The following is a 288358-nucleotide window of genomic DNA, read 5'->3' on the forward strand; positions in this document are numbered from 1 at the left end:
TTTTGAATGATGAAATTGATTAGAAAAATGAGTTTCAATTATTGAGAAAAAATCTAATGTTTCTTATGAGAGAGTTTTTTTTGTTTGTTTGTTTGAGAGGCAGTCTCATTCTTTCTCCCAGGCTGGAGTGCAGTGGTGAAATCTCAGGTCACTGCAACCTCCACCTTCTGGATTTAAGCGGTTCTCCTACCTCAGCCTCCCCAATAGCTGGAATTACAGGCACACGCCATCACACCCTGCTAATTTTTGTATTTTTAATAGAGATGTAGAGACACGGTTTCACCATGTTGGCCAGGCTGGTCTCAAACTCCCGACCTCAGGCTATCCACCCACCTTGGCCTCCCAAAGTGCTGGGATTATAGGCATGAGCCACCACACCCAGCCAAGAGTTTTTTTTAAAAGTAAAAATTGACAGTCACTTTGTGGTAATTGAATTATGGCCCAATCTCTAAGGAAATGTATGAATCTAGTAGGTAATCAAGAGTTTGTGGTTTTGCTGTAGCATTTTTATCAGAGACAAAAATTCTGTGTTTTGTAAACACAAAAAGGCAAATATTGTTGGGATAAAAAGACTTCCTGAAAGTTGACTTCCATGGAATAGACATAATTTTCTGCCTTGTTTGCTCATGCTTAGGGAACATAAATCATGAGTAATTCAACTTGTGATATTCTTTTTCATTTATTTATTTTTTGAGATGGAATCTCACTCTGTCACCCAGGTTGCAGTGCAATAGTGGCATCTTGGCTCACTGCAATCTCTGCCTCCCGCATTCAAGCAATTTTCCTGCCTCAGCCACCTGAGTAGCTGGGACTAGAAGCATGTGCCACCACACCTGGCTAATTTTTGTATTTTTAGTAGAGACAGCGTTTCACCCTGTTGTCCATACTGGTCTTGAACTCCTGACCTCAAGTGATCCATCCACCTTGACCCCTCAAAGTGCTGGGACTACAGGCATGAGCCACTGTGCCTGGCCTTAGTTGTGATATTCTTTAATTGTATTCCTCAAGCCTTATTCACTTGAAATTTCTTTTCCACATCAAAAACTAATGTTCAATTCCACATGACACACAAAACCAGAAATGCGATACTATAAGCGAAAAAGATAAATCTCAAGTCAATAAGATGTGCCCTCATTTTGTGGCTATTTTTAAATGTTTTAATTCTATCAGTTTTCTTAATCAGATAACATCTACCAATACATGCACCCTATTCCCATGTTTTAATTTCAGAGAAAATTTTAGACTAATCTGTATAATGAATGATTGTCTTAGTGTAATGTCAGAAATGTCTCTGCTTTAAAATACAGTCTCAAATGGTTAAATAGTTTTATTAGTATAACCACATGAGGAAAATGCTAAATAGCAAGGATTTAAGAACAATTTTTGAAATATGCTGGGAAAAAAATCAAGTTTATGTCTCTTGTGTTATGTCTATTTTTGTTGATAATTCATTATGTTTAATAAGACAAAGGCTTATAAGGTAAAACCTACCGAATGTTTGTATTCTGCTTTTATTTATGATGCTATTATGGGTTGAATTGTATTCCTCCAAAAATCTCTGTGTTGAAGTCATAAACACCAGTACCTTAGAAAGTGACCAGACTTGGAGATAGAGTCTTTTCAGAGGTTATGAAGTTATAATAAGGTCATTAGTGTGGGCCCTAATCTAATATGCGTAGTTTCTTATAAGAAGAGGATACGTGGATGCACACATGTACAGAGCAACAACTATGTGAAGCCACAGAGAGAAGATGACCATCAACAAGCCGAAGAGAGAAGCCTGAAACAGATCTTTTCCTCACAGCTCTCAGAAAGAACCACCCCTGCTGACACATTGATCTCAGATGTGTAGCCCTCAGAATTGTGAGAAAATAAATTTTTGTTGTACTCAGAAGGTCCTGACAATATGTGCCCAAGGTGGTTGAGGTACAGCTTGCTTTTATACCTTTTAGAAGACATATCTTTCAATATGTCATTTGAAACCTGTAAGATGTACATTGGTTTGATCTGGAAAGGTAAGACAACTAAAAATGGGGGCTTCCAGGTTAGAGGTAGATTTAAAATTTTTCTGATTGGCAATTAGTTGAAAGTTAAGTTATTATGGAAAGATCTGGAATCAATAGAAAGAAAGGTCTGGGCTGTGATGACAAGGTGTTGTGAAGACCAATGTTTTATTGTGCAGATATTCTTCCTGGCAGCAGGCTTCTGAAAGAATAGATTGTAAATGTTGTTTTTGTTTTTATCAGACTTAAGATCTGTGTTGATGTTAATGCTGGTCAGCTTTTCCTGAATTCCAAAAGGGAGGAGGGTTTAATGAGGTATGCCCGACCACCCTTCCCATCACAGCCTAAACTGCTTTTCCAGGTAATTTTGGAATGCCCTTAGCTGAAAGGAGGCTTCCATTCAGATGGTTGGGGGCCTCAGAATTTTATGTTTGGTTTACATAGCCAAAAATACTCCATGAGCTTGTCAAGAATTGTGAGAGGGCTAGGATTTTACTCTACTTGTGTGCTAACAAGTTAGACTATTACTGTTTCTCAGCTGTTAGCAGAAGACATGAGATTCCTGGTCAGAGACTCATGGCAACAGCAGGTTATATGCATGGATATCCTATTTTCCCTGAATCCCACAGGGCCAATTTAACTAGTCCATGACAAATGCCTGTGTATGAAGGGATTGTGTTACAGAACAAGAACCCTCACAGCTTAGAAGAGTCATCCTTAATATGCTAAGTAAAAAGAAGCCTGCTTTTTGTCTGAAAGGAGATATTACTTCATTATCTCTCAGGTGTGCTCTCTGCAAATATAATCCTGAGGAGTGGGTCCAGATAAAGAGTGATCAAGATCTGGTATTCTTGGTATACTCAGCAAGATCGCAGAGAGATATTGAGAGCCAGCTATGGCTTGCCTTTCCCAACAAAGCGATTATCTGCAGGGCACAATGCTAGAGGCCCCAGTAGTGGAGACTAACAAGCCAAAACGCTTTCTTAAGGATAATGGAGAGCTAGGAAAATGGTTTTAGAGTGAGAAGTGTTGGGATGAAATTTGTTTTTTAGAAAAATTTACCTTGGTTACTGTTTGGGGAACAGATTTAATCAGAGCTAAGCTGAAGCCTGTTAGGTACAATTAAAGTAGAGCCGGAAAAATTTTGGTGGCCAGGAAGTTAGAGTCAATAGATCTTTAGGATTTACAGAATTGAAGGAAGAAATACACAGTTCTACAATAATAATTGAAGACTTCAATACTTGACTTTCAATAAGGAACAGAACATCTAACCCAAAGATCTACAAGGGCATAGAGGGCTTGAACAACACTATAAACTAACTAGACCTAACAGACATACACAAAACCCTCCAACCAACAATAGAAAAATATACATTCTTCTTGAGTGCACGTGAAATATTCTCTAGGATAAATTGTGTGTTAGGCCACAAAGCAAGTATCAGTGAATTATAAAATTGAGATTATACAAAGCATCTTGTCCACCTGTAATAGACTGAAGCCAGAAGTCAATACCAGTGAAAACTGGAAAATTCACAAATATGTGGAAATTAAGCAGCACATTCTTATATAACCAATGGGTCAAAAAAAGAAATCACGGAAGAAATTAGATGTTTAGAGACTAATGAAAATGAAAACCAAACCAGTATACCAAAACTTAAAGGATGCATCAAAGGCAGAGTTCAGAGGGGAATTTGTAGTTGTAAATGACAACATTAAAAAGATAGATCTCAAATCAGTAGCATAACTTTATGTCTTGAGGAAATGGGGGGAGAGGAGCAAATTAAACTCAAAAGTAAGATAAAGAAGAAAAAAATAAAGCTTAGATGGCAGATAAATAAAATAGGAAATACAAAAACAATAAAGTTAATTAAACCAAAAGTTTGTTCTTTGAAATAATCGGCAAAATTAACAAAATTTGGCTAGACTAATAAAGAACAAAAGAGAAAAGATGCAAATGATTAAAGCCATAACACAACAATGAAGAGAATGAATCAAAGCTTAGTGCTACAGAAAATCTTCAAATCACAAAGATAGACAAAAAGAGAAGAAGAAAAGCAAAGACTCTACAAAACAACCAGGAAACAAATAACAAAATGGCAGTAATAAGGCTTTACTTACAGAGAATAACCTTAAGTGTAAATTGATTAAATTCTCCAACCAAAAGAGGTAGAATGGCTTAGTGAATTAAAAAAATACAATCCAACTATATGCTTCCTACAACAAGCCCAGTTTAGGTTTAAGGACAAACATAGCCTGACAGTAAAAGGATAGAAGAAGATATTCCATGCAATAACCAAAAGAGAGCAGGGGTGGCTGCAACTTACATCTGAATAAATAGACTTCTAGTCAAAAACTGTCACAAGAGACAAAAAAAGGTCATATTTAATGATAAAGGAATCAATTCATCAAAAAGAGGTAGCAATTATAAATATATATGAATGTAACATCAGAGCACCTAAATACATAAAGCAAATATTAATGGGCAGGAAGAAAGAAATACATAGCAATACAATAATAGTAGACCATTTTCATACCTCTTTTTCAGCCATGAATAGATCAACTATACAGAAAACTAATAGTTGGACTTGAAACTGGACTTGAACGGCACTTTAGACCATATGACATGACCCTGACAGACTTATACAGAACAGATGGAATATTCTTCAGGAGAAACTGTATGTTAGGCCACAAAACAAGTCTTAACAAATTTAAAAAACTAAATCGTATCAAAGATTGTTTCAGACCACATGGTATGAAACTAGGAATCAATAACAGAAAGAATCTTGAAAAATTCACACATATATGGAAATTAAACAACATGCTCCTAAGCAATCAATGAGTAAAAGGAGAAATTCAAAGGGAAATTGTAAATATCTTGAGACAAATGACAATGGAAATGCAACATACCAAAACCTATAGGATACAGCAACAGCAGTTTTGAGAAGAAAGTGTATAGCAATAAATACCTACATAAAAAAGGTGAAAATAACCCTAATAAAAAGGCTAATACTATGCTTCAAGGAACTAGAAAAAGAATAACAAACTAAGCTCAAAGTTAGCAGAAGGAAGGAAATAATAAAGATCAGAATAGAAATAAATTAAATGGAGAACAGAAAAACCACAGAAAAAAATTGGTAAAACTGAGTTGGTTTTTTAAAAACAATAAACAAAATTTTAAAATGCTTACTAGTCTAGCTAGCAAAAAAAAAAAAAAAAAAAAAAGAGAGAGAGAGAGAGAGAAAATACTCAAATAAAATAAAAAATGATACTGAAGATATTACACAGATGCCTCAAAAAGTAAAAGAATCACATGGGACTCTTATGAACAATTATATGTCAAACAAATTGGATGACTTAAAAGAGATGGATTAAATCCTAGAAAAGTAAAGCTTACCACAGTTAAATCAGAAAGAAATAGAAAGCTTGAACAGAATAATAACAAAGAGATTGAAGACGTAATCAAAACCCTCCCCAAAATTAAGAGTCTAAGACCAGATGCCTTCGCAGCTGAATTCTACCAAACATTCAAAGAGGAAATAATACCAATACTTCTTAAACTCTTCCAAAAAATAGGGCTACAGGAAATACTTCCAAACATATTTTATGAGGCAAGCATCAGCTTGATACCTAAGCCAGACAAAGGCATCACAAGAAAAGAAAACTACAGGGTAATTTCTCTGATAAGCATTAATGCAAAAAATTACCAATTAAATATTATCAAACCATATTCAACAACACACCAAAAAGACGATACATCATGATCAAGTGAGATTTATTTCTACATACAACACTGATTTAACACATGCAAATCAATTAATATATTACATTAACAGAACGAAATATTAAAAACCATCTGATCCTCTGAATTGATGAAGAAAAAGCATTTAACAGAGTCTGACATCCTTTGTTGATAAAAACTCCCAACAGCTTAGGTTTAGAAGGAAAGTTTATTACACATAATAATGATTTTCTTATGCAAACTCCACAGCTAGCATCATAATTAACAAAGAAAAACTGAAAGCTTTTCCACTAAGATCCAGGGCAAGGCAAGGATGTCAACTCTCCACTTCGAGTCAGAATAGTACTAGAGGTTAGCAAGAGCAATCAAACACACACAAAAGCAATAAAAGGGAATTCAATCAGAAAAATAAATAAATAAAAAGTATCTCTGTTTTGCAGATTGTATAATCCTATATGTAGAAAATCCCAAAGATTCCACAGCAGGGGAAAAAACTGTAAGAACTAATAAGTGAATTCAGTAAAGCTGCAGGATACAAAATCAGCATGAAAAAAGCAGTAGTGTTTTAATACATAAAATAATAATAACATAGCTGAAAGAAAAATCAAGAAAACAGTCCCATTTACAGTAGTATCAAAAGAAAATAAAGCACTTAGAAATTTAACCAAGGAGGAGAAAGATCTAGATACTGAAGACTGTAAAACACTGATGAAAGAAGTTGAAGAAGAATAAATACAAAGATATCCCATGCCCATGAATTACAATAATGAACATTTTTAAATTGTCCATCTACCCAAAGCAATATACAGATGTAGTACAATCCCTATCAAAATCTTAATAGCATTTGTCCCAGAAATTTTTTGTTAAGTTCTAAAATTTCTATGAAACTATAAAGGATCCTGGATAATGAAAACAATTCTGACAAAGAAATAGTTGAAGGTATCACACTTTGTGATTTTAAATTATATTTCAAAGCTATAATAATCAAACCCATACCATACTGGAATAGAAACAGGTCATAGACCAGAGAAACAGAATAGTGTGCACAGAAATTAATCCAAACATGTATGGTCAATTAATTTTTGGCAAAGACACCAAGGGGACACAATGGAGAAAGGATAGTCTCTCTAATAAATGGGGCTAGGAAAACTGAATTTCAATATATAAAAGAATGAAATTGGACCTTTATCTTACAACACACACAAAAAGCAACTCAAAATGGATAAAACACCTAATTGTAAGACCTGAAACTATAAAACTCCCAGAAGACACTATAGGGGAAAAGCACCTAGACATTAGCTTTGACAATGATTTTTTTTTCCAATTACACTAAAAGCTCAAGCTACAAATGTAAAAATAAGTAAACAGAACTACATCTTTTCTGCAAAGCAAAGGAAATTATCAACAAAATGAAATAGCAGTCTATGAATTAGGAAAAAAATATTTGTAAACCATATAGCTGTTAAGGGGTTATCATCCAAAATTTATAAGAACTCCTACAATTCAATAGCAGAAAAAAAAATAACCCAATAAAAAAATGAATGAAAGCCTGGGCAAGGTGGCTCACGCCTGTAATCCCAGCTCTTTGGGAGGCAGAGGCAGGATCACAAGACAAGGAGTTCAAGACTAGCCTGGCCAGCATGGTGAAAACCCGTCTCTACTAAAGACACAAAAAAATTAGCTGGGCATGGTGGCAAGCACCTATAATCCCAGCTAGTTAGGAGGCTTGGAGGCTGAGGCAGAAGAATTGCTTGAACCAGGGAGGTGGAAGTTGCAGTGAGTCGAGATCGCTCCATTGCACTCTAGCCTGGGTGGCAAGACAAGACTCCATCTCAGAGAGAAAAAAAAAAAAAATGAATGAAAGACTCAAATAGACATTTTGTCAAAGAAGTTGTAAAAAATGACCAACAAGTCTATAAAAAGGTGTTCAACATTGTTAATCATCAGGAAATGTGAGTCAAAATCACAATGAGATATGACCTCACACCCATTATGAAGACTATTATGTAAAAGTGAAAAGAACAAATGTTGGCAAGTATGTAAAAAAAAAAGAGAACCTTTGCATACTGCTGGTGGAAATGTAGGTTGGAGCAACCAGTATAAAAAACAATATGAAAATCTCCAAAGAAATTAAAAATAGAACTACCATATGACCCAGGAACCCCCCTTCTGGCATATATCCAAAGGAAATAAAATCACCATCTCATAAAGGTGTGTGCACACCCATGTTTACTGCAGCATTACCCATAATAGCCAAGATATGGAAACAACCTGCATGTCTGTAGAGAGACGAATAGTTAAGAAACTGTGGTATAATATACCTACAGATAATGACATATTATTTTGTCTTAAAAAAAAGGGGGGGAGATCCTGCCATTTGTCACAACATGCACAAAACTCAAAATTTGTGCTAAGCAAAATAAGCCAGACACACACAAAAAATACATAATCTCATTTATATGTGGAATTTTTTTTTTTAAGTCAAATATACAAAGACAGGGAATAAAACACTGGTTATCAGGGGTGGGACTGGGGAGGTAGAGAGGAAATGGGGAGATGTAGGTCAGAGATCGAATGAACATGAAGATTACAGGTGATAAAATTGTACTGTATTTGCGATTCCTGCTAAATGAGTAGATTTTAGCTGCTCTTGTCACAAAAACAAAATGTAACTATGTGAGATGATGAATATGTTAATCTGCTTTATAGTGATCATTTTACCTATATATATCCCATAATATATTTATATCTTACATATAAATGATTAAATTTATTTTCTTAAAAGTGGTCAATGGGCAATTTTTGTTATACATGTATTTTTAATCCAAAAAATATAGAATGTAATATATCAAATACCATTGAATCATACACTTTAAATTGGTAGATTGTGTGAATGTAAATTCTATCTCAATAAAGTTGTTTTAAAAAAGAAATTTAGGACAGTGGTCTTCAACCCCCAGGCCACAGATGGGTACTAATCTATGGCCTGTTGGAAACTGGGCCATACGGCAGAGGGTGAGCGGTGGGCGAGCAAGCATGACCACCTGAGCTCCACCTCCTGTGGAGCAGCGGAAGCATTAGGTTCTCATAGAGTGTGAACTCTGTTGTGAACTGTGTATGTGAGGGATCTAGGTTGCATATTCCTGATGAGAATCTAATTTCTGATGATTTGACATAAAACAGTTTCATCCTGAAACCATCCCCCAAAACCCCTGCCCGTGGAAAAATTGTCTTCCACAAAACCAGTCCCCAGTGCCGGAAAAGACTGGGGACAGCTGGTTTAGGAAACAGAGTTAGAAGGAGATTGTAATTGACTATATGTGAAGGGTGTAGTGAACATTTGTCAGTTTATGGCTACTCAGCAGCTCAAACTCTTCCTATTTTGGGTTGTAGAGCCTGTCTCCAATCAGAGAAGTTGAAAATTTTCTATTAATTTTCCCAGTCTCTTGGTAGCCAGAGTCCTGGCATATGACCCAGGTCCTGCCAATTCGAAATACTTAACGTCTCCTTAGCTCCCCCCTTCAACTCTTAATCAGAAAATGGTGATGTGAAGAAATGCAGATCATGCAGGCTCTTTCCCTGTGGGGGCAGTGCCTGTGAAGGTGGCTGTGTCCTGTCTGCAGGAACTTTCTTTTCTGGTTAGCAGCACTGGAGGAGTCTGCCATGCAGATGCAGTTTCTCTGTCCTACAGTAGAGACAGCAGTGCCTGCAGGAGACAATTTCTGCAGTTTGATTTGGGAAATAGCTTCTGGCTTTTTTTTTTTTTTTTTTTTTTTTTGAGACGGAGTTTCGCTCTTGTTACCCAGGCTGGAGTGCAATGGCGAGATCTCGGCTCACCGCAACCTCCACCTCCTGGGTTCAGGCAATTCTCCTGCCTCAGCCTCCTGAGTAACTGGGATTATAGGCACACGCCACCATGCCCAGCTAATTTTTTGTATTTTTGGTAGAGACGGGGTTTCACCATGTTGACCAGAATGGTCTTGATCTCTTGACCTCGTGATCCACCCACCTCGGTGAAATGTTAATTAGATTAACCTGTAGGCACGTGGAATAAAGTGTTCACTGAAGCTTTACAAGGGACCCTGGTTGACCACTGTCACAGAATAGAATGGTAGTCATGAAGACTTTCTGGCAAAGTCATAGTCCTCACCTCACCAAGGCAGACATTGTTTCCTATACTCCTCGGTTTCCAGATGCAGGCAGATGTCTCTAAAACTGATCCAGTGCCCAACAGAGCCATCATCCAGCCCGTAGAGGCAGATGGACTTGGTTGGGCTTCTTGGGGACCATGGTGAATTGGCACTCAAGTTCCATTCCAACCTCTCTCTTGCAACTGGTATTCTGGATGCAAATTAAGATAAAATTTGATGGTGAAAGAGGGGTGAGAAACACTTTCTCTTGAGTTAGCAATTGCTGCAGGCTGTCAAGGTCATAGAGATGTTGGAGTTTTCTGCACCAGCAGCTCCAGGGGCCGGATGATTGTATCATTGCATAAGTTAGTTGTGTCAAGAGTTTTTATTCCAATTCTCACAACACTGGGTTCTGATCATTTAGAGGACTGAATATCCAAGGAGGGTGATGCTTCGACTACTTGACATAGCAATACTTGCTATGCCTAGTGGGGGCAGTGGAGAGAGAGACAAAGAGAAAACACACAATTCAATTATTAGGTATGTTGGGGGAATGCAAGAGAAAACAAGGGAAAGGACGGGGTGCCCAGAATCACTGATAGCTCATATGGATACGACTATTTTGCCTAAGGGCAGCTTTGCCTGGTCCTCAGGCATGTTCATGCCAACCTCCACATTCCCTAGGAAACCCTTTAGAGAAGCGTTTGGCAAACTACAAGCCTATGTGCCAAATCTAGCCTGCCACCTATTCTTAATTTTGTTTTTTAATTTCAATAGCTTTAAGGGTACAATTGATTCTTGGTTAAATGGATGAATTGTATAGTGATGAAGTCCAGGTGCACTTGATTTTTTTCGAAAATTATTCAGATCCTTTTACTATTTTTCTATTGAATGTTGATTTCTTGTAAATTTATATAAGCTCTTAACATATTAAGAATGTTAAACCTTTTTCTAGAATAAAAGTATGAAATATTTTTTCAAATTTTTTGTCTTTTAACTTTGTTTAAGCTGTCTTTTATTAAACAAAAGCTGCTTGCCTTTTACTTAATTAAATATATTTATCTTTTCTTTTGTAACTTCTGGGTTTCACGTAGACTTGTTCTCCCATATTTTGGTTTTGTACTTTTACGTGTAATTTAACACTTAATTCTTTAATGGTATGGGAATATTTTTATGCTTGGAATGAGATGAAGGGCTAGCCAATGATTCCAACATGATGTATTTTCCCACAGTTAGTAGACACTTAGCATCGATTTTATTCTACTCCCATGTAATCTGGCATCTACTTGGGAAGACTTGAAAGCTGAAGAAATGTGTTTCAGACTTTGTGAAGCTGAGGTTCTGGAAGCAAATTATGTTCTGTCGTTTAGATGCACTCATGAGAGCCTTTTTGTCCATACTGGTCTCGAACTCCTGGTCTCTAGTGATCCTCATGCCTCAGCTTCTGAAAGTGCTGGGATTACAGGCATGAGCTACTGTGTCTGGCCTGAGAGTCAACTTTTTAAGTTTCTCAAAATATCTATTAGAATTTTGATTAAGAGGGATTATACTTATTGGTTAATTTGGGGATAATCATCATTTTAAAAATATTCTTAATCAGAAATGTGTTCAATTTCTTTACTTATATGGCTTCTTTTAGTCATTATTCAATGTTTAATAATTTTTTAAATGTAGACTAACTTGTATCTTTTTGTTAGATATAGTATGAATTATTTGATAGTTTTTCTTATTGTGAATAAGACACTTTTCCCAAGTATATTTCAAATATATCTAAATAGAATATTTTCAACTAAAATAGTAAGAGCTATCATTTATTAAACACTGCCTAGGCACCAGATATATTATTTATGTTATGCTTCACATGTTATTTGGTCACAAATGAAAATATGTAGTTCAAAATATTCATCTAACAATGATTTAAGCAAATCAAGGTTTGTGTTTCTCACGTCTAAGAAGCCCAGAAGTAGGTAAACAGGTGCTGACATTGACGTTTCCCTCATGGTCAAATGGGTGCTATAGTTCCAGCATCATGGCCATTTTTAAGGCAGGAGAAAAGGAAAATAGGGGCACCTGCAACTTCTTATTACACCCCTTTGGCCAGAATGGTGTCAGTTAGCCACCACTGCCATCAAGGAGGTCTCAAAGTATTTGATACTTGCAAATCCCGAAGTAAATAAAGGCTGGATGAATAAGCTTGTTAGTAGTAGATCTCGTGTGACTCTAAGTGCAGCAATGTTCATTCATAATATCCTCACCATAACCTTCAGAGGGCAGCATGACTGCAATCCCAAGTGTGCACAGGAGGAAACTGAAACACAGCGAGTCTCAGCAATTTGCCGATAGTCACAGCAACAAGTGTAGAATACGTACTTTTAGCCATTCTATTACAAATGATTTCCATATGCAGGAAAACTCTTGTTTTTAAATATTAACATCTTGTCCAGCTACATTACTGAATTCTTCTATTATTTTCAGAGGCTTTAGTTTTCCTGCATATTTTAAGTAAATGAGCATATGGAATTATATCTTGCTTGTAATGTTGATAATTCTTTTTTTTCCTGTCTCATTGCAATGACTAAGACCTTCAAAATGATGTCAAGTAATAATAAATTTCCCATTTATTTTCTATTTAAATAGGAAGGCCTTTATTGTTTCACCATTAAATGATTAAATTTACGCTGAAAAAGAATGCTTTTCAGATATTCAGTAGAAAAGATAAATATTTTTCAGTAACAAGGAAGTTTTCTTTGCTAGTCTGCAATTCAAAATGTTTCCCTCTTATCACATCAAAATAGCTATACTTCTGACTACTCTCCAGCTACTTTAACAATATACAGCATACTCCAAAGAGAGTGCTAGAAAGACCTCCCTAAGACCTTCTTACACTAATGCTTTACAAATCAACCTCCCACTTCTTTTCAGCTCTGCCTTTGCACAGCAGAATTAATATCTGGCAAGAAACTAAACAACTTCACTGGAATATATAGTATTATGTGTCAGGAACAGTTTCATAATACTGCAAAACAGTATTATGATCAACAATTTTTCTCTGCAAGACTAACAGTTATCTTTTCTCTGCTACTTTTAGTGAGAGATATGTTATCAGGAAATCTATTTTTGGGAATATTGCTGCATTTTGAACCTTTGACAGGTTCTGAAAAAAATTGGCTGGGCCCAAGTTTCCCAGAACCTGGAGCCCGAATCAAACATCCTATGCTAAGCCTGTCTTGGAAGGTACAATTCTAGAACTGCAAAAGTAAGGGGGAAAGAAGGGGAGACAGAGGCATAGGGGAAGTACTTTTACAAGGGCAAGGTGTACTACCAGGCTGACTACAGTGTCCCAAGACAGCACAGACTGTGGCTGGGATATGGGGCACCATGCCACCAAACGTTGCAGGGAGGAGGCATTTATCTACTGGTTCCATCCCATCTCCTGTCACTCATGGCTCAGAACTCACCTGACAGTGTGTCAACTTTCCTACACCTTGGGGCTGTAGTCCCTGGGAAAGACAGGTCCCTGGCTCTCTGTGCTTGTATGAGTTCCTAAGTGATGAGAGGTGCCCATCTGTAAGCTCTGTCTGTCTTACTTGGTGCAGCAAGAAAGCCGTGGGAACCCAAGAGGACCCAAATTAGCTGCTGGTGGTAGAAGAGGCAAGGGTGCCCAAAACAAAGCCTCTCCAGTAACAAGAAGAGGCAGCTTGGGACAGGTGAGGCAAAGGGGATCCAGGAAGGAGATGTACTAGGACTTGTAGAGAGGTCATTTTTACAAAGGAAAGTGGTTATTTACTTATGCATTAGGGGAAAAGTCTGTGTAGTCCGGGTCATTGAACAGCTCGGGTTCCTGCACTGGGAACCATCCCAGACAGGCAGGAGCAGGAGCAGGAGAAAAAGGAACCCCTGAGTAGCATAGCCCAAGTACAGACACTCCCTGGAGGCCAAAGTCATGTCGGCTTCCACTGTGGTTAAGCTGTTCAAGTCCATTTCCACTCCCTTCTCCAGCTGGCTTCCTCTCACGGGATGAAGACACGCCCTTTGTAATGGCACAGGAGACCATGTGCCAGGGCATCCCTGAGCTCAGGCTCTGTTTCTTCTTCTACACAATTCCCCTTTCCATGGAATGGTAGAAGGATGTAATATCTTAATATGTGTGATGCCCCCACGACAGTGTGTGGATGCTGTCGTGTTTGAGCAGTATTTGTTATTAGTCTTACTGTGTAGAAGAACCGAAGCATATATACAGCATAGTAAAGTACATTGTGCTGTTTCTCAGATAAGGAAACTGAGGCATCAAGGTTTCACGTGACTTACCCACAACACCCAGCTCCAGGCTTTGTAGCATTTCCCCACATTAATTCTTAATGTGTGGCATTTGGGGGAAAAAGTGTTTAAAACAATGTGTCCTTTTTGTAGAATGTGCTTTCTGGAGCCAGCTGTACTCCTGCCTGCCTGAAAAACCTGTGTGTTGGTTTCGCTACTCCAGGTCCCCTAGGCCTGGGCCTGATCTACATTTCCACACTGCTCTCCCATGTCAACTTTGCAAACCCTGGGTTTCCATCAAGCTCCTTGTCAGGACTTGTCACTCCCCAAGGTTTCCTCCATCACCAACCACCTGGTTTTGCTAGGCAAGTCTTTTTACATGGTACTCTCTTGAAGTGTGACTCCTGCCTGTAGAGTACCCACGCATCTTTAAAAACTGTGGTCATCAGCCCAGCACTTGGAAAGCTGAGGTGTTAGGATAACTTGAGGCCAGGAGTTTGAGACTAGACTGGGCAACATAGCGAGACCCTGTCTCTAAAAATGTTTTTTTAATTAGCCCAGTGTATTGGCATGCACCTGTAGTCCTAGCTGCTTGGGAGGCTGAGGCAGGAGGATTGCTTGAGCTCAGGAGTTCAAGGCTGCAGTGAGTTATGATCACACCACTGCACTCCAGTTTGGGCAACAGAGCAAGACCCTGTCCCCCCATTTTTTTTTAAATAAAAAATAAAAACTTAGATCAAATTCTACCTCTTTCGGGAAGTGTCTCTGCCTCTGCTTCAATGGAATGTGGGTCTCCTCTCCTTCAAGCTCTGGTACCTGGTCTGGTCTTTCCAGTGACAGTTCCCATACTGTGACAGTATTTGAGTTATGCTTTTAACCCACCATCCCCATCTTCCCATTAACCTCTAAAAGCCTGGCTAGTTTCTGGCCCCTCCTAAGTAGTCAGTAAATGTGTATTAAGTGAGGGAGTGAGTGAATGAGTGAAAGAGTGCCGAGTCTAGAGCAGGCATGGGAAATCACTCAACTGTTCAAGGAATGCCTGGCACCCAGCAGGTACTCCACAAATGGAAGAACAATGAATTCCAATCCCCTTCCACCTCTGTTATTTCTTGTAAATGTATGTGCTCACTTGTTCAATTGAATTGAATAGGATACTGGCAGCATAACAAGATTTATTATGTATATGCAATTAATGTGGACACACACACACAAGTATTTGGTTGATACAATTTTTCTGACATATGTTGATTCTTTTATTAGGTTAATAATAATAATAGCTAATTCTTGCTAATATATCAGGCACTTTCCTAATTAGTTAATAGATACTAATTTTATGCTCAGAACAAGTTGAGATTGATACTATAACTACAAATCATTGTCAAAAGGGGAAAGTGAGGCACACAGCAGATGAGGGAAGTAACTTGCCTATACCCACGGTGTTCCTCAGTGTTAGTGCTAGGATGCAGACACAGGCCTCTGGATCTGGGTCTTCAGCACTGGGCTCTACTACCTGCAATTCCTGGTGACTGCCCAAGAACTGGCTCTTTTATCATTCTGCCAGTAAGTGGACTCACAAAATCGTCCACAGTTGTGCATGCATTGCCTGAGAGCAGCATCACACAGCAGCAGCTGAACACACAGTGGCAGCTGAATGTTGAGCACTTCTGAAAGTTTCTCAGAAGACCAGAAATGTGGTCAAGCACCCAATTTCCGGACTTCTTAAGTGCATTTACCAAACTGATACCATTCACTTTAATCTCTTGCTGAAATAAACCACACCTCCAGAAGACAACTTTTGCCTCTTAAGTGACAAAAGTTGGTGGGCAACTCAACAATGTTTTCTCCTGTCCATGTTACAATTAGGCAAAGGGAAGGTTATGAATGAGCCAGCGCTTACCATAGCTGCTTTGCTGCAAATGCTACATTTGTAGATTTCCTTTCCTGCAATATATGCTGGTGGCATGTTAGTCAACCCATGTTAGTGAGAGAAAGAACACGGCCGAGCATCTGGTTGGCTCCCTCGGGTTTCACATGAAGGAATGGACATTCACAGAGGTGAAATAATTCTCTTTGTGAGTGTGGGGTGCAGGATGCACTAGAATCCCAGCTTCTGAGCTGCAGCTGTGTAGCTCTTTCCAGTAAACTATCCTGTGCATGACTTCACAGAAATGTTTAGATAAGCTTTACTTCGTTGATTTGAACTGGATTGCAATGTGGACCTGTCATGTCTTATTCCTCGTGAAATGATTTTTGTTAGAACACATTTCACAATTTTCTATTTCATACACTCATAGCCCTGCTAGCTGTGTCCCAGTTGCTGGCTGAGAGCTGCCACAACACTTGCTCCATTGCCAAGATTTTGCAATGAACACGATTAGCTGCTCCCACAGTCTTGACCATTTTTAGTGTATTCTCCTGCTTCCTACCCACCTTTTTTTTGTTAATGTCCCTTATTTTGGCACCCTTACTCACATATACCATTTAATCTGAATGAATAAAAATGCTTACTGAAATGTGTGCCATCTGTGGTGGCTGAATTTAAAGACATGTTTCAGTTTTTGTAATAGTGTACTTGCAACATTTTCTCTTCTTTGCAAAATCACCTCTTTCTGGTCTTTTCTTGGGTCTTTTGGAAATGCTTTGAAATGTATTCAGACCATCAGCTGCTTTTGTCTGGGGAAATCATGTTATTGGTGTAGAGATCTAATTTCTTTCTTAGCTTGCACAAGAGCTGTTTAATAGGAAACATTTTGGCTTCCCATACTTTAAAGCCATAGCTTCTACAGGGAATGTTATTTGACCATCTTCTATTGCCCAATTTCCCACAAAAGCTAGTTTTTGAAAAAGAAGGCCAAGCATGTTAATGGAACTCCTGCTAATGGAGCCACGTGGCAAAGCTGGGGGACTGAAAGGCAGAGGCTGAAAGCGAGTGTGGAAATCTTAAGAACTGAAATGACTCGGTTGTGGCTGGGATAGGTGGGTGGCAAGAGCAAAGAGAAAAAGTGGACATTTGGTGGAATAAAGGAATCTCAGGGAGTAATGAGGATCTGAATGACTGTAGAAGGCCAAAGAAAAAAATTAAAAATGAATAGAGTAAATCAAGATAAAGAAATACAAAAAAGAAAAAAGGATAAAGGTCAAGAAAGGTATAAAAATTACAAGAAAAGGCAAAACGGAAGGGGAAGACAGAAGTTAAAGCATAGAAATGGCAAGAAGAGCAGAAATAAAAGGTCATGAGTGAAGGAAAGAAATATCATTCCAGGAAGTTTCTGCCTCAACAGTCAATAACAGTACGTCAAAGCCAAAATCCCAGCCTAAAGCACACAGTGATGGGCGTGGGGAGGAGAACCTCACCACCGCTGCCATGCTAGCTCACATCTTAAAACCTCGACCTGAAAACAAGACAGGCCTGGTGCTGTGATTCATGCCTGTAATTCCAGCACAAGGAATTGCTTGCGCCCTGGAGTTTGAGACCAGCCTGGGCAACACAGAGACTCCGACTCTTAAAAAAAAAATTAAAATATTAGCCAGGCATGGTGGTGTGTACCTGTAGTCCCAGTTACTTGGGAGGCTGAGGTTGGAGGGTTGCTTGAGCCCAGAGGGTTGAGGCTGCAGTGAGCTGTGATATGCCACTGCACTACAATGTGGGCAACAGAGCAAGACCCTGTCTCAAAAAAGTAAAAACAAAAAACAAAAAACAAAAAACTATAAGCTATGGATTCCTAGAAAATGAACTTCTGTTCCTGAAGTTTAATTAAAAGACACAAGATGGTCCATAAACATACTATAGTGGAAAGAAAATGATCCCAGCACACAGGGGCCGTGATGCAGGCTGCCGGCCACCAGACCAGACAGGAGGTCACCAAAGGGCTTTTAGTTAATGAAATTTTTCTACAAAGAAATCCAGAAGCCTAATGCACACATTGGAGACGCCCAATATGATTGCCAGGTAGGCAGCCTGCCTTTAAGCCGCTGAGTCCCCCCACCCCATTCCACCTCCTGTTCCCGGGATATTTTTGTAGAACTCCTCTGTGAGAGGACTCAGACTGGGTAGGTAAGTCCTGCAGCCTTTTATTTTTTATTTCTTTGAGACGGAGTCTCACTCCGTCACCCAGGCTGGAGTGCAATGGTGCGATCACGGCTCACTGCAACCTCTGCCTCCCAGGTTCAAGTGATTATCTTGCCTCAGCCTCCTGAGTAGCTGGGACTACAGGCGTGTGCCACCGCGCCCAGCTAATTTCTGTATTTTTAGTAGAGACAGGGTTTCAACATCTCGGCCAGGCTGGTCTTGAATTCCTGACCTCATGATCCACCTACCTCAGCCTCCCAAAGTGCTGGGATTACAGGCGTGAGCCACCGCGCCCGGCCTTAGTCTTTTATTTTTTAATGAATTGCTTGCCTAAACTGAAAATCAGGATATTTTACAAAAAAGAAAAAAAATGTCAACTTCCTTTTAAATAACTGGAGCTGTGGGCTCCTGGAAACAGCAACTGATGAGAGCTGAAAAACAGTCTTCTTCAATAAGTCACTTTTTTTTTGCCACAGTCCACAAGTGGCTAACGTCCTGAATTCTCATTATCTATCTGACTTTACAGCTACTCCTGCCCAGTGAGGTCCACTGGAAAATCCCTGGGACATATATGGCCTCTTAGGGATGTTCCAGCTCAAAACATTCTGCAGCTGTAGAAAATTATTACTATATTAAATTGTTACTAAACTACAAATTGCTAGTAAATTCCCATTTCAGTAAGGAGAAGTCACTGTTTCAGTCATTCTGTTCTCAAGCTGTAGCTCTTATATTTGCTTAGGCAGAAACCATGTTGGCAGTGTAATAAAATGAATAAGAATGTGGCTGACTGTCTTCTGCTTGTAGTTCTCATCCCTGTCCCAGCCACCTCCTCCCTTGCCCCTGCCCTCAATCCACCCCCAGCACTGAGTGGTTGCTGAAAGCAAGAACCCCTTCCTCCTCCTCCTGAGAACCTCACAGCCCAGCTTCACAATCAGGCACATGCGGATGTTTTCCTAGAGGCCTCCATACCCTGGTTCATTTGTTTCAGATATCTTAGGTTTTATGCTCCATTTACTCGGGTTAATCTGCAAATACCTACTCTGCGAATGCTCTAGTACATAATATTAGACACATCATCACTTGGGCCCTGGGGACGGATCCTTTATCCTATTGTTTAGTGGTTTCCTAATCACCAGGAGGAGCTAAAGAGTTGTTTTCTAAGCTGGTATCTCAGATACCTTTTACACTTCCTCTGATATTCAAGTTAGGTGGTAACAATGAATGGTGCACAAATGTAATGCATACACAATCTAAATGCTCCAAGTAACTACAGGAGCATCAGATTTCAAAATTCAGCATAAAAAATAAGTTTCCAGGTTCAGAGAATTCCTCTACCATCACTGTCTGGGGTGGCTCCAGGCACGTTCTTTACCTATCTCGAAGGTGGAGTTGTTGTTAAAGAAAGACATTTACGGCCGGGCGCGGTGGCTCAAGCCTGTAATCCCAGCACTTCGGGAGGTCGAGGCGGGTGGATCACGAGGTCAAGAGATCAAGACCATTCTGGTCAACATGGTGAAACCTCGTCTCTACTAAAAATACAAAAAATTAGCTGGGCATGGTGGCGCGTGCCTGTAATCCCAGCTACTCAGGAGGCTGAGGCAGGAGAATTGCCTGAACCCAGGAGGCGGAGTTTGGGGTGAGCCGAGATGGCGCCATTGCACTCCAGCCTGGGTAACAAGAGCAAAACTCCGCCTCAAAAAAAAAAAAAAAAAAAAAAGAAAGACATTTACTAACCATTCTACAACAGCTTTGAAATTCCATGAAATTATTCAAAATGCAGAACAAGGTGAGAACACGTGGAGAGGGTAGATTATGCAGGGCAGCTCTGGATTTCTAGACACTAGCTACATTTCTGACCCTGAAAAGGCAACCGATTTATGGATATGATTTTCGTTTCATCTAAGGGAGGTTTTCAAAGCTATAAATAGGCATTGTGAACTTTTGGCAAAAAAGGAAAGTATCAGTAAATCTGAGAAAAGTGGCCAGGCGCAGTGGCATGCACCTGTAATCCTACTACCAGGGAGGCTGTGGCAGAATGAACCTTTGAGCCCAGGAGTTCCAAGCCAGTCTGGACAACATAGTAAGACCCTCACCTTAAATATTATATATGTATTTGAAAAGTGGAAATTATAAACTAAAATCAGGATTTGTTCTCTTGAAAGTAGTCAAGTTTGGAAGAGGTGTAGTCGGGAGGATGTGATTCTTGCATTCCTCAGCCAGGCAAGGTGGTGTCGGGGAACACGATAAGCCAATATTGTCTGTCTGAGTTTTCGCAGCCTTGTCAGTAGAGATGTACTACCAGATAAGTTACGAACAAGAGTGAGTTCAAAACCACAGCATTGCCCTGGGAGGCTTTCCAAAAACCCAACTGATAGGTAATAAATATTTTAAAAATATGACTCGGGTGCTTATATTAACTGTGTGAGAATCGGAAAGGTAGAAGAGACAAGCTTAGGGAGTAGATCTGCTGCTCATGGTGGACACTAGGGATGGTACCTGGGCGTTCACTCTGCTCTTCTCTTTACTTTGGTGTTTGATTTTTTAAAAAGAAAGGGAGAAAAAGAAGTGGAGAGTCGTGGAGGCACTCGTCCCAGCCCCCAAGTAGTTCAAGCGGCGCAGGAGGGAGGTGGCTGGAGGAGGTCCTGCCCACCTGCCACACTCCGTATTTGGGCAAGCCTGTGAGTCACTGTCGGGAACAGGGCTCCCTTCGCCAAGGCCAGCACTACCCCACCATCCATTTATCGACGCAGGCAGTGTGCTGCGTGCCTCGACGGTCTAGCCCAGTGCTAGACTTAAGAAGTCGCAGCTAGGTGCTCTTTTTCCCATTTTTTTTTTTTTTTTACATCTCTTCAGTAGCCCGGGAATTTTTGGAAGAGAAGACGACCGCATCCAGTTAGAGGCCGAAATTACACTAAACATCTATTAGCTCAAGATCACAAGAAGAGATCCCGCGCGGTCATCTCAAGCCCCAGCACCCAACGCCAGTGGGCGTCCCAGCCCGGCGCACCGAAGCGCCGACCTTCACATCCTCCCAGGAACGCCGCACCCGCGTGGTGGGGGAGGGGGGGTGGGGGGGGGCAGATGGACCTCGACTAGCCTCGTTTTTCAGGCCTGTTACGCAACAACTTTGCAGCCGTCATCTTCGCCCTAATTGTGCAGGGGGCGGTGTTTGCGCGTGGAGCTTTTCCTCCCGGCTCCGGGCCGTCGCGGCTCTCAAGAGAGGTGCCGGGGCACTTTAATCGCTGCCTCCGCTGCGCAGCCCTGCGCAGCTGCCTCGACGGGCCAACCCATTCCCCGCCGCAGCGCGCCCCGAGCGTTGGCAGCTTGCCAGCCGCCACCCCCCGCCTTCCCTCCTGCCCATCACAAGGCAGAGGGCTCCTCTCGGGAGTGTGCGGGGAAGGGGAGGCCGAGGTCTCCGCCACGCCCGGGTAGCCGCAGCCCGCGGTGCTCGGTCGGCAACAGGTAACCGGGCCGGCCGTGGCTCTCGGGAAGACAAAAAGCGTCTCTGCGAGCGAGTGCGGGTCGCGGGGTGCGCAGAGCCACCGCGGCGACTCTGAAGGATGAAGGAAGCTAAGAGCGGACGGGGCGGGGAGGCTGTGGGCTCCGGTGCTCCTCTGCAGCCTCGCTTCGGTCGTGCGGGCCACGCGGGCCATTGCGCAATCGTCGTTACGCGGGGCATGGGGCGCCGGCCTTCGCGGGCGCTCGGACAGTGGTGGCCGCCACCGGGAAGGAACGCGAGCTGGTAGTGGCGCCGCCGCGGTGGGGAGCGGAGGGCGGGGACGCAGGGGCGGGGCCGCGGAAAGCCCGCCCCGGCCCGCCCCTGCCGCCGTGGCCATTGGCGGCGGTCCGGGGGCGGGTGCCGGCTCGGCGATTGGGGCCGCGGCCGCCAGTCACGCGGGGCGGGCGGGCGGCGACGTAGCGCGGCGCTCGGAACTGACCTACTAACACACATCTCTCGGCGCGGCCACGGCGCCCGCGGACCAGGCGCGCCCGCCAGCCTCCCGCGCCGCGCCCTCGCCGCCGCCCGCCTCCCGCCGCGGCCTCGGAGGCCCGGCCCGGCCCGAGCCCCGAGCGCCGCCGGCCCGGCTCCCGGCCGTCCCTTTCTTTCTCCTCGCCGGCCCGAGAGCAGGAACACGGTAAGCGCTCCGCCCACCGCCGGCCGGGGGCCCGGCGACCGCTCCCCGGGCGCGCTGCGGGCGGGCGGGTGGGCGCCGGGTGCTGGCCGCGCTGTGTGCCGTGTCGGGCTGTACGCTGCGCTAGCCAGCGGCGGGGAGTGCGCGCGGGGCATTCATTACATAAACTTTTGCTGCCCTGTCAGGATGGGACTCGCCACCTTAAGGTGGCTGCTTTGATTGCAGCGCCCTCGCGCCGGCACGTAGTCCTGGCTGCTGTTGCATAATGTCTCCTGATTTCAGGAAAATTGATGTTTTGGTGGAGAAGAGCGCCAGGAAGGCTAAGCCCTCCCCGAGCGGGAAGATGCTCTTTCCTCTCTAGTGTCTTTCCTTTCTCCTTCCTTCTCTGGGGCCGGCGGCATAGAGGCGGGGAGAGGAGTGGGTTGAGGAATGGGGAATAGTCTTGATTTGCTTGGTGAGGAAAAGGGTTGGTAGCGTGAACGGTGACGGCATTCGGAGAATGCCTGCGCGGCGTTTGTTTGTGTCAGGGGCTGTGTCTGCACAGACGTTTTCCACCCTGTTTGTCGTCAGCTTGTTTTACAAGCCCTCGGGAAGGTTGTGGGATTTGTCCTTTCATACATTGCATAATCTGCCCACGGTGAAATGTTGGCAAGGATTGCGGGCTGATGTGGGAATATGCTCGTATGTGTGGAATGATTTGATAATTGAGGCGCAGCGTTATTAGATCGTTATTTACGTCTGTATTACGTCCCAAATAAACGGGTTTCAAACGATACTACAAAACCTAAAAGCAAGAATTCCTCGGGTTGAATTCTGATCTTGGGTACTACTGGGGTTCGCCCTTTCAGTGTTCTCAGCTGTTATTTTTAAATCTAGGACGAACCATTGTGACGTTTACCTCCCCACCTTCCTAATTTTAATGCATTCCATTCGATCAGCCCCTTTTCTCACCTTATTGTCATCGCTTTTTCAAACACGACAAGACAGATCACATAATAGTTTCCTGGAAATGTTGCATTATGTAACTGCTGAATTTGCTGGCAGTGAGCATAGAGAGAGGGAGCTAATTACGTGATTTTATAATCTTGCTACAAAGAAAGTAGGACAGTCTCAGCCTTTAAGAATGTCACTATAACAGTTTTTTTTTTCCTTAAGGATATTTTGAACAGAAAAGTAGACAACCGGGTAAGCATGGAGTTTGCTCATGCTGCCGAATGTGTGTCTTTTGCCCTAAATGAAACGCGCGTTCTTCTAAATTTAGCCCTATCACATTTTAACAATTGTGGCCTCGCAGTGCTATTTCTGGTGTTTTCTCTAGGGCTGTGTGCAAATACAAGTTCAAGGCCATTTGCTGTAGTTTTAACTCCACGCCTTCGGAGACCTTTGATAAGATTGTATTTTTAGGAAGGCATTTCGCAGCGCCCGGTGATTTGCTGGATGCTGGCTCCCATTTATGTTTTTAAAGGACACTTTAGGAAACTGCCGTTCTCTGAGAACAGCAGGGAATGGCCAAGTGTCATCTTCTGTTCTTGGCTTTTGTAAATAACAACAGTAAATGAGGTCAGAAGTATTTATTTACCCTCAGAACAGATATGACCTATGGGAAACAGATATAGGTTAGTAGATTGTGTTTCTGTCTGGATACCCTAGTTTTACTCATGTGAAGATGTATGAATATGTAATTTGCCCAAATATTAAATTTCTTCCTGGACTGTTACATAGTGATGTGTGAATATAGGTAATTAATGTATGTATATGAACAGATTTCCCCCCCTAACGAAACATTTAAATTAAGTGCAGGGTTTTTTTGGGGGTGGGGGGTGGGTGGACATCTCTGGGACAGAGTATCTTACTCCAAATAATTGCAGTCGCTTTGTAAGTAGCTAGTTGCTCTAGGTCCCCAGCTTCGGACCCCGACCTACTTTGCAAGCTCGGGTGGGAGTCCCGGGCCTGTAGGGACCGCGTGGCGCCACCTTTCGATCGCGACCTTCCAGTGGCGCGTCCGTGCGGCCCCCAGTGCGCCGCTCCCTCCTGCGGACCGGTGGGGTCTGCGGGAAGCCAGGGCTGGGGGCGGGTCTGGTAGTGGCGGGCAGGAACCTCGGGTCGGGACCGAGAAGCGCCTCCAGGCGGTAGTTGGACTGGGGCTGCTCGGTGGCCTGCGCTCCTCCTCCCTGCCCCCTCCCCACATTCCTTTGTTCTGGCGCAGGGGGTCCTCCCGGCGCCGAGGCCCCGCTGCGCCGCCCACCCGGAGGGAGGAGGGTCTCTGAGAGGCGCCGCGTGGGGGCGCGGCCCGTGGAGCCCGGGCGCTAGGGACCGGCCGGGGCCGGCGTGCGGGTGCACTCTGGGTTCGCCCGGGCCGCGGGAGCCGGGGAGTCAGGGAGCCGGGGATCCCGGCACTCGCACGGAGAGGAAAGGGGCAGCCCGGGCGACCCGGAGCGCCTGTGTCTCGGCGGCCCTCTCTCATATGGGGCAAATCTAGGGGCCTTGACTCCGCGCCTGTTTTGCGGTGAGGTTCTGAAACCTGCAGACACCTTTGTTCCAGGAGTCTTCATTGTATTTTTGAGCCAAGCGTGTCTCCGTTATGGAAGTGAAAAAGACCTTAAGGAAACCTCCAAAGGTCCACCGACCACAAAAATTGGTGGAGGGGGCGCTCCAGTATTGATAGTGATTAAAAGGAAGGCCTCAGCTTGACTTTGGCCAGTTGAGCCGATGTTTTTTTTACCTTTAATTTATGTGGTCAAAGGCTAAAGTAGAGAGAACACTGATCTCCAGAGTTCAAAATAAAATCAAAACGCCCAAATAGACGCTGCTGTCCTAATGTAAAACTACAGTCGTTCATCCTGGCATAAAGACTTTCAAGATTGTACACATGCAGTAATTCACAGTGAATTCATGGAGACATCACAGATGTTTTCCTGAAGCATGTCAACGCAATCTGCTCTTTGTTGAAAACTGACCAAAAACTTGGCTTCTATGGGATCATATCCTACACCTTATCCCTAATCAGTTTCCCTAGTTATAGGCTTTCAGTAGTTAGAGAATAGGCTTTGGTGAGGTACAGATCCTAAGAGCGCAGGCCCTAGGCTCACAAGAGCCCTGGGTCCCAGGCCCCAGCTTATTTTCCTCCACTGTCCTGATTTCTGTCACTCTCCAGGGTAAACTGAGGGAATAAAACCTGTTGAACTAGTTGGTTGTAAGGAGTTCAATAAATGTTTCCTGTGTAATGGACCAGGAACCAGAATCTTTATGTGTGTGTGTCAGTATTTACCTTCATTTTTCTCTGTGTAAATCTCTGCAGTAAAAGTAAGGATTAATGTTGCAATTAAGTCCATATCTTTCTTGAGATACTTTCTTTGTTCTAATAATTTTTTTTTTCTGAAAACTTTGCCATTGTGTTCAATGTTGATTTCAGTTTGAGGGGAATTCCTGACAGGATTGCAGAAACTCAAACTTCCCAAATCATTGGGTTAATGTTTTGGGGAGCTGTTTGAAGGAATAGAAAGATGACTCGATTATAGTAGCAGGAATGAAGTGAGAAGTGCCAAATATTAATAGTTCAGCCTTTTCCAATTCCCTTACACATTCTGTGACTAATCTTCTGTAGCCTAGATGATTTCTGTGTCTAAAACTTTGTGGTCTGAGATCAGCAGTAGACGGTGAGACCCCACAGATCAACTGTCTTGTAGGGGGTGTATGTAGCCTGAAAATTAAGGCCAGTCCTGTGAAACTGTTGATATTTGACCCTTTCGACTAACAGAAGAAAATTTCATTTGGCACTTGCAACATAGATCAGTGCTTCAGTAAGAGTCATGAGCAGCCTGGAACCGATAGGCATCGTGGCCTTTTGATACTGATCTTTCTTCAGAAAAGAGATTAACAGTTAGTATTTACTAAACACTTACTCTGCTTGTGCCAGGCACAGTGTTGAGGGCCTCTGTTATCACCCACGTTTCATAGATGAGGAAGTGGAAACTCGGAGAACTGAATTAGCAAGCCAGGTCGCAGAGCCTGAAAACTAGATGGGGAAATTTGCACCTCAACAAAGTTGAAACAATTTCCTTTTCTGTGTTAAAGGCTTATCTTTGTGCAGTGCAGTTATAACATCACTGTGATGCAATAGCCTGAAAATGAAGGCCCTTTGTGAGAGGCCTTTTGGGCGTTGAGCAATGTGCCTGACTCACCAGCTGAGTGGATTTTTCTAGTTGACCTTGCCTTGGTCATTAAAGTGAATTTTGAGATGTAAATGCGATTGCAGCATGGAATGGAAAAGGTGCAGTCATGTTGCCTAGGTTTTATTTTTACCCAAGTTAAGCTCATATACTTCATGATTTCCATTGTAATCCAGATGGCATTGATGCTGTTAAAGTTGTTTATTTTTAATTTGTATTGAGGAATGAGAGCACACTTGGGATTCAATTCAAAATATAACAGAAACAATGTAATTGAAATTTCCTTTAATATTCATTTCTTGTTTTTGTAAGGTATGCCTGTATTTCACAGGGTTTAACACATTGTTTGATATCCTGTTATTTTTCTAAATTATATTTGAGTTGATTTCTATCCAGGTTGGACTTGTATGAGAATGTCGAAAGACAGTTGACCTTTGAGCACAGACATTACATAAGAATTTTTCAGTTTCAAAATGAATTTTTATACTATCACCCCCAGTTATCTTTCACATTTCTTTGCAAGTAACTTTACTGTAGTTAAAAAACAAAACAAAACCAAACGAACAAACAAAAAATGCCCAAAACAGTTTCTCGTGTGGCTTTAATAAAAGAGCATAAGCTTGTTTTTATGATAAGAGAGTTTTCTGGAGATTTACTAGATGCCATTTGTTATTAATCTGTGCTTTGAGGGCTCAGTTTCATAGGAATCAGAATAATGTTTATAAGCCTTTTAATTATCAGAACATGATGTCTTTTATTAATTAGCTTTTTAGGGGTCTTATACTATAATTAACTGGCCTTCAGATAAACACTAAAAATAAACATTTTAAAGTCCACTGTATCCATAAAGTATAAAATGACATTTATAATCATCCACTGATTGAAAAGTGGAAGAAGAAATTAAAAAGCCAAGTGAGGCAAGTTGGGATGATTCTACATTATCATTAGAAACTTTCAAGAACTTTCTCGATCTGACTACCCCCCGCCCACCATTTTTGCCATCATTACACCATGTTGCATGTGTTACTTACCCACCGGAGAATTTCCTACAACTGGGTTACTTTCTGATTGTTAGTGTCCTTTGAAGATTTCAGAGGAGTGCTATACTGATCAATTACCTTTTCAGAAGTTTCGAGACTATTAACGGTCCCCATTTTTTAAGTTTCTATAGATTTTTAAAAAATTATTACTGTTCTATTTTTCTCCCACATTACTCTCCATCTTTAGTGAGAGCTGTTCTTATTTCTCAAGCCATGCAGTTAATCATTTGATCATGCTAGTGTGTATGTGCTTACTCTGTGCAGGCTTCAGAATAATTTAATTGTGTATTAGGTTACCAACACTGACCACCTCTTGAAGAATGTTGTTATACTATTTCATATTTCAATTACTTAAATTACATCAGTGATGTAATAAAAGGCAATGCTGTCATCATATTTATTAAATTTAAATTTAATTTTCAACTAGTCCTTTGTTGAACTTGAAATATTTTCATTTATCATAAACTAGATCAGGCTTTGACACATTTATTTACAGAGGCACCCAAATAGAAAAAGTAGGTCAATTTGTTGCTATGACAGAGTAGATCCTGGCAGTGTGCGAGTGTGTGTGTGTGTGTGTGTGTGTGTGTGTTTTGCCTGTCTTGATCAAGTATACATTTCTAACTTTGGGGTAAGCTGCTGCTTGGGGACAGAGTGGCCCTTAGAGAGGTTTAACATAGTTTTCTAAATTTAAAACTACTTTTCTTTTTCATCGGGATTAGAAAATTCTCTTGCAACTTCAGTGTTTTCTGACTTTTTTCATTCCCCATGTCCGCTGGGTTGTACACGTGTAGTGAATTATTTTCATATTTCATCTCTGCTTTTTAAATACGAGATTGTTTCTGATTCATAAAAAGAAGTAAAGCATTTCATTGACACAGACACTGTGAATTTTACCCACAGGAAAACAATGTAGGGTTAACATGTTGCTAGTATTAATAGTTTAAAAGTATAAAGAGATGTGAATTGATTAATTGATTTTGTTTTTTCATAAAAACGAAATTTGTCTCAAAAATAAGCAACTGCTGTCTTACTGGAGAGATGGCTTACAGTTTAACGAAACTTAGGTATCTTAAAGGTCATTTTTTTTCCCTTTACTGTTATGTGTATTATACAACAGACAGAAAACAATAGATTCAGAGAGTAGAGGGAAAATAAGATAATTCCATCATGTTTCCAAATCATTCGGCATATCAAATAGTATTTCATCTTCTATTGACGGAATTTTAAAATCAAAATATATATAGCAATTTGCAATAAAACTTACCCTTTAGAGAGAATTAATAACAAAATGTTCTCAGATGATTTTAATGTTTAAACTCTTAGTAAGATTTTAGATGATTCAAACAAAACATGTTTATTCTCTTTTGTAGTTTGAATTCTTAAACATTATTTCTGTGAGAGATCAGGTAGGGACCAGGGACGATAATAAGGGTCTATCAATAAACATAAGTAATGAGATAACTCCTCAAGGATAAATTTGGTCTAGAATTATTGTTATGAGGTTAGATTCTTTTATATAATTTTCTAAACCAAATCTTGTTCTTAATTACAAATAATATTTAGGTCATCTGACTTAAAATCTTGGCATATGAAAAAGAATTCTTACTTATAGAAATAGTTTGATGAACTATAAAAAAGCATTAATTAGTGATGGCACCTTCAGAGTGTGTACAGAAAAGTATGTCAACTGGTATGTAATAATACCTGCTCTTAAATTTCTCTTTTTTATTTGTGTTTTCAAGGAGAGTCATATCATCTAATGTGTGTAATGAAGTTAATCATGCTGAATACACTGACATCATAGAATTGGCATGTAGTGTCAATTATTCACCAAAAAAGAAACTTAAGCAATGACGAATATACCACAACATTAGATGTTGATTTAAAATGATGATGCATAGATAAAGTAATTGTTAAATTAATCATAAGGGAAAATACTGAGGCTTGAAATAAATTTGTTAGGTTACCATAAATCCTGAGGCTTTTTGAAGGCATGGTAAACTACCTTTGCATTTGCTTTAAGTTTATTGTTGAGGGGCATAAGGAGAACCCAGAGCCCATCTGTGCCCAACTGCCGTGTGGTCTTGAGAAGGTAAGCCTGTCTTCTAGCTGATTAAGCTGAAAAATGAGAGAGTCAGAGAGACACTGCCCCGCCCCCACCCTCCATGCCTCATGTTGAAAACAGACTACACTCTTGGTTTTGTTAAAAAAAAAAGAGAGAAATCATAGGTGACAGTGTCCACAGCTATCATATTTCTTGTTCTCTATTTAACATAATTAGAATCGCCAGGAGATTAAAATTTTAGCAGAGATATGAAAGTTAATAAAATGTTATCTCAATTCATAAATAGTGCCAGGATCTGAAACAACTCTAGGGAGGATGGAGAAAAGTTGTAGATAGTATCTTTGCTGGCTTAAAGAAGTTAAGACCACATCTAAAAGAAGTTAAGATAGCATAGTGCCTTAGTGCACCCAAAGTAACTTAGTAATGGGTGTGTATTACTCAGAAATGAAAGTGACACAGAAGAGAACTGTATGTAAATGAGACTGCATTGCACAGATGCAGAACAACCTGGGAAAGTGTAGGAGAGAGTAAAGGAACTGGGCTGGAATGTGAGCTCTGCCATTTAACCAGCTGTGTGACACTGGGCAAGTCACTTGACTTCTCTGAATCTTAGTTTTCTCAACTGAAAGTGAATGAAAGGAGGTCAGGCTCCCAGGGCCCGTTTTGTGGTAAGTGTCTAATAAATGGCACCTATTATGATTGTTTTTGTTATTATCTCCATGACGAGAATAAAGCCTGCACCCCAGGCCCCTATCTGTGCAGCTCTACACTCACACCTGGTTCCCCTCTGCTCACCTGTTTGTCTCCCACCCACAACTGTGGGTGTCGGGAGCTTGGTTTTTTCCTCCCTGTTTATGCATCCCAGTCTCCCCTTGTGTCCGGTACACAGTAGGTGCTCCATATGTGTTGAATAAATCAATTAATGAATAAGAGAAACCCTCTGTTAATAAGTAAAATATCTTTTTTAGAATTCACATGACAACATTAAAAAGAAAGCATCAAAAAAGTTTTCTGATTACAAAACTGTCTTATATAAGGTATATGGGTGACTGTCATTCAAATGCTGAGCACCTAATATCTTCAGGTTTTTGCTAGAAGACTCAAAGTATATTTTAATTTCCGTCCTGAAGTAATCACAGTGTAGTTGAGCACAAAAGACAAACATGTGGAAAGACACACATTGTGCCTCTCTCTATTATCCCACAATGCTGATAAACTCTTCCGTACTGCAAGATTATTTGATACATGATATTACAGAAAATATCCTAAGGTAGTGTGGTGATTTGCCACTGAGTTGTAGAGATCATGAATGCAATACATACAGATGAGAGAAAAATAATGACACATCATGAAATTCAAATAGGAAGATGATTAAAAACAAATGAAGTAGCTGGGTGCAGTGGCTCACGCCTGTAATCCCAGCACTTTGGGAGGCTGAGGCAGCTGGATTTTGAGGTCAGGTGTTCGAGACCAGCCTGGCCAAAATAGTGAAACCCTGTCTCTACTAAAAATATAAAAAATTAGCAGAGCAGGGTGGCGAGCACCTGTAATTCCAGCTACTCGGGAGGCTAAGGCTGGAGAATCGCTTGAACCTGGGAGGTGGAGGCTGCAGTGAGCTGAGATCGTGCTACTGCACTCCAGCCTGGACAGCAGAGCAAGACTCTGTATCCAAAAAAAAAATAGTATTGCTTTACTAAATGATAAAGATTCCTTCTCTGCAACATCACTGCTGACTGTGACATACTCCTTGCCTTCATTTCCCATTAAAGTTCCATTATCAAAAAACAAACAGAAACTTGGTATTAATAATCACAAATTTCTCTGAGTTACAACTAGCTGTTCCATTTACTGTGTTGGCTCAGTTTAATGGGCAAAAACATGGCATGAAATGTTATTCTTTATGATCCTGAAATTATTACATCATTCCTTTCATTCCTTCTGGAAAAGACAAAAGAAGCTGGCAGGCTTTTCCAATTGATAAAAGTAAACTTCATGTTATTAGTCGTGATGAAACTAGGCATAAGAAAGAGATAGTGACATCATGTAAGAACACTACATCTTTTTAATATGGTAGGATAAAGTGCCACTGTGTGCAGATCATGCTGACGGAAACATTGTCGTACCATGTCTACTTTTTGAAAAGTATTACCAGCTGGAACATTAGGCAGAGAATCGGTGTCTAGAAACAGTAAGATTCAGAAGCCCCCATGCAACAATTGCTATCCGAACATAACATGGATTTTATTATCTCCAGTCAAGGCAACTGTCAGGCCAAATTTGTACTGTGTTTCATCACTGGGGAGAAAACTAATGGATGATTCTATTTTTGAGTTGTTATATTTTGCTTGAAACTAATTAATATAACTGAAAGAACCTTTTTCTGTATCTATATTCTCTTGGTTTAAAATAATTTTGTTTCAAGACTGCACTGTACTTTTAAAAATCCCTTTGAATAATAACTTTTTTAGTCCAAAATTACTACATAACTGAAATCTGAAATCCATTTTGACAGAATTTTCAAGATCACAAAAAGTATTTTGGAGACTTCAGTCTTGAATGTTTGATAGAACAATTCAAAGGAATCAGAAAAAGGAATTTCTAATCTCTTAAGCTCAGATGCTTGTAAAGAGATGGCTTGATGGAGAAGATCCCTTTGATTTAGATGCAGTGAGTCACCTGGTAGGATTTGCTGGGATATAAGCCCCCCAGGCAGTCATGGGTGTTGATGGGCAGGTTTATGTTCACATTAAGGTGCAGATTAAAACCAATAGCTCTATTGTTAGTGGGCTTTTACTTTAGTTTTTGTAGAAGAAATTTGTCTCCATTTATGTTTTATTCCATAGAGGAGTGCAGAACTTTTTGTACTGAAGCTAAAGTTTACCTGGTAAACTCCCTTTTAAGAGGTGAGCATATTTGCTTGGCAGTGATATAAATATTAGGTAACATCATTTAGAAGTACCATGGTATGCATGTACTGTTTAGAAACCTACCAACCAGAGGCTATCTGTCATTTCCTTCCTGTAATTGCCCACACCCAACTATTTCTCCATTTCTCCTCATTAAATACAGCCTTCCTCTATTTCTCCCTGGGCAGAGGTTATTTTATTTTATTTTTTCCTCACTTTTCTGGACCACATATTCTCTTACTGATAGGTCTCCTTAGGGATTTGCCCTTTACAGCTTTATAGTTTAGGTATTTGGGAACTTATTTCCTTTTTGAGAATGCTAACTTGTTGAAAGAAAGAACTGTGACTGTGCTTCATCTGTGCTTGCATGCCCTCAATGCTTAGCATATTTCCTTGTATATAATTTTTAATAAACATTTATCCAATGAATGACTGTTTTTTTTTTTTAATTCATGTATTGCAGATAACCAGAGAGACCCAACTTCATTCAGTAAGGAACCTGACGGATTTATCCCAGGCAATAGAACAAAAGGAAGAATATTGATGGATTTTAAACCACAGTTTTTAAACAGCTTGAGCATACGGGGAAATTAATTTGTTCTCCCACACACATATATAGGGTAAGGTTGTTTCTGATGCAGCTGAGGAAAATGCAGACCATCAAAAAGGAGCAGGCATCTCTTGATGCCAGTAGCAATGTGGACAAGATGATGGTCCTTAACTCTGCTTTAACGGAAGTGTCTGAAGACTCCACAACAGGTGAGGAGCTGCTTCTCAGTGAAGGAAGTGTGGGGAAAAACAAATCTTCTGCGTGTCGGAGGAAACGGGAATTCATTCCCGATGAAAAGAAAGATGCTATGTATTGGGAAAAAAGGCGGAAAAATAATGAAGCTGCCAAAAGATCTCGTGAGAAGCGTCGACTGAATGACCTGGTTTTAGAGAACAAACTAATTGCACTGGGAGAAGAAAATGCCACTTTAAAAGCTGAGCTGCTTTCACTAAAATTAAAGTTTGGTTTAATTAGCTCCACAGCATATGCTCAAGAGATTCAGAAACTCAGTAATTCTACAGCTGTGTACTTTCAAGACTACCAGACTTCCAAATCCAGTGTGAGCTCATTTGTGGATGAGCACGAACCCTCGATGGTGACGAGTAGTTGTATTTCTGTCATTAAACACTCTCCTCAAAGCTCGCTGTCCGATGTTTCAGAAGTATCCTCGGTAGAACACACGCAGGAGAACTCTGTGCAGGGAAGCTGCAGAAGTCCTGAAAACAAGTTCCAGATTATCAAGCAAGAGCCGATTGAATTAGAGAGCTACACGAGAGAGCCAAGAGATGACCGAGGCTCTTATACAGCGTCCATCTATCAAAACTATATGGGGAATTCTTTTTCTGGGTATTCACACTCTCCCCCACTACTGCAAGTCAACCGATCCTCCAGCAACTCCCCAAGAACATCGGAAACCGACGATGGCGTGGTTGGAAAGTCATCTGATGGAGAAGATGAGCAACAGGTGCCTAAGGGCCCCATCCATTCTCCAGTTGAACTTAAGCACGTGCATACAACAGTGGTTAAAGTTCCAGAAGTGAATTCCTCTGCCTTGCCACACAAGCTCCGGATCAAAGCCAAAGCCATGCAGATCAAAGTAGAAGCCTTTGATAATGAATTTGAGACCACGCAAAAACTTTCCTCACCTATTGACATGACATCTAAAAGACATTTCGAACTCGAAAAGCATAGTGCCCCAAGTATGGTACATTCTTCTCTTACTCCTTTCTCAGTGCAAGTGACTAACATTCAAGATTGGTCTCTCAAATCGGAGCACTGGCATCAAAAAGAACTGAGTGGCAAAACTCAGAATAGTTTCAAAACTGGAGTTGTTGAAATGAAAGACAGTGGCTACAAAGTTTCTGACCCAGAGAATTTGTATTTGAAGCATGGGATAGCAAACTTATCTGCAGAGGTTGTCTCACTTAAGAGACTTATAGCCACACAACCAATCTCTGCTTCAGACTCTGGGTAAATTACTACTGAGTAAGAGCTGGGCATTTAGAAAGATGTCATTTGCAAAAGAGCAGTCCGTTTTGTATTATGCTGAATTTTCACTGGACCTGTGATGTCATTTCACTGTGATGTGCACATGTTGTCTGTTTGATGTCTTTTTGTGCACAGATTATGATGAAATTAGATTGTGTTATCACTCTGCCTGTGTATAGTCAAATAGTCCATGCAAAGGCTGTATATATTGAACATTATTTTTGTTGTTCTATTACAAAGTGTGTAAGTTACCAGTTTCAATAAAGGATTGGTGACAAACACAGAACTCCTGCTCCACTGTATTTGATTTGATGGAAAAGAAAAATCAATTTAAGTCACAAAAATAAATATTAAGATATTTCATATGGGGGAGTTTTCTCCCCTGAATAAGAGAAAATTGAAATGCTAAGTTCAGCAAATAATTTGTTTTACCAGGCTATCAGTTGGAAAACCTTTTTTTTTTTTTTTTTTTTTTTTTTTGAGACGGAGTCTTGCTCTGTTGCCAGGCTGGAGTGCAGTGGCATGGTCTTGGCTCACTGCAACCTCCGCCTTCTGAGGTCAAGTGATTCTCCTGCCTCAGCCTCCCAAGTAGCTGGGATTACAGGCACGTGCCACCATGCCTGGCTAATTTTTTGTAGTTTTAGTAGAGATGGGGTTTCACCATATTAGCCAGGGTGGTCTTGATCTTCTGACCTCTTGATCCACCCGCCTCAGCCTCCCAAAGTGCTAGGATTACAGGCATGAGCCACTGCACCCGGCCTAGAAAACCTTCCAAAGAGAAAGAAAAAAAATAATAACAGTAAATTTTCTTGCATCTGAAACTAATTCACTAAATTATATTATATATTTTTCTTTAAGATTATCTCTATAATTTTCTTAAGTAGAAAAATCCAAGCTGTTTGATAACAGCCTCTCTTTTGTTGTCTACCCTTTAAGTATGACACATGGATATGGAGAGTTGAATCACTGACACATTTTATTAGAGTCTGTTTTAAAAAAGCAGATGAAGACCAAGGATGAGGCATTTTTATGTTATTATAAGTCTTAACAGTTCTAGAGTATAACAATCTAGGAAACTAAGCTAAACACTATTTTCATTTAGTTTCTAAATTTCAAAGAACACATCACTTACCACATGCCAACATATATAGTCTGAGTTTATATAATGACATCTTAAAAGATTTATTTTAATGATGAATATAAAGAATGGCTCTAGGCCGGGCCTGCTGCCTTATACCTATAATCCCAGCACTTTTGGAGTGTGGGCTGAGGTGGGCAGATCACTGAGGTCAGGAGTTTATGACTAGCCTGACCAACATGGTGAAACCCCATCTCTACTAAAAGTACAATAATTACCCAGGGGTGGTGGTGCAGGCCTGTAATTCCAGCTACTCAGGAGGCTGAGGCAGGAGAATCACTTGAACCCAGGAGGCGGAGGTTGCAATGAGCCAAGATGTTGCCACTGGACTCCAGCCTGGGTGACAGAGCAAGACTCTTGTCTCAAAAAAAAAAAAAAAAAAAAATGGCTCTAGGTCTTCAGATATTAGCTTAAAAATTATAACATCCAAAAATTTTTTCTAAGTTAATTGAGGATAAGACCGTTATTGGGTATTTGTCCAAGACCCTCAGTTGCCTTATAGAAGTAAGAGCGGTCAAATGCGGACCAGGTGCTTCCATTGCAATGCGTGACTGGCATCTGCCTCTGTTTCTGGGATGAGGTTGGGTTGCGGGATAGTTGGGGTTGGTACGTGGTCTAGGCATTAGGCACAGATTTCTCCAGAGGTAACTGCTCACCAAAGCCCTCTCCAGAATCATCTCTTTCCACACTGACCTCTTTTCTATTCTAGAAGTGGGTAAAAGACTTGAGCAGTCCTGGAACAAGTGCAGAGTGACAGTGACTCAGCCCTCACTTCCCACCAGCCTCTCATGTTGGCAGGGAGGCAAAATACAAGCAGGAAGAGCCCAAGGGTAGCATCCCATTTTAGGAGTCTGCAGTCTTTGTGACTGTCCTCTTTGAGTACAAGCCTGATTTTTGATATGCTAAATTTCCTGCACTTTCATATTTTTAAAAAGCGTGGTGCTTTGTATTAAAGGCACTGCCAGTAACACACACATACCCAGGCCATTGGCTTTGTCCTTTTTGCCACAGGGATCGCTTTCCTCTCTGAAGTCTCCTGGCTCTTAGAGAAATACGCTGCCTGCGGGCGCGGTGGCATGTGCCTGTAGTCCCAGCTACTCAGGAGACTGAGGTGGGAGGATTGCTTGAGCCCAGGAGTTCTGGGCTGTAGTGTGCTATGTGGATTGGGTGTCCACGCTAAGTTCAGCATCAATATGGTAGACCTCCAGGGAGTGGGGGACCACCAGGTTACCTACAGAGGGGTGAACCAGCCCAGGTCAGAAACGGAGCAGGTCAAAATTCCCGTGCTGATCAGTAGTGGGATCACACCTGTGAATAGCCACTGCACTGCAGCCTGGGCCTGGGCAACATAGCGAGACCTAGTCTCTTAAAAAAATAATAATAATAATAATAATAATGCTGCCTGGCTCCACTTTTGGCCCTCTCTCCAGTATTTTACTAGTGGCTGCGTGAGGCCCCAAAGGCAGACTCTTCTCATTTGTGGCAGTTATAAAGCAGGGAAGGAGAGCTACAATATCAGATGGGAGTCAGGGGCCAAAAGCCTTTGATGGCCTAGATGGGTGGGATGAATCTAACAACACAAAATATAATAGAGATACAATGTAAAGCCAAGTTCCTACCTTAAAAATAAAAAGCAACTATCCAAATTCACAATTGGGAGAAAAATAATAAAATAACTACATTAAAAAATGAGTTTTAGTTCCTTCAAGCCTACTAAGAGTCAACAATCAGTGGAATGTTGGGTTGTGTCAATGCAAATAGCATTCCAAGCACGGGTGACTGTCCTCCATACCAGGGGTGCATGCTTCATAAGAGGAGCAACATCAGACTTCCAGAGGAGATGGGAGACTTTGTAGCCATTAACTAAGATAACATACTAAGAGAACTACTGGTAAGTTGTCCAGAAAGGGATGAACTCTGAGCTACTAAAAGGGAGAATAAGTAGGTAGATAGTAGCAAGAAAGGTAAACCTCAAATTTTTTTTAGAAAGAACTTTGATCTCAGAGCAGTGCAGAAGCAAAAGCACCTTCCCCAGTGATCTCTGAATATTAGCACTCACAGGGTATCTGACACTCCGACATCACCATTTGAGCTCTTTTCCTTTGTCTTCTTTTGCCTTTTCATTTCAAGGATCTAAGTTATCATTGGGATCCTGTTTAAAATGTGACTCCTGGCCAGGTGTGGTGGCTCATGCCTATAATCCCAGCACTTTGAGAGGTCTCAGCCGGGAGAATTGCTTGAGTCCAGGAGTTTGAGCCAAGACTGGGCAACGTAGTGAGACCACCACCTCTACCCTCACGCCCACAATCCCCCAGAAATGGGTATGGTGGCACATGCCTGTAGTCCTAACTCTGCAGGAGGCTGAGGAGGGAGGATCACTCAAGCCCAAGAGTTCGAGGCTGTAGTGAGCTGCAGTGGTGCCACTGCACCCCAGACTGGGCAACGGAGCAAGACCTTATCTAAAAAAAAAATAAGTAACTCCTTAGGAATAAAAGGAATATCATAAACAAGCAATTTCAACCCCCCTAGAGACCAAAAAAATGTAAAGTAAAATTACACTGTGACACTTTGGTTTCTTGATGTCAACTGAACAAGCACTACCACCTCTCCTTCCCACTCACAGAGCCCCCAAGAATGAGAGAAAATGTATTTAAAGCCAAATAAATGTATAACTATATTAAGAAATAAGAAACACAGGCCTCAGAACTCCAGAAGGTTTAAGAATGCCCAGCAAGGTGGCTATCAGGCAGACCTAGATAGAGGAAGCTGCAGCCAGGCAGAACCAAGAAAACTCCCACAGGGTTCCACCCCAGTGACTGGACAGGAGAGGCATGTAGGGAACCTGAGTGATCCTCAGGGGCATTGGTTGGGCCAGGACACAGCAGCCACAGCCGCCAGCCAGGCCAATTGCAGTGGGGAGCAGCACAGGGCAGAGTTGGGCTGTGCCCCAGTAACCCACAGATCCCCTGTGCAGTGCACGCATGCACCCCACAGGAAGCCTGCATAGCCATCATGTGTCCATTGTTTGGGCTTTTTTTGGTTTCCATTTTTTTATTGTTGTGCCCATTTTTATGAATGCTGAGACTCTGAAAGGTTGACTTGTCAAAACTCCCCCAGCTAGCTAGCAAAAGCAGCGGTCAGGTCAGGCACTTTGGTCTTCCCCTCATTTGATATACCCGGGAAATGAGAGTAGGGCGTCTCTCCAACCTGCATGAGGAAAGAAAGGAGTCCAAGCGAGTGTCCAAAGTTGCTTTCCTCTGTCAATCAGTAAAACTGCTTTCTAAGCATCTACTTGTACAGATATACAATAGCTGTGTAATAACTTAATTCTTCTTTATCCTCAACCAGCAAACATTCTGAAATAAAAACAGCCCTCATCAGTGTAGGTCTTCCATTTCTCGTGGATATGCACATGTGTTTCCTCTCCTGAAGTCTAATTCCTAACAAATGGGCACCTTTTAACACACCACCATTGTTAATTAAAACCTTAAATCATGTTACATGTTTTAAAAAAAACTAGAAGCCATTAAGCTCATTTGTGAAAACTAGAAATTATTTCTCAGAAATGAGAATCATTGGCAGCACTCATCTGGTTTTTGTTGTTTTGTGTTCTGTGAGGCTGAGATAGGGAGGTGTTGTAGTATTAATTACTGCTGGGATGTCTTGTGCTGGACCACCAGCTACTTGCACCAGAAAAATTTAAACCAGGAAAACTTGTGGCCAGGTGCGGTGGCTCATGCCTATAACCTCAACACTTTGGGAGGATGAGGCAGGCAGATTACCTGAGGTCAGGGGTTCAAGACCAGCCTGGCCAACATGGTGAAACCCTGTCTCTACTAAAAATACAAAAATTAGTCAAGCGTGGTGGCGGACACCTGTATTCCCAGCTACTCAGGAGATTGAGACAGGAGATTCGCTTGAACCCGGGAGGCAGAGGTTGCAATGAGCCGAGATCACGCCACTGTGCTCCTGCCTGGGCAATAAGAGTGAGACTCTGTCTCAAAAGAAAAGAAAAGAAAAACTTGCCGAGGATGTGAAATTGTGGCATATTCAAAATACCAGTAAGGATATAGAAGAGAACATGCAGAATTATGAAGCATAATCTTCTCAGAAAAAATGTACACAAGGATATCTTCTGGAAGGTAATACAGAATACACCTGGTTTAAAGAGTTGGCCAGGTATGGTGGCTCATGCCTATAATCCCAGAACTTTCAGAGGCCAAGGCGGGAGGATCATGAGGTCAGGAGTTGAAGACCAGCCTGGCCAACATGGTGAAATCACATCTCTACTAGAAATACAAAAATTAGCTGGACATGGTGGGGCATGCCTGTAATCCTAGCTTCTTGAAAGGCTGAGGCAGAATTGCTTGAAACCGGGAGGTGGAGGTTGTAATAAGCCCAGATCATGCCACTGAACTCCAGCTTGAGCAACAGAGCAAGACTCCATCTCCAGGGTAAAAAAAAGTTTGGCAGTAATTCCCAGAGGTGGCTTATTCTGATTCTAGTGGACATAAGGAAAAAGTTAATTTAAGAACTAGTGAAAATAAGACCTGGGGTAATATTGCAGAGCACCAGAGAACAGATGACGCTAAGTGATGAATACGCACTACTTAAGAAAGTTGGGAGAGAGAAACTGTCACTGCTAAGTCATGCTGGAGACTGGCAAAGAACGGTTACTGTTTGCTGCGTATTGATAAGGCTACAGACAGGCAAATAGAAGTACTTGTGTAGAGCCTTCTAAAGTAAACTGTTTAGGCTGAGTAGCCTGGACAGGTATGAAGGCTATTTTTTATACCTCACTTTTGTTAATCTGATCCGCTTCAGAAGGAAAAGGTTACTTTGGGGAAAACACCTATTAAAGTTCAAGGTTCTGGAGGTCGAGAATATGGCACTTTTGAAAGAGCACATGGAAGAAATCACGGTAGGAAAGGAGGGAGGAAAAGGAAGTTGTTCAAGAATAACACAGCAATCTAACAAAAGAGAGATGAAGAGCAGGGAGGAACCTCAAAATTAATAACCCCTGAAGTAAACATGTTTCAGTAAAACAGGGTTAAAAAAAGAAAGTTGTTCTAACAGCTATGTCAGATTTCTAGTGAGAGAGGGAACTTTTGAGAAAAGAACTTCGATACACTACTGGGGTCCCAGCAAAAATGCTAAAAACGGCGATGCTCATAATTGCCTGGCACAAACATAGGTGAGTTGCTTTGTAGAGAAAGTGAGTCAGATGATGGTGGTGATCTGTGCTTTTACAGGGCAGTGGGGAGGGTTACTTTTGAAAGGAAGAGGATGAAGGAGAAAAGAGAAGGGAGGGGACCCTGCATGGCTAAGAGCCAGTGCAGACTCCCTGTGGGTGGGCAGCCACACCAGAGAGCCACCATCTGATTTGAAGTCGTTTCCATTGCTGAATGGAAACAGGCCAAGATAGTTCCTCTTTAGATTTTCAGTGAGTCCTGCTAGACTGAGAAATGCTTTTTGCAAGTGAGTTTTTGTTTGCTGGACTTTGTAGCTGAGTGAGCATTCTGCAGAGCAGCTTATCTGAAAGCAAGAGCCCAAGGCCATGGCTGTGAAGGCTGATCCAAGGACCCTGCAGAATCTGGAAGGAGACTTGGACTTTGACGACCCATGCAACTAAGACTTGCAGATCATCTTATCCAGATCTCAAGGGTTAGGGAGCACCTCTACCTGCTAATTTTCAGTGACTATGAATCGCCTAATGGACACCCAGTTCTGTGCAACGTGCTGTAGAGGAAGCATAACAAAAAGAGACAGATCTCCTTTTGAAGAGTTTTCAATCTACTTGCAAAGGAAGGACCAAAATGCTAAAAGTAGTAAGAGCCAATAGAGTACACTATCAAGAGGCCGAATACGTAGAAAGAACTATGTCTACCAAAGAAACTGAGCAAACAGAACTGGGCAGAAACTAAAGGACATTTGGGCAATTAAAGCACCTAGATTACTCTGGTGTCGTAGTCACACCTCTAATCCCAGCACTCGGGGAGGCTGAGACAGGAGGATTGCTTGAGCTCAGGAGTGCGAGACCAGCCCGGGCAACATGGGGAAACCCTATCTCTACAAAAAATTTAAAAATTAACCAAGTGTGGTGGTGCATACCTATTGTCCCAGCTGCTCAAGAGGCTGAAATAGGACAGTCACTTGAGCCCAGGAGGGCAAGGCTGCAGTGAGCCTTGATTGCACCACTGCACTCCACCCTGGGCAACAGACACTGTCTCAGCAAAAAAAAAAAAAAAAAAAAAGACAAAAAGAGAAAACAAGAAAAGAAAACCTGGATGAGAGGGAAAATTTAGAACTTGGATGAGCAGGGAAGAAGTGCTGGGCATGACTACTACTGTTGGGGGCAGGGGGCAGTAAGGTGATGAAGTACTCTACATCATTGCAGAAGGGAATTTATTCGGAGGATTAGTAACAGAATTCAAAAATAAACATAGAACCAGTTGCCAAAGGACCTTGAATTCCAGGCTTAAGAAAATGCTCTTGATTCACTTAGGAATGACTGGAGGGAACGTAACCTTGTAACTGCTGCTGAAAGGCTTAGCAGGGGCATCAGCTCAAGGTGAATCCAGGTGGGAGAATCAGGAGAACAGGTGAGCAGGGGTCAAGAAAACGATTCAGAGAAGCCAAAGGGCTCTGCCTTCCCTGGGTACATTAGCATGTCCTGAACACTCCAACAACAGTGACGCCCTAGCTCAGCCAGGGTCACTGAAGACAGTGGGCTGTAATGAATCTAGTCTTCATTTTCTGTAAAGTATGATAAGTATCATGATGTTATTTTTCGCTTCTTCAATTTGTAGTTGTTTTTGTATTGTAAACCCTGAGTGGCACCTAATATCATGCTAACGTCAGTTCAGAACAAAATTGGGGTAATTGCTGAGATAATCCAAGGGAAAGTTTCCTGAATTTTTTGAGATTGTAAATGAGTGTGTTTCTAGAAATATCAAGATAATTGTCTGTATTTTTCACTTTCCTTGCTGCGAACATGAAAATTGGGCTTAAGCTTGCAAAACACATTTAAAAACTCCTTTTCTCCAGGTAGAAAGAAGCATCTTAGCACCTCCTTAGAGTCATGCAATAAGGCAGAAATGAGGGAAGTGTCATTCTTCCCATTCATTGAATTTGAGAGTAAATTAACCTCAGGCCAGAAAGTTCTATGATAGAGCAAAGTGTACTATAGGCTGAGCACGGTGGCTCACACCTGTAATTCTAGCACTTTGGGAGACCAAGGCAGGCGGATCACCTGAAATCAGGAGTTCAAAACCAGCCTGGCCAGCATGGTGAAACCCTGTCTCTACTAAAAATACAAAGAATACAGGTGTGGTGGTGCACATCTGTAGTCCCAGCTACTTGAAAGGCTGAGGCAAGAGATCACTTGAACCCTGCAGGCACAGAAATTGCAGTGAGCTGAGATTGCACCATTGCCCTCCAGCCCAGGCCACAGAGCAAGACCCTGTCTCAAAGAGAAAGAAAAATATGGTGTAATAACTGGTGAAAGCACCAGGGTGTGACAGCTCACACCTGTAACCCCAGCACTTTGAAAGGACAAGGCAGAAGGATCATTTGAGGCAAGAGTTTGGGACCGGTCTGGGCAACACAGCAAAACCCTGTCTCTATAAAAAACGTTTTAAAATTAGCTGAGCATGGTGGTGGGCATCTGCAATCCCAGCTACTTGTGAGGCTGAGGTGGAAAGATTGCTTGAGCCCAGGAATTTGAGGCTGCAGTGAGCTATGATAACTCTATTGCACTCCACCCTGGGTGATGGCAAGACCTTGTCTCTTTAAGAAAAAAAAAAAAATTCAAACTTCCTTTTTCCTCTCTGTGCTTCATATTGGGTAATAAATAAATAACTGGGGAAAGCAATAAAAAATGGCTAAGCAGAGGAAAATACAAGTGATGGCTAGAGCCTGCTACTTTTGTTTGTCCCTGCCTAACGTTTTTGCCAAGTTCTCTTACACCTCAGTACTATGAATAGCGTACCAAAAATTAAACGGTGCCTTAAACGTGCAGTAACACATATTTATGATGAAAGCATAATAGAGCATGAACAACAGGTCATTTCTGAGTATGCCTTTCATGTACTTTAAGCATACATAGTCACAGTGAGTGCTAAGTCAAGAGTCCTGGTGGCATTTCCTTTGCCCCTTCTTCCCACAATTGTGATTGAAGAACTAGGTGACCAGGGTGCAAGTGAGAGCAGGTTTGGAAGCTGCTTCAGTGGAATATTTTGGCTTTGCAGAGGGGAGTTGTTTCCCTGGGGTCATGGCTGGCACAGCTGGACTCCATGAACGTGAACTCCGAGGAAGTGCGGTCTTCTGGGCTTCTGCACGATGTCACTACCATTCACTGAACTTTGAGAGCTCTTCTTGTGTCCAAGGAATAGCCTTTCACAGAGCTTGGCAGGGAAATTTAAGTCACCTGGCCATGTGCACAGAGTGTGTAAATGGGGAACAAGGAGGTGACTTTGAGAGCCACACTCCTAATCGCTATGCGACACTGCCTTAGGTCTGAGCTGGTAGCATTTTTAAAGGCAAAAATCATGGAGGAGAGGGTGGGGAGTTCAATAACTATATGATCCCCTCAGTTTAGGCTGCAAGAGCCTAAACTAGTCTATGGGCTACACTACCACAGTCCCCACTGCCGGTGAGCCGTGCATGATCTACCATGCTGTGCCCACTGCTACAGGCCAACCACTTCCCCAAAGCTCACATGGAGACACGTTGTCCACCTTCTTTATTGAGGGGACAGCATCTCACTCTGTCACCCAGGCTGGAGTGCAGTGGCACGATCATGGCTCACTGCAGCCTTGACCTTGACCTTGATAATTGGGAGCATGGCTCAAGCAATCATCCCACCTCAGCCTTCCAAGTAGCTGGGATTACAGGTTCGTGCCAGCATTTTTTTTAAGTTTTAAATTTAAACTTTAAAAATTTTACATTTAAAGTTCACACCACCATAACTTTTAAATTTTTCTGTAGAGACTTGATATCATGATGTTGCTCCGGCTGGTCTAGAACTCCTGGGCTCAAGCAGTTCTCCCACCATGGCCTTCCAAAATGCTGGGATTATAGGCATGAGCTGCTGTGTCTGGCCACATCACTCAGCATCTAAAAACCTCAGGAGACCTTCTTGGTTACAAATAACAAAGCCTAAACACCCTTGTCTGAAATGTAAGGCCCTCAGCATTTGGCTGATCCCATACTAACCTCTCCCGGCATACCCCCCATCCTCTGTGAATTCCAGACTGTGGGTTGCAGCTGCACTGGCTTGTGCCATTAGTGCCAGGGACGCCAGCCAGTGTTTCGGATGCAGGAACAGATGACACGGCAGTGCCGTCGAGGTAGCAAGTCCAGCTGTGGTTTTAAGAAACACACATTCTGACATGTTTCCGTTCATAATGTAAAATGCATCTCTCATGATAGGTCTCTGCTGAAGCAAAGTCTTGAAAGCCTCAATTTCATACCACTAATGTGAACTGTTCTCCCCGGAGCCCAGGAAGCCCACAAAGAGGCTTTACCGGCCTCCGGGAGGTAAAAGAAGGGGACATGAAAGCCTAGGTCTCAGGGCCGGGTTCTCCTCTCATTAGTGCTCTTCTTTTTCCTGTGTGTGTGCGTGCGTGCGTGCGTGTGTGTGTGTGTTTAGGATTGGGCTTCTGCCTGGTAAAAGGGTTCTGCTCTTCCCTATTCTGCTACAACATTCTTCATCACCCATATCCTGGGTGCTCTTCTGCTTCCAAGTATACAGTACAAGCCTGCCCTGGCATCCATCATACAGCTCTTGTCCTGTAGCATTATTCAAAATAAATTCTGATACAAGAAAATTAGGACTACATTTTTTTAGGTAGACAGTCCTAGCTATTAAAAAAAAGAAAGAAAGCTTATCCCACAGTCCTAGCTATTAAAAAAAGAAAGTGAAAGAAAGAAAGGAAAAAAGTACATCTATCTACTTTCCTACCTATCTATCCATTATCTATCATCTGTCTATTATCCATCCATTCACTCATCCATCTAGCTGTTATCTATTTACCTATCTACCCATACATATATCATCTATCTATCTATCTATCTTTTTATCCATCCATCCATCTATCTGATGAGAGATAGATGGTACTAAAGTCAGTTAAAACATTAAACATTAGTGGCTCATGCCTGTAACCCTAAGCACTTTGGGAGGCCAAGGTGGCCAGATCACTTGAGGCCAGGAGTTTGGATCAGCCTGACCAACATGATGAAACCCAGCATCTAATAAAAATAAAAAAATTAGCTGGGTGTGGTGGCACACACATGTAATCCCAGCTACTCAGGCGGCTGAAGCATGAGAATTGCTTGTACTCAGGAGGCAGAGGTTGCATTGAGCCACTGTACTGCAGCCTGGGTGACAGAGCGAGACTATGTCTCAGAAACAGGAATAAATAAAATAAATATTGTTAAAGCTTAATGTATCTTATTTTCAGACAAATAAATATGAAAAAAGAATTCCAGTATTCCCCATGCGTCATAGAGGATAATTCTGTAAACATCCTGGGCATCAACCTGGACCTCAGTAAAGACCACTGCTTTGTATCGGGGGGATTGGAGGTAGAGGAATGGCGGCTCTTCATATATTTCATCAGCTAATTGGGTTTTTACAGAAAAAAAAAAAAAGCAAGGCACATTTTGGCATCTCAGTTCAAAGCTCTTAGATGTTTCCAAATGTTAAAAATATACACAATCTCTATTTCTTCTTCTCCCTGTATCTTCTCACCAGCTTGGATTTTAATAGTTAAGATAGCCTGATGGATAGTCTCTAGTTCTGAACTATTTTTGGCATCTACACTATATCTTGAAATGGAGGTTACGTTTGTCTTATCAAATGCCTAAGACTTGTTTATTACCTGAAAGTGAGCAATGACCTGCTTTATTGTCCTTCCAGTGGTCAGGAAAGGCTTCCACCACTGAGCAGGTTCATGAGGCAGTGGGAAACTACTTAGAGTTTGGCTTTAAACCCACCAGGAATTGTGTTGATCCAAGGTACCAAATAGCTCCTTATAGAATATAAGGCTAAAGAATATAAGTTCCCCCTTTAAAAGCTGTAAATTCTTTCAAGGCTAGCTTTCAAATAGGCTTTGAGGGAAAGCAATCGCCTAGTACATTCTTTGTGAGAAACACCTCTGGATTAAACTTCTGAGGTATTCCAACTGGTCTCTGATCTTTGAACTTCTTTATAATTACAGCTGACCCCAAAGTCATTCTATTTTGCAGTTTTCTACCAGCAGCCTTCACAATATTTGTAAGATATTAAATCTGCTATTGCTTACTATGCCTTAGGCCTCTGATGTGATAAAAGTATTAATTATTTTAGGCAGTACATTTTTAAACTTCTTATCCTTTTTTATGAATGTTCACTACTGAATTCTTATTAAGCCATTAAGGTAAGTATGGCAATTTATTATTACATATTTTTTTCTGTAAAATGAGAACAGCTTGTCTGGATTTGCTTCTATAATGGTAACAGAAGCTTCAAGAACAGCTGCTTTGGTGTTAACTTCTAATAGGCCTTGCATGGAGCAATCTGTTCTCCATGTATGGGACTCAGTCATTACTCACGTCCCTGAGAAAAGATGGCACCAAGTCAACTACTGCTGGTTTTATTTATATTATTTTTAAGTCATTTTAGTTTTTGCTGTAGATACTCTGTAATTGAAACGTACTTACTTATAAGAATTCTACTAAAATTCCATTTCTATACTAGAACTAAAGTATTAAATTAGCAGGAGACATACATAGGACATTCAAAGAATGCATATTTTGTGCGTCTTTGAGGTATTCTTGCCATTTGGGGAATTCCTGAAATGAGTCATAACCCACAGGATACGTATCTGCAGAACTTTTGCTGTCATTTACAACCAATTTTACACGTTTGTCTGGTTTAACTTCTTAAAATACAAATGTGATCAAACCAGTCTTCTGATTTCTTACTTTATAGACTAAGCTTTGCTATTCAAAGTGTGGTCCAGGCTCCAGCAGTGAGAATCTGACATGGAATCTTCTAGAAATGCAAAATATCAGGCCCCTGTCAGAATGAGAATCTGCATTCTAACAAAATCCCCAGGTGATACACATCCATACTCATTAAAGTTTAAGAAGCAAGATCTATAGGAATGGCCCCCCAAAAAGTCGGTCTTGGTGAAATTAGTGAAAAATGAAGAACACAGTGAGTTTGTCATAAAGCTAAAGGTATCTAACTTTTTTAGTAGACAAGTATGAAATTTCCCCCACCCCCCACTGCCATTCTCCAATCTGCTCTCCATCCACAGCATCCTTGTTCCCACCTTGCACAACTCTGGGCCTTTACACATGAAGGTTCTTTTGTTGGGAATCCCCATCTCTGTCTGACAAACTTCTTTGAATTCTTCAAGACCCACTCGGTTTCTACCACTTCTATAAAGACATTCTCAGTGGTATCCCTACAATGCCATACTCATGCTGTGATCATAGTGTTTTTCACATTATATAAAATATTGTTCATGTGTCTGTCAACACATCTAGGTCATGTGCTCCTCAAAAGCGGAGGCTGTGTTCTCTACGTCATTGTCTCAACTCCTGAGAGAGATACAAACTAGTTGCTCAATATGTTTGCTGAATGAATGTGACCTATGTGGAAATAAGCAGCAGCAGAGATAGTTATTGTGAAACACTCTGTTTGATAGGTGGAACATGGTACACGGAAAGGCTGTTGGTTTAGGAGACTGCTTGCTAGAAGACTTTGGTCAAGTCATTTAATCCTTCTGTGCCTCTGTTTCCTCATTTGTAAAATGAGAATGCCTGATTTCCCTCAAAGCACTGGATTATTCTGAGGGTAAAATGCTAGGAATTATGAAAGAATCTTTAAAAGTTAAAAACAGAAACATCAAACAAAAGGTTGAACATCAATATGAGGCAGTAATCTTGTTTTTAATGTACCATTAGAATGAAGACACACTATATATGAGTATTTGTGGCTCTTTTGGTTTTCTAGGACTGCTGTAACCAAGTCCCATGGGCTGGGGGCTTCAACAACAACAATCTATTTTCTTATAGTTCTGGAGGTTAGAAGTTCAAGATAGGGTGTTGGCAGGACTGGTTCCTTCTGAAGCCTGCCTCCTTGGCTTGCAGAAAAATGATGTCTTCTCCCTGCATCTTCATGCAGTCTTCTGTGTGGGGCTGTGTCCTCTAACTCTCTCTTTTTATAAAGACACCTGTCAGATTGGATTAGGGCCCACCCTACTGACCTCATTTTAACTTAATTACCTCTTTAAACACCCTGTCTCCAAATATAGTCACATTCTGAAGTATCAGGTGTTAGGATTTCAACTTACAAATTTTGAGGAAGACAATTCACCTCTTAATAGTGACTTATTTAACTTTGCACAGTAAGTATTTGTGGTGTTTTAGTGAAGCTAAGGTACCTCCTACCTAGTCTATCCATTCCTCAAATGCAGCTGGTTGTTAGGGTTCCCAGCTTTTTTCCAACAGCAGGCCGTTCAGAAGTGCAAAACACCGGTCAGCTAACAATGGTGCACCAAGGCGGTTCAGACTTGGTTAGTGGGATTTCATTGGAACATGACTCAAGTGGAGAAGGAGGTTTTTACAATATTTTTAACATTATAAAAACATAAAAGAAACGTAGTATAGATGTATAGAAAGAAAAATTTTAAAGGTCCCCTTCCCCAATCTGATCCCCACAAGATGACCAATGTTAAGCGGTTTAGCATGTATTTTTCCATATTAAAAATGCTTATATATGCAAACCTACACAAAAGCATATGCACATATGGAGTCTCCATATGGAGGCATTTTCACACCCATTTTACTTTTGTCAGTAACCCATCATACTATCTCAGTTTCATGATGTAATTGCAGTGGAATTACATTTAACAGCTCAAAATTACATATAATCAACACATTTCAGTGGGGGTGGAGGAGACGAGCTCTGTGCCTCTCACTTGCTGGTGAGTCCTAGTGCTCTACCACCTCCTCACGCAGACTTAGTCAGTTGGCCACCATGATGGTTAATTTTAGGTGTCTACTTAACTGGACTTAAAGGACACCCAGATGCTGGTCAGGCATTATTTCCAGGTGTATTTGTAAGAATGTTTCTGGAAAAGATTACCATTTGAATTGGTTAGACTGAGTAAAGAAGATAGCTCTTCCCAATGTGAATGGGCATCATCCAATTTGTTAAGGGCCCACACAGAACGAAAGAGTAGAGGAAGGCCAAATTCGATCTTTTCCATCTGAGCTAAGACATCCATCTTCTCCTGGTCTCAGGCATTTGCACTCTGGGTTCTCTGGCATTTGGACTCTGAGACTGACACCATCATTTCACTGGTCCAGATTCTCAGGACTTCAGACTCAAACTGAATTACATCACTGGCTTTCCCAAGTCTCCAGCTTGCAGACAGTAAATTGTGGGACTCCTTGGGCCTTCATAATTATATGAAACAATTCCTATGATAAATCAATTCCTGTGTGTGTGTGTGTGTGTGTGTGTGTGTGTGTGTGTGTAACTGTATGTAACTCCACAGTGAACTCTTAACTCACAAGAGTCAACCTCAACCTCTGAGATGCTGTCCTCTGTTTTATAGCTTTATGCTGATTTTGTTTTTTTAAGATGGAGCCTTGCTCTGTCACCCAGACTGGAGTACAGTGGCACAATCTTGGCTCACTGCAACCTCTGCCTCCTGAGTTTGAGTGATTCTCCTGCCTCAGCCTCCTGAGTAGCTGGGATTATAGGCACCTACCACTATACCCAGCTACTTTTTGAATTTTTGTTGTTGTTGTTGAGATGGAGTTTCGCTCTTGTTACCCAGGCTGGAGTGCAATGGCATAATCTCGGCTCACCGCAACCTCCGCCTCCCGGGTTCAGGCAATTCTCCTGCCTCAGCCTCCTGAGTAGCTGGGATTACAGGCACGCGCCACCATGCCCAGCTAATTTTTTTGTATTTTTAGTAGAGACGCGGTTTCACCATGTTGACCAGGATGGTCTTGATCTCTTGACCTCGTGATCCACCCACCTCAGCCTCCCAAAGTGCTGGGATTATAGGCGTGAGCCACTGCACCCAGCTAATTTTTGTATTTTTAGTAGAGACGGGGCTTCACCATGTTGGCCAGGCTGGTCTTAAACTCCTGACTTCAGGTGATCCACCCGCCTTGGCCTCCCAAATTGCCGTGATTAGAGGTGTGAGTGTACTGACTTCTTCAATTACTTTAAGCACAAGTCTATCATGTTTAAGAAGCTAAATTTACTTACTGCTATGCTTAATTTAAATATTGTTTTTCTGGCTTTAATAATTTCTTGTCTTTAGAAAATTATCACATATGTTCATATTCCGACGTGATTAAATGCTTGCAACTATTTTATTCTGTTTCCTTTTCCTAATCTTTAAAGGCACTATGCCTTGTGGCTTAGCCCCTTTCCTCTCCATCTCCCTCTGGGGAAGCATGCATTCTCTGCTCCTCTGTGCCTCGAGTCTTAGGACACCAGCCACCCGCAAAGATGAGGAAGCAAAAGGTTACATCAGCGACAGCAATTGTCCAGTTCTATCAGTGACTGAGCACGTAGATCTTACTCTAGAACCTGGTATTGGCAGGCTCATTTGGCCTACAGATGGAAAGCCACTTTTGCTAATAGCCATGTTAGCAATAAAAGTAATTAATAGAAGAGAACCTGAGATAACACAGAAATGAATGTTGGCTTTGCCTTCCTCTCTAGTCCCGTTTGCTCAACAGGTTGGGGTAATAGAGTATAAAATGCATAGCATCATGTGCATGTTTTGGTGGTGTTTGTTAATATTCGATCCTGACATGGGAGGAAAGAAAACAAATAGAAAGGAGGAAACTTAAGATAGAAGTATAGATGAGTAGTTAGTAAGTATGTAGCTTGGAAGGCTTCCACAAAATCCCCAAGATACGTTAGATAAAGAAAAGCAAGCAAAGTGTGAGAGAATGTACTGAGAGATAACCAACATAGATGACTCTAAATATACAAGAAGCGTTTGAGGCACCACATATTCATGAGGTTTTAATTCAATCACCCATCAGTGACACCTTTTCTGGCCCTACCTGTTATCTAAGAAAAGCAAATAAAACCCTTAGCTGCTCAACAGGCTGATTGACAGGCTGATTGACAAGCTGTTAAGGGGCCAGCCATCCTTGCCTCCTTGGTGCCAGGCACCTCCTCTGATTGGGCACCCTTGCTCAAGCCTCAACGCTAGTCCTTATAACATCATCTACAGGGACAGCTGATGAGGCAGAGACACATGACAGATACACCACGTGAACACTGTCGTGTACCAGGATTCAGAGAGCACGACCCTTCATCCTGCTCACACCCTACCCTAAGTCTGCTAGCAAACCCTATTTCTTTTTCCTTGCGTCTCTGTGTGTGTGTTTTAATTGACCTAATACATTAACTGCCTGAAAGAGTTTAACTTGTCCAGTGGGACTTTCTGTTCTGTGACCTCAGGAACCACTTGCCTGGTAATGTCAAGTTGGTGATGAGTATGGGATGAGTCCCAACTAAATTAACAGGAAAACGAGGTCACACTGTGAAAAGACTCTCTGAAATTAAAGCCATACTTAAGAGGAAACCTCCAGCCTAGGAAGACTATGAAAAACTGACTCATGGTCTAGTGGAGAAAAGGCATTAAACAAGAATTTAGGAAATAAATTCCAGGTTAAAACTCAATGCAGCCCTAACCAAATCCATAGGAGTGAAAACAAGAAGCAAAAACCTAGAGCACAAGGAGATGGCTTCGGTGTTAGTGGGAGCTTTGATAACATGCGTAGGTAGAAGTTACGGCAGAAGTCAGACTAAAGTAGCAACTGCCCACCTCTGGGAGCAGACCCTGGGAGTCTTTGACAGCACCCCCACCTCTGCTTGGAGGATACAGAGAGGGTCACTACAATCAACCACTAGAGTGATCGTATGCTTCCAAACCAGGAAGTACTGCTTGTGGTCCTGTTGCTCAAATCAAAGAAATGGGGGCTTATACCTGGTCAGACTTAAGACAAATGATAGGAAAATTTAATAAAATCTCAAGAAACATAATGTATTAGCAGACTGGACTAAAACATTTCTGGGCTGTGCGTGGTGGTCACACTTGTAATCCCAGCACTTTGGGAGCCCAAGGTGAAAGAGTCACTTGAAGCCAGGAATTTGAGACCAGCCTGGACAACAAAGCACATCTCTACAAAAAAATAAAAAATAAAGATGAAATAACCAGCATAGTGGCATGTAGCTATGGTCCCAGTTACAGGTAAGCTAAGGTGGGAGAATCACTTAAGTTTGAGGTTACAGTGTACTATAATCGCACCACTGCACCACTCTAACCTGAGTGACAGAATGCGAGCCTTACAAAAAACAACAACAACAACAACAACAAAAAACCCAGGTGCCGCGGCTCACACCTGTAATCTCAGCACTTTGGGAGGCTGAGGTGGGCAGATCACTTGAGACCCAGAGTTTGAGACCAGCCTGGCCAACATGGCGAAAACCTGTTTCTACTAAAAACACATGGTGGTGCACATCTGGTGCTGAGGCATGAGAGTTGCTTGAACTGGGGAGGTGGAGGTTGCAGTGAGCCAAGATTGCACCACTGTACTCCAGCCTGAGTGATGACAGAGTGAGACTCTGTTTCAAAAATAAATAAATAAAAACAAATGATAGAAGAATTTAACTGAATCTCAAGAAACACAGTGAATTAGCAGAATGGCTTAAAAACATTCTGGGCCAGGCATGATGGTCACACTTATAATCCTAGCACTTTGGGAGGCCAAGGTGGAAGAGTCACTTGAACCGAGGAGTTTGAAACCAGCCCAATCAACAAAGTACATCTCTACAAAAATATTAATAAAAAATAAAATAACCCAGTGTGGTGGCATGAACCTGTGGGTCCCAGTTACTTGGTAGGCTAAGGTAACAGGATCGCTTGAGAAGTTCAAGGTTACAGTGTGCTATGATCCCATGACTACACTCTAGCCTGGGTGACAGAGTGGTATCATTACTCCAAAGAAAAATTCTGCTCAGAACCACTATCATTATAGTTTATCTTTGTCTTTTCAAGAATGTCTTATAAATGGAATAACATGGCATTTAACATTTTGAGTCAGGCTTCTTTCACTTAGCACAGTACCTTTGAGATGATCCAAGATGTTGTGTATATCAATAGTTGGCTCCTTTTTATTGCAGAGTAGAATACCATGGTATAGCTAGACCACCATCTCTTAGCCATTCACTCTTTAAAAGACATTTGGGTTGTTTACAATTTGGGGCTTGTGCAAGGTTTTGTGTGAAAAGAACTTTTCAGGCTGGGTGCCGTGGCTCACACCTGTAATCCCAGCACTTTCGGAGTCCGAGGCGGGTGAATCATTTGAGGTCAGGAGTTCGAGACCAGCCTGACAAACATGGAGAAACCCTGTCTCTACTAAAAATACAAAAGTAGCTGGGCGTGGTGGTACGTGCCTGTAATTTCAGCTACTTGGGAGGCTGAGGCAGGAGAATCGCTTGAACCCAGGAGGCGGAGGTTGTGGCGAGTCAAGATTGCACCACTGCACTCCAGTCTGGGCAACAAGAGCTAAACTCCATTAAAAAAAAAAGTTTTCATTTATCTAGGGTCAAAACCCAGGGGTGTGGTTTCTGGGTCATATGCAAGTGTGTGTTTAACTCTGAGAAACTGTTAAACCCTTTTCCAAGTGATTGCACCGTTTTTCATTCCCAGGGGTCAAGCCTGGCTAGGCTGTTTGTCTGCAACTCAGCCAAAGGTGGGAAAATGTATCAAGCTGGCTGAATTGCAAGCTATTCAGACATAATAGGTGACATATTTTACACTGATTCCTGAACAATACCAAGTGGTGTACCTAGTTGGTCTGCAGCACATTGACAGACTACAAACTGGGAAGTTGATGGCTAGATTTTGATGGCAAAATCTAGCAAAAAAAACCATAGACATACAAAAGAGAGCGAGAGAAAGAAAAGGCCAGGTGTTCTTCATGCCTGTAGTCTCAGCTACTAAGTAGGCTGAAGTGAGAGGTCGTTGGAGTCCAGGCATTCAAGGCTGCAGTGTGCTGTGATTATGCCTGTGAACGGTACTGCATTCCAGCCTGGGCAACATAGCAAGACCCTGTCTCTAAAAATTGTTTAAAGATTAAAAAAAAAAAGAAACCCAACCAATAAAACAAACACACAGCAAAAAACATTGCCACATAGCCCAACCATCACCTTCAAAAAAAATCTGAAACCATGTAACAGGAGGCAGTGGACTAAGTAACTCAGAAAATATATACAAGACTAGTATACAAGAAGCAGTGAAAAAAACATAAATTAGGCATAGTAAGAGATTAAAACAATAATAATAAAAATATAATAGAACAATTTTAAGAGTATACTGAAATAAAAGTTATGTGTATGTGGTCTCTGTCTCAAAACATCTTGCTGTACTGTACTCACCTGTTTTTGGAAGGTGGTTTACCGTGGGTAACTGAAACCATGTAAAGTGAAATCCTGAATAAGGTAGACAATTGTACACGAATCAAACAAAAACAAAACTTGGCAAGTGATGCTGTTGCAAATAAATAAATAAATAAATAAATAAAACAAAACAAAAACCGGCCGGGCACGGTGGCTCAAACCTGTAATCCCAGCACTTTGGGAGGCCGAGGCGGGTGGATCACGAGGTCAAGAGATCGAGACCATCCTGGTCAACATGGTGAAACACTGTCTCTGCTAAAAATCCAAAAAATTAGCTGGGCATGGTGGCGCATGCCTGTAATCCAAGCTACTCAGGAGGCTGAGGCAGGAAAATTGCCTGAACTGCAGTGAGCTGAGATCACGCCATTGCACTTCAGCCTGGGTAACAAGAGTGAAACTCCATCTCAAAAAAAAAAAAAAAACAAAAACCCCAGCAAAACTCCCCATAAATTATCCCATAGAAAATAGTAAATTGTGTTTCTGAAGACTCAGGACACTCAGGAACAAATTCTCTGATAACAAGAATTGAACAAAAGCACATTCCTTTAAACAACGAGGCTGTTTTAACAGCTCTCCAAAAATGTGATCCATGCCATGCTGATGAAGTCAGCCTTTCATCTGTCAACGGAGAGATTGACTTATCGGAGGAGATAAACTGAGTCGAAGATGGCAGTTGGGTTACGGGAAGGTATTAGCCAGACCCCTGCCATGGAGCAGAGAAATACTGTCTCGCCACGTGGGATACAAACTCGGCATTGGCATTTGCTGTTTGGGCAGATCTGCAATTCCTGGCCACTACTGCAGTGTCCCACCGTCACTCCAAAAATGACACCTGCTCACAAGCAGAAAATGACCAGCATGCTTCACAACTCAGTCGGTCCAGGTAGGGGCACAGGTACCCTGTGCCCTGTAAAGTAGGGCTGTTAACTCCCCTTGAACTCTGAGTTGAGAATTAGATGAAGTTCCTCTTACTAATTTGACCTGTGGAACCTTAAGAAGCACCAATTTAAAATAGGCCAGAGGGCAAAGACAAAAAGCAAGAACAAAATTGGGGTGGGTGACAAAATAAACTTGTAATGTTTTAAGGGTGATAGTCTTTCTATAAAGTCCTTGACTCATGGAAGTGGCCAACAGAGTCCATAACATGATTAAATAGCTAGATAACCAGATAAACCAAAACGCCAAAAAAAAAAAAAAATCAAAACCGTTAGTACTATTAAGTACAATTTAAATAAACTGTAACATTTGGTTGGTAAATGCAGAGGTTTACAAACTATATGGAGAACATCAGGGGTGGAAGAGGTCAGTGGCTCATACCTGTAATCCCAACACTTTGGGAGGCAAAGGTAGGAGGATTGCTTAAGGCCTGGAGTTTCAGACCAGTCTGGGCAACATAGAGAGAACCCGTGTCTAAAAGAAAAAAAAAAAAGGAATAAACTAGCTGGGCATGGTGGTGCATGCTTGTAGTTCCAGATATTCAGGAGACTGAAGTTGGAGGATGACTGGAGACCAGGAGTTTGAGGCTGCAGTGAGTCGTGATTGCTCACTCCAGCCCGGGTGACAGTGAGACCCCAACTCTTAAAAGAGAAAACAACCTCAAGGCTTATATTTTTACTTAACATGAATACTTGAACACAGTATATTAGTACACTCAGTATAATCAAAACACAGTATATTCAAAAACATCTATTTGTGTTTTCTCTTACCTCATTATTTTATACTTTCTAGATTTCCTCTCTTGAGATCATGGGTCAGATAAATTATCACTCTTCACACAAAATATGTAGTCACAAAAATATGAATATATATATTTAAGTAAATTAAATAGCAACTGCTGTTTTATCAAAAGATTCATTGCTGTAAACCTGAAATAACAGTACAAAACAATTTAATTCTACTATCTGCATGTGATTTTTTTTTTTTTTTTTTTTTTTTGAGAGACAAGGTCTCACTGTGTTGCCCAGGCTGGTCTTGAACTTCTGAGCTCAAGGGATCCGTCTACCTAGACCTTCCAAAATGCTGAGATTACAGGCATCAGGCATGAGCCATTATGCCCAGACCTGCATGTGATTTTTTTTTTTTTTTTGAGATGGAGTCTGGCTGGAGTGCAGTAGTGTGATTTTGGCTCACTGCAAACTTAAATCGCCTTCAGGGTTTAAGCGATTCTCCTACCTCAGCCCCCCGAGTAGCTGGGATTAGAAATATGTGCCACTACACTCAGCTAATTTTTGTATTTTTAGTAGAAGGAGAGTTTTTGCCATGTTGGCCAGGCTGGTCTCAAACTCCTGACCTCAGGTGATCTGCCCGCCTCAACCTCCCAAAGTGCTGAGATTACAGGCAGGAGCCGCTATGCCCAGCCCTGCATGTGATTTTTAAATATCATCCCCTTGACTTTTAAAATCAACAATGATTATACCACACTTTAAATATAATTTTTGAGATCTGTAATTGTCTTCAAGACCTATGACTAATATTCAATTAAGGTAATAAGTCACCTGAAATTTTTGGTGACTAAAAGGCATAAATACTGAAGTGATAGACCACTCTATAATAACATATTTGTTCTTTGCAAAGCTCAAATTAAGATGATAAATTTATATGAGGTATATTGCTTTAGATAATATAATGATATTTAATTTACCAACATTTATTTTTAAAAGCTGGACTTAAAACTTTAACTACATATGTATACTTAATCAAAATGCATATAAAAGTATATTAAAGGTGTTAAATGAAAAAAGCTTATGACTAATGAAGACAGAGAGTGAATAGTTCAGATAAATATTATTTTGACCCTTGAATATACAATCTGCTCTTTAAAAAAGAGAAAACAATTTTGTTCTCTGTCTTGAAAACAGAACCCCACTGTTAACTCTTCTCACAAGAGTCAACCTCTGAGAGGTCATTCTCTACTTTGTAGCTTTGCCCTGATTTCTTGAGTCATTTTAAATAAGTCATTTTTAAAAAGTCAAAGTTAGGTTCTAGTATGCCTAATTTAAATATTATTTTTCTGGCTTTAGTAATTTCTTGTTTTCAGAAAATTGTCCCATGTTTATATCCTGATGTGATTAAATGTTTGGCAGTTCTTTTTTTCTGTTTCTTTTCCCCAGTCTAGGTACACAAGTTACAACAAACCTGGCAAAAAAAAAAAAAAGAAATTAATTATGTAGTGATAAAATGTAACTGATATAAATTTCAATAATCATTTGCATGTTAGGCTGGATAGAACATACTTAGGTTATGTATAATGATTGAGGCGAAGCTGTCAACAAATTAGTTTACTCCTAGATCCAAAACTCCTTGTAATTTAGTACAACTCTAATATATGAACAAAATCAAAGATTCTGGACATTTGTCAATAACTTCCTTGATCATAGTTCCTTCTCTTTGTATGATCATTGGCTAAATATCCAAATAGGGGATTCTACTCTCCTCTATTCCGATTAAATAATATTGACTAATCAGAGCTATTCAATCTTGTCTCCTGCAGGTGGTTTTATAAACTATAAGTCAGAAATTGAGTTTTCTAGAAGTGCCTCCTCCCCAAAAAGCCCTGATAAAAGATGGTTCCAGATAGAAACAGACTCTTCCCAAAATATAAAATTATATTAATAAAGAAATTTTTCTGTCTAGAGAGCGATGACCCCATTGGAGTTGACTGCTCAGCCGACGTTCATCAGTGTATTTGACTTTTGAGGTTATGCCAACTGGATTTCCATGTACCAAAAAATTGAAATGAGATTACTATGTCACACCACATGCAGAAATAATTCCTGATAGATTAAGAACATAAACGTGAAAAATAAAATATTATCTTAGAAGAAATAGGAAAATATGATTTAACACTCTCAAATAGAAAAATATATAGAAAAGGCACATCTAGTAAGAAACAACTGGTAAACCTGGTATCATTAATGTAAAACCCCCATTCAACCAGTGACAACAGAAATAAAATGAAAATAGAGTTCAAAGAGTGAGAAAAGATACTCAAATGCACATAAGAGGATATAAAGAATATATTAAAAACATCTGCAAACCAATGAAAACAGGATATACCACTCAGAAAAAAAAACCTAAATAATATGCGTAAAGAATGTACAGGAGAAGAAATAAAAATATTGCATAATCATGTGTAAAACCACTCAGTGTCCCTAGTAATCCAAGAAATGCAAATTTAAACCACAAAGATCAACCATTTCATAGCCATCAGGTAGGAAAAATACTTTGTTGTCATTATCTTTGGAGAAATAGAAAGTCTTTTGCATTGATCATGGAAGTATAAACTTTATGCAACTACTTTAGTGGATAATTTCTCAATATTTTATGAAGCTACGGCTATGCATATCTTTTGACCAGCTTCATGATTTGGCCAATATTTGTAACTTTTTGGCAGGTGTGTATAAGAAGACAGGTAACAGAATGTTCACTGCAGTATCGCCTACAATAATGAAAAAATTTGAAAACAGTGTGAATGCCATCAACAGAGAATAAAATAATGATGTATTCCTTTAATTGAATACAAATAATCGAAAGAGTGAACCAGAGCTGCATGTATCATAAAAGATACATTGCAAAATCAAACTGTGTTTAAAAGCACACACACTGAGTTCAAAAAGAGTTAACAGTGTAAAAACTTGCAAGAAACTAAACATGATATTTCAAAAAGTGATCATCTCTGGGAAAGAAGAGGCAGCAAGAGGATTTCAGAAATAGCTTTATTTTTTTTTAAGATGGGGTTTCACCATGATGGCCAGGCTGGTTTTGAACTCCTGACCTCAGGTGATTCACCCACCTCAGCCTCCCAAAGGGCTAGGATTACAGGTGTCAACCACCACACCTGGCCAGAAATAGCTTTAATGTTTCCATCCTATCTAATACCCTTAAATAATTTGAACTAAGGCAAAATATTAGACTTTTTGTTATTCTGTATGTGATTTTCCATATGTTTGAAGTATTTCCTCACAAAAATGTAATAAAGAATTTTAGTTGTCTCAATAACTTCAGTTGGTTGCTATAATTTAACAAATGAAATCTGGGATAGTTCCTCAGGCTTTGTCTTTTGTGGCATCTAAGAATGTTAGAATATACATATGTATGAGAATGCTCTTCATTTGGGGTTCATCTAATGCCTCTCACGAGTAGAGTCAAGTCACTCGGATACTGTGCAGATTATGGGTCTTTCTCAAGATTCACATCTAGTGGTAAGTGATGTCACTCATTGGTGATGCTAATTTTGATCATCTAGTCATGCTAGTGTCCAGCTTCTCCATTGTACAGTATTTTCTCTCTTATATTACGATAAGCAATCTGTGGGAAAAGACTAGGATTATTTCCTCGTCATAATGTCTCACCAACTTGGTTTATCCTTCATTGCTGTTTCTTGATGGAATCAGTACTTATTTAGGATGTTATAAGATGAATTTCCAACTCCAGCATTTCCTCCATGTTTACCACTTGGCACTTGGCATTCTACTGTAAGCAAATGCTTTCCCACTGCAATCAACCATCCATCCACTCATCCATCCATCCATATCTGTCTATCTATTGTCATTAATCTTCAGTATGGACTCATTCCCCCCCTTTTTTCTTAATGGTTTATAATTTATTACCATCCTTAGTTATTTTGGTGTTCAAATTATCTCGGATTTGGCCACTAGCATCCCCTTAAAGCCTGCTCATGCAACATGCGCCCATTATTTTTTGTAGCCCTTCCCTCTTTCTTGCATAATAGCATATTCCAGAGAATAAAATAATGATGTATTATTTTATAATAATGATGTATTCCTTGTTTTATGAATATTATAATCACACTGAAATCCCTTTCAGTGTGAGATTTCAGTGTGATTATGATATTCATATGAAATACAGGTAGTTTAGGTTTACTTTCAGTTTTAGGGTTTTTTTCTTCTTTCCCATTCTCATAAGTTACTAATTTTTTTAAAGATATAGAACATTAACATGCTTCTAAAAATCAAAATGATATCAAAAGGAATAGTGTCATTATCTTCTGTATCCCTTTTATCCTGACATCCCTCACTTATAGGTGACCACTCCCAGGGTTTTTTTGACTTATCCTTCTTGCATATTTTCTTTGTTTTTGTAAACTTAAGCAGATATGTGTATGTCTTCTTTCTTCCTCTTCTTTCTTTCTTTCTTTCTTTCTTTCTTTCTTTCTTTCTTTTTCTTTCTTTCTTTCTTTCTTTCTCCTTCCTTCCTTCCTTCCTTCCTTCCTTCCTTCCTTCCTTCCTTCCTTCCTTCCTTTCTTTCTTTCTTTCTTTCTTTCTTTCTTTCTTTCTTTCTTTCTTTTCTTTTCTTTCTTTTAGAAATAGGGTTTCTTCATGTTGATCAGGCTGGTCTCAAACTCCCAGCCTCAGGTGATCCGCCCGTCTCAGCCTCCCAAAGTGTTAGGATTACAGGCATGAGTCACCATGCCCGGCCTCTTCCTCTTCTTTCTTACATAAAAAGTCGCATACCATATATGCCCATGTTGATCCAACACGGTGGCTCATGCCTGTAATCCCAGCACTTTGGGAAGCCAAGGTGGGCAGATCACTTGAGGTTAGGAGTTTGACCAGCCTGGCCAACATGATGAAAACTCATCTCTACTAAAAATACAAAAAATTAGATGGGCGTGGTGGCACATGCCTGTAATCCTACTTACTCAGAAGACTGAAGCAGGAGAATCACTTGAACCCAGGGGCGGGTGGGGGTAGGAAGAGGAGGTTGCCATGAGCCAAGATTGTGCGCCACTGCACTCTAGCCTGGGTGGCCAAGCAAGACTCGGTCTACCCCCCACAAAATATATATATATATACATATGTGTATATATATATATACATATATGTTTACTTTGCTTTTTTTCACTTAATTATATATCTTGGAAATAATTGAATCTGTTCAGAGCAATATTGTTTACTCATTTTACAATTGCACAGCGCTCTTCTGAGCATAGAGTTCTTGAATATTATGACAAGACCTGATGAGTTAAGAACGGAGAGAGGAGAAAGGCAGGAGGCAGGTTTTCTAAAGATATATAGAGAGAGCCTACTTCATTTACTTTAAAATGTCACCCTGGGCTCTGGGAGTGTGCCAACACCATAGTCAAAATACCAGGACTGGGTTGGAAGCCTGCATTTCATAGCTTCTGTCTTGATTCCATTTAAATCTCCTTTTGAGAGACAAGAGAGGAAGCAAGAGAAAAATATACATCTATCTGCTATCACCCTCTTCTTCTTTTTACTGTAGTCAGGATTTCCAAATGGGAATAGGACTCGAAACTTGACTACACCATACATTTGTGCTTGGCCCAGCCATAACATACTTTGCAAAACTAAAAATATAAATTAAATGATGCGAAGAAAGGCTCAATTTCTCAGCCATATGTGTTCCTATAAAACATAATAGATTATTATCTATAAGAACTGCTACACTATAGAATTTTAAAAATTATAATCTACATTGTTGTTTTTTTGTATAAGAACTCATAATGTGACCAGTTGGATTAAATTTTGAAAAGGAATCTCACATGTTCCCAGATAAATCATACTCAATTATTTTTGTTGTAGTCTTGCTCCCCTGGGCAGTAGGGAGGAGAACTTCATAAACAGAGTTGCTCCATAATATCTAAATAATACATAATCAATGCACTACTGTCTCCTCTCATTTTCTGTATTTCCTCAGTGGTATCTACTATGAAATGGGCTGGCCTCTTATCAACTCCAGGAAATGAGCCTGATAGTGATTTAAGAGAAACATCTGGTTCCTTTTATTAAGTGTGCAGACAGAAATCAAGATAAAATGTTATCATTGGAATGCTGCTTGTGTTTCATTATCCTGGCTACTGATAATAAATGAAGTTCCAGAGTGCTGTTCTTGCTCAATAATTCAGAGAAAATGACCCAAAATAGCAGTTTTATGCATTTCTTGGCCAAAAGAGCCCTAGTTGTTGGAAACAGCTTCTCAGGGAACCTTTCTTCCTGTTTGCTGAGACACTAATACCTTGGGTGCTTGGAGCTGCAGCAACTATTGGATTAGTCATTTCTGCCCTTCAAGGGACCTTAAGTATGCTGCACAAATATCATCAATTTCTGTGGGCACCATAACATGAAAATGACCAGCAGTATTGTTCATAAGACAAAAGTCACTTATTGTCTATACGCATTGATGGGCAAAAAGCATTTTCCAGCTGTAAAATTTAAAAAAATCTTTTAAGTACTTCAAAAAGAGAATATAGCTTAGAAGAATCCAAGTTAGTAACAATTACTTTTAAATCCTTATATGTACTGTACATAAAATAATATATAAAGCCTGAAGAATCTGCCTCTCCTAACAACATTTTAACACAATGTGTATTAGTCTGTTTTCACACCACTGATAAAGACATACCTGAAACTGGGCAATTTACAAAAGAAAGAGATTTATTGGACTTACAGTTCCACATGGCTGGGGAGGCCTCACAATCATGGCAGAAGGTGAAAGGCAAGGAGAAGCAAGTCACATCTTATGTGGATGGCAGCAGGCAAAGAGAGAGCTTGTGCAGGGAAACTCTCATTTTTAAAAACCATCAGATCTCGTGAGACTAATTCACTATCACAAGAACAGCACAGGAAAGACTTGATCCCATGATTTAATTACCTCCCATTGGGTCCCTCCCATGACACATGGGAATTGTTGGAGTTACAATTCACGAAGAGATTTGGGAGGGGACACAGCCAAACCACATCACAATGGTTCTCAGCCTTGGCTGTACATTAGAATCATCTGGGGAGCTTTTAAAAATCTCAGTGTATAGTTGGGTAAAGTGGCTTATGCCTGTAATCCTAGCACTTTGGGAGGCCACGGTGGGAAATTTACCTGAGGCCCAGAGTTTAAAACTAACCTGGACAACATAGTGAGACCCCATCTCCATAAAATTAAAAGAAACATTAACTGGCATGGTGGTGTGTGCCTATATATCAGGGCAGGAGGATCACTTGAGTCCAGAAGTCTGAGGCTGTGGTGAGCTATGATCCTACCACCAGCCAGAGTGACAGAGAAAAACCCAATCTCTAAGAAAAATCAAACAAACAAACAAAAACCCAAAAAAACCCACTAATATCCACACTGCAGCCTACACCAATTCACTCAATCCCTGAGGGTGGTATCGGCAATTGTAAGAGTCTGGCCCTCCTAGGAGATCCCAGTGTATACCCAAGAGTGGCCACTCTAAAAACAGAAATTTTATTTTGTCACTTCTTCATTCCCTATTTTGTGAGAGCCTTTAGAAACACGCCACATAGCACCAAGGCAACCAATACCTACCTGGGCTCTACCCCAGTGAGCATGAGGTCATTATTCAGCTGTACAGATTTTTGTTTTCCTAAAAGGAGATTTAGAGGACTGTTTTAACTAAGTGCTGTCATTTGACTCACGAAACCCATTGAAGAATGACATGTTTAAGAAAAATACAACTAAAGAAATGACGTTTTAACTAATCTACCGGAATTGGTACAACAGTAACAGATTAATAACACTCGCTCTACAATTCTAATTTAAAAGCCAAATTCTAAGTCTTTAAAATTAAGTTGTAATTTTTGGAGGGTTTGGTCCTAGTTCTGACTGACCTCATGGAAAACCACAGATCTTCATTTTATTTTAATAGAATGAACAAATGCAGTGTTTTACATGGACACAAAGAAGGGAACAGCAGGCACTGGGACCTGTTGAGGGTGAAGAGAGAGGATAGGAAAACTCCCTCTTAGTACTATGCTTATTACCTGGATGATGAAATAATCTGGGCCAGGCACGGTGCCTCACGCCTGTATCCCAGCACTTTGGGAGGCTGAGGCGGGCAGATCACTTGAGGTCAGGAGTTCGAAAGCAGCCTGGCCAACATGGTGAAACTCCATCTCTACTACTACTACTACTAATAATAATAAAATTAGCCAGGCATGGTGACAGGTACCCGTAATTCCAGCTACACAGGAGGCTGAGGCAGAAGAATCACTTGAACCTGGGAGGAGGCACTGCACTCCAGCCTGGGCAACAGAGCAAGATTCCGTCTTAAAAAAATAAATTAATAATAATAATCTGTACAGCAAACTCACGTGACATGCAATTGACCTGTGTAACAAACCTGCCCATGTACGTCTGAACCTACAACAAACATTTAAAAAAATGCAGTGTTTTACAGCATCTAATTTGTGCCAGGCATTTTGGTAGACTCTGGGGGCGCAATGACATGTAAGATGCACAAAGCCACTGTTCTCGTGGTTCTGATCACTTAGCAGTAATGAGATGTGAATTCTGAGAACACACATAAAAGCCACAGACATTCTTCAACATAATTGAGAAATCCATCCTGGCCTACAGACTTGAAAAAGAAGAGCACTTAGCCCCAGATGTTACAACTTAACAGGTGGCTCTAGATTATACTTTCCCTTATAGTAGATCACATATGTACTTCCCAGAAACTGACATCATTGATAAATAATTATAAAAAGCAACAAGTATTTTTCCAAGTAAGATTCAAATTATACCAAATGCCCCCACTTAGGCATAATTTTCTCTACTAGTAGCACCTCAGTGATGTGCCTGTTAAAAATACATGCTCTTTTATATTTAATAGGAAATGAAGTCAGCTTTGTCTTTAGGGCTAAATATGCCTTTTGGCTCTAAAGGCCAGCATATTCCTGGGCATTCACTGGGTTACAACAGATTAACGGTGACTGAGTTGAAATAAGTCACAAGGATTTCTGAGCTGTCCCCCCCCTCCCTAGGGATCTATACCCCAAAACACTTAATACTTGAAGGGAACGCCTCTATTGTTTCAAAAAATAATTTGTTTGACAGGTTTGATCTTCTTAGATTTTTCTCCCGTTTTCTCTTCCGTTTCTCTTTCAAAGTGGTTATTACTTCAAGCAAAATTTTGACAATCTCCCTTTTCCCTTGAACTGCAACTGTATACTACCTTTTTCTTAGAAAAATAAAAGTCAGGGCCAGGTGCAGTGGCTCACATCTGTAATCCCAGCACTTTGGAGGCCGAGGTGGGCAAATCACCTGAAGTTCAGGAGTTTAAGACTAGCCTGGCCAACGTGGTGAAACCCCGTCTCTACTAAAAATACAAAAAATTAGCTGGGTGTTGTGGCGGGCGCCTGTAATTCTAGCTATTCAGGAGGCTGAGGCAGGAGAACTGCTTGAACTAGGGAGGCAGAGGCTGCAGTGAGCCGAGATCGTGCCATTGCACCCCAGCCTGGACAACAAGAGTGAAAATCCATCTCAAAAAAAAAAAAAAAAGAAGAAGAAAAAAAAGAAAAGAAAAGAAAAAGGCTGCCACATGGTAGGTCCTCTGCATATCAACCTCCTGGATGGTAGTCACTCAGGAAGGTGGCACAGGAGAAATGTACAAGCACAGGATGCCCACACTGCTGCTTCCACATCTCCCAAGCCCCAGCTTCATTTAACTAGGTTTTCTAATTTGGAGGTAGATAATTATCAAGTGACTTCATATAAGATGACACACATGGAGAGTTTCTACTGGATATCTACAGTAATGTTGCTGATAAAATAAGGCCTGACTCATTTCCTGAATTATTTATAAATTCAGTTGCTGAAAATAAACACAGCATCACAGGCAATACACTGCTCTTGATCTGGTGATTTGACAAAGAAATTTTCATGAATTGCTGAGGTTGGAAAGAAACACATCGTTCTGGCTTTCTTGGCCCTAATTCAAAATGTGAATATTCACATGTTAACGCTACAGGTTGGCAAATTTTAAATAATTAAAGATTTGAAAATATTTTGTAGTTTTTATGAAAGAGACTTATCTTGAGAATGAACATTCTATAATGCTTCTTGGCCTTTTGGTTAAGACCAGGTGAAAATGCTACACAAATACATGTTTCTGGACTTTCATTAAATCTCTGAGCCAATTTTTAAAAATCACATCTTCCATCAGTGAAAACATTTTTAGGTACATAATTCCTATATATACACATACATACATATATGTAGATATACACACATGTATATGTATGAATGTATATAAACACACACAAATAAAAATTATAGGGAGAAGTAAAAATACAAGCAGAAGTCCTAGCATTTTTTTTTAATCCCAGTGTATATTGTCTTGGAATCACTAATCATGCCAAAGTTATTGTATCTTAAAGGTAATAATAATAACTGACATTTACTGAATACATATAATATGCTGTACTATACTAAGTACTTTACATATATTATCTCATTAAACCCTCAAATGAATTGCTATGGTCTGAATGTTTATGTGCCCCCAAAATTCCTGTGTTGAAATCTAATCACTAACGTGGTAGTTTTGGGTATGGGGCCTTTAAAGGTCAGGAAAGTAAAGCCCTTATGAATTGGGATTTAGTGCCCTTATAAAAGAGATTCCAGGCTGGAGGCAGTGGCTCACGCCTGTAATCCTGACACTTCGGAAGGCCAAAGCAGGAGGATTACTTGAGCTCAGGAGTTCAAGTCCAGCCTGGACAATATGGTGAAACCCCATCTTTACCAAAATACAAAAATTAGCTGGGTGTGATGGCACACACCTGTAGTCCCAGCTCCTCGGGAGGCTTAGGCAGGAGAATTGCTTGAGCTTAGGAAGTTGAGGCTGCAGTGAGCCCAGATCCTGCCACTACACTCCAGCCTGGGCAACAGAGAGAGACCCTGTCTCAAAAAACAACAAAAAAGAAAATCATAACGGAGACCCCAGAGAGATGCCCTGCCCTTCTACCACATGAGGACACAGCTAGGAGGAGCCAGGTATGAATCCAGTGTGGGCCCTCAACAGGCAACGAATCTGCTGGCACCTAGATCTTGCACTTGCCAGTCTCTGGAACATTGAAAAATAAATTTCTGTTGTTTATAAGCCACCAGTCTATGGCATTTTGTTAGAACAGCCTGAATAGAAAAAGACACAACTGGGCAAAGCAAATAATACTATTTCCCCCATTTTATAAATGAAAGTTGCTCAAGGACACACTACTAACAAATAGTTTCACTGAGGCTGACATGTACATGGTTTGAATCCAGAGGTCATGCTTATAATCACCATTCTGCCAAAGTGATCTTAGTTTCTGCAACATATTTTTAACTTCGCTTCCTTTACGTTTGCAAAATTATCAGATAATAAATGAATGTGGTTGAAAAGATCCAAATAGTTAAAAAAAAAAAGTACAAAAGGAACAGGAAAAGTCTCCTTTTCCTTCTAATGGAATTTTTTAAGTAATTTGACAAAAGATCCTAGATAATGTGATGTCAAACATGGGAAGCATTTTTTTTTCTCAGAAGTACAGCTAAATTGTATTTGCCTCATGTTTGGAGTTCTGTTTCTGGTAATGACAGAGTGTCTCATATCAGACCAAACCTCCTGCAGATGACAATTATGACCTCTGGGCAAAATATAAAAAACAACTATCTGAAGGCACTGGAGAGAAAAGAAGAGCAGGAAGACACTGGTTTAAGTTATGAAGATAATCTGGCTTCACATTGTTAGAATGATAGGAATATTGTAATATATTGTAATAACCTTTACTGATAATTATAAATATTCTTTAACATTACACTAAATTTGACAACTGGTGATTTTTTTTTTTTTTTGAGACGGAGTTTCACTCTTTTTGCCCAGGCTGGAGTGCAATGGAGCATTCTCGGCTCACCGCAACCTCTGCCTCCTGGGTTCAAGTGATTCTCCTGTCTCAGCCTCCTAAGTAGCTGGGATTACAGGCATGTGCCACTACATCCGGCTAATTTTTTGTATTTTTAGTAGAGACTGGGGCTAGTTGCAGGGTGTAATCTGAAACTTTATCGTAGTCTGCTATATTTCATATATTATTCTATTAAAATTTATTGTTTTATAATGTACTTTAAATGAATATTTATGTATGCTTTCCCATTTATTCTTTATAATCCTAAAAGGTGAGCTCTTCATATTCCTACATTACAGATTAATGTTTTAAAGTTTATGCAGTAAGGCATACTGATCCTTTCCTTAAAAAACATATATTCTCATGAGGACACAAGGTAAAAATACAAAATATATGTATCAGCTATGACTTTGCTACTATAAACCTTTATTCAGCTTGATCTTTTTAATAACAGACTTGTATTCAAATACTAAAAGCATATGAAAATAACAAGAACAAATGTGATTCAAGAACATTTTCTATCCAGGAGCAGTGGCTCAGTCCTGTAATCTCAGCACTTTGGGAGGCTGAGGTGGGCAGATCACTTGAGATCAGGAGTTCAAGACCAGCCTGGCCAATATGGTAAAACCCCATCTCTACTAAATATACAAAAATTAGCCGGGTGTGGTGGCATGCGCCTGTGATCCCACCTCCTCTGGAGTCTGAGGCAGAAGAATTGCTTGAACCTGGGAGGCAAAGGTTGCAGTGAGCCAAGATTTCACCACTGTACTCTAGCCTATGCAATAGCATGAGATTCTGTCTCCAAATAAAGCACATTTTCTGAGAGTAGGAGAGTTAGTTTCTTTTTTTGGAGACAGGGTCTCCCCCATCATCCTGGCTGGAGTTCACTGGCCTGATTACAGCTCAGAGTAGCCTGGACCTTTCTGGCTCAAGTGAGCCTCCTGAGTAACTGAGACCACAGCTGCATACCACCACGCCTGGCTAACTTTTTCTTTTCTTTTTTTTGAGAGATGAGGTCTCATTATGTTGCCTAGGCTGGTCTCGTACTCCTGAGCTCAGGAGATCTACTGGCCTCAGCCTCCCAAAGTGCTGGGATTACAGGTGTGCCACCATGCCTGACCTAGGACAGTTAGTTTCTAACATACTATAGACCTGGCCTTTGCAAACCTTGATGGCTAGTCCCCCAAATGCCCAAGTGATTTTTCTCTTTGCAATACAAATGGAAAACTACTTGAAGAAACAATTACGACCCTGATAGAGCGATACAAAAAGAGCAATACTGCAAAATCTTGAGAAGTAGAATATATTTTGCTGCTTTTTTTTTTTTGTAAATTAATTTCTGGATAGGCACGAATCAGAGACAAACCAACTGCACTGTCATCTGTTGCTTTTTTCTGAAGCTGCTAAAAGCATGAATGATCAGTAGATTAGCTAATGCCTATTCTTTGAGCAAAAGGAAGCATTATTCTATCAGTGCCTCGACTGTCAGTGCCTTGTTTCTAACTATGACAAAGACTTTAATGAGAATAACTGGATGTCCTGGAGAAAAAAGAAAACACGAATAGGGAGGCAGGAAGTTATGACAAAATACCTTGCATGAATTTGCATAAGGTTCTACAGCTTACTAGCTATGTGACCTTTGGCAAATTGCCTTCCTTCACAGGGTGAGACAGAGTGCTTGTAGGCATAAGAGGAGATGTGGGCTGCTGACACTATTATCATCCAGGGAGGCTTCCACAGATTTGGGTAGGCTCAGGGATATAGAGGTAGGTTCACAGGACTGGCTATGGGAAACTGAGGAAGAAGAGTTCCTTTGTTACAGATTGAGCTGTGCCCCTCCAAGTCATATGTGCAAGCTATAACCCCCACTGTGAGTGTATTTGGATAGAGGGCCTTAAAGAGGTAATTAAGTTAATTGAGATCATAAGGGTGGAGCCCTGATCCAACAGGAAAGGTGTCCTTTATTTAAAATTGAAATTTAAAATTTAGATTCAGGGGGTACCTGTGCAGGTTTGTTACAAGGTTATATTGCATGATGTTGAGGTTTTGGCTTCTATTGATCCATCACCCTGATAGTGAACATGGTACTTCCAACAGGAGGTTTTTCAGCCCTTGCCCACCTCCCTTCATCCCTCCTTTCGGAGTCCCCAGTGTCTATTGTTTCCATCTTTATGTTCCTGTGTACCCAAGATTTAGCTCTCACTTGTAAGTGACAGCATGTGGTATTCAGTTTTCTGTTTCTGTGTTAGTTTGCTTAGAATAATGGCCTCCAGCTGCATCCATGATGCTGCAAAAGACATGATTTCATTCTATTTTATGGCTGCATAGTATCCCATGGTGATATGTGTCACATTTTTCTATCCTGAATAGTGTTGTGACAAGCATATGAGTGCATTTTTGGTAGAAGTATTTATTTTCCTTTGGGTATATACCCAGTAATGAGATTACTGGGTCGAATGGTAGTACTATTTTTAGTTCTTTAAGAAATCTCCAAACTGCTTTCCACCATGGTTGAACTAATTTACGTTTTCACCAGCAGTGTATAAACATTCCCTTTTCTCTGCATCCCTGCCAACATCTGTTCTTTTTTGACTTTTTAATAATAGCCGTTCTGACTGGTGTGAGATGGTATCTCGATGTGCAGGGGTTCCTAGCTCTCGGGCCACAGACAGGTACTGCTCCGCAGCCTGTTAAGAACTGGGCCATACAACAGGAGGTGAGAGGTGGCCAGGGAGCACTACCATCCAAGCCCCGCCTCCTGTCAGATCAGCGGTGGCGTTAGATTCTCAGAGAAGCCAAACTCTATTGTGAACTGTGCATGCAAGGGATTTCTGTTGAGTGTTCTTTATGTATGAAACTCTAATGCCCAATGCTGATCCAAAAAAGGTCAGGGACTCCTATCACTGTGGTTTTGATTTGCATTTCTTTGATAATTAGCAAGATTGAGTATTTTTTATATGTTGGCTGACTGTATGTCTTCTTTTGATAAGTGTCTGTTCATGTCCTTTGCCCATTTTTTATTTTTTTGAGACAGGATCTCACTCTCAGCCATGCTGGAGGGCAGTGGCATGATCTCAGCTCACTGGAGCCTCTGCCTCCCAAGCTCAAACAATCCTCCTACTTCAGCCTTCCTACCTTAGTAAATGAGACTACAGGTGGGTGTCACCATTCCTGGATAATTTTTATATTTTTGGTAGAGATGGAGTTTTGCCATGTTGTCCAGGCTGGTCTCCAACTCCTGAGCTCAAGTGATCCACCTGCCTCAGCCTCCCAAAGTACTGGAATTATAAGCATGAGCCACCACACCTGGCAGCTCTGCCCGATTTTTAATGGGGTTATTTGTTTTATTCTTGTTGATTTGCTTAAGGTCTTTATAGAGTCTAGATATTAGGGTTTGCTGGATGCATAGTTTGTAAATATTTCTTCTGTTCAGTAGGGTGTCTGTATACTCTGTTAAAGGAGTCTTTTGCTGTGCAGAAGCTCTGTAATTTAATTAGGACCCACTTACCAATTTTTGCTTTTGTTGCAATTGCTTTGAAGGACTAAGCCGTAAATTCTTTGTGTAGACGGATGTTCAGGAGAGTATTTCCTAGGTTTTCTTCTCAGATTGTTATAGTTTGAGGTCTTACATTTAAGTCTTTATTTCATCATGAGTTAATTCCCTTGTACATGGTGACAGATAGGGATGCATGTCATTTTTCTGCATGTGGTTAGTCAGTTTCCCTAGCACCATTTACTGAAAAAGAAGTTGGAAAGATGGTCCTATAAGGAGAAGACACACCAGGGATGTGCTCACACAGAGAAAAGGCCATGTAAGGACACAGGAAGAAGATGCCATCTGCAACCCAGAGAGAGGCCTCAGAAGGAACCAGCCCTGCTGACACCTTGTTCTCAAAACTCAGAGCTTCCAGAGCTTTAAGGAAATAAAAGTCTATTGTTTAAATTGCACAGTGTGTGATATTTGTTATGACAGCCTGAGCTAACACTCTGTCTTCAGTGCCCTCAACTCCGTAGAGGATGGTTGATTTAGAAGAGAGAATAGAATTCTCACCCACTAGACAAGCGCTTAAGTGACAAGGCACAATGAACCCAAAGACCATAAACTTGAGGGGGCTAAGACCATAGACATCTAGTTATACCCTGATAGAGCAGGTATTCTTTTTACCTATTTGGAGGGATAAGAGAGAGATACCACCTATCTTAGAACTAAAAGGGTTAAAAGCAATAGGATAGGCCTCCTGATCTTGGAATTTTATGGATAATTTCTATCCCAGACCTGCTGAAAGCAGATGAGAATATTGTATTACATTATTGCAATAGTATATCACTGATTAATATCTGTCCTTACTACTTTAACTACTGTTGGCTTTGTTTATCTTTGACACCTTCCTCGGGTAGGGCAGAGTATCTACATGAATTATTGGAAATTCTTCTGCTTGGGAGATTGGTCTTTTCTTTCTCATTTAATTATTCAGTCATTTATTCATATCAGTATGGATTCATGGATATTTATGCTTTTGGATATCATGCTGTGCTATTTTATTTATTTTATTGTTCATCTTGTTTCAGCTGTAGCCACTGGGAACTCTCTCAGTTGGTTCCTGCATCTCTTTGACATATGCTCATCATTTTGGGGTTATTTTGAACACTTTCTTATTTTCTGGCACCACAACATCCTTCAGGCTCATCTTGTATACTTCCTGCCCCAGTCCTAGAATCTCCCATTTCTCCAGGGATCAATGGAGAATTCTCTTTTTTTGGAGGATGGTATTAGAAACCAAGATCTGAAACTAGGTGTGCTCATTGCTTCTGGTGTGTTATTGCTTCTAGTTTAACTTAGCTGACAGAGCAAGGAGATCTGTGTATACTCATGTGTGTATATATACTTATCTGTAGATGTCTCTATGTGTATCCATCTATATCTATATTAAGCTAAACATGAATTCATACTGATGTTTCCAGTGCTAACCCCTCCTTATCACACAGATCATCCTGGCCTCCTTCTCTTGCTTGTTTTCTCCTATACCAACAGGGAGAAACTGGCTTCTACCATCTACCATCCACTTACTTAATTGTTCACTGATATCTTTTAAAAATGCTAAATATTTGTTTCAGTTACTAGCATGGGTCTCTTTGATGTTCTAATTGTCCTAGGCTTGGCCAGTAGAATCCCTTCCAAGCTGTGGCCTTTCACATCTCTGTCAATTGTGGAGCACTTCAGTGTTTTTTGGCACAAGGAGATACTCTGATCTCACCTAGTGTTTTTCTCTGTCTCAGACACTGAATCAATCACCTCTTCAAGGATCCCAAATTCCATCTCCCAACTTTTGCAGCAGCTTTATTGAAGTATAATTCACATGCCAAGCAATCCCCTCACTTAACATGTACAACTAAATGGTTTTTAGTATATTTTCAGAGTTTGTGCAACTACCATGCAATCGACTTAGGACATCCTTATCATCCCCCAAAGAGTCTATGAACCTTTTAGATATCATCCCCTAGACTCCCCATCCCTCTCATCCTGAGACAATTAAGGTTTGTATTTTCAGGGCATGGTACGTGTTTGCATATTTGCATGTATGCATGTATACATAATCAGCAACTATGAAATTGTCAGGGGAAGAAGCACTATCTGGGAAATCATGACCATGCAGGATCCAATGCAGAGTGTAAAGTTTCCAAATGAAATGATAACAGAAGAGCTTGATAAAACTCCCTACTGCTAAGGGTCAGAGTAGTGGCGGGGAAGATGAAGCCCTTACAAACAATTAGGAAAAGCAAACAAAAGTCGTGATTAAGAACTCAGGTTTTTGGAGTAGAGTCCCAGCTTTCTAACTTATTAGCTATGTAACTTCCAGTAATTTACGTCTCTCTTTACTTGTCTGTATGATGCCTACTCTACTCCAGAGGTGATGGAGCTCACAGGCACATGGTTGACACCTAAAATGAGACCTACAATAACCTTGGTGGGCATGGATTGCAGTGTCTGGTCAAGGGGTCTCTCTGCAGGGCAGAGCGAGAGAAGGTGTCTTCAAACATACCTTTTCTCTGGGACTAGTGTCCTTGGGTGAAGCTTATTTGATCCCTTCAAGGCTCTAGAAATTGGATTTTATGGATTTGACATCTAATACCTCCTTTTGGAGATAAGATAGGTGGGAAAAGACCTTCTGGAGTGAAAGGCCACCATGGGGGCTTATGATATTGTGATACACTAAGAAAGAGATATTTGGTCTTTGTCTTAGTCCATTTTACATTGCAATAAAAGGATACCTGAGGCTGGATAGTTGCTAAAGAAAAGAGGGTTGAATACCCCAGCTTTTCCACTCTTTCACTCTTGCCATTTCTTTATTTTATTTAAGAAATTTTTTTAGTGGTAGAGTCTCACTATGTTGGCCAGATTGGCCTTGAACTCCTGGACTCAAGCAATCCTCCTGCTTCAACCTCCCAGTGCACACCACCACATCTGGCTATACGCTTCCCATTTCAAAAAACAAGCCCTACCCGCCTTTTCCTAACTGACACTCATTATTCCTGTTTCATACTTGGCAAACTTTCATTGAAAAGTAGAAAGGAACCAGACAGTATGACATTTTATTGAGTGCCTTAACACTTATTGAAAGGCTGTGCTAACTAGTAATTAAGAATATGGGCTTTGGCTGGGCCCAGTGGCTCACACATATAATCCAGCACTTTAGGAGGCTGAGGCAGAAGGTCAGCCTGAGCCCAAGATAAAACCAGCCTGGGCAACATAGTGAGACCCTGTTTCTAGCAAAAAAAAATTAAAATTAAAATTAAAAGATTAAGAAAAAAAGAAAAAGAACATGGGCTTTGGAGTGAGATGTATCAGGATCTGAATTCCAGCTCTATGGATTCCCAGATGCAGGCTTTGGTAAATAACTAAATCTCAGTTTCCTCATCTATAAAATGGGGATAGTAATACCAGCTTGAAGGTTTTCTGAACATTAAATAAGATATCTTAAAGAGACTAAGAAGGAAGTTGGTAAATGGTAGCTAATATTTCTACTCTGTTCTTTTTCTTTCCTGGTGCCAAGTGTTTTATATACTTATCAGCCCAATAAGTGGGCATAATTATTCTTATTTTATAGGTGAAGGAATTGAAAGTAAAAAATTTGGCTGGGTGTAGGGACTCATGCCTGTAATCCCAGCACTTTGGGAGGCTGAGGCAGGTGGATCACCTGAGGTCAGGAGTTTGAGACAAGCCTGGCCAACATGGCAAAACCTCATTTCTACACACACACACACACACACACACACACACACACACACACACAAATTAGCTGGGCATGGTGGCATGTGCCCATAGTCCCAGCTACTCAGGAGGCTGAGGCAGGAAAATCACTTGAACCCAGAAGGTGAGATCATGCCACTGCCCTCCAGCCTGGGTGACAGACTCCATCTGAAAAAAAAAAAAAGAGAATTCATGAGGTGAAGTAGATATTATATTAGCTATACTGTAGATAAAGAAGTGAAAGCATGAAGTATTTAAATAACTCATGTCTCAAAGTGAAGCAATTATGGAGCAGAGATCCAAAGCCATGTCTATTTGATTTGGAATTTGTTAACTTCCTGATATTTAGCAATTTGCTATTAGTTGTCATTCCTGACAGGTTGTGATAGTGATGGCAATGTTTATTAGTTACATTAATTTTTAAGAATCAACTTTGGTCACAGACCTGAGATATCTTCATGACTATTGTAAGGATGAGAGTCCCAAATGTTAGGGATGGGGATAGTCCTCTTTGTTGCATTTTTTCCATCAGGCTCTATGCGCTTAGAAACAATGGGTGGTCCTTTGTTTTCTTCTATAACCCAAACAATCTATGATTATCTTTCTGCAGTTGTCCTAGTCAATTAGTATTATCTGAAGTTATGTTATTTTAAATAGCACTGTTAGGAGCTCTGTATAACAGTGTTTTTTTACTGCTTTCTTTAAATTTTCAATCTATTGATGAACCAACATAAAGATATCAAAACAGAGACAAATACTAGTGAACAGTAATTATACAGTTGCAATAATTGCAATGGTTGAGCTATAAATACAATTCTGAGTTTCCTAGTGTTACAGGGCCTTTGGGGTGTTGACTTTCTGGCCAGAAACCTCTGTGTCCAGTGATGCCTTTGCCAGAGTTCTTGTCCTTCATCAAGGAAGAATGAGGTATGCAGACAAGTGGAGGGCGAACAAGACGAAGAGGAGCGTTACTGACTATTAAGAGCTCAGAGACCTGCAGTGGGTAGCTCCTCTCTGTAGGCAGGTCATCCTGACATCTTCCCAGCTCCTAGGAGAGAGGAGGCCCTAGAGTGGATCACTACTCTCTGCAGCTGGCAGTTCTGACATCTCTGCAAGTCTCTGAAGCTCTCAGCAGAGAGGGTAGCTCCTCTTTGCAGCTGGTCATCCCATCATCTGCTTGACTCTGGCTGAGCTGGGGATTTTATGGGCCTCAGAGGGGAGCAAGTGCCTGCCTCTGATTGGTCCATGGCAGTCATGGGTGGCCGTGGATGGGATTGGAAAAGGCACCATAAGTTCCCACTCTGGTTCATGAGGCTGGCAGCCCAACCCCTAGTCTTCAGGCTTTCCTTTGATCCACCCTCTTCAGCCCAGGAATCTGGCTCCCACTGCCATTCATGGCACCCAGGTTCAGCCTCAACTTTGCTCCAAGAATGGAGCAGGTGCCAACAGCAGGGAGAAGCCAGGCAGCAGGAGCAGGCACATCTGAGCCTGTTGGGGCATGCAGGGCCTTCCTGGGAAGCAAGAGTGCAGGGATGCCTGGGTCTGCAGCCGTGGTTTCGGTGGCTGCAGCTGCTCCCAGGATGGCAGGTCTCCTATTCCTAGCCCCGCAAGAGCACAGAGAGGCTCAGATCTGTAGCCACAATGTGGGCAGGGCTCCTGCCTACTCTGTGGAGCAGGAGGCCCAGGTCTGTAGCTATGCTGCAGAAGCACCTGGGAAACTCCCACCCTAACTTGGAAGGGGTGGGTCTGCCACTTGTCCCTGGCTCCCGCCAAAGGGTGCAGCCGTGGCCATGCCTCCTTGCTGCAGCAGCCGGCCGTCTAGAGCAGCCACTGCCATCACTAGTGTAGTGAATTCTCATCAATTTTATTTTGTTTTGGCATCCATTTCGAATATGTTTAACTTTCTCACATGAGAAGCAGGGCAATCACCTTTGACACAGTTTCCAGTTCTCTGCTTCCTCCCAGTTCTTCAATGTGATCCATCCAGGTAGCTGCCTAATGCAACTGCCTCCTGGTGACCATCTTTCTATGGGAGAGGTAAATGCAGCCTGCTTGACTCACCTGTTGACCTCCATAATCCACACAGACTGTGTAGGTAGCCTCCAGTGACTACCTCACAGTGACAGGGTGACTCCATGGAACTTGTGCCTGCTTGCTCTAAACCCACTAATTAGAACTCCCATGCAAAACTGCTTGGGTAACATGCTGGACCCCAATAGAGGCTTTAGCTCCACAGGTATCACCTTCTTTGCTCCCTTTCCACTGGCTGGCTCTTGCCAGAGAGGGTGCAGCCCTGGCCATGCCTCCCTGCTGTAGTGGCAGGCTGTCTGGAGCAGCACCTCCAGATTTAGCCTCCCTCTGAAGACAAGACCAAATTAGAAAGAAACCAAAACAAAAAAAATCACAACACCCAGCAGTCAGTGAACATCATCATCAGAAAAGAGGAAAGATACAAAGGAAGCAGGGTTTTTCCTTGTTGTAAACTTCAAGAAAAATTCCCTTCATGGAACTTTACTAAAGATGGACTAAAAAGTGGGCTGCCCATGGTGGCTCATGCCTCTAATCCCAGCATTTTGGGAGGCCGAGGTGGGTGGATCACTTGATGTGAGGCATTCAAGACCAGCCTGGCCAACATAGTGACAACCGTCTCTACTGAAAATAAAAAAAAATTAGCCAGGCGTGGTGGCATGTGCCTGTGGTCCCAGCTACTCAGGTGGCTGAGGTGGGAGGATCATTCGAGTGTGAGATGCCGAGGGTGCAGTGAAATGAGATCACACAACTGCACTCCAGCCTGGGCAACAGAGCCAGAACCTGTCTCAAAAAAAAAAAAAAAAAGAAAATGATGCCTTCAACATCATTCTACAGCAGATGCAGTAATGGAATTCAGTCTATGTTTTCTTTCTACTTTGGGTAAAAGCTGAGGACATAATGAAGGATGTTTTGCTTAGGACTAAAAAATTACAAGAAATTTGTATGGCAGGCACTAAGCATATGCTCATAGCAGCACACCTTTCAAACAGTATCCTTGAATACAAGCTTTCCTGTTAGAGATCTGATAAAAGCTAGGTAGCAAAAATTCTGCTACGATGTGTTTTGATGAGTACCTACACACTAAATTGACATTCTGAGTTGCTGGAAGAGCTACATACTCTAAATCCTATCTCAGACTACGGCTTGTTTGAACCCTTGTAGGGCTCCTTCCATCCCGGAGGAGCCATCCGGTACACCTACCCATATGAGTGGGCTGGAGAACTCCTTTCCTTGTTTGCTGTTCTCATCCCCTTCCTGAACGTCACGTAGTAAACATCACTTATGCTTATCAGGCACGCTTAACCAGCAACATGAGATACATGAGTATCGTAGTGTCCCACGATGGGCTGCCACACTTTCAGCCAACTTGAGGAGACAAAACATTGTTCATTTTTGCATCTTTCTTAACACAGGACCGCAGCATGGTCCAGGGAGTACAGAGAGACAATTCCCTCCGGGTAGTTCTTATAGAAAAGCCTTCCCTGAACTATTCTAAAGCCTTGGAAAACTTTCTTTTCTTCTGTATTGGACAAACCATCAAACATCGCGGCGGAGAATAGGGAAAGGCCTCGGGTTCCGGGGCCGGGGCGGGGCGGTGAGGGACGGGCACACGCTCCAGAGGGCGGGGCCAGGCTGGAGTCAGGCTGCGGGGCCGGACCGCAGCTGCGGGTCGGGGCGCCGTGCGCGTGCGCGTGCGCGTGCGCGCGGCAGGTCGGCGCCGGGCGGGGGCGGAGCGACAGTCGCAGGCCCACGCCGTAAACAGACAACATGGCGGCCGCGGTGGCGATGGCACCTGGGACATTGGGATCCCTTCATGCTGGCGGCGTCCGCCTAGTAGCTGCTTGCAATGCGTGGCTCTGCCAGGGGTTGAGGCTTCCCGGCTCGTTGGCAGGCCGGCGGGTGGGCCCGGCGATCTGGGCCCAGAGCTGGGTGCCTGTGGCCGGGGGTCCCGCACCAAGAAGGGGCTACAGCTCTGAGGTGAAGACGGAGGACGAACTACGGGTGCGGCACCTGGAGGACGAGAACCGAGGTGAGGTGCGAGCGCGGGGCAGGCGCGGTCACCCATAGGACGGGCAAAAGGTGCAGCGTCTGCCCGCAGGACGTGGGGTCGAGGTTTGGCAGGCGCGCCGAGCCTGGGTCCCTCCCCTTCCTTACCTCTCCACTCACCCCAGCGTGGGCCGTTTCCTTGAGAACCTTCTTCTTGCTTTTGATACCTAAACGTGTATCCCGGAGCAGCTTAACTGTAAAGTGACCTCATTCCTCGCGGCAAACAAAAGTGCAGCTTACGCCCTCCGCTCCAGACAAGCCAAGGTCAATACATATCCTGGGTATTTAATCCTTGTTACCAGGCTTTATTCTTGCTGTGTAATGGCTTTCTGTAAACTCAGCTGTTAGTGGTGGAGTTGTAAACGCTGCAGTGAAACTGCGTTTTATTACGAAGAATTTTAAATTTGAAGCTGCTCAGCTGGAACAGTTTTTCGTCTTGTTCATTTTATCTTAGAAAGTTAGTCTTGAGGGACTATTCCACTTCATTTAAACAATTTTGAGCACTTTAGTATTTTGCTCCGCTCTGAACAAGAATGTGGTTGGTATTGATCTTGCCGGTGAGCTACCTACTATGGGAGAAGACATCATTGGTAGCAGTACAATACAGAGGATGCAAGGCTTTGAAGGAGGTTGTCTTTCCTAGGGAATACTGTTAAAGCTCAGTTCCTTTCACTGGTAGTGAAGGGAAAAGCTAAAAGGGTCGTGAAGGGTGGAACAGCAGTTTACCCGGGTTAAGCCAGAGGACCAGTCTTAATTTTGACATGCTTTTGTTGAGCACCTATAATCTGTTAAGCAGAAATGAAAAGCGAGTAAGCCATGACTGCTGTTAGTATAGTGAAGCAAATCCTGGTTGTTGGTAGGCTGTGTGAACTTGAAGGCATGGTAAGAGGAAAGGGCTGTAATATCTGCAGGGTTTCGTCATATGAAAGGGTGGTCCAAGGCATTCTTTAATAGGCAGGGGATTTTGCCATTTGCGAGGGTTCTTGGGCAGACTTCTCTTAACTATCTCACATGTAAAACAGGAAAAATAATACCAACCTTATAGGTTTGCTGTGAAGACGAGATGAGATTGTTAATATAAATTGCCACTATCTAGCCTGTAGCAGATGCTCGGTAGTGTGGTGAATTACTTTACTCCTTACTTGTTTATTATTCCAGACAGAGACAAGAACATGGTCAAAGCATGGAGATGTGAACATGTATGGTGTATTTGGGAAGTAACATAATGCAAGTGTGGCAGTAGTGTGGCATGATAAACAGAATAGTAAGAAATTCAGCTGGAAGCGTAGACTGGCACTGGAGTGATTAGAGCCTGAATGCCACCATCTTTTGGGTAAGCTTAGTCATGATGGGACTTCACTTCCATTAAGTGTACCAACAATATGTTAGATATAAAGGGATTGCAAGTACAGCTACTAATATGCACCATATTCTGTTTTTCTTTTTCTTTTTTTTTGGTCTATAACTTGAAGGAAATTGAAAATACATTTATGCAAAATGTCTGGCAAGATGTTGAGTTATGATCTGAATGTACCAAAAGAGAGAATATCATATAATAAAAGGCAGTAAATGAAATGTTTTTTGGATGTCAAGGTTTCTTTTTTTTCTTTAGCCTTCATTTCCTGATAAGATAGAACATCATGATTTTTTTTTTTTTTGAGACGGAGTTTCGCTCTTGCTACCCAGGCTGGAGTGCAATGGCGCGATCTCGGCTCACCGCAACCTCTGCCTCCTGGGTTCAGGCAATTCTCCTGCCTCAGCCTCCTGAGTAGCTGGGATTACAGACACACGCCACGGTGCCCAGCTAATTTTTTTGTATTTTTAGTAGAGACAGGGTTTCACCATGTTGACCAGGATGGTCTCGATCTCTTGACCTCGTGATCCACCCGCCTCTGCCTCCCAAAGCATGATTTCTTAAAGTTGACCCCACCTCTTTTGAGGATTGGCAAGAATGAAGACTCAGGCTTGGCTAACATTGCTTATGTTTTGCTTTGCTTTACTGTTGAACCAGCAATAAGCAATGCAAAGAAAACCATGAGACCCAACAGGTGAAGGAGTTTCCTGGATGCCTTTGTTTCTCTTAGAGGTTGGTCAAAATTTGGTGCTCTCAGCAGCCCCTTTGGAATATGATTGATAACTCTCCTAGTCATAGAAGCCCCAAACAGCACGCAGTACTTTAGGTGGGATGGGGTTCCATATTTGTAATTTGTAATCTGTTATCTGAGCTCCATATTTGTAATTTGTTGTGGGAGACATGGCTCTATAACCAAATTTTCTTTCTTTCTTTCTTTCTTTTTTTTTTTTTTTGAGACGGAGTCTTGCTGTTTCACCCAGGCTGGAGTGAAGTGAAGTGAAGTGCTGCGATGTGGGCTCACTGCAACCTCTGTCCCCACCCCCGCCCGTTGCCTGCAGGGCTTTCTTAATTGTCGGGCATCTCATAGTCCATCTCCTTGCTGCTGGACCTAAGCTCTGCCTTTTTCTGTTCTTTTCTTTTTGTAGGCTTTTGCACACTTTCTGAAATGACTCTTCCCCTTCCCCTGTCAACCTTTCTGCAATTTGGCATAATTATGACCCATTTCAAAGATCATCTTTTTGAACCGTGTCAGAACAACTTCTGGCAGAAACAGAGCAAACAAGCCATTGCATAGTGCAGATTGTCCTTGATACCTGCTCCTTCCTCCTTTTTCACATCTAGATTGTCATCAGGTCTTCTTGTGTTTGAAATCTTTCCATGTGTGTCTTTACTGACAGCATCCTTGTCCAAACTTGTCAAGTGAACTGTTGCAGAGGTAGCAGGTCTTTCTGCATCTACTATCTTTTCTTATTTAAGAAGTTGATTCCTTTTGTATGTTTTTTTTTTAATGTTTAAAACATGTTTTTATATATTTTATAGTATGTAAATTATATCAATAAATACATGTATATTGATGTGTATGTATTTTTAAATATTTAAAATTAAGATTTAATCTCATCTGTATTGAGATGTAAATCATATATCGTAAAATTCAAAATGTAGAGTTGTTTTTAGTATATTCACAATTATGCTTTGTCAACTCAAGCCAATTTTAGAACATTTATCAGATCAAAAATAAACCCTGTAGTCTTTAGCAGTTACTCTCTACTTCCCCGCTTATCCCTCCAGCCTTAAGAAACCCACATTTATCTACTTTTTGTCTCAATAGATTTGTCTATTCCAGGCATTTATATAAAAGAATAGTATAATAAGTGGTGTTTTTGTGCCTTCCTTCACATAACGTTGTATTTTCAAGGCTCATCCTTGTTGTAGCTTGTACCAGTATTTCTTTCTTTTTAATGGCCAAGTAATAGGTATGGATATATTACATTTTGTTAGTCTATTCATTACTGATATACATTTGGATTATTTCCATTTTTTGGATGATATGAACCATGCTTCGGATTATTTCCAAGAAACTGTTGCCTAACCCAAGTTTACAAAGATTTACACTTAGGTTTTCTTCTATGAGTTTTATGGTTTTTGCTGTTAACGTTCATTTGTGACGATGATCCAATTTTGAGTTAATTTTTATATATGGTGGGTAGTAAGAGGTCTAACTTCATTCTTTTACTTGTGGATATCTAGTTGTCCAGGCACCATTTTTGGGAAAGACGAGTCTTTCACTACTGAGTTGTCTTGGTACCCTTGTTGAAAATTAATTGACCATAAATGTAAGGGATTACTTCTGGATATTCAAGTCTATTTCATTGATCTGTGTATCTATCCTTATGCTAGTACCAAACTGATTTCTGTAGCTTTGTAGTAAAATTTGAAATTGGATAGCATGAGTTCTCCAACCTTGTTCTTTTAAAGGAGTGTTGGCTATTACGGGACTCTTGGATTACCATGTGAATTTTAGGATCTGCTTGTGAATTTCTGCCAGAAAAAACCACTTTGGGATTTTGATAGGGATCACATTGAATAGGTAGATTAATATAGGGAGTATTGCCATCTTATCAGTGTTAGGTCTTCCAATCTATGATCATGAAGTTTTTTTTCATTCAACAGTGTTCTGTAGTTTTCAGTGTACAGTGTACAGGTTTTACACTGCTTTAGTTAAATTTATCCCAAAATATTTTATTCTTACTGAGTTATAAATACAATTTCTCTTAATTTCATTTTCAGATTTCTCATTGTATAGAAATTACAAAATAAACTGATTTCTGTATGTTGGCTTGTGTCATACAACTTTGCTGAACTTGTTAATTTGTCCCTAATAGTATTTTTAGTGAATTTCTTAATATTTTCTATGTACAAGACTGTGTCCCTTGCAAATAAATAATTCTGTATTCAGTTGGCTCTACTGTTCAGTTAGATCTAGTTGATTGATGGTGGTGTTCAATTCAACTATACTCCTACTGATTTTCTGTCTGTTGGATCTGTCACTTTCTGATAGAAGTATGTTAAAATATGCAGCTATAATAGGTTTGTCTGTTTGTCCTTGTAGTACTATCAGTTTTTACCTCACATAGTTTGATGTTCTATTGTTTGGTGCATACATATTTAGGATTATTATGTCTTACTGGAGAAATGACCCCCTTTTTATCATGTAATGCTCTTTTTTATTTTAATGGCTTTTGGGGTACAAGTGGCTTTTGGTTACAAGTGGATGAATTGTATAGTGGTCAAGCCTAAGATTTTAGTATACCTGTCACTGGAGTAGTGTACATTGTACCCAGTATGTAGTTTTGTATCCCTCAACCTTCTTGTGCTACCCCTTTATGAGTCTCCAGTGTCTGTTACACCACTGTTTTGCCTTTGTGTACCCACAGCTAGCTTAGCTTTCACTTCTTTTGTTTTGAGATGGAGTCTTGCTCAGTAGCCTATGCTTGGGTGCACTAGTATGATCTTGGCTCACTGCAATCTCTGCCCCCCAGGTTTAAGTGATTCTCCTGCTTCAGCCTCCCAAGTAGCTGGGATTACAGTAGCCAGTACGCCCGGCTAATATTTGTATTTTCAGTAGAGACGGGGTTTCACCATGTTAGGCTGGTCTCAAACTCCTGATCTTAGGTGATCTGCTCACCTTGGCCTCCCAAAGTGCTGGGATTATAGGCGTGAGCCACCACAGCCATCCTTGGCTCCCACTTCTAATTGAGAACTTACAGTGTTTGGTTTTCCATTCCTGGATTACTTCATTTAGAGTAATGGTCTCTAGCTCCATTGAGACCTTGAGTGGTGTCATTGAGAACTTTAGTTAACTTTAGTCAATTAGCTCAACTGTAGTTCAGAAAACAGGTGAAACCAGCTGGGCGTGGGAGCACCTGCCTGTAGTCCCAGCTAATCAGCAGGCTGAGACCGGAGGATTGCTTGAGTCCAGGACTTTGATGCTGCAGTGAGCTATGATGGAGCCACTGCACTCTAGCCTTGGTGATACTTGGTGATACCCTGTCTCTTCAAAAAAAAAAAAAAAGAAATGTGTATGAACCTGTTTTATGTAGAACAGCACCAATAGAACATATAATCCAGTTATGTAAAATAGCAACGACAAGCCAAATGGTAATATACAACTCTATTAATGTATGTAAATATGTTAAACATTTTCTGGAAGGTTACATGTAACTGTGATACCTGTGGCTTCCTCTGGGGAAGGGAATGAGTTGGGTCTAGGGAAGAAGGACTTTCACTTTGGGTGTATTTTTTCAATTTTGTATAAGCAAAATGTATTCCTTTTTTTAAGTCTCAGCAAAGTTGTTACATTCATCTTTCAGTTGTGTGAGCCTTATAGTGCAGGGTTAATGCTGTAATGTGACCTTATTACAGACTCACTGTATATTTTTGTATGTTTTGTGAGAAGTTAGGGAAAGTTTAAAACAGAAACTTAAGGTTGGCATGTAAATGCCTACGTTTTTCTGAGTTTGATAAACTTGTCTAGGTTATGTGAGGAGGATGCATGATAATTGAATTCTTGAGAAGTGATTGAATTGTGAATTAAAGTGAGACAATTATAAAACAAAAATTTTAGACTCTCCTGAATAAAGCTAAGGTTTTATTTCATTTTGGAGTACCAGAAGGCTACGGATATATTTGATGGTACCGTTGTTACATACTAGATGGTTTATTCCAGATTGCAGAGCTAATTTCTAGCTTTTTGAAGTAGAAGTACTCAAAACATTAAGTCTCAGATATGGGACCAAAACTGCTGAAATTAACTGTGATAGAACCATTCTGATGGCATTTTACACTTCAGCAGTGTAATGCTGTCAGCAGTATCATATCTAGCAGAAATTATGGTAAAACTTTAGTACTTATTGCATGAGAAGTGTTCATCCTAGAAAGGAGGATGATTGGGTGCTCATGTTCATTTGATTCTAATACAGTCCCATGGAGTGTGGAACTATTAGTATCTTAATAGAGTAAGAAACTGAGGATCAGAAAGGTTAAGTAACTTGCTGAATAACTAGTAAATGGCAAACTGGGATTTTATCCCCAGCAGCCACACCTTAGAGCCTTCATTCTTAGTCCTTGTAGGTGATATCAACTTGGATGTCTGAAAGGCATTTCAGATTTGCTTTAATTCAAAACAGAACTCATGAGCTTTATTCCCTTCCACCCTCACCTTGGTATTTTTTATGATTTTGTCTCATTAAATGTCATCTTGTTTCATCCAATTGCTGAAGCCAGAAACGAGGTAAATAATCCTTAACACTTTCTTCCAGTTAAATCAGTCCTCAGTCTAGGTATCATTAACTCATTTAAAATTTTGAATAGTTCTTGAGTCCTTTCACTTTCCTTTATTTCTACCGCTGCCAATCTCAGCCAAACCTGTTATCTGTTGATTGGACTCGAATTGTGTCTTGAAACTCCCACCCGTATCTCCTTCTGGTATGATCTCCAAGTATAGAATCTGTTTCTTCCCAGTTTTATATGTGCGTGTGTGTATGTTTATACCTGTGTAAACTCCTTCAATGGTTACTCCTTGTTCTTAGGATAAAGACCAGACTTTTTAGCAGGTCTGTAAGGATATTTCTGGCCAGTATGTGCTGACCTGTCTACTTCATTGGTAACGCTCTTCTCCCCCCTGGTAGGTGATAGGACGTTCAGTTGGGACCATGACTAGTTTATGCTCTTCCTGTGTTTCCTCTGCCTGGCAGTCAGCGCCTCTCCTTCACTCTCCCTTTAACTCTTACTCATCCTCCCACCCTCCACAGAATGGGTCAGCTTTCCCTGACCATCTCCTTTTGCCCTAGACCATTGTTAGTTTGGGTTTCAAGTTACTATAGCACCACTTACAGCTTGTAAAGCATTTTGAATTGATTAGTAATGATTTTTATGATTTTTAATGTTTGTATTTCCCTCCCGGACTCTGGTTCCTTGGCTGCTGATCACCATAGTACTACTCAGTATGTTTGAATGAATGGACACATGTAGTCTTAGCTGCTTGATTTTATTCCTGAGGAAACCGAAGACTGAACAGTATAACACAGTTTTATTCAAGTATAGAGTTAGATTGACACTTAATAGCTGAAGTAAGTTACTTCACCTCTCCAAGTCTCCATTTCTTTATCTGTTAACTAAGGATAAAAATAGTGCCAACCTCTTGGGTTGGCGTGGGGATTATTTAAGTTAATTCACTTAAAGCACCGAGGGTAGTACCTGAGGCCTACTGGTGGTAGCTGTTGTCAGTAGTATTGGGATCTACCCAAGGTTATTCCCAAGGTTTAATGCAGAGCTTGTCAGATACCAGTCCTTTATGCTTTTCTCTGTACTGAGAGCATTTGGAATTCTTGCAAACTTATTCTTTTGTGAGCAGAAGTTCATCTTTATACTTAAAAAAATGGGTCTGCACAGTTTCTTGCACAGCGAAGGCATGTTATATTTCGTTGTCTTCAGTTTAACTCTGTTGCAAATAAGAACCATACCCACCTCTGGCTCAGTGGAAGGTATTTCTGATACACAGTGAAAATTTGTTTATTCCAGGAACAAGAAAGTTAGTAGAGGTTGTATAGAACTCTGCATATCAAGTTAAGGTCTTTGAAGTTAGCTATTTTGAAATAAATAATGAAAGGATTTTAAGTAAGGGGTGAATCTTTGCATAGTATTGTTTTTTAGAAAATTGGTAACTGAAAGGAATGGGAGGCTGGGTTTAGATGATGGTCTTTGATTGAAAATGGTGCAGTTAGGAGAGATAGCTGAAGTTGTGGGACACATAATGAACTTTGTTTTTTATAGATTGAGTTGGAAGTACTTCTTGGACATCTAAATGGAAGTACCCTCAGGTTAAGTGTATCAGATAGAAATCAGGAGAGAAGCCTAGGATAGAATTACTGAAAACTATGTAGTATGACCAAAAAAAAAAAAAATTGAGATTTTTTTTTTTTTGGAGTTGGAGTTTCGTTCTTGTTGCCCAGGCTGGAGTGCAGTGGTGTGACCTAGGCTCACTGCAACCTCTGCCTCCCAGGTTCAAGTGATTCTCCTGCCTCAGCCTCCTAAGTAGCTGGGATTACAGGCATGTACCACCATGCTCAGCTAATTTTGTATTTTTAGGAGAGATGGGGGTTTCTCCATGTTGGTCTCGAACTCCCAATCTCAGGTGATCTACCCACCTCGGCCTCTCAAAGTGCTGGGATTACAGGCATGAGCTACTGCGCCTGACCTAAAAAATTGAGATATTCACAACTGGCATCCTAGCAGAAAGCAGATGATGTAATACCTGCATGTGACAAAGTTTATTAGCTGTTACTTCTGTATCTGCTTGAAGATGATAAAACCGCATTTTAAATAGTATCCTTTAACTTAAAATTTTCATTAATAAATGTGGTCTTCCCTCTAGTTTGAGTTAGTGATGTAAAATTTACCAAGACATTGCAAATTACTTTGGTGCTTAAGAAGAGATAAATTGAAGGGAACATGATGTCATGAATTTCTTTGATTTGTTAGGTTTGAAGTTAGCTAGATGTGATGTAGAGTCTGTGTTCTTTAAATGCCTCACTCACTCAAATGCTTGTTCTTTTTTTCTCCTTTAGGAATTGTGGTGCTTGGAATAAACAGAGCTTATGGCAAAAATTCACTCAGTAAAAATCTTATAAAAATGGTGAGTGTAAAGATTAAACTGTTTACTTCTAATATTAAGATACCTTATTGTCATCAATATAAAAACATTTTTTTGTCTCTTTTTCCTCTATGCTTCCTCTTTCTGTTTAGCTATCAAAAGCTGTGGATGCTTTGAAATCTGATAAGAAAGTACGGACCATAATAATCAGGAGTGAAGTCCCAGGGATATTCTGTGCTGGTATGTAAACATGTTGTATTATAAAATTAAACTCTTGTCTGATTTTTCCTCAGTAATAGTTTGTTTTCCATTAGAATGTTCTGTGGTTTGAACGCTGTTACTCCTCTGTCTGTGTTTTACTGATTTACAAGAAAAAAGCATGCTTAGTCTGTCAGCATGTTTAGTCTGACATGAAAGAAGCTTTAAAAGCAACATGTAGATTGTTTCAGAAGTTGGCAAAAAATCTTTGAGCCATTAAAATACTTGTTTGTAGTACGTGAAGTACAATATTTGTTGTGTCTTAATTATGGCCAATATTCTTTAGTTTCATTCATTTTCTTTGAGATAGAGTGTTGTTCTGTTGCCCAGGCTGGAGTGCAGTGTCATGATTTCAGCTCACTACAGCCTCTGCCTTCTGGGTTCAGGCAGTTATCCTGCCTCAGCCTCCTGAGTAGTTGGGATTAGATGTGCCTGCCACCTTGACCTGCTAATTTTTTGTATTTTGAATAGAGACAGGATTTCACCATGTTGGCCAGGCTGGTCTGGAACTCCTGATCTCAAGTGATCCACCATCCTTGGCCTCCCAAAATGCTGGGATTACAGGGATGAGCCACTGAGCCTGGCTCCTCGTTTTATTCTTAAGGGTTCTCAGTTTTTTTAAGCTTCAATCTCTGTGGCTTCTGCCTTAAAATATTGCAGAGTAGTGTGATATTTAGAAATATGCAATATAAATAATTTGGCTCTTGATAAGGTTTTATTGCCTTCTTAATACATTTCTTAAAATTCTTAAAATGCAGGCTATCTAATAGAATAGTTTTAACTCCAGTTGAGTAATCAAAGAGTGTAGATTTATTATCCTCACTGCCAGGGTTATGATGTGCAGCGTAGATTTCCATTTTTACATTTGTCAAATGCCAGTAATACTGTCTGCTTAGTAGGAGTGCTTATAAGCATTTTACATATATTTTGAGTTCTTTTTTTTAAAAAAAAACAATATGTAAGACTTATACCAAGATAATTAGGATTCTTATGTCTAGTTTTAGGGACCACATAAATGTGATCTGGAGATAAAGGAGTCTAACACTGTGACTAATGGTTGAGAAGTTCTCTAGAGGCCATTCATTGACTTATTGGGAAGATGTAGAGTAGCTTTAAGGTTTTTAAAGAAGGCCCAATTATATGAATCTTTGAGGAGTGATAATGTTGTGAAGACAGATTAACATTTTAAAAATAAATGTTAGTGGTCATCCTGGCATTGTTTTTCTCTTGGCAGTAGGTTTTCTAATTATCACACTATAGTTACTGGTGGAATTCTTTTTATTTTACCTATTCTTTTGGAGCTCATTTGTTTAGGATTTCTGCATTAGGAATATGCTTTGAAAAAGGCTTTAATGCTTTGGCACAGTTTGTGGCTGTCTGTTACAGATTGCCTTTTTGAGGACATGCAAAATGTCCTCAAGTAATATACCACATGCTATTTATCAGAATAACATGTTAGCCTTGAGTACTTTTTTTTTTGAGATGGAATTTCGCTCTTGTTGTCCAGGCTGGAGTGCAGTGGAGCTATTTTTAACTGTATTTTGTCAACAGAAATCAGTGTTTTAATTATAGAAAAATTGGGGCATGGCATCTCTTTTAGTAATTCAGTATATATGATGGAACTATTATTTCAGATTTCTCTGAAAGGTTTTTCTTTCTTTTTTTTTTTGAGGTGGAGTTTCACTCTTGTTGCCCAGGATGAAGTGCAATGCTGTGATTTTGGCTCACTGCAACCTCCGCCTCCCAGGTTCAAGTGATTCTCCTGCCTCAGCCTGCTGAGTAACTGGGATTATGGGCTCATGCCACCACGACAGGCTAATTTTTTGTATTTTAATAGAGATGGGGTTTCACCATGTTGGCCAGCCTGGTCTTGAACTCCAGACCTCAGGTGATCCACCCACTTTGGCCTCCCAAAGTGCTGGGATTATGGGCATGAGCCACTGCACCCAGCCCCTTTCTTACATGTAGTTACATTTTTAGGCTGACCAGTAGGTCTGGCTTTTAATATGTACATATGAAATAAAATTCTAGGCAAATAAAATCTCTCTACATTGTTTTAAGAATATTTAAACTTAAAGCCTATTTTAGTATAAACATCTTAATCAGGCCACATTTATCAGTTATTATTGAAGAATGCAGTCTTTCACATAATTAACACTTTAAATTGTATTCCAAAGTAGTAATATTAAAAGAAACATTAAAAACACAGTGTACCATTTATTGATTATTATTTTAGCCCCTTCTTCATCCCTTCAAAGTCATCATTTTCCCTTTTCTTACTCTGCCCCCACAAAGGTTTCTCTGTATATATTAATACCTATATCCCAGTGATACATTGTTCATAGGCTTAGCAAATGGTCTTGCCTCAGATTTCTTGAGCACAGGAACATCTCTAATACTTTGAGAATTATCTTTTACATTCTCAGAACACAGCACACAATAGGGACTCAGCATATATTTGCTGGAATTAATCAGCCTTTAAACTGTGCTTTAATTCACTGATTTTTTTTTTCAGGAATGGTTGGGATATAATAAGCAGCTTCTCTGAATTGTCTCATACCACTCTCCTGTTTACTGATAGTAAGTTGGACAAGATCTTTTTTTCTAAAATGCTAGCAAAACAGATAAACATTATTAAAGAGATTCCTAAGGCCACACGTGGTGGCTCACGCCTGTAATCCTAGAACTTTGGGAGGCCAAGGCAGGCGGATAACCCAAGGTCAGGAGTTCGAGACCAGTCTGGCCAACATGGTGAAACCTTGTCTCTACTAAAAATACAAAAAATTAGCCTGCGTGGTGGTGGGTTCCTGTAATCCCCGCTGTCTGCGAGGCTGAGGTAGCAGAATTGCTTGAACCAAGAAGGCGAGGTTGCAGTGAGCTGAGATCATGCCACTGCACTCCAGCCTAGGTGACTGAGTGAAAATCCATATCAGAAAAAAAAGAAAAAAATTAGCAGGGCATGCCTGTAATCCCAGCTTCCTGAATCACAAGAATTACTTGAGCCCAGGTGGCGGAGCTTGTAGTGAGCCGAGATCATGCCACAGCACTCCAGCCTGGTTGACAGAGCCAGATCCTGTCAAAAAAAAAAGAAAAGAGATGCCTACATTGCCTTGCAGGTGATTTCTGACTTCTCATTTAAATCTACCTATTATTTAGGATTGTTAAGTACTTACATTTTAAGTTTTTTAATCAAATTTTAGTTTTAAAAAATAGGATGGTAGGTCAAAATGTGTGAAAATGAAAAAAACAAAGAGAACTCTCTCTAACCCTACTTCCTGTACTTTATTTATCCCCTAATAAAAATAACAACTATTATGTTTATCCATCTAGTATTTTATTATATATATGTACACATTCACACATACACACAAATAGAGTCATGTGCTGCATAACAACATTTTGGTTAACAGTGGCCTACGTTATACAATGCTGGTCCTATGAGATTATTTGTTTTATATTTTTGTGATGGAGTCTCACTCTCACCCAGGCAGGTGTGTGATGATGTCATCTTGTCTCACTGTAACCTCTGCCTCCAGGATTCAAATGATTCTCATGCCTTGGCCTCCTAAGTAGCTGGGATATAGGTGTGTATCACCATGCCTGGCTAAATTTTGTAATTTTAGTGGAGTTGAGTTTTACCATGTTGCCTAGGCTGTCTTGAATTCCTGGCCTCAGGTGACCCCCCTGCCTCAGCCTCCCAAAGTGCTGGGATTACAGGCGTGAGCCATTTTGCTTGACCTCATAAAATTATAATACTGTATTTTTACTGTACCTTTTCTGTTTAGGAACATATAAATACTTAGCATGTGTTACAGTTACCTACAACATTCAGTACAGTCACATGCTGTACAGGTTTGTAACCTAAGAGCAGTAGGTTATACCACATGTCGTGTTTATGTAGGGGATGGTTTCAGGATGAAACTGTTTCACCTCAGATCATCAGGCATTAGTTAGATTCTCATAAGGGGAGTACAGCCTAGATCCCTTGCATGCATAGTTCACAGTAGGCTTTGTGCTCCTATGAGAATCTGGTGGGGCCACTGATCTGACAGGAGGCGGAGCTCAGGCAGTAATGCTCCCTTGCCTGCACTCACCTCCTGCTGTGCTGCCTGGTTGCTAACAGGCCACAGACCAGTACTGTTCCTCAACTCGGGGATTCGGGACCCCTGGCCTGTACCATCTAGGTTTGTGTAAGTACACTCTATGATATTTATGCAAGGATGAAATATCCTAAGGACTCATTTCTTAGAATGTATTCTTTAAGTGACGCATTATTATATACAGATGCACTCGTTAGAATGTTAAGTAGATATTTTAAAGTGATACATATAAAGACATATACATATGATACATATAAAGTGACATACATAAAGAGTGGAAAATACCTGTTATAAGCCTAGAGAGAGTGGTATATAAAATGTTATGGCCATTATTACTATAGCTGTGTAAACTGTGTCTACCAATAAGATTACAGCTATAGTTCCAGCACTTTGGGAGACTGAGGCAGGCAGTCAGCTTGAGCCTAGGAGTTCAGTACTAGCCTGGGCAACATGACAAAACCCTGTCTTAGGCAGGCATGGTGGCACGTGCCTGTATTCCTAGCTACTCAGGGGGCTTAGGTGGAACAATCGCTTGAGCTTGCAGGATCAAGGCTGCAAGCCATGATTATGGCACTGCACTTTAGCCTGGGTGACGGAGTGAGACCCAGTTTCTTTCTTTTTTTTTTTTTTAAGCTTTGCTCTCACAACTGCATGTGCTGTGTTCCCACTAAACTCTGGGAAATCCCTGATAAGCATGTAAGAACAAGCTTATTTTCTGGTCACTAAGGCAGAAGATGCAACTCAGATGCCTGCATAGGTCAGGCAGGTAACTATGTAGGTGAAGTGGGCAGGGGCACTGGTATTTGAATAGGTAAGAATATTCTCCCCTCTCCTCCCTCACCCACACACACATACACATTCTCTCATTTCTGAAAACATACAACCATATTTGTCTTTCTTGTTTTTCCACTTTTAAGAAAGATTCAGTACAGATATACTTTTCTCTACCCTGAGGGAAAAAAACAGGTGCAAGCATATTGAAAAATGGTATTTGATGTGAGGAATTGATACAGAGTCGATGTGTTCTCTCTCTTTTTTTTAATGTCCTAATGTTATCACACAATTTTCATAACTGCTGTTTTAAATATTGCCAGAATGTGTGTATGTGGTGACATAAAGTTCTAAGGGAACAGTTAAACAAGAATGTCCAGAGGAGGAAGAGAGCAGTACAAACTGTCAAAACAAGGATGTAAAAAACAAAAAGGATGCCCGTGGAACCTCTGGACTTGTGCAATGACAGAAAAGGCCACTACGCTGATACATTGTGCCAATGGCACTGAGCTGGGAGGTGGCAGTTAGGAATCTTGTGCCTCATAGTGTCTGGGGACTAAAAATAGCTCTGTAAGGTGACAACATGTGGCAGAGACTTGGGGGAGGAGAACAGGGCTTTGTGTTGTGCTGTGCTGTAGTATACTGCATTAGAGCTGCAGTGAGAAGGCCTGCATCCCAATCCAGCTTTATTAGCTGTGTGACCTTGGATAGTTCACTTCTTTTTTTGAAAGGAAAGAAGGAAAGAAAGAAAAAAAGGAGTGAAGGGGGAAGAAAGAGGAAGAAAAAGAGGGAGAGAGAACGGGAATATTGCTTTATTCTAAAAATGGGTATTAGTAATGGCTGATCAATATTTTGTGTATTTAAAGTGGAGAATGTATATTTTGTGTATTTAAAATGGAGAGCTCTATAAATATTTATTAAGTTTACTTGTTCTGGATCTGAGTTCAAGTCCTGGTTGTCCTCATCAATTTTCTGTCTTGTTGAGTCTAAATCTCTTTATGGATCTTATGTATCTGGGTGTTAGGATCATTAGCTCTTATTGTTGCATTGATCCTTTTACCACTATATCTTTGCTTTGAAATCTATTTTATCAGATGCGAGAATTGCAACTCCTGCTTTTTATTTATTTATTTTTGCTCTCCATTTGGTTGGTAAGTCTTTCTCCATCCCTTTGAGTCTTTGTGTGTCTTTGGATGTGAAATGGGTTTGGATGCAGCATACTGTTAGGTTTTGGCTGTGTCTTTTGATTGGGGGATTTAGTCGACTTAAATTTAGAGTTACTGCCATTTGATGTTAACTGGCTATTTTATCCATTCGTTGTTATGAATTCTTCTTTATGTTGATGCTCTTTACTTTTTGGTGTATTTTTAGATGGGCTAATACTGCTTGTTCCTTTCCATATATAATGCTTCTTTCAGAAGCTCTTGCAAAGCATGCCTGGTGGTAATAAAATCTCTGAGTACTTGCTTGTTCATAAAAGATTTTATTTTTCCTTCAGTTGTGAAGCTTAGTTTGGCAGGATATGAAATTCTGGGCTGAAAGTTCTGTTCTTTGAGGTTGTTGAATATTGGCCCCCACTCTCTTCTGGCTTGTAGGGTTTCTGCTGAGAGATCTGCTGTAAGTCTAATAGGCTTCCCTTTGTGAGTAACCTGACCTTTCTCTCTGGCTGCCCTTAGTATTTTCTCCTTCATTTCAACCCTGGTGAATCTGATGATTATGTGCCTTGGGGTTGCTCTTCTTGCGGAATATCTTTGTGGTGTTCTCTGTATTACCAGGGGTTGAATATTGTCCTGCTTTGCTATATTGGGAAAGTTTTCCTGAATAATATCCTGAAGAATATTTTCCAGCTTGGATTCATTCTCTCTGTCACATTCAGGTACACCTATCAAATGTAAATTAGGTCTTTTCACATAGTCCAATATTTCTTGGAGACTTTGCTCATCTCTTTTTATTCTTTTTTCTCTATTCTTGTCTTCTCATTTTATTTCATTAAGTTGGTCTTCGACCTCTGATGTCCTTTCTTCTGCTTGATCAATTTGGCTATTCAAACTTGTGCATATTTCGTTAAGTTCTCGTGTTGTGTTTTTCAACTCCATTAGTTCATTTATATTCCTCTCTATATTGTCTATTCTTGTTAGCATTTTGTCAAACCTTTTTTCAGAGTTCTTAGTTTCTTTACATTGGGTTAGAACAAGTTCTTTTAACTCCCAGAAGTTTCTTATAACCTTCTGCAGCCTACTTCTGTCAATGGAACACAGTCCTTCTCCATCAGGGCTTGTTCTGTTGCTGATGAGGAACTGTAATCCCCTGTAGAGGCAGAGGGGTTCTGATTTTGGGTATTCTCAACCTTTTTAGGCTGGTTTCTTCCCTTTGTTATAAATTTATCCATCTGTTGTCGTCTTTACAATTCCTGCCTTTCTAATTAGGTTTCTGAGTGAACATCCAGTTTTTTGATTCCCAGCACTGGAATCCGAGCAACCCACTGCGCCAGCCAAAGCAGCAGTGTTAAGACTGACGGTGCTCTTCTGCCTGGGATTCTCCGGTCTGGCTTCCTTCTTGAGTCCGTAATAAGCGGCTCTGCCTTCCCGGAGCTCCAAACGTTGGTCAGGGGGGAACCAGTCCCGTTTACTCTGCACGAAGAGCTGCCACGCCGAGGCGCCGGCAAAACTGCTGCGCCGGCCACGAGCGTTGCGCTGGCGACCCATGGGGCTCCTCCACTGGGAATCTTCTGGTCCTTGAGCAACGAAAATTCGTCTGAAAGTGTGGCATCCTCTCGTTCTCTGCGCTTTCACTGGAAGCTACAATCCCGAGCTGTTAACAATCAGCCATCTTGGATCTTCAAAAATAAAAAGAAGAGACCCAGTTTCAAAAAAAAAAATCATATTAAGGATGATATTTTTTTCTGTCTTCAAACTTTCTGAAATAATACTTTCATTATATTAGTAGATTATATCAAGCAAATATATACAAAGTAAATAATTTTGAAAAAGTACAAAGTATATTAGTATATTTTTCTTTTTTTTGGAAACTAAATTTGGGATATTAATTGAGTTTCCTGGATTGTTATAACTTTTTTTTTTTGAGGTGGGGTCTTGTTCTGTCACCCAGGTTGGAATGCAGTGGTGTGATATTGGCTTACTACAACCTCTGCCTTTCAGGTTCAAGTAATTCTCCTGCCTCAGCCTCCTGAGTAGCTGGGATTACAGGTGCCTGCCACAGTGTCCCGCTAATTTTTGTATTTTGAGTAGAGACGGGGTTGGCCAGACTGGTCTCTAGCTCCTGACCTCAAGTGATCCACCTACCTCAGCCTCCCAAAGTGCTGGGATTATAGGCGTGAGTCACTGTGCCTGGCCTGTTAAAACATTTGAGAAGAAAAATTTTACACTAAAAGAGTTCCTATAGAATAATTCAGACCATTTAATTTTACAGAATCCCTGTGAAGTGAAAGACCTGGTTAAAGGTGGTGGCTTAGCTGAAATTGCTTCTCTTGACAATTACAACAGAGTTTTCTCTTGGACTGCGGTTCCTAATCTAGAATCTAGAAGGCATATGAAGTCTCCTTTTAAAGTTCCTAAAATTTTATACACTTAGACATTTTAGTGGCCCTACATTAAGAAGATATGTAATGTCAAAATGTCATGGTTACAGTAATATATTAAAATGGATGTTTCTGTTAATTAAACACAGTAATATCTAAATACAGACAAAAATATGTCATAGTTGTCACAGCTACAGACAGTGTTTCCCATACATAATGTGTTTTCACATAGTATGCCATACTCTAAAAATTTTAATACATTGCCGACCGTGAAATTCTGAAAAAGTCTTTCTGGTTGGCCTGCTGCACTGGATGTAAATGTGTGATCATATTCATACCCTTCAGGTTGGGAATCACTGTTGTGTATTCTTTCTTGTAGATTAGAACACCACTTCTGGGTTCATGGCTTGCCTGTACTTCTCTTAGAATACTAAGAAATATAATTTTGATAGTTAAAGCTTCTTGTGAAGCATTGGCTTACGTGGATTATATGAGATTGGCCTGAATGTGTGCTGCCTCCTTACATATTCTAGAAACGATTTAATCATTTTTAGTTTATCCTCTCTCTCTCCCTCTTTCTCTCCCTCTTCTCTCTCTCTCTGTGTATTTGTCTGTCTGTCTCTCACGTACACACACACACATGCCAAAATAACTCTATTTCAAAATATTTATGTAGTCAAAATTTTAATATTTGCGAATCACGTAATTATGAAAAAGTCTTTCTGGTTGGGCTGCTGCATTGGATGTAGATGTGAGATCACAGTCATCTGTTTATTTTTGTTCTTTTATATTCTAATTCAAAGTAACAAAGTGTACATGCATTGTTTTTACCAAAACATTTGTGAAATGAAATTTTGTGAGAAGTTACTGAGACTGAGGATTTTTTCTTTTGAAATTCGTAAAATATATGATAAACAAATTCTTGGTAATTGATTGCTATATGTGGAACCCTAAATTGAGTGTTTCACTAAATTACACCAGTGTGGGTTTTATAAAAAAGGTAGTTTTGCTTCTGCTTTTGAATTCTAGTAAATTATGTTATGACTAAAAACTGACTTCTCACTAAAATTGTCAACATGCATTATTGAATGTAGTGTGTATTGTTCATACAGGTACAAGTGTCATGGTCTAGATAGATGTGTAGGCATCTTGGACTATGGGGTAACCTGGCCATTGTTGTTTCAGAATCTTAGATTGTCATATTTACGTATTTAAAGATTAGTCCTTCAGAGAGTTTGATAAGTAATGTGAAGGGACAAATACCACCAGTGTGTAGTAGTTTAACAAATGTATACTAGTTTAGCTATGTAGGGTTTTGTTCTTTGTTGTTGTCATATATAGTTTGTTGGAATAAAAAATGTTTTATTGAGGTATGAATTACTTAGAATACAGTTTACCAATTTTAAACGTATAATTGATGAGTTTTGACAGATGTTTAAACTATGATCAGAATCATGATACAGATGTTCATTACCTAAAAAGTTATTTAAAAAGTTTCTTGTGTCCATTTGTAGTCAAGCCCCTTCCCTCTCCTTGACCTCTTAAAGTACTGATCTCCTTGCTATTCCTAGTTTAGCATGTTCTGTAATTTTTAAAATAGACTGATACATGGGTAGTTTGTTGTGTCTGACCTCTTTCGTTTAATATAATGGTTTGAGGTTCACCCATGTTCATGTTTCAGTAGTTTTATTTTATTGCTGTGTATTTTATTTTATTTCTGAGAACACTATTTTATTGTATGACTATGCCACAGTTTGCTTATCTATTCATTAGGTGATGGTCATTTGGGTTTTTTCATCGTTTGGCTTTTATGCATACTGCTTCTATGACCATTTACACACAGCTTTTTGGCAATGTATAATTTTATTTCTGTCTGGTAAAGAGTCAGAAGTAGAATTACTGGGTTTTATTCTAACTGTGTGTTTAATTTTGTAACAAACTGCCAACGGTTTTCTGTATCATTTTGCATTCCCACTAGCAATATATGAGTTTCAGGTGTTCTACATCCTCACCAACACTTGATAATACAAGGTTTAAATTTTAGGCATCCTAATGATACAAAGTCATATTTCATTGTGGTTTTAGGTTATATTTCATATGTGTTACCTGTATATCCTTTTTGGTGACTCGTTTATTTAAATTTTTTCCCAGTGTTTTTATTAGAGTTGTAAGAGTTTTTTTTTTTTAATATTCTTAATACAATACAATAAATATAACAGATAAAATATGCTTTTATTGGTTACATTTGGTAAGTTTTTTCCAAGAAATGGCCTGCCTTTTTTCTGCTTTATAATGTGTTTTGAAGAACAACAGGTTTTTTTTAATAGAAAGACTGATTTATTTTTTTCCTTTTATGGTTTGTACCTTTTTGTGAATTTTAGAAATTTTACCCCAAAATCACAAAGATTTTCTCCTGTTTTCTAGGACTTTTGTAGTTTTTATATCTTACATTTAGGACTATGAAGCATTCTGAGTTAATTTTTATATATGTTGTGAAAGAGAATAAAAAATGTATCTGGTCTTTGCCCTTGTTCTTGGTGCAGAAGAACAAGGGAGTCCCTTTTAAAACCCTGGGAGTTTCCTGAGTGGTGCAAGTGCTTTTTATTGGTAATGAGATGACCTAAGGGAGGGGATCCTAGATAGCTTCAGGATGGGGGGCGGCTTGTCATAAAAATGAACCAAAAAACCAACCGTGGGTTAGAGAGTTAGGACTTTCAGTACCCTCTCCCCCCAGAGGGGAGAGGGGCCAGAGACTGAGCTCATTTACCAATGGCCAGTGATTTAATCATTCATGCCTCCCTATGGAGGTAATGAAACCTCTATAAACACCCTTAAACAGTGGGGTTCAGAGCCAGGCATAGTGGCTCATGCCTGTAATTCTGTCACTGGGAGGCTGAGGCAGTTGGGTGGCTTGAGTTTGAGACCAGTCTGGGCAACATGGCAAAATCCCATGTCTACAAAAAATACTCTAGCTGGGTGTGGGTGGTGCATTCCTGTAGTCCCAGCTGCTTGAGGGTACTGAGGTGCGAGGATCACTTGAGCCTGGGATATTGAGGCTGCATTGAGCTGTAATTGCACCACTGCACTCCAGCGTGGGTGACAAAATGAAACCCTGTCTCAAAAAAACTAAAACAACAACAACGAAAATGGGGTTCAGGGAGCTTCTAGGTTGGTGAACACACTGATTTTTCTAGGAAGTCGACACTCCTAGAGAGGGCATGGAAGCTCTGTACTCCCTCTCCCCGTACTTTACCCTGTGCATCTCTTCCATTGGTCTGTTCCTGAGTTGTATACTTTATAGTAAAGCAGCAAATAGTTTTCTTTTCTATGAGTCATTCTAGTGAATTAAATAACCTGAGTTTAGGGGAACCCCCAAATCTGTAGCTGGTTGGTTCAGAAGTATGGGTTGCCCCAGGACTTGTGAGTTGCATCTGAAGTGAGGGCAGTCTTGTAGGACTCCTTAACTTGTGGGATGCCACTAATTTTGGGTGGTGTCAGAATTTAACTGAATTGTTGGATACCCACTTGGTGTTGGAGAATTGGTGTGGAAACTCTCACACATTTGTGTCAGTGGTGTTAGAAAAAAAGACTTCATCATTGGTGTCAGGAATGGGATTTGCTAGAGCATCCCACAGAACTCAGGAAAGTGCTTTATTTACTATTACCAGTTTATTATAAAATATAAAACTGAGGAACAGCCAAGTGGAAGAGGTACTTAGAGCAAAGTTAGGGTGGAGAGTTGCAGAGCTTCCATACAGTCTCCAGGTGTGCTACTCCCCCAGCTCTCTGTGTTCACTAACCTCGGAGCTCCCTAAGCCCTGTTTCAGGAATTTTTATGGAGGCCTCATTACATAGATAATGATTGATTACATCTTGAGCCATTACTGATTGAACTCAATCTCCAGCTCCTCTCACTCCCCCAGAATGTGAGTGGGGTGCTGAAAGTTCTAACCTTCTAATTGTGGCTTGATATTTCTGGTGACCGGCCACCATCCTGAAGCTATCTAGGGGCCTTCTAAGAGTCACCTCATTAGCATAAACTCAGGTTTGGTTGAGAAGGGCATGTTATGAATAACAAAAGACACTATCACTCAGGAAATTCTGAGGGTTTTAGGAGCTTTGCTCCAGGAACCTGGAATAAAGACCAAGTGTTTTTTATTATACAGAAGTTTTTTTTTTAATTTTTGTTTTGTTGCATTATCAACCCTCCCATATCGTATGTCAAAAAGACCAGCTTTTCCCCCATTAAATTATTTTGGGACCTGTCTAAAATATCAGTTGACAGTATATATGTAAGTTATGTCTGGGTTCTCTGCTGCTACATTAATCTCTGTCTCTGTCTCTCTATCTATGTTTATATATATTGTGTCAGTTACCATGTTCAGGTTTTAGACATTTTTGGTTAAATTTATAAGTTTTTCTTGTTATATTAAGTGGCATTTTTTCTTAATTTTACTCCCAATTTTTCATTGCTAGCACATTGCTAGTATATACAATCGATTTTTGTATATTGTCTTTGTATCCTGCAACCTTGTTAAATTCACTTTTTAGTCCTAGGACTCTTTTTTTGTAGATACCTTGGAGTTTTCTACAAAGGTAGTCATTTGTGAATAAAGATAATTTTACTTCTTCCTTTCGTGTGTTTGCCTTTTACTTTTTTATTGTATCCATTACAGTTTTCATTATAATGTTAATTAAAAGAAATGAGAGTGTTCGCCTTTGCTTTTTCTCAGCCTTATGGGGAAGGCATCCAATCTTTTAATATTAAGTATAATGTTAACTGTAGTTTTTTTCACAGATGTAGTTTATTAGGGTGAAAAGTTTCTTTTTCTTTATCTCTTTCTGTTTCTACTTTTTCTCTCTCTTCTTTTTTCTCTTTTTTTCTTTCGTCTTGTCTCGTCTTGTTCTTGTCTTGCCTTTGCCTTGTCCTGTGTTGTCTTTGTCTTGTCTTGTGTTGTCCTATGTTGTCTCTGTCTTGGCCTGTGTTGCCTGTCTTGTCCTGTGTTGTCTTTGTCTTTGTCTTGTGTTGTCCTTGTCTTTATCTTGTCTTTGTGTTGTCGTGACCTGTCCTGTCTTTGTCTTTGTCTTGTGTTGTCCTTGTCCTGTCTTGTGTTGTCTTTGTCTTGTCCTGTCTTGTGTTGTCTCATCTTTGTCTTGTCTTGTCCTGTGTTGTCCTTGTCTCATCCTGTCCTGTGTTGTCTTTGTCTTGTGTTGTCTTGACCTGTGTTGTCCTATGTTGTCTCTGTCTTGTCTTTGTGTTGTCCTGTGTTGTCTTTGTCGTCTTGTCTTTGTGTTGTCTTGTCCTGGCCTGTGTTGTCTCGTCTTTGTCTTGTCTTGTTCTGTATTGTCTTTGTCATCTTGTCTTTGCCCTGGCCTGTGTTGTCTTTGTCCTGGCCTGTGTTGTCTCGTCTTTTTCTTGTCTTGTTCTGTGATGTCTTTGTCGTCTTGTCTTTGTGTTGTCCTATCTTGTCTTGTCTTTGTCTATGATAGCTAATTATTTATTTATTTATTTATTTATTTTGAGACAGAGGCCTGCCCTGTCAATCTGGCAGAAGTGCAGTGGCATGATCTCGGGTCATTGCAACCTCCACCTTCTGGTCCTGGGTTCAAGTGATTCTCCTGCCTCAGCCTCCCCAGTAGCTGGGACTACAGGCATAAGCTGCCATGCCTGGCTAGGTTTTGTATTTTTAATAGAGATAGGGTTTCACCACATTGGCCAGGCTGGTCTTGAACTCCTGGCCTCAAGGCCACCTGTCTTGGCCTCTCAAAGTGTTGGGATTACAGGTGTGAGCCACTGTGCTCAGCCAATATCTGATTACTTATTTTTGATATTGATAAGTTGTGTCTTTTTTCTTAAATGCTAGCAAAACATTAGTCACTTTTGTTCATCTTTTCAAAGAAACATCTTTTTGGTTTTTTTTTTTCTTTCTGTTTTATTGATTTCTTCATTATTTTCTCCTTTCTATTTGCCTTGTGTTTAATTTACTCTTTTTTTCTAGCTTCCTAAGGTGGAAGTTTAGATAATTGATTTGAGGCCCTTCTTATAGTTGGGAGGTTAGGAGCGATGACACCTCCACCCACACTCATGCCCCCACTCCTCACAGTTGAAAATCCTCCTATAACTTGACTCCTCAAAAACTTAACTACTAATAGTCTACTGTTGACTGGAGGCCTCACTGGTTACATAAAGGGTTGAATAACCCACAGTTTTAATGTTATATACAGTATATGCTATATTCTTACAGTAAAGTAAGCTAGAGAAAAGAAAATGTTACTAAGAAAATCATAAGGAAGAGAAAATATATTTACTATTCATTAAGTGGAAGTGGATCATCACACAGGTTATTCTTGTCATCTTCATGTTGAGTAGGCTAAGGAGAAAGAGGAGGGGTGTCTTCCTGTCCCGAAGGGGTGGGAGGAGGTGGAAGAAAATCTGTGCAGTTTAAAACCTATGTTGTTCAAAGGTCAACTGCACTTAAATGTTAATGTTTTCATTTGAGGACGTCAGAGATGCCATTAAAAATGACTCAGAGTACTCATGCCCTTTCTGTATAAGTAATGATTGAATGGCTGTTGCTAATTCATTTCTGACTCTAATTCCAGTTTTTAAGAAGCCTACCTGTATGATATTTTAGGCTCTGTAGAGATTTTCTTTTTAAGGAATAGAAAATGTATATTAGTAATAACCTGCTGACTCATCTCCTGCTTCCATTCTTGTACTTTCCCCACGCAACAGCCCAGGTGATCTTAAGAAAATTAATGGATCACATCACTCTGCTGTTTCAGACACTCCTCATAAAGTGTGAGAGAGGGAGAAATGGCCTCCAAAGCTGTCCACATTTTAATACTAGAACCTTACATGGAAACAGGAACTTTGCAGATGTGAGGAAGGTGAAGATCTTAGGATGGGGAGATTTTCCTGATCCGGCGGGCCCAATATAAAGACAAGAGTTCATACAAGAGGGAGGCAGGAGGAATCTGAGAAGGAGAAATGACAACAGGAAGCAGAAGTTGGAGAGATACAAAGAATGGGCTGTGAGCCAAGGAATGTGGGCAGCCCCTAGAAACTGGAAAAGGCAATGGCACTCATCTTCCCTAGTGCCTCTAGAAGGAATGCAGCCTTGCCAACCCATTTTAGACTTCTGATCTAGAATTGTCAGGTAATCCCTCTAAGCTTGTAGTTATTTGTCCAGCAGCACCAGGAAACTGATACCAAGTGTATCAGGTCTTGCCTACTCTGGCCACGTTGCCCTCTCCCACCCATCCCCCACTGTCCCTTCTTACTCTCTCTGCTTGACAAAGCTCATTCTTCTCTCCAACTCATTGTACTCAGTGTCCTCTTTGTGTTCAGAAAGGCCTCTGCTCTAATGGCATCTTAGATAGCTGTTCCCTCATAACTAAGTCAAAGCAGGTCTCCCTACTTCCCCAGTCCCCATCACATTTTTCCATTTTAGCTTCATCTCTGAACTTCTCAGTTCCTGATTTTATTTTTTGCTTATTGATTATCAGTCAGCTCTCCCACAGATAAGCTCCTTTCCGTGGCATTGGGGCAGAGGCCTACTGCCAGAACAGTGCCTGGCCCATAGAAGATGCTTAGCAAATAGTTTATGGGATGACTGTGAACGATTTTGGTTGTTGAGGAAGTAATATTGGCAAAATGTCATGGTTAAATAAAACAAGCTTTGATACAGAGTATGTGTAGGTGGCTTGTGTGGTTGAGACGAGTGATTTATTCTTGAGATATTGTCAATCTTATAAATAGAAGGTTGTATTTAGGGACCGGTAAATTTGACCAGTGAAGATTAAAACGTTAGCTTTATGACTTATCGTAAAACCTATTTCGAAGATACGGCTTTGATGTGTTCCCAAGTGGACTTCAAGTTCTCTGTTCCACCTGCTACAAGGGATGTCTAGAAGGAGCAGAGCTGCCTCTGTTGGGGTGAGAAGAGAATGGTCCCCCCTGGAGGGTGGGCAGCTGGTCAGAGAGCCTAGGCTGTTCTTGCTCAGTCCCCCTTCTCCAAGGGTGCCCAGTTAAGTGGTGAGGTGGGCATTGTGGTCAGTGGGTGTCTGCAAGGGACCTTTCTACAAGAGACCCCTCTTACATGAGGCCAGGGGAGTACAAAGTTCCTTTAGAACTTTGGTTAGCTTAGGTAGAGCTCCAGCTGTTAGAAAGGGAGACTTGAAAAAATATTTTAAAAATTAGATTTTTGTCAGTCTGCTTCTGGAAATTGTTACTCAGTAGTAGTTTGCCTTCTCAGGGCTGTCTCTGGAAACTGGCATTAGTCTAGACTGAGGTTAGTCAACTTTGTGTATAAAAGGCCAGATATTTTAGACTTTGTGTACCTCTTAACAATTTTTGTCACATATTCTTTGTTTTATTTTTACAACCCTTAGAAGAGATATGAAAGCCGGGTGCAGACTGGCCTGCAGGCTGTTTTTTGCTGTCTCCTCATTCAGACTCCATTTTTTTGTTTGTTCCAGCTGGAAGAGCTGAGCTCAGTTACCCTGGGCTTTGCCTAGGAAAAAGCTGGAGAGGCCTGGCCATGGAGGCTGTTTTTCTTGACATAAAAGTAAAAATGCTCGTTTTTCTTGTGTTCTTGTTGAGTGATCTGAAAACAGTTGTACAACTCAGTTTGAGAAGTATTTTGGTCAATGATAGTGTCATTTGGGTGAATGCTAGATTTGAAGGCCAGTACCGATTAGGATGATCTTGAGGTTTATGGTTCTTGAAAACTCCCTGAGTTGAAGTTTCATTTGAATAATGTAGGGCTTTTTGGATAAAATAAGGTTGAAAGAGATGGAGGTAGTCAATATTTTTACATTCTCTAAAGGAAAAGGTAGCATGATTAATAAATACCAGTATTATTTACTCATTAAATTTTATAATAATGGATATTCATTATTTTTTCGTGACTATAAACATTTGGTGATTTTTTTTTCTCTTGAATTATGTTAAACATCTGTCAATTGGTTTTGTTTTTGACAGATAGGACACATGCCTATTAGATGTCTTTCTTATTCAGCATGGTTTTGCTGCAGATGGTAGTTACTGTCCTGGAGGATCAGTCCACAGGTTCTCTCTATTCCTGCTGGTCATAGCTTGAATGTCTTTCAGCTCAGTGTAATCCCCAGGATTTGTTCATCTCTTAGCCCCCTGATTGTTTTTCTTTCTCTGGTCATTTCTTATGAATCGGCAGTTTACTGTTCAGTATAAGCATAAGGGAACCCTAGTGCAGATTATTGGAGCTCTTTCTCTGAGAGGCGCCCTCTCTTTCCATTTATTTGCCCTGCAAGTTCCAGCCACCTCAGCCTCCCTGCACTCTGATCTCAAATCAGCAAGACCACAGTGCTTTTTTGGGGTACCCCAGCCTTGTACTAGTCTGTCAAGTGTCTTCAGGAAGAAAACAGAGACAGTCACAGGATCTCAGATGGTAGTCTTTTACTATCTGTCGACCAGTATCTGAAAGAGGCATTTCATATATTTTGAGGGAGGAGATCCAGTACCAGTTACTCCATTGCAGCCACAGGTACAAGTCTCCAGTTCCCATTGGGGGGAATGGTATTGAAGAACCAAGATCTGGGTACAATATGGGTGTCTTTGCTTCCCAAGACAGACCTAGGAAATAAGTAGATAAATTATATTACACATTCACACACACATTTTTGCAATTTCTATACTTACATGTTGAAAACCATGAGTTCATATTGTTACCTCTATTTCTGGTTTATCACCACAGGGTTCATTTTTATCTTCTTCCTTTCCGTATTTGCATTACCTGCAGTATATTAACTCATTTGCTCAATCCTGTGATAAGTGGTTTCAGAATTGCTGATCCATACCACTATGATAAACATACGTTTTATCCCGAGCTTATTACCTATTGACAGTACAGTCCCCAAGTTACAATGGTTTGACTTAGTGATTTTTCAATTTGTGATGGTGCAAAAGTGATACACATTCAGTAGAAATTGTAACCCCATTTTAAGTTGAGGAGCGTCTGTAAAATGCATTTTCCAGTTGTGATATTTTCAACTTCCCATGAGTTTATTGGGTTGTAACCCCATTGGAAGTCCAGGAGTATCTGTACTTTATATCTTTGGACTGAGGTATGTAATACTGTGATATACAATTCTAAACATATTGTGTGAAGAGTTACTTAGGTTAATTCACTTTTATTGTGGTTGTGTTTTGTTCATTAGAAGTAAAGTTAGGTTTCCTCCTATTTTATTTTGGGCATGTAAAATATTAATATGGTTTCAGAAGTCTTAACTATACAAAGAGGTATAACTAGAAGTGTCAGTATCCACTTCCTCCCTCTCATCTCTTCTCCAGTTTCTGCCCTTGAGGGTGTGAGTCTCATTAGTTTCTAGATTATCCTTCATATTTCTTTCTGTAAAATTAAGGATATACTTGTTTGTTAACTTATTTCCATTCTTTCTTAAACTAGTAGCATTCTATATATATTATTGCACTTTATTTTTTGCAGTTAACAATACCTTCTAGATATCAGTCTCTGTTAGTTCATAGAAATGTAGTGATGGCTGGAAGTGTATGAGGGATCACTGAGACTTTTTCAAGATGGAGGTTTTACTATAGATTGCAAGATGGAGGTGTTACTTGTTACTATAGTTTGCATGCTGATGAAACTAATCTGATTCTGTTGAAGAGGGGGAGTGTCATCACATTTCAGAAAGAAGCCTTGAAGTAGGCCTTCAAGAGGGCCTGAGATGCTGGACAGAAATGGAGGGTTTTGGTTTTGGTTGGTGAAAGGATACTTCACTTTGAGGAAAGTATCTGATTTATTAGAGCCTTGAATTCTGATAGAAATCCTGTGGCAGAATAGTCCATTTTATCAAGTGGGCAGGTAAAATTTTACTGGGTGAGTTTCCAGGATAGAAACTTTTTATTTAATTGGAGTAAAAGGTGGCTGCAGATTCCGGATGAGTAGTTAAGTAAAAGTGCTTACAAGCTGGTAATCTTATTGAGGATCTGGTGCTCTAGAAGCTGTGACAGTCCTTGTGTTATACCAAGAAGGTCATGCTCCTGAATCTCACTTGATCCTCTCCAAACCTTACCTAGAAATTTTCTGTAATAATTAGCACTAACTCTGTATCTCCATCAATCAGTTCCTTCCCTTGAGAACAGATATGGACTGAAGCAGAACCAATTTGTAATTATTTCTAATATATCATCTAGTAGATAATGAGCTCTCAGCTGCATCTAACAAATAATTTTCACAGGTTGACTTAAGCTACAAGCCTGTTAGGATTGCCTGAATCCAGTGGTTTTGAATTTTTCTGAAATTCATATAGTTTTTCTGCCAGCTTTATGTATGGGTTGGTAGCCTAAAATTTCATTTCTGGGCCCCACATCCATGCATGACCCTGTTGAAAGAAAGAGAATACTTGCTGCAATCCAAGCTGGAGCCCTTCAATTGACCTTGATTTGATTGCTGAGAGGAATGGAATATGCTGGTTAGCTCAAGCTAACCAGGGTCCACTCCTGGATATGGGCGTATATTCATCATCTTCTAAAGTATGTGGACTGTGGGGAGTTGGGAGGACAGACATCAGAACAAAAATAAGACTGCCATCAGGAAATGGGAGGAGGAGGGAAGTTGAAGAGGACGTTACGGTAGATGGTTAGTATTCATATGTCTTAAGCATCTCTCCTGTTCACTCTCTTCATCAGGGCTCAACTATAAAGAAAACACATGAATTTTATCCATCAATTCATTTATTTAATATTTTTTAGAGGGAACCTGCCATGTGTCAGGTACTGTTCTATGATCTGAGGATATAGCAGTAAATAAGAGAGAAATAATCTCTGCTGTGTGGAGCCTCCGTAGACAGTGGGGAGGGACCATCCCATTTTGCCAGGAAGATGTGCAGTATATTGTTGAATCTCATGTGATGTTTATTTGTGAACATTTACTTGATATAGCTCGTAAATGAAGTGTTGAAGGCTCTTGTGCATACAAAGGTTGTAAGAAGGAAATAGATGGCCTAGAAATGAAAACCAGTCATTGGCTTGATCATTCGAGTGATGTTTATAAATCTAAAAATGAAAGTATATCGCAATTAGGGAGCAGAGAATATGGCTGTCCTCTTTTCAACAAAATTAAGAGCCATCGGTATTTTCAAAAACATTGCATTTCTCCAATGCAAGTGCAAGAAGAATCAGAAGTAATGATGATCTGCTAGAGATGTATTTGAAACCTAGGTTCAGGTTTTATAAACCTATGCCATCCAGGTTCTTTTTTTTTTTGGAGACCAAGTCTTGCTCTGTCATCCAGGCTGGAGTACAGTGGTTCAGTCATGGCTAACCTCTGCATCTGGGTTCAAGCGATTCTTGCGCCTCAGCCTCCCAAGTACCTAGGATTACAGATGTGCACCACCACACCCAACTTGTTTTTGCATTTTTAGTAGAAACAGGGTTTTGCCTTGTTAGCCAAACTGGTCTCCAACTCATGACCAGAAGCAATCCACCCGCCTTGGCCTCCCAAAGTGCTGGGATTACAGGTGTCTGCCACCGTGCCTGGCCAATCCGGGTTCATTTCTGTCTGTTGATTAACAATTTCATTTAAATGATATAGCCCTTTTCAGGTGTGTTTGTGTGTGTATGTGAGTATTTATTTGTATATTTATACATATATATGTGTTTATAGGTGTATGTGTGAATATACACATACCTGCATATACCAGGAAAATTTAAAGTAGCAATATGGATTTGTTATGTTTAAATCTTTATTAAAATTTTATTTTTCTTTAAATTGTTTGTAAATTGACCTAAATATGAAATAAAGATCTAAGTAATCCATTGGCCCAGCTGATAGAGTGTTGGTTACTTTTCCTGTTCTACTGAGGGTTAATGTAATATACCTGTGTGGATCATCATCCACAGTGGTTGATGACTAGACATTTGTTTCAAGCATACATGGACTATTTATGAAAATTAGCCATCTGCTAGGCCATAAAACCTCCACAGATTTCAGAGGACTGCTGTCATCAGAGCACATTCTGTCACCACAGGCAGTTAAGTTAAAAGTCATTTACAAAAAAGATAATTAGAAAAAGTCCCCTACATTGGGAAATTTAAGATAACTTCTGAATAACTTACAGCTCAACAAATGAATCTTAATGGAAATTAGAAAGCATTCAGAACTAAATGCTAACAAAAAATACTTTTAAAAATTTCATAATATAGCTAAGGTTGAACCTCAGGAAAGAAAAAAGACTGAAAATGAACAAACTAAGCATGTACCTTAAGTGACAAAAATAACTACAGAATAACCCAAATAGGGTAGAAGAAAGGAGGTGCAGTGAGCTTAAACTAATGACATGGAAAACACATTAAGTAGTAAAGATAATAAAGCCCAGAGCTGGTTCTTTGAAAAGCCAAATAGTCAGACTTTTGGCAAGATTAATCACGGGTGAGGGAACAAATACAGAATACTCAGATTGGAAAAGGGAACCATGGATATAAATTCCACAGAGATTAAGCTGGTAAGATAATATTAAGAACGACTTTGTGCAATAAAGTCAAAATTTTAGGTGGAATAGACAAACTACTAGAAAATAAAAATGAACTAAAACTGACTTAAGAAATAGAAAACTTTAGTAATACCAGAGCAATATGGAGATTGAAGCAGCAGTTAAAGATCTTTCCACACAGAAAGCCCCTAGCCACAATGACTTCTGAAGAATGTTATAACTAAGCATTCATGCAACAGATAATTCCGATCTTTTTATATACTCTTTGAGAAAATAGAAAAAGAGAGTCTTTTCCAGCTCATTTTATGAAGCTAGGGTACCCCTGATACATCCACCAGCAGGAATGGAAAACAGACTAGTTTTCCTAGTCCTAGATGGAGATATTTCAGGAGCCAGGAGAATCCCCACTTTATCCAGGGCTGCTTGCAGATTAAGATGTGGATTTAGCCACATGGAAATTATTGGTTATCCTGACCTGATTATTTGGCTTTATTGGAAAGAATAAAAGCCTGTTTGGAATGGGATCAAGAGACCAGCGTGCTCGAATCAGCAGCACATGTACAAAAACTGGAATGATTGAAATTATGACTTTAATCACTGCATAATAACATCCCACAATTTTGTGAAGCATTTCATCTTTTACTACTGAGAAAAATGTAGCTCAGAATTACCATTTCTAATTCACTGGATTGTCAGAGTTTAATAAGTGTATTAGGGTTCTCCAGAGAAATAGTATCAATAGAATATAAAAGATTTATTGTGAGGAATTGGCTCACAGGATTATGGAGCTGAGTTGTCCCACAGTCTGCATCTGCAAGCTGTAGTCCCAAGAAGGTTGGTGGTGTAATTCAGTCTGAGTCCAAAGGCCTGAGATTCAAGGGAGCCAATGATGTAAATCTAGTCCAAAGGCAGGAGAAGATGAGATGAGATGTCCCAACTCTAGCAGTGAGGTGGAATATAGAGGCCAGTTCCCATTTCCTTCACCTTTTGTTCTATTCAGGCCCTCGGGGGATTGGATGATGGCTATACACATTGGGAGGGCTGCTGGTTTCCAGTTCATGAATTCAAAATACTAGTCATCCAGAAGTACCATCACAGACACACCAAGAAACTGTATTTTATCTGAGTACCCCGTGGCCCAATCAAATAGACACATAAAGTGAGTCATCACAGCAAATATGACAATGCCATGTACTGGAGACAGTGTGTAGATGTAGAGCCACTTTGCATTCCATATGACCTGGCAACCGACTTCTGATGAATGCAGCTTAACAACCGAGTTTCCCTGGCTGGGGCCAGGATGTTTCTAGGCCTTCAGGAGGTGCACAGATGGGTTTAAAGGATCTGTCTAATACATAACTTACATGTGTCCCCTGTCGTAAAACTCTTCAGGCTGAACTGGAGGTTCCAGTTCTCTTTCTCTGTCAGAGTTGCCTCTTCTGCTACAGAAAGTCATTCCTGATCTTTGCTCTGTTGCTCCAGGGATGGGAAAAAAGCCTATGAATTGCCAAAAAAGAGGCCTTTAAGATACTAATGTTGAGAATTTCACCTGGGATTCTTATTCTGGTGGTTTCTGGTTCTTTGCTTTCAGCATAGTTTGAAGACAGTTTACTAGAGTTGTTGGGGAATTGTTGGATGTTTCTTGATTGGGATGTGATTTTTTCACCAGAGTGCTAAAAGAATGACATTGCTGTAGTAAACATCTTCCTTGTGAAAAGGTTTTTTCAGTGTGAGTAATATTGATGGTAAATCCTGCCTCACTCTAGTAGTAAATAATTTTCACTCATGGATATATGAAATAATGAGAGGAGGGAAATAGTCCTCTCTATTTGATTGTGATATGTTTCTAATAAAAGTTTATATTTGGTATTTAATAGTTATCAGATTTGAAATATATTTTTGCTTTTGTCAGTTCTGTGCTAATAATACTTGCAATGAAAATTCAATCCAGAAGAAAACTTTTGAACTTGTTACTTTATAGTATAGGAAATAGAATAAAAGTAATTTAGTTTACATACATATTTTGTTGCAAAGAATTGTAACAGAATGACCAGTAAAATATGTTAAAGCACAAATACCTTTATATCAGGAAAAAAATTGAAGGAAAATGGAGCAAAAATACCAGTTCATGAAGAAAGGAGATGGTGTCATATTTTTTTATATTGAGAAATAAAAATGAAATCCTAAGCCAACTGACCTGGACAACTGTAACCACCTTTTGGCCAAGGAAAATCTGAGGTCTCAGCCATGACATGATGGGATCTCCTCATTCTTTGAACATCTTTTGTAATACCACCTCCTTGGATAACTGCCATTAGGCTTTCTTTCCTAAGGGTTAAACAAACCAGCCTTTTGGAAGGACTTGTTCCACTGCTGGTATCAACCAATTACCTGGTGCTGCCTCCTCCTTTCGTAGTTTTAACTGCTCACCAGCATGCCTTCCTGAGAAGAGAGCAAGGACCGCAGAGTGTTTCTGGGAAGTCTGAAGGATGCACAGTGAGGGTTTTTGTGTCCTCTGCTTCATCTTTGACATCAGAGGGCTAAAAACTTTGCCCTCAGGCCATGCTCATTTTTGTACATGTGACCCATGAAAGGGCATGAAGCTCAATTGTGCATGTGCATTTCTCTTTTTATAATATTCATGTTTTTTATTCAGCCACCTCACTTAGCATAAATTCCCATTCCCTTTGCCTTTCCCTTGAAGTGTTTGTTTCTGGCTTCTGGCCAGAGGCTGTGCTCCCCAGCCTGTCAGTATGGCAACCCTACAAGCTGCAACCTTTTATGAGAAATAAATCCCTCATTTCAAAATTTTTGAACTTCCTCATTCTTCAGTTTACAATTTTTAAGGATGGGTTTGTTTGTATGTTTTATTCATTTACTTATTTATTTTTTGAGACAGTCTTGCTCTGTTGCCCAGGCTGGAGTGCAGTGGTGTGATTTCGGCTCACTGCAACCTCTACCTCTTGGATTCAAGTGATTCTCTTGCCTGAGCCTCTCAAGTAGCTGAAATGACAGGTGCCCACCACCACTCCTGGCTAATTTTTATGTTTCAGTAGAGATGGGGTTTTGCCATTTTGGCCAGGCTGCTCTTGAACTCCTGACCTCAAGTGATTCAACTGCCTCAGCCTCCAAAAGTGCGAGGATTACAGGTGTGAGCCACTGTGCCTGGCGTGTTTCTGTTTTAAATGTGGATAATTTTAAGAACTAAACCACTGATAATGTAGATTCCACTGAATTCATTGAAAATGACATATTTGTTTAAAAATGTCAGTGTTCACAGTGCACTGAAATCTTTGAAACTACTTAAACTTATGATGAAAAATTTTAAATGTCAGCATAAAAATGTTCAAAGGAGTACATACTTTCAAAATTCTTTTAGCAATAATAGGAATGAAAAGGTTGAAGATCAGTGGCTTAAAGCATTAGATTTCAAGTGGGAGTTTAACACTCACTGTGAAGCGTTTTGGAATTTTAGGGACATTTTTGGCTGTTGAGAAGCTTTATTGACATATGGTTCCTTTATTGACATAAGGAAGCTACATATCATGTAGTGCATAGCAGAGAATAGTGTGTTTTCCTATAACTTCTCTAAAGTTCACTGGAGTAGTCTGAAAATATAAGTATTGAAAATTAATACATATTAATCCTTAAGAATATTTAAAAGAAGGAATTTATGAAAACAAATGTGAAATTTTAGTAGAGGACCATTATAATGGGTGATATTTAAAATATGTTTTCTCAAAATTGTTAAATAATCTATCAGTTCCATGTATTGTCTACTCAGTGTATTATACATTTCCAACTATATGTTTAGATGAAAAGTTTGCAATAGATAATGTAAAAGCAATAAAGTTATTGCAAATATGTAACAGAGGAGCTATGAAATTCATTTAAAATGACTGAGAACCAGGTATTAAATTATTAGGAACATTTGAAATACAAGGAACATATGAAATCTTACTGAATCTTCTTACATCTTTTTACAATAATCTCTCCTCAGATCAACTTCATTGGCTACGATACTGCCATTCACAAAGCTTATTATACATTATCAAATAGACTAGTATTTGTGACATTATTGAATATTGTTACATAGTAATCACCTTTAATACCTCTCTGTACTATCTTCACCTTTTTCTTCAAAACATGTATTCCCTTCTAAGTAAATTACTTATTTGTTATGTTTATTTTTTCCTCTTTTTGTGTCGCTTGCTTGGAGACAGTATAGGAGGAGAGCATGGGAGGGCAGGTCTTTTGAAAAGTTTGGCATAAAAAGGAAGAAAAAATTGGTAGCTGAAGGGGTAGGGCATATGTAATCAGGAAATTTAAAACTGAAGTTTTTAATTGAAGTATTTTTAATTTTACTTTTTAATTGAAGTATAATGTGTACATACAGAAAATCGCACATATCAAAAGCATATAATTCTGTAAGTTTCTACAAAACAAAGTCAACTGTGCATCCACCACGTAAATTAAATGAACATTCACAGCACACAGCAGTCATCCCACATGTCCCTTCCTTATCATTACCCATCTCCCAAAACACATTGACATTTATCACCAAATACTAATATTGCCTATTTTCAAACTTCATGTAATTGGAATTATGCAGACTGACCTCTTCCACTGAATATATTTGTAGGATTCAGTCTGTACCATTCATCTAGGAATAGTGCCATCTTATTCCTTGTAGAAATATTTCATAATTTGTCTGTTCTACTGTTTGCTGATTGTTTCAGGTGCTCCCAGGTTTTAGCTGTTACTAATAGTGCTGCTCTAACTATGCTTGTACATGTTTTTTAGTAAACATATCATACATTTTTGTTGAGTGTATATATATTGAGTGGAATTGCTTTCCAAAATGATTGTACTAGTTTTACTCCCAGCAGTCTTAAGTCAGAGTTCTCATTGCTTTACACCTTCACCAATACTTTATACAGTATCTTGACTGTTGTTGGGACTTTGCATTTTCATCTTATTAATTTCCAGAAAAATTGGAATTTTTATTGGAATAACAATATTAATTTGGAGAGAAGTTACATCTTTTAATATGGACTATGCTAACTGATGAACATAATGTGTTCTTCTTTTATTTGGGGCTTCCTTATTTTAGTAAAATTTTCAGTTTTGTCAATGTCTCATGTGCCTCTTATTAGATTTATTCTTTCACTTCTTGATTTTTGGATGTTTTGTGATATCTTTTTGAAATTTCACATTCAAGTTTCTTTTGCTAGTATATAGAAGTACAGTTGATTTTTGTATATTGAGCTTATATCCAGCAACTTTACTAAATTTAATTCTTTTCTTTTTTTTTTTTTTTTTTTTTTTGAGACAGAGTTTTGCTCTTGTTACCCAGGCTGGAGTGCAGTGGCGTGATCTCGGCTCACCTCAACCTCCACCTCCTGGGTTCAGGCAATTCTCCTGCCTCAGCCTCCTGAGTAGCTGGGATTACAGGCACGCGCCACCATATCCAGCTAATTTTTTGTATTTTTAGTAGAGACGGGGTTTCACCATGTTGACCAGGATGGTTTCGATCTCTTGACCTCGTGATCCACCCGCCTCGGCCTTCCAAAGTGCTGGGATTACAGGCTTGAGCCACCGTGCTCTTCAGGCTATTCTTCAAATACAGTTAAGTCATCTGCTAATAATGACAGTTTTATTATTATACCTTTCAATCCTTATGTTTTAAATTGGTCATATCACACTCACTAGTACATCTATTACAGTGTTTAAAAGTGTTAGGGAACACCCTTGTCTCTTTCTTGGTCCCTGGGAGGAAGCTTTTAGTAATTGACCATTGTGTTAGCTATAGGTACTTTACAATTGCTTTTTATTATAAAAATCAGCTTTTCTTCCTAGTTTGCTAAGATAGTTTAATCAAGAATTAGTGTTGATTTTTATTACAGGAAAAGCACAAGTGATAAAAGAAAAATTTGATAATTTTGATGAATTCTAATCAAAATTAAAATTTGTGCTTCAAAAATCACCAAGAAAGTGAAAGGCAAGTCCCATAAATGAAGAAAATATTTGTAAATCTTATATTTTAGAATGGGCTCATATCTAAGCTATAACTCTTAGGACTCAGTAAGGAGAAAACAAATTACATAGTTTAAAAAAATGAGCAAGACTTGAACGAACATTTCACTAGAGCAGCTGTTTCAATGACCAATAAGGACATGAAAAGTGTTTAATCTCATTAGTATTAGGAACATGCAAATTAAAATCCTTGTAGATACCACTTCATTCTCACTAGAATAGGCACCATAAAAAAGACAGACAATTGTTCATGACTAGGAAGACAGAAACCCTCATACATTGCTGGTAGGGATGTGAAATGGTGCAGCCAACCTAGGAAAACAGCTTGGCAGGATTTTTTTTTTCTTTTCTCCAAGTTAAATGAAAATGTACTATATGACCTAGCAATTCTACTTCTTTGTGTTTATCCAAGACAAATGAAAACATCTGTCCACACAAAAACTTTGAAGTGAATGTCCTATTAGCTAGCATTAGTCATAGTAGCCCAAAAGTTGGAATGATATGAATATCTGTCATCTGATGAAGGGATAAGCAAAACATTTGTATGTTCATGCACTGGAGGACTTACTGCTTATAACATGCATGAACCTGAAAACCATGCCATATGAAAGAAAACAGAACAGACCACATAGGGTATGAACTTATTTATAGGAAATGTCCAGAAAAGCCCAAGTTTTAGGGACATAGATTAGTGGTTACATGGTGCTGGGGTGGGAACAGGGAGCGACTTCATATGGGCATGAGAGATTTTTTTGTGATAATGGAAGTGTTCCAAAATTGGATTGAGGTGATGATTGTACAACTCTATAAATTTAGTAAAAATCATTGAATTCTATACTTAAAGTGACGGAACTCTATTTTATGTAAATTCTTCCTCAGTGAAGATGTTAAGGAATGGATATTGAATTTTATCAAATTCTTTTTCTGCAACTAATGAAAATGTGTATGATTTCACCTTTATTTCATTAATTTGGTGAGTCCCTTTAGTGGGCTCTCTTGTTTGTAGTTCCTTCTTCTCCAGGATCTTGGCTTCAAAGTTCTGGCTGAGCCAGTAATCTGCCAGTATTTGTCTCCCCAGTTCCAGGAGATTACAGAGATTTCTGAGCTGCTGCTTCCTGCTATGGTGCTTATATTCTCTTTCCCCAACCAGTTTATAACTCAGTGTATGTCCTGGGGGGAAAGCAGAGGCTTACCATAGTTTCCCTTCTCTGGCTTTCCAGCCTTTTACATTCTGGCTGCCTTAGTTGCTCAAGCAGCTGTCTTACATATTTTCTCCAGTGTTTCATGGAAGAATTGGTCTGATGATAACCTGTTCCATTATAGCTAATAGTGGAAGTCTATGTGAGTGCTTTTTTTTAAGATGTCAGTATTACATTATTGCTGTATGCGGATGGCAACAAATCTCTAAGGAGGGGTAATATTGGTGCCAGCCAAGGAGAGAGTTTAAGTGCTGGAGTGAGTGATGTCCCCAAGGAGATTAGAAGGGGTTGAATCTGGTGCACAAGGGGATGGATTGGCCTCCCTCATGATGTTACAGGATTCCTTTGGTGCCACTTTGCCAGCCAGAAATCTCTGCTGCCGCTGCCACCTCTCTGTCTAGGCCTCACTCGGGTTTCCCACCCACTTGGCCTGGCAGGTTGTGCTTGGCTTACGCCCACTGGAGTCCTGTACCTGCTCCGACTCCACGCTCAGCTTGAGACTGAACTGGGCATGCCACAAATGGCTTCTGTGTTGGGTGCTGGTGTCTAGATAAGGAGAATGTGGTGTCGCCCAAACACTCAGAGATGTCAGCAGTCATGGAGTCCCAAGGGGTGTTACAACTCTTGCTCGGGGAGTCCCGAGGTCTGGGCCCCCAGAAATGTGGCAGCTCTTTACTTCCATAGTTCAGTGAATGGGAATGTGTTACAGCTCTCTTTCTCCTGTAGTTTGGCTAGGAGGAGCATGGTACAGCTCTTTTATTCTCGTTGCCCGCAGCTCAGCGAGCCGGCCAGTGGTGTGTCACAGCCCTTTCATTCCTGTCACCCACAGCTCCACGAGTTCCAGATTCTTGTCCCGTGACCAATAGGAATGAGGTGTGTGGACACCAGAGAGTAAGGGAGAGAAAACTTTTATTGAGTGACAGAAAGAAAGCTCTCAGCTGTGATAGGGGACCTAAAGTGGGTAATTGCCTGTGAGGCTGTCTGGGATTTTTATGGGTTAGAATGGGGGGGGTGTGTGCTGATTGGTCCCTGGGTGGGCCTGGAAAAAGCAGTGTTTGATTGGTTAAAAGGCATCATCCTGAAGGAACCAATCAAGAGAGTGAGGGTAATATGGGGATAGAAGTTCTCTCTGCTTGTGGACTCTCTACAACTAGCGGCTCAGTTTTTAGGCTTTAAACTATCTTAGGCTTGAAGGTTGAGTTTCACTGGGAACCCATCCCTTTCTGCCTAGGAATTTGTCTGTCTCCTGTCACTGTCAATGAGTTAGTCCATTCATAGTAACAGGAGTCAGGGCAGAATGTATGCGTTTAAGTCCTGGGTGGATAGCTTTGGTGGTAGGTAGAAGTAGAATTTCTTTTCTGGCTTTTGGTAGGATTGATAGGAGGTTTTGAGATTTGTCGAGAGAGAAGTTGTGAAGTGGTTGAACTCAGGAAATACAGTAGGATTGCTGGGCAGCAGAATGGCTCACTTGAGATGAGTGGTCATAAATGTAAAAGATTTAAATTTAAGAAGTAATGGAACTGAGAAATAGGACCTTAAAGAAGAGTTTGACACCAAGTTAAAACATTTACTTGTTTTGGGTTTTGCCAGCATTTTTCTTTGTTACATTTCTTCATGGAAAATTTAACTGTGAAGACACATAACAGGCATCCCAGAACACTTAAAGACTCACATGTTTAGCACCCACCACCCAACCTGAGCAATAGAGTGCTACAAACAAAACTGAAGTCCTCTGTGTACTCATTGCCAGTCCCACCCCAGCCCCCATAACCACCAACTGAATTTATAATTTCTGTGTGCTTTATGTCCCTGAACAGCATTATTGTTTTAAACATTTATGTTCATTATCCTGTGTATCTTTTTGTAATTACGCTTTTTCACTAATATTCATTAGATTTATCTGTATTTACTGTAATTCTTTCATATTCATGCTACCCAGGTAACATTCTGTTTATACTTATGTCCTTGTTTTGTTAATTCTCCACATATCCTGTGGATGGATATTTAGGTAATATCCATTTTTTTTGCTAGTCTTTATATGCTCCCTTGAATGTAGTTATATGTATTTTCTTGTGTATGTGAGAGACTTTCTAGGATATACATATCTAAGACCTGATGGATGCTAGGATATGTGCTTTGTCAACTCTGGTTCTCACTCCCTGTGAAAGTGTGTGACATCAGAATGCCCCTGCCCCAGCCCTTACTTAGGATACTATATATCATCATGATTGATTTATAATAGACTAATGGGGTAAATAGCTAAGTGTATGCCTTCTATGCTGGAATTTTACTTTGTTGTTTGTTTGTTTAATTGGGGACCCATCTTATCTTTGATCTCAGAGTTAATGATCCCTTAAGGAATTCCATGTACTTATTTTTCTCTGTTCCAAAGTTACGATTCTGTGGTAGTCATAATTATGAAATTGTCAGTTTGTTAGTACTTTAAATCTACACTTCTCCCATGTGGTTGACAGTCCCCAAGGCAGGCATCCATGAAGTCAAAGGGACTGACCGAAATGTGATCTGCCCTTTTTGCTGGGTTGGCATTAGTGCTAATCACTGCAGAAACAGTGGTAGATAAACTGACAGAGCTTTGCAAGAAGCAAGGTTGTATCACCAATTTGTTGTTATTTATGTTAACATTAATGGGTTCATTTGTATTTTTAATTGAATAAACATTGAAATAATTTCTTAGTTTTGTTTTCTAATAGAGTAACTATAGATCAGTAGATGCCAACCATAGTGTCTTCCTTGAAGAGCGTGAAGGGGTCTGAGACCAGAAAGCTGGAGAAGCACTGCTTTAAGCCCATGGTAGACATGTGAATAGACAAATACTTTATTCTTGCTGATATGGCCATTGGGAAGGAAAACAAGTAATGTCATTCTATTAAAAGATGAATTAGGTTGATCTTGAAGTTATATATTAATCTTAAGTAAATTTTCAATTATTTGCCTTAACATTTTGTTTACAACTAGATTATATTTGTAAATAAAATATTTTGCAGGTGCTGACCTTAAGGAAAGAGCCAAAATGAGTTCCAGTGAAGTTGGTCCTTTTGTCTCCAAAATAAGAGCAGTGATTAATGATATTGGTAAGCACTATTAAATTCTTCTTTCAGCATGCTGAAGGTGATCTTAAAAGTCAGGTTTAAAAAGTTGCACATTATATATATATATATCTATGTAAGTGTTGGTTAAATATTTATATAATTATCTAATCATTACCTATAGCTGTTCATTTTTAAATGGCACTTATATTTAATTTCAAAAGTTATGTAAAATATTTAATAATTACAAATGTCTTTTATGTATGATAGCATATGAAGGTATTTATTAAACAATATTTTGGCATAAGCCTTTGACTTACAGTATCTATGTTTCTTAACTATATGTGCAAACAGGTTAGGGATTCCTTTGTTTTATATGTGTATAGGACCATACTTTTTTAGAATTACAGTAACCATTATTTTATTTTTATTTTTAATTTACTGCTGAATATTAATCCAGTCTTACCCCAATTTTTAGGTTATTTCTTCATTATTGAGCATTTAGTTTTTTTCCCCTGTTTATGTTATTTATAATAAGGTAGTGAATACCTTTTTTTTTTTGAGACGGAGTTTCGCTGTTGTTACTCAGGCTGGAGTGCAATGGCCGATCTCGGCTCACTGCAACCTCCGCCTCCTGGGTTCAAGCAATTCTCCTGCCTCAGCCTCCCGAGTAGCTGGGACCACAGGCGTGCACCACCATGCCCAGCTAATTTTTGTATTTTTAGTAGAGACGGGGTTTCACCTTGTTGACCAGGATGTTCTTGATCTCTTGACCTCGTGATCCACCCGCCTCGGCCTCCCAAAGTGCTGGGATTATAGGCGTGAGCCACCGCACCCGGCCAGTAGTGAATATGTACAAAGGTAGTGAATCCCTTTGTACATAAGCGTAGATTCCTGAACAGGGAATCACTGTTCCAGTTATCATTTGTTCATTTTATATTTTAATATTAATAAGTTCTACAAAATTACATTTCAAAAAAAGATAATTTATGTTCCTATCAGTTAAAGACAGTATCTGTTTCCTCATGTTCCTGCCAGCATTTAATGTTGCTATTTCTGATTTTTTTCCAGAGACAGGGTCTCACTTTATCACCCAGGCTGGAATGCAGTGGCATGATAATAGCTCACTGTAGCCTCCAACTCCTGGGCTCAAGAGATCCTCCTGCCTCAGCCTCCTAAGTAGTTAGGACTACAGGTGTTCACCACCAGGCCTGGCTGATTTTTAATTTTCTTGTAGAGATGGGGGGGGGGTCTCACCATGTTGCCCTGGCTGATCTTGAACTCCCGCCTCAAGCGATCCTCCTATCTTCCCACAGTGCTGGGATTACATGTGTGAGCCACGTTGTTCAGCATTTTCTTCATTTGTAAATTGCCTTTTCACATCCTTCAACCTCCTTTTACGGAATTATTTAATACTTGTTTATTTAAAAGACATTTTTATATTCTTTGTTTTAAATGTTGCAGACACTCTTCTAATGTGCTTAATTTGATTCCAGTATCTTTAAATTTAAAACTTTTAATATTTCGATGATGCTAGATTCTCTTTATTATTCTTTTTTCTTGAAGGTTCTTTCTGTTGAGTCTCACATATCAGTTTTTCTAAATGAATTTAGAATTATGTTTTAAGGCAAAGGGGAAAAAATGTCTAAATATGTCTAAATTGCAGTTTGATTGGAATTTTATTGATTTTTTAATACAGTTTTGACATTTTTATGATAGTAAATCTAACCATTGTGTGCTTGGCTTTTATTTTTGAGGGTCATTCTTTTTTTAATGTCTTGCAAGGAAATTTTGTACTTCTCTGCACATTGGTCTTGGTCTTATATCTTTTTTCTCCCCTGAAATATATTCTTAGCTATTTATAGCATTTATTCCTTTGAATGAGACCTTCTCCTTGTTTCTGTTGCAGTGTTGTTATTATAGTCTGTAAGAAAGTTATTAACTTTTTTTTTGAGGAGTCTTAGTCTTTCGCCAGGCTGCAGTGCAGTGGCGTGATCTTGGCTCACTGCAGCCTCTGTGTCCTGGGTTCAAGCGATTCTCCTGCCTCAGCCTCCTGAGTAGCTAGGACTACAGGTGCATACCACCATACCCAGCTAAGTTTTGTATTTTTATTAGAGATGGGACTTCACCATGTTAGCCAGAATGGTCTTGATTTCTTGGTCTCATGATCTGCCTGCCTCAGCCTTCCAAAGTGCTGGGATTACAGGCGTGAGCCACTGTGCCTGGCCAAAAGTTATTAACTTTCATGTGCTTATTTCGTATCTTGTCAGCTTTATAATTATTTGTGGTAATTATTGTTAATTTTCTTGTGCTTTCAGTTGAAAAGTATAATATCTATAGATAATTACCTATGACTAATGTAATTTTTATCTCCCATGCAACATTTTAACCTTACATATTCATATTTTTTCATATTGGCTCAGGCCCTCATAGAATATTCATTTGTTAAGGTGAGCATGATCATCCTTATCTTTCTTTGACTTTGGTAGGTACCTTTAATATTTTGCTAGTAATTATGATTTCTCTTTTATTTCAATGTGTTAGGAGATTGCTTTTGTTTTTTTAATCAAGAATAAGTGTTAAAGTTTGTCAAATCCTTTTAAAATATGTGTCAGGATTATAACTGATGTATGTTAGTGTTTGCCTTATTTAGCCTTTATTATACTGAGTTGTATTAATAGGTTTACTGATGTTGCACTGGCCATACATTACTGGAGTAAGCCCAACCTGGTCATTGTGGTTAGGGGTGGTATCATAAAGGAGATTGAGCTCTTAATTTTGTTTTGTGTGTGTGGGTCTTTTTTTTTTTTTTTTTGGTTTGGTGTCAAGGTTATTTGACTTCACAGAATGAGATGAAAAGCTTTCCATGTTTTTCTATGCTGTATACGAAACAAATCATGTTACTTGAAAGAACTGTAGAATTTGACCATTTAACACCTTTTTGCATCTTGTGTGGTTTTGTCATTGTTCTCTCACTTTCTTAGAATTAAAATTTTAAATATATGTATTTTGATTTCTATACTGGCTTTGGGCTTACCTACGTATTCTGCCTCTTCTCGTTCTGTGCTGGTATAGTCTTAGGCCCTGTTTTTCTCCCTAGCTTCAGCCTCATGTTTAGGTACCTTTTGACACAGAGCATATGAACATTGTTTAGAAGTTGGTCAGAGATCTTGATCTTAGAAGTATAAGTTGATGCTGCCTGTAAGTTTATATATATGGAACAGGGTGACTAAGATTGGTTTCATTATTAAAGTTATCTTGTTATTTGTTCCAGAGTGTCTTTCTGTTTAATGGATTTTGAAATTGGGAATTTTGTGGAACTCTTTCTGTCTTTGCAGTAGCAATTTCTTTTATCGTAGCTGTAGCTTTTCTTTTCTGGGCTAGTTGTTATCTCCATTTTTTCTTGTGAGCTCCCTTGATATTTATTAATGATACCTTTAATTATAACATTACAGTACACTTAAAATTTTCTTTTTTTTAATTGCATTTTAGGTTTTGAGGTACATGTGAAGAACATGCAAGATTGTTGCATAGGTACACACGTGGCAGTGTGATTTGCTGCCTTCCTCCCCTTCACCTATATCTGGAATTTCTTCCCATACTATCTCTCCCCAACTCCTCACCTCCGCTGTCTCTCCCCTATTCCCCTCAACAGACCCCAGTGTGTAGTGCTCCCCTCCCTGTGTCCATGTGTTCTCATTGTTCGACACCCACTTATGAGTGAGAACATGCAATATTTCATTTTCTGTTCTTGTATCAGTTTGCTGAGAATGATGGTCTCCAGGTTCATCCATGTTCCTACAAAGGACATGAACTCATCATTTTTGATGGCTGCATAATATTCCATGGTGTATACGTGCCACATTTTCCCAATCCATTCTATCATCAATGGGCATTTGGGTTGGTTCCAGGTCTTTGCTATTGTAAACAGTGCTGCAATGAACATTCGTGTGTACATGTCCTTATAGTAAAATGATTTATAATCCTTTGGATATATACCCAGTAATAGGATTGCTGGGTCAAATAGAATTTCTATTTCCAGGTTCTTGAGGAATCACCACACTGTCTTCCACAATGGTTGAACTAATTTACACTCCCACCAACAGAGTAAAAGTGTTCCTATTTCTCCACATCCTCTCCAGCATCTGTTGTCTCCAGATTTTTTAATGATTGCCATTATAACTGGTGTGAGATGGTATCTCAATGTAGTTTTGATTTGCATTTCTCTAATGACCAGTGATGATGAGCATTTTTTCATATGTTTGTTGGCCTCGTGTATGTCTTGTTTTGTAAAGTGTCTGTTCATATCCTTTGTCCACTTTTGAATGGGCTTGTTTGTTTTGTTGTTGTAAATCTGTTTGAGTTCTTTGTAAATTCTGGATATCAGCCCTTTGTCAGATGGGTAAACTGCAAAAATTTTTTTCCCATTCTGTTGGTTGCCAATTCACTCTAATGACTGTTTCTTTTGCCGTGCAGAAGCTGTGGAGTTTGATTAGGTCCCATTTGTCTACTTTGGCTTTTGTTGCCAATGCTTTTGGTGTTTTGTTCATGAAGTCCTTGCCTACTCCTATGTCCTGAATGGTTTTGCCTAGATTTTCTTCTAGGGTTTTTATGATGTTAGGTCTTATGTTTAAGTCTTTAATCCACCTGGAGTTAATTTTAGTGTAAGATGTTAGGAAGGGGTCCAGTTTCTGCTTTCTGCACATGGCTAGCCAGTTTTCCCAACACCATTTATTAAACAGGAAATCCTTTCCCCATTGCTTGTTTTTGTCAGGTTTGTCAAAGATCGGATGGTTGTAGATATGTTGTGTTGCCTCGAGGCCTCTGTTCTGTTCCATTGGTCTAGATCTCTGTTTTGGTACCAGTAGCATGCTGTTTTGATTACTGTAGCCTTGTAGTATAGTTTGAAGTCTGGTAGTGTGATGCCTCCTGCTGTGTTCTTTTTGCTTAGAATTGACTTGGCTATGCGGGCTCTCTTTTGGTTCCATATGAAGTTTAAGGTGGTTTTTTCCAGTTCTGTGAAGCAGGTCATTGGTAGCTTGATGGGGATAGTGTTGAATCTATAAATTACTTTGGGCAGTATGGCCATTTTCATGATATTGATTTTTCCAAACCATGAACATGGAATGTCTCTACATTTGTTTGTGTCCTCTCTTATTTCGTTGAGCAGTGGTTTGTAGTTCTCCTTGAAGAGGTCCTTTACATTTCTTGTTAGTTGTGTTCCTAGGTATTTTATTCTCTTTGTAGCAATTGTGAATGGCAGTTCATTCTTGATTTGGCTTTCTTTAAGTCTGTTATTGGTGTATAGGAATGCTTGTGATTTTTGCACATTGATTTTGTATCCTGAGACTTTGCTGAAATTGCTTATCAGTTTCAGGAGATTTTGGGCTGAGATGATGGAGTCTTCTAGATATACAATCATGTCGTCTGCAAATAGAGACAATTTGGCTTCTTCCTTTCCTATTTGAATACCCGTTATTTCTTTTTCTTGCCTGATTGCTCTGGCTAGAACTTCCAGTACTATATTGAATAAGAGTGGTGAGAGAGGGCATCCTTGTCTGGTGCCGGATTTCAAAGGGAATGCTTTCAGTTTTTGCCCATTCAGTATGATATTGGCTGCTGGTTTCTCATAAATAGCTTTCATTATTTTGAGATATGTTCTGTCAATACCTAGTTTATTGAGGGTTTTTAGCATAAAGGGCTGTTGAATTTTGTCAAAGGCCTTCTCTGCATCAATTGAGATAATCATGTGGTTTTTGTTTTTGGTTCTGTTTATGTGCTGAATTACGTTTATAGACTTGTGTATGTTGAACCAGCCTTGTATCCCCAGGATGAATTCTAGTTGATTGCTGTGGATAAGCTTTTTGATGTACTGTTGCAATCGGCTTGCCAGTATTTTATTGAAGATTTTTGCATCTATGTTTATCATGGATATTGGCTTGAAGTTTTCTTTTCTTTTTGAGGCTCTGCCGGGTTTTGGTATCAGGATGATGTTGGTCTCATAAAATGATTTGGGAAGGATTCCCTCTTTTTGGATTATTTGGAATAGTTTCAGAAGGAATGGTACCAGCTCCTCTGTGTGTGTCTGGTAGAATTCGGCTGTGAACCCATCTGGACCTGGGCTTTTTTTGTGTGGTAGGCTCTTAATTGCTGCCTCAACTTCAGATCTTGTTATTGGTCTATTTTGACTTCTTCCTGGTTTAGGCTTGGGAGGAGGCAAGTGTCCAGGAATTTATCCATTTCTTCCAGGTTTACTAGTTTATGTGCATAGAGTTGTTTGTGATAATCTCTGATGATGGTTTGAATTTCTGTGGAATCTGTGGTGATATCCCCTTTATCGTTTTTTATTGCATCTATTTGGTTATTCTCTTTTTTCTTTTTTATTCACCTGGCTAGTGGTCTGTCTATTTTGTTGATCTTTTCAAAACACCAGCTACTGGATTTATTGATTTTTGAAGGGTTTTTTGTGTCTCTGTCTCCTTCAGTTCTGCTCTGATCTTAGTTATTTCTTGTCTTCTTTTAGGTTTTGAGTTTTTTTTGGATCTTGCTCCTCTAGCTCTTTCAATTTTGACGATAGGGTGTCAATTTTGGATCTCTCCTTGCTTCACATGTGGGCACTTATTGCTATATATTTTCCTCTAGAGACTGCTTTAAATGTGTCCCAGAGATTCTGGTATGTTTTGTCTTCATTCTCGTTGGTTTCGAAGAACATCTTAATTTCTGCCTTCATTTCATTGTTTATTAAGTCAACATTCAAGAGCAAGTTGTTCAGTTTCCATGAAGCTGTGTGGTTCTGAGTTAATTTCTAAATTCTGAGTTCTAACTTGATTGCACTATGGTCTGAGAGACTGTTTGTTATGATTTCCGTTCTTTTGCATTTGCTGATGAGTGATTTACTTCCAATTATGTGGTCACTTTTAGAGTAGGTGTGATGTGGTGCTGAGAAGAATGTATATTCTGTGGATTTGGGGTGGAGAGTTCTGTAAATGTCTATCAGGTTTGCTTGTTCCAGGTCTGAGTTCAAGTCCTAGATATCCTTGTTAATTTTCTGTCTGGTTGATCTATCTAATATTGACAATGGGATGTTAAAGTCTCCCACTATTATTGTGTGGGAGTCTAAGTCTCTTTGTAAGTCATTAAGAACTTGCCTTATGTGTCTGGGTGCTCCTGTACTGGGTGCGTATATATTTAGGATCGTTAGCTCTTCTTGTTGTATCGATCCTTTTACCATTATGTAATGTCCTTCTTTGTCTCTTTTGACTTTTGTTGCTTTAAAGTCTATTGTATCAGAGACGAGAATTGCAGCTCCTGCTTTTTTTTCCTTTCCATTTTCCTGGTAAGTCTTCCTCCATCCCTTTATTTTGAGCCTTTGTGTATCCTTGCATGTGAGATGAGTTTCCTGGATACAGCACACTGATGGGTTTTGGCTTTTTATCCAATTTGCCAGTCTGTGTCTTTTGATTGGAGCATTTAGTCCATTTACATTTAGGGCTAATATTGTTATGTTTGAATTGATACTGCCATTTTGATGCTAGCTGGCTGTTTTGCCTGTTAGTTGATACAGATTCTTCATTTTGTTGATGCTCTTTACCCTTTGCTATGTTTTTGGAATGGCTGGTACTGGTTGTTCCTTTCTATGTGTAGTGCCTCTTTCAGGAGCTCTTGTAAAGCAGGCCTGGTGGTGACAAAATCTCTGAGTACTTGCTTGTTCATAAAGGATTTTATTTTTCCTTCACTTATGAAGCTTAGTTTGGGTGGGTATGAAATTCTGGGTTGAACGTTCTTTTTTTTAAGGATGTTGAATATTGGCCCCACTCTCTTCTGGCTTGTAGGGTTTCTGATGAGAGATCTGCTGTGAATCTGATGGGCTTCCCTTTGTGGGTGACCCGACCTTTCTCTCTGGCTGCCCTTAGCATTTTCTACTGCATTTCAACCCTGGTGAATCTGATGATTATGTGCCTTGGGGTTGCTCTTCTTGAGGAATATCTTTGTGGTGGTCTCTGTATTTCCTGGACTTGAATATTGGCCTGCCTTGCTAGGTTGGGGAAGTTTTCCTGGATAATATCCTGAAGAGTATTTTCCAGGTTGGATTCATTCTCTTCATCACATTCAGGTACACTTATCAAACGTAGATTAGGTCTTTCACATAGTCCCATATTTCTTGGAGACTTTGTTCATTCCTTTTTACGCTTTTTTCTCTAATCTTGCCTTCTTGTTTTATTTCATTGAATTGATCCTCGAACTCTGATATCCTTTCTTCTGCTTGGTCAATTCAGCTGTTGAAACTTGTGCATGCTTCGCAAAGTTCTCATGTTGTGTTTTTCAGCTCCATCAATTCACTTACATTCCTCTCTAAGTTGTCCATTTTTGTTATCACTTCGTCAAGTCTCTTTTCAAGGTTCTTAGTTTCTTTGCATTGGGTTAGAACATGTTCTTTTAACTCACAGAAGTTTCTCATTACCCACCTTCTGAAGTCTGATTTCGTCATTTCATCACACTCATTCTCCATCCAGCCTTGTTCCCTTGCTGGTGAAAAGTTGTGATCCCTTGTAGGAGGAGAGGTGTTCTGGTTTTGGGTGTTTTCCTCCTTTTTGCACTGGTTTCTTCCCATCTTTGTGGATTTATCCACCTGTTGTCTTTTTAGTTGCTGATTTTCAGATTGGGTGTCTGAGTGGACGTCCAGTTCATGATGAAGTTATTTCTGTTTCTTATTTTTCCTTCTAACAGTCTGGCCCCTCTGCTGTAGGACTGCTGAGGTCCCCTGCAGGCTCTTCTTGCCTGGGGGTCACCTGCAGCAGCTGCAGAACAGTAAGGGTTGCCACCAGTTTCTTCTGCTATCCTTGTCCCAGAATGATGCCTGCCAAATGTCAGTCTGATCAGTCCTTTGTGAGGTGACTCTTTGGATATACGGGGGTCAGGGAGCTGCTTAAGGAGACAGTCTGTCCTTTATAGGAGCTCAAGTGCTGAGCTCTGAGCCCTGTTGTTCAGAGCTGCTGGGCAGGTATGTTTAAGTCTGCTGCAGCAGAATTCATAAACCCCCTTTTTTCCCCAGGTGTTCTGTCCTGGGGAGTTAGGGCTTTATTTATGAATTTCTGTTGTGCTGCTGCCTTTTTTTCAGGGCTGCCCTGCCCAGCAAGGAGGCAGCCTAGTCACTGTCTGCCTGCAAAGGCTTTGCTGAGCTGCTGTGGGGTCCATCCTGGGGCCGTGTGAACTTCCCTGCAGTTCTGTTTATGTGGGTGTGGTTAGAACTGCCTCGGCAATGGTAGCCCACCTTCGTAATGGCGGACTCTCTCTGTAGTGGCGGGTTGCCTCGGCAATGGTGGGCTGCCTGAGCAATGGAGACTACCTCCATAGGGGTGGAGTGCCTTGATAATGGCGGATGCCCCTCCACCACAGAGCTGGACCATCCTGGGTTCAGCTGTGCTTGCCGTGAAACTCTCAACCCAGGGCGTTTTCAGTTGCTGTTTTTGTTGTTGTTGTTTGAGGGTTGGATCCGCTGAGCCTGATCACCTGGCTTCCTGCCTCAGAGCCTTTTTTTTTTTTAAGTTGAACGGTTGACTCTCTCCCAGGTGTTCCAGTCGCCTGCTGAAAAGGTGCCGGGATCTGTGTGATTTCCCATGTGGCGACCCACTGTGCTGGCTGAAACAATGGCGCTGCCTGGGAATCTCCTGGCCTGGCTCCCTGTTTCTGTTCCCTGTTTAATCAGATGAATGGGCGACTCTGCCTTCCTGGAGCTCCAATGGCCAGCTTAAAAGGGCAACCAGACCAGTGTATTTTGTATGGAGAACCACTGCGCCGGGGTGCTGGCAATATAGCCACACCAGCCAAAATAGCCGCACTGGCGACCTATGGGGCTCCTCCACCTGGGAATCTCCTGGTCTGTGGGCAATAAAGATCTGTCTGGAAATGCAGCATCCACTCACCCTCTGGGCTTTCACTGGGAGCTGCAGTCCTGAGCTGCTCATAAACTGCCATCTTGGATCTTCCCCAAAAGTTTCAAACTATTTTTTGTGATGATTCCTTGAGATTTTGAAGGACGTAGAAACTAAGTATCTTAATAGAATACATTCATTTAATATGTTAAAAATCACAGACAGGCAGACTTTATCTTGAAGGCCATATAGTAAATATTGTAGGTTTTGTGGGGCCATGTGGTCTCTGTTGCAGCTATACAGTTCTGACTTTTAGTATGTATGAAAGCAACCATAGATGATGTATCAGCAAATGTGTGTGGCTCTTTTTCATTACTGCTTTATTTATGCATACCAAAATTTGAATTTCATCTGATTTTTATGCATTACGAAACAATATTTTTATTTTGATTTTTTTTTTCCTCCAGCCATTTAAAAATGTGAAAACCATTCTTAGCTCACAGGTTGTACTAAAACAGGCAGTGGGCCTGATTTTTCTTTGAATCTCATGTGTCTTCTATCTTCATTTTTCCTGTTGTTTGGAATTAATTCTTCTCTTCTTTTTATTTGTTTAAGAAATTTCAATTCAGTTGTAACTTGAATAACTTGATACATGCTTGGCTCATGCCTTTTTCATTGGGTTTTGCTGCTTGGAGACATAATGGTTTTAATTTTAGGGTCTTTGCTTTGATAGGGAGTTTAAAATATTGTATCTTGGGGTTTTGTATTCTTGGTAAAATTTGGGGGATAAGAATGGAACATAAAATTTGCAAATGAATAGGGAGGCAGTGGAAGGAGTAGTAAGAAAAAACTAAACAAAAATGAAAGATAAGTTCATCCAATCTTAAAAAAGTGTAAAGAGAAAAAATAGCATAAACTTAGAACATATTAAATAGCAAGATGTTGAAATAAGTCCAGTAGTCACTATTAATGTCAGTTGATTAAACTTGCTATTTAAAGGCAGATATTCAGATTTGAATAAATAATTGACATCAGCTGAATATTGTTAATTATAGCCACATCTGGTATACCTCTTTTTGTACCAGAAGATTACTAGCCAAAAGAAAGATGCATCAGTATTGATATTGGTCAAAGTACATTTCCAGATAAAATGCGTTACTAGAGAGAGTTGCTGCATGTGATAAAATGTTTAATTTTTCAAGAAACATACCCCTGAACTTGTAGGCACCTAAAACAAAGTCTCAAGATATACAAATAAAATGATACAGATAAACTGGTAATTTATCATCATTGACAAAATAACCCATCTCCCTCAGTTTACCATGAGGTCAAAAAGACAAAAAAGGTGATAAAAGTTGTTCAATGATATGAACACTATAATTATCAAGTTTGGTTTAATAGACTCTTAACCGCAACTTATGTATTCTCATGCACACAAGAGATGTTTAAAAATATGATTCATGTGCAGGACCCTAAAGTATCTGTTAAATTTCAGAAAATTGATGTGTATATTTTCTATCCACAGGGGAGTTATGTTAAAAGAAAAGCTTCAACCAAATTAAATTTAGAGTTTAATAGAGCAATGAACGATTTGTGAATCTGGCAGCCCTGAGAATCACAGCACATTCAGAGAGTCTAGGGATGCCTTGTGGTCAGAACAAATTTACAGATGAAAAAAAGGAATGTGATATGCAGAAATTAGAAGTGAGGTACAGAAGCAGCTGGACTGGTTATAGCTCAGCATTTGCCTTATTTGAATGCAGTTTGAACACTGGGCAGTGTATGAGTGGTTGAAGTATGACTGCTGGTATTGGCCAAGACTCAGCTACTGTTACAAGGGCAAACTCCTAAGTTAGGTTTTCTGTCTTGTCTACAAGTTAGGTTGCAGTTCATACACAGGGACTCAACTATGGAAGTACAGAGTCCTTCCCAGGCCCTATTTGTTTTCTTTAGAAAAGACAGATACTCAGATTTGAATAAATAATTTAGTTTCCTTAGAAAACTGAATCTGGTTGGAAACAAGATACTTATACATACAGATTTTAAAACCTTTTATTAAACTTAAAAATAATACTGAAGAGCTCATGGGTCAAAGAAGAAACTATAATGGAAAAGAATACTAAAACTGAATGTTTGTAAAATTGCCATCTGTCCAAATATATGAGATTTGATTAAAGTGGTACTTAGCTGTGACGTATCCGTGTTGTGCAGCACCAAAGTATGTTTGCATCACTCAGTCTGTACAGGTCTGTAGCAACCTCAGTTCTTGCTTCCTCAGAAGAAAGAATTCTACTAAGGGGCTTAAGGCAAGAGGAGAGACCGAGGCACGTTTTAGAGCAGGAGTGAAAGTTGATTAAAGAGCTTTAGAGCAGGAACGAGAGGAACTTGCACAAGGGTCAAGTAGGCAACTTGAGAGATCAAGCATGCCATTTGACCTTTTGACTTGGGATTTTATATGTTGGCATTCTTCTGGGGTCTTCTGTTACTCCTCCTGTGATTCCTCCCTTGGGGTGGGCTGTCTGCCTGCGCAGTGGTCTGCCAGCCCTTGGTAGGGGCTGCATGTGCAGTGTGTTTACTAAAGTTGTTTGCTTGCCTACTTGAGATGCTTTCCTGCTTTGCAGTCCAGTGTTCCTAGAGGGAGGTCTTCTGCCATTTTGCCTCTCGATGCGTGTGCTCAAGTGCACTTGCCCAGTTCCTGAGACCCTATTGGGAAGCTGCTGATCACCAGTTTCAGATATTTCTATCTGCTAGGAGACTGCCTTTCTCTGGCACTGACTGTGACCAATTATTATTTTAGAGAGACAGTTAACCACTTGACCATCATATGGTCACCTGACATTCCTGGTGTGTGTGTGTGTGTGTGTGTGTGTGTGTGTGTGTGGTGTGTTTGTGTGTTTTGCGGGGAGCCCTCTCCAGCTCTTCTTGTGTCTGACTAGCTATCTGCTGTAACAGTACTTGAGGGGAATTTACAACATTAAATCCATAAGTTAGCAAGGAGATGTCACTGACGGTAAATAGCTAAGCATTACCTTGAAAAGATGTTTAGAAGTTTTAAGTTCAAAGCATGTTGAACTAAAGCAACAATACAAGGATCAGAAATGAGTAAAATGGGAGACAGAGCTGCAGTACCTAGGGGTCACACAAGGCCATGCCCTTTACAATGGAGCAAAAAGTGTTTAACAGTATATATTACAAATGAAAAAAAGGTGTGATTATAGATACGGGAGAGATTATAAAGATAAGAAAATACTGGGAAAAAACTTTATGCCAATAAATATGAAATTTCTGTCTCAAGAAGAAATCATGAGTTGGAATAGTCATGTAGCCAAAAGAGGGTCCAGCTTCTTGCTACTTATATAAAAAAGCCAAAATAAAAAGAGTGAGGTCTGATTAAAAAAAAAATGTTAATTTTATTAGTCGTTGCTAGCAAGGAGGGAAAGTGGCCAGAATCGTTTTCAAAAACTGCCATTTTCCAGTTTCTGGAGAGAGTGCAGGGGTTTAAGGAGAAGAACTTGGAATGCAGGAGTGGCAAGGGGATTGGGAGGTGCCCAATGGCATGACTTGCTCCTGTGGCTTATCTTGAATTATTGTTCCATCTGGTAAAGTGGCCAGCACCATCTTGGCCCCAACCAGGTTACAAATCAGTCGCAGTCAATCTTGCTGTTAGTCTTTAGCTGGGAGTAACTCTGGCCTTAAAGTCATCTCCTGCTGGGGAGAGAACTCTGGAGGTGCCTGGTTTGTATCAGGGTTTGGCCCCTGAAGCTTCCAAGGAAACATATGACCAGATAAATGAGCATGGTGTGAGCTTAACAAGCATCCAGGTAAGTAAATACGTGTGCCTCAGGCATGAAAGTATAAGGTGGGAAAGGGAGGGGAGTGGAGTTTTAAAGTACATTCCGAGACTGTACTTAAAAACCGAAGAAAACACATCTGTAGTTTTTCTCAAAGCTATGTCTTGAGACTGAGGGGAAAAGAGGAAAGGAAAAAAAGTTATAAAATGCAGTTTGAAACTAAGCTGCTTGGTTACTGTCATATAATCAATGAAGTGATCAAACCAGTTGCTACAATACACTTTTTCACAGAGAAAGCTCCAGACCAAGTTAGAGATTTACTTTTCAAATGTTTAACCAATGCATAAGAAACAGATTCTTACAATCTCATGCAAACAGTTCCACAGGATAGTAAAGTGAGAGTTTACCTCTAACTCATAATTTCAGACTAGTGATGTCTTTATACCTAAATCCAACAGAAACAATGGAAGAAAGGAATAGGAGGAAACAGCCTCACTTGTGAGCATACATGAAATCCAACCAGTTGCAACAAAAGACCAAGTTGGGCTTTCCCAGGAAGGCAGTGGTGGCTTGGAAGGCACTGGAAGATTGGCTAACTCATTATGTTAGCCAATTAAAATAAAATTGTATGTGTATCTCAGTGGATTAAGGAAAAAGTATTTGAGAAATAGCAACATGTATTCATGGAAAATATTCTCAGCAAACTAGGAGTAGAAGGAAACTTCCTTAGCCTGATGAAAGGTGTCTCTTTCTTAATAATAAAAGATTAGAAGTCATCTCCTAAAATCAGGAACAAGACGGGAGGACCTACTGTCACCACCTCTATCCTATATTTTTCTGTAAATTCTAGTTTGTGTATTAGGCAGGAAACAACAATAAGGACTGAAAAAAGAAGAAATAACAGAGTCCTTCTTGTGTGGCATGACTGTCTCCATCAAAAAGCTAAAAGAAACAATACATTATTAGAAATAAGAGTGCCACAAGATGGCTGGAAATAATACCCATGTTAAAAATAATTGATTGCCTTTCTTTATATCAGCAACAGACAAAAAATGTCAAGTAAGGATACCCTGGACAGTAGGAACAAAAATGGGTCTTAGGAATACATGTAGCATATATTACAAAACTTTAACGTAAGATGTTTGAAAAAATAAATGCCGACAAGTTATCCTCTTGCATAGGAAGATTTAGTATTAAAAAGATGATCCTCGAAAATGGTGTGATTCAGTGTAATTACACCTAGATTCTGAGTATTGATTTTGTGAGGAACTTGATGAGCAGAGACCCCCAAATAGCCAAACTCATAAAAAAGAAGAAAATGAAGCATCTTGCCATTTCAGCATTCAAGATTTATTATAATGACATAGAAATGAAGACGGTGTATTATTGGCTTTGAGATAGACAAGTATGACATTGAGTTGGAATATAGAACCCCCAAACAGACCACCCAAGTGGGGAAGCTGATACGTGACAGAGGTGGCATTGCAGATCACTGGGGCAGGGCAAAGACTTAATGTGTAGAAATAGAAACTAAAACTTTAATGATCTTAATAGAGAAGACTTTCTTTTTTTTTTTTGAGACGGAGTTTCGCTCTTGTTACACAGGCTGGAGTGCAATGGCGCGATCTCGGCTCACTGCAACCTCCACCTCCTGGGTTCAGGCAATTCTCCTGCCTCAGCCTCCTGAGTAGTGGGATTACAGGCATGCGCCACCATGCCCAGCTAATTGATTTTTTTTTGTATTTTCAGTAGAGACAGGGTTTCACCATGTTGACCAGGATGGCCCTGATCTCTTGACCTCGTGATCCACCCGCCTCGACCTCCCAAAGTGCTGAGATTACAGGCTTGAGCCACTGAGTCCGGCCTAGAAGGCTTTCTTAAAACATAAAATGTGACACATAAAAGGAAACTGAGATCGATTTTACTAAGTTAAACTTAAGAACATCTATTCATGAAAAGATACTGTAAATAAAGTAGAAAGAAAAGAGAGACTGGGAGAAAATACTTGAAACATAATTGCCAAAGCATTCATGTATGCATTGATAAGTGCATACAGGAATCAGCATATGCATACATATGCACAGCCTTGAAGTCAGCAAGAGGACGTGATAGAAAAACATTTCACACAGAGGTAGAGGAGTGAGGGTAGACGTAGGAAAAGATGGTCAGCCACAGTAGTAGCCATAGACATACAAATAAGACCAGAGTGGGATGCTGTTTTACATCCACCAGATTAGTCAAAAATTCTTAAGCCAGGAGGTCTTACTAAGAGTTAGTGAGTTACGTGGATTACCAGGCAGGAAGATTTATACTTCTAATGGGAGTTGAACTGATATAACTGCTTAGGAAAAGTATTTGATACTGTCTTTCAAATTTGAGTATCCACATTCCATAAGACTCGGTAGTTCACTTTTTAAGGAGGTATTTACATAGGAGGTGACTTAAAGACTGTTTTTATTGGACTCGTAGTAAGAAATATATCTACACTCTGGCCCAGTAAACACATAGGGGTGGGAAAGTATCAAAGGTTATGGTTCTTTTGTCTGCACGCTCCAGTTTGATACTACCCTATGTCATTAAAAAAAAAAAAATCCTCATCTTGACTAGCTTATGAACTGGTTGGTACTTGGATTTGAAACTACATTATTCTGCAGACATTTTACACATGTCCTAAGGAAACTTACATTTTTAATAGAAAAAGCTGAAAAACAACCAAATTTCTATGACAGGAGAATGGATAAATGTTTTGGTATATTTATACAGACAGTAAAGAGCAGTGTACATGAATGAACAATACACACATGTACCAATGTGGACAAATCTTGGAAACATGATTTAAAAGTATGACTTATTTTTTATAAAACTAATGGCATTCAAAGCTAAACAGTTTGTGTTTTGGGATGTATATGTGTGTAATTAAATCATATATACACATGCACAGACTTCACAAGGATGGTTATCTTTTGTTTGGAATTCAGGTGGAAGGATAGTTAAAGAGCTCAGTGGCAGACAGGTGTTAGTTCTGACCTAGATCAGCTTTGACTGGTGATTGTATTGGAGTTTGTTATGATTACGCTTTATTACATATGTATGAATATATTCTTTATATGTGTCAAATAAGATCAATTTTTAAAAGATTTATCTTGAGACCCACAGACATTTCTTATGTTATTTACTGAATTTTTTTTTTCTTACTGTCAGCTGAAGAATGACAAGGTTTATAACTTTGGAAAGGAGTGTTTTATGTCTCATAAAGGGTTACAGTGTGCAAAGTTGCCATTCCAACAATCTGGGAAGCACAGTCTCTGGCCAGAATCCGGAAACTGGCACTTTGAAGGTGGGGCAAAGGGAACAGGAATGTATGCTGAGCAGGGTGGCCAGGTATACATAGTCAGTAAGCTACAGGAGGAATCATGAGTATTTATGAAAGGAGAAACTGGCATATGCCCAGTTGAGCTTCAGGCCTTTCCGTGGGACCTGTGTTTAACAAATAATAGCTAGAGGGTGGATTCTTGGGCCTTCTGATGTCAAAAGATGAAGAAGAGGGCAGGGCACAGTGGCTCACTCCTGTAAACCCAGCACTTTGGGAGGCTGAGACAGGCAGATCACCAGGCCAGGAGCTCAGGACCAACTTGGCCAACATGGTGAAACCCTGTCTCTAGTGAAAAAAATACAAAAAAAATTAGTGGACGTGGTAGCGCACGCCTGTAATCCTAGCCTGTGGTGCCAACCACCTGGGAGACTGAGGCATGAGAATTTCTTGAACCTGGAAGGCAGCAGTTGCAGTGAGCCAAAATCATGCCACTGCACTCCAGTCTGGACAGCAGAATGAGACTCTATCTCAAAAAAAAAACAGAAAAGAAAAAAAGATGGTTTCCTTTGTTAGATGAGCTTGGTTGTTAGGCAGCTATGCCACCTTGCTCCTGGCCGAATAAATTTCCTTCTCCTCCCCCAAAAAAGAAAAAAGAAAAGATGAAGCAGAGGACATGAAAACCCTCATTGCACCTCCTCTGTAATCTGGCCAGAACCACCCTGTGGTTGGTGGTCTCTTATCAGGAAGAAATAAATGCTGGTTGGTTGTTTTGTTGGAACTGCAGAAGGTCAGGGCAGTAGTCTGGCTGTTGGTTGAAATCAGCAGTGGCGTCTTGCAAGGGCTGGTTTCTCTTTAGCCCTTGGGGAGAAAGCCTAATGGTGGCTATTGCGGGAGGTGGTGTAACCAGGTGTGTCGGACCTCCCATCACATCATAGCCAGGAACTCAGCCTCTGAGGTTTATCTGGGGTTCCCTTGGCCAAAAGAAGGTCAGTTCAGTTGCTTGAGGGGTTAGAATTTTTTTTAATTCCTCATTATTTTTAAGGAAAGCCAAGATTTTAGATTTCTAGAAAAATAGCTCTTGGGCTCTTTTTTTTTAATTTTTTTTTTTTTTTTAATTGTTGTTCTTTGAGAAAGGGTCTTCCTATGTCCCCGAGGCTGGAGTGCAGTGGTACGATCTCGTCTCACTGCAGCCTCAACCTCCGGGGCTCAAGTGATTCTCCTCTCACCTCAGCCTCCTGAGTAGCAGGAATAGGTGCCAGCTAAGTTTTGTGTTTTTTGTTTCATCATGTTTCCCAGATTGGTTTCGAACTCCTGTACTCAAGTGATTGTCCTGTCTCGGCCTCCTGAAGTGCTGGAATTCCTGGTTCCCTAGTGTTAAGATTTTTGACCTTAAAATTTTTCTTAAAACCTTTTCTCTCTGACAGGGGAGAAAAATCCTTTTACATGTCTAACAAAATGCGTTTATGACTGGGTGCAGTGGCTCACACCCGTAATCCCAGCACTTTGGGAGGCCGAGGCAGGTGGATCACATGAGGTCAGGAGTTCGAGATCAGCCTGACCAAATGGTGAACCCCCATCTCTACTCAAAATACAAAAATTAGCCAGGCACGGTGGCGTGCACCTGTAATCCTAGCTGCTTGGGAGGCTGAGGCATAAGCATCACTTGAACTCAGGAGGCAGACTTTGCAGTGAGCCGAGATCGTGCCATTGCACTGGGCGAGAAGAACAAAACTCCGTCTCAAAAAAAAAAGCATTTATGGACCAGATACTGCACAGAGGTCTTCATCTTTCTTTCTGGCCCCCTTTTCACTAGTTCTTCTCATAAAGTTTGTTCATTTTCTGAGAGAAGAGCTTGTAGGCTTATTTTTTCCTTGGGAAGAAGTGACTTGGCCAGTGGATGTTCATGGAAACTGATGGTGGAGGATCCTGCATTGTACTGTTAATATTATGGTAGGCCATTGTTTCAGACTGAGCTCCTGCTCAAATCCCCAGCAGACCAGATTAAATTGATATAGAGTCACTCCTGCAAAATGCCACATAATCACATTGAAACTTTAGGGAAGCAGACGGATTCCAAAACAGACCAGTTTTTCCTGAAAACCGGAGATTCCAGTCTACCTGAGTCAGCTTAATAAGAAAGTCTACTCTGCTTTAACCCTTGCCAAAAGAACAACCCCCGCCCACCCCCCTGCTGCCACCAAAGCCTGAAGTAACCTGTTAACCAATCAAGGTTTTTTTTTTTTTCTCCCACCTCTTGTCCTGTTTTCTTGTTTCTGCCTTACAAAACTCACTGTTCTGCCATTGCCTTGTGGGAGCTTTTATTCTGTTTTGTAGAATGGAGGCTGCCCTGATTCATGAACCACAAATAAAAGCCAATTAGATCTATAACTCAATTTGTTAGGTTTTTGTCTTTGACAGTACTTATGGGGTTGCTGCATATACAAACCTTCCGATAATTAAATGCCTTGGCAGTGGTGTGCTGGAGTCTGCTCACGCTGACTCCAGGTGATTGTTAAATTTTCAGATTTTTTTTTTTTTTTAAAGACAGGGTCTCAGCTGGGTGCAGTGGTTCATGCCTGTAATCCTAGCACTCAGCCGAGGCGGGTGGATCACAAGGTCAGGAGTTCAAGACTAGACTGGCCAACAAGGTGAAACCCCCGTCTCTACTAAAAAATACAAAAAAAAAATTAGCTGGGTGTGGTGGCTCATGCTCGTAATCCCAGCTACTTGGGAGGCTGAGGTAGGAGAATTGCTTGAACCGGGACCCGGGAGGCGGAGGTTGCAGTGAGCCGAGATCACACCACTGCACTCCAGCCTGGGCTACAGAGCGAGACTCCATCTCAAAAAAAAACAAAAAAAAAGACAGGATCTCACTCTGTTGCTCAGGCTGGAGTGCAGTGGCATAATCTTGGCTCACTATGACCTCTGCCTCCTGGGTTCAAGTGATTCTCCCACCTCAGCCTCCTGAGTAGCTGGAACTACAAGCATGTACCATCACACCTAGATAGTTTGTGTTTTTTTGGTGGAGACGCAGTTTTGCCATGTTTGCCAGGGTGGTCTCCCAACTCCTGGCCTCAAGTGATCCTCCCATACCTTGGCCTCCCAAAGTGCTGGGATTATAGGCATGAGCCATGACTCTCAGCTTAATTTTCAGAAATTTTGTGAGCTGGCTGTTGAACCGTAGGCATCTTGAAATTGTGGCAGTATTAGTACTGATACCAATCAGGGTTCACCCCTGTCTGTTGGGTACCACTTTTCCCTCTTTTCTCCTGCTATATTTATGTTTTCTACAACTGGAGAATTGCTGGGATCTGAAAGCAAATGTACTTTTTTTTGGCCATGGTGGTTTCCTGTATTCTGTGTTTTCAATGAAAGCAAGTTCTTTCATTAGGAAACTTAAAGATGAGACTTATTTGAAAGCTCTTCTATTTGATTAAAATAAAGATCAGAAAGCAGGTCTGTATTTCAGAGTCACTAAATTTACTCTATTGTTCTCAGTATCTTAGAAAGTGTGTTCTTAAAGAGTAACTCAAATCCTAGAATAAAATTTAATTCTTTTGTTCTTAAAAAAATGTAATATGACTGTTTTTCAGATGTTTCATTCAAAGGAAATGGTGAATTTTTAGATTTCTAATTAATCATTGTTACAAATCCCTTATCCTCTTTAAATTTAGGATGCCTGGGTTAGAAGCAATAAACTGATTATTTTGAAATATTAGGCATCAGCAAGGCTACACAGCCATGAAATGATCAGGATCTATTAACAGCTGCTGTTTCTTAACTTACTATTCCTTCTAGGGCTTCCTGGTATGCACCTTTCTTCCAGTGGTTCTTGGTGACAGTGTTTACATCACCATTGGGACCCACATTGTGCACATTAGCACTATAGGATATGTGCACTGGACATGTTAATTACGTCACTGAGGGCCAATTCTTGCCTTTAGTAGTTTAAATTAGATGGTATTTCATGATGAGATAGAAAACATTTTTAGAATTCTTTAAGTAGAAACTTTGAAGGGATAGACCTAGTTTTCTCAAGTTGAGACATCAAAGAATTGTTACCTAATGATAAAGAAATATTAAAATACTGTAGTTACTTCATCTTATCTTCAGGTTGAACTTTCTCCTGCAATCCCTTTCTGTCTGCCTCTACCTAAAATCCCAAGAATCCTGCTCAACTTGCTGAGTTTGATCCTCTAATCCTCTGTATTTTCTATCCAAGCTCCTGCTGTCTTAGGATGTGACTGACAATGATAGAATGAACATGAGTGGAGGGAGCAGTTGTTGGACTGTCTATGGTGACAGCTGACCCTTTGCTAGATTGGGGTAGGAAGTTTTGCTCAGGAGTTCAAGTTTGATATGTGAAAGTAGTGATGCTTAGTGGACAACCAAGTGCAGATGAATTTGGAGTTGAGGCAAGTTGACCCAGGTGAACTTGGGAGTCAGAATGTTGATGCTGTGTGAAGCCATGACCACTGGGTGAGACACTTAGGGGGTTACTGTAAAGAGAAAAAAATAGAGGCTTAAGTGAAAGGTAGCTAGAGAAAGGTCAGCGAGGGTAGGGAGGTAGGAAGAAAACAGTATTCTTACTGTTTTGTGTGTTTATTTTATGTTAGATCCAGGGGGTACATGTGCAGGTTTGTTACATGCATATATTGTGTAATGGTGAGGTTTGGGCTTCTAGTGAACCTATCACTCAAATAGTGAACGTTGTATACAATCAGTAATTTTTCACCTCTCACCCCCTTTACCACCATCCTCACATCTTTATGTTCATGAGTACCCATTGTTTTGCTCCCACTTCTAAGTGAGAACATGCAGTATTTGATTTTCTGAGTTATTTCACTAAGGATAATGACCTCCAGCTCCATGGTGCAGCAAAAGACATATTTCAGTCTTTTATTATGGTGGCATGGTATTCCATGGTGTATATATACCACATGAGGAAGAAAACAGTATTCCAAAAGCCAAGTGAAGAAAATGTTTCAAGAAGGAGAGTGTGATCAAATGCTGCTAACAGGCCAATGAAGATGAACAGTAAGAATTGACTACTGGGTCTTTGGTACAGTTTGGATATTTGGCACCACTCAAATCTCATGTTGAATTGTAATCCCCAGTGTTGGAGGTGGGGCCTGGTTGGATGTGTTGGAATCATGGGAGTGGATCTGTCATGGCTTGGTGCTCCTCACCTCAGGTGATCCACCCGCCTCTGCCTCCCAACGTGCTGGGATTACAGGCATGAGCCATCACCCAGCCAGCAATTCTTCAAGTAATACATCTAAGATAACAGTTCAGGCAGGAAGCGGCACTTTGGGAGGCTGAGGTGGGTAGATCACCTGAGGTTAGGAGTTCGAGACCAGCCTGGCCAACAGGGTGAAACCCTGTGTCTGCTAAAAGTACAAAAAATTAGCAGGGCATGGTGGCAGGCACCTGTAATGCCATATACTCAGGAGACTGAGGCAGGAGAATCACTTGAACCTGGGAGGCGGAGGTTGCAGTGAGCTAAGAATGTGCCATTTGCACTCCAGCCTGGGCAACAGCAGCGAAACGCTGTTTCAAAATAAAGAATTACTTAATAAAGAGTATTTTCAGTTTGCAGAATTTTTTTGTCGATCTGCCAATTTGACCTAATTGTTTATTTATGTTCACTGTGTCTTTTTCGTTTGTTTGAGGGTTGAAGAGATTTCTAAAAATATGTAATTAATGTAGTTTATTAGATTCAATCCAGCATATATTTTACTTTTTATTTTCCTAATTTGATGTAATTATTAGAAATTGAAGTGCTGAATTACGGTGTGTGAAAGATTAATTGGTAGAACATTTTACTGTCTTTGTTTTCTACACAGTGACTTACAGATCTTAATTTTAGTTTTCTTTATCCTCTTACCAAGAATGATGGAGAATGAAAAAAAGCATCTAGGAGTAGATTCTTTTCTCTTATGAATTGTTAACATCCCTCTCCTTTTGAATCATAGTTCAGTGTATAGTTTTCTTGTTTTTAGGGGCAGTGTCTCGCTCTCTTGCCCAGGCTGGAGTGCAGTGGCACAATCATAGCTCACTGTAGCCTTGAACTCCCAGGCTCACATGATCCTCCTGGCTCAGCCGCCTGAGTAGATAGGACAGCAGGGGCATGCTGCTATTCCTGGTTAATCTTTTTCTTAGTGGATGGATACAGATTCTTTAAATATATTGATATGTTTGCTATTAGGCCAGTCATTATGCTTGTCTGAGCCTTCTGATTTTGGCGATTTTACTTTTTAAAAATAATGTTAACTATGTTAGGTGCTTCTCTGGTTTGTTCTGTGTGTGGGTTTACTCTAGTAATTTTGAAGGTTGTATTATGGTACTACCTTGTTGTCGTTATTACACTTATATAGTGTACTTGATCCACTGTTTCTGTAGAAAGTTCTACTGACTTTCTACTGTGAGTGATGACAGAATTTATGTATTTTCTTATTTAAATTCTTCCCTCCCACCTTTCTCTTCACCCACCTTTTTTTTTTTTTAGAGTTTTCTTTATACAGTAGTACAGCCCTTATTATTAGGGGATGCACTCCAAAACCCCTAGTGGATGTCCGAAACCACAGATAATACCAAATGATAAAGTATGATAAAGTTTAATTTGTAAATTAGGCATAGTAAGATATTAACAACAATAACCAATAATAGAATAGAACAGTTTATAACAATATTCTGTAGTAAACATCTTATGAATGTAGTCTCTTCTTCAAAATATTTCACGGCATTGTACTTACCCTTGTGTTGAAGAAGGGGTGGAGGAGGATGGTATGAGATTTTGTCATGCTACTCAGAATGGTGTGTCATTTAAAACATATATGTTATTTTTGGACTTTTCCATGTAATATTTTCAAACTGTGGTTGACCATGGGTAACTGAAACCTCAAAAAGTGAAGCCGCACATAAGGGGAGACTACTATAATTTTAAATTTACTCATACCTCTGTTACTTGGTGTACAAGTTTTAAATTATATCTCTCCATCAGCCCTTGTTTATGAAAGCTCAAGAAACCAGTGTACTTTCTTTTTTTGCTTTATGATTTTCAGATCAATTAGATCATATAATCTTTAAAATAGCTTTATCAAGGTATAATGACATAAAATAAATTGCCCATATTAAAGTGCACAATTTGGCGACTTTTGACTTGTGAAAACAGTGCCGCAATCAAGATAATGACTATGTCCATGACCTCCATCAATTTCCTCATGGCCCTTTGCTAATCTCTTTCTCTTGCCCTTCCCTGCTACCCTCAGCCTATCCTCAGGCAATTACTGAACTCGCTTTGTATCACTATAATTTCCATATTTGTTAATTTTGTGAAAATGCAACTGTATATATTAATTTTTGTATGTATTCCACTAGCTTTTCTTTTTTTTTTTAATCAGTAGTTCTTTTTTATTGCTGAGTGGTATTCCATTGCCCAGGGGTAGTACATGAAAGACATTTGGATTGTGTTCAGTTTTGGCTGTTACACATAAAGCTACTACAGACATTTGTGTGTCAAGTCTTCACTGCCCATATGTTTATGAAACAAGTTATGGCCATTACTTCCTCAGTAGCATTTTCAATGTAGCGAATCAGTGTTATTTGTCCTATGTATGGTGAGACTGTCAAGTTCCCTGTGGATTTGCTTATATATCCAGAGCTCCTCAAACGATATTGTGTGTATAAATCACCTGGGTTAAAATGAACATTGTTAAAAGTGTAGATCCTGCTTCAGTGGGTCTGGGATAGGACCTGGGATTCTACATATCTAAAAACCTTACAGACTATGCTAATCCTGTTGTTCTACAAACCATACTTTAAATAGCAAGGTTACAGAGCCTGAGATTTAATGAAGCAAGGCAATAATAGTGAGGTTTTCCTTATTGCCAAGTCAAAGTAAACTACTTATAGTATGCTATCTTTTTATCAGAAACAGAAGTGACTGCATTTACCATGTTAAGCAGCATTTTAAATGCCAAGAGTTTTGTTACATGTGGAACAGCAATCAACAGAAGTCATTACTCAGTTCCACTAATAATTGTAACCTTCCAGATAAGATTGCTCAGTGGACATGGACCTCCTTGCCAGCCAGTCATCTATGTATTTCCCTTAGGGAGGGTTTATTTGATTTGGAATTTTGTTAGGAAGGAGATATTCTGGGATTAGCCCTTTTTAGTTTCATAGCCTACAGAGTCATGTACTGGGGGGCACTGCCACACTGTGGGTTTGGGGGTTTCCAGAGGAAACTGCAGTCAGAACTCGATTCCAGTCAACTGACCAGTGCTTTGCATCTAGTTCCCAAGGTTTCCCCAGTTGAACCCAGTGAACTGTGGTGTTGCTGTAGGTCTCAAGGAATTAGTGGCACACAGAGCCAGTGTGTTGTCGGGCTTCCTACTGAGTTTTAGCATTTCTCTTTTCTCAGGTACATGGTCAAAAGTCCTTAAGGGAAGGATGGGAGGATAGCTTACAGCGCCGAGGATCTGGGGTGTGAGAACTAGTGATAGGCAGTAATGGTTAAGAGACCTGGAACCAGATAGCCTGTGCTCAGACCGTACCAGACATGTAACAGCAACTCCTTTGTGCCTTAGTGTGTTCTCATCTATACATTGAAAGTCATAAGCGTTCTTACATCATAAGGCTGATAGGATGTTTAAGTAATATTTGTAAGGTTCTTAGGACAGTGACCATACATAGTAAAAACTTTATAATATTTGCTAGATACATAAGCATTTATGTAGAAAGGTAGGAAGGCAGATGGGAAATGATCAGCTTAGAAAAATTAAGCAACTTTTCTCAGGTCTCACGGTGGTAATAGTGGTGGATTTGAGCCAGGATTTGACATTTGAATTCTTCACAGTTGTGTTCTGTAGCTTCCTTTAAATCATTCAGCATGGTATCTGGCATATATTTGATGAAGCAGTGACTGAATTTAGGACTTTACCACTTTACTAATTTATCGAGATGTGAAATGTCAGCATAAGCATAGTATAACAATTTAATACCCCTGAACTCACTGGACTGTGTCTATGATGTTCTGGCTTGGGTTGTGTTAGTAATGAAGTAGTGAATAAGCTTATGTGTAGTTGTATTACTGACCTTGAGTTAAATTAAAAAATAGGTTCATTTTAATAACTGAATTGCTTTTTAAAAAAATTTTTCCTGGACATAGGTACATATGAATTGCTTTTTGAAGAAATTATAGGTGTTCTCTTCTAATTGACTAAGGAAGTTACCATTTGATTTATATCATATCAGATTGTTTTATAGACATTCTATCATGTTGTTTTAAAGATGCTGAAGGAAATAATATCCTGGTGGTGCATTAAAATAATGTATTGCTGAATTTTTCCAAATGAATAATGCATTGGGGAAATTTTCCAAGTTTTTCTATGTAATTTTTTCAAACTGCAGTTGACCATAGGTAACTGGAACCTCAAAAGTGAAACCGCCCATAAGGGGGACTACCATAATTTTCAGTTTACTCATACCTTCGTTACTTGGTGTACAAGTTTTCAGTTATATCACTCCATCGGCCCTTGTTTATGAAAGCTCAGGAAACCAGTGTACTTTCTTTTGTTGGCTTTTTTACGTCATTAAGCTGTTTTACTTAATTTTTTAGTTAGAAACATTTTGAAGACAGCTTTCTACAATGCTAATTTATGTTAATTAATAATTTAAAGTACAAGTCCTTAACCTATTTGATGATTTGAGAATATTGGTATCCCATTTTTCTTGTTCTTTTTGAATACAGAACCCACATGTCTCATTTTGTGTTATGTATTTCTTATAAGCTTTAGGTACAGGTGCTGTTAAGAATTAAGGAAGATATTTTCTGCCTTCATCATTGAGTATAAAGTCTGCAGTACTGCAGTGAGGCTGTCCTCTTGCTATTGGAGTTTATGATCTTTCTACACCACTTGCACAGTATTAGGAAGGAGTTGGACCCCATTCCAAGTTGCCCACGTGCCTTTGGTTTTAGTTAAAGCAGGGATTGATTCCTTATTTTATACTATTTCCAGGCAGTTTTTCTCTTTTTTCCTACTAAAAAAGCAAATGTGATCCTCTTTTTTAGTATGAATCCTTACAGGCCGAAATTACTATGAGGGGCCTGTATAGAAAAGCATGTGAGAGGAAATGCTAGCTTTCCGCAATTTGTTCGGGGTATAATGACCCCTTTGGTAAGGAATGTTGCTGCTCTTCGTCTGTTAGTTTTTCTTCACAACAACTTGTAGAGTTTTTCTTAGATTTTAACCTAGTGCCAGAATCCAAGTTTCATATTTAGAACACTGTTACCTTTGACTTTTGGATATATGCTCCTTTTAAGGCCTGTGGTGCCTGAGACTTCACACTCTGAACTCCCGTCTCGCCACTGATATGTTTGCAACCACGACCCTGGTATGGGCCTCCGGGAGAGCCAAGGCCCAGCCAGCCTGCAGGCTTCACTCAGGGCTTGTTTTGTTATTGTGGTTTTTTAAAAAATTCAGTGATGGGAGGCCGGGTGCGGTGGCTCAAGCCTGTAATCCCAGCACTTTGGGAGGCAGAGGCGGGTGGATCACAAGGTCAAGAGATCGAGACCATCCTGGTCAACATGGTGAAACCCCGTCTCTACTAAAAATACAAAAAATTAGCTGGGCATGGTGGCGCGTGCCTGTAATCCCAGCTACTCAGGAGGCTGAGGCAGGAGAATTGCCTGAACCCAGGAGGCGGAGGTTGTGGTGAGCCGAGATCGTGCCATTGCACTCCAGCCTGGGTAACTAGAGCAAAACTCTGTCTAAAAAAAAAAAAAAAAAAAAAATTCAGTGATGGGAATAGGAGAATATATATTAGGATGAAGGTAAAGTTTTAGCTGACATGAAAGGTAATTCATTGTAATTTTCAGTTAACTTTGATTTTATTTCTATGTTTCTTGAAATATTTTAGTATTCAGGTTGCTAACATAGTACTGCATAGGGCCTTTCCTTTGAAATACTTGATTTCACTGCTTTGTGTAGGAACACTATTCTTCAAGCAAAAGCAAATTTAAAAATCATGCATCTGACACTAACATTTTTTTTTAATAGTCAAATTGTTTCTGTTTCTAGAAGCATACAAATAACCTACATTATGTATTGTATTTATTTGAGAGCTGAGAGTAGATACTTCAGTTTTTCCCGCTTTGATAGTCCCTTGACTCCAGTTATTGTAGGCCGCAGATCCTGCAGACTACTCACGTGCACCAGAGGCCTTCCTTACAGCTGCTTTTTTTCCTCTTAAAATAGCAAACCGTTCAATTGTTTGCTTTAATTATATTTTTAGGAGTGCTTCAAAGGATTATTATCTTCTTTGTCATACCTGGCTCGTTTCCTGGTACGAAACTCAAAATAGTGTGTGATCCTATTGGTTGCATAACATACTGAGTCATAATTTCTTCCTCTTGCTGTTGGGAATAGCCATTGCTCATTGGATTTGCAGCTCCTGTTTCATTTATTTGTGCTTATATACAACTGTCATTTTGCTATTCTTCTAGATCTTTGAAATTCATAATTTACTTTCTAAAGGTGTTTTTTATTGTGTTCCCGCTATGATTTCTAGTATTGTTTTTTCCCTTTTTTTTGGAGACGGAGTCTTGCACTGTTGCCCAGGCTGGAGTGCAGTGGCGCACTTTCTACTCATTACAACCTCTGCCTCCAGGGTTCAAGCGATTCCGCTGCCTTAGCCTCCCCAGTAGCTAGGATTACAGGCGCGTACCACCACGCCTGGCTAATTTTTGTAGTTTTAGTAGAGATGGGATTTCACCATGTTGGCCAGGCTGGTGTGAACTCCTGAGCTCTAATGGTCCACCTGCCTCGGCCTCTTAAAGTGCTGAGATTAGAGGCTGAGCCACTGTGCCCAGCCCCTCTTTGATTATGAATTGCTACCAAGTAGAAGAAATACTAGATTAAAAAAAAAAACACATATATCAGGTAACTATGAGACTAGCATGTGCTTTGAGATGATGCATATTCTCCTGGATAAAATTTACTATAACAGACATCTTTTAGGGAATAATTAGGATGATGTATAACTTTCGAGTTTATAATATTATAAAATGGCTAATATTTAATTACTGAAAACTAATGAAGCTATTTTACTCAGTTATTTAGTCAGAAATATTTCGTAGACAGCTTTCTACAATGCTAATTTATGTTAATTAATAATGTGCCAGTGCTTAACCTATTTAATGATTTGAAAATATTAGTATCCCATTTTTCTTATTTTTTTTGTATGTGGAACCCAAATTTCTTGTAATTTTGTGTTATATATTTCTTACAAGTGGTAAGGCATGTGGTGCCTGAGAATTCTTGCTCTTGGCACTGCTGTCTCCTATCTGCAGGCCCCCAGTCCTCACCTCTGGTGTGTCTCGTGGTACCCAGACTGGCTCCTTTTGCAGTGACCCTGGCAGGAGCCTGCACAAAAGGAAACAAGCCCTGGAATTGCTAAGCTTCTCAAGGGGATACAGTTTTCATTCTCTTTAGAAACTTAATTTCTCAAATTTTTTCTTTAAAAATCAAGATGAGGTCTCACCATGTTGCCCAGGCTAGTCTTGAATTCCTGGGTTCAGGCAGTCCTCTGGCCTTGGCCTCCCAGAATGCTGGGATTACAGGCATGAGTCACTGTACGTGGCTCCAATTCTTAACTATCAGACTTAAAAATAATTTTCATTACTTCCAAAAAGTATAAACATACTAGAGAAATAAGAAAGATATATTTATCTCTCCAGAGATTCTAAGGGCTTTAAGAGCTGTATATCTGGAAACAGCGATGAAGACCAAATATGTATTTCATAATATCACGGCCCCCAGCAGCTACTTGGTAAATGACTTTAGCACTCATGTAGCAGGAAGAGAGCACCCACTCTTTCTCTGCTTCTGCCCTTCTTCTCCAGCTTAGAACTCTTGGAAGTTTTTCTTTTCTTTAGTTCCATAGGACTGCATATGTTTCTTTTATTTTTTTTAACTATTAAACAACAGAGGGTAATAATAATGAGATAAGAAAAGTGGGCAAATTACTGGGTTTAATATAATAGAGGGGGAAGAGGCAGTAAAAAACCTTGAGGTCTGTCCCAGATTAGTAAGGACGTTATTGAGTAGCATTGATGTAATGTTAATTTTTGTCTCATATGGGGAGTAGGTTAATGAATCCTCTAATACAAAAGTATGTACAGAGTGCCATGGAAGCATAAGGAAAGGGACATTTGAGGCTTGAGAGACAAACAGGCGCTAGGTAGACATTCTAGGCAGAGCTGCACCTTGTATACAGGTATTGAGTCTTGAATGGAGACTTTTGGAAGTGTTTTAAGGAGTTGGGGCTGGAAGAGAATATCTGTCTGAGGTTACAGAAGAGATTAGACAGATGTGCAGAACCTAGTTCTGGGTACCTCCTTGTGCCATCCTTAATGTTTACACCATTTCTATCCTGAAGTTAGAATAAATCATTATACAGTTTTAAATAGGGAAATAGCATGACTATGTTTACATTTGAGAAAGATTACCTTACAGGAAATGTAGAAGATGCATAGAAGGGTGGCAGATTGCAGGTGAAGGAGATTAATTCAGTACTTCCTGTTGGTGAGAAATGATGGGATCCAGAAGTTGGGTAGTAGAAAAGGGCATTGGAAAGGAGGACATCTGGGATGACTTCTGAGTGTCTTGAATGACTTGGTGATTGGAGGTGCTACTAACTGAAATACAACCTAGAAGAAGGATTGAGAAGAAATGGTTTGGACACCATAAAGTATTTAAGTGGGCATGTCCAACAAGCAGGGGGCTGTTTGGGTTTGAGGTAGAGATCTGGAAATCATTGATAGTATACATGGTAAAAGTTGTGGATGAGACTGAGATCTCCTGGGTAGAGTTTATATTGAGAGGGGAAGAAGGCTGAGAAATCACAAGAGGTAGATGGAAAGGCAGGAAAAATGAGGGACCCTGTGGGTGGTGAAGGAAGGAATTCAAGGAGAGAGTATCCAGGATGGATGTCTCTGATATTCTGAGGCAGTACACTTAATAGATACTGAATATTGTCCGCTATGTTTAGGACAATCTTATAATGTCACTGGTAACTGGAGCAAGAATGGTCTTGGTGGTTTGGAGGTGAATGGGTATGAGTGACATGGATTTACTCTACTCTCAGAAGCTGGTCTGTAAAGGGGGTGAGCTGGAGGGCCTCAGCAAGGCCTAAGGAAGGCTTCTGTGGGTGAGACTTGAGGTTGTAGAGACAGTAGATTGAGAAGGTGTAAAAATAGATGATCTCTAGGCAGGTTTTTAGGAAGGAAGAGGAGATGAGAGTGGATAACTGAAGTCATTACATTCTACTTGTAGTAGCTCAGGATGACCTTGGGAAGCACTCAGATTAACTTGTTGTTTTATATTTTTGTTGATTTTACTTTTTTTTTTCCAGATAAAATTCAGTAGATATTGTTTGCACATTAAACTCATTTCCAGACTGAAACACTGACATAGCTGTTATTTTTTTTTCACAAAGTGTTCTGGAAAGCACATTTTGAATTTGTTCTGTCCTTTCAAATCCCGCCCCACCCCCAACCCCTAAATGTTCAAACAGGTACAGATAGTGAAACACTGTCTGTGCAAAAGCCCCTTCCACACCTGCTCTTCTGGAAGTTCTTCAGATGGCAGCTGTGTATATGTGCTCCTTCTTGGCCTTTTCAGGCTTGATTTTGAATAACTCTGATGAATTCCTTTATTTGTGAGTAAGACTCAGTGTACTTCAGCAAATTTGTATGTTTTAGAAGCAGTCAAGGAGTGAGTCTCTGTTGGGGATATTTCACATATCAGAATATGGAAGAAAGAGATTATGGGGGATAGTACCTTTTTAAAATCGACTTTCTGTTACATATTAACGTTGGCCAGACTAGGGTCACATTCCCATAGTCAGAAATAAAATTAATAGAAAGAATTCTGCTTTACAGAATAATTAATAAAACCAGTCACTTGTTGAACTGGTTATGAAAATGAACTCTGTAATGTCATAGTTTACAAAAGTTGTATCAAAATTATACTCAGTTTCTAGACTCAAGAAAGTTCAGTTTTTAGTTCTGTGACTGGCTGACCTTTTTCCAGGCATGCTTGTGAGCAGACTCTCAGGGCAACTTGCCTCTGAAGTGGAAGAGCCTGATTGTTTTCCAGCTTCCAGTCATAGTGTTAGGGCTCCTCACTAAATGACAGCTCATGGGTCAATGCCACAGCAAATACTTGGACAGTTTCTTTCTTGTTTGAGCAGATGTCACTTCTTTGAATGAGACTGTGTCATTCTTAGTACTCAAGTAGCCCATAAAGGATCATAAATTTCACAATTTTGTGTAAGTCATTTCGGTTTGAACTTTCTGTGAACCAAACATCTTGTGAAAGACTTCTGGTTCTGAGATTAAGAAATCATAGAACTGTGATTCTGTTAATTCAACAAAAAATATTTATGAAAGTAATTCAATAATATGGGAAGGTTTAAAGATATTGCACATTCATATGATGGAACACTATACAGTAATTATATAAAGTTTTTGAAGAATAATGAAGGAAATGGTTATATTTTGTTAAAGGTACAAGGGATGCAAAAGTCTGTATATGATCTCCCATTTAAAACAAATTCACAGAAAAAAATTTTAAATGAATTACAGAGTGAGATAATGATCTTACTAAGGAAGCATAAAATTTTTCTTTCAATTTCAGCTAATCTTCCAGTGCCAACGATTGCAGCAATAGATGGACTTGCTTTAGGTGGTGGTCTTGAACTGGCTTTAGCTTGTGATATACGAGTAGCAGGTGAGAATTAATTCTGTTAAAAACATAATTTTTAAAAAATGAAGTTTGTGTTTACTGTTCAGGTAATTTCAAATATTTTATTCTACTTCCTGTTGTTGAGTAGAACATTTTCAAAACGTTACCTGTTGGGTTTAATGGTGTTTTCAAAATTCCCACTTGAAAAAAGTCTTTATTGTTTCTTGCCAGGATTTGGGTCAGGCAGAACTGAGTTCGAATCTTAGGTCCTGAACCAGGCGTGTGGCTCACAGCTCTCTAATCACAGCTCTTTGGGAGGCTGAGGTGAGCGGATCACTTGAGCCTCGGAATTTGAGGCTATATTGAGCCGTGATCATGTCATTGCACTCTAGCCTGGGTGACAGGCGGAGAACCTGTTTTAAAAAAAATTTAAAAAAAGAAAGAAAATAAGGAAAAGAATCTGAGGTCCTCCCCTTTTTAGGCCAATATCTTCCTCAGGAAATAGGGGAAATGACTGCTACTGTTGTGAAGATTAAGCCATTAATCTATGGATGTTAGCCCAAGCACGAAATCACCATTAGCTACAGTAGTAATAACTTAATCTCTTTGAAGTCCACTTTCTTCTAATGGTTTTCTGAGGATCTTGTGGGGCAAGTAGGAAGATAGTGAAAACAGTTAGTGCTAACCGCTGACTGTGTGCAGTTCAGGCACCCAGTGTTACTCTAGCGCTTGACATGCATTCACTCACTCCATCTGCCTAACAGCCCTGAGAGCACGCACTTGGGAGCACTGGAGGAAACTGGAGAAGAGAGAGGGTAAGCAGCAAGCTCCAAAGTAGTGACTGAACTGAGATTTGAACCCTGACTATTTGGCCACAGCCCAGACCCCTGTTACTTAATGAGAGCAACATAGACTGATCTCCCATGTTTATAGTTGTGGACACTGTATTCCATAGAGACTCAGCTCTGCCTGTGTCCTTGGGCTCTGAGGCTGAGAACTGGGCAAAACAGCACAATGTAGCCACTGTTCTTTTGCTTTCCATTTTCACTGTTGATGTGGCTTCATATTAAAGGCAGAGCTGCCAGGGGTTTGAGACTAGCCTGGGCAGCATAATGAGGCCTCATCTTTACAAAAGATTTTTAGAAAAATGTAGAGTCAACATAAGTCAGTTTCTTGGGATTTCTGGTTGCTAGTCCATGTGTACTTTTTCTCCTTTTTACTTTATTTTAGGACCCTATTTTCTTATAATGAAATCACTGGATTTTAACTTGGAAAGCTAAGGTACATGTAATCCATTTCTGAAGGAATACACGTTTTGGAAACTAGAATATGGAAAGTAGTCTAAGTACATTTGGATATGCAAAGAAAGAAGTAATTAAGATGTTTTAAAGTAGCTGTGGAAACAGACATGAAAAGAGGAACCCTGTCCAGCTGTCAGAATCGTAAAACTATTTGTCACAGGGTAAAACTTGGTCTTGAAAAGTTGCCATATCTGATATAACCTATTAAGCTCTTTGGTGTGGGGGACTATATTCAGGCAGCTGAAGAATTTGGACTTGTCAGATACTGACAGGTCTGCCAATCCTGAATAATTAGTGGATCTAAGCCTCCAGATATGACTTGGCAATATCAGGTCTAATAATGGAGTTACAGCCCTGGCCTTATGCATCAAAAATTAATTCACTGCCAAGCAGTTTTTCACAGAAAATGTTGTGTGACTCTCCTATTATATGTCATTTAGAGTGTTTACTTATTTCCATAACAATGCTTTAGAAGTGATTTTTTAAGAACTTGTGATCAGTTTAGTAAATAATATTTTTAGTGTATCTCATAACTTTTTCAGATTTGAATGTGATGATATGGATGATACTTAATTTTCTTTCTTTCATTTTAGCTTCCTCTGCAAAAATGGGCCTGGTTGAAACAAAATTGGCAATTATTCCTGGTGGAGGTATGAGTTGTTCACGCCTATTTCTCAAATCCTTGATGTGTTCCTAGAAACGGGGCATAAGGCAAAATCATGTTAATTGGAAAGGCAACATTTTGGGTAAAGAGACCAAGGGTATATTGTTTGCATCTCTAGCAAAGTCCCCATTCAAGTTACAGGCATACCTAAGAAATTTTTCCCACTGCAATGAAACAGATATTACAATAAAGCAAGCCACACAAATTTTTTGGTTTCCCAGTGCATGTAAAAGTTATGTTTACACTATCTTCAGTCTGTTAAGCATGCAGTACCATTATGTCTAAAAATACAATGTACATATCTTCATTTAAAAATAGTTTATTGCTAAGCATTTTAATGGTCATCTGAGCTTTCAAGGAATCATAATCTTTTTGCTGGTAGAGGGTCTTGCCTTGATGTTGAGACTGCTGACTGATTACAGTGGCAGTTGCTAGAGGGTGGAGGTGCTGTGGCAATTTCCAAGGACAGCAGTGAAGTTTGCCACATCAGTTGACTCTTCCTTTCGCAAAAGATTTCTCTGTAGCATGCACTGCTGTTTGACAGCATTTTATCCATAATTCTTTCAAGATCGGAATCTATCCTCAAACCTTGCCACTGATTTATCAAGTACGTTTATGTAGTACTCTAAATCCTTTGTCGTCATTTCTTCAGTGTTCATAGCATCTTTATCAGGAGTAGATTCCATCTCAGGAAACTGTTTTCCTGATTCATCCATGTATTAGTCCGTTCTCATGCAGCTAATAAAGACGTGTGACACTGAATAATTTATAGAGGAAAGAGATTTAATGGACTCACGGTTCTTCATGACTGGGAAGGCATCACAGTCATGACAGAAGGCAAAGGAAGAGCAAAGGCATGTCTTACGTGGAGACAGGCCAGAGAGAATGAAAGTCAAGTGAAAGGAGGAACCCCTTATAAAACCATGAGCTTTCCTGAGACTTGTTCACTACTACAAGAATAGTATGGGGGAAACTACCTCCATGATTCAATTATCTCTCACCATTTCCCTCCAACAACATGTGAGAATTATGGGAGCTACAATTCAAGATGAGATTTGGGTGGCAACACAGCCAAACCGTACCAATTCACAAGTAGCAACTTTCCATTCGTTTCAGTTTTATTATGAGACTACAGCAATTCAGGCGTGCCTTCAGGCTGCTCTTCTAATTCCATTTTTCTTATTTCCACCACATCTGCAGTGACTTCCTTCACTGAAGTCTTGAATCTCTCCAAGTCATCCATGAAGATTGGAATCATCTTCTTCCAGACTCCTGTTAATATTGATATTCTGGCCTCTTCCCATGACTCATGAATGTTCTTAAAGGCATCTAGAATGGCACTCCTTTCCATAAGGTTTTCAATTTAATTGGCCCAGATCCCTAAGAGGAATCACTATGTATGACAGCTATAGCCTTATGAAATGTGTGGGGTTTTTTTTTTTTTTTTCGAGACAGAGTCTTGCTCTGTTACCAGGCTGGAGTGCAGTGGCATGATCTCGGCTCAGTGCAACCTCCACCTCCCAGGTTCAAGCAATTCTTCTGCCTCAGCCTCCTGAGTAGCTGGGACTACAGGCACGCGTCACCACGCTCAGCTAATTTTTGTATTTTTAGTAGATGCAGGGTTTCACCATGTAGGCCAAGATGGTCTCGATCTCTTGACCTCGTGATCCACCTGCCTTGGCCTCCTAAAGTGCTGGGATTACAGGTATGAGCCACTGTGCCTGGCCTGAATTTTGTCTCTTAAAATATAAGACTTGAAAGTAGACTGATCCATGGGCTGTGGAATGGTTGTTAAGTTATCAGGCATGAAAACAACATTCATCTCCTTGTCCATCTCTGTCAGAGATCTTGGGTAACCAGGATACTGTCACTGAGCCATAATATTTTGAAAGAACTCTTTTTTTTTTGAGCAGTAGGTCTTGGCAGTGGGCTTAAAATATTCAGTAAACCATGCTGTAAACCACATGTGCTGTGATCCAGGTTTAATTTTTCCATTTATAGAGCACAAGCAGAGTTAATTTAGTGTAGTTCTTAAGGTCTCTAGAAGTTTGGACATGATAAATGAGCAGTGGCTTTAACTAAAAGCCACCAGCTGCATTAGTCCCTAACAAGAGAGTCAGTCTGTCCTTTGAAGCTTTGAAGTCAGGCATTGGCTTCTCTTCTGTAGCTATGAGAGTCCTAGATAACATTTTCCAGTAGTAGGCTGTTTTGTCTGTTCAGTGTAGGCACCTTCATCATTGATCTTAGCTAGATCTTGTGGATAATTTGCTGCAGCTTCTACATCAGCACGTGCTGCTTCACCTTGCACTTTTATGCCATGGGAGATGGCTTCTTTCCTTAAACCTCATGAACCAGCCTCTTCTAGCTTCCAACCTTTCTTCTGTAGTTTCCTCACTTCTCTCAGACTTAACTCCAGAGTTAAAGAGAGTTAGGGCCTTGCTCTGGATTAGGCTTTGGCTTAAGGGAATGTTGTGGCTTGTTTGATCTTCTTTACTTACCGTAAAACTTTCTCCCTATCAGCAATAAGGCTATTTTGCTCCCTTGTTATTCCTGTATTCATGTGAGTAGCACTTCTAACTACCTTCAGGAAATTTTGCTTTGCATTGGCAACTTAGCTAACTGGTGCAGGAGGCCTAGCTTTTGGCTGATCTCATCTTTTGACATGCCTTCCTTACTAAACTTAATCATTTCTAGCTTTTGATTTCCAGTGAGAGACATGTGGATCTTTGCTCTACTTGAACACTGCAGAAGCCATTGGAGGGTTATTCATTGGACTAATTTCAATACTGTTGTGTCTCAGGGAATAGAGAGCCAAGGAAAGGGAGAGAGGTGGGGGAACAGCCAGTTGGTGGAACAGTCAGAATACGTGCATTTATTGGTTAAGTTTGCCATCTTTGGTGGGCATAGTTCATGGTCCCCCAAAGCAATTAGAGTAGTATCATCAAAGATTAATGTTCACAGGTTACCGTAAGAGATAAAATAATGAAAAGGTTTGAAATATTGTGAGAATTACTGAAATGTGGCTCAGACATGAACTAAGCACATGATGTGGGAAAAAATGGTGCCAATAGTCTTGCTTGATACAGGGTTACCATTAATTTGTAAAAATGCAGTTTTTGTGAAGTACAATAAAGGGAAGCAAAATAAAATGAGGTATGCCTGTATGCCCTATTTTTAGCTTATGTAGGCAGTGAAGATGGTGATTCTTAAGTTTTTTTTTTTTTTGAGATGGAGTTTCGCTCTTGTTACCCAGACTGGAGTGCAATGGCGCGATCTCAGCTCACCGCAACCTCCGCCTCCTGGGTTCAGGCAATTCTCCTGCCTCAGCCTCCTGAGTAGCTGGGATCACAGGCACGTGCCACCATGCCCAGCTAATTTTTTGTATTTTTAGTAGAGACGGGGTTTCACCAAATTGACCAGGATGGCCTCGATCTCTTGACCTCGTGATCCACCCGCCTCGGCCTCCCAAAGTGCTGGGATTACAGGTTTGAGCCACCGTGCCCAGCCTTTTCTTAAGTTTTAAATTACTGTTCTAAATTACTGTTGTCACTGTTTGGATCTGTTTTCCTAAAGGATTACACAAACATTTTGAAGCTTTTATGAGTGCCTTTTTAAAAATTTATTATTTTTTTTTTGAGACAGAGTCTCACTCCATCGCCTAGGCTGGAGTGCAGTGGCACCATCTTGGCTCACTGCAACCTCCACCTCCTGGGTTCAGGCGATTGTCCTGCTTCAGCCTCCCAAGTAGCTGGGATTATAGGCATGTGCCACCATAACCAGCTACTCTTTAGTATTTTTAATGGAGATGGGGTTTCACCATATTGACCAGGCTGGTTGTGAATTCTTGACCTTGTGATCCACCACCTTGGCCTCCCAGAGTGCCAGGATTACAGGTGTGAGCCACCGTGCCCAGCCTTATGAATGCATTTAAATGTCTGTATCCTCATCAACAGCTTCATGCAGACGGTGAAACCCCAAGTGGAAGAAGAAGAGAGGTGGCCGGGTACCACGGCTCACGCCCGTAATCCCAGCATTTTGGGAGGCTGAGGCACTGGATCAGTTGAGGTCAGGAATTTAAAACCAGCGTGGCCAACATGGCAAAACCCCATCTCTACTAAAAATAAAATAATTAGCTAGGTGTCATGGTGTGAGCCTGTAATCCCAGCTCCTTGGGAGGCTCAGGCAGGAGAATTGCTTGAACTCAGAAGGTGGAAGTTGCAGTGAGCTGAAATTGTGCCACACTCCAGCAGCCTGGGTGACAGAGCAGACTCTGTCTCAAAAAAAAAGGAAGAGAGGGTTTCCAGACTTTGTACCACCTTCCTCCTCATGTTTCTTTGCAGTGGGACAAAAGTTGGGGTTAGTGGGTAGCCTGAACTTAGAGCTGAGGAGGTGTCATTTCTTCTCTTCCTATGAAAACAATTGATGAGCATCTGTTCTTGAAAGAGCCATTTAAGAAAACATCTTTCCAAAATTGATTATGAAGTCTTGCATCTCCAATAAATCTGAAATTGCTGGTCTTTTGATTCAGAGAATTTGGAGGCATTCTCATTTTGTGAAGTCATTCTTTCAAAAGGTAGACTTTGTTTAAGGATATGCATGTTATAGTAACCTTTCTTGGAACCTTTTTTTCTTTTTAACATGGAGTCTCACTCTGTCGCCCAGGCTGGACTGCAGTGTCACAATCTTGGCTCATGGTATCTTTTATGTGTCCTAAAAGATGCTTAGAGTATGAATGAAACAACAATAACAATGTAAATATGAAAGTCAATGTTGAACATGGCAGGCTTGTTTGCATATGAATTGGTTAAAATTTTATGGTTAACCTTATCATTATAAGAGTGTTTATTCTGATTATGGTATATAGGTAGAAATTAAAAGCAGGTTACGGTGAAATTGAAGACTGCTGAGGTCAACGTGTAAGACTCCCTATGTTTTCTACTTTGGCAATTCATGAAATGTTATTCTTGTAGGCCAAAATAATTTAATATATATTTATTCTATTACGTCTGCCTTTTTCACTATGACTAATGAAAATACTACAGGGATTTATAAGAAAATGGATCCATTTAAAAAGAATTCCCAGAAAACTATGTGAAATAAAGCAAAATTTAGAAAAGGGTGATGTGACGTGTTTCTGAAATTTTTTTGAGAAGTAAGCATTAATTGGTAATAAGGATGTAACTAAGCCTAGAAGATAGAAAGATGGTGGCTATAGTGGGTTGAATGGCCTGCTCCCTTTACGCCTCACCCGCCTTAACACATACCAAGAGATGCCAGCCTGGAAGGAAAAGGGTCTTTGCACATGTAATTAAGGATCTCAAGATGAGGTCATTCTGGATTATCTGAGAGAGGTTTACATCCAAAGACAAGGGGTCCTTATAAGAAGGAGGAAGACACAGAAGAGGAGAAGTTCATGTGAAGACAGAAACAGAGTGGAGTAACACATCTACAAGCCAAGAACTGTGCCAAGGGTTGTTGGCAGCCACGAGAAGCCAAGGAAGAGGGGCATGGAACAGATTTTCTCTGAGAGCCTCCCAGAGGAACCAGTACTGCAGACACCTTGATTTTGAGTTTCTAGCCTCCAAAACTGAGAAAGAATAAATTTCAGTTGTTTGAGGGTAACAGGTTTGTGGTAATTTGTTACAGCAATGAGTACAGCAACTTTTTGATAATGTTTACATAATTTGGGGGGACAGATGGGGGTTAATAGGTGGCAGAAATTTGGGGTGGGAGCAAGATGAACTTGGTAATTTGGATATTTTCTGTGTCTTGATCATGAAAAGTTTTGTGTTACAACTACCAGAAGGCACAGAGCAATGTTTGTTTTGATTAGATGAAAACAGATTATAGATAAAAGGCTTTTCCATATTCTTCTGTAAACACACAGTGTCATACCATATGAGGTCTAGAAACTAGAATTTTTTTCCAATATACTTAAGTTCTTTAGGGTCCTCTTCAATAGTGGATGTATTAATTAGAATCTGCATTTTTTTTTTGTAGATTTGTTGGAATTTGGACTATATATTCTGATGAATAGAATTATTTTTCTAGTTTTCATTAAATAAATTTGTCATAAAAGAATACTTTGACATTTTCCCATGTACTTATACAGGTTGGTTGTCTTTTTCTTTTTCCTTTTCTTTTCTCACTTTCTTTCTTTCTTTCTTTTTTTTTTTTTTTTTTTTAAAGGAGACAGGGGTCTTGCTCAGTCACCCAGGCTGGAGTAGAGTGATGTAACGATAGCTCACTGCAGCCTCAAACTCCTGGGCTCGAGATCCTCCCACCTCAGCCTCTGGAGTAGCTGGGACTATAGGTGCACACCACTGCACTTGGCTAATTTTCTTTTCTTTTTGTAGAGACAGGATCTCACTGTGTTGCCCAGGATGGCCTTGAACTTCTGGCCTCAAACTTCTGGCCTCAAGCAATCCTCCTGCCTTGGCCTCCCAAAGTTTTGGGATTACAGGTGTGAGCCACTGCCCTGACCTCTTTTTTCCTAAGTGAGTTTGAGGAATATATATTTTGGTTCCTCTTTTAATACCATGAAACTTTCAGGTTCATAGCTCATAAAATGTTATGTAGCATTGAATTTTTTTAATAAAAATGAAAATCAGACTCATTTTCATTATTAATAAAAATTTCAGTGAGGCTACATAACATGAGGCTACATATTCACATTTAGATAAGAGATCCACAGAATTTTTGGTCTACTTTTAAGTTAATATTATAGTTCTTAAAGTGCCCTGGGTGAAGACTATTTTTTTGAAACAGAAGAGATTTTTTTAAAAAAAATAGGCTTTTGTGTTTATTACCTAAAGAAGCTATTCTGAAATTTTTATGTAGAAAATCCTCTTCTGCTCTAGCTACAGAAGATTTTTTTTTCATAGATATTTTTGTCATCTCTTTTGTCCTCTTTCCTTTGTTATAAATGATAAGAAAAGACTGCTTTTTTCAAAAACTGTGTTTTTCTATTGGTGAATTTTGCCATGCCTAAAGTGATCTCTGAGATATCATCCTTTTGGCTATAAATGTTTCTGTTAACTGTTATAAAGAGCTTTCTATAATAGACACAGTAGAATGTACTTAATTTTTTTCTCCCTTCTTGGTAAATCTCTTTTGGTTGAAAGAAAATGTGTCACTTGCCTCCTATTATAGAAGCTTGTATGAACAGCCATGGGTGTAATCTCCAGGGAAGGCTTGTTGGCCATTGCCAGTGAGCCTGGCTCCACTGTTAGCTGCCTCAGCTCTTCCTCTTTTCCAGATGAGCTGATGCTGACAGCTGAAAGATAGAAAATAAGTGGGGAGAATTCAAATATGGGGAAAGTATTGTGGGAAAATAGATACTTAGTTTTCTTTTTAATATTATGGAGAAAGCAAATATCTTTGGGTAAAATACATTAATTGTAGTCACTCTAGGAAATAGATGTTTAAAATCTGACAAATAACGTTCCCCTAAGTTTTTACAGGTCTGTGGTTTCATATCGGGTGACATTTGTTAAGTTAATCCAAATGAAATTGTACCTCCTTATTTGAATTTACTGTACATTTGATAAAAACAAGAGAGTTAACATGATGCTATTGATTGTCATATCATCACTTCTGTCCTTTTGTGATAGCAGTTTACAGGAAAGCAATTTGTCAAAAAATAGTATTTTGTTTTGTTTTCTTTACTGGAAGCATGGACCTGCATGGTAATATGTTGATTTTTAAGGTATATTTTATAAATTAAAAAAATTCTATTATAAAATAATTATTTTGAATAGATGGTAATATTTCTAATGAACAATATTAATGTTCCATTGCAATCATGTGGTTTTTAAATTAGAAGGCTCAATTTCAGTTTTTATTAGAAAGAATATTGTTTAGTATCAAATGACTATTAAAAGTATATAATGCAATAAAAGGAAAGATGTGAAGGAATGTAGAAACATTAAAGCAAAATCAAACCTCCTTAAATAGTTATATCAGATGTAATTAAAATATGGGATGTAATTGACTATCAAATACTTGAACCAGTGCTTTTATTTGTAATATATATGTGTATATATGTTTTTGATTACAGATATTAAGCACAAAATGAAATACTATTGATTTGAAGCACTAGCCAATTGAAAAATAATTAAAATGGTTACCCAGAACTTAGCTGCAATTTTACTGGGGATTTTTGTACAATGTATAGCCCTAGTTTCATCTCCAATATTCTCACCTTTAAGAAAGCATTTACATTTCCTGTCCTCTCCCAACTGGGAGAATATGCAAATATTATAAAATAAAATTCTCTTTTATAAATAGTTTTTAAAATAGTACTTTCCTTTAATGCATTTACAAGGATGAAATACAAGTTCAGAGGATTAAGATCCTTTTATCTGACAGTATAGAAAATCTTAAACTTACAGAGAAAATAGTGGTAGATTTTCTAATTCCTGGTCTTTGTTCTTACCTCTTCTACTGGAGGTTTTGGGGTCTGTGTCAGGAAACCTTATTATAACTAAGGTAATTTGTTAAGGCTTCTTGCTTGGGTGTACACCACTGGGATTGAGATGCTTTGTATTTCCACTGCTCTGTGAATTCATTTTTTATTTCCCCAGCTTTTGAGGAGAGGCATATTCAAATAGGAAATTTGAAAGGCAGTAAAGCACATATTTTTATACCCTTCACCAAGACCTATTCTATTTTCTTTCTCCTTCCATTCCCCAAATCCTTCTTTCTCATAGAAACATTTCAAAATATAGATGGGCCTTTAAATATTTCTGCATATATTTTCTAAGAATCTAGAATTTTCTCTTACATAACCAGCACTACTATCACAAGCAAGAATATTAACAGTAATTTAGTAAGTAATATCATTTAAAATATGATTCATAATTGGATTTCTCCAGTTGTATAGCTGTCATTTTGTGTTTTGTTTTTCCAGGTCAAGATCCATTTTTCATTTGGTTAAATCTGTGGTTTTTTTCAAATCTAGAAGAGTACTCCATTCATGTTTTTTTTTTTCTATAACACTTATTTCTTTTGTTGATAGCCTTTATTTTTTAACTTTTCATTTTGCAATTTCAGACTTACAGAATAGTTACAAAGATAGTATAAATCATTCTTATGTATGCTTTGCCCAGCTTCCTCAAATATTAACATGTTATATAACTATACCACAATTATCAAAATTAGACAGTTAACACTGATATGTTATTACTAACTAATCTGTAGACCTTATTCAAATGCTGTCACTTTTCTCACAAGTGTCCTTTTTCTGGTCCCAAACCTAGTTTAGGACCCCATGTTGCATTTAGTTTCTGTGTCTCCTTTGTCTCTTATGATCTGAGAGAGTTGCTCAATGTACACATTTGTATTTAATCACCTTGACAATTTTGAAGAATGTCAGTCTGTAATTTTACGGAATGTCTTTTTTTGGGGGGTTGACTAATGTTTCCTGATGAATAAATGAAGATTATTCATTTTGGGCACGAATGCCACAGAAGTGATGCTGAATTCAAGGCATCCTGTTGGGGTTTCATGATGTCCCTGTGTCTCATGATTGGTAATGGTAACTTTTCTTTTAACCTGAAACATGATATTCACCAATTTTTTAATTACTGTTGGCCAACTGTTTCCAAATTTAAAAAGAAAGGAAGAAGGAAAATTAGAGCACAGAGGTTTTATGGTACCAGAAAAAGAGGCTGACTCCAGTTTTGTCTTGTTTTCCCCTCTCTGGGTGAGGGATCTGGGTCATTACTGTACATCAATATTGGCTGTGTTCAGCAGTAAGGCAGTATTTTGGCCTGTTTTCCAGGAACTTGATTTTAGACTAAGGATGGATTTTTAAATCCTGTGAGTGTGTGTAGTCCTGAATACGGTAGTCATTTTGAAAGGCTTTGTCGATAACCTTTGTTGAGATCCTTTTAGAAGTTTTGTCAGAATCTGAGCTTATTCTTTTAAATATCCTGAGCAGTGACTCATTTTTATCCTGTGAGGGTAAGTTTTATTTTCATAAATATCAAAAGATCATTCTGTGCCAAATATGATTAAGGTCATACTATTTCAGGAAGAAAAAAATATAACAAAAGTAAGAACTTTTTTTTTTTAAAGAGGCTTATATAGTGTCAACATTTTACAGACGTGAAGAAAGAACAGCGTAGTTGGGTTTAGTGTAGTACTTCCCCAGGTGACCTCCTTAAAGCTAAAACTCATTCAGCCCTCTGAAGTCCAGTGTATTTATTGACATACCTTGCATGTACACGAGCACACACTACAAAGTCTCATCTTTTTATACATTAAAGTATAATTCAGTGACTAGTTTTTTGTGTGTAATTAGGGTGGTTTGGGAGTCATTGTCTGACTTTGCACTGTGTTCAGGCCATTTTGTTAGTTGCTCTGGAATAAACAGGTTGATGTAGGACCCAGCAATGCTGCCTTGGAATTGATCATCTAAAATCTGTTAGGAGAGATTAAATATGGGTACAAGCATCATAACCATCCTTTATAATACAGCTGTTGTAATCAAACAGGAATAAGGCAATATAAAGCTGGGAGTCATGAGTTCAGAAAAACAGTGTGGCGTCTGTCAGCCATCACCAAGATTTAATAGATGATAAGTCTTACAAGGTGGGTCTCTGGCTACTTCTCTTACCTCAGCTCCTTGCCACGGCTCCCCTTGCTCACATACCGTTTTCCAGGCATATTTACTCACTTGCCTTGGCAGACATTTGTTGAGTCATGCGGTGGTGTAAACACTAGGGCTATGGCCATGAACAATTAGAGAAAGATCCCTGCCACCAAGCAGTTACCTTCTGGCATAGGAACAGTAGACATGGCAAAGGATAAGTTGTGTATTATGGCAGAATTGGAAGGTGTTATAGAAAAAAAAAATAGGGGAAGGGGTCTGAGGAGAGTGTGGGTTTGTAGTTTAAAACCAAGAGGTCAGAGCAAACCCCATTTAGAAGGTAACATTGAAATAAAGGCTTAAAAGGAGTTGAGTAAATTAATTATACAGATATGAGGAAGAACAAAATATCAGACAGAAGTATCAACTAGTAAAAAGGCCTTAGGTGGGAGTGTGCTTGGAGCATTCACCACCTCACCACAACCATAGCAGAGAGGAGAAGAAAGAGAGTGATAGGGGATACTATCAGAGAAGCAATAGAGGAGTCAGATCTATAAGTCAGGTCTTATAGCCAGTGTCAGGGCTTTAACGTTTACCCTGAGTGCAGTGGTGTGACTCACTTTGATGTGCACTTAGATATTTGAAGGTTCATTGTCATCACTGTATAAGGAGCAGACAATAGTAGGGCTGGGTTAGAAGCAAGAAGCCTATTCCTGTCAGGTGCCTGTTACTGTGGTTGAAGTGGAGTGTGTTGGGGGCTTGGACTGGGACAGGAATGGTGAAAGTAGTGGGGTGTGGCTTAGATTCTGGATATCTTTTAAAGATGGAGCCAAGAGAATCTCTTGTCAGACTGGCTGGGTAGCATAAAAGAAATAGATGTAAAGAATGACTCCAAGGATTCTGGTGGCAGTAACTGAAAAGAGAGGTTGCCTTCTACTGAGACGTGGAAAGCTATTCAAAAAGCGAGTTGATAAGTGACAATGAAGAATATTGTTTTGGACATGTTTGCTTCAAAATTATCATTAAATATCAAGTACAATTTTAAGTAGACTGTTATATACATGTGGAGTTTTCGAGAGCAACCTGGGCTGAAAATAAAAAACTGTGGGATTCATTTTTATCCTGCCATCCAGTGACCTGTTCTAAAGGCATCCTGAAACACAGAAATGGACATTGGTACAGACAGAACTCCAGGAGAGTAACTCCAACAAACGAAAATCTTAGGACTAAAAAATACAATTGCCAAAATAAAAAACAAACTGGATGGACTGAATTGTAGAATAAAGATGAACAAAAGAAAGAGTGAGTGAATCTGAAAATAGAGCAATAGAAATTATTATTCAGTCTGAACAACTGAGAAAAAAATCATTGTGCTTAAATAAATGAAGCAAACCTTAGGAACCTGTGAGATGATACTCACAGCTTTAACATTTGTGTCTCAAGTGTACCAGGAGAGGAGAAAGTGTGTTTCAGGAAAAAAAAAAAAATTGAAGAAAAAATGGTTGAAAACTTTCCTAATTTGGTGAAAGATACAAGGATTTAAGAAGCTGAGTGAATCTAAACAGAGAAATCCATGATCAGACACCTCATAAGTAAACTGCCTAAAATTCAAGACATTAAAAAAAAAAAAAATCCCAAAAGTCAGAGAAAAATACACAGGCAATTCAATGGAGAAAGTGTGTTTAGGAATAATTGGACTTCCATATGCAAAAAAATAATAAAACAGAACCTTGATGTAAACCTCACAATTTGTGCAAAAATTAGCTCAAAATAGATAAAAAATGTAAAACTAAATTTTTGAAGCTTCTTTCTCTCATTGTTCAGAGTATAAGACCAAGGGGCCTAGCCTACTGGTAAGTCCTCAGTGTGTATATTTGAATGTGTGAATTACTGCTCCTGGAGAAAAGAGAATGAGATTAACTTCAAAGGATACTTATACAGAATAGATTGGAGAATTAATACTATAAGAATATGTTATTTACTTTAACTGCCTTTTTTCATTAAAATTAGCTTTATTTATTGCTTTATGTGTTCAAATTATATAAGTAATGAAATTAATTGGTGACTTTGATTCTAAGTATTTTAATTTCCTCCTTATAACTTCAGATTTGTCAGTGTTTATTGCTCTCATTTTTAAAAATCGCTAGTAACTTGATATCTGAAAAAAACAGGTTATTCATTTTATGAGTGGCATGTTACTTTCTTATTATCCAGCTGTAATCAAGGTGGCCTTATTTACATTTTAATATTCTATAGTGTTTATTTTATGTATCAAGTTAAGTGAATGGTCTTAGGAATCACTCAAAGCAGTCTAGAAAGCAGATGTTCAAAGACCTACCTTTTTCTCAGTCATTAAGTAGAATATGTAGAGAGTTAATCAAGGAAGGTAAATTAGTTCTGCCTATAAATTAAGACGAGTGGCAGTTCATTTAAAATAAAACTGAATTCACTTTCTACAAATCATCCAGTTTGGTGACTGCTTTTTTGACTGTCTAGTGCCTGTAATGTGTAAAACAGGATGTGTAAACTGTTTAGACTTACCATCAGAGGGATATTTCAGTGTGTACCCGTCAGTCACGTTGCCATCCGACAAACTTCAATGTCAAGTCTAGTGATAACAAGATCTCTTCTTTGGAATAATAGAATTAAGATTACCATTCCTTTCACTTATGAAAACTAAACACACTAGGTTGGCAGCAACATTTATGATTAAACATCTAATGACTAGCCATGTCTACCTGTGTGGAGTAGAGTAGTAGCTCATGGTACATGCTTTGGAGTGAGGTCCCTCTTGGCTTGTGATAGAGTTTAGGTATTTGTTCCCACTATGTGTCATGTTAATTGTAATCCAAAGGGTTGGAGTTGGGGCCTGGTGGGAAGTGACTGGATCACTGGGGCAGATTTCTCATAAATGGCTTTGCAGCACCTCCTTGGTGACGAATGAGTTCATGGGCCATCTGGTTGCTTAAAACTGTGTGGCACTTCCCCCTGCTTGCTCTCTTGCTTCTGCTCTCCCGATATGAGATGTCTGCTCCCCCTTTGCCTTCGGCCATGATTGTAAGCTTCTTGAGGCCCTCACCAGAAGCAGATGCTGATATCCCCCTTCCTGTACAGCCTGCAGAACTGAGAGCCAATTAAACCTTCTTTCTTTACAATTCACTTAGTCTCAGGTGTTTCTTTATAGCAACACAAATAGCCTAACATTGTTGGACTCCCATCTCTATCACTGAACTGTATTTCTTTAGTCAAGTTGTTTCTCTGTATTATATAGCTCAGTTTCTTTTGTACAATAAGGATAATAGTAATTCCTATACCATAGGTTGTGAGAATTGAGTAGGATAATACATGCAAAGTGTTTATGACATTACCTGACACCTTGTAAGAACTAACACTTTATTCTTACCTAATGGTTGTTTGCTATAATGTTTCTTCATTTTTAATATATTTCATGGCTTTATTGAGTTATAATTGATGTACAATAACATATACATATTTTAGCATACAATTTGATAAGTTTTGGCATATATATACCCATGAAATCACAGCCACAACCAAGATAAGGAATATTATCTGTTACTCTTAAAAGTTTTTTCATGCTACCACTGAACTATTTTCTGTCACTGTAGTTTAGCTTTTGTTTTCCAGAATTTGACATAAATGTTCTTAACCCCTGTGCAGTCTTTTCTCTGCTTGAGTTCTTTTACTGAGCGTAATTATTTTGATACTCATCTAAGTTAGGTTGGGCAGTCTCGGGGCTCATGTCGCTTGTTTCAGCAGTGACTGTCCTTTGTTGCCTCATGTCCCATGTCTTGAAAACTGTTTTTGAGTTTCTCAGGCAGGAAGGTAAATCCAGCCTTTCCTACCCTGTCTTGGCTGAGAGAGGAAGGGCTATATGATCCATTAAGTTAATAAATGCACTGTCCTTCAGTTGCATTATTTTTGTGAAATGACTGACCACTTAATCAGAAAAGTTCTCTTACTATATATCCACACTGTTGCTATTTTTCCATTCATTGAAATCTCACCGAACCACTTCCAAGATTTGTTACCCATGAAGGTGAAATCACACTTAACAGTGATAATCTTAAAAGGCATTTGGCATGAGTAGTTTAAAGGACCACTTTTCCTTTGAAATAGACTTACTGGTTTTTATAGTTACTTGTCACTCAGAAGTGAGCACCATCTGTCAAGACTGTGGAAGAGATGGAAAAAAAAATCTTCAGTGTTCAGTTTTCTTGTCTTTACTACGTATGTAAAACTGGCTTTTATAAAAAATATTTTTGCTCCTTGTAAGATTACATTGTGAAACTAGAATGTGTTTTTATATTTGTGTATCTCACTTTCCCTATTATTCTTCCATTTTAAAGAGGGACTTTGTGAATATATTTCTGGACCCTATGGTTGCTAGGCATGGCACCCTTTTGTGGCAGTGCTATTATGTGAACTTATTGCATGTAGCATGTTGCCAGCACTCAGTTGTTTTCTTTTCCTGCAGTTTCTTCTCCTTCTACCTTCTGCTGTCTCTTTCCTGACACATCATTAAAACTCACCTGCTGCCTCTACCATGCCTCCTCCAGTGGGGAAACCTTGAGCACCCTACCCTCAGAGCCTGTGTCCCCTTGATGGGGAATCTTCTGTGCCAAGCTGTTATAATCTCAGTTAATAAGAAAGGAATGATATTACTTTCAAATTCAACTCCCAGAGCATTCAAAGACAAAAGTAATATTGCTGCCTTTTTTAAAAAAGAAAAATACATAAACACAATAATGTTTGATTAGGAAATCAGAATAATAGTTGGAAATCATTTTGGAGAATTTTTTAGTAACTGAGGATTTCTTAAAAGTCATTGTCTATGTTGTCTCATGTCACTTGATTTTGATTCAAACAATAGGGAAACAGCCCCAATAAGTAATTATTGTTAAAATGTGTACACTGATCTATTAATACATACATACCTAGATTTTCCCCTAAAAATTATTATTTTATACATTCTCTTCTGCAGCTTGCTATTTTGATTTAATATTATATTTTAGATATCTTCCCTTTTCACTTTCAATTCTTATGAAAAAACTTCTGTTTTATCATAAAACCTTCTCCTGGCATTTAGTTTGAGATATACTTCCTTAATCATGTTAAGAAACTATCTTGACACTTTGTTAATACTAAATTTCTTGATACTGGAATTATTTAGATAGATTTTCCATTGTTGAAAGACTCTAGCTTTTCTGGAATGAACTCTGTACATGGTAATGGTATATTATTTTTTCATGCTAAATTGTAATTCTGGATTCTGTATGCCTATATTGGAATGGTATTTTATGCATCCATTTTTAAAGATGAGATTATTAGCCCTGAACATTAATATCTTAAAAGGTATTTGGAAATCTTAGTATTAATTTTTAGAGATAGGGTCTTGGTCTGTCATCCAGTCTGGAATGCAGTAAGTAGCATGATCATAGCTCACTGTAACCTGGAACTCCTGGGCTCAACTGATTTTCCCACCTTGGCCTCCCAAGTACCTGGGACTACATGCAAGACTACCACACCTGGCTGGTTTTTTAAAAAACATTTTGTGGAGATGAATGTCTTGCTATATTGCCCAGGCTGGTCTCAAGCTCCTGGGCTCTAACGATTTTCCTGCCTCAGCTTCCCAAAGTGCTGGCATTACAGGTGTTCTATAATACATTTCTTCTAAGACGTGATTTTGTCCTGTTTTTGCATTATTTACTTGAAGAAGAAAACCATGTGGCAAACATATTTTGTAAACCCAGTGTCTTCTAACCTTGTTTCTTGTCCTATATGTTCTATAAGCTATTGTTTTTTCACTCTTGCCAGTGTATAAAGTGACAGGTTTTGTTTTCATGGCGCTATGTTGCCAAGTTCTATGTTTTTCTGTGCATGCAACATAAAGATCCTTTTTTAAAAAAACTTTCATGTTTTATTAGTTGCATTTTTCTTTTAGATGTGGCACTGCAAAGTGAGTTAGTAATCTTTGTTGAGTTTCTAAAAAATAACGAACGGTTACAGTGTTTTGTTCTTGTTTGTTATTGTTTGGAAAAAGTCCAAAATAATTTTATTAAAGTCACATTACTCTGTCGATAGGGATAGGCCACATTTTTGGGAATTCACATTAATAACAATTTTATATATGCAATGTCTTTTTTTTTTTTTTGAGACAGGGTCTTACTCTGTCATCTATGATCTTGGCTCACTGCAACCTCTGCTTCTGAGGTTCAGTGGATTCTTGTGCCTCAGCCTCTCAAGGTAGCTGGGATTACAGGTGTCCGGCACCACACCTGGCTATATATATATATATTGCATTTTTAGGTGAGATGGGGTTTCACCATGTTGGCCAGGCTGGTCTCAAACTCCTGGCTTCAAGTGATCTGCCTGCCTCGACCTTCCAAAGTGCTGGAATTACAGGCATGAGCCACTGTGCCCAACCTGTTCCTAACTTTTTTTTTTTCAAATTCGAAATATAGACAATATGTACCCCATTAACTTATGGGGTACATAAAAGAGATTTGTATTTGATGTTGGATCTGGTTATTATTTTTGGTCTTCCATGGACAATTACTTAAAACCTTTAAGCATGAATCTGTATTTTTGTTCTAGTCTCAAAAGATAGATTGCTATATCTTTCCCACCCTAGTGAAACGAGGTCACTGGCGTTTGGCACATCTCCTTGATGTGAGATTTGATGTTCAAATGTGCTGTCTAGAAATGGTAATGCATTGTCAGCAAGGCTACTTTTCATTTCATCAACATAATTTCCACTGCCCTGGAATTAATTTATTACTTGACCTGTTAATAATTACACTTGGTCACTAGCATTTCAGTGGCAGAGAAAGTCTCTGGAAATGGCCATAGTCATCCTTTTGGGTAGTAAGTTATGGGATTTCTGTTCGGCTTGGAGATTTGGCCTGTTGAGGTGGTTGACATTTTATGAAAACAAAGGAGCAAACTTCTACCTGATGCCGTGTTAGAATTGGCTCTGTCAAATGGTTGAGAACAATTCATCTAATTATCTAACTGAACTTTTGCATTACATTTTCCTATGGCCAACTTTAAACATGCTTAGGGAAGTTCCCCATTCTATTTCCAGCCAGAGGCAAGTGCTTGAAAAATGAGAAATAACCATAGGGCTCCTTTAAGAGTAATTTTTTACAGGTCCAATAATACCTAATATTTAAAATGAGCTACTTTGAAATCAGTCATGTATCACATCAGTGTTTCAGAAAGAGATTGAGAAAATATGAACTGTTACAAAACCATTAATCTCACCTGTTTCTATGTGGTGATTGGGGTCCTGGAGCAGGGCTGCCTGGAACTGAATCTTTGCTCTGTAGCCTTTTGGGAAAGTGACTTGCCAAAAGGCAAGTCTTTCTCTACGTTTCTGTCTCCTAATCCCTACGTGCAAGAGTAGTCGTGCATATTTTCTAGTGGTATTGGGACGATGACACGAAGAAATGCATGTAGAAGCCTTTGAAAGGGTTTTGGTGAATCACCACCCAGCGTGTGTTGTACTAGTCATCATTGGTACTGTAGTTTAATGTGTTTTAGTACTTTTTTTTTTTTTTTGAGGCAGAGTTTCGCCCTTGTTACCCGGCTGGAGTGCAATGGCGCGATCTCGGCTCACCGCAACCTCCGCCTCCTGGGTTCAGGCAATTCTCCTGCCTCAGCTTCCTGAGTAGCTGGGATTACAGGCACATGCCACCATGCCCAGCTAATTTTTTGTATTTTTAGTAGAGATGGGGTTTCACCATGTTGACCAGGATGGTCTCGATCTCTTCACCTTGTGATCCACCCGCCTCGGCCTCCCAAAGTGTTTTAATACTTATTGATGTCCTTTTTTTCTCGTTTGCTATCCCAGCTCCTTCCTTGCCTAATTTTTACTCTCTGTGTGTTTAGGAGCAATTAGTTCAGTTTAATTTCCCCAAGAGAGCAAGTTTTAGGTATAGCATCATTTTGAACTATTAAGGAAATGTAATTCTCTTAGGATTAGTCAGATAGCTACTTTAAATAGCAGAAATGAACAGGAAACTTAGGTGAAGTTTGGTTAGCCAGATTTATGGATTTGGGGCCTTTTCTATGCTTTAATTTCATATATTTGACTGTTTAGTAGATATTTATCTTCCTTATCTGAAGTTCACTTCCATCTTGTTGGAAGTGAATAACCTACATAAAGATTTATTTAAAGTGGATAAAGTCCTCTATTATTCAGAAATATAAATAGAGTTGCCAGTCTGATACTTAACTTTCTCAATTTTTATACGCTGGACTTTGCAGTTATACATTTTTTGCTAATTATTCATAAGGCTTACAACTACTGCTGGTAATTCAGCAAAAAATAAATACTGTATTGTGAAATCCTAAAGGATTGGGTTTTTTTTTTCTAGGATTTTTAGGAGGCATACCCAGAAAATAGGCTGATGTATATTTTTTGATTTCTTTCTGCTAACAGTAAGTATGTTTTGCACATTTGTATTCTGTTTCTATTTCATTTGTTGTAGTTTTTGTTTGTTTGTTTGTTTTTTGAGATGGAGTTTAGCTCTTGTTGCCCAGGCTGGAGTGCAATGGCACAGTCTCAGATGACTACAACCTCTGCCTCCAGGTGCAAGCAATTCTCCTGCCTCAGCCTCCCGAGTAGCTGGGATTATAGGCACGTGCCACCACACCCAGCTAATTGTGTATTTTTAGTAGAGACGGGGTTTCTCCATGTTGGTCATAATTCTTCAACATTCTTGGTAGTTTCATGGGGGCACCCAAAAACCTTTCAGCAAATTATTCTTGTGTATAAATCAGCCAAAGTTGGTATCCATTGCTAGCTGCCAGGAAACTTTACTGATACAGCTCTGTGTATTGTTCTGTCCTCCTAAATCCCAATCAGTGAAGTATATTGATGCTAAAGTACAAATGTTACGTAGTCAGGATTTAGCTCTCCTGTTTCTTTAGAGTATGTCCTATGCCTACTAGGTTTTACTTGATTTTACAGTGAAATTTTTTTTGGTTTTTGAGATATATTCATCTAAAATTATTTTATTAAGTACTGCTTATGTACCAGATACTTGTAATGGCTGGAAATACAGTAGTAAACAAGAGACAACCCCCCAGCCTTCATTGAGCTTACATTTGAGGAAGCAGACGGATACATAAAATATATATTATGTTATACCATGGTAAATGTGGTGATGGAAAAATTAAGCAGAAGATGGGCGAAAGAATGTGAATGGGAACATTATTAGAATGGGTATCAGGTATTGAGATGAATCCTGACGGTCTTAAGACAGAGATGGGAGAGTACTAGGCACTGCTCCATTTCTGCTGGGCTGGAATGGAGATCCAATGAGGAGCAAGGTGAACCCAGAATGCTCTGGGCTTCCGGATTTCCTTTGACTCCTGAGATGTGCTGATTGGCCCAGGACACTGATGGTATGTGTAGAAAGCAGCATTTTAAAAGAGAAGCAAGCTCGGGGAGCATGAGAGCAGCTTAAGTGTACTTCAGCAGGCACAGGTGTAGTGGGATTAAATAGGCAGTTATTGGAGAATGAAGATTCAAAGTACATTTGGATATAAGAATTGACATTTTAAATACTTTACTATGAAAATCGAAGAACATGGCTTATTAAATCTGGACCATATGTTCGTTATCCTAATGTCTATTTTAGTTGTCACACCACACAGATAATGTGTAGGAGCACCAGCTTTTAGGATAACACAATTCCAGGGGAGCTGCTGTTGTGTTTCCGTATTTAACATACAAAAGCATTTGATGCCTGATACTCACATACTTGTGCAATATGTATATAGAAAAGTCTTGGAATTATAGAAAATTAGAAGCATATTTAGGTTGGGTGCCATGGCTTATGCCTGTAATCCCAGCACTTTGGGAGGCCGAGGCGGGTGGATCACCTGAGATCAGAAAGTTGAGACCAGCCTGGCCAACATGGTAAAACCCCGTCTCTACTAAAAATACAAAATATTAGCCAGGTGTGGTGGCAGGCACCTGTAACCCCAGCTACTCGGGAGATTGAGGCAGGAGAATTGCTTGCACCCGGGAGGTGGAGGTTGCAGTTAGCTGACATCACACCATTGCATTTCAGCCTGGGCAACAAAAGTGAAACTTCTTCTTAAAAATACCAATGACAACAACAAAAAGAAGCATATTGAAGATTTTGTATTGCACTATAAAAGGACTCATATGCAGAAAGGCTACATATATTTGGAAAAACCCTACTGAGCATAGAGTCTTCTTTCCTCACCGATTTTTGTATTTAATGCCTTAGACTGAATATTTATTTTTGTCACTGTGAATATTAACGAAAACTAAGCAGAAGCAGTCTTAATATCTTGTTGATTACATTTCAGAAAGAAGAAAAAAAAAAAGAAATGGCAGAACATTAAGCCTGAATGCCATTTGCTATAATTACTCTGTGTGAAATATAACTGGTAGCTGTCAAGCTTTGATTGAAATTTACTGAAGGTTGACACCAGCTGCATGCATTAATTGTCTCTGTAAGCAAATGCACATACCACTATTACCATTTGGAAGCATGCTTCTTTCTGTTTAATTTGTTGTAAAGCATTTTCTGATTGTGTTTTGATGAACGCTGTTCTAAGTTCTTTTGCTTCATTTCTAGCAAACAAACAAATTCTTTTAGCTCACTCTTGAGTACATCTATATAAGGGATATTTCCAAATTTGTAACACTGACCATTTGGAGAAGGGAAAAGTAAATTATTATTTTAATGATGTGTTTTGAAACATGTTTCTAATAAAGATTTATGTATCTTCCCTATTTGGACTATTAATACCCGACTCTTTCTATATGAAATTCAATTGATGCATTAGTATTTTTATAAGGTAGTTTGATCATATTAAGACAGTTATTTTTTTCATCCTTTTTAATTGAACAGTAGCAACCTCCAACTGAAATTTTTCTAGGAATAATATTTAATTTTCATAAAATGTAGGTATTTTTAAAAGCATTGAAACAAACTTATTCTTTATATCAAAGTGATGAATACCAGTGTGGAGATTTATCTGGATTGTGTACAAGTGTATTTTGGTGGGTGCACTGCTACAGTGTTTGGTTTGATAGCTACTGCATATCGCACCAGGTAGGCTGCACCAGAGTCTGTCAAACACTAATTCTTTTTTCATATTGATCACAATCAGAATTGAACAAAGATTCTAGGTAGAGGACAAGCAGAAGGTGTTTATTTCCTTATTGCTCTACAAGGGGTATCTATTTTGAGTCTTAGAGGAGCCAAAACTGTGTGAATATGACCTAAATTCATCTAAAGACTTGTACTGAGAAGTATTTCAACATCACTGGCCAGTTGAGAATCTGCAGTAGACATTTGTTGGTGTTTTGGCTGTCAAGAATTCTCTTTCCTGAGAACATCCCAGTTTCTTTGAGGAAAGCATGGGCCCTTTCCCACTAGGGAAGGGAACCAAAGTCCCCTCTACCTCTTGTCTTTTTGGGCGTGGAACTTTGAGTTTCTGCAGCCTGGGGCTCTTCCACAGGACTTTCCAGTGTGGAGGGTGGAGTGCTGCAGCCGTGAAGTCTCCATGGAGATGTGCTCACCCTTTCCCTGCGACCCTTTCCCTTGCCAATTGGTCTCTCTGGTCTCTGTCTGTTGTCTTGTGGAGCCTCCCTTTGATGGTCTCTGAGAGTCTTCCAAAAATCCCGTTTCCTTATGCTAACCAGAGTCAATTTTAGTTGCTTACAACCTTCACAGGAACTTTAATTGGCTTAAGAAGCATATCCTTTCTAAAGTGGAATTTTAATTTTAGTAAAAGTGTTCTGCTGGCTCACTTAATATAATTTGATGCCAGTTTAAACTCCATTGCTGGGAGACATCTCTTACAATAGCCCAGTAGACATAGCCAGGTAAACACTGTTTCTTTTTGTAGTTAGGTTTTGAGGATAAGGTTTGTAAAGATCTGGATATCATGACATAAAGGGATTTGGCAGTTTCTTTTTGTTTTGTGGAATTGTACGTAAACTTTTAGGAATCTTTCCCAGAGCGCGAATGTTTAAAGCCATCATTGGTGACTGGATGCTGTGTGTTATACAGGGGTAGCTGAACTCAAACATTTCTTCAACTGCATTTTGTATCACATAGTTTTATTAAAATGAACAAAATATGTCCCTCTTTTCTTTCTTGTAATTTGAAAGGGACAGTGTTAGGGTTAGAAGTATAAGATGACTAAACTTGAAACATTGCCTTTGGAAATTTCATTAATACAGAATAAAATGTACTTTTCTCATTGAAGGCACTTGTTTTCTATTGAAGTTAGAATATTACTGGCAGAATCATATATTGAAAAGAATTTAAGTGTTTATCTTTCAATCTAAGTATGAACTAATGAAATGAAAAATTTAAACATTTATATTTAGATCTGTTGCTACATAGTTTTTGTATTAGACCACTGTCTGTCTCTATCATATTTTCACTGTAGGCCTTCCAGACACATAAGTGTTTCTGTGAATTAATCCATCTTTTATGAGAGAGTTCATGAAGACTGGTTTCTTAGATACTTAGAAAATGTTAATTATCTGGCTGAGCATGGTGGCTCACACCTGTAATCCCAGCACTTTGGGAGGCCGAAGAGGGTGGATTACAAGGTCAGGAGTTCGAGACCAGCCTGGTCGATATAGTGAAATCCCATCTCTACTAAAAATACAGATATTAGCCGGGGTTGCTGGCACACACCTGTAGTCCTAGCTACTTGGGAGGCAAGGCAGAAGAATTGCTTGAATCTGGGAGGCGGAGACTGCAGTGTGCCGAGATCGTGCCACTGCACTCCGGCCTGGGCAACAGAGTGAGACTCCATCTCACAAAAAAGAAACTCAGTTTTCTGAATCATATCACCTGAGTAGGATAAACCTTGATAGAAGAGTAGTCACACCAGTGTCTTGTTTTATATTCTTGCCTATTAAACACATGCTTAAATATTGTATTATGCATATCCTTGAATATATTTAGAAGCGTCACAATTGAATATGTATGGATTTACCTCAAAAGAAGACCAGGGAATAGTTGCAACTGGCATATTGCCATAAACTAGAATTGTTATGGGTTTTAAAAAATATGTCTGTGGGCTGGGTACGGTGGCTCACTCCTATAATCCTAGCACTTCGGGAGGCTGAGGCAGGTGGATTGCCTGAGCTCAGCAGTTTGAGACCAGCCTGGGCAACACAGTGAAACACCATCTCTACTAAAATACAAAAAATTAGCCAGGTGTGGCAGCATGTGCCTATAGTCCCAGTTACTTAGGAGGCTGGGGCAGGAGAATTGCTAGATCCTAGGCGGCAAAGGTTACAGTGAGCTGAGGTCGTGCCACTGTACTCCAGCCTGGGTGACAGAATGAGACTCTGTCTCAAAAAAAAAGAGTCTATGAAGTGTTATGTTTTTCCCAGTGTGTGTGTGTGGTCTTTGCACATTCATACGGCTTGCAAACACTTTAAATTTTCTGCCCTCCCAACATAGACATGAGTTACATTGGAATGAGTTTATTTTAAACCAGAGTATGTTCTCATTATGGAAATGTTACATAGGATATGGAGACCCATGGAATACTGCTAAAGCCTAATTTAACCCAAAGTTTAGTGGAGCACTTAGTGCTTTCGTGTATAAAAGAAAACTGTTTCTGTGTGAATAAAGATTTAATGGTAAAAAGCAACTGAATTTGGAATGATGTTGGATGATTTTTGGTCCTTAAGTGGAGGAGGTTGACTCTGTGGGGTTTTAGTCTGGTCTTCATTTTTCCTACCTTGAGAACATCCTCCTGGTTATCTGGAGGTAATGTATGAAGACCAGGGCAGCCCTTAGCTGAAGTTGGAAGTTAGGAGGATAGATCTATGAGTCCAGAATTAGGGGTTCTGGGCAGGAGTGCGGTATCTGTGGATGGAGGGGCTAGAATTAACAAATCCTTGCTGTTCTTTGTCTTCCAAGAACTCATATGGAAAAGGTAGTAGTAGCGTTAGATGAAGGAATGCATTTACAGAGTAAAGAAAAGGGACCAGGAAAAGGGGAAGTGAGCTCCCTTCATCACCTTTCTGCCCTGCCTGCCTGGAGCACTCAGTGTCTGACAGAAGCAACCAAATGTTCGTGGTTGGTAGACTGAGGCTCCCTTGAACCACTAACAGCAAGGATGGGGCATTTCAGTGGAGTGCTTTTACCTCTTCAGTTGCAACCACTACCAAGGGAGAATGGTGTGTACTCCCTGTAGTAGCTTCATACTTGCTTTCCACTTGTGGAAGACTAAGGGGCAAGCAGATGAGGCCCAAAGGAATCAAAGTGTAGGCAACTGAAGACATATATTTGAAAACCTTGAGTTAATCTACTTGACTGTTAGAGCCATTAAAAAAGAGCAAGACACCATGAGAAGGGAGCAAGTGAATGTGAAAATGAAAAATATGGGCCTTATCCCACATTGTAAAGGTTTAGAGTTAAGGAGACAGGGTTTAAACCATTAGCTATGTGCCAGGCTACTAATTATGGCATGGTACTTAGGTTTCTGGTTGTTTCTTTCTCTAAAATGAAGGTGATGACAGTATCTGTATTGCAAAGTTTTTTTTAAGGTTTATCATATATGTAACCTTTTAAGACTGGCTTTATAAACATAAAGCACCATACACATGTTAGTTTTCCCATGGTGTTTTACACTGGTAGCTGGAGCACCTTTCTTGGGCATGCATTGCTAGTTCTAAGTTTCAGTGATACATCCATCAGTAGGTTAAGCTGACACTTCCCTTTCTGCCATATGGATTGATAATCAGAAGACCCAGATTATAGTACTGAAGATCTGATTTTGCTCCTGAGTAGCTTTGTGCTTCTCAAACTTCCCACCAAAATAAAACATACACACAAAGAATGCACTAGCAGCCTACCACATGGGTACGCTTTGTCTAAAATGTCAGTTTAATAATTTTTGGTAACGTTTGCTATCTAACCCATATAATATGTTTATGTTAAACTATACATACCTCTGAGTTATCTATGATTAAGATTGCCTGAGCCTGTTTCTTTATGTGCTCCTAATCATAGGGACATATACATCCAACTCTTGAATTTTTATTACTTGTTTAAGAAGACTACTGGACTCTGTGAGGCCTGGTGTCCCTTTCTGGACAATTATTCTGTGAACCTATGCAGCAGATATTGCAAAGAACTCTTGACCTGGTTACAAAATCAAATTATATGACACTCATTTTTATGAACTGGTTTCTAGATACTGTGTAATCCTTGCCTATATGAGCCAGTCTTAGAGGGCTTTGCTCAGGGTTTATTATTGCAGAGGCCACAAATTAACAATTTTATTTGCTTAAAAATATTTTTGAAGGTTAACCATCTAGTACATGACCTTTCATTATGGTCTTCACTCTACTTTTGTGTATGATTATAACTTTCCTTTATAAGCTTAAAAATAATTAAGGCTCTGGGTCAAGAAAGCAGACTAGTTACTGAGCATTGTCATCTGCCTTCTCCTCATTTTAAGGCTTCACCAAAATGAAAACATAAACCACAAAAGAGATAAAAAGGTATAATTACAAACATGAATACCAAAGAAAATGGGAAAGGAGTCATCAACAAATGAGAGAGAAAACTCTTTTGGAAGAGAGGATTGATTTTACAGATCATAGGGTTGGAAAACCCTAGCCTAAATGTACTGCAAAGAAGTTTCTGAAGATGTGCAAGTCTTCAGAAAAACTGACTTCTTTAGACACAAAACTAAATTCAGAAATCTAAGACTTCTGATACAGATTTTGATGCCACAGAATAAAATCCTCACCCTGTGGAGTCTACTTTTCAATAGTCAGACTGTTTTCTGTTCATATCAAAGAAAGCCTCCCTAATGGGGCAAGCAGAGTTCAGAATTCCCACTTAAGGGAGGAGGACCTCCCCCAAAATACACCAACTGACACAAGAGTGGAGGAGAATAGTTCTTGCTCTCCTGGTATTACTATTTTAATGAACATAAAACCAGGAGGTCATGGGGTACATGAGGAGAATTGACAGTGTGAAAGAAAAAAAAACCTGAGCCTTAAGGAAACTGCTAATACAGAAACAATGATATTACAAAAAGGAGCTGTTAGGTTTATTTTTTAAAACGAATTGCTGAAATGAAAATCTGAGTTTAAATGCGAAAAATAAAGTTAAAGTAACCTTCTAAAATGTAGAGCAAAGACCAAAAAAATGCAAGAGCAAATATGTGGAGAATTAACCTATGAGGTTTGACATTTAACTTAATGAAACTAGAGAAAAGGAGAGAGGAGAGGAAATTATGAAAATAGTGAGGGAAGATAATTCCCAGAGATGGAAAAGATAATATAATATCTTTATATTAAAAAGGCCCACTGAAAGCCAAAACAATTAATGAAAAAGAGTCACTGTGGGTGTGTATTTGTGAAATTTCACAAATTAAGAGAGGATTAAGAGAAGATTATAAAAGATTTCAGAGAGGAAGAAAAACAAGTTGCCTGTGTGTGAAGAAGTATTGAGCTGGCAGAAGTTGTTTCATCAGCAACGTGGATACTGTAGGTAAATACACTTTTTAACCTAGAATTCTGTACCTGAGGTGTATATAGATATATATCAGATAGCAAAGACAAGACATTTTCAGATGTGCAAGGCATAGAAAAGTTAGCTTCCCAAATACCTCCTTTTGTTTTTTAGAAACAGGGTCCCACTATGTTGCCCAAGCTGGTCTCAGTCTCAAACTCCTGGGCTCAACCAATTTTCCCAAGATTACAGTCATGAGCCATCGTGCCTAGCCTCCCAAATACATTTGTCAGAAAGATAGTTAAGTATGTACTCCAGTAAAAGAAAGTAATAACCAAGAAAGACTTGGCCTTCAGAGGAACCAACATAATTGCACAGTCACAGCAGGTCTTTGAGGTAATAATGGCTATAAAATAGTCCAGAAAACAGCCATTCCAAATTGGAACAGGAGTACAAAGGACTCTTAAAGCAAAACAGTGGTTGACAACCTTGGGATAATATCTGTCTCCAATTCAACCTTATGCCCCCAGAAAAAAAAGCAATTACAAACCCTAGAAAAACCTCCACTCATACCTCAGTTTGTAGGGGAAGGTCAAGCTTTTAAGCAATCAGCAAGAAAAGTGGGTTCATTTCCCAGCAATCCCATTACTGGATATATACCCAAAGGTTTATAAATTGTTCTATCATAAAGACACAGGCACATGTAGGTTCATTGCGGCACTGTTAACGATAGCAAAGAACTGGAACCAACCTAAATGCCCGTTAATGATAGACTGGACAAAAAAAATGTGGCACATATACACCATGGAATACTATGCAGCCATAAAAAACGATGAGTTTGTGTCCTTTGTAGAGACATGGATGAACCTAGAAACCATCATTCTCAGCAAACTGACACAAGAACAGAAAACCAAACACTGCATATTTTCACTCATAGTTGGGTGATGAACAATGAGAACACTGGGCACAGGGAAGGGAACAACACAGGGATAGGTGGGGAGGTGGAGGGGAGGGGAGGGGAGGGGGACATCAGGAAAAATGCCTGATGTAGGCAACAGGGTTTGGGGGATGGAGACAGCAAACCACCATGGCAAGTATGTACTTATGCAGCATGTCCTGCAGGATGCAGGACATGCACATTTACCCCAGAGCCCAAATACAATTTAAAAAAAAAGAGAAGAAAAGTGGATCCATTTAATCTAAAAACTAATTTTTAAAAATTTCTTGGAGTGGTCAGATTATGACATTAGATTTGTAAAGAATGAAATATAATTTTAGTATACTTCTTGGCCTGGCATTATGTTGTGTGTATGTGTGTATGTATATAATACTATAGATACTGATTATCAATTTTTAACATTTAGAACTAGTCTGCGATAAAGTCTTGTTAGTGGTTATAATCTTGATATTATAGAAAAAGTGATGCTTACCTAAAGGGGGTTGTGGAAGCTCAGAGGAAAAATGTGTTGCGGCTCAGTATCAGTGAGAAATTAATATATGTGGTGGTCTTGGTGAAACAGGGAATGTAATTATATTATAATACTTCTAATCGCAACTAGTAGAAGGGCTAAACATTGAGAGAGGCAGTTGAAGATAGTGTAGATGAGCTAAATTCTAATTTATAAATTTAGGAGAATCAGTAAACATGATGTAAAATTATTAAGTTCAGAGACCTAGATACAAGTTTACTATTTAGGGATGTAGAGATGACTACCAGAAGAATGAAAAATAAGAATAGTCACAAAATTTATCCTGAGGAATGGGTCATGGTGTAGGAAGGGAGTGTGGAAACACAAATTCTCTAGTTTAATTAGATTTATTCTACATTTACATAATTTTGAGAAAACATAACACTTAAAGTATTTTCTAATCTAGACCTTTAATGAAGTTTTGTTAGAGAGTTAGTTCAAAGAATTGTCTGAACTCTTTGATACTAGCCTTAAGAAATAAAATAATATGAAAACTTTTTCTTCACACTTGGCTTTTAAAACTGAGTTATTTTGGATAACAACAACAAAAAGTCACATGAACAATTGTTTTTCCCATTATTGAACCTAACACTTTTTCCTGAAAGCATTTGTGCTTTTATACTAAAGTGAATGCAGCTCACTTTTAATAAGTGTGAAATTCAGCCCTGAATCTGGTAGACTAAGTCATTAATGACACAGTGATATCCTGTGGTAAATCACAGTATAGAAGGGAGGATGGGGCTTCAGAATCCTTTCCAATACTGTATTCCAAGCATCAGGTAGACATTTGGTCATTTGGAGTTGACTCAAAAATGAAGATCTAGTTTACACTTGGCACTGTTCTACATCTACTTGAAAGATAAATCTATGGTAGAGTGACCTAGGGAGAATATGTGGAGTACTGTCTCAAAGCACAGAAACACTGCAGTAACTGCCCCAAAACAAAGTGCCTCCAACACTCAAGAAAGGAACCTGTTGCCGTGGCCACTCACAGCTTTTGTGGCCTTTAAGTGAAATCAATAATTTATATTTACCCCTCCCCAAGCAAATTTCTAATATATGACTGTATCTAAAAGTTCTGTGACTTTCTCATCTGGCAGAAACAACTTATTCACGAAACAGGCAGCTGGTTCACTGGCCAGTTTGCCAGCCTTTGATGGAGTACTTAGGGAGTTTTGAACTTGGATCACCTAGGCATGAATATTGTCCCCATCTCCCATCCCCACCCCACTCCAATTGTGGACTTGGTTTTCTAATCTTCAATATGAAGATAATGGATATGTCAATGCCATAGAGTTTTGTGAGGATTAAATGGAGTATATAAGCTGCTTGAGAATAGTGCCTGCCCCATAGCCTCATAGCAACTACTCTTTAAGTTTTGTAATGCTATTATTGAAATAGGATACAAGTGGCTAAGTTTACTCTCATATGCTGACTCAGCCTGGTCAGAGTGTTTGGGGACATATTCATGTTCAGTGGAAATAACAGTGTCTGATTAGCTGTGTTGGAGTGGTGAGGAGAGAACATAGCAGCTGGTCCAGGTCTTTGCTACCTCTTGCAGATGATTCTGTCATCCTTGGATAACCTTTTCATGATTAGGACTGCAACACTACATTAAATATTTCTATTGGAAAGCAGATTTAATTCAAAATTATCTCAGGTACACTAAGTTTTACGGAAACATAACTGATGTAAATCTGATGTAAATTTAAGGTTGGCAAGTAATGGATATATAAACTGCTCTTTAATCATGTTAGCTAAGTCTAATTTATCTTGATGACATTTTGCAAAAATAATATTTAAATAACAAAACAGTTTGTTGAACAATATGAACTAAGTAGAATAAAAGTAGGAAATGCTTATATTTTTCTCCAGTTATCACCTTCAACTGAACTTTTAAAAATCTTTATTTCCCATTGGTTTGTGTGTTGTTGACTGACTCAGTAACTTTCTAGTCATTTTTGGTTATTCAAGAGAAAGATGCCTGCCTAGTTTGGCTCAGTTTGAAACTTCAATCTCAAATTTAAAAGTGTATCTTTTTCTATTTCTAGAGAAATAGAAAGTAACAGTAACAGAGACCAAATTTGTCTTTCTACCTTAAACTACTAGAGAAGTGGACAAATATATAAAATAGCTGTTTTTGTACATTGGATTACAGACAGCACAGATCCGTGATCCTGAGAGAAAATAATCTAAGGGAAGTCCTAAAATCATTGCTTTCTGCCTAGAGGCATTTTCCAGATTACAGTGAAAGAAAGAGGAATCTAGGAGTTCTAAGGAGACTGAAGTGGATTAATATGTGGGATACAACACAGGATAGGAAGTAGCTACACAGAAGAACAGAAATTTGCACAAGGGTGACCTTGAGTTTGTTGGAGAATGCCAAGATGTGCTTTCATATGATGAAACTCAACAAAGCCACTCAAGGAACTACCAGAGAAAGAGAACTATAAGCAGACTAATTCCCAGAGTTCATGCGGAAGTGAACTGGAAAAATTTAAAATTCTGAATAGCAGATTAAAGAGGCTTTGTAAGGCACACTGAAGAAAATAGAAACCTAGAAGCATTATGCTTTGGTAAGGCCGAACTGTCTTTAAAATGAAGAATTCTCTAGGCCTGTCTTAACAAAGCTTTAAAACAAGCCCCAAAAGGATCCACCTTTTTGGCAAAGAATTTAACTGTCTTTGATACAATGTTCAGTATGCTTTGAAGGAACACAGCATAATCCAGCATACAACAAAATCACATTATGTCTAGCAACCAATAAAAAAGTAGTAGATATGATGAAGCAGGAAAATATGAGCAAGGAGAAAAAGCAGTCAGTAGAAACAGAGATCATGGAATTGGCAGAAAAGGACCTCAAAGCCATACTAGATTTATACGCAAGGATTTAAAAGAAAAAAAACTGGTAAGAGAAATGGAAGATATAAAACAGCTCTGTGGGATGTCTAGGGGTAAAATTTACAATCTCCGAAGTGAAAATTTTGTTGCATTTATTTCACCGCAGAAATTGTAAATTTTGAAAGTAATAGCAGATTAGGTACTGCCAAATAAAAGTTTAGTGAATCCGAAGACAGAAATAGACACCGTGAAAACCAGATTACACAAAAAAGGCCTAAAAACTATAATGAACAGAGACTCAGTGACCTGGGTCTATTTTGTATACATATATCAAGTGGTCTAATGGATATAATTGGAGTTCCAATTCTGTCCTGTGTATTTAAGAGGTATATGTACCATTATTGGGCTATTTTAAAGTGCTCATTCATATTATTTCCTTTTAGCTGTATTCTCTCATAAAACCCTAGCTGAGAAAGGCTACTGTTGATCAACCATTAAAAATGGAAAGAAATTAGCTAGTAAGCCAGTAGCGAGGATAGCATGGAATACTAAAAACACTCATTCTAAGGAAGACAGGAAAAGAAAGAGCAAGTAACAGAACAGGTGATAAAAATGGAAAACAAATACCAAGATGGTCACTTTAAACTCAACCATGGGGATAGATACATTAAACGTAAGTTTTATAAACAGTACAGTTAGAGGGAAGAGATTGTCAGATTAAACAAGTAGATTCACTTGCTTTTTTTAAAAGACAAACTTCAACTATAAAGATACAGTATAAATTAAAAACTAAAAGGATAGAAGGAGATATGCCATGCTAACAATAGAAAAGAAAACTGGAGCAGTTTCATTAGCACCAGACAAACTAGGCTTCAAGACAAGAAATATTACCTAAGTTAAGGAGGGATGTTTCATAATAACTTCAAGATACATAGAGTGTAAATTGCCAGAACTAAAAGGAAAAATAAATCTACTGCTTTGGTTGGAGATTCTATAATTCATAGAGCAAGTAAACAGAAAATCGGTGAGAATATAGGAAACTTTAGCTATATTAGGAAACAACTTGCCCTAGCATTTTCAGAGGACTACACAGAAGAACCAAATTCACGTTCAAGATGCACATGGAATATTTATCAGAATAAAATGATGGACTATAAGACAAACCTCAAATTTAAAAACTGAAATAAGAATATATTATCTGAATCCAGTAGAATTAAATTAGAAATAAATAACAGAAATTTAAATCCCCAGATAATTGGAAAATAAAAGCATATACCTTTAAGTAGTCCATCGGTCAAATAAGAAATCACAAGATAAATTTGAATATATTTTGAATTTAGTGAAAATAAAAATATTACATTTTGTGAACTATAGCTAAAACAATGCTTGAAGGAAATTGTAACTTTAAAATCTTACGTTAGGAAAAAAGAAAGGTCTAGAATCAGTTATCTAAACTTTTACCTTAAAAGTGAAAACTAGTGATATAGATTATACACAAAGAACAATCAGTAAAACCAAAGCTGATTCTTTGAAAATGTTTAAAAAAAAAAAGTGTGACACTGCTAACCAACCTGATGAAAGAAATGAAAGGTGGTAGGTTGGAGATGAGGTCTGAAGGAGAGAGGACACAAATGGCCAAAATCAGGATTGAAAGCTCGGGTCATCACTGCAAATTTTGCAGACATTTAAACAATAGAAAAAATATTATGAGCAACATTATGCAAGCACGTTCACCAACTTGCAAGACACAGTTACCAAAGCATGACATGAGAATAGGGAATCTGAATACCTCTGTACTTTTTTAAGAATTGAATTTGCAGTTAATAATTTTTCCACAAAGAAATCTCTGAACCCAGGTGGTTTCACTAGTGAGTTCAGTCAGCCATTTAAGGGAGAAATATTAACATTTCTACTCCAGCTCTTTCAGAAAATAGCTTCCAGACTCATGTTTTAAGGCCAGCATTACCTTCCTACCAAACAAAAAAATATTTAATATTAATATTTAATATTAATATATTAATAATTAATATATACAGACAGATGTCCCTCATGAAAACAGATGTAAAGTCCTAACAGAATTTTTAGCATACCAAATTCAGTAACTCCTAAAAGATAATACATCATAACCAAGCAGGATTTATCTCATTTATAAATTAATACAATTCACGATTTTAACAGAAACAAAGAGGAATTGTGTAGTCTTCTCGGTGTTCACAGAAAAAGCATTGGATGGAATTTAGTATTGACTCATGATTTATTAAAAATTTCATAAAACAGAAACAAGACACTTCCTGAATCTGAAAAAAGGCCTTTATAAAACATTTACAGTTAGCATATTTAGTGACGAAAAACTATTTGCTTTTCTATTAAAAGGGGAAACAAAACAAGCCTGTCCACTCTCATCAGTCCAGTCTCCAGACTGGAGACATTGTCCTGTAGGCTCTTACCAGTGCAATACGTAAGCAAAAGAAATAAAAAGACAGAGACTGGGCACGGTGGCTCACGCCTGTAATCCCAGCACTTTGGGATGCCAGGACGGGTGGATCACCTGATGTCAGCAGTTCGAGACCAGCCTGGCCAACGTGGTGAAACCCCATCTCTACTACAGATACAAAAATTAGCCAGGTATAGTGGTGCATGCCTGTAATACCAGCTACTCAGGAGGCCGAGGCAGGAGAATCAGTTAACCCAGAAGGCAGAAGTTGCAGTGAGCTGAGATGGTGCCATTGCACTCCATCCTGAGCTACAAGAGCATAAGAGCAAAACTCCATCTCACAAAAAAAAAAAAGACAAGACATACAGAATGGAAAGAGGAATTAAAACAATCTCTTCACAGATATCATGACATGATATGTTCAGATAAAATTTTTAAAGAGTCTACCAAAAACACTGTTAAAATTAATAAGTGAATTGAGCAGGGTCATTGGACGCAAGTTCAGAATATAAAATGAATTGTATTTGTATGTACTAACAATGATCATTACCAAGTAAATTTTCAAAAATCACTAACATTTACAATAGCATTAAAAACCATGAAATATTTAGAATAAATTTAACACAACATATGCAAGATCTGTACACTCAAAACTACCAAACATGGTTGAGCAAAAATGAAAGAAGACTTAACTAATTGGAGATATAACATGTTCATGGATCAGAAGATGAAATATTTTGAAGATTTCTCTTTGAACTAATGTGCAGATTCAAGGTAGATAATATTGCTTTTTTTGTATACAGTGGCAATGTAGTTCTAAAATTGTGTTGGAAATGCGAAGAACCGAAGTTGGTAGATTAAACACTGCCTGATTTCAACACTTACTCTATAAAGGTACAGAAATCAATACACCAGATACTGGTGTGAGAACAGACATAACAGAGCCATGGAACAAAATAGAAATTCCGGGAATAGACCCACACATATATGTTGAGGGACCCATTGGGGGCAAAATTTGTTTGTTACTCTGCTCCTTCACTTTTGGGGGAGTGGTAGTCCATCCCAGGACCCACCTCACCCCCATTCTAGATCTCAACTCCTCTGTGTTGGGGCCGAGAAGAGGCTGGATTCTCCTCACACTGCTGCTGCTCCTGTTCCCTGGGTGGCATGTGTCCAGTGCTGGCTCTCCTGTGGTTTCTCTTGATGCCACTGCTCCCTGAGGTAGGAGGTCTGACTACAGATCCCCGTCTTGCACTGCCAATGGGCTCTGGCCCTCTGTGGCAGAGACTGCTAGCTGTTTCCAAATTGAGTAATAGTACTGCTACCCTGGTCAGATCCAGCTAGCTCAACATAACCATTTTAGCTCTACATAACCATTTTAACTTCCCATATACCTTGGAGATGGCCTTATGAGAAACTGTCCACATAAATGGCTGCAGTGTAAACTGGAGAACATTCTCATCAACCTCACAGACGAGATTACACCCAGGGGGTGGCAAAACAACACAGGAGATAACCCAAGAATGCCTCCAAGTTTGGGATATTTTAAAAGGAGAGAGAAGCTTTGCTCTTTTTTAAGCCAGTGTTATTTTGTCAGCTGAATAATTGTAACTTATGTCTTTGGATCACAGGCTGTCTCCCCGTGTAAGGGTCTGGCAAGGTAGCTACAGCCCCAGTACCTTCCATGGTGTTAAGAAAAGACTGTCATATCCTTACCACACCAGAGAACAGGTGTGCAGGTTGCCACCCGTGTTCTCCTCCCTACCCTCTCCCCTACTGTTCTTTTCATTGGTTCAGTAGAAGGAGGGGCTGTGCAGTAAGTCTGCCGCCTGAGCACAGGGACAGCTGTCACTGCAGTGCTGGTCTCCTGTACTTGCAGGCACCCCAGTCTCCTCGGCCTCTTCCCTTGGACTCTCCCCACCCACAAAGGTGGGGAAGGAGCAAGGAGAGGCAGAGTCCCAGCCCTCCTTATTAAGACTACAATGACTTCCCTTCTCCCCATCCATAATGCTTAGCTGGAAGGAAGTGGCTGGGTGGTGATGCTAGTAGCCATTCTGGTGCCATGCCAGGTGCCCTTCATGAACACCAAAGGAGGGGCAGTCTCAAGTTTGTCACTGTCTTTAGAATTCTGGGGTTCTCGATAGTCTTCGCCCTCAGGTTGGATCTCAGTATCCAGGTTGTGGGTAGCAGGGCAGTCCCACATCTTATCTCATTACAAGATGTCATATTTCAGAGTAATCTTGTTGATGGTTTTATTAACAAATGTTATTTTAGGACAGATTTCATGAACTGTTATTTTATGGCACTAAATAAATCATAAGCTTAATTGCTACAGTCTGGGTAGAAATATATTTGTTTTACAGTATAAGCCTCACTAACTGATTTAATAGAGTAGCCAAAAGCAATTTTAAATACTTCCATTTATTGCAAATGATCAATCTTTGTTGTTTCTAATATAAGATGAAACTGAAATAAAATGATATTATTTAAATTTAATTATATTTAATTCCTATAAAATGGAAGATAAAATGCCAGAACTTAGAGCTTATTTTTTAATTATCTATTTTTAAAATAGAGCTGCATAACTTAAAGAGCTGCTCAATTCATGAGCAACTAGCTTGTTTTTTTGAAAATGAAAGAAAGAAAAAAGATGAGTTTCCAAATTAATTCACATTGTACTTTTAATTTTAAATAATAAACATCATTTCTAAATGATAACCTTGCCCTGTACCAAGTTAGCACTTGATAGTTGAAAATAAAAATTATTTTATGACTATTAATTTGTAAGGAGGCATTATAAGTAATTTGATTTGAAAAAATATATGTGCACAGGCATATTTAATCACTAAAAATTACTTATCAGGACAGTCATGGAAATATCCTTTTGTAACAGTTTTTTTCAGATCTATTTCAGATATATGCATTTGTTACTATATTTATCTTTATTTTCATCAGCCCTTGTTGTGAGATTTGGTTATTTTATTACAACCAGTTGGGCAAAATTTTTTCTTTTAAAAACTCCATTCTTTTGTAGTACTGCCATCACTCACATTACACACTTGGACAGCAGATTAAAAGCATGTAAACAGTAGAATTAGATGAAATACTTGATGTCACTATATTTCATGATACTGTAACAGAAACCACTCTTTCAGGACGATATAAAATGAAAGCATTACACTTTTAAAAAATATGTAACAAATGGTATAGTCAGTGTTGATTATACCTCTTCTCGGCCCCAACACAGAATCAGGATGATTGCTCTTAGAGTTTTTGAACATGAAACTTCTTATGCTGGGTTTAACTGTGACTCATCGATTTACTCATCTGATGGTTGATATCATGCCAACATTTAATTAGTTTGATACTAAGTAATAAATACATACTAGTGTATATATTTAATGACTTTATAAGCTTATTAGAAGTCTACAATTCTAAACCTCTGGCCCAAATGGGAACTTTTTAAATATATAAACCCTTTTATAAATCTAAACTTACACTTTATTCCAACTTTGACATGACAGTTTGAAACATTTTCAGTTCAAGGCTATATTATCCAGATTCAGTTTTCCTTTGAGTTTGTGCTGTATAATTAAGTCCTGGGGTAGGAACTATTCCATTGTCTCTTATTTTTAAGTCAAACCTAAAAGGTAGGTTACTCCCATATCAAAAATATGGAAACTGAGTCTTATAACCTTTTCTGAGGTTACATAGGTAATTAAAGATATATTGATTGCCCCATTCTGCCATTTAGGATTTTTGTTAATTAAGAGATGTGCTGTGATATTAGGGAAAAAATCTTCAGTGTAAACATATTGTTGCATTGATGTCATACAAATGGTTGCCAATATAGGCAGCTCTTGACTTGTTTTATTAACTGAAGAAATATGGACAGCTTGCTATTTTAGATTACCCATCTCTTATGTTTAGAATTTGTTTCTACTATCACCCTCTTAATTTAGACTTCTGTTACCTGCCCTCAGAGCTAATCTAGCATTTTACAGTTAGACTCTGGAATCCTGTCCTTCATATGTTTATGTCCATAATTGCTTAAATGAACTTTACGTCAAAACCAGTGGTTCACATTGCTTACTAAAGAGAGCATAAGCTCATCCTGACATTGAAGACTATTTTTGTTTCTCAGCCTTGCCCTTCCCACCCCATCTGTGCCCCATCTCAGCTATTTGAGGCCCCTGCTCTTGTTGGGAGAGGCCTTCCTGTCCCCAGTGCCCCTGCTCAGGGAAGACTTTCCCCAGCTTCTTCCCATAGCCCTTCGTTAACTTCTCTTACAGTACCTATATTTGTGTATCCAAGTCATAAAATTTGAGAAATTCAGGTCAACCAAGGAAATTTGTGCACGCCATCCAGAGAGACCTTCTTCACAGATGCGCAGTCTGTTGCTGTGTCTGCTTTCCGGTAGAGGCCTGTGCACTGAAGACAATTCAGATTTACTTTGTTAACATTCTTTCTGCCAATTTGCTTATGGATGAATCTTTAAGCAAGCTAGAAAGGACATTAGTTTTATTCCCATTTTATTTAGTTGGAAATGGAATTATTTTCACTCTGTACTTAGCTTATTTACTTGACTTCATTTTGTCTCCTTAATATGTGCTGTGTTTCATACGATTAAAATACAGTTTGTATAGAGAAGAATTACTTGTATTAACAGTTTACAGTATACAAAGATTATCTACCACATAGTGATATATTTAGATAACCTTGACAGACTAATCTGAAAGGAGTTGCTGGGTTAGTTAATTCACACAGAGCCCCAAAGGGGATACAGAAACTGCTTCCGTGAGCTGATTGCAGGGCTACTGATGACTGCAGTCCTCCTTAGCTCTCTAGATACCAAGATAAGGGATCAGAGAAGAGCCACAAACCCATGAAAGTCAGCTCCTCATTACGCTTGACAAGCAAGGAGGCTAGGAGGCTTACTGTGAAGAGCATGCATTACAGCCTTAGGCCCATGAAATAATACTGTAGGTTTACCTCTTCTTGAGTTTCTTTAAATTATACCCCATAATTCTGCTTTCACAGAGTTTTGGTGGGATGTTTTATAAATTTAACATAATACAAAGAAAAATATTATTTACAAGTTTAGTTTTTAGGCTGTAAGTCATGATTTTCCTCATAAATATGAGTCTCTGAAATCAGAATATCTGATAAATTCCCAGAGTTCTAGTTATTTGCTCACTTCATATTATACCATAGAGAAAGCCCTAATCTGTGCATCTGTTAAACATTCGAATGGTAACTACTAAATTAATTTTTTTCAGATTTCCTTTGAGTAAGAAGTAATTTATCATATGTAGTCTGAGGTTGAAATGTTTATTAGGTACAAACTTACTTTTCATTCTGTAGTTATGAAAGATTGTTGTAGAATCTTGGTAAACTTAATCATTTCAAATTACGAAAGAAATTTCTTTGTTTAAGAAATTGTGTCATAGATTATTCTCTGAAGCATAATGGACCCTACTGTACTTTCGAGAATTTTAAACCATACATTGGATGTAAAGAAAAAGATAAAAACAAACAAAAAATCACTGGTAATAACAACTATTATAGAAGCAAAAAGTTTGCCTATTCTCATAACATATACAGCTATATCATGTGATTATGGTCCAGCAGTAAAAATGCAAAAATTAAGAGATTGTTTTGGTACCTCCTTGTCAAAAGGTCAATGTTAGTGGCTTTGTTTCTTTGTCTTAAGGCAATTATGATAGATTTTAATCCATTAATTTAGTCAAAATATGTATTACATCCACATCCACTGATACCATAATAGTGTTGTACTTCGTGTATTCTTTTGCTATTTCTAATACCTTGCCTCCTTGGCAATCCAGTTGCACCCTGCCCTTTAGGCTACTCCAGCCAGGTAGAGTTGGGAGTCAGTGAAGATAGCCACACACAACTCTGTGTTGTCATGAAAGACAGAAGAGGTACCGTAGTGATGGATGTGGTCACACTGCCAGTGATAGCCTCTGGGGGGTTCTGCAAAATGGGGGTGATGGCATCACCTCAGAGAATTGACGTGCAAATTAAAGGTTGATAAAGTGACTAGGACAGGGTCTGGCACATAATAAGCACTAGATACGTGTCCCCTGCTGCTTGCTGTTTTATGCTTTTTTCCAAGGCACCATATTAACATATAGCTCTTCCTTGACCGTATATAAAAGTTTTATTTTTAAATGCCTACTACTTTTTTCCTCAAAAAAAAAAAAAATTCCTGAAAGGTAAAAAGAGGTTTAAAAAAAATAAAAAGGTTAACCAGTAGATGGATAGATTTTCTCAGCAGCGTGGGGAGCTCAGTTAGACTTGGACCATTTCAACAGTAGAGCAGACTTTGAAGGTACTGGATTGCAGGAAATACTTCTCAACCCCTTGCCACATTATAATTACATAATCACAGCACTTAGAGGGGCAGTGTGAATTATTCTTTGCTTGATCAGTATGAGAATTGTGCTGTATTGAAGAGTTGCTAGAATATATGAGGGCTCTTGGGTTATGAGGGAACAAAAGAGAATGCTCAGGAGCAGCAGGAGTAAATGGAAAGTTTACTCTGTCCTGGCATTCACCCGACATTTGGCTCCCTTTCCCTTTTTCTTTTACAGGCTCTTTGGGAGCTTATATCAGTGGAAACCACAGCTTCTGGCTTTTATAATGAATACATGATCAGCCAGTGATTGACTTGTATTTACCATTCTCCAGTGACTCCTCTCAGAAATCCAGCTACTTTGTAAGTAGTAAAGACCCATCATGAGTAAATCTCCTATGAGTATTCACACTCTGAAAACACACAGCACAGGCATAAATTTCACCTTGGCAGCCTCTGCATTATAGAAAGACCTACTGGGCACAGTGGCTCAAGCCTGTAATCCCAGCACTTTGAGAGTCAGAGGCAGACAATTAATGAGAGCAGGAGATCAAGACCATCCTGGCTAACGTGGTGAAACCCCATCTCTACTAAAATACAAAAAACTAGCTGGGTGTGGTGGCACATGCCTGTAGTCCAGCTACTCGGGAGGCTGAGGCAAGATAATCACTTGCATCCAGGAGACAGAGGTCGCAGTGAGCCAAGATCTCGCCACTGCACTCCACCCTCGGTGACAGAGCGAGACTCCGTCTCAAAAAAAAAAAGACCTGTGAGAGGAGGTGAAACTTCTTTACTGGAGAAAGATTAGTTTTAGCTTAGGAGAGAAGAGCTCATTTTCATGTCTTGATAAGAGCCTAGCACCTCAACCATGTCAGTGCGCCCCAAGTGTTGTGGGGCCTTGGAGCACTGCTGCTGCACCCAGAGGGAACTGACAAGGAGAGGACATGGTGATCTCCCAGAATGTTCGTAATGGCAAGCCCATCCTGTCTACCTTGCCTAAGAGGTGATAGAAATAAGATTCCCAAAGGTAAAATGCATCTCTGTGGTACCCCAGTAACCCCTATGCTGCTGCCCTTTCTCTTCTGCTTCAGCAGCTTATGGTGGACTCACAGCTCACCCATGTGCTAAGGAAAGTTGCCACTCCGCCAACGAGTGATTTCTTCTCTTTATCAAGTACTACTTGCCTCTACAACACCCAGGGGATATGCTGATGTGTAATATTAGAAGTTCTCTAGAGCAGAATTCTGTATACCTCTCTAAGTTGAAGGAGTCAAGGAGCTCACACTCGGTCATCCACAGTCTGATAGAAGCTTGTCTTGGGGGTGACTCTCTGCCATCAAAATACAGAGGACATCAGTCGTTCATTAAATACTGGTTTCTATTATCTGAGCTTTAAATGATGGGTGCTGTATTCCAGAGAGAAGAAAATATGAGTATGTCCTCAACATTTTCTTAGGTTTTTAGTTGCCTGAGCCATAAAGTATGGATATGTAGAGTACATAGTTGCTGCAGATATGTAGTAGTGATGAAAAATACTCTGTAGTGATTTAGAATCATATACTTGCAAAAATACTGCTTAAGCTAATAGGTCAGACATCTGACAGCTCCCTGGGGATCCAAGAGACTCACCTGCCTCCGTGTGTGGAAAAGGCAGGGAGTAAGTTCTCCTGCTGTAACTGCTCCTCACTTAGGACATGCAGAGAACAAGAACATGTAGTAAATAAACATTGTGTTTACTGAGCGATGAAGTGGACTTTAGGGCCCTTTACAGAGTGGTTTGTTATGACTGTGGTAAACTTGCACACCATGACAAGCTGTGAGTTGTGAGGAGTGGGTGAGGTGGGTGTGCACTGGGTGGGTCACCATGTGCTGGGCAGCAGGTGCAGCCTCAGAGCTCCCAGACTCCAGGCCTGCCCTTGTAGGTGGGGTCAGGTTCTTGACAGCTCCTCTGTCCTTCTGCCTGGAAATAATTTTATAAGTTTTTCATTTTTTTCCCTTCTTTCTAAAAGAAGAGTTTAGTAGAGAATACAACTGGAACCCCTAATTTTTGTTTAAAATGTACACAAACAATCGTTGATGAATACCTTTTTGAACGTGGTCTTTAAGTGTACTTTTACCTGTTAAATTCATAATCATGAACAAAGATATAGAAGATATTTGAGAAGTATGCTTTTAAAGTATCTCTCATATTGCTGATCATATGTTAGTGCTGCCAAAAAAAAATCTACCAAACAACTTTTGTGTAATCAACTCAAAAGAACAGCCGCAAGGGTGAAGTTATAGGAAAAGAGGACTGTACAAGATGATGTGTGAGATATCGTTTCTTTGGGATGTCACAGAGCCACGTGGCTCTAGTGTTTGCTTACAGAATTCCAGGTCACTGTTCAGAAATATGTTTTTTTTTTTTTCTTTTTGAGACAGAGTCTGTTGCCTAGGCAAGAGTGCAGTTGTGAAGTCATGGCTCACTGCAGCCTCAACCTCCCTGGCTCAGGTGATCCTCCCATCTTAGCCACCCAAGGGTTTTGCCGTGTTTCCCAGGCTTGTGTCGAACTCTTGGGCTCAAGTGATCTGCCCACCTCAGCTTCCCAAAGTGCTGGCGTAATAGGTGTAAGCCACTGTGCCTGGCCCGGAAATGTTGTATTCTTTATTCATTTCTGTTTTTCATAACTTACATGGAGGTATTCACTGGAAACATAGAAGCCTAGTCACAGTGTCACAGTGTTGATCGTGAACAACTGTGAGCCAAAAATGCCATTGTGCTAGCCTGCTAATAGTAACAGTAAATCCTTGTTTAATATTGACATAGGTTCTTGGAAACTGCAACATTAAGCAAAATGATGTACAGCGGCTCCTGAAATCACACCCTTTTGTTCAACACTGTTCTTTTATAATGTTGTTGCTTTTGTTATATGTTGTTTCACTTGAAGTCCCAGTTTCCAGGAACCAACACTGTTATGTGAGGACTTACTGTACATATATATAAGTACATTTTTATGTGAAATAGTGAGGACAGAAACTGGTATTATAAGTTCAAGATTTACTTGCCAGTTATTTAAGTTTTTGTGTCCCATCTCAGAGCTCATCTGTGTACCTCGGCCACATTCCTACTTCCCCCGGGGGCACTCCCATTTCCCAAAGGCTTCCTGCCCCTGGGGACACTCCTGCTTCCCACAGGCTTCCTGCTATCCCTGGGGGCACTCCCGCTTCCCACTGGCTTCCTACTACCCCTGGGGGCACTCCCGCTTCCAACAGGCTTCCTTTGTATCACGCCTTTTTGGTTGTGCTTTCTTTGTCCAAAAGCTGATATTGTTAGGAACTTATGCTCTTATTTTTCTTCCTTATAGTTCTAACAGTTGTAGGCATTTTTAGGAAAAAAGTTATGTCCTTCATCTTAAGATGTTTTTAGTAGACTCCTTAGAGACAAAAAATTATATATGATACAGACTTGAACATTTAAAAGTAAAGCCTGGTGCAAAGGCAGTTAGTTCATCAAGGAAGGAACAGGCTTTTCAACTATTGGTTGTCCATATGCAAAAGAATGAACTTCAATCCATAGTTGTCACACTATGTAAAAATTGATAAAAATGGATCACAGACTTAAAATCTAAAACCTAAAAACAGAAGTGCTTACAAAAAATTTAGGGTAAAATATCTTTCCCATTTTGGGTTAGTAATCTAAGGTTTCTTAGATAAGACACCAAGAACATGATCCACATGAGAAAAAAATAGAAATACCAGGCTTATTGAAGTTAAGAATGTCTTTTGTCAAGATACTGTTAAGAGAATGGAAATAAAAGCTCCAGAATAGAAGAAGATATGTGTAAATCATATTTTTGATAAAGGACTTGCATTCAAAATTTGTAGAGAATTCTCTAAACTCACTAATAAGAAAACAAAGCAACTTAATTAAAACATGGTCAAGAGATCTGAGCAGACACTTCACTAAAGAAAATGTAAGCTTGGCAAATATGCACATGAAAAATGCTCAACATCAGTAGTCTTTAGGGAAATACAGATTAAAACCACAATGAGACAATACTGAACACCTACACAATGACTAAAATTAAAGACTGTAATAAATGTTGGCAAGAATGTAGAACATTTGGAACTTTGACTAATGCTAGCATTATTGGTCACTAACACAGAGAGAATACTAACAATCTGGTGGCTGAAGGATTTCACTCCTGGAGGATACAATGGTATTTGTTTTAAATAGTATAAGATAATCCTCCTGCCTGAGCCCCGGGTGTCAGAGAGGAGGAAGCACGCAGGATGAGATCTGATCCAAGGAAATGGAGAGGCTGGGAATTGAGGTATTGCAGGCACACATCTGTGAGAGTGAGACAAATGGACCAGAGAGGGTTGGGGAGACAGGAGAGATGGTCTGCAGGAGTGTGACTGACTGAGGGGTGAGGCAGGGAAGGGGAGTGGTACTGTGGGAAACTTCCTTTATGGGGAGCGAGAGTTAGCTGCCCCCCTTACCCTCTTGCGGAGTAGCGCTATCTGATGAAGTTGGTGGTTTTCTGCAGCAGTGTTACTCTGTTCAGATATAGGCTCAGAAAAGGTTAAAAGGGTGATGGAGTGTACAGAGGAGAGTTTGCCAGCCATGTACAGTGAAAGAGAAAAGGTTCACTGTGAAGAATGGCTGAGCTGTTGCAGCAGTGGGAGGAGGCTAGATGGAAGGGAAGTGAGTATGAGTAGGCTGAAGTATTGTTCCTTCAGGTAGGTAGGTAACAGAAGACTCAGCTGACTGGCTTACCAAGGCTTTGGTGTCTTTTCATAAGAAGTCTGGAGAAGGCATTGCTGGCTTGGCTCCACTGCTTAGGGATGATGGGAAACTACCAGATTTTCCAACTTGCTGTTTTGCCATCCTCATTATGTGGCTTTTCAGCCATAGCCTTGTCTTCTATTCCTAGCTCCAGGATTTTGTGATTTAGAAACACAGCTTTCCTTGTTAAATAGTCATTAATCCTTTATGCCTACTGTCTTCTGTTTATTTGCTCACCTTCTAACTTCATTGTGTGAATATACCACCTTTTAAACAAGTGTTTGCCTTTGGCATGATTTCTGACTTTAGCCTTATTTCTTCTAGCATGCTATTTCTAATTCATATGTTAGTTCTGTATTAATGTTATTTTGGTCCTTGGTGTTTTGACTTGCTCTGCAATCTTGTTTCTCATTTCAGCATGTTCATTTATCATCGCCTCTTTGAGTCGCATACGTTGATTTTATGTCATCCCTAAATAATTTCATAGTAAGCACTTCTGGGAACTTTCTTTAAATAAAGGACGTGTCTTTAGGATGCTGTATATGTGCTTTTGCTATCCTCAGTAAGGCCTTGTTTGGTTTGGTTTGCTTTGAGGAGTGGGGAGGCTGACGTGTCTTGTCCAGTTACTATGCCATGTCTTTTGTTTATCTCCCACATGTTGTCTTTGGGGTGTACCTCTATCAGGATTGTTCTTCTGTTACATAGTGAGTGAGCTTTGGGTTGATTCGGGTCGAGGGCTCAGAATGATTGTTGGTTTTTTGTTTGTTTGTTTGCCGGCTTTTCCTGGTTGTCTGAGAGAATGGGAGGAGAGTAGGCAGGAATCACCCAGCAGGGCAGGAGGCCCTTATCCAGCTTTGTAAATGCCTCTTCCCAGGGCTCCTTCCATCGAATCTACTCATATGTTTCTGTGAGACACATCCTTTGCTTGACCTGCTTTTCCAGCTCAAGACAGGAGTCTGGAATTTTAGGACAGTAGGTCTCTGGTGTTTACCGGCTCTGGTCCTATTCCCATTCCCCTCATATCTTGCCAGCTTTAGACAAGAAGGATGGGCACAGTCCATAAGTGCATAATGCCCATAAGTCACTCGGCACTGGTTTGCTGCTCTCAGCAGATGTCAGCTCTAGTCATTGATTCCTCATAGACTTCTCACTCAGGCACTTCCCACTCAGTTTTCTTGGTCCCACTGATCTTGTTTCATTTATTTTCACTTTTGCCTTACTTTTTACTAAACCTTTGCTTAATTGTTGGAGGTGATTAGGTAATTTTGATATTTTTCTTCTTTCCCCAGCTTTCCTCTTGTCAAGTAAAACCAAAATGGCTGTCTTCTGTGGGGCTGCCTGCTGGAAGTGGGGCCCTATCAAGTAAAAACCAAAATGGCTGCCTTCTGTGGGGCTGCCTGCTGGAAATGGGGCCTTGTTTCTCAAAAGTGTTCTGATTTTTAAACTTTTCGTTGGCTGCCATCACACCCTTTTGTCTTCCCATGGGAAGAGGATGTGATAGTCCCATACTTTTCACGGTTCTGCCCATTTGCCAACTCTGTGTATGGAGTGGGCCATACTTCCCCATGGGACTCCAGGGCAGGGCCATGGTTCCAGTTCCCACCTGCTGCGCCCACACTTGAAATCTCTCGTGTGTGCTCCCAGTCCTGCACTTCACACTTATGTGGTGTGAGTGTGCCACTTCCTCTCTCATTGCTCTTTTCATCCCCATCTCTCATCCCTTGCCTCATTGGTTATTCAACTAATTGTTGTTGCTTTTTCTGAGTTCAAAAAGAGTGTCTCTAGACACTCTTTTAATTATGAGCTAGCTAAATAGAAAAATCTGCAGTATGTATTTTAAATTTAAATTTGTAGTCAATGCATATTTTGTTTTCAATGTTTAAAGAATTTTTTTTTTTTTTTTTTGAGACAGAGTCTCACTCTGTCACCAGGCGCCAGGCTGGAGTGCAGTGGCGCGACCTCAGCTCACTGCAACCTCCGCCTCCCGGGTTCAAGCAATTCTCCTGCCTCAGCCTCCCGAATAGCTGAGACTACAGGCGCGTGCCACCATGCCCAGCTAATTTTTTTGTATTTTTAGTAGAGACGCGCTTTCACCATGTTGGCCAGGATGGACTCGATTTCTTGACCTCGTGATCTGCCCGCCTCGGCCTCCCAAAGTGCTGGGATTACAGGCATTAGCCACTGTGCCTGGCCTAAATAATTTTTTAAGATACTGACAGTATGGCTTACTTTTAATCTCTGCATCTCAAACAATTTTTCAGAGGTGTACATTGGTAAATCCATTGTTGCTATAAGCCATATTTTGTATAGCGACAGTACTTTGATTGGTCTTGCTAGAAGAACGGTAACTAGTACTTGTCATGTGACACATTCTCCTGGAACAGGGTACAGGACAGGGATTGCCCCCTCTGGAACCTACTATTGTGGGTTTAGAACCCTCAGGACACTGGTGACCTGAGAGAGGAAGATACTGACGTATTCCTTGTCAACATACTAGAGTGCCTGTAGGAAGCTAGTTGGGAGATGTGGATGGGAAGGAAAAAGTGTCAACATTTATGTGAATTTCAAATGTATCTTACCTCTAGCTGTGCCTTAAAGTGCTTTGAAATATGAACACTAAAATATATGTTAAACATGTTTATTAAACTTACAGCTTTAGTTTATATTCAGTTTAATAAAGCTGACTACATTAAGTTTATGTGCAAATTTTGTAACTAGGAAGTCTACAGGGGGCCAGTGTTGTGAAGTTATCCCGCAACATTTTATTATAACAGCTTTGGCCAATGTTATTTTAACTGATGTTCTATTAATACTGTACAATGAATATTTTACAAACATTGGTTGATTTTTATAAATTACTCAACTGAACCTAAAAATGCAAAAATGTTGGTGAATACATGCATTTTATATGTTGTAGGTAGTTTTTCTTGCTAAATGGTTTAGATACAGATTTTAGTTGTTTTATGGTATGCTTTGTTTTTACTTTTGATTGGGATGGGAGAGAAAGATTGTTATGTTGTTTTTGTTTTTCTCAAGATAAGACTTAGAGTTTTGAAAAACTGACTAGATGTTGGATATGTTTTACAAATATAATTTGTTTCCAGTAAGTTAGAGTTGCTTTGCTATGCTAAGAAGAGTGGCTCATTCCACTTTCTTAATATGAAACAGTTGCTGACTAGTTTTAAATAACAAAATTTTCTAATACTGTCCTTTTACAGTGTTTGATTTTCCTAATGAAGAGTGTTCACCGTTATAGCTTTAGTTATAGTCAGACATTCTGCTTGTTTTAATTTGCTCATTTTCCTGCTTGTCTTCTGTTAAAAGTTACAAAGAAAAAAAAAGGGGGAGGAGGCTGCTCCACCCTGGGTGATCTCCAGAAGGAGACCCCAGAAAGTACAGGGCGGGACACATGACACATGGCCACAGGCCCCTCTGCCCAGGTTCTGTGCCTTGTGGTCAGTTCCACATCTTTCATGTCTCACTAACCCTAAAAACCGTAAGATAAGATTGAGGTGGGCCAGCACAGAGAACAGAGAGTGAGAAGGAAGATCTGCAGCAGTGTCAATGAGGCAGAGTGTTATGCACTTTTCCATCACACGGGCCTTGCTGTGTGATTCATTTCTCTCCAGCAGCACTTGTCCAATGGCAGCTGACCACTGTGTGATTTTGTTTTGAAGCTTTCTGCCATTGTCACTGCCTCTGATACCAGATGAGATAGGTAATAATTCATTATTCCTTTTGTTCTTCTTACCCAGTTGTATTCTTACGCTGATTAAGTCTTGCTGAGGCTCAGCCCTGTCAAAGATAGCTATAAGGAGCCATGGGTCTCAGGTTTCTCGTCTCTGTTAGTGGTAGGTAGCTGACCTTTAGGAAAAGCAGGTGACCTGCAGAGTCAGACATGGCTAATCCACCACTGATTTACTAGTGCACATGGATGAAGTGGCCACCTTACCGCTCTGAGCGTTCAGTTTTCAGATTTGTCAAATGAAGATAATAATGATAGTGGCCTCATAGGATTCTTTCAAACATTATAGGAATAATGTATTCTATTACATATTACAGAGTACCTAATAAGTTCTCAATAATTATTTATCTGTTAGTAATGGTGTTGCTATGCCCAGAATCTTTAAATTTTCATCGTGTGCCCTACTTTTGATAAAGAATATCAGAAACATTCTTGTCTTCATGTCCACTCCATTCTTTGGTCATTGCTAGGTAACATTAAATATTTTTACATATTATTTCTTTTAATCCTGATATTTTACTATCTGTCTGAGACCTGGTAAACTTAGACAGATGTTTTGTGTTTCTAACATGCAGATAGTAAGGATTTCCCACTTACATCTTAAGTCTTTTATGAGAACCCTCATTTAATGAAAACACGAAAGTCCGGTTTTTATGAAGTGGAGTGTTCACTCATTACTGTTGCAGTTATTACAGTTAATTAAGAAAGGCAAGAAAAACAGTTGATGTGAGGGTGTCACTTTCTTCACTTCTGACTGGGGTTGGCAAGTATGGTGTGTTTTCCGTGTGTTGAGCTTTCCAGAAGGAATGTTTTCCATAGTATTCTCTCCACACTTTTCCTCCTCTGTTATTTAATTAATTAATTAATTTAGGAGGCAGAGTTTTGTTCTTGTTGTGCAGGCTGGAGTGCAATGGTGAGGTCTCAGCTTACTGCAACCTCTGCCTCCCAGATTCAAGTGATTCTCCTGCCTCAGCCTCCCGAGTAGCTGGGATTACAGGCATGAGCCACTACCCCTGGCTAATTTTTTTGTAATTTTAGTAGAGACAGGGTTTCACCCTGTTGGCCAGGCTGGTCTCAAACTCCTGACCTTAGGTGATCCACCCGCCTCAGCCTCCCAAAGTGCTGGGATTACAGGCATGAGCCACTGCATCTGACCTATTTTTTACAAATCAGTGATTCACATGTTCTTTTTATGTCCTCCTTGATTTGGAAAGAATGAGGGATGATTTTGAACTTTTGGGAAATATCCTCTGAGTGTTGTCTAGAAAAATACTGTTTTTTGATAAAAGAAAGATGGTTAGAAGAAAAGATGCTCCTTATGGTGTATGCTGCTTGATCAATCTTTGTCCTTGTTGTAGGCTGTCTCTAACTTAGCTACCTGGTGTTCACAGTGTAATGCCACCTGTGGGGTGAGACTGACCATCTTGACTCAAAAGCAATGGGATGTCACCTCTCAGATAGGTTTTAAAAAGACTATGGTTTCCTTGACTCACTTGCCCTGGCAATGCCCTGCCATGTGGCTTACGTGTGCAGGACCAAGAAGGCCTGCCAGCCGTGGGGAAGGGAGCCTGGGAGCAGGAGAGCCAGCCAAGCTCTTCCTGGGTTCCTGAACCCTTAGAATCTATCAAAGAATAAGTGTTTGTTTTAAACCACTAAGCCTTAGAGTAATTTGTAGTGCACAATAAATAATATCATTCTTATTATTTTTAAATTATTAGACATGATGACACTGTTTTCTTTGTTAAACAAATTACATGGTTTATGCTTTACCATGTTCAGTGTCCAGTTGGCCTGGGAAATAATACATAATTGATTTATTTTTACCATTTAAGAGAGTTTGATTTTTTTAAAAGTATAAAATATTAAATATAACTCTTAAGGAGTAGAATCTGTAGATTATCAAGGTATTGTTTAATATTTCATTCCAATAGTTACATGATTTGTAAATATGAAACATATCTCTGGCAAATGTTACTGTATCAAAGTAATACAATCAAGACTTTAGGGCTGGTTTGTGTATTCATGTTCATTTGACACAAGTATATATGTATTATACATACATAATACATATTATATACCTACTATAAAACCTAATAAAGGAAAACCTACCACAGAATCTCAAAAAGGAAGAGAGATCCAGGCTTGTCATAATCCTTGCAATATATTTGTAGATACTAATATGATTTTAAATCAATTGCATCTGCTTATATATAATATATAGCATATTGTTTATATAAATAACCAGAGATTAGAACGAAAAAGTGCGACATACGTAAGAAAGACACAGTTGTCGAGGTATGTTATGGCATGATATTTTTGCTGGAGGTAGGTAGATTTCTTACTGCAGCCCTACTAATTGATCTGATACATGTCTGCTGCTACAGAAGAGTCCAGTGGATCCCTTCTTTCTATTAGTTTTGTTTCTCTGGACAGTTTTCGTGTACCCCCGGCATAGATGTTATGTTGAGAAGGCTGTTGGGAAGATCTCAGTTTAGATCAGGCTGGCCAATACTACTTCTCTTGTATATGATGGGCAGCTATATTATAAGATTATCATTTAGATTATGAATGTCTTCCATCTTGGGTCACTTTCATGTGACCCAGGTTGTCTAGACCACAAAACACACTTATTACTAGGCATCACCTGGCTGTTTTCCCACTTCGTGCTGTACTGCATCCTCCTACCCTGGCCGTGGACTGTAGGGATGTTGTGTAGACCTTCTTAACTCAGTTGTATCATTCACTAAGACATTGGGCATGTTGAAATGAACTGTAGGTCATGCCAAGTTTCTTTGGTTTTGAACAGAAACCAATGTTGCCATCAAAAAGGAGCTCAAGGGAGGCTAAAGAGCCAGCAGAGACTCTCTTAATGGCAAGAGACTCTAGACCTGTGCTATCTAGTATTGTAGCCACTAACCACATGTGACAATTTAAATTTAAATTTTTTTTTTCTTATTGCATTTTAGGTTTTGGGGTACATGTGCAGAACATGCTAAGACATTTGCATAGGTACACACATGGCAGTGTGTTTTGCTGCCTTCCTCCCCTTCACCCACATTTGGCATTTCTCCCAGGCTATCCCTCCCCAGCTCCCCGCCCCCCCCACCGCTGTCCCTCCCCTCTTCCCCCCAGTAGACCCCAGTGTTTGGAACTCCCTTTCCTGTGTCCATGTGTTCTCATTTTTCATCACCCACCTATGAGTGAGAATATGCCGTATTTCATTTTCTGTTCTTGTGTCAGTTTGCTAAGAATGATGTTCTCCAGATTCATCCATGTCCCTACAAACAACACAAACTCATCATTTTTGATTGCTGCATAATATTCCATGGTGTATATGTGCCACATTTTCCCAATCCAGTCTATCATCGATGGGCATTTGGGTTGGTTCCAGGTCTTTGCTAATGTAAACAGTGCTGCAATGAACATTTGTATGCATGTGTACTTATAGTAAAACGATTTATAATCCTTTGGATATATACCCAGTAATGGGATTGCTGGGTCAATTCAAATTTCTATTTCTAAGGCCTTGAGGAATCGCTACACTCTCTTCTACAATGGTTGAACTAGTTTACACTCCCACCAACAGTGTAAAAGTGTTTCTTTTTCTCCACATCCTCTCCAGCATCTGTTGTGTCCAGATTTTTTAATGATCGCCATCCTAACTGGCGTGAGATGGTATCTCAATGTGGTTTTGATTTGCATCACTCTAATGACCAGTGATGATGAGCATTTCTTCATATGATTGTTGGCCTCATATATGTCTTCTTTCGTAAAGGTCTGTTCATATCCTTTGCCCATTTCTGAATGGGCTTGTTTGTTTTTTCCTGTAAATCTGTTTGAGTTCTTTGTAAATTCTGGATATCAGCCCTTTGTCAGTTGGGTAGACTGTAAAAATTTTTTCCCATTCTGTTGGTTGCCGATTCACTCTAGTGACTGTTTCTTTTGCCGTGCAGAAGCTGTGGAGTTTGATTAGGTCCCATTTGTCTATTTTGGCTTTTGTTGCCAATGCTTTTGGTGTTTCGGTCATGAATTCCTTGCCTACTCCTATGTCCTGAATGGTTTTGCCTAGATTTCCTTCTAGGTTTTTTATGGTGCCAGGTCTTATGTTTAAGTCTTTAATCCATCTGGAGTTAATTTTAGTGTAAGGTGTCAGGAAGGGGTCCAGTTTCTGCTTTCTGCACATGGCTAGCCAGTTTTCCCAACAACATTTATTAAACAGGGAGTCCTTTCCCCATTGCTTGTTTTTGTCAGGTTTATCAAAGATTGTATGGTTGTAGATATGTTGTGTTGCCTCCAATGCCTCTGTTCTGTTCTATTGGTCTGTCTCTCTGTTTTGGTACCAGTACCATGCTGTTTTGATTACTGTAGCCTTGTAGTATAGTTTGAAATCCGGCAGTGTGTTGCCCCCTGCTGTGTTCTTTTTGCTTAGAAGTGACTTGGTTATGCAGGCTCTCTTTGGCTCCATATGAAGTTCAAGGTGGTTTTTTCCAGTTCTGTGAAGAAAGTCAATGGTAGCTTGATGGGGATAGCATTGATTCTGTAAATTACTTTGGGCAGTATAGCCATTTTCATGATATTAGTTCTTCCTAACCATGAACATGGAATGTTTCTCCATCTGTTTGTGTCCTCTCTTATTTCATTGAGCAGTGGTTTGTAGTTTTCCTTGAAGAGGTCCCTTATGTTCCTTGTGAGTTGTATTCCTAGGTATTTTATTCTTTTAGTAGCAATTGTGAATGTCAGTTTGTTCTTGATTTGGCTCTCTTTAAGTCTGTTATTGGTGTATAGGAATGCTTGTGATTTTTGCACATTGATTTTATATCCTGAGACTTTGCTGAAGTTGCTTGTCAGTTTCAGGAGTTTTTGGGCTGAGGCGATGGGGTCTTCTAGGTATACTATTATGTCGTCTGCAAATAGTGACAATTTGGCTTCCACCTTTCCTATTTGAATACCCTTTATTTCTTTTTCTTGCCTGTTGCTCTGGCTAGAACTTCCAGTACTATATTGAATAGGAGTGGTGAAAGAGGGCATCCTTGTCTAGTGCCGGATTTCAAAGGGAATGCTTTCAGTTTTTGCCCATTCAGTATGATATTGGCTGTTAGTTTGTTGTAAATAGCTTTTATTACTTTGAGATACGTTCCATCGATACCGAGTTTATTGAGGGTTTTTAGCATAAAGGACTGTTGAATTTTGTCAAATGCCTTCTCTGCGTCAATTGAGATAATCATGTGGTTTTTGTTTTTGGTTCTGTTTATGTGGTGAATTACGTTTATAGACTTGCGTATGTTGAACCAGCCTTGCATCCCCGGGATGAATCCTACTTGATCATGATGGATAAGTTTTTTGATGTGCTGTTGCAATCGGCTTGCCAGTATTTTATTGAAGATTTTTGCATCTATGTTCATCATGGATATTGGCCTGAAGTTTTCTTTTCTTGTTGGGTCTCTGCTGGATTTTGGTATCAGGATGATGTTGGTTTCATAAAATGATTTGGGAAGGATTCCCTCTTTTTGGATTATTTGGAATAGTTTCAGAAGGAATGGTATTAGCTCCTCTTTGTGTGTATGGTAGAATTCGGCTGTGAACCCATCTGGACCTGGGCTTTTTTTGTGTGGTAGGCTCTTACTTGCTGCCTTGACTTCAGACCTTGTTATTGGTCTATTCATAGTTTCGGCTTCCTCCTGGTTTAGGATTGGGAGGACACAGGTGTCCAGGAATTTATCCATTTCTTCCAGGTTTACTAGTTTATGTGCATAGAGTTGTTTGCAATATTCTCTGATGATGGTTTGAATTTCTGTGGAATCTGTGGTGATTTCCCCTTTATCGTTTTTTATTGCATCTATTTGGTTATTCTCTCTTTTCTTTTTTATCAGTCTGGCTAGTGGTCTGTCTATTTTGTTGATCTTTTCAAAAAACCAGCTCTTGGATTTATTGATTTTTTGAAGGGTTTTTTGTGTCTCTATCTCCTTCAGTTCAGCTCTGATCTTAGTTATTTCTTGTCTTCTGCTGGGTTTTGAGTTTTTTTGATCTTGCTCTTCTAGCTCTTTCAATTTTGACGATAGGGTGTCAATTTTGGATCTCTCCACTCTTCTCATATGGGCACTTATTGGTATATATTTTCCTCTGGAGACTGCTTTAAATGTGTCCCAGAGATTCTGGTATGTTTTGTCTTCGTTCTAGTTGGTTTTGAAGAACTTCTTTATTTCTGCCTTCATTTCATTGTTTATCCAGTCAACATTCAAGAGCCAGTTGTTCAGTTTCCATGAAGCTGTGCGATTCTGGGTTGGTTTCTGAATTCTGAGTTCTCACTTGATTGCACTATGGTCTGAGAGACTGTTTGTTATGATTTCAGTTCTTTTGCATTTGCTGAGGAGTGCTTTACTTCCAATTATGTGGTCAATTTTAGAGTAGGTGTGATGTGGTGCTGAGAAGAATGTATATTCTGTGGATTTGGGGTGGAGAGTTCCGTAAATGTCTATCAGGTTTGCTTGTTCCAGGTCTGAGTTCAAGCCCTGGATATCCTTGTTAATTTTCTGTCTGGTTGATCTGTCTAATATTGAAAGTGGAGTGTTAAAGTCTCCCACTGTTATGAACTATAAATTAGAAATGTGGAACTTGAGTCATTCTAGTCACATCTCAAGTGTTCAGTAGCCACATATGGCTAGTGACTTCTGTATTATATAGTACAGATTCAAACCCTTTCCACCATCACAGAAACTTCTCCCTGGAAGTACACCTCCAGATAGTCTTACCTGGAGGCCTTCACTCCAATTTATTAGCCCAGTCATTGTTTCCATTGCTCTGTTCAAGAGCCAAACTGAAAAGCAGAGAGAGTTGATTGGTCTGGCTTAAGTCATGTGATCACATCTTGGCCATATTGGATGTGAGAGAGGGTTGGACAGGAGAAACCTTTAGAAGCCCCTCAGAGCCACTAGGACAAGCACCTGAGTTCACAGCCTCAAGACAGCACTCAAGGGCAGAGGGGTGCACGGTGCTATTGGTGGGAGCTAGGTAAGAATGGATAGATGCACACCATGGCAGTCTTTAAAAAAGATTTGGAAGCAAGATTTTGTGTTCCTCTGGTAGGTAACAATACATCTTTCAAAAGATTTTTAAAGAAAAGATTGCACAATGTGTTAGCAAATATTTGTTTTTAAATGTGCATGTAAACATGGAAAAATAAGCATAATTTTGTTTTTAATGAATAAGACTTTGGTGTGTCTGTTTCTCATAATAATAGTTGAAAAAGCTTTCTATAATATATATTAACAAAAGCTGTGTCACAAAGGTGTTTAATTGTGGCCAGTTTGCTTAATTTGCTCTGGCAAAACATTTCTGATGTTCAGCCTTCCTTCCCCATCTCAGTCCTGATTTCTAAAGCTTCTTTACCATAATCCACAAAGAGCCCAATTATACTTCAGGCCAGTTCTGCTGGAGTTGAGCCAGTTCTGTTTTTCTCCTTACATATCCCTCTGTCTTGTTGTGCATGTGCGTGTGTGTTTTTATTGTTTTGCAACAGGCCTCAGGGAATAGGAAGTATTACAACACTTCAAACATTGGTCACAAATAGAAAGTTAAATATTTTTATGGTTTCTGTATGATTGTGACACAATCTAAGATTAGTAAACATGCCATGTTTGTTCACATGGCCCAATTCTCTTTGACCCTGGTGCTGATGCTTTCATTGGAAAGTGAGAGGAAGTCAATTTTATAAGCATCAAGCCCTGATATATGAATAAATCTCTTGCCTAAGCTGTCTGACATAGTGTTCCACAGGAATCAATTTGCAGTGGGCTTTATAATCCAAAGCTAGCATTGTACTGCAGTGTTTCCTCTTACAAGTCAGAGATCACTTCTAGTCATATCAGTAAATGCCCTCAATTCAGTACCCAAATAACTTTTAACTTGGAAGTATTTGTTATGAGCATCCCCCTTCATCAGTATGACTTCTTTCTTTGTGCAGTCTTGAGAAGGGAAAAGATGAAGGCAAAAAAAAAAAAAAAAAAAAGAACAAAAATCTTGGACTTTCCACCATTAAATGTTACTAAAACATACTTTATAATCCACATCATAAGGTATGGTCAGTTCTTTATACATTACATTATACTTGCTTGTCACATGTCAAATAAAGCTTGCTTTTGATTATTTTAATACATGTAAATATGAAAAGGGAGAAGGAACATCTGTATTTTGTATTATTTTGTACTTTGAATTTAGGTTTTTTGGTCTTGGAGGAAAGGGGACAGTAGTCTCAGATTGCTGCCAACTTCTCATGTCATTGAAGGTTCTCATGGCCTCCAAGAGGCAGCAGGGAATACAGGAGATAACCAGATATTTTAAACATTTTATTTCTTGCCTTCTTTGGCAAAAGCTTGCTGCACTTTAAGCTTCTGCTAATACAGGTTGCTACTTCAAAGTAAGTTGTGTTTTAAGTAGTATAATCTCAGGAGATTATTACCTAGGAAGAAAAATTCTTGATGTTTTCTCAAAAAGATTAAATGATGGAAAATTACAAACAGTAATATCACGTTTCAGTATATCTTTATTCTATCCAAGTGATACATAATCATGGAGACATTTTGTTCATGATGAAAACAGTTTTGCCACTTGTGGTAGTGCCTGCTAATTGCCTACCCATTTTTATTTTCCCTGAGTGAAAGAGCCCTAATTTTATTCTCTATGCTATGGCAAAGCACTCAGCAAGGAATCTACATTTCCCAGACTCCTCTAGCTACACATGGCCAAGTTCTAGCCAGTAAGATGTAAACAGATACTGTTGTCCAGCACTTAATCAATGGCTTTGAAAACGGAGCACCCTCTTCCCATTCCCCCTTTTTCCCTTCCTACTCTGTGGTTTGCAGACCTGATTGCAAGGCTTCAGCAGCCTTTTTGGACCATGAGGTAATCTGAAGGATAGAAAATGCAGCCTGAAGATAGCAAACAGGAAAAACTGAGGGAATGTGGTTTCTGACAGTGATCATTTGTGATCTTTATGCAACCCTGAAAAAACTGTTCCCAAAATTTTGTTGCTGACTTCCAAGCTTTCAAGGAAGTAGTTAAATCAAAGCAATAAAATTAGTATAAAGTGAACACTGAAAAGTTTGGCAATCCAGTAGCATCATGTAGTGAAGTACTGACTACCAGAAAACTCATTCCCCATATTCACTTGGTAATGCTCATACTTAGTGCTCGTCATTTGTTAGAAAAGAGAAACCTTGAACCTCAAGGCAAAATCTTTTTTTTTTTTTTTTAATTTTATTTTACTTTAGGTTATGGGGTACATGTGCAGGTCATGCAGGGTTGTTGCATAGGTGCATACTATAGCTGGCATATCTCCCCATGTTATCCCTCCCCATTCTTCCCACCCCCTGCTGTCCCTCCCCTAGTCTCCCCCCAGCTGCTCCCAGCGTGTGATGCTCCTCTCCCTAAGTCCACATGTTCTCATTGTTCAACGTCCGCCTATGAGTGAGAACATGTGGTGTTTGGTTTTCTGTTCTTGTGTCAGTTTGCTGAGAATGATGGTTTCCAGATTCATGCAAGTCCCTACAAAGGACACAAACTCATCGTTTTTTATTGCTGCGTAGTATTCCATGGTGTATATCTGCCACATTTTCTTTTTAAAAGAATTCAGAACATACCATATGAAATCATTGCTATTATAAATAAACTTGATCATGATATGAGCAAAAGCATTACATTTTAAAATGTAGCTCCACTAAAAAGAATTGAGGTCTGAGGAGGAAATGTACGCAATGAGCTTGGAACATTTTGTGACACCAGATAACAGGAAGTTATCAATGACTATTTTAGGTCATGTCAGAAGGACTTCAGAGCCAATCTAAATAAGTCCTCACTGGTCAGAGATGGGGTAGTTTGAGCATCAATAAAGATCTTAATTTCAGTGGGTTGTTGTGCATCAACTAGGTAAAAATCTCTAAGTTAATTATGATTTTCAAAGATTAAAAACTTACTGTAGTGTTAGAGGATGCTAGAGAACCACCTTGTGATTTTGAAAACGAGTGAATAAATGAAAAGAATCAACCACTTATAAACAAGAAACTCATTTTTATATTATTTACAGATCACAAGCAAAAGAACCAAAGATATCCATTTTGAGTGTTTTCATCCTCTTATTTTGTCTGTGGCTTCAGACGGTGAATCAAAGGCATCCACTTCCAGAATCTTGAGTACCAAAGACAGAAATTGATTTGAATGTGAATAAAGTGCAAATATTTGCAGTTCTCACTCCTGCCCTGGCACACGGCTTTACCACATCACACAGAAGCAACAGTGACTCTCGCCTCTCTCTCTCTCTCTCTCTCCCTCCTGCACCACCAGACTTTTTACTAGATAAGTAAACAGTTTGGAAATTCTTTGTTAATTTTTCTAAGCATTATTGGCATTCATCATTTACCTATAGCATAGCTTATTGTTTGTTTTCATCACATTATCTGTTTAATGCCACAAAGAAGGAAACATCCATGTCGAATAGATTTATTTTCTCCACATACACATATCCCTGAAAGAATTCATTAAGCATTCAGTAAGTAGGTAATTGGCATTTAAAATGCTAAATATTACATAGAAATTGTGGTAGACTGTTACATAGTAGTTTATGATTTTTCTCAGCCATTTTATTAATTTGTGGGGAAATTGGTTGGAGCTTTTGGATGGGCTAGCTAAGAGTAAATTATTATTTTTCCCATTTAAAAATGATAGGTTCTCAGTATTCAAATGTTTGTTTCTCAATGGCTTTTAAAACTCAGAAAATGTATTCCAGAAACCATGATGAGCATTTTCTATACATTGTCTCATACTGTCCACGAACTGAATTTTACCAGTCTGTGACTGCACCTGCAGGGATCTCTTTCTCCTTCCCATTCAGCCCAGTCACCCCATGACCTCCAATCATGCACACCTGCTCTATTCTGAATCTTGATTTCCTGCCTGTCACTCTGCAGCATCCTAACCTTCCAGTTTTGCTCAGATCTTACTAAGACTTCAGGTCTGGGAATACTTACACTCTCTATCATTATCCTCTTTCCCTCTCTTTCCTCCTCACACAGCTTAGATTTCATGGTTCTGTATGATAATCACTTTCTTACAAATGACTTTAGCTACCCTCCCACTAACCTCATAGGGGAATTGTAAGGATTAAATGAGTGAATACTCTTGGAGTACTTGGGAGGATTTACATAGTGTTATTATGTAGTATCTGCTTAGCAGTGTCAATTGTTGGTATTACTTAGTTCTCTCCTGTCTTCTTGTACTTGTCTGACAAAATTCCAGTCCCTCTCCTCCTACCCCACCACCAAGTACATAGAAGTTGCTGGGGATGGAAGATAATCATGCTAACTCATCTCCTGATCACGTCTCAAATGTGTAATTAATTTTGCCTAGCAACACTGCCATACTTCCCTAGAATATTTGCTTTTCCACTTTCTGGAATGTATGTTCAAATCACTTTCCTCCATTCATCTGTACTTCCTGATGTTCTTGGTACAAATAACAGGAAATCCTATTTCAGCTGACTTAAACCATAAGACCTGTATTACCACAAGCAGTCACAAAGTAAGACATCATCAGGATTGTTAAGGTCAGCAGCCTAGTGCTGTCTTTCTGCTGTGCCATCTTTAATTTGGAGACTTTGCCCTTGCCACCTTCCATCACAGTGGCTGCCATAGCTCCAAGTATCACATGTAGAGGTGACAGCATCATGGAAGAAGACCTGTGTATTACTGAATGTCTTTATTTCAGTGAAAAAATCTTTCCTAGATGACCCCTGGCAGACAGCTTTATTGAAGGAAAGGTAGGGTGAATGGTGATAGGAAAGGTGGCTTATAAGACGTGGTTGGCTGCAGCTGAGCAGCTGAGCCTCAGTGAGCACCTGTCCAGGTCTTGCTGACATTTGTCTAGGCAGTCTCCCTAAGTGATCTTATTCAGGACTCTGGCTTTGAATGCCTCCTGTATGATACTAATGATTGGTAAACCTTATTCTCTGTGTCCAGTCTCAAACATGACTGCTCCACTCTTAGTGTAAAAGATATTTTATACTTACCATGGCCAGAGCACAGCCTCTCCCCGCCTCCCCCATTCTTGTCAATATTCATAATATGCAACACTCACACACTCAGGCTAAAAATATACCATTAAATTGATTTTCCTTTCCCCCAACTCCATTTCACTAGCAGTTTCAGACAATGCTTATTCCAAGTCCTCCCTACATTGCCCTATCTCAGTCCAAGCTGCCATCCTGTTGCACTTGAGTGACAACTGGGTACCTTGCTCTGATTTTGCCCCTATTATCTCTTCTTTCCCAATTTTACAAATGATCTTTTTAAAGTGCAGATCAAATTATGCCAGTTGCTGTTCAAAACCCTCCAGTGCCTTCGTGTCACTTTGCCTAGGATGAAATGTAAACTTTTACTCTGCCTACCCAAGCTCCTGTCCTGCTACTCCTCACATCCTTTCCTCTGAGCCACAGTAGTCTCCTTCCTCTTCAGTGGGCTATACTCTGCCTTGCCTTTGCCTGTTTGTACCAGCTAAGCTCATCACCGGGTGTTCTTCCTGATCTTCATTTGGATATGTGGTTATCATTCAGATATTGGCCTCACCTTTATCAAGCAGGCCCTCTTCAATCACCCAATCTAAATTGGTCATCTAGTGTGCTGTCTCAGAACTCTTTTCCCTGCCTGAAATTCTGTAACACTCGTCACAGTCCCTTCTCTCTGACCCACGTGCTTGCTTCTTGGCATTTGTCTTTGCTCCCCTCCTGCAGAATGATTCAGTTTATATCAGAGATGGTCTATCTTGTTCAGCCTGTGGGTTCAGCACCTAAGACCGTGCCTAGTACTTGTTAGGTTACTCAATCAATACTTTATTTATTGAACTTAAATAAGTCTTATTTGCAAAAAGTAAAACCGATAAACTCCCAGTTTCATCTGACCTTTTAAAAGAGAAAACTGGTAGCTCTGTTACTGTATCGTTCATCTATTTGGAGAGTAAGTAATAGAAATTGACTCTGGCTACCTTAAGTGAAAAGGAAATTTATTGTAAGACTTCTGAAATCAATAGATGGGTAGATATTGAAACTTAGAGCACAAACTGGAATCCAAGAGTCCCAGAGCTAGGCAGTTTACACTGTGGCAGGTCTGCATATCACTACCCTGCACTCCTTGTGAGCGTGGCAAATCTCCATGCCATGAGGTTGCCCATTCAGACTCTCAGTCCTGGGAAACAGCATCCAGTGGGCCAGACCTGATGTAGATGCTTGTCTGACTGTGTCAGGGCAGAGAAGGTGGCTCTGGCTCCTGGGCTTCAGTTGCAGGGCTCCTTTACTGACCAAGGCTGATACAGTGGGGGAGAGGAGTGGCCAAAGGGGTCTCCAAAAGCAAGACCAGGATTTTAATAGAGGCAGTGGATGTTGAGCAGCCAAAACATGACCAACATTGAAAGCATTTGGGGAACTGGTTTTGAAGGTTCTCTCTGAGCTTGTTGGAGTTCCACCACAAATAGTACAAAAATCTACCTACCTCCTTTATCTTCTTAGTTCATGACCATAATTCTCCCTCAAATCTGTGAGGAGTCAAGATGGAGTCACTGGTGTTAAAAATAATAATTACCCTGACAAATAGAACTGAGAAGGCTGTGAAAAGAGGGTTCCCAAGGAGGCGGAGGTTGCAGTGAGCCAAGATTGCGCCATTGCACTCCAGCCTGGTGGCAAAGCAAGACTCTGTCTCAAAAAAAAAAAAAAAAAAAAGAGTGTTCCCATGCCATCACAAAACACTCTGCAAAAACCAGAACCTTACATGAAAGCCATTGCAACCTTACACAAAAGACACTTCTGCAAGGATGTCTGTTCAACCGCCTGTCCAGTCTCAGGCTGATGTCACTTGTTACTGATCTTTGTAGCCAAGGATAAGTATTTCAAAACAGTTATGTATTCTTCATCATTTTTTCTTTAAAAAGCTTCGTCTTCCTTTATCTCCCTGAATATGCACATAGTTTACTATGGCATGCGTATTCCCATTACAATGCTTTATTACCAGATTTCTTTCAGGGACCCTCTCTCTGTTTTTTACTTAGGTAGACAAGCTCAAATCTTCATTAGAGAATGACAGTCCTATATCACTGTTTCTCATGCTCTCAGATGCCCAGTGGTTTCTTGTCCCCCTCAAAGTAAAGAGTAAACCCCAGGTCCTTTAGGACCCATGGGACCCATGGGACCCACGGGATCTGGCTCTGCTATGCACTTCAGCCACACTGGACCTCCTTGTGCTCCACAAGTGAATCAGTTGCAATTCCTACAAGACCTGTGCCCCACATATTCCTCCGGGAGATGCATTCCCCAGACCTGTGTGGGAATCCTTGCTTCCTCATGCCTCACTCAGCTCCAGTGTTGCCTGCTCAGAGCCCTTCCCTGGCCATCCTGTCTTAACTGTGCCCACCCCCACTCCATCTCCCCCTGCTCTCTTACTGTCTGTATTTTTTTTACTTATTGTGGGGCTTCCCATGAGAGTGTTGAACACCAGGGGCCAGAGGCTTTGTTTTGTTCATGGATGTATCCATGTACCTAGAATAGGGTCCCTCCATAGTGATGCTTCAGTAAGTGAACAAATGGGTTGTCATCTGTGAAATTAGTTTTAAAGGAGGAATTCCAAAATGGTCCTAAACAACAAGTAGACAGCATGTCAGGTGATGATTGCAATTACTTATTTGGTTATGTAAATTCTGTTGCTTTAATTTAAGAGAATTATCTCCCCACCTCCTGTTTTAGAGCAGTGGGTTAGTAGATGCCGCTGCCTCTTTGAGCTTAATGTTGGAGCCTGTTAGAAATGCAGAATCTTAGGTTCACCTCAGACCCACTGAATCAGAATCTCCCAAGTTGACACAGCCAAGGCAAAAAGCCTTAAAAATCCCCTTGTGTTTTATAAGAATTCACACATTAGAAAGGGAAGGACAGTGGCCAAGGTACTTGCTTTCTTCATAGCATAATAATGCAGCTTTGAAACTCAGTTTCTCCTTGCTGATGTGGACATACTATCATGTAGGTACACCTAACTTCACATAGTACCTTTGGCTGGTGGGGTGTTGAAATCACAGAAATATTATAGTTGCTTTTCTGTGGAAGAAAAAGTGCAATAAATTCACTACCCTTAGGAAGGTTTGAGGCACTTGTTTTTTAAAATTTATTTTTAACTGACAAATAATTGTATATTTATGGGCACAATGTGATAATTTTGTTTTTGTTTTTATATTTTTAGAGACATCTTGCTCTGTCACCCAGGCTGGACTGCATTGGTGACATCATAGCTCACTAGATCATCTACTTCCTAGGGTCAAATGATCCTCCTGCCTCAGCCTCCCTAGTTAGCATGCCATGCCTTGCTGATTTTATATCTCTGTGTATGGTAGAGACAGAGTCTTGTTATGTTGGCCAGGATGGTCTCAAACTACTGGGCTCAAGCTATCCCCCTGCCCCAGACTCCCAAAGTGCTGGGATTACAGGTGTGAGCCTCCACTGCACCTAACCATGGTGTATTGATCTATGTAAACATTGTGGAAAGAGTCAATCAAACTAATTAACATATCCACTGCTTCACCAACTTATCTTTTTTTCATGTGGTGAGAATGTTAAAAAATCATATAGTACATACTGTTATTAACTGTGGTTGCTGTGAGGTCTTTGTTCTTTAGTGAGAACCTTGTGAGCTATCCTGGAATTACCAGCTTAGTTTCACATTTCTCCTCATACAATGGAGTACCTGCAGGAGTGTCCTGAGAATGTGTTACTTGCTGATGTCTTAATCCCTGAGTATATGGCTACAGCCCAGGGAGCCTCAGAGCAGATCCTGGCCAGGAGTCAAGGCTCTGCATTGTGAGCAGTTGGATGGACAATGTGAGTTTGAATAGTTTTGTAGACCACTGTCATCTTAAATGCATTAGGGCTGCTTGTTAGACTGAAATAATTGCAAATTCACCAAGGAAAATCCTGTTTTTTAATTCCACTGCTTAATTTCATCAGTCACTAAGACTGTTTAGAAATGGCACTTTAGGAATCCTGAATTCAGATGCCTAAGGGAACTAGCAGATTATATGATCCAATCTAGTAAAGCAAACCTTGTGTGAAACAATCAACTGACAGAAATAAGATACACTACCTTCACTTTTACCTAACTCTAAAATTAATGTTGGAGTTTGATATTCAGAATTAAGAAAAGGTGGATTGAAGTAATTTTTTTTCTAGTTCTTCTGTTTATATTTGGAGTTTACAGTCTGATGGCAGGCATGGCCTGCTAACTAAGGAGGCTGAGACAGAAGGATCATTTGAGCCTAGGAGGTGGATGCTACAGTGAGCTATAACTGCACCCAGATTTCAGTGGCTTGTCTCAGCTTTTGGATTGAAATGTAGTTTTTCAATAAACCTTGACTTCCTTAACTAGCAAGAGTACTGAGTTTCATTTAGTTTAATTATAGAAAATGCCTTTTAATAAATTTAAGTACTTTAGAGCTGGAAATGAATGTTGACATAGTTTTGTCGTTTGGGGTAACTATTCCTGAGGTATTTGTAAAAGTTTTAGATTCCAATCAGTCATGTTTAGTTGTCTGATATTGCGCTGTAACTTTCATTTGTAAAGTTCTTTGCCCATAGTATCATTAGTAATTAAGAAAGGCAAACTGAATAGATTATAGAATTTTTAAAAAGCTTAAATCATGAATTTTGTATGCCTAGTGGGTGGAGGGGACATGTTGCTCTCAGTTGCACACATGTAAAAATATAGTTCAGGCCATCAGTCTTCAATTTCTGCAAACTAAGATAATTTCTTGCCAAACAAATGTTCTAAAAGTTAAAATTTCATTAGGAATGAGTGAATGAAATCACGTATTTATGTAATCATTTTAAAAAGTCCCTTTTAAGAAGTAGTGTTGGGAATACTTTATACCCTATGCAAAAATTAACTCAAAATTGATCAAAGACCATAGCATGAGAGCTAAACGTGTATACCTCTTAGAAGAAAGCGTGAAGACAAAGCATTATGACATTGGATTTGGCAGTAATTTCTTGGCTATGACACCAGTAACACAGGAAACAAGAGAAAAAAGAGGTAAATTGGACTTCACCAAAATTTAAAATTTTATGCATCAGACACTATCAACAGAGTGGAAAGGCAACCCATGGGATGGGAGAAAATAATTTGCAAATCTATATCTGATAAAGGATTAATATCCAGAACATATAAAGAACTCCTATAACTCAACAAATAAAACAACTTGAGATGTAAATTAAAAATAAGCAAAGGACTTTAAATAGACATTTCTCCAAAGATGATATGTGGTTGGCCAATAAGCACGTGAAAACTTTCTCTTTGTCACTAGTCATTAGGGAAGAGAGGCTCAGCATCTCTAGTCACAATGAAATTGTTCCCAAAACACCAGGGGTTCAGTCTATGTCCTCTTGCTCTAAACAGAAAGCCAATCACTGTCACAAGTATTGCCAAGAAAGAAGGCTTTAATTGGGCTGCTGCTGCTGAGATGGGAGCTCAGCCTCAAATTCATCTCCCTGACCCACTGAAACTAGAGGTTTATATAGTAGGGAAGAACTGTAACTGTATAAGAAAACAACAACTAGGGAGGGGCAAGGAGTCACCTGGTGTGATCAAAGTCCTTTGATACTTTTTTTGGAAGGCCTGAAGGTCCTTTTTTGAGAAAGAAACTCAAAACAGATAAAAGTTTCAGCTTAACAGCAGAAAGGTCAATTTCTGTGTTTATCCAAAAGAACTGTCTAGGGGACTATTGGGCAGGTGTCAAAATGCTACTGCACACCCATTAGGATGGCTACTATCAAAACAATAAAAAATATTTAAGTGTTGGTGAGGGTCGAGAGAAATTGGAATTTTTGTTTTCTGTTGGTAGGAATGTAAAATGGCTTGGTGACTATGGAAAACATTATGGTGATTTCTCAAAAAATTAAACCAAAATTACTGTATGATCTAGCAGTCCCATTCTGTGTATATTGAAAGCATAGTCTTGAAGAGATATTTGTATATCCATGTTCATGGCAGCATTATTCACAATAGCTAAAAAGTAGAGCAACCCACGTATTCTTCCAGGGATGAATGGGTAAGCAAAATGTGGTATATATGTACAGTGGAATGTTATTCAGCCTTAAAAAGGAATGGATATCTGACACATGCTACAACAGAGGTGAATCTTGAAGACATACTAAGTGAAACAGGTGAATCACAAAAAGGCAATACTGAATGATTCCATTTATATAAGGTGCTAAAGTAGATGACTTGTGATGTCATCCACAAAGGTCAAGTCCTAGATGCAGAGTTAGTGGGTGAGCCACCAAAGGGTTTTCCCCTGGTTCCTGTGATTCATTGTTTTCAGTGGGTCAGAAAGTTAGCTCTCTTGTGCACCATACCTGCAGCCTCCACGGCAGGCCTGCCAGCAGTCTATTGTGTTGTGCATCCAACTTATGGAACAAAGTCTCAGCTTAAAGGATTGAGTCTTTTTCATAGTATTAGTTACCACCTACATGACCATTCCTTTGTTCTCATACCTGGAAAGTTATAATATAAATGGAACAATGTGATGAATGAATGTGAGCTTCAGGGACTTACACAGTGTTGTTTCTGTTGAATAAAAAGTGCAGCATTAACAATGTGGGTCACATTAGTTAATTTTGACCAGTCTACATTAGACTTTTCACAGAATACAAAAAAGAACCATTTCCTAATGTGCTTATCATGAATAATATATTCGTAAAGTTCTTCAGTCACATCAAAATTATCATCAACTCCATGAGTAAATATAGTTTTCTGAGTTATATTTATATCTGTGTTCTAATCAGCTGCCGTTGGAAGCACCATAAATAGCTTGTCTTTTCCATGCAGCGTATCCCATAAGTTCTCAGACCTATCTTTACTACACTGAGCAACATCATTGTCAACAGTTATATTTAAATTTGTCAATGCTTCATTGTCTTCAGACACATATTTTCCCCGTATCGAGTAAGCACTTGCATAAACTCGTAATCTCTAACTGCTTGGGCAGTTTAAACACGTAATAACTGCATTTTGCAGTAGCATTATCATTGTATTTGTTTGAAAACAATCTGTATTGAAAATATTAGTGCTTTTACAGTTCATTCAGGGTTTCTTTTTCTAAATATTCTGTTTTCTTAATATTACTTATGGTTCTTAATGTGGTTTGCCTAATAAGGCATCTTAAGCTGTGTTCTTCCAGTTGAGGCATACTTTGTTAAACATGTGCCTTTTGTGGTCTTGAAATTTTTTCCACTTTTCACAGAGATGTGAACAAAAAATGATTTTGCTTTCCTTTAAAGAAAAGAACTGGTGTAATGCTTTATGGGGTATTGCAGTAACAGAGAGTGGTGGAGACTGGCACGTGAAAGAACGTTGTGTCTAAAAGGCACAGCTGCAGTTGATGCAGGTGGAAATTGGTATTTAAGATACAATCACCGATCTAGTTCTAAATATTGGTAGCTAATGCAGAAAGAAAAAGTTTTCTATTTTGTGGCCAAGCAAAACCCAGTGAGCTTGTGTAAGATGGTGAGTGTCCGTTTGCTTTTCCTGCTCAGAAAGGGGGCAGTCAGCGGCTCCTCTGCCTACTGGCGCAGACATCATAAGGGTAAGATTTAGGCGAACACTCACGTTGCAGCTGTTTTTGTATTCTTGGTAGACATTGAGGCTAGACCTGTGTTACCTGCTTTTGCCCAACTTTGTATTTAATGAGATCCCATCCTCATCACTGGAAGATACTGTGGTGAACATGTAGACAAATCTAGTGAGTTCGACCACCTTCAACAAAATGGCATCTTTTGCTGCAGAACTATTCTGACCCTAAGTTTACCCTAAATCATGCTAATATACCTACTGTGTTCCCTTGGAATTGAAGAGTTAATCAACTCCTGAAGTCCCTAAAGTAGTAAGTGGTAATGTCAAAATCAAATGCATGGCTCTTACTCCACACAGAGTGGATTTTCCTCACCAACTGGAAGAGGGGTGTGTTTGTGGGAGAGAGCATATCTAGGAGAGTAGATGACCAGGACCGGCACTGAGAAATAACTACCACCAGGGCAAAGCCTATTTTCATGAATAATTGTCTGGTTTTATTTTTAAATTAAAATGTGTTTACAATTTATTTACCATAATGGATTCTTTAAAAGAATATGAGTTGAATGTCTCCGAATTTAAGTTTTATTTAAGCTGAAAGAAGAATGCCGAGCTTGATGAAACTCTGCCTTTCTGGTCAGTGGACTTACTGGCTGGTACTGCCTGTCACTGCTGTTTACCTTATGGTTACTGACACGGTGATGACTGTGGATTGGACTCAGGGTATGCCAGAAAGGTTGTAGGTTATATGCAGTGCCAAAATCACTTAATAAGGATGTAAGGCTCTGGAGTCCTTTTTTGGTGTTACTAGTTTTATAAGTGAATTAAGAAATTAGATTCTGTTCTGAAGTAGTTTCCCAGCTACTCATTTTAACATGGAAACTTCTGGCCCTGATCTATTTTTATAAATGAAGCTGTGAAACACTAAAGTGTTCGAACTAAAAGGTATCAAATCATTACCTATTCTCTCTCCTTCACCCTTCAGGGGGGACACAGCGATTGCCACGTGCCATTGGAATGTCCCTGGCCAAGGAGCTCATATTCTCTGCGCGAGTCCTTGATGGCCAGGAAGCCAAAGCAGTGGGCTTAATCAGCCATGTTCTGGAACAGAACCAGGAGGGAGATGCTGCCTACAGAAAGGCCCTGGACCTGGCAAGAGAGTTTTTACCTCAGGTATTTCTCATTAGAGTTTATTTTTTCTTATTTTAGGAAACTTTATAACGCTTTGACTAAAACAGCAGTCATCTTGCATACCGAAGAAGCCCTGGCTTGCATCCAAGTAAAGGTATGCATGGGCTCTGAAACTAGAGCTGTTACATGAGCTAAACATTACAATCCTGTGGAATTCAGGTGAGGCTTTGAAGATGCTCCAAGGGTCTTATCGTAGCCATATTTTGATAAAATATCCCTTGAACAACACTTGTCACGTGTGCACAACTTCCTAGAAAGGTGTTTTAATTTGCTCGCCAGCTGAGCGCTCTAACGGAAGGCGTAGCCATGGAGAGAAAGAGTGATAAGGCTGGCTGTCACACTGGGCCACCCCAAATCAAAATACCTCGAAATATGCTGTTTTCTAGTAAGGGACTGTAGTCTGTTGTGTCAGAATGGGCTTTCGTTGCAGTGGCTTCACTTGAAAAGTGAAAAGCAGCAGTTGTATCTTCTGCATGTGTGCTCATGGTGGTATAGGCATTGCATTAACTTCTTTGTGCTTCCTCACAAGTACGCTTTCAAAATCTAGAACACATCTTGTGTGGCTGACTCATCAGTGTTATCAGTGGCCATGCACTGACAGTCCTGTTTTAAGTGATTCTTTTTGTCACTTGTTCAGATATATTTTTCAAGTATGTCTTTGGTCTGAAATCACAAGATTAAAAGACTTTAAATTAAGTGAAAGAGTCTTATTTTGCTTTGTAAACAGTAGTGACATTTCTTTATTTCTAGCGAACTGTGAAGTTTTATAACCCCTTAACCATTTCTGGAGTCAAAATAATTTTCTCTCTTACTCAAATAGGATTAATATTTAACTCAAATAGGATTCATAAAGTTTTTGTGGGCTCTGGATCTTTTTGGGAATGCTATGAGATCTATCTTTTAAAAAATGCTTGAATGCTCACATTTGTTCAGAGTTTTGTATTCAGTTTCAGAAAGTGTTCTTGGCATTCAGCACAGGAGCCTTTGCTGACAAACCAGGCCCCACTCTGCTGGTATGTACCTGCTGAATCAGTTTTTAAAACCACGGTGCCTGGTGTTGATGCTTCTGGTCCTTCTTAATTAACTTAGGAGCTGTTAGCTCTTTAAGAGAAGGACCATTATATAATTTGTTCCCATAAAAGGTTATGGACACCGATACACTCAGTTACTCAATAAGTATTTGTTGGATTGATTGAGAAAAAGCAAATAAAAAAATATTTTTGCCTTAAAAAGAAAAGACTCACTACAAACTTATTCTCGCCAAATATTAGACAAATCTCTACCTAAAGAGAGATTAATGGTACAAGTATCAGGAGAGGTAATTTGACTGAATATTGGTGTTATAACTTACATTGGCTTAAAACTTTATGACCAAGACATCTCAGTTGAAAGAAAGGGTGTGTTTAAGAAAGGTTATGGCAGAATTCCAGTTCTGATGATCTGCAGCACCCACTCCTGGCCTCTTGACACAGATGTTCAGCTCTCTGCTTCAGAACTCTATAGACAGCTTGTTAGCCCTCAGGGCCTAACTTGCTCTGTCTCCCATGATGCTCCTGTGAGCACCATGCAGCAAATTCCACTACTGTTCACACACCGCTGCCCCAAGAACGTGGGCACTGTTGTCCCCTCCCTCCACCCCCGCTCCCTCCTTCCACTCCCAGCATGTCGAGCTGCATCCCATTGTGTGGTCACCCAGCTGTCATCACAGTCCCTGTGTGTGTGCCTCTGTCACTTTTCATCTGAAGGACACTCCTCTGAGAATGTTGATTGTTAAAATTAATTTTACTCCAGGTCAATCAAATGTATAAGCAGCTGTTGAGTTACTTCAGAAAATATGTGACAGCAAAATTATATGCACAAGTTACCAAGTGAAGTTTGAGTGTAATCATCTTTCTTTTTATGTTTGTTACTTTGTTGCCAAATGATTAGTCTTCCAAGTAACTGAAAGCGTCTGTAAAATTAGTATTTCTAGGTGATATCTGTATTATATATTACTTCCATTTATCTGAGAAGAAAAGGCTTGTAAAGAAGAAAAGGCATTGGTTTTATGTTTTAAAGGGGAAACAAATTAAATCAAATACTATCTCTAATAGCATTTTGAATTTTCCTGTTTTTCTCATGGTTTTCTAAGTCTTACTTCCCAAAGTGTGGTCTGTGGAACAGCAGCGTGGGCATCTCCTGGCAGCTTGTTAGTCTTGCAGAATCTCAGGCCCATCTTAGTCCCACTGAGTCCACATCTGCATTTTAGCAACGGGGATAGGGATTTGTGTGCACCTAGAATTTGACAGCCACCTTTTCTTGGTCAATAGGTGATGAAAATTAAAAAATTAGAGGAGCACCCTGTTTAATAAAATGGATTGATGATTATGAAAAAAATGATGTTGGTGTCTGCCACACATGCACATCACAATGGGAAGAATTATCAATAAGATACTTGTCTAACAACTATAGCTTTGGAAATTGTGGCCTTTGAAAAAGATCTGTCAACATGATGTGGAAGAAGATTTAGATAGGTCAAATTTAATAATAGAAACTCCTTGATAGGAAAACATGTCTTTTCATGCATTCATCCATGTCACATCCAAGAGTCCTTTGCTGTGCCTGTTGTTTAGGGCCTACCTTGTGATGAATTCACATTCGTCAGCCATAAACAGTATTTTAGGACTTTAAAATGTGATCAATAACAAAATTCCATCTGAGGGATTCTGGTTTTTCTGTAGGCTAGCTTGGTATGAATTTGGCTTCTGCAAGACACAGGTATCAGTTTCCTTCTCACAGCAGATATCCAGTTCATTCCCCTGTGACTCTTCTACATCCTGAAAGACTTAGGTAGACTTCAAATTTATTTGTGCTGCGGGAACACTGCCTAGAGGACACTCTTGATTAGTCCACCATCGTTGCTGTTAGGTATCAAGCTAATGGAGGAAAGATAAAGAGCCACTGTCTGAAACAGATGATATCAGAGCCCTACCTTAATCAACAGCAGCAGCCTCATCCCCAACCCGAGTTTCTGTCAAAACCTGTTATGTGTTGAGGCAAAAGACTTTGCCTCCTTTTCCTTCCTCAACTTAACTTCTAGGAAGTGTTGTTGAAGAAGAGCAAGCTCACAGCTGGACGTGCACTACCTGCTGACCTTTAAGGATCTGGAGTTTGCAGCATAACAGAACACTGTGGATTCTAAATAATGTGCTGATGGCAATTTTCCATCTAGTGTCCGACAGCCATTGTTGACTGTGCCATGGATCCAGTAGTGGGAATTTCTGAATCTTACGGAGATATACAACATAATTTGCATAAATAATCAAGTCTATTTCTTTAATTTGAATTTTAGGGACCTGTTGCAGTGAGAGTGGCAAAATTAGCAATTAATCAAGGCATGGAGGTAGGTTCCTTAATGCTTGAGTTTGTTTTTGGAATGGAGAGTGGAGATTTAAATTAAATGAATCATGTTTAGACTCCTACATTTTTTTTTTTTTAAGTTCTAAGATATGGTTGTTTAAATGCTACTATTACTGAAAGCTACTGAAGTTCCTTGCAACCAAGTCATTGATTTCATTCTTACGGTTATTGCTAGTTCAATTTCATAATCACAGAATTCAGTAATTTTACCAGTGCTCTGAAGCTTATGACATGCTCATTATTTTTGCCATCGAGTTAACAGATTTATTGTCTGGTAGTTCATAGAAAACCAAAAGAACAGGGCATTCTGTGTATTTTTAGCATTGGTGTTATACAAAACATTCCAAGGAGAACTCTTAGCTCTCTCCACCTTTAGCTTCTCAATGTGCTCTCTGCAGGGAGGCACACATAATGCAAGGCAAATCCATTGTGTGTCATCGGGTACCCCAGGGAGATAACTACAAAAGAGTGGAGGCCCCAGGCCAGGGAGGAGGGGGTGGTGCACATACCCATTTATTTGATTTTTCATGGTAGTTGTTATATTTTGGTTAAATTATGGGTATTTTAAAGAGAAGTGCTTCCTTCTTGTAGACTAAGGAACCACTGGGTCTTCCTGGGCTGTGTAGCAGTAAAAAGAGATTGACTTGTTAGCAGTAAATATAGTTTCATAAATTTGTAAAAGTATTTGATTGGTTTATTTAAATATTAACATAATGGTAACAACACTAATAACAAATACCTTATATAGCCCTTACCGCATGTGTGTGTGAGAGTTTGTGTGTGTGTGTGTGTGTGTGTGTGTGAGAGTTTGTGTGTGTGTGTGTGTGTGTGTGTGTGAGAGTTTGTGTGTGTGTGTGTGTGTGAGGTGCTATATAAAGGCCTCACCTAGATTAACTCATTTAATCCTCACAGTACCCCCATTTGGTGAGCACTGCAATTAGCCCCTTGTTCAGACATGCTTCTTTGAAGCACAGAGAGTTTAAATACCTTCCCCAAGGTAACTCAGCTCCCAAGTGGTGGAGTCAGCATGACCCAGGAAGCCTGGTTCTGTCTCTCATGTTGGTCGCACTGACCTGCTGTACTATATCAAAGGATTCTGTGCTTTGGGGATAGGGTTATTCAATTTGAATTTATATGAAATATACCATATTTTACAAAGTGACTTCTGCTGAAATGGATTATGTTTTTATTCTCAGGTCGATTTAGTAACAGGGTTAGCCATAGAAGAAGCTTGTTATGCTCAGGTATGTAATACAATCACAAATTCAGTGAGAATGATCCTTACAAATTATATTTAGCTTCTGTCTAATTCAAATGAATTTCACTGAGCAAGATTACCCTTGTGCCCATTCCAAAATCATACAAATGGGTTGAAATTAGTTGTTTCTGCTGTTTGTTACTAGCTCTTCTGATAGATTCTGTTCCACAGGCATGTCTCTTATCTGTATAATCTGGAAAACTCTTAGAGTAACTGAGTCAGTCCTCTGTGTACAGTAGCTGTCTCTTGGGCTTATGCTTGCTTTTGCGGGTATGGACCTGGCCTCCCACTCCAGTGTAGAGAGGTCGAGGAGAGTGGTGATTAGTGTGTGGCTGCCATGCAACCTGGGGGTGACTCTCCTTGGCTTTTCCTGAAGTTCTGAGCCTTCTGTCCTGCCCACTGAAGGTTCACTAATAAAATTATAGTTATATTTTTTACTCAATCGGCGCTTTTCATCTGTAAGTTTTGCATTTGTGGATTCAACCAAGTGTAAATTGAAAATATTCAGGAAAAAAACAAGGATGGTTGCATCTGTACTGAGCATGTACTGACTTTTTTCCTTATCATTATTCCCTAAATGATACAGTGTAACAACTGTGTACATGGCATTTACATTATACTAGGTATTATAAATAATCTAGAGGTGACTTGAAGTACACAGGAGGACGTGCATAGGTAATATGATACTATGCTATTTTATTAATATATAAGGTGCTTGAGGATCTACAGATTTTGGTATCTGCATGAGGTCCTGCAACCAGCCCCCTACAGATACTGAGGGAGGACTGTATATAAATTGATAGGTCTTCCTGTAGAAGAAAAAATGTTTTCCCTTTTTTGTCTTTCTCTGAAAGATAGAACTTTGTTTTGGGGCATCTGAAATAGCAAAAACAGTTTTGTTCTGCCTTTCCTGAGAGTTGGAAACTGCATGAGCACTGGTTTAAAGGAGCAGTATCTAGAGTGTGACTCTGTGCCCATCCTGTATATGTCAGCCACCGCCTGTCATTGATGAGTACGTGCATGAGGAGAATGAATTACAAACATCTTAGAAATGGACAGCCTCAGAGCCCAGAGAAAAATTTTAAAAGCACATTTGGCTATAAATTACAACTTACTAAATGCAAAACTCAGAAATCATACAGGGTATTCTCCAGACCACAATAGAATTAAACTGGAAATCAATAAAAGAAAGGTAGCTGGAAAAGCCCAAAATATTGAGCAATTAAACAACACCCATCTAAATAATGTTATATGTCAAAGACATATTGAGGAATTATAAAATATTTTGAATTAAAGTGAAAAATACAACTTCTCAAAGTTTGTGGGATATATTGAAAGTCGTGCAATAGAAATAGCATTGGATGTATATATTAGAAAAGAGAAAAGAGATAAATCAATAATAACCTTCTACCTTACTAGGAAACTAAAAAGAAGAGCAAAATGGGGTATAGGACCACTTGGAATAAGAATTCCATAATTAGAATTGTTCAAGTAACTGATAGATTACAAAATTTAAGAATGTGGTTCTACGTAGTTTTCTTAGATAGTGCTTGATAAACTTTTACAGTTGTTTGAACATTTTTTATATATTTAATGTTTTGTCTTTCTTAGACCATTCCAACGAAAGACAGACTTGAAGGTCTTCTTGCTTTTAAAGAGAAAAGGCCCCCTCGCTATAAAGGAGAATAAAAGGAACAGAAATTCTTAAGATGCCAGTGTAATAAATGTACTTCTGGAAGTGTCTTTTGGATCCACTATATGCCTGAGCACGTGGAATCTCAATGACCAAAGTGAAGAGAAAATTATTCATATAGTGTAATTAGCATCCGGAATGGACCCATCTGTGTACTTCACTCAAATATGTAAATGTCATATTCATTCAGATTTATAAAGCTAGTAGTGTATATTGTCAGAAAACAGGCAAAGTTAGATATACATTTTTAAATATTTCCTGCATAAGAGGCTTTCTGTTCTTAATTTTTTAATGTGAATAATTTATATATTGCACACTAGGAAATAATATTGATTATATGTCTACTGTGCTGCATTAATAAAATAAAATAAAATTATTTCTCTATACCAAAAATGTGAAGTTATACCAAATAAAGTTTCTAAGTGATTGATGCATATGAACAGATACATACACATACATCTAAACCTGAAAAACGAATTGATATTCTGAGTGAAAACTACCTAATATAAATAAAACTAGTGAAAATAAAATGTGGGAATTTTTCTCTTATCCCATTCTTTCTGAATTGATTATATCATTTGCATGCTGGATTTTAAAAGAAACAACCCTTCCTCACTGCTTCTATCAGGCAACCTCTTTACGTAGTCAGTCCTGTAATTTAGTATCAAACGTGAAGAATTAATCCAAAGACTGGAGCCAAAGAACTGAAACGGACGGGAGTCCTGGTGCAGTGGGACTTCCAGGATCTCCTCCCAGCAAGTGGCCTGGCTGCCTGGCCACCTGGCCGCTTGGCCTGGGAAAGGCCATGTTTGTACACAAAGGAGGGAAGAAAATGGGGCAGCCAGGATTGGAGCATGGAAATGACGGGGACGTGGATTAAAGTGGAGACTATTCTCTGCTTCCTTACCCTCAGCTGTTTGCATCCAATTTCTGTTAGGGAAAGAGGTAAGCATAAGAACTCTTTTCTCCTCTCTAACAAACACATCATACCTTCCTACCCAGGCCAGGCCAAGAAGCTATAAAGGGAGGGCCTCCGGGGTGCATGGCTGAGTACCCACACCTGGGGATCAGGCACAGGTAGGAGGTGTGTGGGACATCAGAACGGTAGAATTCACTGTGGAAAAAGGAAGGAGAACATTCTGATGCCCTTAAATAATTTGAGATAGTGCTACTTCATTCATTTTAATAAACCACACTGCCTTCCTGGGAGTGCCCCTTGCCCACTGAACAAAGCAGCAAGCTTCACCCTGGTTCGGCCCACTGTGTCCCTAAGGTGTCCTCTCACATTTCCATATGCCAGATGAACACCTATTTCACTGTGGATTTTCATCCTCATTGTGGCGACTTCATTGCTGTTTGAAAGCATGTAGACTTTTTATTTTTTAAGTCCTGAGACATATTTTTTAACTTGGGAATTTTAAAACCTTAATTATAAAATTCCTGTAAGAGGCAAATGTAGACTGGCCATCTGCTGATGTGTGTCCTGACAAAGGTAGGCAGTGTCTTCACTAATGTTTGGACGCTAAGGTGAGCACTGTTTTTCCTTGTCACCTTAGGTACTGAAGCTCTGCAGATTTTTTGGTTTTTTTTGAGACAGAGTTTTGCCTAGGCTGGAGTGCAGGGGCGCAATCTCGGCTCACCACTATCTCCACCTCCCAGGTTCAAGCGATTCACCTGCCTCAGCCTTCCAGGTAGCTGGGATTACAGGGGCATGCCACTATGCCTGGCTAATTTTTGTATTTTTAGTAGAGATGAGGTTTCACCATGTTGGCCAGGCTGGTCTCGAATTTCTGACTTCAGGTGATCCACCCACCTCGGCCTCCCAAAGTGCTGGAATTACAGGCGTGAGCCACCGTGCCTGTCCAGCTCTGCAGATTTATGATGACTGCTCAGCTGATCATCATAAAGGGAGCTTATTAAAATTCACATAATGGCTCTCTGGTGGTTGTATCGGGCGGGCGGAATGCATACTTGTTTACTGATAAAGTTGCGGAGCTATTCATTTTGTGCATGATAATTTGTACCTAAAATGCTGCTGCTGTTTTCATAGTCCTTTAAAGGTTTCAGAGCCAGTTAATACTCTCCGTGACATGCTGAATACCACTTTCTCTTTAACTGAGCAGGACATAATTATTAGGAAAAAATTATTAAGAGTGTGCTGTACAATTCATTTCTCTGTACTTGGATTCACAGTCTACTGTCACTGATCGAACACCATCTAAGTTCCTGACAATTTCTGATGAAGTCACTGGAATGTATCTGAAAGCAAAGTCCTGTAGTGACTTAAGATATTGCAGACTTCAGGAATTATAGTGGAGAAAAGTGTCCAATTCTCTGAATAAATGTTTGCCTTTCTCTTGATTTTTCCTTTCAGTATTGGTCTTGCTGCTAAATAGTCCTGATCCTCCCCCAGGTCAAGCTCAGGGGACTCTGGGTGGGCCTAGCTGGGGAGGGCCCCGTGCATGGGCTGTTCCTCGCTCCAGCACACCGCCTATTGGTGCACACAGCTGGAAATGCAATAGACATATCCATGTGTTCACACTAGGTTAGAGAAGGCTCTCAGAAAAGGAGGATGAGTGGTCAAGCACAGAGAGAATTCAGAGGATGAAAGCAAAATAAAGAAAAAATTTCCGTTTTCTCAGAGCACAAGGCCTACTGGTTTTGAAGTAAGTTAGTGCTGGTTAATTTCTAACTTGTCTGTGAAAGGAAAGGAAAGGAAAACAGGTCTCAAATTTCTGAAGTTCTGAGGCAAGAGGAAACTTCCAATAAGGGCAAAAATAAGAGATTTTCTGAGCTTGATTTCTGTAACTTAAGGGATCTTTTCAAGTTTGGTTTGTTCTCGGTGAAAATGGATCTGGTTTTCCTGTCAATCAAGTCATCTTTTTTTTGTTCTAGCAATCAAAAATTGGTTTGTCACCAAGTGCTCCTTTTCTGGTAGCACTTTTCTAAGTGCTTCGTGAATGGGCCAAAGTAATAGAATGTCGATTCGTGGATCAGCACTTAGAAAAAGTGCATACTTGCACATGGTGGGTCGCCGGCCAGCCATTGACCCTTTTCCTCACTTGACCTGAACTTCTGCCTCTGGTAATATGCCCCACATTTGCTCTTATTTGGGCTCTCAAAGATCCTGGCACACAGACATTCAGAAATAGTAAATCATGGCATTATTTGTCTACTGATCTAGTAAAATGTTAACTAATACATAATGTCAGTATGTATTGAACTTTATCAGAATAGCAGTAGAAGTTATTTTCTCATAGTATATTAATAACTGTATACATGTTTCACAAAAACATCATTTTAAAGTTAGTAGTTAATATTCTGGTAACACATCAGCTGGAAATATTAAGGAAAAAAAATATTCTGGTAACACAGTGTAAGAAGTACTTTTCTATGTACGTGAAGCAGGATACAGATTGTGATTTGGGGTATTTTGGGAGGTGGAAGGCGGTCAGGTCCTCTGTTCAAATATATTGGTGTCTCAGGCTCCAAAAAATACCACTGTTTCAAATGCTGGCCCTTGAATTTTCACAGTCTTCTTTGGGACCTCCAAAAATTCAGCCACTCCTTAGAGGGATGGCACCTAATAAGCAACTTGGTGTGCACTGTTTGTTTTCCAAAATAATTCTCAGGGCAACATGAGAGAACTGGAGACCTGGTGGGGAAAATAAAGGATGTCAAGGACAGACCAAGACATGTACCCTGCGTGGCTCTGGAGCAGCCCTGGAGATGTGGCAGTGTGAAGGGGCAAGATGTGAAGACAGCCCCTCCTCCGGGAGCTGACAGTTCCCTAGGACCCCAAAGTGAGCTCCTAGGAACAAACATGTAAGTTCCTTTTTAAAGGCCTAATATAGAAACAGTGCTGTGTGGTGTTTTGATTAAAGGAAAAACATTTTGACAAGATCACTGAAAATAACCTCTGAAATGAGTGAATAAGAGCTGGTATTATGGTAATAATGAGTAACATTTATGAAGCCATTAATACCTACCAGGTGCTTTACAGACACTATATCTCCAAAAGATAGGCACTTTGGTTATTCCTGTGGCACAGAGGAAGAGACTCAAACCATAGAGGGATCACTTAGCCACAGCCCTATGGCAGGTGCATGCCGGAGTCAGGAATTACACCCAGGGCTACTGGCCCTTTTGTCACTGTTGAGCTTGAAAGCAACCAAACACCACAAGGCTGCTGATAGGTGTGTTTTTGTCGACCTAGAGGGAGTAGTGTTCTTTGCCCTGATTTGGTCTACAATTTTCTCATGACTTGGAAAGATACAAAAAGTGTGCTTATCACTTGATCTGATGGCACAGGCAAGTAATGTAACAATGAGAGCTAATGCGCACTCAGCACCTCGTCTACCAGGGACTTGCTGTGCAGCAAAACCTCATGAAGTGGGTTTGCTAATTTATAGTTTAAGAAACTAAGGAAGGAGGATTCATGCTGGGCATTGTGTGTTCTGGGCCCCAATGTTTAACGGCTACACCATCAAGGGCATGAAGCCAGTCTTGGTAGACGTGAGTGATGCTAGTGATTGGTATATGACCTCACAGCTCAGTTCCCCATCAAATCAGCTACTGGAGTATAAGTGTGAGGACTCACGGTTTGATAGCAATGCTTGTCAAAAAGTGGGCAAAATATGCTCCCTGTGGGTCAAGAGTGTCCCAGGCATCTTTAGAGAAGGGTGACAGGTGTGGCGCTCTGTTTGGCTCTGGTCAGACTTACCTAGAGGGTTGATTCAGTACTCAGCATTGCAACTTCCAGTGGTCATAGATTCACTCTGCAGTTTCCTGTGAAGCACATGGAAGCCCTTTGGCCAACTTTCAGCTCCACTGAAGCCAGCAATGAGACCACGAACAAAGCGCCTCATCCCCCTGAACCCGTTTCCTCGTTTGTAAAAGAATCCAGTAGTTGTTCATGATGGTTACGCAGACCCAGTCACATTGGATGTGATCTGTATAAAGTGCTTTATGTGGTGGTCGTGTTTCATTTGTTTCATGTTTCAGGAGAGATTAGTTGGGATGGGAGGTGGGTTTCACAACCATGACTGGTTTGGGGGCATGTACAAGAACCTGAGTTGTTCACTCAGGAAAAGAAGTCTAGGGAAACATGGTAGCTGGCTCCAGTAGAACTGCAGTTTGAAATAGGTCTTCAGATGCTTCCAGGGCAAGAAGAAGCCACAGCCCTATGGCAGGTGCATGCCGGAGTCAGGAATTACACCCAGGGCTACTGGCCCTTTTGTCACTGTTGAGCTTGAAAGCAACTGTGCTTGTCCAGAGACAAGAGATGTGGCCTAAAGTGTATGTGGGGAAGCTACTTACACCCTCCCAGGTCCAAAAGCTGCCCCTCTCCTCTGGAGTGTTAGAGCGGAAAGTGGGCAGGCACAGGCAGGGCCATTGCTGTGGGGAGTTAAGAGGCACCAGAGGACAGCTCTTCCAACTTAGACGGTCTTTGTGAAGTGAGAGCAGACTGCAGGCCTCTAACACTGGCACAGACTTAGCAGATGAGAAAGATGGTTCTCTTGACAAATACTGGTCACTAGTGAGCAGAGCCTTGAGAGACAGAGAAAACAGTTATCTGTGGTTAACTGTGTTGGCTCTTGAGGTAATCTGCAGTTGAAGGAGTTTTAGTTCCTCTAACATTTTAAGAAATCATTATCATGTTTGGGTGCCACGCTTATGGTACCAATTTGGGAGGCCAGGGTGGGAAGATTGCCCTGAGAAAAGCAGCCCATTTTCTCATCATCCAGTTGGTTTTCATGGGGAAGCCACCTGCCTTCCCACCTCAGGAGACAGTGGAAGACTCCAGCCCTGCAGTGGGCTGTGGTCAGCCCAACAGTGGGCCAGGCTTCCTGCCTAGGCTTCAGTTCATTCCCCCATTTTGCTGCCAAGATATCTTTAAATGTTTTGGTCCCCTAAAGCATTTAAACAAACTGATGCGTAAAATGCTGTCTGAACAAAGTCCACCATGAACCCACTGCAGTGTGTACCTGAACCTTTCGAGACAAAGAGTAAAATCCCCACATCATCAAGTTGTAGCTCGGGGACGACGTAGCTTTAGTGGTGATATTCTCAAGGAAAGGTTTGAGAAATTTGAAAATTGGCAGGGGTGCTCTCTTGACCTTTCCAAAAATAGTCAGTCACTTTCACTTTCAGCCTCCACACTCTGTTGAATGAAACCTTTGTGCACTTTACGGAAAGTGAAGAAGTGTTTGGCAAGAGAGAGAAGTTCAAACTCCTAGCCTCGGCTACACTGCGTAACGTTTCTTTTGAGTTGTTACCGCTTTTCTGAAACATGCTTTTTATGATGCCTAGAACTTGTGTAAGAGTCACTGCAATTTGAGTTCTTTAAAAATATAAGTACAAGGAATGTGTCACGTGCCACAGAGACAGGAAATGACAGCTCACATCCAACTTGGTGGAAAGAAACTCTAATTATTGGAAGATGTGATTGGAGTTCTTTTTTTTTTTTTTTTTTTTTTTGAGACGGAGTTTCACTCTTGTTACCCAGGCTGGAGTGCAATGGTGCGACCTTGGCTCACCGCAACCTCCGTCTCCTGGGTTCAAGCAATTCTCCTGCCTCAGCCTCCTGAGTAGCTGGGATTACAGGCACGCGCCACCATGCCCAGCTAATGTTTTGTATTTTTAGTAGAGACGGGGTTTCACCATGTTGACCAGGATGGTCTTGATCTCTTGACCTCGTGATCCACCCGTCTCGGCCTCCCAAAATGCTGGGATTCTAGGCATGAGCCACCGCGCCCGGCCTGGAATATTTGTTCTTAATACCTATGGATGGCTCTGTCATATGCTTGCTGGTGTTAGACCAGTACTGGCAGGCAAATGACATTGAAAAATTCCTTTCTTTTCCTCTGGTCTTTGTGGGAAGGTGTGGTATGAGTCAAGGTTGCTAAACCACTCTTCTGAGAGGACTAACAGAGAGGGTTTATCCCAGACCATCCATGGCACTGGTACTTCTGAGTTCAATTATGGGATGATCTCATCAGTCCAGGCTCAGAATGGCTCGGTAACCTCAAAGCTCCAAGCTCTCTGGGCTTGCTTTCGTTCCCTAGACTTGCAGTTTATGTACGCCCACATGTGTTTCATGTGTATTAAAAACGCTTGCATGTGTAGATATGAAGATACATGCTGACTGTCCTGAAGAACTTGACATTCCTAACATTTGAAATTGTATTGAGTTTCCCCTGGAGATAAACTAGTCTGTGAATGTAAACATGATGAGCAGCGTCAGGGTTATGGTGCCAGGGAAAGCTGGTCTTGGCTCTGGTCCAGCCCTACCTCTCTTGCTCTGTCACCTGCATCAGAGGTGGAGTGGAGCCACGTCTGCGAGTGGGACCTCATCTTGTCTTTTCCTTAGACCCAAGAGCAGGGATTCCCAAAACTGCTGGCACCTGAAAGAGGTATTGCTTTCTTCAGCTCCATTCCATAATCTCCCTTCAGGATTCTGGGTTTGGAACTCTAGAATCAGTGTTGAGGAAGGAGGTATCTTGGTGATTTTATTTTTCTAGATATAATTCACATACCATAAAAGTCAACATTTAAATTGTACAGTTCAGTGGGATTTTTTTAAGTGTACTCAGAGTTGTATGCCATGCCCACTAGCTAATTCAGAATACTTTCATTTCTTCCAGACAAGCCTAGTACTCATTAGCAGTCATTCCCTTCCCCATCTCCCCCACACCCAGCCCTGACAACCACTAATCTACTTTCTGTCTCTATAAATTTTCCTATTCTAGACATTCATATGAATGGAATTAATGTAGCATTTTATGACTTTTTTTTTTCATTTAGCATAAACATTTTCAAGATCTGCCCACAGTGTAGCAGATCTCAGTACTTCTTTCCTTTTTATCACTGAAAATATTTCACTATATGTATATGTCACATTCTGTTATCTCCTCATCAGTTAATGAACACTTGTTTCCACTTAGGCTGTTACAAATAATGCTGTTATGAACATGTGTGTGCAAGTATTTGTGTGGGTATATGTTATCATTTCTCTTGGTATCATATCTACAAATTGAATTACTGGATCATAGGACAACTGTATGTTTAACTTTTTGAGAAACTACAAAACTAACCAGCTGTATCATTTTCTAATCTCACCAGCAATGAATGAGGGTTCTAATTTCTCCACATCTTCATCAACACTTGTTACTGATCTTTTCAATTATAGCCATTCTAGCAAGTGTGAATTGGCATCTTATTGTAATTCTGGTTTTGATTTGCAGTTCCCTAATGATGTTGAACCATTCGCTAATGATGTTCATATGCTTGTTGGCCATTTGTATAGTTTTTAGAGATATGTCTATTTTGCCCATTTTAATTGAGCAAAATAGACAGACATTGAGTTGTAAATGTTCTTTATGTATACTGTATACAAGCCCCTTAACAGATATATGATTTACAAATCTTTTCTATTCTGTAGGTTGTCTCTTAATGTTCTTGTTGGCATTTTTATAAAAGTTTTTAATTCTGGTGGAGTCCAGTTTATTGTTTTCTTTGTTGCTTGTACTTTTGGTGTCGTATCTAAGAAACCACTGCCTGATCCAAGGTGATAAAAAGTTATGTTTTCATCAAAGAGTTTTCTATTTTAACTTTTACATTTAGGTTTTTGATAAATTTCAGATTAATTTTTATATGTGGTGTGAGGAAAGCAGCCAGTTTTACTCTTCTGCACATTGCTATTGAGCTATTCCAGCACCATTTGTTGAAAAGACTGTTTTTCCCCATTTATTGTCTTGGTACCCTTATCAGAAATAAATTAATTATAAATTCAAGGGTTTATTTCCAAACTCTCAATTTTACTCCATTGATCTTCTGTCTGTCCAATCCAGTACCACACTAACTTGATTACCAGAGCTTTACAGTAAGTTTTGAAGTTAGAAAGTGAGAGTCTGTCAACTTTTTCAAGAGTATTTTGGCTATTCTGGTTCCCTTGCATTTTCATATGAATTATAGGATTAGCTTGTCAATTTATACCTCCAAAGAGGCATCTAGGATTTTGAAAGGCATTGTGTTAAATCTGTAGATCAATGTGGGGACAGATGTACCCTCAACAATATTATCTTCTAATCTGCAAACAAGATTTTTTTCTATTTAATTTCTTTGTAGTTGCCTGTGTATGTCTTCAACTTCTTTTCTTAAATTTATTCCTGAGTATTTATTTTTTTTTTTTTGAGATAAAGTCTCTCTCTGTCACCCAGGCTGAAGTACAGTGGCATGATCTCTGTTCACTGTAACCTCTGCCTTCCAGGTTCGAGAAATTTTCCTGCCTCAGCTTCCCAAGCAACTGGGACTACAGGCACATGCTACTACACCCAGCTAATTTTTATATTTTTAGTAGAGATGGGGTTTCACCATGTTGGCCAGACTGGTCTTGAACTCCTGGCCTCAACCTGCTTGCCTCGGCCTCCCAAAGTGCTGCGATTACAGGCATGAGCCACTGTGCCCTGCCAGAGTATTTTATTCTTTTTGATGCTATTGTAATGGGATTGTTCCCTTGATTTCATTGTTTGATTGTTCATTGCTAGTTCATAGAATTACAGTAGATTTGTATATCTTGATATCTGGCAGAAGTAGAGTTATTTGCTCTGAACTAATTTATTAGTTCTTTTTTTTTTTTTTTTTTAGTGGTTTCCATAGGAGTTTCTATAGGATCCTGTCATTTGCAAAGAGATAGTTTTATTTCTTTCTTTCCAATCTGAATGCCTTTTATATTTTTTTCTTGTGTTATTTCCCTGGCTAAAACCTCCAGTGTAACGTTGAATAGGAGCGGCAAGAGCAGACATCGTGTCTTATTCATTACCTTAAGTCTTTCACTATTACTTATGATGTGAGTGGTGGATTTTTTTAATAGAGGCTTCATCAGGTTGAGAAAATTCCTTTCTTTTTGTACTTTGTTGAGTTTTTTTTTTTTTTTTCTAATCAAGAATGGATGTTGGATTTTGTAAAAATGCCTTATCTGCATCTATGGAAATGACCATGTTGTGGTGGTTTTGTCTTCTATAGGTATTGTTATTACATTGATTAATTTCCAGATACTGCACTGACTTGCATTTCTTAGATAAATCCCTTGGTCATGGTGTACACTCCTTTCTTATGTTGCTGGATGTGGCTTGCTAGCATTTAATTCAGAATTTTTGTGTCTATCTCCATAAGAAATATTAGTCTGGAGTTTCCTCGTGATGACTTTCACAGGTTGGGTCTCTGGGTAATACTGATCTCACAGAATGATTTAGAAAGTGTTTATTTCTCTATTTTTAGAAGAATTTGTGTAGGATTGTGCTAATTCTATTTTAAACAACTGATAGAATTCACCAGTGAAATTATGTGGATCAGATCTTTCCTTTATTGGAAGCGCTTTAATTCAGCTCAGTCTCTTTATTTGTTACAGCTCTATACTTGTTTTATTTCTTTTTGAAAAACTTTAACTAGTTTATGCCTTATTAAGAATTTTTCTATTTTATCTAGGTTATCTAATTTGCTCACATACACTTATTTGTAGTATTTCTTTATAATCTTTTTTACTTCTTTAAGGTCAATAATAATTCCCTCCCCCCCCACCACACCACACCCAGCCCCCACTTTTCATTCCTGGTTTTAATGTTTCAGTATTCTATCTTTTTGTTCTTGGTCAGTCTAGCTAGGTTTATCAATTTTATTGATATTTTCAAAAAAACCAACTTTTCATGTCATTAATTTTTCTTGATGGTTTTTCTTATTCCCTAAATCATTTATTTTCATTCTAAACTTTATTATATCCTTCCTTCTGCTTGCTTTAGGTTTAGCTTGCTTTTATTTTTCTAATTTCTTAACATGGGACATTAAGTTATTGATTTGAGATCTTTATTCCTGTAATACAGACATTTGTAGTTATACATTTCCCTCTAAGCACTGCTTTAGCAGCATCTGGTAAGTTTCGGTATGTTGTATGTAGAAAAGAGTTAATGTAGCAGCCCTGAATGGCTATCACAGGGTTGGTCCTTGGCTGTCTTTGGGGAGCTTATCAGCATTCCTAGACCTGAGAAGAGTTATATCTAAACTGTACAAACCAAATGGTTTATACTAAACACATGCTTTCTTTTTAGGGAGATGAATTTGGGTATTTGCCAGGTGGAGTATGCCTATATGGCTAACCCCCAGCAAAAACTCTGGGCTTTCAGTCTCTAATGAGATATTGTCAACATTTCACAACATTTCATGTGCTGTTATATTAATAATTTGTTGCTGGGGAATTAAATGTATCCCAGGGACTCCACTAGTAGAGGACTCTTGGAAGCTTGCAACAGGTCTCCCCCATCTTCACTCCTGCATTTTTTTCCCTTTGATGCTTTTACTTTGTAGTCTTTTGCTATAATAAATAATAGCTATGAGTATGACTGAGTCCTGTGAGTGTAACTAATGAATTACTGAACTTCTGACACATGTGGTTTGTTTTCATTCATCTTAAAGTATTTTTAAATTTTTCTTGTGATATTTTTTTCTTTGCCTCCCCCTTTTTTAGGATTGTGTTCTTTAATCCACATACTGGTGAATTTCCAAATTTCCTTTTTCACTGATTTCAAATTTCTTCCATCATCATTGGCAAACATACTTTGTATAAACTTCAGTCTTTTTCATTTTATTGAGACTTGTTTTCTGGCATAACATATGCTCCATCCTGGAGAAGGTTCCATGTGCACTTGGGAAGAATGCATAGCCTGCTGTTGTTGGAGTGTTCAATAGATGTGTGTTAGGTCTTCTTGGTTTTGTGGTTTCATTCTTTTATTCCTCATTGCTCTTCTGTCTAGTTGTTTTATCCATTTTTTAAAGTGGGATACTGAAGTAGGCATATTATTGTTGACTTATTATTCAACCATAATAGTTTATTATTTATCCCTGTAATTCTATTACTATTTGCTTCATGTATTTTGAGGCTTTGCTGTTAGATGCATAAATGATTATAATTATTATGTTTTCTTGATGAATTGACCCTTTTATTATGAAATATGCTTTTTCTCTACTAATCATTTTAAATTCTATTCTGTCTAATATTAGTATAGACACTTCAGCTCTCTTTTGGTCACTTTTTGCACAGTATATTTTCCCATATTTTTACTTCCAGCCTATTTGGGTCTTTGACACTAAAGTTATCTCCTGTAGCCAGCATAACATTGAGTCATGTTTTTAAATGTAAAGGGTCATTCTGCCTTTTGATTCTGGTGTTTAACTATTTACGTTTAATATAACTACTGATGAGGTAGGGTTTGTATTTGCCATTTTGCTATTTGTTTTCTACATGCCATGTCTTTTTGTTTCTCTCTTTCTCCATTACTACCTTCTTTGTGCTTAATGGATATTTTCCTGTGTACTCAACTGCCATTTTAATCCCTTTGTCATTTCTTTTGCTATGCATTTTTGACTTGTTAATAGCTTTTCTAGAAATTACAATTACCATCTTGACTTACAAAGTCTATTATGGAGTAATACCAACTTAATTTCAACAGTATACAAATCCTTTGCTTCTATGTAGCGTTGCGTCTTCCCCATCTTCTCTGCTTTGTCATACATATTAAATCTTTATGCATTATAAGTTCATCAGAATGGTTTATAATTATTACCTTATGAAGCTGTCTTGTAATTGGAGAAAAGGAAGTTACAAATGAAAGTTACAAATGAAAAATATACTTACACTGTCTCTTACATACATAGTTACCTTTACTAACACTCTTTAAAAAAAAAAAAAACTATGGATTTGGCCAGGCACAGTGGCTTACCCCTGTAATCCTAACACTTTGGGAGGCCAAGGTCAGAAGTTTAAGACCAGCCTGGCCAAGATGGTGAAACCCCGTCTCTACTAAAAATACCAAAAATTAGACAGGCATCATGGCAGGCTCCTGTAATCCCAGCTGCTCAGGAGGCTGAGACAGGAGAATCATTTGAACCTGGGAGGTGGAGGTTGCAGTGAGCCAAGATTGTGCCATTGCACTTAGCCTGGACAAGAGTGAAACTCCATCTCAAAAACAAAAAACACATAAAATGCCACAAAGCTTGTTCTTACTGAGATTCAGCCACTTTTCTTCAATAAATGCCTCTCAGAGTATTGCAAGCTTTTGGCTAATTTCTGGGGTTCTGAAAAAGTTTTCACAATTTTTTTTTTTACAATCTTTGTTGATGTTCTCACTGTTTATATGGAGGAGCAGATTTTTTGGAGGTTCTCACTGCACTGTTCCCACTGACATCCCTTTCCCATCCCCAGCTGATTCTAATGCAATCATGTATACCATGAGCCATTATTGGCAAGGTGTACAAGGTAGCTTTCTGACTTCTGGTACATCAAAACTGATATTTATTGAATTATTATTACAGCCTGAACTATTGACTAGACTATACCTCACTTCCCAAATATCAAGTTTAGTTGTAGTCAAGGTAGGATAGGATTTGCTGCTGTATTGTCTTTTAAATGTGTGTTCTGAGTCTAGGCCCAGGAAACAGAAATAGGCTGCTCTGGCTGAGGCTCCCCTGCCTAGTCATGAGATTGGATGATCTGTGAGGGATCTGTGTTCATTCAGCCCTTAGTGGCTAAACTAACAGCCATAAACCAAAGCAAAAGCAATGCATAAATGCAGCATGCAAGTAGTATAAACACAAAGTATTGAAATCCCAGCATATATAAGTGTCTTATGTTTTAGGACAACTTTCCTTCCAACACACTGTTAAATTCACATTCCACTGTTGAATATTTAGATTATGATGACAACATCATTTATTAATTTGAGCCTTCAGACCTTGAACAGGATTTCATGTACAGTAAGAGCTTGCTAGTAATCAAATCCAAGAGTCCTCTCCTTAAAAAAAAAAAAAAAGTAAAATGAAGATAAGATGAGATTTAACTTCCAATGTATATTAGGGAACCAGATATATTCTAGTTAGTACTAGAATGTACAAGTACCCCTTGGTGAAATTTCAGTCTTTCTAGGTTAAGATGTTATTGATCTGGAGACAACAGATGCTGGAGAGGATGTGGAGAAATAGCACTTTTACACTGCTGGTGGGAATGTAAATCAGTTCAACCACTGTGGAAGACAGTGTGGCTATTCCTCAAGGACCTAGCAATTTCATTATGGGTATATATCCAAAGGATTATAAATTGTTCTACTATAAGGACACATGCACACGAATGTTCATTGCAGCACTGTTTACAATAGCAAAGACCTGGAATCAACCCAAATGCCCATCGATGATAGACTGGACAGGGAAAATGTGGCACATATGCACCATGGAATATTATGCAGCAATCAAAAACAATGAGTTTGTGTCCTTTGTAGGGACATGGATGAACCTGGAGAACATCATTCTCAGCAAACTGACACAAGAACAGAAAATGAAATACTGCATGTTCTCACTCATAGGCGGGTGTTGAACAATGAGAACACATGGACACAGGGAGGGGAGCACTACACATGAGAACACATGGACACAGGGAGGGGGTCTGTTGGGGGGAATAAGGGAGGGACAGCAGGGGGTGGGGAGTTGGGGAGAAACAGCATGGGGAGAAATGCCAGATATAGGTGAAGGGGAGGAAGGCAGCAAATCACACAGCCACGTGTGTACCTATGCAACTGTCTTGCATGTTCTTCACATGTACCCCAAAACCTAAAATGCAATTAAAAAAAAGATGTTATTGAAAACAGCCCCTCTACACCAAGGCCACTTTGAAGGTAGAAGACACTCGTGAGTCATCTCACCTCTTCCAGCACTGTTACCTTTCAGAGCTTCTCAAACACAGTGGCCATTGTTGTTACCATGGCTAATTATTAGCCTGCTCCAGCAGAATTTGTGTTGATGCTACAAAAACAGTTTATGCTACACAAGCTCTTTATTCATGTAATAATTACAGCATGTTTGTCCTAAGTGTTTCGCAAGTGTTCTCTTTGGATAATACTAGCAAGATTAAGTAATAGTTTCTCGCTAACATTATTGCTCAACAACATCAAACATGATGGATTGGGATTTGATATATGTCTTTGGCTTCCAGCCTCTTTGACTTTTTGCGTTGCTTATGTATAAAATACTCTTCGTCTTGTGGGGGCTATGTCTGTAGTTTCTAATGCAGATGCCAGGAACCACTTGAGCAAAATATTTGATTTCAGTTTTAATGGAGAGTTTTTTTTATAATGATCAAGAGTAATACAACCAAGCCAGCAACAACACTGTGCCAGAAGCTAGGGACTTCAAAGAGTCTTCCTTTTAGAACTCCAAAAAAGAGAAAGAAATTTATGTTTCTCCATATCATCCAACTTAATCATTGGCAATAAGTGACTTGGCAAGAAGCATGCATCACATGGTTCCAGTTCTGCACCGGAAAAGGTCAGCAGAAGGTCCAAACACTGGCCTGCATTATTCAGCCGTGTATTCTGATCCTGTGACACGTGCTTCGGAGCACATTATGCAATGTTACACTGCTGATTAATGGCCGCTTGCACAAGAAGTTCTTCATTCTCCCTACTGTAAGCATCCTGGGAATGATTAACTTTGTGACATAACTTTCATCACACAAATGTGGAAGATTTAAACAGAACTTCAAAATAATATGCTTCAGAAATAACAATGAGTTTTGGCTTCTTAATGGGTACACAATTAACAACTATTTTAAAGCCACTGGGTTGAAACTGAGAAACCTATTTGGGAGTTGCCTGTTCCTTTTTTTTTTTTTTTCTTTTTTTTTTTTTTGAGACAGAGTCTCACTCCATCACCAGGTGCCAGGCTGGAGTGCAATGGTGCAACCTGGGCTCACTGCAACCTCTGCCTCCCGGGTTCAAGCAATTCTCCTGCCTCAGCCTCCCGAGTAGCTGGGGCCACAGGGGGGCAACACCATGCCCAGCTAATTTTTTTGTATTTTTAGTAGAGACGGGTTTTCACCATGTTGGCCAGGATGGTCTCGATCTCTTGACCTTGTGATCCGCCCATTGGGTTTCATGTAAGATTGGTTCATGCATGAACACCCTTCTATCATATTTTAATTTTACCTTTATTCTAGTTTGCTGTTGAAGATGTCAGACCTATTTTACAGTACTCTGTCTTATGAGCTCAATATTGAATATGCCAGTCGCTCTTATGAAACATTCTTGGAGCTGCGAAGACATGATTCTTATATTGCCACACACAATGGAAAGTTGTGGTGATGCTTATTTTTGAGTCCATGTAACTAAAATTGTGCGTTGTGTTCAACTTTGAATCTTATTGGCTGAGGGCAGTCTGAAGTGCTGGGAGCATGAAGACTTTATTGCGGTGGCAGAAAGTCAACCAAAGTAGCTTAGGCGAAAGGGAACTTCATTGGCTCTCAGCCCCAAACTGTGGAAGGTCAGGGGAGCTGGGGTCTCAGGGCTGCCAGGACACTCCACTCCCCACCATGTGCTTCTAGTCTCTGGTGTGTGGCTCCATCCTTTGGGCCTGTCCCTGTAGACCAGCTCCACCTGATGGCAGCTCTCAGCTGCATGCCACCCCAGCAGGAAAGAGGGGGCATGCTCTTTACTCACTTCCAACTCAGAAATTCCCAGGAGAGGCCTCAGACAGGCCTAGCTCAGATCATATGGCCTCCCTGTGGCCAGGGTGGTGGGATACCACCACCCTGATTGGAGGAGGAGGATCTCTTCAGGAGAAGAGAGGGCTGCTGTCCTGGACCCAAAAACAAAGCAGCCACCCAGGCCAAGCTTGACTCAATCAGCCATCCTCTCCCCGAGATGACCCCTACATGCCCTAAGTCCTCTCTTAGATACAGCCACAAACCCAGGTATCCTGTTCAGTAAGCACCACCCCGGGGTTCTGCCCAGCTTTAGTCCAGATCTCTAGGTCACGCCCATTCCTCATGAGGCCAGGCTCGCCTCTGCAGGACAAAGCTGCTTAGTCTCAGTGCCCAGTGCGAGAGGGAACTGCCTATAGATGGGGGCAAAGCATGCGAGGTCTCTAGCCCACACCGCATTTCACATAATAAGGGACTAGACAGAGACTGTCATTTTCCTGACAATCAATTGATCCCTAGGTCAATCTCGTGACCAATGCTCTTGCTGTTAGGACTCTTTTCCAGAGGAATGTTGGAGAACATTTTTCCACCGGGGCTTATCACCTCATTGGTCCATGCACTACTTCATTTTTGTTTGTGCAGTCTTAGAGAGTCCTGGAGGTTGTCAGGGGCAGAAAACAGACTCCTTAAACCTGACTCAGCCTTCCACAGATTTAATGTGGGTAGGGAGCCCATAGTCTAATAACCAGCAACATGACTCTTGTCAAATTAGTTTTTGAGTCTGCACTGGGTGGAATCTAAGGCCTGTCTCTCAGCGGGATGCCCCGAGATTCCACCCTCTCTCCAGACGTCAGCGGCATGAGAGCCACAGGAAGTAGGGCTTGCAAGAAGGGATTTCTGGTCTACTCCAGCACGTGGCCCCCACCAGCAAGGGCCTGGACCAGCCAGATTAGGGGAGGAGTTCAAGCCCCTGTCAGGGAAGTGGATCAACCATGGAGACAGGGCATTGAGAAGGTGCCAACACCTGTGTCAAAACTCTTCTGGAGGCAAGTAACAGACCCGGCTTAAACTGAATGAGTCAGGAAAAGGGACTCCCTCTGCTCAGCCAGCTTCCGGATGGGCTCTGGGAACTCAGTCTTTCTTCTCCCATCTCCCCTTCTCCTCTGCCTATCCAGCTTCCCCTGTGGCAGCAGGATATGGCCCCTGGCAGCTCTTAGGCTCCCCACCACAGAGCAGGGTGACTTTTTTCTCTTGAGACTGAGTTTTCCTCTTGTTGCCCAGCCTGGAGTAAAATGGCGAAATCTTGGCTCACCACAACCTCCCCTCCCGGGTTCAAGCAATTCTCCTGCCTCAGCCTCCTGAGTAGCTGGGATTACGGGCATGCACCACCATGCCCGGCTAATTTTACATTTTTAGTAGAGATGGGGTTTCTGCATGTTGGTCAGGCTGGTCTTGAACTCCCTACCTCAGGTAGTTCACCTGTCTTGGCCTCTCAAGGTGCTGGGATTACAGGTGTGAGCCACTGCACCCAGCCAGCAGGGTGCTCTTAATGGCCACTCTATTTGGAGATGTCTGGGGAGGATGGGGGCCCTAGGCCAGTGGGGAGGTGCAGTAATTGCTAGCCCTTATTAGGACATTGTGACTTGGTGGGGGGGTAGATGCCCACCACACCTGGTTTTCAATTCCAGCAGGCGGCCACATGGGTATTGCTGTGCCTGTCCTTGTCCTTGTGTCTCTAGGTTATTAGCGCATTTCTTTGTTCACCTGTGGACACACAGGGTGGCCAGACACCCGATATGTGGCCTGTAGACCCCAGCAAACCACTGAGTTATTGCAAAATTCTCCAAATCCCTGTTGTCACCGAGTAAATACGCTTGGCACAGATGGGCCACTATCTTCCCAGTGCTGTATGAGTCGTGTTTAATGAAATACCAAATCATCATTTGATTCATGTTGGTTATTTGTCACTTTGTGTTCTCAGAGGAAGACAATTGTCCAGTGACTCTCATGTTGGGCTCCCTGAGCTATTTTGAAGTTATGGGAGCCCCTGGTTTAGGTTGCTTGAGGAGCAGTTCTACAATTTTCTGCTGCAAGTGATCAGGCAACACAAGTGAATTTGTCCTAAGCAACAAAGCCTGCTTCTAAATACAACTTCTAAAAGAAGATAACACATCCCAGCGCTTTGGGAGGCCGAGGCGGGTGGATCACGAGGTCAAGAGATCGAGACCATCCTGGTAAACATGGTGAAACCCAGTCTCTACTAAAAATACAAAAAATTAGCTGGGCATGGTGGCGCGGGCCTGTATCCCAGCTACTCAGGAGGCTGAGGCAGGAGAACTGCCTGAACCCAGGAGGCGGAGGTTGCGGTGAGCTGAGATCGCGCCATTGCACTCCAGCCTGGGTAACAAGAGCGAAACTCTGTCTCAAATAAATAAATAAATAAGACAACACTTGTTTTTCTTTCTCCTGAAGAGCTGACACGACCCCGAAGTTACGTAAGACGAGTTAACCTGCGGCGCTGCTCCACGTTCTGGAGAGAGGTTAAACAGGAGAGGAAAACAGGAGAGAGGAAGCAGCATTTCACCAACTTCCTGCCTTCCAAAGTCCTCAATTCCAATTCTTCCCTTCGAAGAACAAGCAGACTTTGCGGTAACCTTGTTTTCTTGATACTCTTGATCGCTTCGTGACAGCAGTGGCGCGGTGGGGGTTGTCAATGACGCAGCGGCAGGTGCGGCTAAATTCGGGGTACGGCCCTAAGCCACGCGACTGGCCGCTACAGGGAGAGGGCTGAGCCTCGGTGGTTAGGGCAAGTGCTTGAGACTCCAACGCGCCCGCCCCTGACTCGCTGCTCACATTCCGGCTTCACCGAAAGCTGGGGAGTGGTTAAACGCTGACTTCTGACCCCTGCTCCACCGGCGATCTGCCTCCCCCCTCGCCTTCCAGCGGCTCCAGGGCCGGGGGGCGCTGCCTACGTGCGGCGGCCGCCCCTGAGCGGCCGAAACGCCGACTGCTTCCCGGAACGCGGCGCAGATAAGAAGTGGCTCCCCGGCTCGGGTTTCAGAAGCGCGCGGTTACAAAACCCTGCGTCATCATTTCACTTCGGATTTGTTTTTCTTTCCTAGTGCGAAGTTCCCGCAGAAGGACGTTTTGTGTGTTTGGTGCGTGTGTATTTCCTTTTGGTTATTATTTTGGAAAACGTTCCGAGGCCCAAAATAGACAAGCCAGAGGCCTCCTTGCTGCGCACCTGACGACCACCGCGCGCCCCCGAGTGCCCGAGTCCCCTGCCGAGCCGGCCGCTGAGGACGCGCTCCCCGCCGCCGGCTCGTTTTCTCGGTGTTAAAACCTTCAGTGCCCGTCGCTGGCGACTTAATCTACGCTCTAACTCGCAGAATTCTTCTGACTTGTTGGAGAAAAATAGTATTTAAGATCTGGGTTATTCAAGAGGGTGGAGTCGGCTAAGATTAGTGGAAGCTAAAAATAGTCCAGCAGTGCTGGCGGGTCAAGCCTCGGGGTGCCAGGACCTCCGCCCTCACCCTGCCCCCTCCGGGCCTGCGAGCCGCAGCCCTCCCGGGGTCTGTGCGTAATTCTAGCCTAGGCCCAGTGTCATTTCCAAGAGGTGCCTCTTGGCCGGGTTATTCATATGTCAGATTCCCATTCTCACGTTGTGTTTCGCGCAGCAACTGCATTTCCAAAGAAAAGCGTGAGTCACTACCAAGTGGCTACAGAGGGAGGGAAGGGCCACCGAACACCGGAAGAAAGAGGTGGGGGAAGGGGCCTTTTTATAGTGTTCTGAGCTGGCTTTCTTTTCCATAGGTTAATTTTTATCTTAACTACCAAACTTAATCTGGATCGCCTTTTTATAAGAAATCTATTTAAATACAAGGGATTATTTGAACTTCTTTTTAAAAAGCCATGGGCATTTTTGTGTGTGTGTGGTTCTCAGCTTACAAATAAAATATATTAATAGTTGTTTAATGGGCATTTAAAATGCCAACTGCCTGTGACTGTTTTTAGTGCATTCTCTAAACACCTGAAACTGTCCCCTTGGTTAAGTCCACAAGGGAACTGCCACTTTGCCATGACCACGTATGACCAGCCCAGTGAGGCTAAGCTCATTGCTCTGAACAGATGGTGATTTTCAAACTGAATGCTATTCTGGTGTACTTATTTAGGAAAAAGATCTAAAAATAGACTTGAATGAGCATAACCTGCAAAAATAAGTTGTCAGCTTCTTTTTACTCCTGCAGGGTTGAAAACAAAGCTGTCAGCAATTTCTGTGAGCTGAGGAATCTGTATACTTTCTTATTTTAGAGAGAGCTTTTTCAGTGGGACTGTAATTGAGTCCCCTTAAATCTTTGTGTCAACAAATTACCATCTGTTTTTCTAGAGACTCTCAAATTGGTGAGACTGACGTGTTGCTCACTGCTGGGGTGGAGGGGGGTCCTATCATTTGCCCTTTGGATGTTAGCTTTGGAGGGGGTATAAGTCCCGCTGGTTTCAGATGTCATTGCGGGACTTATACCCCCGCAATGACATCTGAGGGGGTTTCAGTAGTGAGCGGGTCCAGGCCCTGGCAGCCCCTGTTACCCATATCCTGAAGTCTTGTAGGGGGAGTGATTGAGAGATGCCAGGGAGCATGGGCTTGGAGACGCAGGTAGCACTGAGGTGGAGAAGAAACCCCAGCCAGTTCTGGCGGGGCCTCTGGTGAGTCTCAACCCCTGTTGGTGACTGGGGTCACAGTAGCCCAGAGTGCTGGGTTTTGATTAAATCCATGACGTGTTCAGCCTTCTTTAGAAGGTACTTGGTATAGCCTTTGTGGCAGGAAACTATAGGTGATGGGGACAACAGAGGGCCTTTGTCCCCAGTCTGGCACAACCACACCATTATTTTCTGTGAAGTGATCACACATGCCGACCTAGAGAAAAGTCAGAAATGGAACTGGGCCCTTGTTTCATCTTGGGAGAGGAGTTCCCCTGAATATGGGAAACTGAATGAGGATGGAAATGGCCCCTCTCTAGATGGAGGATAGTGCGCAGAGTGATCCCTAGACTCTGGGAGGTCGAAAGTCTAGACCAGAGCAAGCGCAGGCTACCCATCCCACCCAGAGAGGCTACCCATCCCACCCAGGGACCTCGTCTGGCTCCCAGCAAGGTTCTATACGTTCAAGCAGGGGAAACAGAAAGTGAAATGAGTGGCGTTAAACTCAGCAAAATCAAGTCCTGCAGATCCACCCCAAGAAAGCCTTTCTCATCTGCTGTGTGTTTAATTTCACAGGCACACCTCGACTCTAAACAGGCTCTTTAAAACAATTTGCCCCAACAAACCAGACTGGCCACCAATAGGATGTGGGATTCTGTAGCATAGAAACTTTCTCCAGTCAGCATTTGCTATATTTTAACCTTCCCATGCTGTCTCAAAAGAATGGAAACAAATCTTGTTTTCTACTTCCCAACAGGCACAGATGTGTGTGCATGCACGTGCGCCCGTGCACACACACACACACACACAACGTGGAGAAGAGTGATTTCTCCTAGGTTGGGATGGTGACATATCTGAGGACAGAAAGGAGGAAGAGAGCTGCCCAGGGGCTGGGAGGGCTTCCAGAGCCAGTCAGTGTCTGAAAGGGTTACAGCCACTTTGGGATCTAGGAGCCACCAACTCTCTCCAGTCATCAAAAAAGACAAAGCCGAGGTGCCTGCGAGGTCTGGGCAGATGTCACTGGGGCACTGAGGGGCCTAGACAAAGTGTTGGCAGCGCCTGCCTTTTCAATCCCATGGGAAACCACCTGGCCATCAGGTCTTGTGTTAGCTGGTAAATTAGCTTAATGTGACCTGTTTGTAAAAGGGACAGGGAGGTGGGGGGAATTATGTTCATTACTTTTCTCAAGGGCTGATTTGGGAGTGAACCCCCCCGACCCCCAACCCATGCCCATGCCCATTATTTTTAAAGGCGTATGTCAATAGTTATTGCCAAGAAAAGCCCAGGTTCCCGAGGAAGCTGCAGTGTGGTCTGGACACCCCTGCTTCCAGCGCGCGACACTGAGGAAGGCAGTGGGGAGCTGCCTTGTGTGTTTCTGACCCAGCGAGACGGATCTCACAGCCCCTTCTTCAGGCTGAAAGCACATCAGTGAATCAAAGTTTTTTAAATACTGCAAAATAATTTTAAAAGATGCCATCAATAAGTCCAGTTCCTAAATGCATCATCTTAAGAGAAAATTAAATTTTTAAAAGGAATAAAAAGCACATACACAGTGGCTGGGCACGGTGGCTCATGCCTGCTGTCCTAGTTACTTGGGAAGTTGAGGCAGGAGGACTTCAACCCAGGAGGTTGAGACTTCAGTGAGTTATGATGGTACTGTTGCATTCCAGCCTGGGTGACAGAGCGAGACCTTGTCTCAAAAGGGAATAAAGGTGGTTGCGGGGAGACATGACGCTTTAAAAATTAAATGGAACAGATCAATGAAGCTTTGGTGGTCTTTTAACTCTTAAAAGAATGACTCTTGGCAGGGGCAGAGCAGGCTGAGCCTTGAGCTGCTTGCTATGGTCCAGAGAGCACCACACCCCAGCTCACCACCTATGCGGGGACTGGGCATGGTGTTCTGGAAAGAAAGTGCCCAGCAATGGAGAGAGGCATGGGAAAAGAACCTGCCTCAGAAGATACAATCATGCTGAGATCCATAAAAAGAAATGAATGGGAATGACGATGGTTTCTCAGGATCCCAGGCAGCAGCCCCTGGTCCTGTGCAGGAAGGGTTATGTGTCAATTATGCTGTATGTCAAATGTCATACATTCCTAGAAAGTATCTATGTTTTGACAAAGCAATTCAAATTCTAGGAATTTGGTGTAATGCAGGATGTACATAGAGAATGTTCATCTGGGAGTTAGGGGAGGCCTTCACCAATTGGAAAGATGGGATAAATGCATTAAAGTCCATGCACTCTATGCAGCAATTGAGGATCCTGTTGTGGGAGTGTCCATATTGTTATCATAGGAAAATGTTTACTATGTGCTGTTATATTGAAAAAGCAGGCCGATGTGGTGGCTCATGCTTGTAATCCCAGCAATTTGGGAGGCCGAGGCGGGCGGATCACCTGAGGTCGAGAGTTCAAGACCAACTTGACCAACATGGAGAAACCCTGTCTCTACTAAACATCCAAAAAAAAAAAAAGAAAGAAAAGAAAAAGCAGGTTACAGTTAAGTAGGCACAGTGTAATCATATTTTCATGTTATAAATATAATACATGCACCTATTCTAATTTTTCCACAATTGTATTCATTTTTTATTGCTGCTATAACAAATTACTATGAATGTAGTGATTTCAAACAATACTCATGTATCATTGACAGTTGCGTAGTTCAGAAGTAGATGGTTCTCACTGACCACTGTGAGTGTTGGCAGGGCTGTGTTCCTTGCAGAGGCTGTGGGGGAATCCTCCCCTCATCTCTCTGGCTGCCCTCAGCCACCCTGTCTTGTGGTCCTCACCTCTACCTCCAAGTAGCAGCAGGAGGTTGAGTTCTTCCCGCACCACGCCATACCCGCTGCCTCCTGATCCATAGCTGAGGACCCTGTGGTTACATGGGACACACCTGGGTGATCCAAGGTTTTCTCCCTACCTCAAGGTCAGCTGATTTTCAACCTGAATTCCATCTGCCACCTTGACTCCCCTGTGCCACACAACCTAACATTCACAGGGTCCAGGGATTAGGGCATTGCTGTGGTGTGCATGTGTGTCTCCTCCACATCCATGCTGAAATGTGATCCCCAAGGGAGGGAGGGTCTGGTGGGAGGAGTTTGGGTCATGAGGGAGGACTCCTCACGAGGGACTTGTGCCTCCCCATAGTAATGAGTGAGTTCTCACTGTGTTAGTTCACGTGAGATTGAGTTGTTTGAGAGTCTGGGACCTCCCTACTCTCTCTTGTTCTCTCTCTTGCCATGTGAGACACTCTCCTCCCCTTTGCCTTCTGCCATGACTGTAAGCTTCCTGAGGCCTCATCAGAAGTTGAGCAGATGCTGGTGCCATGCTTCTTGTACAGCTTGCAGAACTATGAGCCAAATAACCCTCTGTTCTTTATAAATTACCCAGCCTCAGGTATTTCTTTATAGCATGCAAAACAGACTAATACAGGCATGGTTGTCTTTGGGGGCCAGTGTTCTGCCTACCACAACAACACACAGGTATTCATTTTAATTAGCCAAGAGAGCTCTAGTCATTTTGGATCAATTTTCATTTCAGCTTTAATATTCATCTTTATTTCTGTAACCATAATTCCCATAATTCTCAGCATCAGTTCTAAATTTACATTAATCCAACCTCATTCATTTCATATCATGGCTTTTCCATTTCTATGTTGTTGATTAATTAGGCAATCTTATTTTACTTTTGTTTTTCTTAAATGTTCTGTATTTCTTAAATCCTGGCAATTTTGAAAATATATGTCCTATTGCCTTTGACTGGAGAAATTATGACTTACCTGGGTATCAGATTCTTGGGCACCATGTTTTCCTCTCTGATCACCCTGAAGATCTATTCTCCTGGTATTAAGCGTTGCTGGTAGAAGTCTAGGAATAACTGAGCCCTCTTCCCACAACAGTTCTGTGAAGAATGTTCATTCTAAGCCACTAAGATTGTTGCCGTAGACAACTAATACAGTTATGCTGCCGAGGACCCTTTCTGGGATTCCCTAAGCCCAACCATATTCCAGACTGGGTTGAGGTTGTCCAGTCATGCTGGTGCAGCGTGAGACGCAGGCCTCTGCCCCAGACCTGCCCAGCTCTGGGTGGATGCCCAGCTTTGTCCACTGCTCTCACTTCCTTCCCAGCCTCTGGGAGGCAAAGGAAAAAACCATATGGGTGTTGGCCCAGAAATGGCTCATCTATGGGAGAAGGGACCCTCAGAACAAGATGCTTAGCTTGGTTCCCAGGGCTCTGGCATTGATTACTTTCTCCTGTGGTAATTTTCTTTGTGCTTAACATAAATAAGCTTGGATGGCCACCTCTAGCCATGCTTTCCACCAAAGACAGTCAAGCAGGGGTCCTGGCGGTTGTTCTGCCCCTGGAGAGAAGGGGCCTTCCACTCTCAGTGGGAGTCGGTGTCTCCTCCTAGGTGGCCTCTGTTTCTGGTGGGCAGGGCGTGTCCTTCAGGGAGGAGCCCTGGGGATCCTCTCACCGGCTGTCTCCAGCTTTATGGTGTTAGGCTGATCCTCTTTCTCACTGTGAGTGCGGCTGGCATTTTATTTTTCTGTTGTTGCTCTTCTGTGAATATGTACTTTGTAAGATTTGGGGCAGAAGGTTTCCTCTGCGCCCATCTTTCCTGGAAGGTGAGTTGAGTTTGGAAGATCTAGAAAGCTCAGCGCCCCGCGCTTCCCCCAGGGGCTTCATTCCTCCCTCCCTGTGCCCTCCGAGGGACTCCATCTCTCCAGGCCTCCCATAGGCTATGTTCACTTTTTATCCCTCCCATTTCCCCTACTCATGTGAGAGAAGACATGCATTTCTAATACATTGAAAGGAAGATTTTACAATCATGTTCCGATTCCTCTAACTTTTAGTAATGAACTTTACCTCAAATATCTACAACTCTACCCCCCAGTTGACAACTAAGAAGGGCACATATTCTCTTTACAGTCAAATATGCACCATATAACGTGGACTGGGCAGTTGGGCAGATGGGAATTCAACTTGCCTCTTCCATTTGCCAGTTGATGACTTAGTCTCTTGACTCTCTAGATTTTGATTTATTTGTTAGAAATTTAAAAGGTGGTAATGGATGACTCATGGCTGCAGTGAGCATGAGAACTGGCTCACATCCTCCTGGAAGGGTGGGGAGCGGGAGAGGAGGCTGAGGTGCAGTCGCAACAGTGGCCTTAGCTGACCCCACAGGTAACTCCAAGCTGGATGGCCCTGCAGAGGATTCCTGAACTTTGGGCAAGGGTCTTTAGGCTCCACATCAACCAGTCACTGGAGGCAAAGGTGCCCAGGAAGGACTGAGTCACGGGACAGGTGCTTCTCTGAGTGGAGGCTGACAACCTCCCCATCCTGGGGAAGAAATCCTTTGTCCCCAAGGGAGAACCTGGGTAGCTTCCAGCACCCCTGGGTTAGTAGGAAGCTGTTACCCCTTCTGGGCCTCTGGGGACATAGCCACTCCCTGGATGGTGCCACCAAAACAGGGAACTCCCCTGCACCACCAGTCTCCTGCTGATCCCCTCACTGACCTGGCTGGAGGCAGAAGGTACAGGAGCCCAGGTGATCAGCTTATGGCAGCCAGACAGAAAATGGGTCCAGGGTCAGGGCAGGCAGAGAACAGCACACCTAGCATCAAGGGCCAGCTGGCTTCTCCCCTAACCCCGTGCCTGGTCCTGGGCTTCTTACCTGGAGCAGACACCTGTTGCCTCCCTCGTGGACACCTCACTGAAGGCAGCTGAAGGGCTTGTCATCTAAAGGGCTTCATGCAACGAAGCTCAGTGTTTAGCTGTACCGAGCGCCTCTGCAGGAGCTGGGATGTCGACAATGTGCTCAGGTCATCTTCGCAGCCAAAGTCGTGTCTTTCCATTTCTCACATCATCTGCAGAACACTATTCCCTAATGTCTGAGTTCTCTGGGAGTGGGGTTGCAAGACTGCTCCTAAATTCATTTCAAACTGTTAATAATAGAAAGCCCTCTCTTTACGGGGAAGAAATGACTTTTCCTGGAGATACTTTGGGCTTTGCAAACATTAAGTAACTATTAATAAATAGGAAGCTGCTGGACCAGATGAGGGCTTTAGGCAAAGAAGCAGGGAGCCTTTTTTTTCTCTGGCTTGCTGGGCATGTGGCCATTTCTCTCAGTTGATGGAGAAGCCCAAACCTGTGTTCACTCTGAGAGGGGTCTGATGGGCCTTGTCTCTGGGCCACCACTTTGTTATTGGTAGAAGGCTTTTGCCGACATCTGTGACCTGAACCTTGCACGGTGAATGTAATAAGCAAAGTAGCTGGCAGGACATCTAGGATGTCTGGCAGAAGAGCGAGGGAGTTGTGGGCTTTGGCAAACCTGAGGACTGGTAAGACTGAGGAACCAGCCGCTCATCAGGCACAGGGGCTTGCGTATAACCAAGGCTGCTGTGGGCAGCAGTAAAGAGAGCAGGTGATTGTTTTTTAAAGGGGCATTGTGAATTGCTTTTTGGGGTTTGCTTTTTGTTGAGGAACTTTTGAAATGGTATCTCTACAATTCTGGATTATCTAAATATCTCTGGATTTTTATTTCTACCCCAGTTTGAGTTGAGCAAAATTGTTTTTGAGCTTCAATGCCTTATTAAGAGGTAGGATCTGTTTTCTGTAACTTAGTCTTGAAGACAAGCAGCCCACCCCTCTGGAAGTTGTCCCTCAATTGCCATCTCTGTGCCCTCATCCTGAGCTCTCTAGGGCATCGCCAGGAGCACCTCATTGGTGATGTGAGTGTGCTGTTATCATCAGGGTGGAAGCCACTGGAAACGCTCTGTTATGGATATGTGTGTCTGTTTCTCTGGGTGCCCGGGGTCAGCAGAGACCCTGTAGGTACAGAGGAACCTCTTGGCATTTCAATTACTGCTGTGTAACCCAACATCCCTAAATATGATGCATCAAGCAATATAACTTTTTCTTTCTTTTTTCTTTTTTTTAGATGGAGTCTCACTCAGCTGGGGTGCAGTGGTGCAATCTTGGCTTGCTGCATCCTCTACCCTCTGGGTTCAAGCAATTCTCCTGCCTCAGCCTCCCAAGTAGCTGAGACTATAGGCACATGCCACCATGCCCAGCTAATTTTTGTATTTCTGGTAGAGACAGGTTTTTGCCATATCGGCTAGGCTAGTCTCAAACTCCTGACCTCAGGTGATTCACCAATCTCGGCCTTTCAAAGTGATGAGATTACAGGTGTGAGCCACCACACCCAGCCCACAGCTTTTTCTCGTAATTCTGTGGATGGGAATTTGGGCAGGGCTCAGCTGGGCAGCCCTTCTACTCTACTTGGTGCGGGCTGTGGCTTCTCCTATGCTGCATTCAACTGGGAGCTCAAGCTGGCTGGGACATCCAAGCTGGCCTCCATCCTCCAGGACCTCCTCCAGATGGCCTTGGCTTGTCCATGGGTCTATCTTGGCTTCCTTGCAGCATGATGGCCAGGCTCTAATCAGGAGGATGTAGAACTCAAAGCCTTAAGGATTGAGCCTGAAAGGTCCAGACGGTTACACTCTATAAGCCAAAGAGGAGAGGAAGGAGACTCTAGGCCTCACGAACCAGGATCGGGATTAAATGAGTTGCTGTGTGGATGTGTCTGGCGTTAGTAAATATCCCATACATAATAGCTGTTTGCACTGTTGTGCCCCTTTAGTCATTAGCTAATACTCCTGGTGCAGAGATGGAGGAAACAGCCTCCTTGTGTGGAAGGCCTCAACCCTGACTACATATTACGATCACCTGAAAATCCCCCTGCCAAAGCTCCACTCAGGCCACTTCAACCAGTCCTGGGTGTAGGATCCAAGTGTGGGTATTTTTTTAAACTCCCCAAGTGATTGTCATGACAGCTATTGACCATGACTGATAAGAGTTGTTGAGTCAGCGAATGAAAGTGTGTTTAAATTTTTTTTTTTGAGATGGAGTTTCGTTCTTGTTGCCCAGGCTGGAGTACAATGGTACAATATCGGCTCATCACAACATTCACCTCCCAGGTTCAAGCGATTCTCCTGCCTCAGCCTCCCGACATCAGCCTCCCGCTGGGATTACAGACATGTGCCACCACTCCCAGCTAATTTTGTATTTTTAGTGAGATGAGTTTTGTCCATGTTGGTAAGGTTGGTCTCGAACTCCCAACCCCTATCTCAGCTTCCTAAAGTGCTGGAATTACACGCGTGAGCCATTGTGTCTGGCCTTAAATTTTAATCAGATAGCACTTTTCAAAAACCTAACTATAGACAAGAAAGGTTCTGGGTCCCAGAATGTGAAAGTGCAGGAGGCTTAAGTTAAACGATGACGGCTCCTCAGCCCTGCCTTTCCACCAACAAACCAGCCAGCCTCCCAGGAGAAAAAGATGCCCCTTTGTTCAGCACATGAGACAAACGTCTTAGACTGCTCTATTAATGAAATAAACGTACAGTTTGAGACTAAACAGCTGGACAGGAAGATGGGGTGGGTCTGACTTCAGACACTATTGGCTGGTGCAGGAGCAGAAGGAAGGCAGAGCGGCGGTCTATGCCCACGCGTGAGTTCATTTGTGACTATGTTACAAGTAGTAGCACTCCAACATTTATAGTATAGCCTAGGAATTATGCAGAATATATTTGCAATCTCTTTTTGGTGACAGAACTGAAAATAGAAATTAAAAAACCTGAGAGAGAGAGAGAGAGAGAGAGAGAGAGAGAGAGAGAGAGAGAGAGAGAGAGAGAGAAGGAGAGAAGAAAGGGGGTGGGAAGAGCAGCCAAATGGAATTCTTGGAGCTTCCTATTCCAGGTGGAAAGTTGAAGTCACGAAACCAGACAGATCTCTCTTTCTTCCCCCTAATTAATTAAAGGTTGTAAAGTCAGGGTGTGGGCTGGGTGTATTCCCTTTATTTTTTAAAACCATGTTTGACAGCTCCAGGCTCCCAGGATTTCATCAGGATCTCAGGTGCGCTGTAATTGATGTGTCATGTGCCGGGTTGCGTAACTGTGTTGTTACACCGGCAGTGTTTCTCCATTGAGCCCATTTGCACATCTCATCAGGAGAGAGGAATGCCCACAGCACCATCTTGCCCTTAAGGAAAGATGCAATTTCTTTCATGTTTTTAAAGTAATAGCCTTAAAGATAAAAATACACACACAAAAAAAGGAAACAATACTCATAGTGCCCACCACTTAAAAAATGCTTAACAGCACACCTCATCTGGCCTTTCTTATTTTGAGCATGACTACAGAACAGAAAGGTGTTGATCGTGGACTCTGGATACAATTTGCCTGACTTCAGAATTCAACTTAGGCAGGTCACTTGCCTCAGTTTCCTGATCTGTGAAATGGAGATAACAGTGGTAACCAACTTGAGGTTTAAATGCACGACTACAGTATCTGTCAGGTGCCAGGCCTGGCCCAGGTGGGACACAGTACAGCTATCACCACTACCATGACTACTCCTGATTTCCTCCTGTACTTACAAAAGACACATGCTCACACACACATGCACAGACACAAACACAAACACATGCACTGTGCACACACATTCCAACAAGTCCCTGCATGTGCTCATTTGCACACACACACAAACATGTACATACCTGTGAACACATATTTTTTCCCACAAACAATAACATACTCCATGTAGAGGTTTGTGGCTTGCAAACACGTCATGACATGTAATGGATATTTTCCCCAGTCAGCAACCATACACTTTCCAGCAAGGGTGCTATTCTTATTAGCTGCCCTAGTGTCCCTGGATAGGCATGGGGTTGCTCTGGGCCTTCACCATGACAGACTTACTGCTGCAGGGCTTGCTGTGTGTGGGGAGGCAGAGTTTTGTTTTTTTTTTTTTTTGACAGAGTTTCATGCTTTTTGCCCAGGCTGGAGTGCGATGGCATGATCTTGGCTCACTGCAAACTCTGCCTCCCGGGTTTAAGCAATTCTCCTGCCTCAGCCTCCCTAGTAGCTGGGATTACAGGCACACACCATCACACCCAGCTATTTTTGTATTTTTAGTAGAGACGGAATTTCTCCATGTTGGTCAGGCTGGTCTTGAACTCCTGACCTCAGGTGATCTGCCCGCCTCAGCCTCCTGAAGTGCTGGGATTACAGGTGTGAGCCACTGTGCCTGGCCAGGGGATGCAGAGTTTTAGCTTTCTCAGATACTGTCAACTTGCTGTCCCAAATCCATGCCACTTTGCACTTTGCCGAGAAGCCCACCTTCCTGCCTTCCTCCAAGGGAGGGTCTAAGGAGCCCTGTCAGGCCCCCACTGTTTCCCAGCACACCTCTCTCCACGTCCTGGTCAGGAGTGCATGTGGATGCTGGACTCCACCAATCCGATCGTTGAGAAATGCTGTCTTGTTAATTTGCATTTCTGTAATTATTATTTAGGCAAAGCCTTCTAATTTATCTTGTACAGCCTGTAAGCACCGTCATGAACAATGTCAATCTATTCTTGGCCTGCACAGTTTGTTTCATAGCTTTTTTACAAACAACTACTGTGCAGACCACCCACAGCTCACTCAGCCCGGTAATGTGCCGAATAAGCGCATTAGGTGAAGAAGATTCTGAACGCGGAGCACTGTTTCCAGTTGTTGGAAGTGCACATCCTCATTCTACCAAGTAAATAATTCAGTATTTAGTCGTTCATTCAAAAACTGTTTCCTGAGCACCTGTCTGTGTCAGGCTCATACTGTTTGGAGGATTTTATGTTGCATCAGTAAACACAAACTTTTAAAAATCCCTGTCCTTGTGGAATTCATGGTCTATCCCAAATCCTTTCTGAATGTGGGCACCTGAGATGAGGACCCCATGGCATATGGTGGCCGCTGCGTGTGGGAGTCCATAATGGCCATGGACCCACTTGATGTCCCACTGCAGCTGTGACCAAGGCCACACAGGGTGGGTGGGCAGACAGTGTCCCTGGGGCTATGAGACAGGATCAGCAGAGAGTGCCTCATGGCCCTGGAGCTGTTCCTTACACAGATGGGAGAAAGGAAGCCCAAGGGTGCCTGCCTGCCCATGGAGCCCGAGAAGGCCACTTTCCTGCCTTCCTCCAAGGGAAGGTCTGAGGAGCCTTCTCAGACCCCCACTGTTCTCTGGCACCCGCACTGAGGTCCCGCTCTGGGGATGATCTCCGGGCCAGTCCCTGCTGAGCCTGGGCTTGGGCAGAACAGCGAGCGGAGCTGCAGGAAGGGCCTGGGCAGTGGGACCCACTCTGTGCCGGCTGGTGTCTGCCTCTTACTCAAGTTATTGGGACTGGCCCTTAATTTCCAGTTCCTATTTGAAATATACCATGAAAGGACTGTGGTGCTTTGTCCTTGGTGGAGACTCTTGCCTCTGGACTGAGCAGCTGGCAAAGGGGGGTGGCAGCTATAACTGGGCCAGCATGCCCAGGGACTCAGCCTAGGCAGGCCATCAGTGGGGTCGCCAAACAGCAAGGCTGAGGGAGGAAAACATTCCCCAAATCCTCAGGGGCTTTTCCCTGAAATGAAACCAAACCATGAGTGTCCACAGCACTAGCATGTAGTGGCCATTTGCAGGGCTGAGTGAGTGATGGGGCACTCCATTGGGGACACCCCAGCCTCATGGACCCTGTGCAGCTAGGGGGTTTCAGACACAGGCCCAACATGGGCATAGGGCCGTCTTGGAGAGAGAGCTGCTTGTCTGGAGAACCAGGCACACCTCCCCAGGGTGCTGATGGGTGATGTCTGAATAACAAGTCACCACTGATTTGGTGGCTTAAAACAACACAGCTTTGCTCTTTTACTGTTCTGGATGTTAGAGGTCTAAGATCAATCTAACTGGGCTAAAGTCAGGGGTAGGCAGGGCTGGTTCTTTATGGAGGCTCTAAGGGAGAATCCATTTCTTTGAAGTTCTTTCCTCTTCTAGGGGCCACCTGCATTCCTTGGCTCTTGTCTCCTTCCTCCATCTTCAGAGCTCCTCACTGCAGTCTCTGCATCCATCAGCACGTCACCTCCTGCTCTTCCCTGGTTGGACTGTCTCAGGAGAAGCCTTGTGACTACATTACCTGCCTCCCCTGAGTAATTCTGGGAGGGCTTCATCACATCTGCAGCGTCCTGTTTGCCATGTACAGTCACAGCCATGGGTTCCTGGGATTAGGGTGTGAACATATTTGGGGGCCACTATCATCCTGGCACATGGAGGGACACAGAATGTTTCTCTGGGCAGGGGTGTCAAAGATGAGGGTTACAGGCAGAGAGAGCAGTGCCTGGCACCTGTGGGCCACTCTGGGCCAGTGAATCAGCCCTGATCTGTTTCCAGCCTGGCTCGGCTTTGCCCTTGGTAGATCCGAGTGTGGCTGCTCTCTCCAGGTAGTGTGAGTCCCTGTGGGGAACTGTAAACCCGCCAGGCTGGCAGGAGCCAGGGACGCAGGGCAGGCAGCAATGGTGGGGATGGGAAGGCCGACCTGTGTGATGCAAGGGTGTCCCCACCTAACTGTGCAGAACTTGGGTACACAGCATGGAGGTGCTGTGGGGCATGGGGGCATAGAGGGTAGGGGAGGATGGCCTGAGGGGTTGCACGTGATCTCGGTAGAGGCAGAACGAACAGAGACGCAGGTGAATGGAGCTGATGTTGGGAGCATAAGAGCCACCAGCGTAACCCTGGATTCCTCTGAAACATGCACATTGGCTCCTCAGCCAGCTGCGGAGTCAGCCCAGGCCTTCCAATCCTCTTTCCTTCCTGCTCATTGTATGGTCGTCTGCAGGGAGGTCTTCTCAACTTCTCATCTGCAGGGAGGTCTTTCCCTTTCTCAGCTCGGTGAGGCCCACATCTGCATGAGTGCACCAATTTGCCCTCCCTGATGACTCCCTGCAGCCCTCTCCTCCGAAGACCTGTGCCACCTCCAGATGGCAGATGAAGGGGCTGGCTGCTTTAAGTCAGGGAGGTGAGCTCTTCCCACTGCAGGTGAACACTCAGGGCAGTTGTTTCCAGATGGCGCCAGACAGTGTGAGATGCCTGGGAGCCACAGAATGACCTCCGGTTCGCCACTCTGGCTTACTCCACGCTGTGCAACTTGACAAACCTCAGTAACTTTACGTACGAAATGTTGGTTTCAAGGCAATTCCAACACAACCCCATCTTGCTCTCTGTAGGCCTTGGGCCCTGTCACAAATGAGGTATCCTCTTTGTCACAGATGAGGTCCCCTTGGGCTGGCCCCTGGGAGCAGCAGGAACTCACCTGCCTCTCTTGAAATGTCCCCATGGTGGGACTGAGCCCCAAACAGGAGTCCCAGCAAGGGCTGCTTGGAATGAGGGGGGTTCAGGGCAAGTCCTGGTGTCAGGCAGGGCATGTTCCCATGTGAGTCCTCACCAACGCAGGCCCGCATAGGCAGGCTCCCTGTGCCCCTTCGCTCATTCCATGCCCTGCACAGCCCAGTCCTTTCCATCCTGGGGGTGTTTAGCCCAGAGCTGGAGAGGATGGGGATTCAGGGCTTGGCACTGGGGGCCGTGTGGGTGGTGTCCTGTTTCCAGCCAGTCCCCAGCGCTGAACATGCCCCTGCTGGCTTCTGAGTGCTGACACTGGGGCATTGCCTCTGTGAGCTGTGCAATACCCAGGACCTCTGTTTTCCTGTTCATCCAGACTTCTCATGGCCTGAGCTATGTTTCCCCTGGTCCCAAATCCATCCAGCTTAGGGTTTTTCCAGCCAAACCACAGAAATGATATACAGCTTGTTTCCTGGCAAACACAGCTTCCAGAGCCAGACTCAACTTGCCACAAGATGGGCTGATCATGAATCAAATCTCACACTGCAGTTCTCTGGGTCTTTGATCATCCTCACAAAGGTGGGGAAAGTGGAATTGGTGTGTCTCAGAGCGATGGAAGCAGGCCACAGTCTGTTAATTTTGTAAAAGAAAACCTTCTGGGAAACAGAAAATTTACCTGACCACCAGTGGGTGTGTGACCACAGGACTCTGGCTGGTGGCTCCCGCCTGCTCACCGTAGCGAATGCAAAAGAAGAAACTGTCTCGTTTCCAGTTTGCCTCTGTAAGTAACCGCGTTTAAGTGAAGCTGGGAGGTGACTCAGAAAAACGAAGCTTCAAGCACTCTGGTAAGATCTGAGCCAAGCGAGATGAATCCCTGTGCCCTCAGCAGGCCTGCCAGGTACCGCCACCACATTCATCGCTGCAAGGAGCTTCCTGGTTCTGCAGCAAGATCACATCCAGTGTGCTGTGGGAGCCCTGCTTCCTCATTGTCATTTCCTGGAGTCCTTTCTCCACCTTTTCATTGTCCCAGCAGGTCAGGCTACCCAGGGATGCCCTGGATTTTGGATCTCCTGGCACACTGACCGAAAACCTTTCTTTTGCCCCTAGAAAACACACTAGAAATGAAAGGGTGTGAATCAGATAAGCTTAGAGACAACTTTGAAGTTGTTAATCTCTGTTTTAAGTATCAACTGTGAGGTTTGAGACCCTAAGTATCATCTGTGGCTAATTGCCTGCAGCTTCACCCAGAACCAACCGCCAAGCCACTCACCAGAGCTGCTGTCCTGGAACAGTATGTGGGGAAGGAGCAATTTTTTGTAGTTTTTCCCCAATTTGTCTTGGGCCAACGCTTTTGTAAAACAGAGAGGACATGGATTATTGCAACACAGGCATGTACTTTGATGCCACAGTCCTGTCAAATTCCTGTGAGAGTTCTGAACGCGTACACTCCCTCTCACTGTTACCTCCTCACAGAGCAGAGAAGAGCAGCTCAAAAGGGACCCAGTCCACGGACTCTACTGGGAGAGTGCTGGCAGCCCCACACCCCAGATTCTCTCTGTGTTCCTGTTTCAGCCATGAACAACCTTCTTATTATTCTTTTTGTTTGAGACAGAGTCTTGCTCTGTCACCCAGGTTGGAGTGCAGTGGCACAATCTCTGATCACTGCAACTTTTGCCTCTAGGGATCAAGCAATTCTCCTGCCTCAGCCTCCTGAGTAGCTGGGATTACAGGAATGCACCACCATGCTGGGCTAATTTTTCTAGAGATGGGGTTTCACTATCTTGGCCAGGCTGGTCTTGTAATAGCTGATGCCATTATGTCTTTGAACGTTTGATAAAATTCACTTGTGAAACCATCTGGGCTGGCGTCCTTGGTGGGAAGGTTAATAGTGAAAATTCAATTTCTTTCATAGATATAGGATTACTTGTATTTTCCTTTTCATCTTGTGTAAATTTTGGCATTTCTTAGGAAATCGTATTTCTCAGGAAATTTGTTCAGTTCATTAAGTTGCCAAATTGACTGCTATAAAGTTGTTCACAAAATCAGCTTATGATTATTTTAATATCTCAAGTGGTAACCAGTGTTTCACTTATGATATTTGTCATTTGTGCTGTATTACAAATTTTTTCTTATTAACTAGTTATGACTTTATTTATTTTGCTGCATTTAAGGAACTAAGATTTAGCTTTGTAATCTTTTTCTTTTTTAAAAAAGATTTTATTTTTCACTTTGTTTCTTCATAAACCCTTGTGTTGAGGGCTGATTGTCAGTAGATCACAGCGAGGGAAGCTGTGTAATCTTTTTCTAACATTTGTTTTCTCTTTTGTTGATTTCTGTTCTTTCTGTCTTCTTTGAGTTTACTTTACTTTTCTTTTTTTAGCTTTTTGAGGTGGAGTGTTCCATCCTTGAGCTCACGTTTCCTCTTTTCTAACATAAGCCTTTAAAAGTGTCCATTTTCCTCCTCACACTGCTTTAGCTGCATCCCATACATTTTTATATATTTACTGCATTTTTGCATATCAGCCAATTAGAAATATTTTAAAAATTATTTGGGATTTTTTTTTGAAACATGCATTATTTGGAAGTGTACAGGTTAATTTCCAAACATTGGGGGGTTTCCTAGATCTGTTATTGTTTCTAATTTAGTTCTGCTGTGGTCAGAGAACCTACTTTGTGCTATTTCAAATATTTTTTAAACTCTTGGGACTTGTATTATGGCCCAGCATATAGTTTATCTTAGTTAATTTTCTATGTGTACTTGAAAAGAATGTGTAATGATAAAGAAATAGTGATTAGGTAAAGGTAACTGATGATAATGTTCACTTCCTCTACGGTTTACTGACATTTTTATAATTGATCAATAAGCTGATGAAAGAGAAGTGTTGAGTCTCTTACTATGATTGTGGAATTGTTTATTTTTCCAACAAACTAAGCAGAGAAAGGGACTTCTTTTACCTGATAAAGGGCATCTGTGAAAAACCTGGGGCTAACATAATACAAGACTTGCTGTTGAAATATTGAGTATTTTCTCCCTAGGATGAGCAAGATAAGAAATTCAGTGCATGCATTCTCTTTCTCTGTCTCTCTCTCTCTACCCCCCCACCCCCTCTCACCCTCTTTCTCTCATTACTTCTAGTTAATTGTACTGAGAACCTAGCTATGGCAATGAAACAAGAAAAACATGTAAAGGCATAAATATTGATGGGAAAGAAATAAAAGTCTCTATTTGAAAATGACATGATTTGTTTTTTTATTGATGGAGTCTTTCTCTGTAGCCCAGGCTCAAGTGCAGTGGCGCAACTTCGGCTCACTACAGTCTCTGCCTTCTGGGTCCTGGTTCAAGCAATTCTCCTGCCTCAGCCTCCCAAGTAGCTGGGATTACAGGAGCACACCACCATACCCAGCTAATTTTTGTATTTTTAGTAGAGATGGGGTTTCACCATGTTGGTCAGGCTGGTCTTGAACTCCTGACCTCGTGATTCACCTGCCTCGGCCTCCCAAAATGCTGAGATTACAGGCGTGAGCCACTGTACCCAGGTTGATTTTTTACATAGAAAACCTCAAGAAACCTATAGAAGCACTAGTATAAATCCATAGGATACAAAAGTCAATAGATATATATGTATACCTCAATTGGATAAAAAGACTCATTAGTGCTATCAGTTCTCTTTATTAACTTTTAAAAATAAATTTATGGTGTACAAGTGTAATTTTATTATATACATAGATTGTGAAGTGGTGAAGTCAAGGCTTTTAGTCATCTAAATAACATACATTATACCCATTAAATAATTTTTTAGCATCCATCCCCTCACCCTTCTAAGTGTTTGTTGTCTATCATTCCACATTCTGTGTCCATGTATACACATTATTTAGCTCTCACTTGTAAGTGAGAGCATGTGATACTTGTCTGTGTCTGACTTATTTTATTTAAGGTAATGGCCTCCATCTCCATCAATGTTGCTGGAAAAGATATGATTTCATTATTTTATGGCTGAATAGTATTCAATTATATATATATAAAATACCTATAATTATATATATGTAATTATAGCAAGACCTCATCTCTACAGAAAAATTTAAAATGTAGTCAGGAGTGGTGGTGTATGCCTATAGTCTCATCTACTCAGGAAGCTAAGGTAGGAGGATCACTCAAACCCAGGAGCTCAAGGCTGCATATATATACATATATATATATATACATATATATATATATATATATATATAACTGTACTATATATGACATATATCTATATATACATATATATGACTATATATATGACAGTTTTCTTTATCTGGTCATCTACTGATGGACACTGAGGTTGATTCCACATCTTTGCTTTTGTGAACAGTGCTGAGAGAAACATGACTGCAGGCATATTTCTGATATAATGATTTCTTTTCCTTTGAGTAGATCCCAGTAGTGGGATTACTGGATTGAATGGTAGTTCTATTTTTCATTCTTTGAGAAATTTCCATACTATTTTCCACAGAGCACATACTAATTCACCTTCCCACTGATATTAAATAAATTCCCTTTTTTCTGCGTCTTTACTAACATCTGTTATTTTTTTGTCTTTTTTTTTTTAATTTCTTTTTTTTTTTGAGATGGAGTTTCGCTCTTGTTACCCAGGCTGGAGTGCAATGGCACGATCGTGGCTCACCACAACATCCGCCTCCTGGGTTCAGGCAATTCTCATGTCTCAGCCTCCTGAGTAGCTAGGACTACAGGCACGTGCCACTATGCCCAGCTAATTTTTTGTATTTTTAGTAGAGAGGGCATTTCACCATGTTGACCAGGATGGTCTTGGTCTCTTGACCTCATGATCCACCTGCCTCGGCCTCCCAAAGTGCTGGGATTACAGGCTTGAGCCACCGTGCCCAGCCCCTTGTCTTTTTATTAATAGCCATTCTGTCCGGTATGAAATGATGTCTCATTGTGTTTTTAATTTGTGTTTCTCTGATGATTAATGATTTTGAGCATTCTTTATTATGTTTGTTGGCCATTTGTATGTCTTCTTTTGAAAAATGTGCACTCATGCTCTTTGCCCACTTTTTAATGGGATTACCTGTTTTTTGTGGTTGTTGAGTTGTTTGAGTTTCTTATAAATTCTGATTGTCAGTCCCTGTCAGATGCATAGTTTGCAAATATTTTCTTCCATTTTGCTAGTCGTTTGTTCACTCAGCTGATAATTTCTTTTGCTGTGCAGAAGCTTTTTAGTTTAATTAAATCCCATTTGTCTGTTTTTGTTTTTGTTGCCTGTGCTTTTGAGGTCTTGGTGATGAATTTTTTGCCTAGACCAATGTTGAGAAGTTTTCCATGGGTTTTCTTTTAGTATTTTTATAGTTTCAGATCTTACATTTAATTCATCTTGAGTTGACTTTTTTATATGGTGAGAGGGTAGGGTCTAGTTTCATTCTTCTGCAAATGGTAATTCAGTTTTTCCAGCACAATTTACTGAAAAGAGTGTTCTTTCCCCAGTGTATGTTCTTGTTGACTTTATCAAAGATTCGTTGGCTATAAATATGTGCTTTTATTTTTGGGTTCTCTACTTTGCTCCATTGATTTATGTGTTTATACCAGTTCCATGCTGTTTTGGTTACTATAGCCTTATAGTATAATTTGAAGTCAGATAATATGATGGCTCCAGCTTTGTTCTTTTTGCTTGGGATTGCTTTGGCTATTTGGGCTCTTTTTTAGTTCCATATGAATTTTAAGACTATTTTTTTTCTAAATCTGTGAAAAATGATGTTGGCATTTTGGTAGGGATTGCATTAAATTTGTAGTTTGTTTTTGGCAGTATGAACACTTTAATAATATTAATTCTGATCAATTAGCATGGAATGTTTTTCCATTTGTGTTATCTACAATTTCTTTCATCAGTGTTTTGTAGCTTTCTTGGTTGAGGTCTTTCATCATCTTGGTTAAAATTCCTAGATGTTTTGTTTTTTTGATAGGTATTGTGGATGGGATTGCCTTCTTGATTTGGTTTCAGCTAGATCATTATTGATGTATAAACGCTACTAATTTTAGTAGATTGATTTTATATCCTAAACTTTTTCTGAATTTATTTATCTAGTTGAAGAGTTTTTTATGGAATCTTTAGGGTTTTCTAGATGTAAGAGTGCATCATCAGTGAACAGGGATAGTTTGGCTTATTCCTTTCCCGTTTGGTTGCCTTTTTTTTTTTCTTTTGCCTGATTGCTTTAGCTTGGACCTCCAGTACTATGCTGAATATGGATAGAAAAAGTGGGCATCCTTGCTTGGTTTCAGTCCTTACAGGAAATGCTTTAGACTTTTCCCTATTTAGTATAGTGCTGGCTGTGGATCTGATGAATATGGGCTTTTTTTATTTTGAGGTGTGTTCCTTCTGTGCCTAGTCTGTTAAGGTTGTCAATTTATCATGTAAGGGATGCTGAATTTTATAAAATGCTTTTTCTGCATCTGTTGAGATGATCATATAATTTTTGTTCTCAATTCTGTTAAGTGATGTATCACATCTATTGCTTTATGTATGTTAAACCATTCTTGCATTCCTCATGTAAAATCCACTTCATCAGTTCTCAAATTGATCTATGGATTCAATGCAATCCTAGTCAAAATTTTAGCAAAGAATTTTGTGTAGAAGTTGAGAAACTAATTCTAAAATTTACTTGAAAATGTAGAGGATCAACATTAGTCAAAGACTTTTAAAAAGTTGGGGGGCAGACACCACTTGATTTTAAGACTTCCTGCAAAACTGCTGTAATGAAGTAGCATGGTAATACTGAAAGGATAGATACATAGAGCCCTGGAACATAAGAGGGGTAGTCATAGACGAGCAAAGATAGCCATAGATAATCAATTTTCAACAAAGATACCCACTCAAATCAATGGAGAAAGAATGTTTTTTCAACAACTGAGTGTATGCATAAGGAAAAAATGGACATCAACTTGCTCTGTATACAAAATTCACTTGAAATGACTGTACACGTAAAACTCCTAGAAGAAAACCAAGGAGAAAATCCTTGCCACCTTGAGTGGCAGATGCTTTTTACATAAGGTACAAAAAGCACACATAAAAAATTGATAGACTGGACTTATCAAAATGTACAGCTTTTGCTCTTCAAAGGCACCATTAAGAAATGAAGGCAAGTCGCAGAATAGGAGGAAATACTAGTAATACCTATATCTGATGAATAGCTTGTAATCACAAATTACAATTCAGTTTTTCCAGCCCAATTTACTTAAAAGAATGTCCTTTCCCCAGTGTATGTTCTTGTTGACTTTATCAAAGATCAGTTGGCTATAAATATATGCTTTTATTTCTGGGTTCTCTAATCTGCTCCATTGATTTATGTGTTTATGCCAGTTCCATGCTGTTTTGGTTACTATAGCCTTATAGTATAATTTGAAGTCAGATAATATGATGGCTCCAGCTTTGTTCTTTTTGCTTGGGATTGCTTTGGGATGTATATTAAGATTTAAGTACATAAGTTGTGCTTAAATCTCAATATTAAGGCCAAGTATAGTGACTCACATCTGTAATCCCAGTACTCTGGGAAACCAAGGTGGAAAAATCACTTAAGCCCAGGGATTTAAGACCAACCTAGGCAACATAGCGAGAATCCATCTCTACAGAAAAATTTAAAAAGTAGTCAGGAGCGGTAGTGCATGCCTGTAGTCTCAACTACTCAGGATCCTAAGGTAGGAGGATCACTCAAACCCAGGAGCTCAAGGTTGCATGAGCTATAATCATGCCATTTTATTTCAGCTCGGCCAACAGAGAGAGACCATGTCTCCAGGAAAGAAAAAGAATAAAAACCTCAAAATTGCAAAAGGACAGGCTTTTTTTGCAGATGCTGCTACTACTCAGGGCCCCCTGCCACCAGCCATGATGGACATCACCAATAATGGTGAGCCCTTGGGTTGTGTCTCCTTCGAGTTGTTTGCAGACAAAGTTCCCAAAATAGCAGAAAACTGCACTCTGAGCATTAGAGAGAAAATATTTGGTTATAAGGAGTCCTGCTTTCACCGAATTATTCCAGTGTTTCTGTGTCAGGATGGTGACTTCAGAGGCCATAATGGCACTAGTAGCAAATCCATTCATGGAGAGAAATTTGATGATGAAAACTTCATCCTGAAGCACCCAGGTCCTGCATCTTTCCATGGCAAATGCTGGACCCACCACAAACTGTTTCTAGTTTTTCATCTGCACGGCCAAAACTGAGTGGTTAGATGGCAATCATGGTCTTTGGCAAGGTGAAAGAAGGCATGAATATCGTGGAGGCCATGGAGCCCTTTGGGTTTCATAATAAGAAGAGCAGCAAGATCACCACTGCTGACTCTGGACCAGTCTAATACATTTGACTCATGCTTTATTTTAACCACCAGACTACTCCTTCTGTAGCCTGGAGAGCGCCCCTCCACCCCATTTGCTCATAGTATCCTATCATCATCTTTTGCTATTGATGCTTTTATTTTATTTTTGAGATGGAGTCTCTATTGCCCGGGCTGGAGGGCAGTGGCACAATCTCGGCTCACGGCAACCTCCACCTCCTGGGTTCAAGCAATTCTCCTGCCTCAGCTTCCTGAGTAGCTGGGACTACAGGTGTACACCACCATACCCGGCTAGTTTTTGTGTATTTTATAGAGACAGGGTTTCACCATATTAGTCAGGCTGGTCTCAAACTCCTGACCTCGTGATCCACCTGCCTTGGCCTCCCAAAGTGCTGGGATTTTAGGCATGAGCCACCGTACCCGGCTGATGCATTCTTTGGGTTCCATATTTTCCTTATTCCCCTCCAGGTCTAGCTGGATTGCAGAGTTAAGTTTATGATTATAAAATAAATATTAAATAATATCAAAAATAGTAAAAGGACCAAGACTACAATATATACATGTTCAAATTATTTGAACAGATACTTCACCAAAGAAGATATGCAGATGACCAACAAATATAAGATATATAAATGGAAAAAAAAAAACCATGAAAAGGTGTTCAACATCATCAATTTCTGGGAATTGCAAATAAAACTGCAATGAGAGATCACTACACGTCTACTAGGATGGCTAAAATTACAGAATGACAATACCAAATTGGTCTTGGTGGGAATGTAAGTGATGCAAACACTTACTGTTGGACAGGGCTGGGCATGGTGGCTCATGCCTGTAATCCCAGCACTTTGGGAGGCCGAGGTGGGTGGATCACTAAGTCAGGAGATGGAGACCATCTGGCTAACACAGTGAAACACCGTCTCTGCTAAAAATACAAAATATTAGTTGGGCATGATGGCACATGCCTGTAGTCCCAACTACTCGGGAGGTTGAGGCAGGAGAATCGCTTGAATCTGGGAGGTGGAGGTTACAGTGAGCTGAGATTGCACCACTGTATTCCAGCCTAGGTGACAGAGTGAGACTTTGTCTCAAAAAAAAAAAAAAAGAGAAAACTGTTGGACAATTTCTTAAAGTTAAGCATATGCTTCTTCTATGACCTAATTTTTCCACTTTGGGGAATTTTCCCAGAATAAATAAAACATACATTCCCAGAAATACATTATTTCCCAGAATAAATAAAACATACATTCACATAAAGACCTGTGGGTGAATGCTCATACCAGCTTTAATCACAGTAGCCCCATACTGGGAAAAATCCCACGTCTATCAACAGGTGAATGGAGAATCACTGTTGTATATCCATACATCAAATACTACTCAACAATGAAAGGGTGGGAACTCTTTATACTTACTACAGCATCAAGGAATCTCCAAATCACTATGCCAAGTGAGAGAGGCTAGCTGGAAAAGAGTATGTCCTTCATGATTTCTCTTAAACACAAACTTAACAACCCAAACTAATCTACAGTGATTTAAAAAACAGATGTGTGGTGCCCTGGGGTCCACGGAGGTGGGAGGGGAGACAGAGGCGGCCAAGGTGTCCCTTGTGGGTTATGAAAGTGTGCTTCCTCCTGATTGTGGGACCTTGGTTTGTGACCCCAGTGTGCACATAGTCAAACTCACTGGACTGTAAACTTGAAGTGGACACAGTTTACTGGATATAAATCATACCCTCAATAAAGTTTCTAAATAGCTGCCTTGCCTCTGGTTGGGGGTAATTATAGACTAGGATGCATAGCAAGGAAATCTGGGGAAGCTGAGCGGTGCTCACATGGGCGTGTACATGGGCAGATTCACTGAGTGGCACACTTAAGATCAGTCATTTCATCCACTGTGCTATGATGTGTGTGCATTTCAAACCCCAATGAACAGAAACCATATACACTGTATGTCACTGTTTTAGGCTGAGGATAATTCCTAGAAATTTCAGAAAAAGATTTACTCTTTTGGTAAAGTAAAAACTCATTTTCTTTTGAATTAGAGTTTTATGCACCAAATTTGCTCAAAATGTCACCAACCAATTAATAAGGGAAGGAGAGGAAATCCACATCTCTTCACGTTCTCACTGGGTGGATCAGGCAATGTTGGCGTTGAGCCCCTTCTAGCTTTGTAGGTAAACTTTACCCTCTAGGAAACTGGTGTGAGAGATGCCCTCCAGGAAACTGGCATGAGAGAAAGAAAATAATGCTAAATATAAACAGTTCTTTTTCTCAGAAATGCTACCTGTTTATGAAATTTTGCCTTGGAGGTGCAAAATACTAAGTAATTTATTGAAGTTGCTGCTAAGATGAAGGGTTTTCAGGGAACGTAAAATAAATGTTTCTAAAAATGTTGTTGTTGTTGTTGTCGTTTTGCATGGCCCAGTGTGTTCTAGGAATGTCCCGGAGGACCCCAGGCCGACTAATGATACAGACACCTGGGCGACCTCAGGCATTCTAATGGGAGAGACTGCTGACCCACCCCAGGCATTCTAAAGAATGCAAAGTAAACTTGGCTTTTAGTTCAGTTTGCTAAGTTGAGGCCCTACTTGTTGGCCTCTCTCCATAAATCCTGTTGAGTACGAAATTGATCTCAGGTTCTTTTTTGATTGTGTCACTGAAGATCCCCCACTTTAGCTGTTTAATCGTTGTTGCATTCTCATCGGGCAGTTTTTGCCTAAGTACCCATTTCCCCGCTTATGGAGGGCAGAAATCTAAGGTGGCCCTGGAGCCAGTACAGAGCCACCTGGGTTACTCGCACAATCATGTTACCTTGTATGGCAAAGGCACTTTCAGATATAATTAAGGTCACTAACTGTCTGATCTAAATATTGGAAGATTATCTGGGGTGGGGCCTAAGCTAAATATGAGTTCGTTATTATTTATTTATTTTTTGAGACAGAGTCTCACTCTGTCACCAAGGCTGGAAAGCAATCTCAGCTCACTGCAACCTCTGCCTCCCAGGTTCAAGCGATTCTCCTGCCTTAGCCTCCCAGGATTATAGGCGCCTTCCACTGTGCCTGGCTAATTTTTAGTAAAGACGGGGTTTCACCATGTTGGCCGGATTGGTCTCGAAGTCCTGATCTCAGGTGATCCACCTGCCTCGTCCTCCCAAAGTGCTGGGATTACAGGTGTGAGCCACCATGCCCAGCCAAGTTCTTTAAAAGCAGAGTTTTCTCTTGCTGGTAGCAGAGCAGGAGCTAGATTTGACCCCAGGGTGGATTTTCTGTTTCTGGCTTTGAGATGGAGAAGGCCCCAGGAGGTCCCTGTTACTATGAGCAACACCTGGCTGACAGCCAGCAAGAAAATGAGGATTTCAGGGGACTGCAAAGAACTGAATTTGCTCAAAAATCAGATTGAGTTTGGAGGTAGATTTTTTCCCCCCAAGCCTCCAGATAGGAGCCCTTGACATTGACCTTGTAAGACTCTAAGCAGAAAACCTCATTGAACCTGCCTGGACTTCTGACCTATAGAATTATGAGATAATGAATGAGTGTTGTTTTAAGCTGTTAAGTCTGTTATACAGGAAGGGAAATTTATTATTTGTTACACAGTTATAGAGAATGAATATATAGGCAGGTGGGGGGTGGTATAGCTTACTCCTGTAATCTCAGCATTTTGAAAGGCTGAGATGGGCGAATCACTTGAGCCTAGGAGTTTGAGACCAGCTTGGGCAACATGGCAAGAACTCATCTCTACTAAAAGTACTAAAAATTAGCTGGGTGTTTTGGTGCATGCTTGTAGTCCCATATACTTGGGAGGCTAAGATGGGAGGATCATCTGAGCCCAGAAAGTCAAGGCTGCAGTGAGCTGTGACCATGCCACTGCACTCCAGCCTGGGTGACAAAGTGAGAGACCCTGTCTCAAAAAAAAAAAAAAAAAAAAAAGAAAAAGAAAAAGAAAAAAGAAAGAAAGAGAAAAAAACTAATATATACCTCTGATAATACAATCTCAGTAATCACCCATTTGATTTATTTCCAATTTTATTGCTTATTCCAGGAATAATGAGTGTGATTTTATTTTATTTTTATTTTTTAGTTGTGGACAAGCTGTCCATTGTCAAACCACTGTGAGAGTTCAAATAAATCACGCCCCATCTTGGGACAGCTCCTCCACATTCTTGCTATTCAAAATGTGCTCCATGGATCAGTGGCTTCAGCCTCACCAGCAACCTGTTAGAAACACACAATCATGGCCCCATCCCAGACCTTGTGATGCAGAGTCTTCATTTCAGTAAGCGACCCACTGCATCGTGCCCCCTGATGATTTGGGTGCTCATGAAAGTTTGAGAAGCAGTGTTCAAGCTTGCAGTGACATTGCAGCGTGCTCTTGTGGATTTCAAATAAAAAAGCATTACCTCTGTGAAACCAGTCTGGAGCCTGGCTAGACCTTCTACACCAGGTGGGGGACTTCTTATTCTTCAGAGCCTAACACTCTAGCCAAATACCAGGGACCTTTCACCCTCAGGACCTGTGCACACACATGGCAGCGAACAGTGCCTGCACCTCGAGGCAGTGCATCTTCCCAGCTGCAGCGGGGCTGGCTGCTCCAGCTGCGTTCATCATGCATTCATAGGGGAATTAAATGCCCCTTCGCTCCCAGCTTTGTGTATTTTAAAAAATCCTCTGGAGGGAATGGGGTGTGAGGCTTGCCAGCAGCTGCCACAGCACTACATCGTTGTGCTACATCGTTGCGGTGAGTCAGAGACAAGCATGCGCCCTGTGGCTGCCCGAGGCCTTTGAGTCCTGCCCTCCACAGTCCTTCCCTCTGCAGGGTGTGGGCATGGCCAGGCGGCTTCCTCAGCAAGTGCTGCAGTCAACACAGAGGGATTCAGAGTACAGCTTATCCGAGCATCCTCTGCTTCCAGCTCACCAGGGCTCGAATCCCACCACAGACCACACATCCCCAGGGGAATGGGACCCTCTCTCACCTCTGGGTCTTCAGATTGGGCTGCTTTCTCTCCATCTCGCCTTATCCTGTACCAACTGAGGTACGAATTCTTCCAGGAAGCCTTCCTTGAACGTCTTCTCCTGACACCCCAGTGAGGGGCTCCTGATACTTCCATAGTGCTTTGGCCACCTATTGCAGCATAAAACCGCTCCACATTGAATTGCTGTGCTCGCAATTGCCCAGGCCAGGGATCTGGGCAGGGCTTGGCTAGGCGTTTTTCTGTCCAGGTCTCCTATGTGGGTGCTGCCTGATGCTGTCCTCTGAAGCCTCCCCTGGAGGCTGGAGCTGCCTGTACAAGTGGCACCCTGGCACTGCTGGTTGGAAGCACAGGTGGAGCTTTGATGAAAGCACCTATACCTGGCTTGTCTCTGTGGCTGGGGTTCTCTCAGGACATGGTGCCTGGGCTCTGACAGGGTGTCCTGGGAGCAAGTGCTCCAGGAAATACAGCCAAAGCCATGGAGCTCTCTGTGGCCCGGTCTGGAACTTTCACGCATCACATATGTTGCATTTCTGTTGGGTCTAATTGGTCACATAAGTTCGCACATACTCAGAAGGAGGAGACTTACACAACCACGCTGCAGCAGGGACAGCAAAGACTGTGTGGCCATGCTTCCTCTATCATGTGTGGCCAGTGTCCTCCCCATCATGGCTCCTCCCCATCGCGGCTCCTCCCCAGGCTGTGCCATCTCATAGGGCTGCCTCCAAGCACATGTCTTCCCCAGCACCACAGTCAGTACCAGCCCTGCGCACACATATGTGGGACTAATGGAGTAGAAACCTGCTTCAGCAAAAGTTGGAGAGAGGCAAACCTGGGAATGGAGAGAAGCACCCTATGCGCATTATGTACACAATGATGGCTGAAGTCCAGGCAGAGCTGATCATTGCTGGTCAGTTTCAGAGTCTGGGTCAGAACCTGTGACCCTTCCTTGCCAGAACAGTTTAGAGTGTCACACGAGGACTTCAGCCTGGACAGCAGAATCAGGTGGGCAGTGGGGCCCATCACATGCCACTGCAGTGTGAAGGGACAGGGTCTGCCTGCTGGTCCATGCAGGGAGAAGATACCCCTAGCTCTTCAGGCTCCTACTCAATCCCCTGATAGCACCTTTTAGGGAAAAGGCACCCACACCCTCAGCGTCAAAGGCATCTCTGAATGGGGGTCATGGTGAGCTTGTGTTGGGAAAATAGCTCTCTTGCCAACATGCAGGCAAAGTACGCTTCAGCAATCCTCAGTTAAAGTCCCGAGTTTGCAAAATTTTATTTACAGCAAATTGTTGGTTTACCCACAAACATCCTGCTTGGCTAAATATATCTCCTGCTCCTAGAACAGGGCCTGTGGTTTTTGAGCATGGGTTTTGCCCTCCCTTCAGCATGCTGGTGCACATGTGCCCTGCTCTTTCTCCTGTGGTCGCTGGCTTGATGGGAGGTGAGTGGGAAACTCAGTGTCTTCTGACACAGGCATCTCACAACACCAGTGCAGCACCACTGCAGCCGGACCTTTGCCTGGTAGGAGGACCTGGGCCTGCGGGAAGTCTGGGGCCTACTCTGGGCATGCCCATTTCCTGAGCATCAGAGTCACCTTTACAGTCTGCGATGGTTTACGAGGTCAAACAGGACTCACTTGCACTGCTGAGTCTCTGTGGCGATAGGGAGGACTAGGAGGTAGCTGTTCAGGTCAGAAGGGACAGTTCTGACTTCCTCTACTGCTGCCTGCAGAAGCAGAGGCTGAAGCCACAGGCTGCGGGGGTGGGGAGCATGCTCCAGGAAGTGGCTCTCAGTGTCCCTGTCCACAGCCTCTGCAAGGAGAGACACAGGCCCAGACAGAGAATGCAGTGGCAAGTGGGGAGAAAAGGAAGAAATGAAATGACATGCTGTTTCTCCTTACACAGTAGGAAAGCAGGAGGGAAGGGAGCTATGTAGAAACAAGAGACACTCCCAGTTCTGCTGGAGCTGAGGCTGGCCCCGGAGTTGAGCTTCAGCAATCTCCAAGGAAAAAGAATTGTTTTAATAGAAAAATGGGGCCAAGGAAATACTGTACTTCAAATGAGAAGACACTTTTCCCAAACCTTCATGGCCTTGGGGCTGGCTGTCCTTCCCAGAACCATACTTTGTGGCAGCAGAGAAGTCATCCCTGAACTGAATCCTCACCAGCCAGCCCATCAAATGGTCATTTTCAGAGAATTAGTAACTGAGAGGGCGAGGAGAACACCCTTCTTTGCCTGTGAGAGATGTCTGAGTCACAGGCAGCGTGGTGTGATGGGCAACCATCACTTTCTTGTTTGCTGAAATAATCTCACTGTGCAAATCGGTAGGGAGAGTTCATTTTTGAGATAAGTCAGTTTCCTGTATTTGAGCAAAGAAACCACAAATCATTCTTTAACATTACTAAGTTTCTGTAAAACACGAGTTGTCCTAAGTGAGGTGTGAGCGACATGGGATCTTTTCCTTAGTCACAGAACTATCGTCTCTGCACTCTTGGGAGACAAGGGTTAAATATTCAGAAATGTTCTGCCACCTGTTCTCGGGCAGCAATTTGAGCCTAGGAGGCCACCCAGGCAAGGACACGGCAGCCCCCTCACGCCTCTTGCAGTTCTGAATGCCTCTCATCAATCCTGGGGTCTTGGGGAATGGCAGAAGGATCCCCACCACAGCCAATTTTCACTTATAAACGTGGTGGAGCTGTGTTCCCGAGAGAGGAAGAGTTCTCAGCCCCTTCAGCTCACTTCATAGAAGCCTCCCTGGCAACCCTAGTCGAGCTGCAGATGGCGAAGGAGCCCCAAAGTGCAGGAAAAACTCAATGGCTAACCCTCGACAGCGGCCGCAGTGGTCCGAGGCTACTTGAAGCTGAGGGTGCAGAAGCCCAGCCTGGGCGCTGGTGTCAGGGACGGCCCTGTCCTCGAGCCTTGGGAAGGAGGTGCTCTTCCAACCAGCCTCTGTCCCCCCACTGAGGGAAAGAGCATGGCCAGGGGCCACTTGGGCACACCCACACTCACACCCACCACATTTTCTCCTCCTTTTAGCGACAGTTGCATTTCCGTGGATGGCCAAGAGAAGAGTTTTTTATTCCTTCGCTGAGATGAAGACACATTTGAAGATAAGAAAGCTGAGCTCACTCTGAGCGAGGTGTCGGAGGCTGTGGGATGAGGGGCTTTGGTGCTGGAGCTGCCTGGGGATGCTGAGTGCATGATGGTTCCTGGGGTCTGAGTGAGGCCAAGAGGAGGGCACAGGAGGGCCGGGCGCCACCAAGGGCAGGGACTGCAGGGAAAAGCCCGTGTGAGTCAGATACCCCTTCGTTATTTAACTGAGTCCACGCAGGACACCGTGTTGCGGGCCCTGAGAGAGCCCTGGCGTTGGTGCTCCACCAGGCCCTTCTGTCCCCTTGCTGTGTCTGCTCGGCTCTGGCTTCTGTATGCTTTTGCTGCATGGCCACGACCTGTGGCTCCCGTGGCCTGCCCTTGAGCTGCCCTTGGGCTGCCCGTGGGCTCATGGAGCAGTTTTGCTGGAGGCGGGAAGGACCCAGGGGTTTTGATCTCTACCTCGGTCTTCCCCTCCTCACACCTTGGGCCACCAGGACCAGAGTGGGAGTAAAGCCCCGACTTACAAAAGGCAGGCAGACGGAAGGGAATCATTAGGCTCCGAGTTCCCCCAGGGGTCAGGTTCCACCTGCCCCGCCTCGGAACAGGCCAGAAATTGTGACCTGCCTGCCCCTACCCTCTGGGCCCTGCTCTGACCCACCGTCCCTAGTATCCTCTGGAGCCTCTTCATCAGTATCAGCCTTGCGCACGCGCACCAAGGCCTGCTCCTGCGGACGCCACAGCCCCGGCCAGAACCTCAGGGACACCTCAGCAGAGCCCTGAGGGCGATTTGGGCCGGTGTGGGGGAAGGAGAGGAAGGATAGAAGCCCAGGGCTTGCCGTGTAGTTGGGGGAGGGGCGTGGGCAGAGCTGGGCAGAGCCGAGGCGCCTCGGGACAGGCCTCTTCTGAGGGGCTCCAGGGCCTGCACACGCCCCCCTCACTCCCGTGGCCCTGGACGCGACCCCGCAGGCCTCGCCCAGGCCAGCAGCTTTGGCCGGTCATTTTTCTTTACCACGGAAGCTTGCCTAGCACAGCTCGGCTCTCCAGGCAGGACCGCGGCCTTTGGGGGCCGGTGGACAGGATTGGATGTCCCCCTCTCGCTGCAACGGCTTTGGAATTGTTCCCCGACCATATGCCGCGTGCTCCCTGCACTTCCGGGGCGAGGTTGGCCGCGGGGACCCCCCGCACAGTCAGCGCAGGCCAGCAGGTGGGGGCTGCGTTAGTCACTGGGGGCTACAAATCAGGGGCGGTTGTAAAGTGGGGGCCAGGGGCCAGGAAGGAGGACCAAGGGGCGCCGCAGGATGGGGATGGGGCGGGCCTAGCCCGACGGGCGGGCGGAAGCGAGGTCAGCACCCTGGGGAGGGGCGGGGGGTGCTTGGCCCATCCTGGGCGCCGCGGACCTGTGACAGACTCAGGGTCCAGCCGTGAGGGACATGGGCTGCGGGCGGCAGTGGAGCAGGCGCCCAGGCAGGGCGGGTGTGGGCAGGGCCTGCCGGGGCCAGGGCGAGAGGACGCGTTTGGGTCGGGATGGGAAGGCCGGGTGAGGCCCAGGACAGCGGCTGGTGTCAGAAACTGGCTGGGAGGGGACCATTCCGGAGGCCAGAGAGCAGGAGGAGGCCGGGCGCAGCGGGAGGGGGGACCTAAAATGGACTTTGGAAGGGGTTACCTGTGAGACGTGTCAGGGAGGAACGTCCAGCAGACAATCGGCTGTGGAAATCCGGAGCTCCGCGACAGAATGGGGCCGCGTGACCAAAGCACTTACTCCTGTGATTCTCAGCAGGCCTGGCCAATTGCTGGGGACACCAGCCTCTCACAGAAGATTTTTCTTTCTCCTACAAATGTTGCTACAGGGTTATACTGCTTAACTCCCTTCCTTTCTGCCTTCCTTCCCTCCCTCCTTCATCTCTTTCCCTCTTTCCTCTCTCCCTCCCTCCCTCTTCTCCTCCTTCCTTCCCTCCTCTCTCTCCTCTCCCTCTCTCCCTCCCTCCTCTTTTTCTCTCTTTCCTCTCTCCCCTCCCTCCCTCCCTTCTTTCTTCCTTCTTCCCTCCCTCCTTCCCTTTCTCTTTTCTCTCTCTCTCCTTTCTTCCCCTCCCTGCCCCTGCCCCTGCCCCTTCCCTTTCCCTTTTATAGACAGAGTGTCACACTGGTGCCCAGGCTGCAGTACAGTGGGACAATCATAGCTCACTGAAGCCTTGACCTCCTGGGCTCAAGGCAATTCCCCCCCACCCAACCCCCCCACCAGGCCTCCCAAAGTGCTGGGATTACAGGCATGGGCCACCAACCCCTCCAAGCCCACTTAACAATTTCTTAAACATAACTTGCAACTGACCTGAGATAAAATTATCTGAATGCTACTTTTGAGGAAAGAGAGGGTGTCAGGGAAGTCAGATGACTTTTACGTATCTGTGCCATCAAATATAGGTAAAAATATCAATGGTGCAATTCTGCTGTTTCAGTAGCATCCTTGGCTTAAAATAAAAGGGCTGATATTTTCAGCTGGTTAATATATTGTAAATTAATCAAACCTAATTTTAAAAAATATGGGTTAATGTTTTTCTTGTTAAGTAATGTTATAAAAATAAAAACTGGAAGTTCTTGGCTTAAAAAATAAATAAATAAAATGTAAACAGATTCTTAAAATAATCCTCAGCTCTATGTAAGCAATTTTGACCTATCCCAAGTGTGATAAGCTGGAGATGCTCTATAAAAATGTTGAAATAGAAATGCCTGTGAGTCATGCCTGGCAGCAACTTGTTTGCTGCCTCCTTGGGTTATGAGCCTTGCCTTTGGAAATGGATGGACAGGCACAGGGTTGTCCATTTCCAGCTGCAGCTTCTTAAGACTGGACGTTGGTTCCTCCTCCATGAAATGGGAATTCCCAAGCCTCGCTCACAGAACTGTGAACTTCTTGGAGATGCCCATGTAAAGGCCGTGGGATGGTGCCAGCACACACGTGTCCTGTCATTTTGTATCCACGCATGTCATTTCCTTTATGTGATATGGAGGAGACAGGGCCTCCATTTACTGGGTTTTGTGTAAAACACCAGGGGAGCAGGTTTGAGAAACGTTACTTGATAATCACACACAAGGATGGTCTCAATGAGTTGACTGCGCCCTAAGATGTGACTTCAGGCATTCCTATCTTAGGATACATACTCAGTTTGCCAAATGTCCTGCAGAAAATTCTGTAGAAGCTGCGCAACTGTCTCACCAGTCCAGGTAGAAGTTAGCATTCTCTGGGCCCTTGCTATAAAGTAAGGCCCCTGGGCTGGCAGCATTCTTGTCACCTGGGAGCTTGTTTGAAATGCAGCCTCTCAGGCCTGCTCCTGTGCACCCATGACTATGGCCACTGGCCACACGTGGCTGCTGAGTGCTTGAAATGTGGTTAGTGCCGCATGATGAAATCATACGATTTTGGGTATGATTTAGTTAAATAAAATCTCTTATTAATATTAACTTCACTTTTTAAAAACTGAAAGTCTGCACTGGGAAATTTTAAACTTCATATGTGACTTCCATTACATTTCTTTCTTTTTTGAGACAGGGTCTTGTTCTGTCACCGGGCTGGAGTGCAATGGTGCAAACTTAGCTCACTGCAGCCTTGACCTCTTGGGCTCCAGCATCTTCCCATCTTAGCTCATGGCAGCTTTGATCTCCTGGGCTCCAGTGATCCTCCCACCTCAGCCTCCCGAGTAGCTGGGACTTCAGGGCTGTGGTACCAGTTAATTTTTTTTTTTTTTGAGATGGATTCTCATTCAGCTGCTCATGCTGGAGTACAGTGGTGTGATCTCGGCTCACTACAACCTCCACCTCCCTAGCTCAAGCAATTCTCCCATCTCAGCCTCCCGAGTAGCTGGGATTACAGGCACCTGCCATCATGCCTGGCTAATTTTCGTATTTTAGTAGAGAGATGGTTTCATCATGTTGGCCAGGTTGGTCTTGAACTCCTGACCTCAAGTGATCCACCACCTTGGCAAATTTTTAAATTTAATTTGTACTTTTTTGTAGAGACAGTGTCTCACTATATTGCCTCAAGTGGTCTTGAACTCCTGGGCTCACACGATCCTCCTGCTTTAGATGCCCAAAGTGTTGGGAATACAGGCATAAGCCACCTTGCCTGGCCTCATTATATTTCTGTTGGACAGTGCGGCACACAAATCCACGCTCTCAGAATCTGCATTTTAAACAAGATCCCGAGTGATCTCTGTGCCGTTAAAGTTTGAGAAGCACTGCTCTCTGGTAACTACAGCCTGTCCGTGCAACACTGGCTTTTGCGAAGTGAGTTTTACTGGAACACAGTCACACCCTTTGTTCACGTACCATCTGTGGCTGTTTGTGCTTCAGGGTGGAGCTGAATAGCTGTGAGCGGGAGCTCACGGCAGCAGAGCCTGAGAGACCATCCAGCCCTTATAGACAGTTTCCTCAACCTCTGGCCTTAGGCCTTGTTCCTGCCAGCATCTATGGTGTGGTCCCCAACCCTGATGTGCCTGTTCATGTCCTTGTCAGGAAAGTCCCTCGGCACAAGTGCCCATGGTAGAAAATGCTGTTGGAGGCCTGCTTCTTTCCTGGAAGTCACGGAGGAGGCTGAGGATCCCGGGGATGGAAAAGATTAACAGACGATTGAAGATCAAAAGGCCCTAGTGACGTTGGAAAGACATTTTGAGGCCACCTGATATTATCTTGCTTGTTAATGGGTAAAGCAAGACCCCAGTAGGGGGTGGGTGGTGGGTCCTTTAGTTGCTGGGTGAAGGAGCCAGTGGAAACCTTGGTCTCTGGGTGCTGCCCCTGGTTGTTTTTCACCAGGGTGTTTTCCCAGATTGTGGGTGTTGGTGGGATGAGAAGGCCCAGCAGTCAGTTGTGAGAATATTGCAGAATTTCGTCCCCTCAAATTGACACTTGGTTTTAGTTGCAATATTTAATTTACTGTGCAGTTTTCAAATAACATTAAAAGAAGGCATGGGATTTGTATGTTAATCAGTGGGAAGCATAGGGTTAAAAACACCAGACAAGACTGAAAAATGCGCGCTATTTTTCTGCTACTTAAAACATGGTCCACAGACCACAGGCATTGACATTGCCAGGAGCTTGCCAGCAATGCAGAATTTCAACCTGCCCCGTTGAGTCAGAGTCTGTATCTTAACAGGGTCCCCAAGCGACTCATAAGCACAGGAACATCGGAAAGATCACCCTTCAGTTGCTTTCAGGCTTCAGTGTGTCTTGAAATCACTCGGGAGGTTTCAGAATTCTGAAGCCCAGGTTCCACTTCAGGGATCTGTCTGTGGAAAGGCCAGGTATGGAGCCATCTGAGGGTCTCCAGGTGGTGACCCTGGAGGGTGAGAGCCTTAGCCCACACTGGCCTTGTT

General features: G+C 40.6%; 2 protein-coding genes, 3 long non-coding RNA genes and 1 pseudogene across 14 annotated transcripts; 5 read left to right on the top strand and 1 right to left on the bottom strand.

Annotated features, from left to right (window-relative positions):
* The first annotated feature begins 21413 nt into the window (after positions 1-21413).
* AUH (AU RNA binding methylglutaconyl-CoA hydratase) lies at positions 21414-232753 on the top strand. Of its 10 annotated transcripts, XM_017971716.4 has the most exons (11): positions 79855-80146; positions 89143-89210; positions 89321-89408; positions 121570-121656; positions 154292-154384; positions 155104-155154; positions 156234-156290; positions 225668-225855; positions 229205-229255; positions 230469-230516; positions 232142-232753. In XM_017971716.4, exons 1-11 carry the CDS (start codon positions 79885-79887, stop codon positions 232217-232219), a joined length of 1071 nt encoding a protein of 356 aa, XP_017827205.3. In that variant the 5' UTR covers positions 79855-79884; the 3' UTR covers positions 232220-232753. The 10 variants fall into 10 exon arrangements, with proteins under 10 accessions (XP_078221724.1, XP_017827205.3, XP_078221722.1 ...); XM_078365598.1 differs by lacking the exons at positions 79855-80146; positions 155104-155154 and adding an exon at positions 21414-21660; XM_078365596.1 differs by lacking the exon at positions 155104-155154 and having other exon boundaries at positions 79855-80427.
* Positions 22145-34838, top strand: NFIL3 (nuclear factor, interleukin 3 regulated). The gene is made up of 2 exons (XM_002742704.6): positions 22145-22334; positions 32978-34838. The coding sequence occupies exon 2, from the start codon at positions 33150-33152 to the stop codon at positions 34536-34538; it is 1389 nt and encodes a 462-aa protein (XP_002742750.1). The 5' UTR covers positions 22145-22334; positions 32978-33149; the 3' UTR covers positions 34539-34838.
* On the top strand, positions 160843-164242 carry LOC144581471 (uncharacterized). Its single transcript, XR_013532337.1, has 2 exons — positions 160843-160998; positions 161573-164242. It is a non-coding gene; the product is annotated as an uncharacterized LOC144581471 (long non-coding RNA).
* An 18532-nt stretch (positions 232754-251285) lies between the features above and the next one.
* LOC144581472 (uncharacterized) lies at positions 251286-264132 on the top strand. Its single transcript, XR_013532340.1, has 2 exons — positions 251286-251391; positions 260375-264132. It is a non-coding gene; the product is annotated as an uncharacterized LOC144581472 (long non-coding RNA).
* Positions 264133-274424: 10292 nt separating this feature from the next.
* Positions 274425-274960, top strand: LOC128931718 (peptidyl-prolyl cis-trans isomerase A pseudogene; annotated as a pseudogene).
* Positions 274961-278939: 3979 nt separating this feature from the next.
* On the bottom strand, positions 278940-284938 carry LOC118153708 (uncharacterized). The gene is made up of 3 exons (XR_013532338.1): positions 284662-284938; positions 279905-283176; positions 278940-279783 (listed from the first exon to the last, which is right to left on the bottom strand). It is a non-coding gene; the product is annotated as an uncharacterized LOC118153708 (long non-coding RNA).
* Positions 284939-288358: the final 3420 nt, after the last annotated feature.

The sequence above is a fragment of the Callithrix jacchus genome, chromosome 1 (genome assembly GCF_049354715.1).
Source record: "Callithrix jacchus isolate 240 chromosome 1, calJac240_pri, whole genome shotgun sequence".
Taxonomy (NCBI): Eukaryota; Metazoa; Chordata; class Mammalia; order Primates; family Cebidae; genus Callithrix; species Callithrix jacchus.

Excerpts from the sequence above, each read along its gene's own strand:
- NFIL3 (XM_002742704.6), top strand. The coding sequence starts at position 33,150 with ATGCAGCTGAGGAAAATGCAGACCATCAAAAAGGAGCAGGCATCTCTT.
- AUH (XM_017971716.4), top strand. The coding sequence starts at position 79,885 with ATGGCGGCCGCGGTGGCGATGGCACCTGGGACATTGGGATCCCTTCAT. Across the intron at positions 121,657-154,291 it reads AGCAGTGATTAATGATATTG|CTAATCTTCCAGTGCCAACG; the intron begins GTAAGCACTATT and ends TTTCAATTTCAG. Across the intron at positions 154,385-155,103 it reads TTGTGATATACGAGTAGCAG|CCCTGAGAGCACGCACTTGG; the intron begins GTGAGAATTAAT and ends TCTGCCTAACAG.